Source organism: Tinamus guttatus, unplaced genomic scaffold, assembly GCF_059628265.1.
Source record: "Tinamus guttatus ecotype Peru unplaced genomic scaffold, ASM5962826v1 Tinamus_guttatus_pri_ptg000246l, whole genome shotgun sequence".
Classification (NCBI taxonomy): domain Eukaryota; kingdom Metazoa; phylum Chordata; class Aves; order Tinamiformes; family Tinamidae; genus Tinamus; species Tinamus guttatus.
The window spans coordinates 2,784,960-3,073,317 of NW_028288780.1; the positions used below are offsets into that span (position 1 = coordinate 2,784,960).

General features: G+C 40.2%; 3 protein-coding genes across 4 annotated transcripts; 2 read left to right on the forward strand and 1 right to left on the reverse strand.

Moving 5' to 3' along the window:
* Positions 1 to 1,295: 1,295 nt before the first annotated feature.
* On the reverse strand, positions 1,296 to 61,333 carry WAPL (WAPL cohesin release factor). Of its 2 annotated transcripts, XM_010212297.2 has the most exons (18): positions 60,810 to 61,333; positions 43,010 to 44,059; positions 37,122 to 37,240; positions 25,410 to 25,505; positions 22,089 to 22,241; positions 21,709 to 21,845; positions 19,593 to 19,704; positions 15,942 to 16,169; positions 11,828 to 11,939; positions 10,798 to 10,895; positions 9,229 to 9,305; positions 8,609 to 8,784; positions 8,207 to 8,322; positions 7,629 to 7,790; positions 6,178 to 6,385; positions 5,058 to 5,146; positions 4,081 to 4,176; positions 1,296 to 3,712 (listed from the first exon to the last, which is right to left on the reverse strand). In XM_010212297.2, exons 1-18 carry the CDS (start codon positions 61,309 to 61,311, stop codon positions 3,647 to 3,649), a joined length of 3,597 nt encoding a protein of 1,198 aa, XP_010210599.2. In that variant the 5' UTR covers positions 61,312 to 61,333; the 3' UTR covers positions 1,296 to 3,646. The 2 variants fall into 2 exon arrangements, with proteins under 2 accessions (XP_010210599.2, XP_088382481.1); XM_088526355.1 differs by lacking the exon at positions 22,089 to 22,241.
* A 44,010-nt stretch (positions 61,334 to 105,343) lies between these two features.
* OPN4 (opsin 4) lies at positions 105,344 to 117,603 on the forward strand. The gene is made up of 10 exons (XM_010212296.2): positions 105,344 to 105,483; positions 107,150 to 107,283; positions 108,296 to 108,499; positions 110,335 to 110,506; positions 111,319 to 111,483; positions 112,416 to 112,523; positions 113,587 to 113,767; positions 115,294 to 115,446; positions 115,879 to 115,947; positions 117,309 to 117,603. Exons 1-10 carry the CDS (start codon positions 105,344 to 105,346, stop codon positions 117,495 to 117,497), a joined length of 1,515 nt encoding a protein of 504 aa, XP_010210598.2. The 3' UTR covers positions 117,498 to 117,603.
* Positions 117,604 to 131,312: 13,709 nt separating this feature from the next.
* LDB3 (LIM domain binding 3) lies at positions 131,313 to 233,962 on the forward strand. The gene is made up of 18 exons (XM_088526358.1): positions 131,313 to 131,360; positions 137,209 to 137,334; positions 162,028 to 162,179; positions 173,239 to 173,314; positions 184,165 to 184,187; positions 187,439 to 187,642; positions 193,092 to 193,261; positions 194,219 to 194,255; positions 209,086 to 209,121; positions 215,198 to 215,365; positions 216,861 to 216,968; positions 220,257 to 220,304; positions 222,056 to 222,183; positions 225,735 to 226,035; positions 227,326 to 227,506; positions 230,154 to 230,274; positions 231,086 to 231,201; positions 233,157 to 233,962. Exons 2-18 carry the CDS (start codon positions 137,242 to 137,244, stop codon positions 233,244 to 233,246), a joined length of 2,052 nt encoding a protein of 683 aa, XP_088382484.1. The 5' UTR covers positions 131,313 to 131,360; positions 137,209 to 137,241; the 3' UTR covers positions 233,247 to 233,962.
* The last annotated feature ends 54,396 nt before the right edge of the window (positions 233,963 to 288,358 follow it).

Sequence of the window (288,358 nt, forward strand, 5' to 3'; positions counted from 1 at the left end):
TCCATTCAGCAAGGTGCTTGACTCTGGAAACATGGCTAAGAGCATGTACTCCTGTTAGGTATTTTAGAAGGAAAAATTGTAAATGCATTAGCACACTACGGCTGGCATGAGAATGGTCACAACTGTCTTGCCCCTGCCAAGGCAGCCCTGGGCAGGAGCCGTCTCCCCAGCAGGACTTGCTGCCGTGCGGCTGCCGCGGGTACCGGGGCTTTCCTTTCCTTCCGAGAGTCAGTCTACCGCGAGCACCTGAACAGCTCCATCGGACACCTTGGGAATTACATCCAACACCACTTCCTGCTTTTGCAGCGAGCTTTTCATACATCAGCACCATGTGGATCAGACCAGACTACTTTTGTCGTCATAAAAATCACGCATTTCAGAGTGCTCTGAACTTTGAAAGTGAAATAATCCATACCAAAGGCTGAGATTCTCAATTCTTTTGTAGAAGCCTCAACCTTCTTCTATTAATCCAAGTACACTAACGTACTCTCAAAGGAGCCACATAAAATGCCTCCATTACACACCTACTGACAAAAGAACCACGAAGAAGTATTACTTTCACTGGATCTTTTACAAATTTCTAGGAAAACATTTGATTACATACAGCAGCATCTCCCTCCTACAGGGCCACATACTAATAACATACTGCTCCAGATTTGAAATGTAACATCCCCTTTCAGCGCAGAAAAAAGGTTTCATTATGCTGATGCTTCTTAATCAAGTAACAGGGACGTGACACATCACTTTCCACCTGCTCTACACCTTGTGACTGCCTGCATTTTGTACCTGTATCCAGTTGCATCACTTAAGAGTTGGAAAAATTCCACCATTAAAAGATGAAGACATTGAGATTAACAGAGAAACACAGAAATACTGATTTTAATTTTCACATTTTTCACTCAAAGACGTCATTACCATTCTCCAAAAGGTCGCCACAGCAAGAACTGTCCCACTTCCCCTATACTTTAGCATGCGATTTTATATGCTTCTGAGTTCTGACATGCTCCTTCATGAACTGAAGGATCAATAGCATCTTGTGTGGCAAACTCCAAAATGCATCAGAAGATTCAGCATGGTCTTTCCAGACCATTTTAAACCCCACCTGGTTGGGTTAACCATTGCCTGGGGTCCACGAACTGATCGCTAGTGTCAGTGCAAAACAGAGCAAGGCCATCAGGCTGCTCCTTACCTTTTTTTCCTTCTTCTTTTCCCTCCCTTTTGACAATTTGCCTGACACTGCCTTCTCTCTGCAGCCACTCACGTGAGTGTTTTATTACATGTTAAAAGACAAGGTATGTATTGAAAGTAGCAATTTTATTTGAGTTAAAATTATTTACAAAAACCCAAAGACATACTTCATGAAACTGGTACAAACTATTTTTCCTGCCGTTGGCTTTTGCTCCAAAGATCACAGCTGAGAAATACTGTATAAAATAAAAATAGGATTGGATTCAGAAAAGTACTCTACTGTTCTAATTTCCAATTGAGAGTATTTACACAAATATTTACAATGGAAAAAAAAGTTACTTTAAAACTTTAATTTGCAAGTTGGCCTCAAGTACCCTTTAATGCAGAGTTATTTGAGAGTTTAACACACAAAAACGCACTGCAGTTCACAGGGTGATTTCTCCCCCCACCCTCAAAAAAAATCTGCTTTTGTCAGTGCTTGACAATTAGTTACATTTAAAAAAAACTGTTAAACACTGAGGTAAAACAATTTCCAATTAACCAGTGTAACAAAGAAAGGTAGTTGTCCCTGCTTTTCCCCTACCATTGCATCACTGTTTATTTTCTCTTGCCATCTCTCCACAGAAAACTACATAATCATTTGGAAATCCCACTATAAATGAAAACCTCTAAAATCAAAAGACTAGGTGGACAAAATATGCAATAATTTCTTTCTAATACAGACCTTTTACATACAGCTCTTCTCTCTCAAATCTTTTTTTTAAACAAAGGGGAACACAACCTGAAAAACTTTTCGAAGTTACACTGGTACACTAAGTTTTAGAAGGTGATGAGAGAAAATGCAAAAAAGTTATGACCAACATAGGATTTTTGCCGCTAATCAGTTACTTCCTTACAGAATTCCCAACAATCTGCATTATCAAAAATAGGAAGACATAGAAGGCAGCCACTGTATGTAAAAAATTTACAGCTGGCACTGATACAAAAGCACGAGTTTGTAACTTTATACATGGAGATAACAAGATCTAAGAGCAAGTTAAGATTTCCTGTTATTTCCCCCTCATTATACATAGAACTAATATTTTTATGGCTTCAAGTTTTACAAATTCAATGGAATAACATGATGCAACTACCTATACAGGTATTTAAAAATATTGATGAAGCAGAGCTCAGAACAGTCTGCAAATATTCAAGACCAGCTTAATAAAAATAATTACCAATTCTGTTGGTCTGAATAATGAGTGCAAGAAAAAAGTGTTAAAAAAATCAGATATTTTCTGGGATTCTTTGTTCCACTTAAGTCTTCAAACACAATGTTTTGCTGTGAACTAGACCTCGGACTGAACAAAATCTTAGCTATATCAGCAATTTAAGGCTTTGTGTTGTATGCATTTATACTCTGTCATACTACAGATGAAATAGAAAGATTATGTCAGCTGGAAACATTAATCCCCATTGGTGTTTTAGCTTCTTTAAAATTCTTCCTCCTAAAACATCCAAATTCTTTGTATTGAGCATTATAAAATACATCTTGAGTGCTTCCTTGAGACAAATTAAAACAACATTTCAACATTTTTGCTTATTAGAAGTGTAAACTACCCTGGGATTGAATAATTTTTTTTTCTTTTTTTTTTTTTTCCTTTTTTAAACAGGGCACAACTTTTTACAGTAACTCTTTCTTTCACATACCCTCAAATGGCTTTATATGTTTATGGGTCTGCATGCCTCTTGAAACTACAAAGTGTTATGGTCTATCAGTTTACAGTATATGGGCCGTGACAGTTTTAGAACTGAGAAATAGTTCAACAACCTAAGTTCAGTCAAAACAGTATAAAAAATAAACTATCCAATCCTCGCCTCTTTGGATTCCAACAAATCTTAAATATAGACAGTAGTTAAAATCACAAAAGTATTTAAAAATTTATATTTTATGATTTTGGAATAATCTAGTAATAAAAAAGCAAGAGCAAATTAAACTCAAATAGGAGCGGTGCTGCTGTCCAGAACTTCTTTATTAGAACATTTGTTTGATACCTCAGTAGCTAAGCTGCCTTTGCACCTGGCTGGCATGAAACAGTGGCTCAACAGTAAACAGCAGTTGCACTAACAGCAGCAAGTTTTTCCCCTTGAAACTTGTCATGAACAAAGCAAGAAAAAAGATAGGGTAAACCCTGCCAAAAATATTTAAATACTGCACTGCATCATAAACAGCATGGTTTCTTTATTTATTTTCCTCAGAACCTCTTCCCCCTCATTTTTGATAGTTGCAGATTGATGTAGTAACTGTCTTTGAGAATATGCTGAATGCATGGTTAAGAGACCAGGTAGCCTTAAAAATCCGAACACGAATGACACAGATGAAAGCTCTTGGGACGTCCTTCCGGGACTCCTTTCATGACTTCGTCCTTTGTCTAAGGGTAGCTCCAGCATTAGAGTGCCTGCAGCGGAAGTTAAGTATCTAGCAGTGTTCCAAGTATTCAATCACCCTAGAGATAGATTTCTGGCCTGTTGTTCCAACAGCGCACTGGAAAATGCAACAGAAAACAGAAGTAACAAAAAAGCATTTGTAATACCTCTTCAAAATGCTTAAGAGCTATGCTCTTTTCAGATTGTTTGGTATTCGGAATTACATTTTCGTAAAAACAATCAGGTTCAGGCACTAGGTCTGAAATATTTTCCTGAACCATCACGTGCAAATAAAATTAAAGCAGCTTCTGTCCATTTACTACCACAGTAACAGAACTTGGTAATTAAAAGCAGATAATCATCAGCTCTTCTAGGAAAATAGTGGAGAATGTGTTTTCTTTAAATAGACTAAACACCAGAAAACAACTGCAAAAATATCTACACTCTACAATATTTAAAATATGTATTAAAATATATATTACTTACAGTAAGATTCATAAAACTGAGAAATTTTTTGAGCATTTCAGTCATTATGGAGAAGTCCCCTTCAGGTAAGTATTCCCTCACAGTAGTCACATTGATCTGAAAAATAAAACAAGATTGTTTTAATCTGGAAAATACTTTTCCAACACCAAGAACCATCTTGCTCTGTGTGTACGGTACAGGAAGACCTAACACATTCCAAGCACTGAGACTGCCTGTTGCTGCCACCTCTAGGAACCAAGTTTCTTACAAGGTAACCAGGACCCACCCCCCAGGAATCCTCCTGACTTTGAGGGCGCCTCCCTTTGTAACTGTTTAGGATTGAGAACTATCCAACGGAACATTGTTCCAAAGGCTACAATGACACAGATGCAGTCCCTTCAAAGCTACGGACCAGCATGCTGAAGACTTCTGCCTCCACGCTGAGTGCAAACATGGCTGAAGGCAGGTCTGAACCTCGTCATCTGAACATGTTTGAAAGAAGAGTATGTGAAATTTTCAACTGCAGAAGCTCCACATTTTTAAATTTAAACTTCACCTTCCTATTATGATCTCCAATCTGATTCAGTGAGCCTCAATTAATGTGCATATTCGCAATTTCACATCATTCCAATGGAAAAAAATAAAACAGGTTACAATGAAAAGCATAACCTGAACTTGCTCACTGAAACTACAGAAAAATACATCAAGCTTTTATAACCAAACAGGCAAGCCTATTTCCTTTGGGCTTTCCAGGAGTAAGTTCACTGGTGAGCTAAGACTAACTACAGAAAAAGAGAAGGTGCAAGAGGTCAGTTCCACAGTTCTTTTGGTTTCCGTATTCACGTTCAGAAGGTTTGTTTTGAAACCTTTCCAGAGAACTATATATACAGAGCAGCATGTAGCAAATTACATGGAAATGGATTTATTAGGATTCTAAGCAGTAAATTATTATTTCACTAAAGGTTTTTCTACAGTTAAGAGTAGACTTATTTCCTTACTGGACTTTCTTGGCAGAGACAGCCCAGGAGCAACGCTGTGTATGAGGCCACAATGCAGTCTTCCATGTGCTTCCCAGCATGCTGAAGAGCTGTAAAAAAAAAAAAAAAAAAAAAAAAAAAAAAAAAAAAAAAAAAAAAAAAAAAGCAAACAAGCTCCACCTGAGTGTACTGACTCCTCAAAGCAGTTTCAAACACCCTGGCATCTTCTACCGTTTTAAATACAATCGGAATCCTGTCATCTGAAACAAGGATTTGCTCAGAGACTTCAGAAATAGAGTCAGCAACTCTGCACTTAACTCAGCAACATTCATCCTGTAACACAAAATTCTGTCTGTTTTCTTTCACTATAACTTCATTGTGTACTATTATTGTACCTACAAGCTACAAAGAGGAAGGAAATACACAAAAGAGGTGAACAAACAAAAGCTAGGTTGGAGAAAGATAGCACATCTACTATTAAAAGAGTAAAATCTAAGAGAATAATTTAATGAGGGACCTGCATTTCTGACCAGTTCTCCTCTTCAGAGACAAACAACACATTTTTCTCAGAATTACTCAATTTCCCAAAATAAACTACCACAGATGGAGCACACTAAGGTATTAAACAGGTGCCTTATATACAACCAACAGAGTGAGAAATACCAAGAGACAAAAAAAGACAGGGACTGAAGACAGAAGCAGAGTATGTGTAAATATGTCAGAGAGGAGAGAAGAACTAAATGGAGCATGAAACAAGAGCGAGTCACAGGACACTGAAAAATAAAATTGCAGGAAGGTAACCTTCAAGGAAGGATTCATAGGAACATGCAGAGGGCCTAACAGCCATCTATTTCAGAATATTTCCTTCACAGAATGACCCCCCAAAAAACAATTTTTAGAAGGAACTGTGACACAGTATTATTTAAATAATAAAAATAATAAAAAAGAAGGAACTTTTTTTTACTTCTTACACTTCAGCTCTTTACTGCTTCTTTTTATGATCTGTAACAGTTCCACCTGGGAGACTGCTGAGAAAATTTCAGCCTAAGAGATGGCATATAGATGGGAAGTAGAGAATAAGGTGGGAATTTATGCAGAGTTCCTTGATTTTTTCCACAGCTCACCAATCCAGACAACATACCTTTATTAAGATCAAGTTCTTCATCATCATCTTCCTTCTTATCTTTCTCTTCAGTACTATCTGACTTCTCTGTGGAGACCCACTGTATCTCCCCACTTGTCTCTTGCCATTCCCCACTTTTGTCATGCTGTGCAGCAGGAGCTTCTTTAATCAGTTCATCCGTCTGGCTCTCTGCCAGCTGTGCTGCTCGCTCACGCTCAAGGAAAAGCTAATTGAGAAAATTTGTATCATGAACCAAATCCAAATCACACTGAATTATATTTGAAAGTTTAGTTCCCCGTCACAATTGGCCCCTTAATGGAGTTCGAGTCCTCAATACTTTTCTTCACAGTAACATTTTCCACTTTAAGGAACAAATAACAGTTGACCAGAGCACTGATGCTGGCTGTGCTCCATAGACAAGGCCTCCCTCCCTCCCCTGTGTTCAAACACCTGGCACACTCCTCTCAAGCCCCAGAAATGCAAAATGATTTTTCTCATGTACCCAGCTGAAAGTATGAAAAATAGCCATTTTTTTTGGTGAAATTGGTTTTTACTCATCTCCTTTTTCTCTTCATGCTAGTTATTATCCCTCCATTTGCTTTCAGTATTTCCCTGTGATATGTAAAAAGCAAAAACTAAGAAGCGTAATTCAATATTACTCATCAAGGATGTGACCTCAGCAGCCATCTCCTATTGTGCACTCATATCTTGTGAATTAATTCCAGAACGATACAGACACCAGAGTTTAAATACAACTTTGCAGAGCTGTGTACCATTACTGATACTCGGTTTGCTGATTTTTTCTGTGATTGGACATTTATTCTAAATAATTAAATGGAGGTACTGCTGAATGTGTTCATAATTCCCCATTAAAATAGAAAAGCAGGCAACATTAAATCATTCCAATTACTTTCTTTTAGCTTGATTTGGAGCTCATTAGCCAAATTGTAGGTGTATTTATTTACTAGCAAGTTAACCAATATAGTATTTAAGAATTCTGTTTCACATCTGTATTCACAACATCCATACTTTATTCCTCTTATAAAGCACACTGTCTCCGTTTTTAAAAACAGATCTCAAACTCCCATATACACAGTACTTAAAAATTATGGAAGCCAAGTAGGTAAGACAAGCGTAGTTTGCAGTTTTTACAGCTGTTTTGAGCAAAACTAGAAATAAACCATATAGGAACAAGAAAGTTTATAGAGGATGAAAGCAGCCTTTGGATGCCTGTTACAATGATAGCACTGTTTGTACCAGGAGAGCTGCCTCTGTAAAAGCCCAAGTCAGGAGGCAGCCCCTTTCCCCTAAGGGTGCTGTATCACAGTTTCAAAATCCTCAATCAAAAAAAAAAAATCTTGACCAGAAGTCCTCACTGCTGAGTTCTCCCTTTCTCCTTCCAAGTCTGGTAATGAAAAACGGTAACTACTACGGGAAAAGGAAAAGTGCGTTTCTGATTCAGTTCTTACCTGCACTAGAGCCTGAACAGCATCAATCTGTCCAGTTATCTTTAGGCTCTCGTCTCCTTCCCCCGTACAGAATGAGTCGAAAGAACATGATGTTTCCATATTGACAAGACAGTGCCTGTTTCGAGCACTATATTCTACTAGATTGATCAGGAGACCCAATCCCTGCAAGCATTGAGTGAGAGCAGATTACACACATTAAAAAGAACCATTTAGTGAAAACATCTGTATAGATAAGTATCTGCTATAGATCTCACCTTTTGTACATAACACTCACTAACACACCTTTATCCAAGTCTGATAAACAGAGCGCCCAGGATTTAAGGAAATACATTTTCAAGATTTTTCTGATTCTCAACACAAAAGGCATTGTCAGTGATTTTAAAGAGGAGCTCTTATTTACAGGCTAAGCATAGGGCTTTTATATTTAAATGCTCTTTCAAATATCTACCTCTGCAGCACAGAGATCCACCTTACCTGTGCTGAGAAAGCAGATGCATTTGACAAGGCCCATCCCAAACAATAACATCCACTCTGTTCCTAAAATCTGCTCTGCTAATGTAACCAAGATGGTATCTTACCAGCACCCGAATATCAAATCTCTGTTCTTGAGGTAGGAACTTGGGAACCTGAAGCACACAATTCATAGCGGTGCCAATCAGACCTTCTTGTTCGCCTGTTTTTGTACTACCCCATTCTACAAACATAGTTCAAGAGAAGCAGTTTTAGAAGCATTCATTTTTATAATTGTCAACACACTGATGAAACATTTTGGCCTTCAAAGACAATCTGGATCCTCTAGCCAAAGCATATTAACACTTAATACTTGCAGTTACCCATTCCCAAAAACAAATACTCATTAGTGCAATGCAAGCATCTATCATACAACTGCTTTATCGCACTGAACGGGCAAAAACAGGTAGGAAAAGGATTTATCTTATTTGCTACTGCAGCACAGTACAGATTAGTATGTTTGGTCTTACCATTATCGTTTGTTAAGTTGAGCAAGACCCCAATGATGGCCCTCATGCAGTCCTCCACTGCTTTGCCCACGTGGTTGGTTACATTCTGGTGAGGCAGGGGTTTATTGTCGGGCAAACAGATGCTGTCCTCAGCACGGTTATAGCGCTGAATTAACTCCTCACAATGCTGCAGGGCTCTGAACACAGAAAATGCACAACAGAATTACCTGGACAACATACAGAGTATGCTACTCTTACTCATATCTCACCATAAGAACTGTCTAAAGAACTTCATACAGCTTTTTACACAGAATGGTCCTTAAAAATAATTTTTAGAACTGAAAATTCATAAATGTAAGTAGCTTCCCAACAGCCCTCTTCTGTGTTCATCTTACCTCAAGTACTGAAGGAGCTGAATCTGCATTCTACAATTTTCAGTGCCAACAGCAGCACTACATGTTATTAGCGCTCAGGCAATTACTGATAATTCACCTAAAATAACTTTCTTATTTCTTCATGAAAAGCAACAGTCATAATTACACTTCTCCCCTAAAAACTGCTGATATAATAGCATTTTCTGGTTTATTTTTGGCATATCAGAGACAGTGTTATGCAAAAAAAGTCCTTCTGTTATAACTTACTTAGCTGAGGAGACTATGAGTTGCGAGTCTTTGTATGCTATCAGATAGCTTTGATTTTCTGGATTATGCACAGTTACCTAGAAAGAGGAAGAAAAAGTAGTATTAAAAAGAGAACTTTCTTCACCTGGAAGAGAGTATTTTTGCCATAACTCTCTGTATTCACTTCCACACTTCTTGGTTATTATCTAGTGCAAGCTCTCTCTTATCACTGTACTAACATTTCCTTGAAGTTTGCCCTTTGTAACGAACCTCACAGTATTGTGACACTGAAGATAAACTCCTATCCCTTGATATAGTAAAAACAGAAATTCTGCAGCAGAATTCTCTTACAGCAGAACCCTGAATCTACAGCCTGGTACTACAGAGTCCTAGATCAGCATATAAGCATACGCACATAAATATATACAAAATATCATTATATTATATAGTTTTCTTCCATTTTACTTTAAGACTCAGTATCACCTGCATTTCTAAGAGCACATTATACATTCATCCATAAAAAACCCCAAGTTTTTCCTTTGGAGGAAATTCAGAATAAGTTTACAGAAATAAAACAATATTTTCCTAAATTTTTGCATAATTTGGTTTGTTGATTTTTTATTTTCATTCCCAAGTTTCTACAGCTCTTACTACATTATTATCTATTCTCAAGTATGAATTAGTATTTTCTGTCCCTAAATAACACCCAGTTCAAACTGCTGTATAGCAGCTGCATTCTCTACAAGGAACAGTCATCTTCACATACAGACGCAGAAAGGGCCTCTGAAAGTTCTTCCTCTAGCTTTGGAGGAGTAAAGCCTTAGGTACCCTCATTTCACTAAGAACTCAAGCTGGAGCTGCAGCTATTGCCTTCTGGCTCAGGCTTTGCTACCATCATCACTCGTGAAGACTCACTGACCTAAGCGCTGCTCCCCGATGTGCAGGGTACTGCAGCTAGAGCAGGGCAACGCTTCCTGATTGTTCAGTGTCACAACACAAAAAAGAGTAATATTGATAAAAATATGAAACTCGGGCATTATAGACAAACGTGCTCACAACTGCTTTCAGCTAAGCTCCATGAAATGGTCTTATATTTTAATCCTGTTCCAAGTTCTCCTCAGAAAACATGTTCCATCTCAGTATACGCACTCCAAGACCACTGAACAGGTCTGACTTTTGGGAGAATTTGCTCCCTTGGTGCCTAGCAGAGCTGGGGTGTGAAAACATTAATTAATAGGTTCACAAGTTTATTGCTTCTAAACAAACACACTCTTACGTGTTATTACTGAACATACACTGGAAATTCAAACTCATCCTTATAAAGCAACATCCAAAAATAACTTTTAGTGGGAACTTATGAAAAAATATCATTCACCTACTCTTAACAGTAATTAACTTGCAATACTGTACATATATGCAGAACAGAAGAAGAAATTCTCAACCAAAACTCCCTAGGACACTGATAAACATCAGAAATCTAGCACCTACTACATTGTTACACAACTATATTGTATATTTAAAAAGATAACATTGAAGAAGCCTGACTGAAAAACACTTTTTCAGAAATGCAGTTTATCTGCTCATACTCACGCTTTCTAAGACCCGTAAACATCTTTCTGCACCCCACAATGAAGCCACCAATTTCTCTTCGTTTTCATCACTGCTTAGGTGATCCACACATTCTTTAACTATACAGTAAAGAGAAGTTGATTTCTGTCAATAACAAGTCTTCAAAAAGTAAATATACAAACTAGCTAACAAATTTACTTCACACTTCACACAACTGCAATACCACAAAACATTCATGAAAACATCACAAGCAGCATTCTGATAATTAGAAAAATTGGTTTTACAATACTGTGAACGAATTACCTGTCCATCGATCTTATTTTGCCATGACATTCTACAGCCCATGACCACATCACTTAATTGTGTGTGCACACGTCAGCATATTTCACAGAGAGACTCTTTTAGAAAGGGACAGACAAGGATGGTGTGTGCCCTCCCCACACCTTGTAAGCAGGAGGCCATATGGAAGTCAAACAGCTTCAGCTGTTCAAATCTTCCTCTGCCCACTCAACTTACTCAAGTCAGACATTCATCTCAGAAAGGGACCTTTTCGTCTCTGATCCAAAAATAAAACACTGAACAAGGCACACCCAGTGATTATAATATCAATAATAATATTATCACATAATATCAGCTGAAAAGCTGACTTGATCTGGGTTATCCAGTAAAGAAGCATGCCCTGGCCTAAAAACAACTCTAGAAGACTGCAGAGCAGATTTATGGGCACCACTCCTGGGGAGCGTGTTGCATATACATGATATGTTATATGTAACATGATAGTCTGTAGACTGTCTAAATGTAAGCTGCTTTTAATTTCACATTTCATACAAAGCATGCAACTTGACTATACACATGCATTTTAAGTGTAAAGATTTTTTTAAATTCCACATGCTTAAAATTAAACTTCCAAATATTTCCCAGCATAGAGATATAAATAGTTCGAAAATACATATTTTTTCCTTTTTTAAGAATAGAGAAAATGGACATTAAAAGCAAGTGACTTTGACTCACATGTCAGATGCAGGCTGCCAAAGTGCCATTTCTTACATACCTTTATCTACAATATGATCAAGACCACCCAGAAGCCGCAGTTCTTCTTTAAACCAGTCCCCAGCTCGCTTGGAGGTGAGCGACAGCAACGTCTCCATCGCCAGATGCCCTGTCTGAAAGAAGGAGATTCTGCAACTAGCGGAGCCATCGCAGGCGGCTGCAGCCCGTGTGCGAGATCGCACAGAGCCAACCCCCACCACCGCCAGCGCGTGCGGAGCACAAGGACCACCAGAGGGAGCCCGTACGGACAGAAAAACGGGCATTGGTTCAGAAAGTGACATGAGAAAGATACTTGGCATTTTCGACTTTTTCCATGAGTTTATTCATGTTTCAGAAAAGCTAAACTGCCTCCTCTCATCTGTTTCTCTGTTATCAACGGAGACAAGCAGAGGAAGGAAGTGGCAAAACTCAGGCAGTGAAAGAAATGAGAAAGGCCGCAGTGACCAAACACTGCTCCTCTGCCTGCCAGACACACCGGCTTTGCAGCTTGCACAGAACACACTTGATGCTAGTGTATGTTTGGGTGGTTGTGTTTTTCTTTTAAACTGGTAAAAGACAACAGTTAAATTGAAGGAAAATACTTATTGAATTTACTTAAAGAACAGCATACCAAAACTTGGCAACACTGACTTAATAAGTTTTCTCTATGCAAATTCAACTTGAATTTGCAAGCTCACATAATCCATGGCCATGTTTTTAACGAAAATCAGGACCACTTCTGAAATGTCAAGACAATATGGCATTGCAAAAAAGTTCCCTCACCCCCCCCTCAACTAAATTATTTACAGTAATTTACCCCTTCACAGAACTGACTAATAAGACCTCTGTAGCACCTGGAAACACATGTTAAACCTGGGCTACCGGCAGCCTTGTAATTTCACAGGTGCTACACAAATAGAACAATGAAATGGAGGACAAGAAAAAGAGAAAGTACCTAAGACTGCACTAAAGCCACCTCAGTACAGCCACTTCTTGCATTATCTTCCTTCCCTGGCACCTCTGATTTGCACAGCTTCAAGGATGGCTGTGCTGATTCTGAGCTGTGCAGTGTTTCCAGAAGAGCAGTTCAGGCCTCAGAACCTCCTGGGAAACAGCAGTCACCAGGCTTGAATCAACTGCCCATGGTGTGCAAAAACCAAGTCATAAACTGTGACCCCCAACAGCTTCAGCTCTCTCCTATTGTTATAAAAATGAAACAAGTTTCCAAGGAGAGAAGGAGATCTGAAGGTTAGCACAGATGAAGTGTTGGCTCCTCTTCTCGGCCACACCTCTGCCACAGGCTGCCCCAACAAGCAAGAGCTTTTTCCCACCGCCGTCCTCCCGGGTCACCACAGGGCTGTGGCAGGGGCAGGAACAAGGCAGCACAAACCCTCCGAAGGGTCGTTTCTGCCTGCGGCAGAGGCGGCGAGAACAGAAGCAGCCATCACGCCTGCGCAGCGCCAGCCACCGCTCAGCCCTGTCCGGGGGAGCCCGGTACGCTCTGCTCCAGCGCGCTCCACTCACCACCACGCACTACACGCAAAAATCAGGGGAAAAGAAAAGCATTAACGCGGGAACAGCAAAGGATCTTTTCAGTGATGGAGAACGGAAGCCAAACAACCAACGAAGGGCTCTGCAGGAGGAGGAGGACACCTTCACATGGCAGCTTCCCAGCTCTCTGCAGCCTCCCGTCCTTCCATTCATTCCTTCAGAATGAGCTTGGAAATGCTGTCAAACGGTTTTCTGAAACCAGGCACAACCTAATCCAGGTTGACAGATGCTTAAAAGAAACTCTCCTTTAGAGATCTTTCGGGCTACAAAAGACTTTCCTGACTTCCTGAGTATCTTGTTGCTGTCCCTTGAAAGCTCAAAGCTTCCTTTAATATTTAACACGTACTGCTTATTTTTCCTAAATAGGGCAAGGACTTCCAAAAAACCCATAATATTATAGGGTGTTTACACCATCAGCCATGTACAAAAACATTTTTAATAATGCATTTTTTAAAAATGAACTAAAGATCATATCTGACTTTTGAAGAAAGTAATCCACTCTCTTCACAAATTTATAGTGACTAAGGTAAGAACTAACACCATGCCAGAAGCTCAAAATAGAACTCCCTGGCATTTTTTGCATTATGTAGGAGCAAAAAACAGTATAATTTCTTTGCCAACTGACAATAAGATTTGAAGATGCAACAGGTGGGAGATACCTATGCTGCCTGACAGACATGTACCATTTGCTAAATTATTTAGGTTTAAGCATCCTAAATCAGCAAGAAAACTCCAACAAATACAATGAAAATAGAATAATTTTAATTTCTGGGTGTAAAATTTCAATATTTATAGCAGTCTGGAAAACAGAACCTTTCAAGTACCTTTGCAAGTATTGCAAAATGAACCTGAACTAATTTCCAGCTCGAATCACATAAATAACATGATCAGTATTGCTCCTATTTTAAACTGGCCATCACCATTTGATCAGCGTAGAGTCAGAAACTAAGGCGCAACTGTTAAGCACAAGCTGGAATCATTAAAATATCTGTTACGTTCACTGTTCCTCAGGGGAAACATCCAAGTCTGAGAAACACAAGAAACATTTTTGTTCCTGTTTTTCTACCCCAGAAGATCGGCCTTTCCCGCCTGCACACGGTGCCGCAGGGTCCCTGCTTGGTAGAGCTTGCGACAGACCTGCCTAACAGCACCGTTACCTCCGGCTCCCTAAGCCCATTACTGGAAGAGAAGCTAATCCTCTCAGCGAGCTTGCATACATCCTTTGCAGGCTCTATCGTCTCTGCTTCTAGGTATTGAGAGAAAAACAGTCGCCATCTGCGAGGTACTACAGTACTGAACACATTCACAATAAATTTTTGATTTAAGAATTAGAGGTGCCTCAGAACAAAAATCTAAACCTGACAACCTGTAGATAGTACTGCCCCATTACTTCGGGACAGCTTCCCCCCAGAGAGCACCATTTAAGAGCTCCTCTCTCTTTCAGAAATCCTGCCTAAGAAAGCACGAGAAGAAAGCTAAGCCTTGTACAACCCCAAGGACAGCAGAGCCCACGGGCACAAAACCAGCTCCAGCCTGGGCATGAGACAGGGCTCGGTGGGACAGGATGGTGGGCAGGCAACGAAGGAGCTGCTCCCGCCGTTCCGTGCTTCCCAGAGGGAGCTGCCTGGCATTTCAGCATGCAAAGGCCATCCTGGCACGGACAGGCTGGGTGCTACGTGAGCCTTCCTCGGTCCTGGAGCAGCACTGCAGCACAGGCCCTGGCTACATGAAACCCCAGCTACTCACCTAGGGAACACACTCCATCCCCTGCTCACACCCTGAGACTCTATCAGATGCGTTAACAGAGCAAGTGGAGGGCAGGGACATCTACTCCCTATTCATTCGCCTGCAGATTTCAACAACTAGAAAATTAGACACCTAGCTGTTTTAGGAAACAGGCCTAAAACTGAAATGCCAACACAATTTCCTTGTATCGTCATAAACTGATTACCAACAATTAACATTTATGACATCAAGGTCATCTTTCTTCCCCCAAAATTTACCTCCCTGTACTGCTATGCCTGGCTTTCCATACTAACTCAACAACCAATTCCTTAGCTAGACTTCTAAAAATAGTCCCCAGGAGGGAGAGGAGCACGATGGGGAAGAAAAAACACTTTGAACTACCACGTGTATAGTAAATTATTAGATTTTTTCCTCTGTGTGAATTTTAGTCTATTTTAGTCTACATATGTTCAAAAACAGGATGGGTCAATTAAATGGGAATAGGAGTATTTCCTGTTAAACTAACAGTGTGGTGCAGCTACCATCATAAAGATGGTACCTTAGAGAACCATTTTTTAAGTACTATCTTTACCTAACTACTTACCTGGAGCAGTAAAACAGTGAACCAGGCAGCTGAAGAACATTATAACTTTATCCTACCCATAGCCTTTTAGAAAATAACTTTTCAACTTTAAAAGCAAAGATACTTGCCGTGCAACCATATCTACATAGAAAGCAGTCAGTGTGATGACTTCTGAGCTGCTAAGATAGAAATTTAAAGTTGATCTTACAGATTCTGATTTATTAAGCGCTCTACCACGCAACAAGACACACGTTTCCAGACACAGCATGATACCCACCGTGATGTTCTCGAGATCGAGATGCTTGTTGTGAACGGTTTCACAGAGTCTCCGAATTTTTTCTTTTATTTTATTCATGTCTTTTTCATTCAGCAGCTTGGCAGAAGAAGCATCTTGCTCCAATTCCAAAAGCCGAATCATCAGATCTAGACTAGCTCTGTCTAAATCCATGTTCAAACGATCTCTACTCAGGATGTACATCAGAGCTGCTGTACAAAGGGACAAGTTCTTGGGTGGACAGAGAAAAGGGAAAAAAATTAACTATTTGCAAACATGTTTGGCAAAAATTTCACAGCTTTTGACGAACAAGATGAATATTTATGGAAGAAAAAACCTGCAAAGCCTGATCTACACTGGCACTTCCATGATTAGTTATTACCATACATAAATAGATTCCATCTAGCAAGTTAGTTAGGCTGTTTTCCCAGACAATACAAATAAGACATGAATCATGTACCACATCTACAAAGCCCTGGTAGAAAAGCAAGGTCTTCTACTTTTACAAGTGACTCAGCATTGCAGACAGACTAAGTGGCAACTCCAGCAGTTAAGGAATTAAGGAAGAGAGATGGCAGGAGAACAAAGTGAAACTGGCTGGGCTAGGAGGCTAGAACCATGAAAACTGTTTGGGAGGAATAAGCTGGTGACAGAAAGCACCAGGAGAGGCGCAGAGATCGCAGGGGTAGTGTTTGCATGTGAAGGGAAAGAATCAGTGCTGCTGAGCCGGTCTGTCAGGCAATAACCTGACATTCCCAGCATAAACACAGTTAATTGCTGGAGGAGTTCTGCTTTTTGGAAGGAACTAGAGAAAAAACAAACCACCTCCCTCCCAAATTAGTCCTTAATGAGCAAATACTGAACTTGGAACATCTTATGGAGCACAGGTGTGGTGCAGGGAGCAGGTACTGGCTAAGGCCCTTCCCATTAGCAGGCATGGAAGACATAAGGAAAAACAGCCCCCCTGCTCCTCCCTGGAAATGACTGGGGGCTCCCACAGAAGAGTCCCCAGGCTGCCTGCGTTTATTCCTGCGTGTGTGAGTTCTTGTACACGCACGCAGTAAATTCCACCTGTAGAAGAGCTAATTCCAGGAGGTGAGGACTCCCAGCTCAACAGGAAAGAGTGGATTTTCTGTCTCATCACAGATTACCAATGTGTCTTTGGCTCAGTCAACCACCAAGGCAATCAGTAGCTGCCTCTGGTTATTTTACAAGCAGGTGATAAACACACCTGGCCACACTAGGCACTATCAGCATTCCCAAAGCAGGAACAGGCAGCTGACACACCAAAAGTATGTTAAACTCCTTCCTCTATGAGTCAAGGAAATCCTTGTGGGCAGAGGTAAATAAAGACTGGTTCTGACTAATGACTAAGAGATCTATTTGCAATGCTGAAGGAAGTAAGAGTTGTCTAGTCTACATCTGCTTTCATGAATCCAACCTCAAGCTACAGGTGATCCAAGAACTGGACCTTAGCCATGAGTATCACCTTCCCAGCTCTGTCAGTGTGTTGTAGAGGGGAGGGAAGAGAGAGAAAAAAGTAAAACATAATTTTCTCTAGACAGAAATCAAGGCGCCCTTAACTATGGAGCTGCAATTCATCCTTCCTCAGAGCTCAGAAAAGCATCCCCACTAAACACACACTGCAGCAAGTGCAGGGCAATTACACCCACTCTGCTCCCTGCCTTCCCTTGCTACTTCTATTTATACCCCAACTTGTGGGAACAGATGGTTATTTTGTAGGGTTCGGCATTGCATTTAAATTATCCCATTTTTTTAATTATTCACAAGCTGAAGACACTACAAAACAACATTTCTGTGCTTAATTACTGACAATTATAATGAAAAAACATATTTTTTTCCAAATAAATAATCTAATGCTCCAAAGCACTGACACTACAGCTGAGGAGACCAAGTCACAAACTGAAATTGCATTTTAAAGACAAATCTGGTAGAAAATTAGGTGGAATAAGTATTTTTCATATAAGAAAGATTAAAATATATTTGGGGGATGTAATTCAGAACGATAAATGGTAATTTTATTTTCTTTGCTGGTAAGAAGAATAGCTTTCTAACTGCAGTTTTATAACCTTATGAAAATAGGAAAGCACCCTACTTTTTCATCCCTTTCCACTGTATCCATCCACCGAACAGTGTATGTTCACATTTGTTTCCATTAGCATTGTCATTGTGCCCATTCACTCATTTCCAAACTATCTTACAGAAAAAAATAACAAACACTTGTATAATATTTCTTTTTTTCCTCAGTGAAGCCAAAGTTTTGTTATTTATCTCAAATGGATTCAAAGCCATGCAAGTTGAACCCACTGAAATTACTTTTGAGTTACCTTCCACTGAGATTTATTGATTTTAAACAAGTTAATATTCCACTAAAACAATTTGTAAAGGAGAGGGTACTATATAAAGACAGAAAGATTATATAAAAGACAGAGGTCACTGTTGTCAAAGCATATAATCTTGTGGAACTGGAATATATAGTTTGGTATTTATTAATAGTAATTTTATAGATCAATGATTATATAATATTGTACAATCCACATCAAGAATGTACTGTAAATATATTAGAACATGAACTTTCAAGTTTTTTTCCCTGATAAAAGGGAGCACTTCATCAAATACAATGAAAATAGTGAGTATAATCAATGCTTTTTGTTACTGCAGACTAATAATAGCATGTAATTTCCTTTGAGCTGTATGGTAGTGCTTTTGAAAATGAAGGAATAATGGTAAATGTTAAAAGACAGCCTAAAATATCCTGAGCAGGCTTGTATATTTTTTCCAAGGAGCTGAAGCTGTTTTCTGCAGCTCTCTTGCAACTCAGTGGTGGTAACTGCTCTAAATAGCACAACTGCATGTTGTTTATTTCCAGTATCATTCAGCCCCATTTTGACAGCTCACAAGATAAAGACAACATTGAACCTGGCTCCCATGTACTGGAGCTGGCCACTGCTAACTTACCAAGGAGACAGAAAATAACCTATTGATCTAAAATTAGTTACTTAAAGCTCTCTAGCTCTTTACTACCCACAGTAAGATTTCTGTGGGTTCAAGATTTTCTTCCGCAGTACCTGCAGCTCTGTTAGAGCCACTACACAAAATAAAGAAGCCTAATGGGATATATATGGTTGCTACTCACCCCAAGTAGCATTTTCTGTGTTCAGGTTCTGCAGCAACCCTTTCTTAAGGGACACCCCACAGAGGCAGGGTTTTCAGGCACCAGAATAAAAAATAGCGACTTTCACATGTGAAAGAAGTGTTTAATATTAACTAAGCTTGGTACATGAACTGAGCTTGTAAAGCTGAGGTGAAAAGAAAAACCTACACTGTTTCAGTTTTTAACTCTCAGGACGCAGGGTCATTTAAGAACAGAAAAATTTACCTATATTTTTCATTACATATACACTAGACATTTAAAACTGCATTACAGCACTGCTCAAGGAGACGAGCGCAACACATGCAAAATAAACCCACACTGCTAGGGAAAAGGAAATCATTTACATGCAAGCAAGAGAAAAGCACTTAAAGCAATCTTTATTAGAGAATTCTTACTGAAGCAAAATGGAATGATAAAGCAATTAAAGACTAAGGAGGTGGAAGAGCCAAACAGTACAAGTTTACACCATGTATCAATACCTGGTGGTGCTGGGAGTCATCCAGTGTTTTGAAGACCATGGCTACCATCCCATGCGCTCTCAGATGCATTCGGAAGCTGGGCATGGCGCACTTGGTCGCCAAGCTGATTACACTAGAGAGAGATAATGCTGAATTAGAACAATTAAAACTACGATGTCTACAAAAATGGCACATAAACAAGCCAAAAATGACTGACCACATTCCTCAGGCCCCTACAAGCTTTGCCTACATGTTGCTTTTAAATTTGATATAAACCAACTTCCTAAGTGGTAAACTGAGCAATTTATTCAAAACTATCTGCATCTGCTTACTTATTTTGGCATTGGCTAGAAACAAGGCCTGGAAGGACATACTGAGCTTATATTTTCAAATAAAACCAGGAATAATATGGAATAGCTAAATCCAAAGTCAAAGATTCATGGGTTAAGTATGAAGCAGGTTTAGAGACATGAGAGAATTTATTATGGAACAAGCCAGGATTATGAGCATGAGCTCCTATCACTACCTAACGGTCATTTGACTGAGCAGATCTGCTCATGCCCAACAAAACTTTCACAAAAAAAGAATATTTCACTATTTATTAGTGCATTTATGGTTGAGGAAAACATTACAAATTTCAGGAAAAATCTGAAATTTACTACACTAGCCCCATCAAACTTAAGATTTTGATTATAAAAATTAAAGTTCTTTTCCTAGATTTATTAGCAAATTGCCTGTCATTGCTAGTTGAGCTCCAACATTTAGTCATTTAAAAATATTGCTTTTAAATGTGCAGTAATGCAAAAGTGATAATCCATGAAGTCTTCTATGACAGAGGGATCTTACTATAAAAGGTTGTATGAGATGGTGTCTTAAGAGCAAGGGGTCTGTCTCCAATCACAACAGCACCAGTTCAAGCTTACCTACCAGTTTCTGATTCTTTTACATCTACTGCTATCCTTACACATTGCTTTCCTTTGGAAAAAAAAAAACTTTTTATTTGTTAACTGAAAGAAAAAAAAATTATGGTGTTTAAGTTACATTCCACATCTTCTATTTAGAAAGTAAAAAAGTCAGTTTAAGATCCTAAGACACTTGCCGTACAAGGAAGTGAGGTGAGCAAGGAAAACAAACCTCAACTGTCACCACCGTATTAATCTCTATAATCTCACACATACAAACAGGGTTACAGATTTCTTGAATTTATACTAAAGCAACAATATCCATTGCTATTTCTTGAAGACCATGGATAATAATTTATCTTTAAATTGGCGCTCTCAAGAACATATAACTTTCTCATCCACAGTAATCTCTCAAATAAAGTGCCCTCTTCACCTATCTATATGGATTGAAATTCTTCTCTAGTATTTGTAGTTTGCTAAGCAGGCTGAAAATTTACAAGAAGAGAAATTATTACGTGGCTACAGAACATCCTCCTCAGTACTCAAGTCCAGAGAAAGGAAAACAATATTCATAAATATTTATATTTATTTTTAATATTACATGACATATATTTATATATGCGATATATAGTATTTTTTTCAAAGCAGAAATACGATTTTTTAATATTAGTTTAGCAATAATGTGTAGCTTGCAGTAAGTAACATGGCAATGTTACAAGGCATGTTAGAAATGCCTCCAATTAATGTTGGGATCACATTACTGCACTCAATGTTACCTATATTATTTCTCAACAGAAATTAGAGAGCTGTTAGAATTGAGCAAGATCTCAATATTATATTAATTTTAAATCATAATCAGCATGCTTTTTCATCTAGTCCAGATACTATTTTAGAATTGAATTCTGCAGGAAAAAAAAAAAAAAGACTTTTCCTCACATAAGATCACATTATGCAACACTACCAGAAAATATTCTTAAAATTTGTCATAAGAAAAACAAGCTCAGAAAACATACCCTTACTGTAAAATTTCCCATTTTGTCTTCCTAATCAGACCACTTACTATTATTCACAGCTTATCATGCTGACAATTCTTTCCAAATTCTGCTCTTCATAGCAGAAATGCCAGATAACTACTAACCATTATGTTAACGTTAGGTCACTTGTTCCATCAATATGCATTTAATTCACTAGCTCCTTGATATCCAAGTTCAGTGTTTTATATTGAGATATCTTACCTAAGGCAACGTGTGTTTAGGGGCTGATTGCTCTTCAATCCACTTAGCAAATACTCAATATCATCTGTGAACTCTTGATTTTCACCAAATTCCACTACATCGTTGAAGTGCTTTACATGCTGAACAACAGTGTATAACTGGAAGAGACAAATATTTTGACCTAGGTAAGTTGCTCTCGGGATCAATTACAGCATTAACAAGTACATTTAAAAATCTATTCAGTTTTGAGTATAAAGAAACATTAAGAAGTCAATGAAGGCCATTCAACTACTTAATAAAAAATTATTTTATTAGGAAAGCTAAACTTCATTTGACACTTCCTTCAGTACTTAGAATTACCGACAATTCTTTATCTTAAAAATTTGTTTAAGAATACTTACTTCTTTGTCTTCTTTCCTACATTTCAATGCAGTTACTATCTCTTGATAGGGCTGAGTAGGTATTGTCACAGTTTTTATCACTTTGGGAGGTGGTGCAGGAGCCTTAAAAACTCCATCATCTTTATGAATTGCCTCCTTTGAAGATAGCCTTACCTATTAATAAGAAAGTGCTACAATGGGCAGATGTTTTGAGCATGTCAACATATACTAAACACATCAGGAAACAGAACAGGTGTGCATTTGTCAAATTCACATTTTGGGACTAGTTGGTTTTGCTCTTACACTACCAATATGTACCTAAGCTGTGTGATAATGTACCTATTCTTAAAAAAAAAAGGTCAGAAACCATATGCATTTGTAATATTAAGCAATTCCGAATAGTCAGAAAAGCTCCAATGAAATTTTGAAAAAGGGGAGAAAAAATATATTTTACACTGATTCTTTAAGTTTTAGAGTAATGAGAACTACCAACTTCAGGGTTTGAAAACAATTATTTGTTTTTACTTACAAACATCTTAAAATATTTTTCCCCTTAACTGGAGCATCCACGCCTGCAGGAGCAGGTGGCTATGCTGAGCCATCGTAAGCACTCTGGTCCTGGTATGAGCAACCAGACAACCCTGTCCCAGCAGGGCTTGAGCTGCAAAACTCCGTGTCTGCTGCTCTCACGGGTGGCTACAGGCTGCTGCACTGCTCTGTTCGGGTGCAGCTATGAGACACCCACCTCTCCGACTGCGTCCTTGGAAAGGCAGCCTACCAACACAATTCCTTTAGCACTATAAAAACTGCCACTGTGAAAGTTTCAAACAAATAGAAGAGAGTCTTGTAAACTCACGGTATTCTCCACATATTGGCTTTACATATATTTGCATTATGAACGCTTGTGAAACAATCTACGGGCATTTTAATAGGCTCTTTTTAACCATAATAAATCTATTCTGAAATATAAACAGACAGCAAAGAACTTGTTGTTAGGTCTAGAGTAACTATTAAGAAATTTCCTGCCACCTTAGGCAAGTTTTATGCATTTCTCAGGAAAGGCTGAGAGAGCTGGGCCTGTTCAGCCTGGAGAAGAGAAGGCTGAGAGGGCATCTGAGCAGTGTCTATAAGTACCTCAAGGGAGGCAGTGAGGGGATGGTGCTGGCCTCTTCTCACTGGTGGCCACTGACAGAACTAGAGGAAACAGTCAGAAACTGAAGCATCAAAAGTTCCACAGGAACTTAAGGAAAAATTTCTTAACAGTGAGGGTGCCAAAGCACTGGAACAGGCTGCCCAGAGAGGCTGTGGAGTCTCCTTCTCCACATCTTCCAAACCCGCTTGGACGCAGTCCTGTGCCACGTGCTCTAGGTGACCCTGCGTGTGCAGGGGGGTTGGACTAGATGACCTCTAGAGGTCCCTTCCAACCTCAACGATTCTATGATTCTATGTTCTCCTCAATATACTGCTCTGTATTAACTCAAGGCTAGTTTAAGCTGAAGTGTTAGCCTATCCTTGGGCTGCTTTTTTGGGCCAAAATTCAGTCACAAAGACAAACAAGATAGCACAGGGCTTATTGGAACAAAATAACCAAAGGCCACCATCTAAACATGCAAAGGCCAACAGCAATGGTCATGTACTCACACTCAGTCTAAATAACACCATGCACTTGTTGCCTTATACAGAAAATGAGCATTTTCAGAAGCGTCCTCTGAACCACTAGAATTAGCACCGATGTACAGAGAACACAACCCCTACCCCTTGCACGCAGTGTGAGCAGTTTGCACCCTACCACTTCCCACCATAAACCTCAGACAAGCAGGTCCAGCTCTGCATGCGACACCTACAGAAATTAGGGAAGCAGGGTCACCCATGCAAGGACTGCAGCTGAACACACGGATCAAGGCTTATTTCTTTTGTTACTCTCAAACTTTGGTCATATACATATAAACTGAGGCTAAAAACTATGCCTGAAAGAAATTCAGGGCTACATCATACCATCAGGAGCAGCTACAAACTCCCCTGACTGGTTTGTTCAGTCAAACCTCTGCCATTTTCCTGAGCATTTTGATAGTTCCAGATACAGAGTGGAAGCTTGATGAAAGCAAATGTCTTGCCCAAACAGTAAAGATCCAGACATTTTCTTAACCTGAAAAGGATGTATTTAAATATTGAACTGTGCCTAACAAAGGTGTGGAGGTCTTTGAAGGGTCTGAACCCACCACGAGCTAAAAAAAACGGAAGGGTGTTATCACACAGTTAGTGCCACATAAATTGACAAAATTTGCCTTCAAGTTTGGTACCAGTGAGAAATAAAAGCTTCAGTTCAAATGCATACAAGTTAAACTAAACAAAGGTTTTAGGGTCTTTATGATTTGATCCAATTTTTAAGGGATAAAGGCTAAAGCATCTGATCTCTCCTCAAATGTTAGCACAAATTGATATTTTAGAATGAGTCATTCATGCTTCCCAGGCAGTGCAGTTAACACTGAAGGAAGCTGACAATGCTGCAAGAATGCAAACAAGCATGAAGCCAGGAGAAGCTAGTTTTGGGACCACGAGATGGGTAGAATTAAAAAAAAAATAAAAATACAAGTAAGCATTAAGTCAGCTGAATTCAGATTTTCTGTTCTCATGCAAGTCAAGTAAGACACTGAAAAAGCAAAATTTACTGCAAAAATACTGCCAACGTACAGTGCACGATCACTGTCAGCTTTTACAAGTGGATAGCCCTGGATTCTGGTTTTAGTACAACTTAAGTAAATAGAATCACCTCAAACCTCTGAACAAGCACTGACTTTGGAACAAACAAAATCAGTTCCCTTTCAGAACACCTCTTGGTAAATTTTGTGTTTTGTTCATGCTTGTGTCTGATACTATCACATTAGCCATTCAAGCTGTATACAGAAAATTGTCTCCTCCCCCTTTTCTCAAGGTCCAAGAAGGCAATCCACAAGGCTTTGCTCCATTACATAAAGGAGAAGCAAACCAGATCTTCACTTTAGAAGTTTTTCCTTTCTGCCTGATATCTCTTAGATTCCCAGGCGTATCAGTGTGATAATTCTAGGGATGATCATAGAGATGAATTGGAGCCTACTGTCAGAAAGCTCAACTTCACTATACAAGGGAAGAATCTGCACTGCTGTGTTTTTAGGTAAGAGCCCACTCTAGACTATTTCCACTGATACAGTTTCCTCACTGTCAACCACACAGTGGCATGTATGATGAAGTGGACTATAATGTGAATTACTGTGACCTTCCCAAATAACTTCTGCTGGTTTCAAAAGCATCAGTGAATCATAAAGGAGAAATCTTTATTAAAGTTAATAAAGACACGTTACTTACCGGGACACTAGGTGTTTTCAAAACCGGTGGTGCTGGCAGAGCCTCTGATTCTGGCTGGTTCCAGTGTCTAGCATTATATACAGCTTTTGTTGGAGACTAAAAGATAAAAAAATACACAGTACACTAAGTAAAAACTAAATGAGCTTCACTTTTCCTCTTGTCTCTGCAACAACACAAGTTTTCACTCATATCCTCAGTATAGTACGTATCAGAAAACCTGACAGACTTTGAAGCATCTAATGGATGTAAAGACATACAAATTTATACAAACAGCTCAAGTCCTGATGCGTATGTATTTCAAGAATTTTTCAATATTTTCTCATTAAAATGTATACATTCAAAGAAAAAAGTAAAATCTTTCTATAAAAAATAGACAGCTCGGAAGAAAAAAGTTGTTAGCAAATACTGTGTCAGTAGAAAATACGAATAAAGGTTTGATTCAAAATACAAGATCAACTTAGTTTTCGATGCTTGGAGGGATATAAAATGCTCAAGGGAAACATCTTAATCTGTACTAATAAATTAAGCAGCATCTTTTTCTGCTCAAAGCTGTGTCACAATAAATTGAAGATGAAAAAAATGCTTGACTTTTTTTAAATGAATGCAATAATGTTCTTAGAGAAAGGTAAAACAGATTTCCAGTATCTGAGTTTACCAATGTCACATCAAAATAATTCACAGATTAATATTTCATTTTTCACAATTTTAAAAATATGCCACATACTGTAGAAATTGTATAATATTATCATGCAACTCCTTATGCACAGTTGTATAGACTTTTTTCGTAGGGAAAAATATAAAGATATAGGCTTTAAAATTAATTTTCTGTCAAAATATAATGCATCAAATCCATGAAACCAATACTGGCTTGAAAACAGCACACAAACAGATATACAGCAAATCTTGCAATACTTGAAATCTTGAAATCTCTGGATTTCATACCAGTCTACAAAGCACAACAAAAACCCAGAGCAGTCTGCAAGTCTGGGGCTCCTCATCCACTCGAGTACTGTTAGAGCTGGCTATCTTGCTACACTCTTCCAGCCTTTACAAGAAGAGAAACTCCAGCAGAACTTCGAAGAACATTACTCGCACACCAAACTCTGAGCTATGAGTTTTCAGAGACCAAAACATCTGTCGAGTTTCAAATCATTTTGTTTTCCAAGTAAAAGAAAAAGTCTCTCCTTTTTCCTCCAACGTGCTTTTCCGCTGTCATAAGAAATCTACTTTAGTGGATCTTCCTTTATTTATCAATTGTAAAAAAGAAGTGCTCAGGCACTCAGCAGCAGTAACCACACAAAATAGCCACGGCTTTAACAAGTGGAGCTATTTTGCCAAGAAATTATTCCAGACAGTAAGTGTGGAGGGGGTGGCCAGAGCATGTGGCCATAGCAGCAACACAGCAAGGGTGCCCTTACCTAGGAAGGCTAATGCAAATTTTCCTCTCCCTGTCACTTCCACCAGTGAATGGTTTCAATGCTTCTTGGTTATTTTTAACTTTAAGTAACATAAACACTAATTTATACAATTTCCTACAGTCTCACCAGGCAAAACCATTTTTTAAGTTCAGGTGCTGCAGTTCTGACTGGAAATGCCTATCCAAAACTAGACAGTGTTACAGAGATTCTTCTTTGAAAAAGGTTTGGTGCTGACAAAATGCTAAAGAGAGAGAATAATTCTCATCTTCTGCAAATTTCTAAGTAGCATCTTCGTATGCTGAATGTGAATTAGGTTTTGTGATCAACATATGAAAGAACTTAGTAACAAAGATGCATTTTATCACCAGTTTCATAAATACATGAGGTGGGGAAAAAATGAGTATTTGCTGGTTGCTTCCCCAGAATTACTCAGCTGCTCCAGTGCATACTGCAGGTTGGGAAGAGAGCACAAGTACTCTGGTACACAGGACACTAAAAGGCAAAGTCTGCTGTATTAAACCACAAACACAGAAATCAGGCATGTTTTTAGTATCCATTTCGGTTCAGGGTGAGGCTGGTGGAAAGATGATGCACAGTAACCGTCAATGTCGCCAGGAGCCTCAGCTGCTACCGGTGGGACCAGACAGCAGCACGGGACAGCTGCCCCACGTGCTGCTAACAGGGGATAGTGGCATACTAAGGGGATACTAAGGGCCTCAAATAGCAGTTATGGTCTCGGGGGGTACCCCAGCCCAGCTTGAAGGATTCTACAGCTCACTCCTTACTGCAGCTCCAACACTGTAACAGAAAGCAAGCCCCCTTTTACATGAGAAATCCAGTGATGTTACCAAAAATGCCTGCTTTGAAAAATCAGGAAGCTTTCATGTAAAAGACCTCTTGTAACAGAACTTGAACTGCAAATGAACACAGTTGTAATCATTCAAAAATCCAAATGCATATGAATAGGACTTCTATCCACTAACCCCGTAGTACCTTGCACTTTTAGATAAAATTAACTTAACCTCCCAGCAGTTTTGCATTAGATAACCCACACACCAGCCCAGCGTCGCCAGCAGCTGATCCATGACCCCATCTCACTCTCAGTGCCCAAACTAGTGCAAAAAAAAACCCTTTAATACCAGAAGACTCTCATAAATCTTCTCTGAAAAAAGGAATACTGACTTTTAAGTAGCAGCCATGTAAGCAAGTGACTTATTTTCTCATCAAGGTAAGGCCACCTTGCAACTATTCACACAACAGACTTTTCAAGATTTCTGCCTCTCAAGAGGAGATCAGAGCAGATGCAAGTGGAAGCACAACCGTCCCCTGAATCCTCTGCTCTTCAGACAAATAAATTCTGGAATATTCATTAGCTGTAAGAGCTTTTACTAAGTAACAGAGCAGACTATTTCCTTTTTCCATATGTGAGGCTGCACAGAACTGACAGCTGCTGACATAAACAGATGTCTGAAAGGGTGCAAATAACTCAGTGTAGGTGCAAAGGGTGTTACATGTGCAGCACCATGCGTAGTCTTGGGAGTGAGCTGGGATGCAAAAAAAAAAAAAAAAAAATGCCAGGGATTTTTTTTTCTTTTTGTATTTTTAAATAAAATGCACGGGATTGGCAATTTTATAAGATCATCTGCAAGTGGCAGAAACTGTGTGTCATTCTTAACCTCTCATCCCTAAAAGCTTCAGAGCAGACTCCAAGCACTGGCCCCCTACGCACACTGACGCAGCCCTGCTTGCCATTCACAGATGCAAGAACAGCAGAAACCTAAGAACCAGGGACATGACTCATCCTGAAAAACTGGCAAAACAAGAAAGACAGCAGCTATTTGCAGGCAGGAATACTTTTCAAGATAAAGGACAACAAAAAACACTTTTAACAGGCATCTTGATAAATGTATTATTTTGGCAGTGGGGAAGACTCGTAGCCAGATGTTTGTCAAAACTACAAATAAGTTCCCAAAGACTCAAAATAAATCAGAATACTTGATTATTTACCATTAAGGAGTCACAGGCATTAAGAGCACTACTGTCTCCTGAGCGTTTGACTTGGAAGAGGAAAGAAAATATGACAAATACGTTAAGCAACAGAGAACTATTCGTAAAGTATTGTTTCTTTTGAAAGTGGAAGGAATGAAAACCCACTCAGGACAAAGATATTTTGTTTCAGAACAGGGAGATGGAATATCAATTCAGCAGAAGGCTGTCTGATAAAAAAAAAAGTTGATTTGGACTCCAGATAAGATAGCAGTATAAATAAAATCAAGCTAGAACCAAATCATTTATTTAGTGTTCATAATGTGAGCTGCATCTCCCCCATTTGGATCACAGGAGAAGATTAGGCCTAGTAAGTGTCTTCTGAGTGACCAAGGGAAGATTTGCTTTACAGCAAGCAGCCAGCCAGAAGTCAGGGCTGGCAGAGCACCGGTTCAGAGGGCCTCCTGCATGGCCAGCCTCTTCCTCCCACTGCCTGGGGTGGATGCAGCCCCGCGCCAGGCACGTGAGCCCTTCCAATCACCAAGCACCGCGTTTGAGGCGTTTCTAGGGGCACCCACACCACGGACTAGCACCTGGCAATACCATATTGCTCTACACAGCTAAGCAACAAAGAGGCTGCAGTTTCACAATACTTATGTAAAAGAAGCTAGTCAAATGGGACAGGCCTCCTTTAGTACCTTCTCAACAAATCTCCCTATTAAGGATAGATATAGAATACCTAGTGTTATGTGCTACCAGTATTTGGAAGGGTGACCCAAAGATCCCACAGCAAACATTACTACTGAGCACAGCAAGCAGCAGGCGGTTCAAGCAAGTCCTGCCACGGCAGGCGTCTCTGGAGACTCGCATGTCAGGTGGGTGGCAGAGCCACCGAGCAGTTAACCGCAGAGATGGGCCAAACGGTTCATCCTGTGCACAAACATCCTTGAACTAAACCGTCAAAAGCAGTGACTACTCGGACAGTTCATACAGTCTGAAGCTGTGAGGGTGAAAAAATTGAGATGAAATAGGGGAAAAAAAAAGTATCCCAAAGAGCAAGTCCAAAAGCCAGGCAACAGCCCACTGCAGGCTGCCCAAAGGAGGTTCTCTCCATTTTCCCCTTCTCCCCCATCAACTCCCCCCTCCTGCCAACATGCAGCACACGAGCATCCTGCAGGGACAAGGGTAAACAAGCACAGGTTGGTATTCAACCAGGTTTCAGGAGTAGCAGCAGCAATCGCAATGGATGGTGGAGGGGAGAAGGGTGGGCGGGTGGGAAAGAACAACTCGCTGAGCTTTTTCTTGCATCAGACTTCTGAAGAATTGCAAAATGTTTTCTGAGAGCTCAAGAGGCCCACAGGGTACAAAACACGATGGGTCAGGCAGCAAAGGGAAACATGAAACTTTAACCTGAAGAAGCATGGCATTGTGATAAAGATGAGATTCATTCTGTAAAAGAAATGGCCAAGGGAGGTCTGTATGTGGCACCAACAGGTGAACTCTGAAGCAGGAGACATGCGGTGCAGTTACCATCTCTGCCTAAGATCTACAGCAAGTCCAGATAAAGGCAGCAGGGTACTAGATACACTAGGCACCATATTGTAACCCCAAAGCTAGAATCAAGAGAAACGCTGCATGTGCCTTCAAGTAACTAGACCAGCGTGCTCCTCTGCAAGCACATGCTTGGCAAGAGGTGTTAAGAGTGAGTGTGTGCGTACGTTTGCACACATATGTGTGCAATAAGCACTTTGGATAAGGGAAGCATTTTCCAAATAAATCTCCTAAACTGGAAGATGCTCATGCAGCTATTAAAGGGCATTCCCTAAAGAGGAGCAGAACAGAGCTGATCCAAAGTAAAAACTCCCAGGGTGTGTGTACTGTGGAAGTGGCACCTCAGCAACAACTGCTTTTGCTCTCAGTTTGCTCAGGTTGCCTGCACTTCTATCTAGTGTAAATACAGCCATGGGCTATGAGCTGGCTGAACCAGCCAAGCTCAAACAGCATGGGAGCTTGGAAAGCAATCTTACATGCTTACCTGCATGTAAGTTAAGTCCCCACTGACAAATGAAACTGCAATATTTTGCATTCAGTTTTGCTGTTATTTTAGAGCTGTCAGCATGACTGAAGCCTCATGCAATTGAGCATTTACCCCATGTTCCCTATTTACTAAGGCACTGAATTTGATGGGGAGGGTAAAGAGAGGGGAATGGAAGGATATAATATTCAATCGCCAAGGAATAAGTTCTTGTTTTAGGGCCAGCCTCTGCCTCCTCCTGTCCCACTCCACACGCTACCTCTCCCCCAGGACAAGCAGCACCACAATCCATGACTCTTCCTGACAGCGCTCGGGACAAGGGAGCCGCCTCTCCTGACACTGCAGCAGCAGCTCTGAGCAGCAGCAGCAGCACAGGGAGCACCAGGGAAGGAAGCGGCTTGGGCAGTGCCAAGGTCCTCGCTCTGCAAAACACCTGCTTCACCCCAGGAGCACGGGCAGGAAGGCAAGGACTTTGAGCAGCTCCTGGCACTGGCTTTCCCTCCGAGGCAGCTTCAAGGTTTTATGCTCCGACTCAATAAGCTAAAACTACAGAGGCTGCTTTACTCCTCAAACAAGGTGACGAATCTAAAAACCAGATAGTCCTGGTTACAACCCTGTATAACTTAAGAAAAACTAAGTGGGTTTGGGCTACTTGCATCAATAGTACAAGGGAAAAATAATCCCCAGATAGTAACCAATAGGACTTCTGTACTGTATAAGCTTGCCTACAGAAGAATCTGATTATTTCACTTAACCTTTGCACAATCCTATAAATATCAAACTTGAGCTTAATGAAAACTATTATTATTCTATTAATCAAATGTATTTTTTTCTAAATTAGAGTGTGAACTGCAGTTAAATGTGTGAAATATCAGCTGTTTTACACCATAAAAAAATCTAAAAGCTTTGTTTTAGCCATTCCTCCTTTTTGTTGGGCACATTTCCTAATGTTTCAGCAAATTTAAACATTTAGCACACGGAACCACTCCCAGGCAACCATGGTTAAGGCAAGCAGGCAGTGCTCTGTACTGGCAGTTCTGACTGCGACGCTCTGCTCCTGCAGAAGCTCTGGCAGTGACTGACATGGCACCATTTCAGAACTGGGCTTCTCCGATGCTCCCAAAAGCAGCTCAAGCCATTGACAGGAATTAGCCAGAAACAACCGAGGCTGCACCTTTTAAAGAGATTAATCCTCAGTTAAGTTAAATCTCAAACCCAAAACATTTTTAACAATTTAATATGGGGAAATGCAAATTAATTTGAAAGCAAGCAAAAATAAGTGTTACCTGCAGGATGCCTGATAAAAATCTGCTGTAACATACAAACTAAGTGAGAAAACTACAGATCACAGCAGAATTCAGCTTCTTTCCTTCTCCCACACACCTCATTGCCCTTTTAGCCATATTAGCTAAGTCAAATCCACAGCCATGGGTTCTTACCTCCTCAGTTTTGAAGGACTTGCAAAGACAGGGCACAAATAATTCACTGGGAGTCAAGTACACCTAAATACAGCACTTGTCTCCAGCTGATACCCCTACATTCAGTCCTCTAGCCAGCATGGAGCACACATGGAAAAAACTTCTCTGACAGACCTCATTAGTTATATCCTTAAACCTGCATCCCGACAAATCCTATTAACAGCAGAAGAACCACGTGTAAGCTTTATTTTCAAGGACTGACAACACCGCACAGCGCCTAAAATTTATAACAGGAATTTGGTGACTCAAGATGACCAGATCAAACCGAAGTCATGCAAAAGACGATGAAAATCTTTCTGCAGGTTCAGCACTCTTCGTACACCAGTGATTTCATGTATCCTTCACACGTACCTGCCAACAAACATCCCCTTTGAAAACCTGCATGCATTTCTGTTCCTTGCTGGACATGCAGCATAGCAATTATTTGCACAACTTGAACAAAACATGAAGAACTGTGATTACAGAGTTATGATTGAACCAAATTTCCTCTTGGGCTCGGAGTGGACAGCAATCTTTTGGCTACATTACGTCTGCATTCAGCAGTGATGCCACTCACACATTCAACTCTACTGTTGTGCCTGACTATTAGTGTCACTTGATCAAAGAGCTACGTGTAATCCTGCCAACGCCAGCTGTGTTCAGCGAGCATTTCTCAGTTGCAACGTTGACTTAACCAGGTTAAGACGACTTAATCCCTCCTCTTCTGTTCCCTCAACTGAGAGGGGAATCATTTTTCCAGGCTCCTAGTGAGCCAGATCTGTCTCGTACGAGACATTTCCTTTTTTAAACACACATCAGTTCCTTATTCAGTTCAAGGCAGCCTGTCAAACTGCGGAACACGGGGAAGGGGAAGCAAGAGGGGCAAAAGGAGAGCAAAGGCAGCTTAAACACATACCTGGCTCTGTGTATTTTTAATTTTTCAGTAAAAACCATGTCTTACGAAACATGCCTTTCCTTTTTAAGCCTAGGGCAACAAGATCCCAACTTTTTCCAGCTACTGCACTTTATACTATTGAAGTAACTGTAAAACAGCATGACAATTAGAAACAGTGAAATAAAGTGAAGTGCCCAAGAAAATCCTTCATTCCACGCTCAAGTCAGTGGCTCAAGGGAAACACAAGGATATGCAAGTCAGCAGTAATGCAATTTTTCCATTCCTCTTCCTATATAACCCAACACCTACACAGAGAGGAACAAAGCGCACTGCTGTAATGGTCCTCCGCTTCCTGAGATAAGAAAAAATATACAGAAGGTCACAGAACAGACACAGATTTGCTAGAGGTAAGACACCCGAGTTTAGATAGTCAAGATAATCACATCACAAAAAGACAGTAAATGTACCTAAGCTAGCTTTTTTTTTTTTAATACACATTTAGCTAACCCTTTTTGTAATAGGAATTAAGGGAAGCATACATTTTAACTCAAGTCTGAAGTCATTAAGTAATGGATTAATATTAAGAACAGTTTTAATTTGAGAACTAGTCTCTGAATCAGCAGCAGTCAGTGATGTGTACTCCGCCTCACTTCACTAACCAAAAAATTTACTTTTCATCCTTTCCAGAAAATTTGAAGATATTCGAGACAATAAGTTGCATTCATGTTAATGCAAGCACAAAAAAAATACGAAATTAACTTGGTGCAAAGAGCAGGATCTAAGAAATTAATTCCAAAAAAATCATTTTTAAAGCTCATTGATTCTAAGGCAGAGACTAAACAAAATCCTGACAGTACCAACCCAAAACCTTGATCTTCTATGCCCTTTGTGCCCCCATCTGAGAAAATGCAGAAGATGCCTTTGAGTATGTTTACTGGAAAGATTCAGTACTCTGCCCGCTCTGCCCCAGGGCATGCAAGGGCAGTAAGTCACTCTTCCCTCTCCCTGAGCAGCCCTAACACAAGGATTAGGGTCCCGGCCCACTTTGCTTCAAGTCAAGACCCTCCCAGCCCTGCAGGTGAGCAGAGCTAAGCACTACCCCATTTATAGCAGGGCCGCATGATTCCCGGGTGGTGGCTGCTGGCCCGCCCTACGCTGCCCTGCTCTGCCCAGGCAGCACTAGGAGCTGCTCACAGACTCCTCTTACCAACAGGGCAAGCTTGGGAACGGAGCCCCAAAACGCTCCACAGCTCAGACACCGCAGCAGCAAAAACAAGTTCTTCCATCTTGCTTACTTTGCCTAACAGCTGAGAACGTGTCAGTTGTGTCAAAGTGCCAGAAGGTGTAGAGGGGCGATTAAGCCATAAGAATCCAGTATAAAAGGTATAGCACTGCCATATAGGGTTCCCATACTTATATGCTCAGGAGCAATGCGCTGAGCCAGTTTAATTAAAATTTTAAGCTGCAACAGCTGCAAACAAACTTTTGCAGATATTACTCATGCATGCTTCACACCCATAATTTAGGAGTTATGCCAATATTTATGTATTTTAAGTACATAATTACATTGCTATAGAACATAGTATTTCCCTGTAACTCAGACTCAGGATAAAGAGATTTAAAATCATCTTTAAAAGCAGCATTAATTCAGGTTGAGACTTTAAATCCCTAATGTATATGCTACTGCAACTTCTGTGCTCAGTATTATCCTTATGAACGAGTCAAAGATTTCAGTGAGACAGACTCCTTACACGAACAGTAGTTTTTAGACTCACTGTTAACAGCCCAAGTTAGCCACAGATGTCCACAATCTTTTACTACTCAAGCATCAGAAGTTTCAAGGACTTGCCTCTACTGTCAGACCATAACAGTCGGTTTGAAAAAGCATCAGTGAAAGCTGTGAGGGAGCGCAGCTGCTGACCACAAACCTTGCGGGGGGCAGAAGCAGCTCGCTGGATGTGCTGCAGCATCACTGTGTCACACGCTGCATCCCGAGAACTACAGAGCTGCTTCTTTTTCAGCTCAGTGAGACACGAAGAGCCAGATTCCTAACACCACCACCCAGCAGTAAAAGAGGATATGCTGGGTGCCGCGAGAAATTATAAAACAAGGTAAGGCAAATGTGCAAGAATGTCCCCCTCTGCTCAGCTTCGGTGAGGCCACACCTAGAAGCAGTTTCACAGCTCCCATTTTAAATCAGGTGGTTAATAAGAATTTCATTAGAAGAAATGAGATTTAAGAGTTTATAGCCATAGTTTAGAAATATAATTACAGTGTCTCTAACTATAACCAAAACAAGTTTTATAAGGTTTGTAGTAGCTCCATGTAATATAGCCATACCATTACAGAACATGCAAGTTTAAATCTGAAATACAGCTACAGTCGTTTTTACTCATGTATCAATTCCATTGCTATAACATCAGTAACGTCATTTAATCCTTCCAGTTTATTCCCAACTGCGAATTTTCTAGACTTGTGTCAGTATTTTAACATATATTTATAATATGATACAGCTGTAAGGTTTTTTGCCTAGTTTTGGGATAAAAATTCAAGATTAAAATAATTTTCATATAAATCCTTAAGTACTTCAAGTTGAAGCACATCAATATTAAAAAGTTTTAAAAAATCCATGATCACAAGAACACCTATAGCTCTTTTATGCTGCTGAAAAATACAGCAAGACAGCCTCAGTCAAATTCACATTCCCCACAGTTCTGTCTCCCAGCCAGCCTGTGACCTGTTCCAGACAGGGAGCAGTAGAAAGCTGCAATTTTAAAATATATATATATTATTTAATCATCTGATAAATTATAAACTTCAAAAACTATTAAAGAGGAAAGAAAAAACACCTTAAAATATCACTTCAAATAAAACTGTACAAAATTAGCTGCCTTAATGAAAATGTAACCATTAGGATGGCTTAGGGAAAAAATGACATAGGAAAAGACTGTTTTCAAAAATACTTACAACTTGAAAACTATTAACACATTCCTCTATCAAAACACTTCTACTTTAGCATGCTATGTCTTCCAAAGCTTTAGAAACTCAAAGGTAAAATAGAAATGCAACTGTACTTCCCTCATCAGTTTTTCCTTTCTTATTACAGTGGTTCTGGATTGCCACAATGGTTAAGAGAGCAGAATCTTTTCACCAGATAATGGGAACTTATTTCGCAGAGAGCATATTAAAAAAAGACAGGGGCTTCAGAAGCAGGTATCCTGGACAATCAAGTAAAATAATCTTCTGAATAGAAACTACATTGATCCTGCTATTGCAAACCTTCCCCCTTAGTAGCTAAATACAACTTTCTTTGTACATGAATTTTTAAAAACCTCAAAATAGCGAATAATGTATAATAGACACAAAAAAGACAAAAAGTTCCATTAGTAATATGAAATGCCAAATTTGCACTTAATACAACACAGTAAGAGGGTGTGGGGTGGGGTCTATGGGTCTAGGCTTTATTTTCTTTCCTAATTTAATCATCTAACTCTTCCACATGCCAGTCAAATGCACCAGTCCTTAACAGAGAATATGAATATTCTTCCAATTGCCAAAGGAAAGCTTCCAACTTCAGTCTTGTACCACAATACATATTTCTTGGAGAATGAAAAAGAAGCACAATACACAGCCTTTAATGATGCTTTAACAGCAGTCTAGAAGGAAAAGAATTACCTTTGAGCAATCCCTCCTCTCTGACTCACAGCTGAAAAGTGAAATTCTCAGTAATCACTACAAAGTTTTACACTTGAAGGCCTTACTTTTCCAAAGGTAAAGTGTAATCTGAACAGTAAAATTCAACAGATTCTCAAATGCAGAAATATACTGGGACAAGAGCCCTGCTTGAAAAATCTACCACAGTAGAGTTAACTCAAGTAAGAGCTTTGTCTTGGCCTTTCTAAGCCAAGGGTTATTACTCACCCGCTTTGGTCCACTAAAAATCTTCCTGGTGTTTTCCTTAGATTTGTCACCTTGTTTGTTTGTGGATTTTTTATTGCCTTCAGCCACACTAGATGCATCCTCTGAAAACTCAAGAAGTTCTGTAAAACATAAAATATAAGCACAAAACACAACCATAAGGGAAGTTGTTGAATTGCTGCAGTATTTCTTGCATCTGAAGCTTCCACATCTAGAACTTCTAAAGTTAGATAATAAAGAAATATAATCTTCAAACATAAAATCCTTTTTAAATCCAAAAGTCCTGGAAAGTTCGCTGACTGGATTGTCATAACATGTAGACAATACTAGAACAATATAGACTAACGATTTTGACAACTTTGCTTGCCTATCATATCAATTAGCTCTTATTTCCCCACTCCACATTGTCCAGAATGCCCAGCTTCATGCGCTTGTTTCTGACTTATAGCCACAACTCTTGAGCAAGCAAATTGAACAGTAGATGGGATTCTTCAAAAGTGCAAGAACAAAAACATTAGAAGAAACTTTTCTACTGCAAGTAGAGGACTAAAGAAATTCTCATTTCTCACGAAGGCAGCATGTTTCTATCTGCTGTTGCTCCTGCAAGCAGTGCAAAAACAACTGTCAATCACCGCTCCAGACAAGAGCCAGCAAGAAATGACTGCGGAACAGCCTGTTAATACAGCCAGTGACTCTCTCACCAATGTTTTTACTACTCATTTTTAGAGGGAAACCTTGCTATTCACTGCTCTAATTAAAACTTATCCTATTTTTTCCCCTTAATCTTGTGTTACATTTGAAGCATCATCTCTTGGAGAATAACTTAACATTTTTTTTTATCCAGCAAAGACCAGAAGTTACCATAAATTTCTAAAAAGAAATAGAGGCAGGCAGAGAGAAGCACTATTTCATCTTTAAAACCCTTTAAAAAAACTCATCTACTCCAAAGACACTGCTGCTATTCTAAACTGCACTGCAAAAACACCAAGTACTGTTTTCTAAGAGCTCATCCACTGAACAGGTCTGGCCAAATTCCTAGGTGAGAAGGCTGAAAAATCAGACTTTCAAGCAGCATTTTCAAGCACACAACACTCACCTTGATTGAGAATGACTGCATAGACTAAGTTGGGGAATATAAGTGTTCTAAAAATAGGGCCTGGATGTCTTAAGTGACAATCCATCTCGGCAGCCCTATCACAACCTCTGGAAACACTTTTAACAAATGCAGTTCCCAAAGTGAAACCCACCACAACCCCCCCAAGTATTGTGGGTTAAAAGTTAAATTACAACTCAGCCACAGCAATCATAAACATGCAAATTGCTCTAGAAATGCAGGACATTATTTCACACACTAGATTATCACAATAATTTATGCCTTGCACCAAGACTTGGAGCTGCTATAGTGCTTAATAGCAATTAGTAATGCTCTATTATCACCTGAACCATAATTTTACAACCATCTAAGCTCCTGCTTTTGAATCCCCCATGGGATACTGAACTATCCCACACATACTATATAACTTTCAACTCAAAGCAACTTGTATGATAAAAAGTTTCAACTCCTCATCATCTTTTGATGATTTCAGCATATCAAATACCTTTGTAATTAGTTTCATAGATTTGAAATGCTTTTATTTGGGCAATGTTCTCCAGGGCCTTCTAGGGATCCTAAATGCATTATGCAGATATAAGCTACCAGCTTCGCAAACCTAAACTAAGTGGAAAAAACATCTTTTGTTAATATTAATTGAGCCATGAGTAGTTTGGTAAGCAGTGACACTAATGAAGACTACTCCACTGTCTCTCTTGTATTGATTCTGCAATGCCTAAAAAGGCAATAATCATACTGGCCTCTTTCCAGTATGGAAACATATAATGCCTTTTCTCCTCTATCCAACCATCTTCAAGGTATTTAATAATTTTGAGCCTATTAGTCAGAATTGGTTAAAATCAGAAATAAGTTCAAAGATGAACTAGAAGCAGCACTACAGTAAGAGCAGAAGTGTAATTTCTTATGGAAAACAACCTAGTTGTTGTATTTTAGACTTGACAGTAATTCTGCAAAAGATTTTTCAAGCCCACCTGGGACTCTGCTTTGAGGACTTCAACAGTTCTTGGCTGGCTAAAAGAGCCTATTTCAGTGATTGAGTTTTGTGGAGATTCAAGGAAAGAAATAAAGGAGAGGGAATTAATCTGTTCATCAGAAGCAAACCTAGAGCTAGATATGTCCATACACAAAATCTGTTTATTATCCATTGAGAGTGCAGGAACCTCGGTTTGCTCACTGCAAGAAAAATGAGTGCATCACATGTTTAGCTACATATCACAAGTGACTTACAAAGCAAAATGTTAGGATGTAACACTAACATGACAACAGGAACACAAGAACACAGTCGTTCTTGATTAATGCTTAAAAGATACAGTAAAGACAGATATAAGTCAGATAAAAAAAGGAATCCATGTTAAAGGGGATAGATCCTTGAGGGAAATGTTTTAGGGCAATTGTGCCATTCTATTTCTGAGAAGCTATATTAAGACCGGCAAATGTTTAATTTTAGTCAGAGGATTTTTTAAAAAAATTTTGTGCTCGCCACTTTCTATAATAATTTTACTGTCATTAGCCAAGAAAAAAACCTAACATAGCAAACATCAGCATATACCTAAGCTGTCCCTGTTGAATAGCTGAGAAACTAAATGTTCTGAAACTAGAAGGTTAAAAAACCTTATTGACCACCCAAACCACTAAACAGCATGACAGGGTCTTTAGAAAAAAAGAGAGGCAAATTGACAGCAGTTACTTCCAGAAGCAGAATACGTCTCAAAAATGCAGACTTTTCATCCTAACTAGAGCTCTTTTGGGTTAAAATTTAGGCTTCCTTTTGATTAGCTGCAATTGGCCTTGGACACAGCTCCCCATCAATTAACATAGTCACCTAGTAAAGTCAATCTCCTTTAGCATCAAAAGCCAGCAAGACAAAGAATACAGCTCAGTGAAAGACAGATAAAATAAATAATACCCCATCATCCCCAGACTTACCTTTTCCTATTCTACCACTTCTCCCAGAGAATTCCTGCTCAAATTCATGCCTGCTCTTATCTGGAGTTAACAAGGTACTTGGCACTTCAGCAAAGCACAGGGACATTTCAAAGGGCCTGGGGTTCTTATGCTGCAGATGGGACAGTTTTCTCCCATACTGATAAAACAACATGGGCAATGGTCTCAGCAGAGAGCTCACCAGCTTTGAATTGTGGCAAGCCTATACCACGCCTCCAAATGATCTATCTCCTAGCCACACCTCAATAGATTACTCTATCAGGTAGTTTTTAAGAGGGACGTAAAGTTCACTGAGTTATGTTCCCTGAGCAAGCCTGCTTTCTCATGACTATCTAAACAAGAACACAGGTGCTAGCCCACATCTCATGGAGTTATTTTAAACTCAAAGACTTTGAAATCACCCAATCGTCTTATTTGCTGAGCTACTGGCATTAGTTAGACACTGACATTAACTCATACCTCAGGAAAAAGAAAAAAAACAAACCTGAAGGGAGATACCAAGGGAATAAATCCACATGGCCAATGGAACAACAAATTTACTTAGTAGTTTCCAGGGCTAGAAACCAGAGAAGTAATCCAGTACTTAACTTGTCAATTTGGAATGTGTACATTGGCTTTTTATTTGTAAGTCTATCTGTTAGTACTAAAATGTACTCCACAAGATTAAGTTGCAGTAGAATTACCACCTTTCAGCACTTTTTCGTTTTGGAAGAAGCAATATTTCATAAGATGCTCTCATATTTTCTCTGAAATTTAGACCCAACATCTGCATCCTCCCTGGACGCAGAAGTTGCTTTTCCTCTGTATGCAAAAAAGATGCTTCACAACAGTGCCATACATTTTTACTCTAGCTTCAGGTATAGATCCAGAAGCCTGTGTTAAATTCTCAGAAACTCAATAATTCTTCGTTATATTTAACAACTTTAACAGGGACATTCTGAGCTGTCGTTATACTCAAGACTGTAAAATGTCTGAGAAAGAGATAACACCAATATGCCAGAGGCTTACATATTTTAAAGCCACAGGCTCCCTGTCTTTATAATCTGTATTACATGATTTAGAGAGGGCACGGAGAGTCAGGCAATAAGTCACTACTGGATTTTCAGAAAAAGAATGCAAGTCAAATCTCACCTAGATACAACAGCACAAAACAGGCACCAAGCAAGCAAAGGAGACCAGCTTCTCCTTTTGTTCTGTTAACTCGCAGGGAGCACTGAGAGCCAGCTCTTACCCAAGAGCTACACAACTATAAGGAAGACACTAACAAAAACACAGATTTGCGTCTACCTGTGCCATAGAAATCTCTTGGGAAAGCATTTCACAGTTTACAAACGGCACAGATAAAAACTGTGGATATTTTCAGACTCCAGAGAACAGCAGCTGAAAGGATTATTTGATGGATTAGCATCTCAGCTGCATTAATTGCGTGTAAGGGATTTTTCCCCTTGGAATCAAGGTCTGAACAGACTCAGACCAGTTGGAAAGGAGCACAGGCAGGCACTGCAGAAGCAGCCCTCTAAGACAAACCTATTTTCAAGCATCTTGCCAGAACTAAAAAAAACTGAGAACTATTGCAAGTTTGTTGTTTAGAAATGGAATTTTTCCATATAAACTTGCTATCAATTGCATGCTTTTTAAACTCACAAAACCCATCAGTAAATATATACACCTTTGACTAAAACATCTAATAGACAATTGATTCTTTTTAGGGAAAGCTGCAACTAGAATAGCAGACATGAACGTTCATTCTGGGGAATTCTATGTCTTGATTACTGTAGCAGAAGCTATCTGCAGGAAAAGCAGCCTTCCAACATTTGCAAGGCATCAGTTTAGCAGTGCCCAGTTGGATCTTCCCTGCTCATCACTGCAATGAAACACTTGCCAAATTCTTAACGTTACAATAGTTTCAGTGAACCGATAAAAACTACTCTGCAGCTTCATGATTCAGAGTGGAAGGTCAAAAGACTCTCTAGAAGCAATTTGAAACGTTCATTCCTACATACATGGCTCTTTAGTATTGAACTTCTTCAAAAAGAAAAAGCTGAAAGAAGATCTTCAAAGTATCTCCTTTCCTCTTTGCTAAGAACACACCTTGACCTCAAATTCATTACATGGAACCCACAGACCATGAATAGACAGCTTAATGTTTCAGAAGCACTCAGAGATCACAACGCTCTCATCAAATACTGTCTAAACAATTATACGTTTAACCTACATAGAAGATGGAAATATCAGCTTTACTGCTGAAAATTGCAAGCAAAAGTGATTCACTGTGCAGAAAGCCAGTCATTGCTTAAAGTATGAGCTGCTTGCGGTGTTTCTAGGACCCCACAGGCCTCTCCCTCCTTTTGCCCAGCATCATCAGCTAAGATGGAACTGCAAAAAGCTCCAGTCTTGTTTAAAAACTTTTTTAAAACAGCACAGAATGAAAACACCTATGTATTTCAAGTCTGTAACATTTAAACAGACATTTCTCTAATACAAGTTGTACAATTTCAACCAAAAATGTCAATACTCAGCTCAGTAATTTTGGACTGTTGGGCAACTTCTGTGAAAAGATCTTGGCCTCCCAGGGAGAGCTGCTGCACACCCAATATGAGAAAAGGGAAGAATCTTGTTTTCAAAAATAAACCCTGTGGCTTGAGATCATGGGTGATAAAGTATTTTTTCAAGACAACTACAAAACACTACACAGCACCACAGGATAAAGTAGTTAACTTTTAGCTTTCCAAGCCAGCGATATTGACCACTGAAACTGCTAGGCACACTCTTAGGTAAAAGCAAAAAATATATGCAAATAAATATAAAGCATGTATCCTAGAAGAGTTCTGTTTACCTGTATTAGTAGTGAGCTGGCTCTCCTGGGAACAGTTTTCATTGCCTTCAGAGGTTGACTGTAGTGAGGAAGATGGTGTAGTTCTACTGCGCTTTTTATTAGCTTTCCTTTCTGCTATCTGCCACTCTTCATCTTCATCCTCACTTTCACTCAAGTCATCAAACCCAAAGTACTTAATTTTGTAATTGGAACTTCCAGAACTTCTAGAGGCACCTTCATCTCCTGCTCCCTCATCTTGATCATCAAACCCAAAAAACTCTAATTTGACATCCTTTTTGGATTTGGTATTGCTTGGCCGAAATCTGGTTGTAGTTTTTGTAGTAGCAATGTCTGCTTTCCTTCTTAAACGTCCAGCTTCTCCCAAATCTGTAGGGGCTGCTGTGGTAAATTCGTCAATTCGTTCCATGGTATCCTGTATGGTGACATTACAAACTGACAAGCACGACGGATGTAGAACTGTGTAGTCTCTAGTCCGTCCGACCGTCCCTCTAAAACTGGTCCCACTACTTAAAGAAACTTTTCTTGCTGGGTTCAGACCATCGTTATTTGACTCATTATTTGCTTTGGATAAAGACTGACTAGTGCCATCCATTAGCTTGTCAAAATTTGTTGTCCCTTGTGGTTTTGCTTTGTTGGATCTGCAATATGTCCTACAGTTGCTTGGCCTAGGAATAGTTTGCACAAGTTCTTCACAAATGGCTTCCTTTGGATTTTCAGCATCTTCTTTGTCATACTCCTCGTCCTTGCTCTTCATCTCCGAGAGATGTTCACTGTCAATGTCTAACACATACTCTCCAGTTCTGGCATCTTCAGTTTCATCCTCCCATTCATACAAGTGAGTTCTTAATGGCCCCTTAGTCTGAGATGTTTCTGACGGAGAGTCTGCTGCTTTCCCGATACGGGAGTCCCATGAATCGGGCAAGTCCTTGGCTTCAATGTTGTATCCAGCAACGTCTGTAGTTTCAGTATTGGTTTTGTTACTCTCTTCAGCATTCTCACAGATGAAGTGACTGTTCTTCTCATTATCTTCGTTAAAGTTCTGCATTTTATCTACAAGAAAAGACAAACTTATTACTGAAAATGCAAAGGGGGTGAGGGAGAGAGAAAATAATCAAAAATCCTGACCATCCACCCTTGCAGGCAACAATGCAATATACAAGCAACATAATGCAGGAAATACTGCTCAAATACAGCACACTAAAGGTGACCTTAGTCTCCTCATCTACATTTAGGCACTTTCTCAGTCTTCTAGTTGAAAATTTTTCCTCTAATAAAATCTTCTTACCATCAATAGCAAAAATATGTCATGTTTATGTCGCTTTGAAAACACATTCATCATTACAAGATAACTAAACAGTAAGCCCTCAACATAGCAACTTATGTATCTACACAACCTGCCTAAAAAGGGGAGAAGTCTGCAACAACCCATTCAAAAAAACTAAAGCAGCATTCAGTTTCAACCACAGGTGACATGATGATCAGGCAGGAGGGAAGAGTGATTTGACATAATTTTCTAGTTAGAAAAAAAAAAACAATTTCCTTCCTGTATGCAGGATATGAAAGTCATTTTTTCTTAGTTAAATATGCACTACAAAAAAGAATTCATCTTCTCTATCCATTTACTATTGTTTTGAGGAAGCAACAACAACAAAACCCAAAATCATACACACAAACTCAAGGAACAGCACACGTCCTTGTCCCTGCTCCTGAAAGAACAAGCTAGTGCTGTTCTAGCAAAAACGCACCCTTGTTTAAAATATTAAGCTATTAAAACTGTAAGAGTTGCAAATTAAAGATTAGTAATATAAGTTCTCTAGTGTCCAATTTAGCATTATCCCCAAGAAAGGGCTGAAAGTTATTAATCATTCTATTCCTCTAAGGTTACTTATGGAGCCCCACTTTGAAAGTATTAGTTCTGGGTATTCTCCTAACTGCAGTCATCAAAAAGCTTCCTCACTTCCATCCTTCAAACTAAGCCCAGCCTATGAGGGAGGGCACTGCGAAGACAACCACCTCCTGCAGCACCACAGGCAGCAGCTAGGCCTGGAATTCTCTATTACCAAGAGCCCCGTTGTTCACATCTTCGGGTCAAACATGCGTAAGCTTAAGGCCAGAAAGGAATCTTCCCAAGTGAGATCACTTCTCTGCTGAGCTGTGCACAAGCCACTTCCTTGGATCATAGAAATTTCCTAGAAAAGCCCATAGAAATTTTCCAAGCAGCCTTCAGTTGGTCTTGCCTCCCAGAGCAGTTTACAAAAGGCTTCTTTGTCTCCAGGCTGGTTCAATACAGATTCTAGAAGGGCTCACTATGCCCAAGCAGTCAATGTGCTCTGAGCACTGCTAGACTAGGCCTCTCTTGAGAAGCTTTCTACAACTGCAGAGAACTATACCTGATAATCCTCGTCTGCTCTGGTGCTGTTTTTAATTTAGAAATTAATAGGACACCATGAGCATAAACAGGATCTCTGCCTTCCCTGAAGGGAGAAAATTCCTCCATTACACTTGTTTGAATGTCACCAAGAGGTCCCAGCCCAAATCTTGGTTTCATCTGCAGCCTCACTATTTCCCTGCAGTTATCCTTCCCACTGCCCTGTTATTTCATTTGTGGCAAGTTTCTATCAAGCAAAGCTTTCAGCAAACTCTTTTGATTGCAAGTTTGGGCTGCCAGTGAAATAATGAGGTCCCAGCTATGCGATAGGAACTCGCAACAACCACCACCAGGGCAGAAAGGAAATATTCAAGAAATCCCCATCATCAATAACCCATGTCTCCCCAAAGACTCCTCTACCTTGGACCAAAGGCACATTGAATTTTGTAGCCCATGTTCACTCATGGAATGAGTGAACCAAACCCCGGGGTTTAGTTCTAACATCAGAATGCCCTGAGGTCAATGCAGCTTTTTGCAGGACCCTGCTAAGAGCAGCATTTCCATTCTGCAGCCAGCAGCACTCGTATCGAATGCAAAGTAACCCTGCAGCAAGGGCGAGCAGATGGTGCTGCCCAAAGGTACCCCTGCAATGCTCTTCTGAACAGCACAACATGCACACTGGGCTGCAGGCTACATGGATAGCATTTACTCAGCTCATTTCTACGCCCCAGGCTCACCTGCCTGGAGGTAATTAGGGATTCTGATAACAGAGTACATACAGCAGAGGAACTAGAAAGAGCAGAGGACAGAGGGCAGCGGAGGAAGCCAACAAGCAGGCTCAAGCAGAACTTGCCCCCAATCAAACAGGCACTTGGCTGAGATTGCCTATGTGCAAACGCTTCTGAGCACTTCTTAACTCTGCAATAACATGAGTCTTTCAAAAATCTAAACTAACCATTTGCTAGCTATGCTCCTAGTAAAATCAACACACTTAAAATAAACTGTACATCCTAATGGATTGTATGGAACAAGATTTCATGTTAAAAACTATTAAAAGAGAAAGACTGACTCAGAACACGAATTTCCTGAAAATTATCTTAATGTTTAATGCCTACTACAGGCCTTTAGATGTGTTGTGGAATTTTAAATACCCACCTAGAAATAAAAAAGCTCTCCACAGAATAAATAAAATTAATTTTCCTGAAGAATATTAGTCCTTGCCATCTGTAGTATGGCATCTTGATTAATCCTTGTTGCAGCATCAATATGTAATAAGAGAAACTTGGTTATTCCCCATTTTAATTTGGTAACATTAGTGAGAAACCAAGAGGACTCCCCCCAAAAAATTATTTTTTAAATTATCATAAAGTGTGAGATTGTACAATATGTTTTCACCCAAATGTTTAATGCTATTATTCAACTGAGAATTATCAGAGTACTTAGGCACGAAAAGGAACAAATTAAATTCTCAAAATTTACCTTTTGGAACTTCTGCCCTAAAACCTGCCTTATTTTGTAGCCTCGCCTCTACTGTTCCATTACTGAGTCCATGGTTATTTGAATCAAAGTCTATGCAGCATTTCCAATACATACATTGAAAAAATGGACGACTGTCTAAACAATACTTTCCCTTTACTGAACTGCTAGGAAGACGTTTCTGGAATTGGAACAAGTTTCCAATCTCACAGAATTTTGGTGTTTGAAGAAGTTGCATTTTAGAACAGGATGAAATCAAGTATCTTTCTTCAGAAGAAAGAGGCTGCATGTGTATAAGCACATACTACCACAGACAGGTAATTCAGGAACTTGCTTTAATATGAAGAAAAGCTGAACTTTAATGTCGCATTGTCTTCATTTGAATCATCTCTGCACTCAACTGCACTCAAAAGCAGAACAGAAGAAAAATATACCAGCTCTGGAAAACAGACTGAAGATGCCAAATACAACTATTCATGTATGATATATAGCTTATATTACATAGACTGTAAAAAAGATAAAATATTTTATATTATCTATTTTATATATATCTATAAATGATGCATTTTCTCTCATACACACAAGCATCCTTGACAAAAAAAGTTAACAAAAAAATTTAAAGGAACGTGCCTCAGTGTAATCTACTGCTCAAAGTTTTACACTGTGCTACTACCACACAACAAAAGGCATTATTACACTATAATATGTATATCCACGCACAACGTTTTCAAATTCAAGCAAAAGATTTGAGATCTTTTAATACTTAAAAGCCGTACTATTCAAGGAGCGAGTATATGCTTGTGTGCTTCCCTTCAGATCATTTCATCTAAACTAAAATCCCTGCAAAATACTGTTTGTAAACTTAAATGCATTGCAGTCGTCAGTTCTACAGCACTGTGTAGCCACTGAAACCATTTTATGTTTCAGTTCTTTGCCAAGAAGTTAGTTTAAAAGACTTTTTTTTAATTTTGGAATTAAATATTTTATTTAAATAGTTAAGTAATAAGTCCAAACAACCAGTAACTACAATTCATTTTTACTCAAAATGCTGTTTATGTTGTAGCTACACACACTGAAAAAACATCTATAAATTGTACTAGAATTTTTTAGAATGCACTAAAATTGGTCCAATATTTGTAAGACTAAAAGGAAGCAATGAAGGCTCATCCAGGCTTCTGCAACCTATTATGGGGACAAAACACTCACTTATTGCAGCAGTCTCATTTGGTCAAACTGAAGCATCAGTTGAAATCTGTGTTATGACAAGGATGTGCTGCTTCACATCTATTTTCTCCACTGCAGTTTTTCTGTACTTGCTGCAGCAAGGTCAGTCACGTTCCCCTTTGCAGTATGGCTCCAGCTTCACAGTTGTCACCTGGCTGGACTGCCCACTGCTCCAAGCAGTGCCCAGCACAACATTGCTGAGCTGAGCTAGCCATTAATGCCTCCGTGCCAGCGCCCACAGCCTCTTTCTAAGAGAACTACAAAAAAAAGGCACAGGCAATTCAAAGCCATAATACATCTGTATTACTGTATACTCCTATCACACAGCATACATAGAGCCCTTCCAGACTTGAATTTCTCATGTTTCTCTTCACTTATAAAATAATAAAACCAGTTTCTCTGCTCAGCTGACCCTCCTAATATATAATAAATCCATTCCATACCATCTAATTCTGGGATAGGAACAAAGACTATATTTAGAACACTTCCAAAAAATAATCTTAACTGCATCCACTTCACAACTGCTCTTTCTGTATGACACAGGAAGACTTGTGTTGCTTGACTTGGTATAGTATAGACATTTGTTTTTTTCATGTGCATTTGCTTAGAATTTTGATTTCTGTCTCTGAAAAAAGAATAAACAAGTGTCAGCAAAACATGACATCTTAGTTCTCACTGAAACAGTAATTTAACATAGCATGTGAAATTCCTTTTAAACTGCAATAACTGGCAGCTAAAAATCTCACACTTTCATTTTGGACCTATTAGACACTGGAACTGTAACAAACAAACATCTGGTACTTTAAGAGTCTTTAGTAATAACCTGAGGAATAATGAAAAGTTGTTCATCTCTAACAGGCAAGCAAAACTGCTGGAAAATTTGGCTTTAAAACTGGATTGTTGTAATGTACTCCACAGTAACGTCTGAAGAATACTTTCTTAAATAACATTTTGCCATGCAATTGTTCTCACTTCAGGAAAGATCTAAAATTCTTTTTAAATGCTGATATAGAGAGCACAGAGAAAATGCATGATCAACTATTTATGAACCATTAGATTTGCACAGTTTACAGGGGTCATCTAATTTCTCCCCATTTCAACTCCAATGAGGCTCTTCTGGGTCTTTGATACCAGGTCAAATCTCCCATGCAATTTCGAATCAGCCATACCATTTAACTATATAGTGCTCCACAGCCTTTTCCCCCCACTTTTATTAACCCAATATACCTACTAATGATAAGAATGTTCTGTAGTAATCATGATTTGTTTGCTCTGTGTAAATCTCTAGAACTTAATTACCAGATTATGAGAGAATCAATCTAAATGACCGTCAGGCAAATTAAACATGACAGGTAGGAGAAAAACATCCAAATATAAACACACCTCTTGGTTTATTTTATGTTCTGATTTACGTCAACAAGTCAGAGACATCTTGAAAATTGCTGATGAGTTTGAACAGTGAAATTTCATCCTCCTTCCCACCAAATACATTACAAGGTATTTTGCTCAAAGACCCATGTGATCAACCGAAGTTCACAAAAGCTAAAGTAATTACTATGATGATTCTCCTGATCAGCTTTCAAAGATGACCATTAGAGGCAAAAAATAAGTTAATGTGCTGCAAGATACTCAAGTTACATGAACCCATGGTTTACGTTCTTCTAGATTCATGAAGTTCAGCAGAATGTAACCAAAATCTCAAAATTCTGCTTCTTTTCCACTAATAAAGACTTTGAACATCAAAGAAATGCATGTGGACTTTGTGCTATGTAGATACACTGGATACAAAGTGATTTTTTTTTTTAAACTATTTAATATAGGGAGGCACTTTCCAGAAAGATACAGCAACTGCCATGTCATGTATTTAACAAAGCACAGAAATGCTCCAGGGCTACCATGATATAATAACAGGAGAGCTGCTTATAGCTGTTTCATTTTTAGTATCATACACAAAGGGAGAAGACAGTTCTAGACATTTTCTCATTTTCGAAGACAAAAAAATGAAATTTATTTTCTTTAGAAGAATAACACCCACCTCCTTCAGCTGGACATTCCTGATAGTTTTGACTTTAAGGTGGCTCAGATCTCAACTTTATTCTTTCATTAACTACAGCTGTGACAGCCTGGCTGGAGTGGCTAGCTAGGGCCCCTGGAACAAGGAAGAGCTCACCAAAGAACTAACACAAAGTCTTCCTCCTGGCCATTTAGGAAGGGAAAACAGAATATTGCAAGTTATCTGGAAGTATGCGGGGAGGAGCCAGGAGGAGGCATGTGTGCACAAGGAAAATCACCAAATTTTTGCGACATGGTCCCAGAAGTCTGCAGCATTTCCAGACTAACGCCACTGCTCTTTTGGCATAGACACTTTCACAGATGCTTATGAGAATGTTTCAACAATTCAAAATATTTTTCCTCCTCATCAGTATCGTTTCTGATAGCATTTAAATAGGTACAGTAATGACACTATACTGGTATGACCTACTGACTGCCCAGCAATAGATTTTTAACATTTGGCTACACATTGCAAGCAACAACTACCCCTCCTCCTCACAGTTCATTATAATGGCCTTTACAGCTGCACTAGCTCAGCTTGATCCACACCAACCCGAGGCAGAGCATACAAGCAGTCACTAACTGCTTTGAGAAGCTGCAAAAACAGTTATTCCCAGTTCTTGGAGCAGGGTGGAAGTCTAACAGGTCCTACCTACTTCAAGACAAAATACTGAATTTAGAGATAACATTTTTACCATCAGTTAAAGAAGCCTCAAGAATTAGCAGCTTCCTAATCTGTTCCTTAAGGTAGGACATGTACCAGGATGGAATACTAAAAGTCAAAATGTGAAAATTATCTGTGGAAAACCTAGTATTTATGGCAGAAATGCCATAGCCCAAATCATCATCAACAGAAGAGTGCCCCATCCCAGGCCCAATTTCACAGTTACTTTACCTTACAGGGCTAAGTTTCTTGAGTCTGAAAGCATCAAACTCCTCTCTATAAAAACTGAATAATCATTTCTGGTGCATCAACACTGTTTCAAGATGAACATTCTATTCTTTTGTTAATAATTCAAAGGTGGAAATTTAATACCTTATTTGCTATGTAACAGTTACTTTGAGCACAGACTCGTGTCTCAGTCTGTGGGAATGTTTTCCCTTAATGCAAATTCCTGCTCATAGCAGTCCCGAACAACCCGGGCTCGTTGCCCCACAATTCAAACCGCTCCCCCACCTCCTCAACTCCAACCTGTTTGACTGGGCAGGAGCCAGTGCATGCAGCACATTAGCAACATGTGCTGGCTAGCCAGCCCGCTGCTGCTTTTTAAAATGGATTAGGAACCAAGGCAGAGCTGCATTTTCCTCTCAGGGCATGCAGAAACTACAAGGAACAGATGAATCAATTCAAATCTGTTTTTCCTCCACCTTTTTTCACAAAACTTGAAATAAGTTTTGACTGAAACAGCCTAACAAACACAAAAGTTACTAGAAGAGTGGAGAGCAGAGGACAAACTATGTAACACTTATCATGCTAAGAAGTCAGACATATGTAAAATATACATCTCTTTCTTCTATTTACACATGGAAGAGTTTTCATTAATAAATGGTAATCCAACTAACGTAAGCTCAGGTTTGTTTCTCTTCTAGCAATTCTTGACAAATGCTAACCAAACTAGGCTTCAAGTTACACAAAAGACCTATTGCCCTCTCTCTGGATCATGGTGAACAAGAGCCTGGGCACCTTACTTTCTTTGCAACTTACTTCAGAAGCCTCCCTTTTAGCACTAAAAGCAACATAATTAAATCATTATACACAAGAAACACACCTACTAGATGTGGTTTCTTTTAGCACTAACCACAAACAGAGCTTACTGAGAACACCTATGTAGGTAAAGTTACTCATAGGCAAGGAAGTCTGGAGAAGAACAAGTAGGCAGCACAGTGGCAACTTCACATTCCTTTTTTCCTCTTCATTCCTCATTCTTCTTCAAATACAGATTCAATCTTACCTAGCTATATACTATACTATCTATACACTACCACATGTAAAATGTGGAAAACTGTTGCTTGTTAGCAGGCATAAACATTAGATAAGCAGCTCAAGAGCTGCATAGTATTAGTCAAGATCAGTTTCATGGTTGACAATCAATAAAATAGCTGACATTATAGAACCACCAAATCCATAGCAATGGTTATAGATTTTTAAGCAATTCTGGTTCTTTGTTCTTTGAAAGAAAATGAGTTCTTTTCAAATGCAGCTGGATAGACAGTTTTCTTCTTGACACATGTTAAACTATCTTCTTTTGCAAAAAAAAATAAAATCCATAGAAAATGATATATTGGTGAGATCCACTTCACTGCCATAACAGAATCATTTTCCGGAAGAAAAGTTTGCTTTTCTTGTTTCCTTTCTGGTATCCAGAATATCAAAATTCTGAGGTAACCTATACGGAAAGCCTAAAGTCATTGTTTAGCAACATCATGTGTGAAATGAGTCCTCTATTCTACTTTTTCATTGCAGTTGGCATAGCTATTCTTGTGAATTTAACTTGTGAGACAGAGAGCACCTTTGCTTTCTCTAAACACCCAGATTACCTGGTAACAATACAGTCTTTCATTTTGGTAATGCAGTTTTCGACATCTCTAATAAGCCATTATTTTAACTCCATGAACCTAACAGATTAATCTCTATGGAGCTGCATGCAACCTGTGCTGGTATCTGTGAATCCATTAGTCACCGCATGGCCAACAGTTTTTCTCTCATTTATCATAGTATAACTACACATCAGCACTATGTCACACTTCTGGCTAAAAATATGTTTTAGAAAAATAATTACATAATAGAAATTCAGAAGCAAAATACAGACACTTGATTACATGCTGTCCTGGATGTTCCCTTTAATGTGGGTAAATCTAAAATCTTACACATGAATTAAAAGCCTTATGTATAGGTGCTGATACAATGACTTCCCCCCTTCATGTAGAAAACATTCACAGATCTAATCACTTACCTTTATCCCAACTTTCACAGCTGGGGGAAGCTTTTGCCAGTAAAGAACTAGCTGCTTTCCTCTCTTAGCTACTTTAGCTAACAACCATTAGCTATTTTGCCTCAACATTGGTCTCCCATTGTATCTTACGTCACTGCAGATCTCCACAGCACCTTCACACCGACCCACACATACCTGCCTGCTAAACTCCAACGTTCTGTATTTAGCACAACCGCCTTCCTGGGAAATCTTTTGATTTTTGTTTTATTTATTTAGGGTGTATGTGTGTGGAATCCAGTCCCCAAATTTAATAATTTATTCCATTACTAAAGCCAATTCATCACACATTTAAAATTCAGCTCAAAACTATCTTACATTGCTTGTTATGACCCATATCCAGCCTCTATTAAAAATATCAAAATAAAGCCCTGTATCTTGCTCTAAACAACTCCCTGCTCTTTGATCTTTTTCCTTCTCAGATATGTAATTTTTGTCTAACTTGCACCTATGGCTTTATTAGCCTATCTTCCAAAGAAGAAAACAAACTATCATTCCTCTGATAGTTTTCTATCTGATCTTGATTTAGAAATTCTTTTAAACTATCTCAAAAATTTGTTTTTCTTCTAGCAAGCACAAATCTCCAAGCCCACCATGTGATTTTTTTAAAAAAACTGACTGCATCCCATCTATATCTACCCACATTCATAGAATCATAGAATCATAGAATGCTTAGGGTTGGAAGGGACCTCTAGAGATCATCTAGTCCAACCCCCCTGCATACGCAGGGACACCTAAAGCACGTGGCACAGGACTGCATCCAAGCGGGTCTTGAAGATCTCCAGAGAAGGAGACTCCACAACCTCTCTGGGCAGCCTGTTCCAGTGCTCTGTCACCCTCACTGTTAAGAAATTTTTCCTTAAGTTCCTATGGAATTTTTGATGTTTCAGTTTCCGGCCATTTCCTCTAGTCCTATCAGTGGCCACCACTGAAAAGATACCATGACCGTCCTCTGCACTCCCTCCCTTGAGGTATTTATATACACTGATTAGATCCCCTCTCAGCCTTCTCTTCTCCAGGCTGAACAGGCCCAGCTCCCTCAGCCTCTCCTCATAGGGCAGATGTTCCAGGCCCCTGATCATCCTTGTGGCCCTGCGCTGGACTCTCTCCAGCAGCTCCACATCCCTCTTGTACTGTGGAGCCCAGAACTGGACACAATACTCCAGATGCGGCCTCACCAGGGCTGAGTAGAGGGGCAGGATCACCTCCCTCGACCTGCTGGAGACGCTCTTCTTAATGCAGCCCAGGATCCCATTGGCCTTTTTGGCCACGAGGGCACACTGCTGCCTCATGGTCAACTTGTCGTCCACCATGACACCCAGGTCTTTCTCCGCAGAGCTGCTCTCCACAAGCTCAGTCCCCAGCCTGTACTGGTGTCTGGGGTTATTCCTCCCCAGGTGCAGGACCTTGCACTTGGCCTTGTTGAACTGCATGAGGTTTTTCACCGCCCAGTTGTCCAGTCTGTCCAGGTCCCTCTGGATGGCAGCACAGCCCTCTGGGGTATCGGCTACTCCTCCCAGTTTGGTATCATCAGCAAACTTGCTGAGGGAGCACTCTGTGCCTTCATCCAGGTCATTGATGAATAAATTGAACAGGACTGGACCAAGGACTGACCCCTGGGGGACCCCACTAGCCACAGGCCTCCAACTAGACTCTGCACCGCTGATCACCACTCTCTGGGCCCTGCCATCCAGCCAGTTCCTAATCCATCTCACTGTCCACTCATCTATCCCACACTTCCGGAGCTTGCCCAGGAGGATGTTGTGAGGGACGGTGTCAAAAGCCTTGGTGAAGTCGAGATAGACGACATCCACCGCTCTCCCCTCGTCTATCCAGCCGGTCATTTCATCATAGAAGGCTATCAGGTTAGTCAGGCAAGATTTTCCCTTGGTGAATCCATGCTGACTACTCTTGAGCACCTTCTTGTCCTCCATGTGCCTGGAGACAACGGCCAGTATGAGCCGTTCCATCACTTTTCCGGGGACGGAGGTGAGGCTGACTGGCCTGTAGTTGCCTGGGTCCTCCTTCTTGCCTTTTTTGAAGACTGGCGTGACATTGGCCTTCTTCCAGTCTTCCGGCACCTCCCCCGTTCTCCAGGATCTTTCAAAGATGATGGAGAGCGGCTTAGCTATGGCATCTGCCAGCTCCCGCAGCACTCTGGGGTGCATCCCATCAGGGCCCATGGATTTGTGGGTATCGAGGTTCCTTAGGTGCTCTCTGACCCAATCTTCCTCTACCCAGGGCAAGTCTTCCTCTCCACCCGCTTCTTCTCTTGCCTCTAGGGCCTGGGGCTCTAAAGGGCTGCCCTTGGTAAACACCGAAGCAAAGAAGGCATTGAGCAACTCTGCTTTTTCTGTGTTATTTGTAACCAAGGTGCCCATCCCGTCCTCCAGCGGACCCACGTTCTCCCTGATCTTCCTTTTGCTGTTAATGTATTTGAAGAATTTTTTTTTGTTATTTTTAACGTCCCTTGCCAGCTTGCCTTCCAGACGTGCCTTAGCTTTCCTTGTCGCATCTCTGCACTCCCTGACTACGTTCCTGTATTTCTCCCAGGGGGCCTGTCCTTTTTTCCACATTCTGTATACCGCTGCCTTCTGCTTGAGCATTGCCACAATCATAACAATTCATAACAATCTGATTTGTAATACAGCTCTACAGACCTCACTATTTTATAGAAAACTATTTTTGGCCTTACAGCAATTAAACTTTGAAAAATTCTACCCAATACTGTAAGATTATTTCTTGGTCGGAAATAAAAACTAAAATGGTTCTGAGGAGGTGAGAACTCATGCAACAACAAATCTACCTGTGAGAAGAGTTGGTATAAAGTTGGCATAAAGCAAGATGCTTTGACTTCAAGTTGGTGTGAATTCAGGCACTGCTCCTAAATATGTTGAAACCTTGTACTGATTTTTTTTTTTTAAACACAAAGATTCAGAAATGAAAATATCAACTAATAGCTTGAACTTTAGAAACAATTTATTTTCCATGCATTTCATTACATCTCAGGAGGTTGAATCGGAATTTGTTCCCTGTTTTCTACTTCTCTGCATACCCTGGCCAGTTTAGAGGATAACCAGGGTGTTTTTTCTTTTCTAAAAGCATCAAAAATTGTTGTGATTACAAAGTTATTTCAATTTTTTAAACACAAGAAGCAAAGGAGGAGTCAAAAGTCTGACCTTCCAAAAATTTGTTCATTCTACAAGCCCACAGTGATGGACAGAAAGATTTTTAAAGTCAATTCTGAAAAAGGATTGAGAATTTTGCTTACGTTTGGAAAGGATAAGTTATAGATCACAAAAAAAATGAAGAGTTTCACAAGCTTTATATGTGGATATAAAAACACTTCATTAATAAAACTTCACAATACTCAGAATAATTCAGAAAGTTTTATGATAGATTTAATGATATTTGTGGGAGTTTTTTTTTGCAACATACATGGTTGTGTTTCCCTCGCATGAGAAAATTGATCAGAAATCAGGTTCCACCGAACACTGTTTTCTTCTATATTGTTCTTTTAACAAACCAGCCTAAATAATTATATTTAAACTCTATCTTAAACCTTTCAGAATTTTGAATGGTCCCCAAGAAGTAGTAGCAATTTTAAAAGAATATTCAAAGCACTATCCAGTTAATGCCAAAGCAGAACTAAGAAGCACCGCAACAGTCTGAATTTGGGCTAACCACACAGCAAGAAAATTCTGTGTACGGCAAGACAGAACATCTCAAAAGGGGGAGACTTAACAGAAACAAGAGAAGGTACCTTGTGTATAACTCCAACTCCCAATATAGCCAACAGTACTGCCACTTAAATAAACCTCTTTTTTACTGAAATCCTACAGGCATAAAAGGCAGACCTGCTATCAGTTTCTTAATGCTTTGAGACAGCTAGAGCACAGCTGCAGTTCTTCTTAATCATGACTGCTGCCAGCTGTCTCCTGGACAGCCAAATCCACAGACCTCATTCAGTTTCTCCCAGTATTTGCCCCATTTTTAGGCATAAAATGAACAAAACTAAAGTTCTTCGAGAGGTAAATGAGTTGTACTAAACTCTGTGAAAGAAGACAGATAAGATTACTCAAGTCTAATTAATTACTCTGTCCGTGTCACTCACTGCTAAACACAAACTAGAAGCTCTAAAACAAAATTGAAACCAAGATCCAGGCGAGTCTTTTTGCCAAATTAGATCATGAGGGGTAGCAAACTTGCATCTGAGAAGCTAAAACTTAACTTTAAAGACAGGGCTTCCCCACCCACGTAATCAGGGCACAAAGACATTGCAGACATTCACTGGAGCACTATCAGCTGAGCTAGTGAGGAACAGCCCTGATGACATCAATTATCTTCTGTTCAGAGGAACCATTTTCTGCAAGTTGTTCAATTTGCTCAGTACTCTTTCTGAGCAACCAGATTCTGGATATTGGCTCAGGAGACAGTTAAGCACAATGATATACCTCATTTCTGCATTGCATAAGCCAATTTATTAAGCATCTGCCATTTTGACCTGCTACTGCTGAATGCACAAGCCCCAAGTGAAAATTGAGCATGTTAAGAACTACCTAGAAGCACAGTATTTCTTAACCACTTATCTTTACTGAATCTCTCAAAACAGTTCATAACTGAGCAGCAGACAAGAGGCAAATGTTTTCCTGCAGTCAAGAGTGAAAGCACTTGCAGCATAAAGCTTCATTTGAATACTTGTACATAATAACAACTGACTGCATATGCAGAGCAACTTTCACAAATAACTCCAAGTGTTAGGCAAAAGCATTTGTGAAACTTGCATTTTATGTGCAATTATCTGTCCTCTGATTCTTAAAATTACTCTAAAGACACTGCCTAAACTCCTCCAACAGCTATAACAGGCAACCACAACACAAGTGGATACCATTCCCACACTTCTCTTTACTCCGAAGTAATATTCTGGGCTGTCCTATATTCTACTTCACAGCAAACAAAATATTATTTTCAAGAGACAAAGCTCTCAATTCTTCTCAATTAAAACTATTGTTTACCTTAATATCAAGTATTAAGTCATATTATTTTGTATGCCATAAATAGAATGAGGGGTGCACTCAAGAGACATCACTTAAGACAGCCCCATGGCCCATCTCCGATGAACTGCATAGAAACATTGGAGTAAAACCTCCAGTGATGACAGTTACACAACTTAGCATGAGGGAAAATCCTCAATTGTATTACAAGGTGACACAACTTAATCAGAAGTACCAAACCTTCGTTCAAACAAACTGAAGATACATCGCCTTGATTTTAACACCTAAAGCAGTTAGCACTGAAGCAAGATAATACCTTTGGAGCAAAATTAGCAGACTAGATTGATGCTCCCACTTTGCTCATATTTTTCACCTTATCTTAAGAATTAAGGCACAGTGATGACACATGTTATCAGGAAGTCTTGAAACCTAAATTATGTAAGAACTATTCAGCAGCAGCATAAGGACTAGCAAATTAAAATGAGTTAACAGGCACCTGCATGAACATCACTACCAATACAGCCTCATTTCCTGTATCTAAAGATAAAGCCTTGCATTTGGGTTCATTCACATGTACAGCACACTCTACCCTTGGAGATCACAAATTGAGCAACAGACTTTTTATTACTCAGACTCTTCTTCCCCAGTTTCTCAAAATCAATATGATTTCCTCGCTCCACTTCTGAAAGGCGGTCTTATAACCCTAAATTTTACTTAATGATCAGTATAACAAGGAAGTCTTTGAACTACTTAAATTTATAATGAGTAGCTGTATTAATATCTCTTATCTGCTCAGTGTTCTGATGCTTTCAGAGAACATTTTTATTATTTTCGATAAGTCTACCTGCAAGCATAATAGCTGCATAACCTAAGTTTCATTAACACTAGAAGTCCAAAATAAGCACTATCACTAAAATTATCTTTTTCTCATCCTTATTTAATGCCCTTCCTAGGAATGTTACACAGATTCAGTCTCAATTTGATTTCTGAAGAACAAAATTATGAAGTGGGTTCTTATCCTTCATTTGACCAGCTGCAAGCTGCTCCTTACAATAAATTCTCAAAGAAGGGCATCATCAGGTCAGCATCCATCCTGTCCATCATTCTATTTCTCACTGATTTCCAATCAGCAGGAAGTACTCAGGGAAAGCATGCAAGTATAATATTCCTCCAGTTAACTGTCATTTAAGTAACTTCCCTATCTAAAACCAGAGACACCATATATATTTATGCCATACATATGTCTCTGAAAAGAATTCTAAAATTTAAATAGGCATCAAATGAAGTATTTCCTCTTCTAAATATTATATATCATTTCCCACAACAGCAGAGCCCAGGAAGCAGCAACGAAAATGCTGCAGACAGTTCCTTTTTGCCTTTTGTGCATTATTGCATTTTATCTTCAAGGGCTCAAATACTTTCTCTTCCAAAACAAAAAACAGTGCTCTCCTACATGGAAACCATTTCATTCTAACATTCCCTCTGATGCACTCTCTCATCAAGAGCCAATAAAACTCATTACTGTTTCATGTCCTCATAAATATTGAAGCAGCAACCTCTTCAACAACTTATGAAAGTAGAATTCATAGTTAACAAAATTTAAAGTTTGATTTCTAGACTGAACACAGACAACATTTAGAATTACACTGAGATCCCATGAAAAAATAAAAATAACTTCAACAAGGGGTAAAACTGAGAGGAACATAGAGTCTACCACTTCTTCCTGTTAGATTACAATTTCATCAACTTTTTTTTTCCTTGTATTACAACACTAACCTCACACTGTTTAGTATCTTGTCTACTGTATAATAAGCTAACAAGTCCACTCAAATTTCTGATCCCAGGGATAAGTTACCTATACCTCAGACCTCAAAGTTACGTAAGTTCTTCTCATTAAAGCTCATTATGATAATCTAGAGCAAGTCAGTAGGTGTCATCTTCTTCATTATCTGCCCAATTTTAAGAGTTGCAGTTTAATCAGCCCATTACATGAAAACTTCTAATGAACTATAATGGCAGCTGATCTTGCCCAAGAATGACTTGAACAAAATTACAGTCAAGTTCAACACCATGGGGATGTGCATTTTCACTCAAAATCAAAAGATATCATATAAAAAGACACTCAGGGGCCTGAAAATACTGCCTCCTAGAAGACTGACATATCTGAAGCTTTTTGCATAGACCTTGATCAACAAATATGTATATATACACACACGCTTCCGCAAAACACAAGTTCAAAGCACCCACTTTTTTCATATAAAACACTAGGCAGGTAGTAAGTTTATCCTCATTGACCTGCACAAAATAGAGAAAATCTCTTAAGAATATAACATTTTATTATTAACCAAATCTTCACTCTTTTTGATACCACATATTTAAGATGTGAAAGCACTGAAATTAGAACAAGCTTAAGAAAAGGAAAAAAATTATTCCATTCTATTCCAAGTCAGCTAACACGCTATGCTGAAATGAAAGCATATTTGAATTTACAGACACATGAAGAATCGAGTAGCAAGGAACTCAGACCAATGCATAACATACGTTTTTTTTCTTTGTAGTTGTAGTTTAAAACAGGATAAAAGATGAGCTGCCCCAAGGTTTGATTAGAATGTTTATCCAATCCCAGAAGGCAGTAAACCTAAACGTAGGTAAGTAAAATTAGAAGGCAACAAGACTAGACATTAGGGTAAACGTACCTGCAGTTATGACTTTAGCAGTGCTGCCTTTGCATTCTCCATCTTCCACATGTTTGCTTGTGCTCTTTTCTTTTAAGTCAGGAACAGCATTATCAAAAGATATGCACTTGCTGGACACAACGTTTTCTCCACTGTCTGGCTGATTAATTCTGCTACTAGCTTCAAGTAGAGGAGCGAAGTCCTCAGACTGAGCAGCTTCACTGGGTTCCAGCTGAGAGGAGCTTTTAGCCTGTGACACATTCTTTGAAGACACCGGAAGAGATTCTTCATCACTGTCAAATCCAAATGGATCCTCTGTTTCCTCATCTTCAACTTTGGGTTTTTTAGGAACTTCGGAAATGTCTGCTTTGACGTGGGGTCTCTTCTGTCCTAATTTGGCCATGAAGGTGGTTTCTCCCCATTTCGTACTAAGGGTGGTCCGTTTGTTGGAAAACACCTCATCAAACTTTGAGCTGCCGTTTCCCCCTTTCCTGCTGTAGGTCTTTCCAAATCGGGATGTCATTTTGGCTCCTGTTTCATATTCTCTGTTGGAGAAAGAAACAGTTTTATTAACTCTTCAGTGCAAATGATTACATCCCCACCCTTTATTGGACCTATGAGCATCAGATGTTTACATTTCATGTTAGCAATAGATAGATTATCAGGCTAATTGAATTTATTTACAGGTGAACACCACAGGAACTTAAGGAAAAAATTCTTGACAGAGATGGCGATAGAGCAATGGAGCAGGTTGTCAAGAGAGGTGTTGGAATCTCCTTCTCTGGAGATACTCAAGACCTGCTTGGACACAATCCTGTGCCACATGCCCTAGGTGACCCTGCATGTGTAGGGGGGTTGGACTAAATGATCTTCAAAGGTCCCTTCCAATTTTAATGACTCTATGATTTTATGATCTGTTCATATTTTCCACTTTAAGTTTCTATATATGAACTAAACCTGCAATTCAGTTACTTGTGTATTTGTAAAATAAACATATTGCACACTGAATCCATAAGAAACTGCTACAAATGTGTTATTTTTGCTTTGTGCTTTCAGTTTTATAACTGCAAGCCTAGATGGCAATGCTCTCATGAAACGTCAGCAGAAAACAAAACAGTACTTTCACCACACCTGAACATGTAGCACTCTGCTAGAATGCAGCAGCACAGTAAGATTTTTTAAAAAGCTCCATATTTAAAAAACTAAGGAACTGTCAAAATATTCCAATTTGATAAAGATGTTTTAAAAATAAATTCATCATAAATAACAAGGACAACTTCACCTCATGCTCTTAAAAGCTAAGGCTTACTCAGCGAGCATATTACTTGGCAATACGCCGTGGTTTATGCATCTGCACAGTCACAGCTCAGACCAGGACATAACGAACCCCCATGAGTGGGTTCAATTTGGTGAAGAGACAGGAACAGACACTTCCAAATCAGTTTCAAAGAACATGGAGCACTGACACCTACTGCAGACAAGCACAAACCATCACTGCTTACTGGCTGCTATAACTGGAGCCCAGTTCAGAGCTTGCTTTGTCAGAAGAATAAAGTTTAAACATAAACAGATTAAGTAGGAACACATTTAAGCAGTTCCCGTGGTGCATTCCACTGCTGCTTTTGTTTGATTCAAGAAGGGAGACAAACCAGTTTGGTTTTTTTGCCAAGAGAAGCACTTTCGACTACTGGACAAATGGCAATATAGAACATACAGTTAGCACATCTACTTTGTAGAACAGAATATAATTTACTTTTTTATTAAGTTTTTCAACCCCAACAGGAATAGGAAATTGGGTTATTCATTTTAAATTTAGTACAACTCTAATGAAACATATCTCTTGTCTGAAAGTAGTGTCTATGATAAAAAAAAAGTCTGTTAGGAGAAAGAAAGAAAAAAAAAAGGCATTTCTTTAAGCTACAAAATCAAAGAAACACATTATTTGAAGTGCCAAATATCTTCATATGTAGGGTACATAAATAGTTCATACGTACATTAAAAAGGTGGACAACCTTCATTAAAAAAATCCTCATCATACCACACATTTATTGGAGAAAACTAAAAAACTTATTTTTATTCCCCTGAATGGCTGTTAAACTTTCTTCCGTGTTTTACCGTTGATCCTGAGACACACTCTTTCCCAGCCTGCAGCACTGGACCGTCCAAAAAATCCAGATTCTTTCCCGCAATGTCCTTCTATCGTGTCAGCCTGGCAAGATTGTCTGGCTAATCGCAGCCTCCCTCTATCAGATCAGGGCAAGCCTCACTTACAACACATTCATAGAACCGTCTGTGGGCACATGTAAATTAAAATTTGAGTTTTAGAAGTTGAGTAGGTAGATGGTGTTGTGGTGCAAAAAATCCAGGAAGAACCGCACTGGGAAAAGGCAGCCTCTCCAGCAGTCTAGCAGATGGGCGGTAAAGGCACATGCTGCTTACGTACACACCAGGACTCTGCTATGAAGCACCATTCTGTGAGGTGCTTTTCACTGCTGCTTAGAATTAAGCTCAACAGCAACTGCCACTAGGAGAGCTCTTCTCCTCCACCCTCTCTAGCCCCTATTCCCATAGCATCACTCATCTACTGTGGCACTTCAGCCTGGTGGTCAAACAACTGCTTTTGCTCCCTTGTATAAGCTCTAACTTCCTACCATCCAGGACTGGAAACAAAAATCTCCCCATGTATTTTAGACCAACAAGAAAATAAATCACACTAGTTTTAGTTTACTGCTTTAAAATGTTTCTATAAGAAAATAATGTTTCATATTAGGCCATTTTTTACACCTATAAAAACCAGAATAAGCTATTTCATAACATATGATTTTTTATGTAACTCCTATCAGGAAAAAAAAATCATTTTACTCCACACAAGCACATTTTCCTCTCCTAAACCCAAACTTAAACATTGCCAACGGTTTGCATTTGCAGCTCCTACCAAAATAACAACAGGCTTAAGTTATGACTCGTGCTGTTCTGTAGTTGAAAACACTTCCTTCTTGGTAAGTAGGACTCTCCAGGCCAGACTGCCCTACTCACAAGGTTAAAAATTAAAATCGCTTCCAAAATCAGTGAGAGCGGCAGAAAAGGAATTATTCCCCGCGGCCCCGGTTCGGGGTCCCTGTTTCTCGCTCCCTGCACATAGGGAGCTCGCGCATATGCCGCCCCGGGGCCCGCGAGGGGCGAGCAGGGCCGGGCCCCGCGAGGCGCCTCGCCCGCCCCGCGCCGTCCCGCTTATATAACCAGCGGAAAGAAAATAGGTTACGGCACGGGAGGCGGCGGGGGCAGCTGCCCAAAGCCCACGGTGACAGGACCTCGTGTTTTTTTTCTTTATTTTTTATTTTTTTTCCTCCTCTCCGTTTTTGCCTCCCCTGCCGCCGGGGCCGGTGCCGCGCGGGCGGGCCGGGCTGATGTCACTTCCCCTCCCCCGCGGGCCCGACAGAGGTGGCCGAGCCACAACCCGCCACGGGGCCCGCACCCCCTGGCCCGGCCCGGCCCTGCCCTCCGCGGCCGCTGCGGCGGCCCCGCGGCGCCGGGAAGGGGTCGCCGCCGCCCCGGAAGCGGAGGGCGCCGGGCCGAGCCCGCTCCGCCCGCGCAGGCCGCACGGCACCTACCTCGACGGTGGTGGCGGTAGCGCGGGCGCGGCGCTGTGGGCGCTGCGATGCGGCTCTGGCCGCCGCGGCTGCTGCTGCTGCTGCCGATCCGCCGCCTGCGGCCGGCGTTCGACCCTGGGCTCGGCGGCTTCGGCGGCTCCGGCTGCTCCCGGGCGGCAACGGCGGGCTCGCGCTCAGGCCTAGGGCTCCCGGCGCCGCCTCCTCCGGCGCCGCCTCCTTCGCGCCGGGATTAGCGCCGCGCTCGGCACCGGGCCGGGGCCGGGGCCCGCGACCATCTCTCCGCCATTTGCGCCGCTCCTTCCGTCACTGCGCGGCCCGCACCGGCCGCCGCCCGCAGCCAATCGCTCCCCGCCTTACTGAAGGGCCGGCCGCGCATGCGCCCACCCCGCCGCTTCCAGCACCGCGCCCGCCCCGCGCGCGGCCTCACGGGAGCTGTAGTCCCGTCCCTCCCCCGCCTAGGCCTCTGCCGCGAAAACAGGGATTTTCCCTTCTTTCCCTTCCTCCCCCGGCCCCAACGTCAGTACTTCCAAAAGGCACGCGGGAGCGCGCTTCCCCAGCCAGCCGGGCACCACAGCAGCCACCTGCCTCCCCAGCACCCACACAGGCACTGCCAGCTTCCATGAACATTCCTGTATTAGAGCTACATGGGGAGTTCATTTAAGCCCTAGGAATAAGCACAGAGCTGCGCCCATCTCAGCTCTGTCCCACTGCAGGGTTTCCAAGCTCCAGCTGCAACTCAGGGGTGCAAGAGAGGAAGGGAGAGCACAGCAGCACTTCACAGGCCTGCAGGAGGAAGTGCAGGCCCTGCGCATGCCACGCAGCCAAGCAGCTCTGCTCCAAGCGCACCAAACTTCGGGAATACAGCCAAAGCAAGGGGCCTGACCCAGCAAATTCCCAGGAAACAGCTTCTGAAGGTGCTGGGAAAGAGGAGTTTGGGAGCATAAGCTGTTGCTATTCAGGACACCTAAGCAGCAGCAGCATGGGAGGTTTTGCAGCAGGATGATCGTGCTGGCAAGCAGCAGTTTGCCCCAAAGCCCCAACACACTCCATGTCCCCGGCAGTATTTCCGGCTCTGTGGCATCCCCACGTATAGCAACATAAAGCACCATAGGTGCACCATGCATTAATTTCACACACAACTAACAGAGGGGAAGTTTAACCTAACATACATGCCCACAATCCTACTTTAGGTATCAGCAAGAGGCTGTAAGGCTAATTAAACTTTTACTTATTTGAAAGCTAACAAAATCTCATGTTTAAGAACAGGAGAAATGGGCCAATTATTTTTACAACAACCTTACTCTAGACACTTCTGGAATTTTTACACCCAGTGACTTACTAAGCTGGCAATAAAATAGAAATAGTGAAGCTTCATGTGTTTATCTGGCTTACCTCAAATATGCAAGCACCAAGACAGAGCAAATATATGGCAAACGCAAGCTACTCTTCTACTTAAGTTCTATTTTCCTGAAGAAGAGAATTCAGCAAGCATCTTGCTCCTTTTGTAGAATTCTGTGGATAGTTACCATCTCCCCCTACAAAAGGCAAACACACAAAAACAGTCTGTTTTGGCATTTGCCTCCATAAGGAATGTCATGACAGATAGGGAGCCATCTTAAGTCTTCATGCTTCCATCTTCCACAGCTTAACACATGCAGTACTCCCCCCTCACCCCCAGCTAGCATCATTACTAGCAATAATAAAGTCAGAAATCACTGAAAATAAAAAAAAATAAAATAAAAACTCCACAGCTCAAATGCCTCAAGACCGCTGATAAAAGTGTAACACAGAAGGATACAGATAAAAGTGTAACACAGAAGGAACAAGCAAGGACAGAACAGTTGTTCGGACATACCACATCCTGACACCTGCCAAACTCTCCCACTTCTGCTTTTCACCTTCTGAGACCCCTGCGGTGGTACCATGCAGGCTTGACAAAACAAAGCCCAAACAAGGATGCACCCTGAGAGGATTCATCCTTCAGCAGACATTGTTTCAACTAAGATTTTCCTCCAAAAGAAAATGGAAGGCACACAGTAGGAAAATGGAAGATCTCCCGCTTAGCAGATATTTAGTGGGAAGATGAAGACAACCATGTCCCTCTAGAAGATGTCACGATGATTTCTCAGCATTTGGCCAAAACTAGCACCTATATCTGTTTACAGTTAGGCTGCCAAACAGATTTTGGTAAGAACCAGAGCAGTAAATATCCTTTCTATCAAGTATCTGAACAGACAACATAGTGCATCCTCCCTGCACTCCTTTCCACACAGAAGGAGCAGCTCAATACTCCCTCACTCCTGTTCCCTACTAAACACTGCCCCAAGGACAAACAATTCACATTCAGACTTCTCCACTCAGGAGCATGAAAGCCACTGAGCCCTCAATCTACTTCTCTGCCTTCTCCCTTCTTCTGTCTCAACCCAGACACTCTGCCTCCCACATTCCCTCCAGTTCCCAGAGATCTTTCCTTTCAGGAAAGAAAGGATGGGGAAGATGATGCCCTGCTGCTCTTGCAGCAGTGACAGCTGCTATGGAGCTTTCATGTCCCAATTAGAGCCACTTAAAATGTTAAACATTTCACCGTGTTTTGCTTTTTCTTTGCAAAATGTCAGGCCTGTTCCTGGCCTTCAGTAGGTGTCACCCAGCATGCCTGGGCAACAGCACAGGGGTTTGCCATTTCCTTCACTGAGGGTGGAATTTTCCCCTTGCTATTTGCATAGCAAAGATGAAAGGAGAGAAAATAGATGCATTAAGTACCTAATTACCATGTTTTAGTCAGCCTCTGTGAAACAGCTCTGAAGACAGCTATTTATACATTAGTATCACTACTAATAGGAAGCAGTGTGGAAGTTCAACAGCAGCCTGGGAGGGGTGGAAAACACTTGCACTGCACTGACAACACCAGCAGCTGATCAGAATGGACTGTAAAGCACAGCTCACAGGGGAAAGGGAGGGATGTGCAGCTCAGTTTGTAAGCAAGTGTGACTTCTGTCAAGAAAGCAGCTTTTCTTGGGAAGGCGCTTCACCTGAGTAGCAATACACTGCTTGTTTCCTGATGCTGAACCCTGAGAAGACAGACCATGAAGGAATTCAAAAAGGGAAGCTTGATATAGTGGTGGATTTTTTTTTTTTTTTATTAAGTACTTGTATCATACCATAGCCTTCCCATCTTGGGAGATGGCCAAGATCCAACATTAAATTTAACAACCGAAAGATTGAACAAGTGGAACAAAAGAGTGGCTACAGGAGTGCAGCAAGGGGCTGTCTGCTGTGATAAAAGAGTTCCCTGGATAAGGGCACTAATGAGACACAGGCAGACAGCAAAGGAGGGCTGTGCTGTTCCACCTCTCCACAGCCCGCACACCCATCTGTTGCAATCATGCAAGAGGCTGCATCATCTCTGCAATGTAAAAAACCTCTGGAAATACTAGTTCTACTCAACAAGCCAACAGCACTCACCCACAGCTAAATTCTCCCTGTTTGTTCTTGGCCATTTTTTTCCCTAGGTGATCAGCCTGCAAATCTACTGGAAAAACATGTGGTAAGATACTAGTGGGAAAAGCACAGAGTAGCTGTGACCTTGTTATAATTTGTCAAGATCAGAACTTTATCATGCTGTGGAGTTTCTTCGCCACCTATGCAGAATAAACTGTCAGTGCCTTGTCCCACAAAGATTTTACAAAGGTGTTTCAGGGGAAAGTTAAAAAAAAAGCTCCTTTGCAGTGAGGATACAGTGATCTTTTGATCTTTCAAGGCAAAAGAAAGTTAGGCTCTTTGGTAAAGTGTACATAGTTTTGCTCTGGAATAAAAGGGGGCTGAGTCTCTTGAACACCTGAGATGTGCTGCAGATCAGAGGACTGAACTCTCCCTGAGCTCACTTGGAGAGCTTGTTGATGTGTGTTACTGTTGATTGCTGAACCTCTATCTGCCTTCGCAATGGCAGCCCTTAATGCAGGCTACCAAAATTCACTGACAAAATGTCTGCTGGGGAGCAAAAAAAAACATAACTACTGATGTTTTAAATCTTCTTGCTGATAAAGACTTTTTTGGGTGGGACTCTCACTGTCCTGTTCTAGTCCTCCTCCAGCAGAAGGGAACCAGTCGTCTGTTAGTTATTTTCCTAATTTTCTTCCCTTAACAGTTGAAAAAGTGCATATATACGACCCAAGCTAATGCATTCTATTCCTTTGCCCTCTTTATGTTTATCAAGTTTGTGTGGCTCTTCATATACAGATCCTATAATCACTCAGTCGCCGTTGAGTTGTTTACAGGATGTTTTATATTTTCCAAGCACTCATTTCTACATTTTAGAAAGAATAGATCTTAGCCAGTAACCGCACACTTCTACAGCAGTTACAGAACATCAAACCATAGAAAAGTCAGGCCGAACAGCTACCCCACTGCACAGAGAGCAGTATCTGTGTCCTTTGAGGGTTATATGTGATACCAAGAACAGCAACAAGCTGCAACTAAAAAAGCAAATCCATGCACAGCTGAAATCTTGCAGCACTATGGAGGACTGGTTTCCCTGATGTTTCTCTGGGCCATATGGCAGAATTAAGGTACTAACAAAACAGGCTGATAAAATGAAAATTAAAAAATTGCATCAGGATTTTCTCACAAAGAGGTAGGAGGTAGCAAAATACCAGCTAAAAGCTTCATTAATTCCCTGCTAGAGCATGGCCCTTAACAAGCCCTTTACTCCAACCACAATGCAGTGCCATCAAGGCAGCTGCACAGGCTTCCACCGCTTGTATAAGCTCCATGCACTCAGCAGGGCACACTGGGCACAGCAGCACTGTGCTCTGTGCAATGGCCAAAGATCACCCTGTGCGCGCAGCCGAGACACACGCTCACCGCGGCTGGGTGCTATTGCAGAACCCTATTTGTAGAAGATAGCAAATGCTAAAAAACAACCTGCATATTGATTAGGTCTTTAGACATATCAAGCTATGACTCATTACTAGATCGAGACATTCAAGAACTACAGAACAGTATATTTACCATCCAGAAGTAGGTTATTATCCTAACATATTGGCCAGCAATAACCTCCTCAGCTCTATGTTTTCTAGTTGATTGTTAATCTTAATATTCTGAGTGCTACAGAACATACAAAACAAGTTCTACACACAGTCATTTCTTTGTAAACATTTGAAAGAAACTGGGAGAATGTACTGATACAGTCGCTTAGCCTTAAAGTCAGTCATCTTTAAATCAAAATGCCTCTCTGGAGGTCTTCATAAAGAATAAGCCATTTACAATGCCTCTTGAAGTGAGAAAAATCTAACTTTTTTATTCCTGTCTTTTGATGTACAGTATCTAATAGTTGGAACATTTAATAGCCATAGGGGTCATCTGATGCCTTTTTTGTGCCTTCCAGACAGCAAATACCTGACAACTTATTACAAACAAAATATCTTTGCTGATCTGGCAATCATAGGGCAGCGAAGGACCACATTTAATCCAAATAAGAGGAAAAAAAAAATCACTTCATGCTCTCCAGCTCAGCCCTAAGCAATCTCATTCAGCACTGTACTCCATTTCTAAAAATACAGTCTAGCACATGAGATCCAGATCTTCAGAGCATCAGCTCTGTAATAGTATTCCTGCATAAAACTAATGACATGGGCAATTATCTAGATTACTTCTGAGGTCTCCTACTATTTGTATTTATTGGAATTTACTTCAAGACTGGAGAAAAACTAACACTGACACCAGAATAAGAGCGTGGTGCTGATTTCCAGCTGTAGGTAGGCACAGACCTCTACAGTGGATCTTCTGTGTAACTTTCAGTGCAGGTGCTGAGGAATTCGAAAATTTGGGTCTTCTTGCCTGGATTTGCCCTGTCCTCCCCCACCAGGGGGACAGGCCTTGCTAACTAGCTTCATCTTTGCATCAGCTCATCGCTTTGGTCAACAGCAGCTTGGACCAGAGTCTGGCATCCTGCAGGGGGAAAAGGACAGATCAACGGGCTTTCCCAATCCACTGGATTATCCATCAGCAATTACCAGTAACTGAGATGGGGGGAAAAAAAAAACACACTTGAGAAAACATTGGTTTCAGTTCTTTGTTGTTTTTACTGGAGACATATCAATATGAGTAAATACCAAGTGCCACTCTCAAATAAAGCTTTGATTAAGTGGAAAACAAGATTTTCGAGTTAGAACAGGTCTCTGCTGGACTCCAGTGACACCTACTGGTAAGTACCGAGGTTACCAAGCAGTTCCTGGAAACACAGCCACATTAACGCACCCACCCACCCCAACTAACAGCATTTCCAGCAGCTCAAGCCAACACACACATGCAGGTTGGTACTGTGGTTGATGATTGACTTGAACCTTCAAAATGGGATTCTGATCGCTAACTACTGCACTCCATACTGCCATCCCTCTGAGGATATCATTAAGTCAGACTGTGCTACTAGTAGCCAGAAATGGGAAGAGCCCCCAGATTTTTGGCTTACTCAAGTAGCCTGGGCCATTTCTCCATTTCTTTAACCAATTAACATAGTAAACATTCTTTAACATAGAAAAAAAGTGCATTTAATACATTTTCTCTTGCTCTCAATTGCATCTGTTTGGGCATAATTCCAAAAGTCTACCTCTCATCTGCAATAGCTCCCTGGGCTGCAATGACTTTGGCCTCTGACAGGTGCCTGCTCTGAGTATTGCTGAACTGTTTTGTTGCACAAGGCCTAGCCTTACAGTTCACAGAAACATTTCTCAACACGGAATTTCTGCCAGCTCTTACGAAAGACTGAATGCCAATGTTTCCACTAAAAGACAGTTGGGATTAGTTTTTCCCAGCTTCTGTTTTGTGCCTTTCTCTTCTGTTAAGTAATACAAGGCTCAACTTTCTCATGCTGTTACTGTGAAATTCCATGATGAGGTCTAGAAAGCTCCCAAAGATCTTATTTAAGAAGTGAGAGAGAACACATTTGCCAACCTTTCCCATCTCCAGGGACAGAATTCAAATAAGTTTTTTTTTCCCAATAGCCTTTGAGCAAAGAATAAAATGACTATCTCTTCATAATAAAACAGAAACATCTAGCGTTTCCAGTTTTATGCTTTTCTGATCAGATAATGCAAACTAGCCTATTTTCTTCTCAAGGTCTTTAAACATTTTGTTTAGAACACGGAAATACTGCACAAACATGCCTTCATGGACACAGGAGCTGGAACATACACTATGAACTGAGCAAGCAAGAGTCATGCCAACACCATGCAGCACATTACAGCCAGCATGTTCTGATAGTAGAAGGAGAGACTACAAGAGCCATTGCAGATTGTGGGCATGAGTGCTTAAGGAAACTCATAGTTGAGGGCTTTGTTCTGAAGCTGAGAAGAACATAACATGTGCCAGATTTTCAAAGCAGCCTTGCCAGCCAACTAGCAATAAATTCTCCTTTGATAGAGGTCTATTCTACCTACACTCTATGAGGACACTTTGCCTTTACTGCCTCTGGCAGGCTTAGAACCACCTGTTTTGCCTTCCCAAGCCTACCAAGACTTTCAAACATTGCTGAACAAGGCCAAATGCCCCAGATTTTTCAGTTTGCTTCCCTCGATGCAGATCCTTCCCCCAAAGGAACTGAAACTTCCTAGGCTAAAGTGGTAACATCTCCCAGTCTCCAGAGCAAACTTTCCCACAAAAGCAAAACTGCTGCTTGGAGGGAGGGGCATGTGGAAAACACAGCACTCACCATATGGCAGCACAAATCCATACAGCTTCTGAAGACACCAACACAGGTACCTCAGACCAAAAGTCCCTTTTGTACCACTGTTTAAAAATTGCTCCTGACCAAGAGAACACAGATGAGGCAGATTTGCACAGGCAAGAATATCTTTCTAGGTTATACAGAGAGCAGAGCCAGATGTAGGCAGACAGTTCTGCAGTAAAACATTTGCCCATTAGATTCTGATGCCAGTAGCAATAATAATAAAAGCTTCTAGATCATGAAAAGAATAATTTCTAAAGAAAATGGACATTTTCACACATCAACATTTACAAACCTGTCGAGTGAGAGCTTAATTTTGGCTTTATAAACCTGTGGAACTGGCATACATAGTTACCATGAAAATATACTGAAAAACAGTAGTATGTTGCAGCTTGAAGATCTAGTAAAGAAAACATGCTTTGCTCTTCAACTCGCATGCACAGACTTCTGCACAGCAGAGCCATGAGGAGGGCTGCAGAAATCAAACACATTCTGCAGCTCTTCAGATGTCACTCCCTGATTTCCTGCATTCAGGCCTGAGGTAAACTCTTCTCAAGTGCAGAGTGTCAGTCACACTGCTACAAAGTTGTCATGGTGACAAACCAACAGGAGGGACATACAAAGAACAAGCCTATAAAAAAAACAGATCTTATAAATTTGTAACTTGACTAAACATTCACAAAATGGAATATAATTACCATACCAGGAAATAATCTTCTAAATCAGATGCTAATTAATCCCCATGTGGAGGCAAAATATTTAAGCTGAGGATAATCCATTCATTCCTTTGTCAAGGATAAAGGAGAAGCTTTTCCGGGTGACTGAGGGAAGCCCCAGTCACCTGTTTGAGGTTTCCATTTCAAACAAATAATTTATTATTCTTCACTATTTGAAAAAAGCCAAACCAAAAACCATCTTCTGTGCAAACAGATGCAGTGCTGTCTTCCTGGAGCAGCAGGCACAGAGAGAGATTTGTCATCGCAGCTGCAGAATACAGTCAACAGCCCACCCCATTCCAGGGCTGCTACTCAGTACTGGCTGAGCAGTGACAAAGGAAAAAGATCAGTTTCATAGGGGTTTTGCTGCTCCAGCAAGACATGAGCAGCATCATATAAAGACACTGGAATCGTGTGTGGATTGCAGTGATGCAGATGCACCTAAGTATACTGGGAAGAAAAAAGGCCCATGTTGAAGACCCAGTCAGTGCAACTATTAGGAATACTCTTAGTCACTTTGGGGCACTCTCACTCCAACAGCCTTCACCCTGGCTGAGCTGGAACCACTCAGAGCTTCAGGTGCAACTACTGCAGTGCACAGAAGCCCTACATCCCGGGGAGCACAGATCTGAGACATCACCCCGTCCCCCAGCACTTGCCTATGGCCCACACAGAGGTCTCAGTATCTCCTTCTGCCTCTGATTAACACCACAGATCAAACAGCTGGGCTACAAACCAATGCACTGGCATTTTGCAATAGGGTCTGCCTGCGGACTCAGCTGGAATAGAAAGAGCAGCTGTGACTGCACATACAGAAACATTCCACCATGAGCACAAGCAGGCAGAAGAACAGGTTGCCCAAAGAAACTGCATAGTTTGCAGTTTTGGAGGTTTTCAAGGCCACTCTGAGCACTCAGCTCAGAGCTGACCCTTCTTTGAGCAGGAGGTTGGACAAGAGACCTCCTGAGGTCTGTCCTTGACTGTTCTGCAATGCCATAAGCAGCTCTGCGTGGAGGCAAGTGCCAAGTGATCCCCATTTCTCTTGAAAACAGCATATACACTAGGAACTACACAGTAATATGTTATCTTTAGCTCTCCATACTAATAGATGCCTAAATTAGAGCCCACAGGATACCTCGCTTTCTGTAAAACCAACATTGTGTAGGTTAGGATGACTGTAGCATGTGAATAGAAAATACAGGTCCTAGCACTCAGCTGAATATTCAGATCAATAGTAAAGTGTGCTGTGAGACACCTCATCTTTACAGCACCTCCAGACTGGGAAGAAGATTGTTAGCAGGTTAGAGGTGCCTGCACTGCTTTTGTTCTGCCACTAGCTAACAATAGCAGACCCTGGTCTGTATTTTTAATGGTCTTGAAAACTAAGCTTGGTAAAAAGCAGTTCATTTAATAGATAGCAGGAGGAACATATTCAGGATTACCCACGCTGATACACGAACACTGTGATCTAGATAAAAGCAGAGCCATGGCAGAGCTGAGAAAGCAAGCTTTTGCAGTGGCATCTGTCATAATCCAGTGATCAGAGCTTTGCAGCACTCTTGCTTTAAAGGATGCTCAGCAACCACAAGAACATCCATGCTGAATGAAGCTCAGCTCTTGTTGATTTGCACTGCTTGCCTGTCTTTCACACTAAACTCCAGGAATCTGATCAGTGTTGTTTTCTAGGGCACAGGATAGTTTGCAGTGTTGAACATACCTCCCAATATCCTTGATCCAGAGAGAATTACCTTTAGAGGGATAATGAAATCAAATGATTAAGGAAACTATTTTCTTGATCACAAATACAGTTTTCTCCATTTATAACTAAAGACATTTTTCCACAGTACCCACTCTGCCCCTGTACCACAGGCAGGGACCTGTGGTCTGAGCAGGCCTATTCAGGCTAGCTCTGCACCAGCAGAACATAGCAGGAACCAGGTTTGCCCTGTGGCCTTGTGCCTGGTGGCCAGTGTGGGTAGATGACAGTGAACCCATGACTGCAGGCTCATGCCCACCTGCAGGAAATGGACTTGAGAAGGCCAAAGTTAAGCACCAAAATTCTGCTCCCTCTCTGCTCAGACACATTACAGTCAACATTCACTGTTCTGCTCGCTAAGGTATGAGTCAGGGGACCCCAGCACACTTCTTCCTAGGAAACAGGAACTGAATAATCAGATCTTTTCACTGACAAGGCAAAGAGCCAAGAGCCAGCCTGCAAGGGAACAGATCTACTCAACAAGACATTAAGGAGAACAGCTCTACACTTCTCATCACAACTACCTGCTTGTTTGCACACTTGGTTCTTTAGTTAGGGTGGCAGCTAACAACCTTACAGGAGCACATCAGAAGTTACACTTCAAACCTGCTTAGAGGATGCTCAGCTCATTCAGTCCCATTTTGAAATGTTGTTTTTATATCCAGCCTAAGATTATTCTGAAGATTATTCATTATCGTCTATTAACACATTACCATAACAATGCTTGCACCACATGAGACCAAAGGTCCAGCTAATCCAGTGTCATGCCTTCTGTCTAGGAAATAGCTCAAAAGCAGGGCAAGCACACAATAATCAAACACCAGGCTCTGCACCTCCCTGCAGCATTTGGCTAGCTGTGCTCAAGGACAGCTCTGAGTCTGTGCTGCAACACTGGGTCAGACTTTGTGAGTTCTGAGAAGCTCATCCAGCTACCACTGCTTTGCTCAGGAGCTGCATTTGAGTTCAGGGCCTCACATTCGGCCCTTGCCAGAGCGCTTTAGGTGGGCATGGCCTGGGCTCTGCTGATCATGACTCAGCTTCCTCATTTACCAGGTCCCTCTATGACCTGCCTCCTCACTATGGACTTGTAGTGACTGGGGCTATCCAGGTTACCCTGCGCTCTTCTTGCAGAGTGAGGCCACCACCTCACTGCCCCCTCAGATGGAAGCTGCCCTTCCCCTGCAGAGCAGCCCCTGCTTGCTGGGCTCTTTTGGACAAAACAGGAACTAGATTCTGCCAGGGACTATCTCAGCAAGCTGAGCTTAGGCAAGCTGCTAAGTCCTTGCTGAATGCAAAACCCCCTCCACATTCCACAGAAAGCTTCCAGGGCAAGTTCACACACATTCTAGGTGCAGGATGACTTAGGACAACTGGCTCAAACACAAGAGCAAACAGTGTCAAGAGGTAAAAGCTTCCCTGCTTTTTTTTATTTATTTATTTAAAAAAAAAAACATGCACAATTTAGAAACCCTGCCACATGCCTCCAGCACCTTATACTACAAGACAGATTTTCAGTAATCAGCAGGAAACAAGAGTTAGCAGTGAAGACAATGATATTCACACAGAGCAATTCACCATCAGGCAACTGTCTCTGCATGAATTAGTGTTTTCCTTAATTATGTGTCATAGGAAATCCCAAGATTCACAGCTGGCACTGTCAGTTAGTATTAACTACAGACTTAGAAAATGCTGTAAAAAGAATAGGAATTGCATCAAGCCCATGCAGCAGTAACAGCCTTTACAAATAACACAAATGCAGCTGGACTAGGGACTGCTGGATTCACACCACTGCTCCACCTCTGCTGTGGGGTTTGTGGACACTCCCCATGCAACAATTCAACATATAATACAGTATTCTGTTAACTGACAGCTCTTGTGCAGAACAGGAGCACTACCAAGGATGGTAAAGCAAGTAGAAGTAGCAAGTCTAGAGAAATATGTGACAACCAGGCACCAATGCTCACCACTTAATACCTAACACTTTCTCCAAGGAGATACAATCACAAAAAGGATGTAGTCCTACAGAGAACTACATAAAGCAGACTGTCAACTCACCCACTTCATGGAAAAACAGCTTCATGCTGTTCCTGCCTACTTTTCTACACTTCAGATGTTGCTACCCAATAGCCAGTCACTTGGCACAAGAAACATAGCACTGAGCCTCAGCCCGTAGGCACCCCGAGCTCTGTGCCCAGGATGGGAGAGCCCTTCAAGGCACCAGTGACCTCCCTGGGGAGGGAGTGTTGCCACACGAGGCACCGAGACTCCTCAGCCCGCATGAAAACATGCACCTGCAGTTATCTGCGCAGGGTCAGGAGCAGAAAGCACAGACAGTACCAGACACAGCAACTCCCGGCAGGGTGTGCAGGCTCCCCAACCAGCCAAGCACAGCATCTTCACAAAGCAGCAGCTACCAAGGAGAGGTCATCCCCCCAGCATCTCTGCACACAACAGCTACAGCCTCAAGCTCAGGGGGACTCCAGCCAACAGAGCAGGTGCCCTTCTCCAGTCCCTCAGGAGAAGGCAGGATGCAGCCTCTCATCATCATCACTTCAGTCCACCTAACATGCTCCCCAGGCATTTCACACCCACATTCATCACCTTTCCACAGTCCTTCCCTTTACCTACTTCTTCCAGCTTGCCTCTTAATATGTTTAAGAGGAAAAAAAATCCCTCTAGAGGGGATAGCACAAAACCAGTTTCCTCATCACTGTATTTAGTTCTCATCCAACTAGATCTACTGGCTTGGCAGAGAAATGAAAACAGTCTAAGCTTCTCTGAAACACTGAAATCAGTTCTTTTTCTTGAAGGGGAAAAAGCACAAGCAAATCAACAAACTAGATTAAGGTTTCTGCTCCTTCCTTACAGACAAATCCTCCACAAGAAAAGACTATCCCAGTGCACAGTATTTCTTGGCTTAAATTAAGACAGTAATTCACATCACACATCTTCCTACTAAGGCCCCTCAGAAAGGCCTGACATTTAAGTGTTACTTGATAACTTTTATACAATACATTTGTGTTAAACAATAATTTATTTCTGCTTTTTACAGACAGGAAGATCCCACAAATATTTTTCTTTCAGGAAAGAATCAGGCTTCAAAAGAAAGCAAAGTCAGTTCTCTTCTAAGTAATTGTATCTATGGTAATTATCTTATAAAGAACGATGTGGTGTATTTTGTCATGGCAAATCCAAGTGTCTCAATTATATTGCTTATTCCCAACCTTCTTAATTCTATAGTTCCTGACTTGGAAAGTGATGAAGTAGCTCCGGACCTGATAAAGTGTAACAGCTTCAAACATTAGTGGAAATTGCTTCAATGGCTCCATTTCTCAGGCCAGTGTGCACAAGATTTCTTCTTTAAACAGGCCTTGATATGCCAGAAGATTGTAAATCCATTTTATGTGCCTGTGCTTATATAACATGCTATGTACATTTCATATTTACTTGATAGCTTGCAACACATCAGTAATTAACAGGGAGCATCTAAGATATGAATATATCTAGAGGTATTTCTACACTGGGTAAAAAAATCCAACTTAATTCCCAAATTATGATCCCTTAATGGATATTTTCCTGTTCGCTCCTTTTTATTTCTCCTTCCTATCCTCTTCCTTGGATGAAGACTCAACACAGTAAAGCACAGACTGATGCTTTGTCCCAGAAAAACAAGAACCTCACACACCAGTACACAAAAGCCTCCTCCCCACCAGCGCAGGGTGGCCACCCATGGCACCGCTTTGGCCATTATACCCACACTGCCTCAGCACAAGGACATGGAGCCCGCATTGCCTCCAGTCTTGCCCAGCATTTCCACACACCCCTTCCTAGCTCTGCGCTGCCCACACACAGTCTGTGCAGCCCCTCCAGCTCCAGAGCCCCACACAGACATATGGCCCTGAAAGCTGAGGCACAGCAGGGCAAGCAAGCAGAAGAGTTTCCCCCATAGAGATGACAGAGCAAAGCTTTCCAAGCCAGGTGGGACCAGCCACTTGCGAACTGCAGTACTGCCTCCCTAACAGCAGCACCAAGGGCTGTTGCTACCCAGAGGTGCAGAAAGGCTCCAAGGAAAACAGCAGTACAAACACAACACCCAGAGCAAGGACTCTCTGGGGTAGCATCAGCCTAACACACAAAGGAGGACTGGTGATTTATGTTGAACAATTTCTTATGTCCAGGGCTCTTAAATTACCTGCGATGTAAGGAGTACACAGCGCACTTGGAAAGGAACAGCTCCTTGCGGGGGGGGGGGGGAGGGGGGGGGGAGGGGACAAAAGTGAATTCACATCCCAACCCCTCTGTAAGGGCAAGAGAGAGGCTGCAAGGGGCAATAAGGCTGTGGGAACAGCAGCAATTCCCCTCAGTGTTAACACTACTCAGGACAAATCATTTCCACGCCTACAGGTACACTTTCATGATCAAGATCCATTTGCATACTCTTACAGTCCCCCCCTGCCATCTGCTTATTACAGCCTCCACTAGAAAGCACCTGGGCTTGCCTGTGCTATATATATATTTATATATCTCTCAGAGGTCTCATGCCATGGTTAGATACAAATACTAGCTCAGAGGAAAAAAAAGAGAAAAATAAGCAAAAAAATAAGCAAATAAGTATCAAAATGTAGTAAGGTATTCACTACCTTGACATGTAACTAGATTGATATTGAGAAATATTTATGACCTGACAGCAAACTAGTCAACATATCAGCACTGAGCTGCTTATTTCTTTGTCAGTTTTATTCTTCTAGGGTTTTTTTTGCACACAACTAAGGCAATGGAAAAACACACAACTAAGTTTTTACATTAGTTTCACATCACTCCAACCTTGGTTTCAGAAAGGTTTTACACTACAGAAGTGAGAAAAACATTTTCCTATGTAATGGCAGGAACGCCCATACACTGATGTGAAAGAAAGCTTGATACAAGTCCTGTGCTGAAAACAGATTCCTTCTATCTTCTAAGTTTCCCTAAAAGAGGGCAAAAAGGGGATAAAATTTAATGTTCCTTGCCCATTAGCATGTCTAGTAGTCAGGTCAGGTTGAAAAAACACTGAATATGTTCTATAACCGCATCTACAATTATTATCATTAGGATCTCTGTCAATGTTGTTAATAAGACTTCCACATGCTGAAAACAACATCTGGTCTGTTTTACATAATTATATCACTGAGGTAATTCCTGTGCCATTCTCATCTGAGCAGGCTGCATGTCCTGCCCCAAGGAGCCCAGGACTTCGGGGTCACAAGGCAGCACTACCTGGCAACTGCGGGCCAGTAGCTGCTCCATGCATTTCTTCCTCCCAGAAAACTCACATCCAGAAACCTGTGTTTTGTTACTGAAATTGCATCCTCTCTAACAACACCCATGAGACAGAGCTGGTTCATTTCTGCCTTTCTCTTTCTAAAAATATTGCCTGTTCTGTGCAAGCAAGGACACGCACAGGTCTTCTGGATTCAGGCTAAGTCCTCCTGGGTCATCTTACACAGCCACTTGCTCTATCCATACCTCATTTTTGAAACACAAAACAAAAACATTACTTCTGCCTTCCTACTACCTTTTACCTCTTCTGTATCATTTGGGGTGGGAAAAAAATCACTTCTCCAGTGCTCCCAGAACACAAAACTAGCGGGTTTTGCTTTCAGTTACACCCTCTCACTAAGAGTCTTTCTGGCTGTGGAAAATGCTGCACTGAAAAGGCGGCTGCTGCTGCTTTCCTTTCCCTGGTAGCTTGCCTTACAAGAACAACAACTAGCTTGGCAGGGCTCCCCCATGAAGCACAACAGGATCTTATTGCTACAACAGAAGCAGTCACTACTGAGTTAGGAATTGGGGCCCATGATGCTTCATAATAAGCTTTGGCCTTTTCACATGCATTCTGCCTGTCTTGTCAAGAAACACAATTACATAGCAAACCAGCACCATATAGATTGCCCTGCTGCTATTTTACTACTTGGGCCTGACAGCAGGGGCTGCGATACCAAACACTCGAATTTGTTATGTCTACCAAATGAAGTGGAAGTCTTCACAAAAACAATTACACTGTATTTGTTTTCAGAAGTAGTAAAGAAAGCCACCCAAACTACCCTCTATCTCTTGTACAACAGGAAGAAAAATTGTTTCTAGCTTGATAGACCTACCTAAATAAAACAGGACTGAGCTGTAGCTATGCCATCCTTCATGCTCAGTCTCCATCAGATTTCTGCATTCATTTTCACTGTGCTCTTCATTTCCTGAACTGTCTCACTGAAAAGTTGCATATTTGCTCCTGGCAGCCCCAGGGAGGAGCACCTGGGGATGGGGAAGGAAGAACCCTACCTTTAAAAAGCAGTATTAGGAATTATACCTTCCAGAAGCTGTATTATGAGTAACCATTGCACAAAATAAATTGCAGTCAGCACCTGAGGGGCAATAAAAAACAACAATTACAGGAATTTCTGTGAGCTGTGCTGCATCAGCAATAGAAGCATTAAGAAAAACATTTACAGTGAACACCACTAAAACAATTGAAAATGCTTCAAACTCAGTTGCAAGCGATACCATTTCAATGATTAAGTGTTCTTGTGTCAGCAAGAGCAACTTTACCCAAAGAGACAGTGCTGGAAATGGTATCAGAATTGCCACAAGCCCCATCCTACAGTACCTGAACAAAGAAAGCAGAGCAGACCCAGAAACAGTAGCCAAGTTAAGCCAAGCATTAAGATTATGATGCAGGTTGCCGGTGTTGAAACACAGGAATGTAAACTAGGAGGTCAATCCACAAGGCATATACCATGAATTACTGGAATAGTCCACAGGGATGAAAGGCAGACATTAAAAACCTAAGCCAGGGAAAAACCTTACAGCTCATTAACCAAACAAGAGGGTCCCAGATGAGCTGAAAAGCAGCCCTCCAACAACGTCTCTCTCTCTCAAAAAAAAAAAAAAAAAAAAAAAAAAAAAAAAAAAAAAACCTAGTCTGAGGGCTGGGCTTAAGTAGAGCTCCTGGCCTATGGGTGCAGGGCAGTGATAGTGGCTCCAGGTGAGGCTGATAAGGGTCATTAAGGCCTATTAGTCACTCAGGGCCCTGATACATTTAACTCATTTACCTTAATCAAAAATGTGTCACAGCCTTTCAGAGGATCCACAGGTTCACAAGCGCTGTACCTGTGCAAACCAAAGATATTTTGGAAGAATTGTACCGTATCAAATAGACATCTCAGGGCTGCATAGATCCCACTGCTTTACAATTGAGTTTTCAAACAATTATTGGCCCAGGTGGCAATGACCATGACTTGTGCTCGCCCAACATGGGATCACGTTCCTCTCAGTACTGTGACAGCTCAGAACGTTTGCTCTGCCCATGCTCCCTTGCAGTCATCCAATTCCCTGCCTGGGAAATGGCAGGCACCCCAGAGGACGTTCCTTGGATCAGTGTAGCCAGTGCTCTTTTCCTCCAACTGCTATTTTAAGAAATATCCCAAAGTGCCTTGTCCAACATACTAGCCATACGCTCTCCCCAGGTCAGGGATCTTCAGAACGTCTCAGACACGGGGATATCCAAGAGCATGTGACTTTTGAGAATCCTGACTATTGCCCCTATTTACTATTTATTTATTTATTTATTTATTATAGTTTTATTTTTAGTGCCTATTCTATATACTATGCAGAAAAAAAAAAAACAGCTGTAGTAAAAGAAGCCACAGAACATTAGTGTGGTGTTGTGCTCAGGGTGGTTAGCACTGCAGAAAAGCACTGCTCAGCAGATGTAATTAGGGTAGAAGAAGGTCTGTACTCATGTTTCTGTTCTGCTTCCAGGATCCAAACTAGCATCACTGCGTGGGGCTCTTTGGGCAGTAATGGCAGACTGTTTTCTCCCAGATTCAGAGTACTCCTGCTCTGTTGATAAACTGAATGGAAAGATGAACAGCTTCATGCCTATTTGACCTGACAGCTTGTTAAAGTCTGGCTTATAAGGAGCAAAAGAGAAGTTGAAAACCACTTAAATATCACTCACTTCCAGAGCTCAAAGAGAAACTGTGGTGACCTTAAGCGCAACAGGGAGAATAGTTAGGAACATAACTAAAGTATGTGTGACTAGACTATAATTTTGAAAGAGCAAAAAACTCTGTGGTAAAAAAAGGTAAAAGGCTACTATAGGTATGATCATGTGAGCCACTCTCAGTGGAAGCAGGAGTGCTTTCCAAGTGTCAGTGCGCCGAGTGACTGGCAGTCCTTAATGGCCCTGACCAGCCTCAGCTGCCCTTGGACTCAGGAGCTCTATTTAAGTTCAAGTCCAGGCACAGGCTTTTTTTTTTTTTTTTTTTCCCTCTTTGTTAGGAGTTTATTGTGCTCTTCTAGCTTTGTCTTGTTTGTTTAGGCTTATTATTGTAGGTTGGTTGCTTAAGGTGATCTTTGATTCATCTTATAAGTGTTGGGCTATATCTGATATTGTTTCTTCTTACCACAACAGACTGTGATTTGAATTCCTAGCTTGGCTTTATCATGGTGGGCTGGAGTGAGGAGCTGGAGCCTTGGCTGCACCTGCTGCTCCCTCTGAGTCCGTCTCAGGTACTGTAGGCTAGAGCCCTGCCAGCTCTGTTGCTATGCCAGCCTTCCTGTCCATGGGGGCACCAAGAGTCTTCTCTGTTTCCTGGCATGGAGTCTCTGTACCAGCTTAGTTTTGTCTGCTGAAACTATCAGCTTGAGTTTTCCTTCCTCTCTTATGCTTTTATATGAAATGTATTAGTCCTAAAATACTTAGCTATTACAGTTATGTTAATAAAACTTCTCTGGATGATCTAAAAAGTCATTACATAGAAAAGTAAAGACTTGTATGATTGAGGGTGCTTGTCTCTATTTCTGGGTTTTCTTGAAGATTCACTGAGATGGCTCTAGCCAACTTTTTTACACTGGTAACTGCATATTAATTTAGACAATACAGTTGATTCTTTTAATCATGTGGTAGAAAAATGAGTCCATCTGTCCTTACACACAGTGAAACTTTAATCTGTGTAAGAAATTACTGTTGGAAACTGCACTTGATTCTTGTATGAACCTCAAATTGCTCTCAAAGCTTACTGTATGTATGAAAGGCTATACAGTAATACTGTAAGCAATTTTTCTTTCTTAAGTGATGAATTAAAAACCAACTTCATCCACCCTTCTTATTTGTAATATCCCCAGTATCTGGAATGGTCATTGGAGACTCTGAAAGACAGAAAAAGCCTTAGCTGAGCTAACCACTACCCTATAAAAGCAGCACTTCCAAGCCCCAAGAGTTTGGATAAAGGCAGAAATTATTCTTTTTAATTCTGTCTTAAATGATGGATATTGAACAAGAACCACCAAAGCAATGTTTGTGTTACCCTGTGTTGGTTCATTAAATTTAAAATTGCAACAAATAAAATGGAGAAATATTGCTACTACCTGATTTAAAGTGAGATCCCCTGTAACAAAGCCCTGTTCAGAGCAGGTGGTTTATGTTCAGGCTCAAGTTTTGATAATATGTATGGGGAGCTTTCTCTTGTTCTAAGGCTGGTCTTGTGAGTGCCAGGATCCTTGACAAACATTTGGCCCTTTGCTAATTGAAGTTTATGGTCAAAATGGGACAATGCTGTAATATGTTGAGATAGAGAGAAACAACCATCTGGGACTCTTGATGGTTACTGAGGACTGGAGAAATGATAATCTGCAAGATGGCCCTAAATGAAGGTATGTCAGTAACTTGCTTGTGACTCCCAGGTGAGAAAGTTTAGAGGCTGAGTGCTTATGATATGGTTCTCCTGGTTAGTAACTCCCATTTCAGACTTCTCTTGCCATGGTTCTCCATATCAGAATTGTCAGTTTATTCAGCTTTTTTCTAATAACTAAGAAATGGTTCTGGTATTTTCTTTCTCTTACTATAACCAAACTGATAGTTGGGCTAGGAAAAGCATGCGATCATTTGCTACTGTGTGAGAATAGCTAAAACATTCCTGAGTTATCTAGAGGTAGATGCTTTGGAGAAGTAACAAAACTAGTATGTGTCCCGTTATTGATAATGAAGAAATAGGAAGCTGCAGAGGATAAGGTACAGAATAAGAGAATGATGAATGGATGGGAAGACCGGAAAAGACTTCCTGGGGTCTTTTGATTAAAAGATTTTTTTGCTGTGCTGCATTAAAGAATTTTTCAGTTGCAGCTATCATTTTGCTGACAAAAACAGGAAAGTACTTCCTACAAGGTAACAAGTGGCTATCCTGTTGCAAAATGTGATAGAAATAAGACACTGCAGTTTTGCTCTGATAAAATAGATTATAACAATATTGCGCCTTGTTCTTGCTTTGGTTTAAAAAATAACTATGCAAATGAAACAGTATTCAAAGAAATCAGATTTTGCCCTTTTTTCACACGCATACACACACACACAGTCCCTTCTTTATATCACTGACACTAAAGCAGCTAATTGCTTATGAAACAGATAGGGCTCAGCCATAGGCAACTGTTACAGTTTCCTGCCTTATCTCAGGGAGCAGTTAATCTTGCTGTGATTGCTTTTGCTTGAACAATGGAGTCCAATGAATAACACAAACCCATTTAATTGCTTGGTGCTCAACAGACTGTAAAATAGACTGTGCAGTATGTTCACTGCCATCACAACTTGAACATTATGCCTTTTCTTAAGAGCTAGATGAAAGAAAATACCTGCATTCTCCTTAAACAGAGCTATGCTGGTTTAAAAATGATTTGCAAATAACCTGTTGGAAATCTGTTTAATTAAAGCTGTCTTTATGAAATGGCTTCTCTTTTGCTGTAGCCTTTTAGGACTGGACCTCTTAAGTTACTAGTCACCTTCAGAGCAGGCACATGCCATTGCAAATGATTGTAATTAAACTAATACATTATAATGCAGCAACATGCAGTTATATGCCTTTGTAGGGAAAATTTGGTTTTATTCTGTCATTCCTAACAAATGTCATGCCCTGCAGTGTAGGCTTCCTTTGTGAGCTGATAAAATGTCCCCAGGTTTGTGCTAAACACTATAGTGGAAGCTTCTCAATGGGCTTGGTACAAAGTTGGTGTGCTAGCTAGCCTGCTGGGCATGCAAAAGGAGTCCCAAACCCACAATCACAGTAGGTCTGTGACAGATGCAAAACTCTGAACTATTCCAATCAGGAACTGTTAGACTCCCAGAGATTACTCTTCTGCAGATGAAGTCCACTTCCCTTAAATTAAAAAAAAATGTTTTTGTGCTTTGGTAATTTCTTATATAGACAAGTATTTTTTTATTCTTCTATAGCCAAGTGAAAGGGTGATTGCCAAGCAGAGTGAGAAACAACAGGAATAAATGAAAAAGGGATAATAATGGGTGGGAGTGGGAAGAATTGAAGGGGGAAAGGAATGCAAACCCAAGTGGGAGAAGCATGGTCTGAAGAAGGGGAAGTAAACTCCCATAATGCATTATTTATCATGGTACAATAAGGAAAGCACTAGTCAAATGGTTTTGAACTCTCAGCCTTTCATTGTATGCTGTTTAGAAAAATAATTCAGCATATGATTTGAGGGAATCTCCCAGTGTTAATGCCCATAACTGTATTATCCATGGACTGTTTTCTTTCCTTGGGATTTAAGCCCCGAGGGTGATGTCTTTTGAGCTGGTATTATGTAAGCTGTTTTGGTTCATATATGAACTCTTGGAAGAACACAGTTCTTCCCCCCTGCCCCACATCTACCATTATGGGGTTTAATGCACGTGCAGGGGTGGTTGGAGCCCTTATGACCAAATGTACCTCATAGTTTCTGAACTCACCAAGGAATGCTTTAGTCCACTTGAGTAGACTAGAGCTGGACCTCCAGGTCGAGTACTGTAAATTTATTCCTTAAGCATGGATAAATCACCAGCATCTGTGTAAGTCTTAAGTTTCTTAAAATCTCCATCAGTTGCAGAAGAAACCACACAGGCATATAAATCATTGCCTAGGCCTTTGAAATAAAAGATAAAAAAAGAAGCTCAGGTAGTTGTGACAGAAAAATACTAAAATTGTAAAAGTACCTGGTTTCACATGTCTGGGAGAGTTTTGTTTCTCTTCTCCACCAGATCTTGCCACCTGATCAGTCATTGCTTTTCTGCAAAGGAGGCTTGGGACTGAGCATTCCCTGTGCAGCAGAGAAGAATGATTCTCAGGAGGCAGCAGACTGTTTAACAAGGCTCTTCTGGTAACACCTGTGAAGGAATAAGAGCAATTTAAATCTAAACTACAACTCAGTAGTATCTTGCTTTTGATAATGCAGTCAATGCGAAGGTGTACCTTGAACTTAAACAGTAACCTACTGCTGCATATTATACTATGAATTAATGCTCTTTTCCTTGGACACTCAGTATTTTTGTTTCATGAAATAATATTGATAGTTCATTGCCAAACAGTAAGAGAAGCGGTAGATCAAGGTATCTTTTATGATTTCTGTCAATGTTAACCTTTATGTCTTGAGCATCTCTGTATAGCAATGCTTAGCTATGAAACCCTGGAAGATTCATTGTAGTCTTTGTGCTTCTTTTCTCATGGCTCCCTCCTGGCAGTTGGGATTTAGTGACCCACTGCCAGAGGTGTCTGAAGCTCTCTGAGAACAGAACCTGGAGCTACATCAGTAGCTACACAGAGGATTGTCCTGTGAGGTGGATGGATGTAGCCCCTGCATGGAGTCCTGTCTCTTTTCCCCTTGTTAACTATCATCTCCCCTGCTTCTGGACCTTGGTTGAGATCCTAAAAGAGAGAAGCATCTCAGCACCCAACTCCTGCATAAATGTCAGCCTTTGAGAGACAGTTGGCTATTACTCTTCTATCTCTAGGTGCACGCACGCTTTTCAGGCTGCACTGTTAGAGCTGCAGGCTCCAGGGCAATGTGTTACAAAGCATATGCTTAAAAAAAAAAAATTTTAGTTATCAGACATCTTAGAATCTTAGAATGTCACAAGGATTCTTTCTTCTAATATTGTCTACTTTCTTTCATATCCTAAACTAAGAAAGCAGTGATAATCTGACAACCCTTTTCTTTCAACAGATACACTGAATTCATATGAACATGATTGTGCAAGTAATATTAATCTAGCAAACTTGGTCCTAAGTAAAGACACAAATATACCTGAGCCACAGCATTTTTAGCCACCAACTTATCAGTAAACCTAAGAGAAAGATCCTTTTATTGTTCTCCTCCCACCACCTGCAAAGATAATGCAACTTGAAATACTATTTCTGTTTTGTTCTCCCGTTCACATTGATTTTTTTCTCCTTTGTCAAGCTGAAGAAATCTACAATGTGCCTGAATATGAGAATGTAGTTTCCTTCAAACTTAGTTTGTTCTCTTGCATGAAAGGAGGGAGCATTGCCATAAATAACAAGCAGCACCTCAGACAAATCCTAATGTCACAGGCTGGAGTGCAGTGCTTTCTTGAAGAGCTATGACCAGCTGCACCTTTCCATGCTGTTCAGTGCACCCCAGAGCCTCTGGCCTTTGTGAAGTTCAAGTATGAAACTGTCCTCTGCACCTCCTGCCATACACTGATTTTTTTTTCCTATGAATAGAAGGTATAAAGATACAATTTAAAAACAGGCATTCCCGTTACACTCAGCAGTCTGTTGTACCAGGCCATTTTGTCCCTCCCGAACATCTACGCTGCTTATCACCCATGTTCTCCCTGCGGTGTGGGACCGGATCGGCAGGGCCAGAGGTGCTTTCCAGCTGACCTGAGACAGGTATTGAAGGATGAATCACTTGATGGAGGTGTTTTAAGAGGGTGTGCAGCTAGTTCAGAAGATGGCTAAGGATATTTAAGATGAATATCGCCTTTTTTGAGGTCTGCACTATCTCTTAATAAAAATAAATTACCTTATTTCCTGTCAACTGTGTAGCTTGCTTCCTTGTCTTTATAGTTTTTCTTCTTTGCACAGATAGAGAACTGTTACAGGAGCACTAGGACATGGATTCTTTTGGCCTGAGAACTTTCTAGAATTTCCCACAGGGATGATGCAGAGCATCAGACATTAGCATTTGTGGTGGTCCTAGCTGCAAGCTTCCTCTTCCACCAAGTAAGATGGATAAAAAGAAAATATGAAAAAGCCTGATAACAGCAAAGTAAATACTTATAATGTAAGCAAATATTTATTATTAGTAGCTTGTAAACAATCTTAAAACCAAATAATATTACTTGGCAGCCAAAACTTTCTTATGCTGGTTTGTTATGTCAAAAGGATATCAATTATTTATGTACAGAAGACTCAGATTTCTAAAGGCTGATAATGAGAGAAAAGTAAAATAGGATAGAGGTGGGGGGAAAGCAAAAGAACATTTAAATCTGACCACCACTACTACTTCATACCTGGAGAAAGGGTATTCTGTCCTGTTCTGGGTAATATATATTACTTCTCCCACTGCTTCTGCTTAATACAAGCGCAGCTGCAAAGCTTGTATTGCTCCTGTATATCCTGTTAAATTCATACTCGGAACATTACCATTTTCCCAAGAAAATATACTTTACCTGGAGCCCATTTCAGTTCCAACACGGTACATTTATTTGAAATTCAGTAAAGGGAAAATGAATAATTCCCATAGCAGCTGACAAGTAGTGTTCTTTATTCCCTTTTGTTGAGAAAGTACAGATGAAATGTCAGCTTTCCTGTACCTGCTTTTTGCACTAACAACTTGTTAGTATGTTTAGGAAAAGCTGCAAACTGTTCAAGCCTCTGGCAATACATGATAAACAGCTGTTGTAAACAAAAATATCATTGGGAGACTTCTAGATAACTCAACCTAGCCCAAGAGAAGATTTTTGCCTTAAGCCTCCTCTATAGAAAAGGTTCCAAGCAGCTGGGGAGACAGAGAAAGAGATACAGACTGTTCCTCTGTGCAACAGAGGAAACACTAGGAGGGAGGTTCATTTCCTTCCATCCCAGGCAACCAAGACAGGCATCGATGTCTATTGATTCCAGCACCCCTTACGAAGGGGCTCACAGCAGACAGCAAGTTAATGGATGATCAATATGGAGCTGCTCTAGCTACTCAGGTTCAGCCTTCCTCAAAATATTGTTAATTTGTAAACCAGTGCTATTTTATTACTAATTTTTGCCTGTTGTGTGCCAGTGACCTAAGATTATAATAACCTCAGAACAGTTTATGTATTTCTCCTGTGACTAATGACATGCCTCTACACTGCCAAATGCAGGCATAAGGATGGGGTCTGTTTCTTTGGCCAAAGCAGAAAGCTATGGGTAAGCTGAACCTGAGGGATGATCTTTGTTCCACTCCATTGCCACAAGATAAAAGAAATTATTTTGTAAACAGTCATTACGGAGCAATTGTTTTGAAGAAAACTTAATAATATTACTATAGTAAAAGTTTTCATCTCTGCCAATGTTACTGTTCATCTTCCCGCTAATGATATTTTGAATTGAAAAGCAGTCTTATTATAGCGATAATTTTTCTAGACTAAACATAGTCATAGCATCATATAATAAAATTTTGTTTCAATTCCACAATACATAGACATAAAAGCCCAAATACTAACACACAAATAATTTGATGAAGCCTAATTTAAATACAATTTGAGATTGTATTATTTAGTAGAGAAATTGAATTAATCTGTTTTATTTCTTTTTGCATAATCTCGCCAGTCATTTTTCACTTTATGCTGTGATTCACAGATTCATGGAAAAGTTGTGGTTGGAAGGGACCTTTGGACATCCTTCCCCGTCCTCCCCAACTCTGAATTTCTTGTTACTTTAATTAAGGCAGATTTCTGTCTCCTGGGTGTTGCACAGGATTCGCTAGTTGTGCAGCAAGGAGTGAGAAAACTCACAAAAGGCCCATCAATACTTGATTTAGATCTCCAAAAGATAGTGAGAGGCTCTGCTGCACAGGTACTGGAAGAGGATTCTTTGGAAATCTCCCTGTATTTTACGCTCTTCTTTCGGTCACTGTCAAAGAGGGGATGTTGGGAGATGGACCTTTGGACTCACGCAGCATTGGTCATTTTGGCATTCGTACGTTCTCAGAGATGTTTCTTAAATATTGTCATCTTTCTCTAATGCAATGCAACCAGTGATTTAAAAAAATCCCTCATCACATCTCCTGCTCAAGATTTCCAAAACATGGAAAGATTCTAAACCTGAATTTTAGAATCTACACAAATGGCCAGATGGTAAATACATATCAAGGATGACAGTGCAGCAGTAAGCACTCTGCACCCTAAAAAAAAGTGTTTATTTACTGATATACAGAATTAGGAGGCATAAGCAGGCACTTAAGCTGTCATGGCCCTGAGTGCACTTACAGGCCTTAATTGCCCTGATCAGCCCCACCTGGGACCTTTGCCCACATCCTGCCCATGGAGCAAGGGCCTACACTTAAATCTGGGCCCCGAGGCTCTTTGGGAGATTCGTTATAGCTGTGCCTGGGGGTTTTGGTTATTTGGCTCTAGCTGCTATCACTGCTACTGTGGCCTTGACTCTTTGGTTTTACACTTATGGTTTGTCCTCAGACCTCCTTTATTGCTGTGAGCTTCCCTGGAGACCTGGACTCTCACAGATCCTGGCTACTCTCCCTGGGCTTGCTCAGGCATTAATTTTAAACTCTTTTAAACTTTTCCTTTCTCAGTTTTTGTTATTTCACTTTAGTGCAATATTTATCTCAGAGGAGTCTGTCTTGGCCTCTTGCGCCTCTTGGAAACTGTCTGGTGGAGAATCTTCCTTGAGCAGTTTGTACCTGCTCTGCAGTGGCCTTCTGCTAGGGAGTTAAGACACTTGAGCTGCAGGAGCTGGGTTAGATGCCTTGTACTGTCCGAGAGGATTCACAGTTGAGCACAAAACAGCTTAATCCTGTAGTACAGCTAGGTCTGGAGCTTGTTGCACTCTTAGCCCGTTTTGTGGGATACATGTCTTGGTGCAATGCAAAATTGGAGTCTTAATAGGTATAATGTTCCTTACAGGTGAAATAGGTTTATTAGGTGTCTAACTTCAAAATGCTGCTGTGACTTTTTTTTTTTTTTAACAGATCCATGTATGAATAATATTGACTTTTTGTTTTAAGACTAGAGCACAGATTTTTAGAAATTAGAAGCCTTTTACATAGTTGTCGCTGTCTGATGGTAGCTAGTTTGGATTGCTGCTAAAAGGTATTTATTCAAAATGCAAAGTAAATATTCCTGCTCTCCTTTTAAAAGAAAATCAATAAAGCAACTCCACCATAAGTCTGCAAATCTAATGCTTCGTTACTAAGTAACGCAAAATGGGGGGGGGGGGGAACAGTTCTAGTAATCAAAAGGGAAAAATGTCTTTAAATCTGTTCTTGGAGGTTTTCCGCAGTTTTTAGTTCCATTACTGAAACTTCCTTAGAAAACAGTTCAGCCTAGAGAACAGTTTCTCATCTTACAAGGAATACAAACAGTGGCATCAAGAAACAAGCAAGTTTTGTCTGAAACTGATGCCCCTTCTCAGGGTATCTGCTATTTTATCAGGGGTGGGGGAGTTCAGGCATTTCCTCTATTCCGAAGTTTCAGTTTGCACAAGAAGAAAGCAGTTTATAGCGGTGTTCAGAAGAGCTCAATTCCTTTGGACAATCAAATCCAAAAGCTCAGTTCCTACTTGCAGATACACTCTGTAATGTCAGGCAACTTGAGTTGGATAGAAATAATAGAGTACCTACTTTTTCAGACTACAACCATGAATTTCAGAAATTTTCTGTTAAAATACTTAAGCAGAGGTGGTGTGTGATGGTTTTCTGCTGTGCTGTAAACCTATCACTCACCTTGGCTTTCATAATTTGCAGTGCCCTCCTCAAGTCCCAAGAGCAAATGCCAGCTCTGTGGAACAGGAACAGTCATAAATCTGCATGAAGCAAAGTGAAAAACAGCACTCTGGCCTCCTGGGGATCTGTGCCAGTGCTCCTTGTTTTGTTTCTGAAATTATTTATTCAGAAGGTTTTGCTATTTAAACTTGGAAGAAGAACTTCAGACAAAAACCTGCATTCATCTTAACCTTGGCTTCATGTTGCAACCACACTGAACTACTTTTGGACTTAACAAATGTACTCTGCTTTACTTTTTTGGTGATAAGGAAATTTATGACACTACCCAAGAACAGCAGCCCAGTATATTACTGTTTGCATTACCCTCCTGCCTAGAAACCCTAGCCAAGCCAAAGCATCATATCGGTACAAAATCAAGTCTCCACTCCAAAGAGTTCATAATGAAAGTACATGGAGGCAAGAAATGAAGATGTATTATCAGGGAAGGAGGAGGGAACAAAGCAGTACAAGTCAGCTCTGCCCAAACAGCCAGCTCTGTGCCTACTGCTTGTCCCTTGTCCTGAGCCTCTGGCTGCTGCTGCCACCAGCACGACAAAGCGATGAAGACAACTACATGTACATGAGAAAACCCGTTCAGTGAATGATGCAGACGACAATTTGAAGGGATGTGAGACCCAGTTACCCAGTAGTGCCTGAAAAGGTGATAGGTAAGCTGGAGACATGTAACCCAACCAAGAGCCTTGAGAGTGAAGACAGGCAATGTGTATTTCTTCTAACAGAAGATAAGGGACATGCAGAGATGTCCCAGCTGAAGCAAAGAGCTAGGAGAGGACTGGGTTGAGGAAGAAAGCTCAATGCAGGCTGCTACTGGCTGCACTGTTAACAGTAGTTTGGGGAGCTGTGCTGGCTTGCATCCTTTCTGCATCCTCCTGGTAACCTGCCCTTCAAGAGGGAAAAAATGTGTCAGAGCAACTGAAACAAGTTAATAAGGATCCAGATGAGGCATTGAGAGGAGGTGCTAATAGAGGCCATAATCCAGGGAGTTGCACAGCAGAATTTCTGTGCTTTTAGAGGCCTCATTTGAACACTGGAGAAACCGGAGCCAAGGTGATGACAGACTGGATAATACTCCTATAAGGACTTATTTTAAAAAATAAGCATTATACTGCTTGATATAGAGACACTCTGATTACAGGGCTGCAGTGGATTTTATTCTCACTTAAGCATTGCTCCTGTTGGTTTTGGAATTTGAGTGCAAAGCTTCAAGCTGCTGCAGGGAGAAACTCTTCTCAAACCCTCTGCTCTGAGCAGTCCTGGAAGAACCCTGTCCTGTTCCGGCAGTGGCTGCTGCCAGCCACGCTGGGCTGGGTGCTCTTCCCTGAAACCTCCTCTTACAAACTCTGCTCTGCTCTTATCCTTTGGTATTTTTAACTTGCATGCTCTTCAGGCTATTTCTGGAAACACGTTGTGCTGTGTGTTTCTGCATAAGCAAATCTTTTGTAACACCTGCTCCCAGCCAAGACAAGACAGAGCTTGGAGACAGCAGCCTGTGAGCCAGCCCACTGCAAGCTGAGCCACTTGCGTATGTGCCTGATTGCTTGTGGGCAGGAGAATAGCAAGGGAAGCCGCCTTTAGGGTTTGTATCAAATCCTTTCATGATGGATGAAAAGACTGCTCTTATTGCAATGATACAGCAACCTCTCCATTGTTTTTAAATGTTCTTTTCCTATCTATGGTTGGCACTTATCTGCATCAGCACTATTAGCTTTTACTGTATGTGCGGGCAGGGCTGGCAAGGTGAGAACTTGTATTTGGCAGCTCAATTTTTTTTTTGAGTTTGGTAAACTGGGTTCCTTGGGGAATGATAGGCTTTGCACAGAAGCTAAGAGGAGATGGGATGAGATGAGTGAATCTTATAGGCCAGCTCATAGCTTAACAAGCTCTTTTAGAGGCACTGCAAAAGAAACTTGGGTGGACTGGAGAGTTCCGTATGAGGCTACCTTGAAAGTCTTCAGACTCTGAAGAAGAACAAGATGGGTTGAAGTGGGGATAACTTGTCAAGTTATCTGGCACTAAAGCTGTAAACCACTAGCATAAGCTGGAAATTAAGTTTCCTGGGGAAACTAAGGCAGAGTAGCTAACTGGATTGAGTCTTTCTGTACTGGCACCCTAATGTTAAATTCATACTGCTGAGAAGAACTGACAGTCTCTTAGGAAAAGAGATGTGTTTTTTCTTTCCTTTTTTTTTTTTTTTGGTGCACCTTAGAAATCCTTGTCTTTGGATTGGCACTTGTAAAGTATCTCCCTGGGTCTCAATCTTGCCACTCTTCTCTTTCTGTGGGCCTGAACAGCAATGAAGAGTTTGCACTTGCTGTCTGTGCCCTGCTTTGTGCTCTTCTCATTCATCACAGATCTTGTTGAAATTGTTGATTTGATTTACTGTTCTGTATTTTGTCTGGGTTTTTGGGCGGTCTCAAGAGCAGACTCCCATTAAGTGCCCATAAAGGGCTGTAGAGAACTTTGTAGACAATTTAACAATTGTCTTTAAAAGGATATTCTTGCCTCTGTGTCCCTGGTCAAGCTACTCCAGGCATGACCAACTAATTTTTATCTCTATGACTAATACAGTACAAAAGATGTGCTATACAAGTCTCTTCCAATTTTATTATTTGGGACAGCAGAATTCGAGTACATTGTCTGGAAACATCTAGGATGTGAAAGAATTCCCACCTCACACATTCTAGCTGGTAAGAGGCAAAAAGAACACAGAGCATGGAAAATGTTTTTTTGGTATAAAATGAATCTTCAGTTTTCACCTGTGTATCTATATACTGGTACAATAGTAGGTCTCTGAAAACTTTTGAGAGATCTGTTTCCAGTGTTATAGCCTCTGATGAGTGATACACCAAACCAGATATCTGGGGCTAACAACCCCTCTGCATGATGGGCTTCTATGGATGCAGGTTTGATAGTGCAGTATGTTAGCCAGCTCCTGAGGATAAAGAGAAGGGCCTCTTAAAATCAAGAACAAACCCTACTCTTTGTTAAAGGGCAGCCTTTTCTGTAATTAGAAACAGAGACTTTTGAAGAAATGAAGATGTCTGCCAGTCTCATAAAGCAAAAGGAATTTGTTATTCCTCTAACAGTATGGTCTCAGTTTCCATTAGTACAATTAAATTGAGGCTAGCATTGTCCTCAAAATCCTTTACAAGGGAATGACTATCACCTTTCCCATCATAGCATGGAAAAGATCAAATAATAAGTAAACCACATAAACATCCAACTTGCGTTCTGTGCTTTCCTGGTTTGTGGTAACTCAGATCACCAAACTGGATCTGCCCTTAAAGAAGAGTAGAGAGTTGCTCATCTTTGCTACTACCAAGTAGTCTACTTCTCTCTCTTCGCCCTTGCCAGAGGTGAGGAGAGTTTAAGGGAGCCCAAGACTTATCCACAAAAGATCATGGGAAAAGTCATGTCTAGCCTGACCATCACCCTGATCTTGTTACTCTCCCGGCCCTTTTGCAACAGCCACTTGTTGCTTATCTGGGAAGCAGATTACTTGTTCTTTCAGCGTCCTCTGTGCCTCTGGAGATGAGCTAAAACCTAATCCCACACAGCTTCCAGAGCAGGAAAGGCAACAGTTCACTTGCATTCATAGCTGAAAACTCCTGTGCTGCTCTGGACATTAATTCAACATCAGTTTTACCCATGGATTATTTTTCCTTTGTCCTATTAGGTGATTTTCTCAGCTTCCTGGAGGGATCCCAGAGTTCCAGATTTTTGTGCTATTTCCTGTAGCTTATAAAAAGCTAGGAATAGAAGCTAAATATCTGTAGGAAGAGGTGAACTTTCGAGTTACAGCTGTAAAACTGGGAAGGATGTCCTCTCCATATCCCATAGTTTTCATTTTTTGTAGACATTATAAGACCAAACAAAAGGCTCTCTTATTATAAATTTCTAGAAATTTTGAGAGTTTTCTTGGAAAATTATACTACTTCAGGAGATAAATGATATCAGTGTAGGTAGACACTGTCAAATAGAGTAAATCCATGAAGATTAAGCAAAAGAGATGTTTATAACAACTTCGGAAGTTACTCCTTGCCACGGGCAAACCTTAGTCCTGGGGTCTTATTTTGAGAAATTACTTCACTTGCAGTTGCAAGTGCTTAGCATTCACACAGATAGGCCCTGGGGCAAGGAGGGGCACCAAATCAGTAGCCCACTTGTGAGCAGCAGCTGCCTCTCTTTGGAGGAGACTTTTTTTTTCCTTTATACTATATATTCTTTTATAATATCATCTCAGGAATTGCTAAACTAATCAAATTTATCTGCCTGGAAAGGCATGTACAGCAAAGCCTAATCTAATGAAGCAAGAAGCCAAATAGTTTCTATAATGTGTGATCTACTTTGGAAAGGATTATACTTGCCACATGATTTGCTTATTCTGCCAAACATGTTATTGGATCTCCCAGAAATGCCAAAGAAGTGAATGTTTCCAGGCTACCTGGAAATGAAAATGTTTCAGCACACTGACTTCTCATACTGATGAGAGGAAATAAGAAGGGGAAAAAAAAGCAATCTGTGACCCAGAGAAAACAAAAACTTAATGCATAAGCTGTGTATAAACAGATTAAGCCACTGCTCAGAATACATGCAGCCAACTCACAACACATTTAAAGGTGGTGGGGGGGACCAAGGTACTTAAGGAAGGAAAATTTCTGATCTAATATTTATGCCTGTCATCAAAGATGTCTTGAAATCTATGTATCATCAGCTTGATAATAGCACGATGTAATCTCTACGGATATAAAGTTCACATGAATAGGAGATCTCCCACTCTTTCTCTTTATTTCAGCCATTAAAACAATTCCTACTCTACTCCTTCAACAAGTTTTATCTGAAGAGACTGAAGGCCTCTGCCATGTTAATGCTGTGGCTTTCTATGAAGGTAGAATACATCTTTAATGTAGTAAAATGCAGTGTTATCTTCCCAAAGGGTCTTATTCCTCGAGATGTCCAACATGCTCAAGTGCTGCCTTAGTGTTCAGTGAGTGGAGTGTTTCATGCTCACTGCAGCACCCAAAGCAGCTGCAAGTGTCCCCGGGGACAGATTTGGAGTTTGCAACCCTGTCTTCAGAACTTTGTGCCACCAACTCACATCCATTATTGCCCTGATACTTAGGTGGGTGATGATGTCGCACATGGAGGCAAGGGGAAGAGAATGATGACAGAACCACAGTGTGACTGAGTTCGAATCCAATCTCCTGCTTAGCAATGCTTAGCAATAAGGAAAATACTACAGGCTGCTTATAACTGTTTCTCACAAGTCACAGTTTGAGAGCCTGAAGAGTTTTAGAAGTCTCTCCTGTAGCTTGTGTTCAGTGGCTTGGTGATATGTGGCTTGCACTACCTTCCTCAAGTGGGTCAAATGAGGAAAGGGAATTTGTGAGGAAAGGGAATATGTAGCGCTACAGGCAAGTGCCTTTAATACAGAGGCACGGATCACAGACCCATGGCATGTCTCCTGTTTGTGTAAAGAAAGGCCTTTTCCCCCTTAATTTAAGGTCAGCTACTGCAAGCACTAGTTCATGGAAAGGTATGTGAGAAGGAAAAGCTGAGCAGAGCCAAGGGAACACAGTTTCTGTTAGAATCTTCTCACGAGGGTTTCGGGAAACACTTCCCACTGTCTATTTTTATCGCCAGCTGTAATGAAGCTAATAGCTCACACGGGGTCATTTGGCTGGAAGGCCTAAATGCTGTGGTGTTCAGACTGTGGTGTCTGCTAGAACAGTTTTTCCACCCTACGTGCCTAATTCTCTACAGCAGTTCAATTAAACTTCACTTTACCACAGTAATGGACCTTCATCAGGGAATACAGCAATTCATCCTCCTTTCCAGAGAGCAATGTACAGGAGGAGTTAGGTGAATAAGAATCTGCTCCTGTCTCTTGCTAAACGCTATTGAAAAAGAAAACGGACAACTCTTGAAATAAGCCGTTATTTGCTGTTCTCTGCTTAAGGTATTTGTGTTTTGTTTTGCTTTTTCCTTTTACTGAAGGACAGAAAAAGAGGGATGACAGTGGGTTTTAGTCCATTTTTTCCCCTTTATTTTAATGAAGTGTGCAACTGCCACGCATGACCTAAATTCTGCAAGACAGAAGTGCATACGAGCACACTGTTGATTCTATTTCGGTTCAGGCAATTTCAGCAGAACTGTACAGAAACATCTTCTTTAAATACTGAGCACAAACTAACAACTACCATTAAAATGAACATCAAGAATTAATATTTGAGATGGCCAGTGACATGATTATTTACCTTCTTGCCTTTCATACAGGGATAATGTGGTGATAGCATTAAAATTCAGGCTTGCATCTGTCAAAGGCAAAAAAAAAAACACAATAATTTTAAGTGAGCATCAGTCTTGTAATGTCATTAAACTGCAGCCTGAATCTGGATTGAACAAGGGTCCAACTGGGCATGTGCAGACCCTGCAGGCTCTTATATTTAAATGGAAGCTGCTGCTGTTGCCCTTTGCTAAGCTGGAGATGGAGAGACACAATGTGAGGCTCCAGTGAGAACAGCACTGGATCGCACAGGGTTCCGGGCAAGGCGATCTAGCCATCTGCTTAACACACACACACACACAAAAGGGAAACTGAGCTGCTTTAAGTTCAGAGCTCCTCTGCTGTTGTTACTGCTCAGCCCTCACAAGAATAGCCAGCCCATTCAAAGAGAGATTTCTTGTGCTTCTGAGGAGCACCCCTGCACCAAAACCGTGGAGTCCCGCGGTACGTGGAATGACTTGGAAGCCAAAGCCAACAAATGTGTGGACCTGCCTCTCAGAGCCCCAACAGTAAGTGTTTTCTGTGACTGAAACCTCTAGCAAATAAATGCTGCCAAAGCTGGCGTTTACAGAACTTGAATGTTTAAAGTGCATGCATACATTTAATGCTACAATGCAATAATGAACTACATAAAATACATAAATGCTTTCTTTTTATTCTTTACCTGCTGCAGAAAAGAATTGTAGAAACAGTGTTTGTCAGCAATGTTACATGGGCAGAAGAGAGACAGGAATGTTAAATATCAAAGTGCACTGAGTATTTTGGAAACTATCAGAACAGCGTGTGCTTGTATGTTAAACAGCTTCTTAGCAGTTCAAACATAATGCACTCTGTGATTATTTAGGATGGGAAGTCCCTGTCATTTCTCTAACTGTCTATAAAAGCAGTGATGTGTTCATGTAAATGTTAAAGAGTCGTTATTTGCAGTCATGGAAGAGAGCTTTTTCAGAAGCTTTTTTTTTTTTTCTCCTCTCCAGGTAAGTTCTATTAAAGGTATTTTTTTTTCTTTTCTTTTTTTTTAAACATTAAATTAGAAAGAAAATTTTCTTAAAAGTGTCAAGGTGAGAATTTGTTGTCCCAAAGTGCCAGGACAGAATTTGCTTGGGCACTCTAAATTCTCTCTCCCCTCCCAAAAAACTCAGCCAAAGGAATTCAGGGCTCCTCCTCCTGCTAGTGTATCCCTGTATACTGTTAGAATTACAAAGTTTTGTTCACCTGCTGTTTATAGGAAACCGCAAAATCTAAAATTCAACTTAAAATGCTGGGCTGGAAACACCACATTTTGACATGGCCCACGTAACAGAGACACCACTCGTAAAAACTCTGTAGAAGTTTCAAACGCTCCAGAAGTCTCTATGTGTATTGGATATTTGTGTTAATTCTAATGTAGCAGTAAATGTTTTATTACATAGTAAAAGGGAGATTAAAATGTCCTTTTCTAATGAAATGTGGATGTGCAGTATACTACAGTCAAATCAACAGACAAGTGCTGTGAGCCAAGGTGCTTACAAATGAAATGAGGTGGATCACTTAATGAAAGAGGATAGCAGAACACAGCAGGGAGGAGAGGGGCTGGAGAGTATGTGACTAAATGGAAAAAGGTCTTGAGGACAGTGTGTTTTACACTGGAAAACTCAAAATGATTTTTTCCTTGTTCTGCTGAAGGAGGTTATTAGCGGCCTGTTTCCACTCCTTATTTAAGTAATTCTCTTTTCAAACACTTGCATTTTAATTTGACGCAGATTTGTTTAAGAGTATTTCAGCACTGAAAGCAATATGTGCTGTGTGTGGTTGAGACTTAATCTGGAAGCCAGGATACAAAATCTGTTCTCCAAATTGCTCAACAGGACAAAATCATTCATGGAGAGCCCTGCTGCCTGCTGGAAACTGGGGCTTAGCAGTTGGCGTTATCCTGCCGAAACCATAATTGAGGTGGGATTACACTCCCCTCTGTGCTGCCTGTCAGTACGGAGAAAGTGTCTACAGAGGCAAGCTCAGAAAGCAGAGCAAGGAACTATGGAGAAAAAGGTGTTATCTGTTGATGGAGGCCTCTTATAGGTGTTCAGGATAAAAGTTGGCACCCAGAAGTTCTAAGAGATTCCAGTATTTCTGCTCTGATATCTTTTTTCTAGACTATATGACTTGTAATTTCAAAACCCTAACCCTAACGTTGGTACTATCCACCCCACTCCAGAAATCGGCAACTTCCCCTGTGTTTCTAGGGCAATCCAGAACGAAAACGAGCCACATGGCTGAAGTCACAGTGGGGCTGCCAAAGCTTGTGATGCTTTTGGCTTGAACCAGTCCTTCTGCAAAAACAGTGACTGCTCTTTGAAACCCAGGTGAATCCCTACGATATAATACAGCAGTCTCTATCAGTCTCTATTTCCCTTTTCTTGTCTTTTTAACCTCAATTAAGATACATATCCATCTAGTATCCAGTTACAAGTAACTGAAAAGTATTCTTGTCCTAGTCTTTTTTTGTTACTCTTCACTGTCACATAGCCAACCAGAAGCAGTTCTGAAACATTTTAAAATCCTGAAACAATCTCATGAAGATTTATAATTTCCTTATAAGGCAAGGTTTAATTTATACCTTAAGCTCTTGCCAATGGGATAATGTGAGGGGTGGGCTATACAGTACATAGTACATAGATATTTACAAGCTCCCATCATCATCACTCTCAGAGTTCACCATGTGAAATCTGCAGAAGATAACTAAATGGTAAGATTTTTTTTCTCTCGATCTGAAAAGGAGCAGACTGTCTTTTCTCAGTAATAGTTGTACTGTATGTTTTAGATGTTAATGTAAACATTATTATCATGTAATGAGGTGGAGAACTAGAACTCCCAAAGAGGATTTCCTTTCTACTAGAACTTATTTAAAAGTGAGCTCGTTTCGTTTTATTTTTTTTTACAAGTGATTTGGAAATAAATTTAAAAAAATCTCTTTAGGAAAAAGGTATGTAAGAAACACATTCTCAGGATAGAATAGATGCATGTCAAGGATTCCTGGGTTATATATATGGCCTAGACTTATTCTAACCTGGACAAATATTTCTGTAATAAGTGATTTTTATCCAAACCTGCAAGACCAATTTACTTGCTAACTTCAGGGCTCTGTCCAGGGTTCTCTGGGGCTGAAAGACACTTAGCCCTTCTCTGCTGGCACCTTGCCTTGGCACAGCTGTACAGACATGAGCACACGAAGGAAGCAGAGCAGCAGCTACATGCACTCACCTCACTAGCAAGAATTTCTCTCCTACCTGCGAAAAAGCAGCGTAAGTTTGTAAGTCTCAGGGAAGTTGACCAGATAACTAAAAACATGCTTAGTTCTGTTAAGCTCTTTTTCTATAAGCAATAAATACTTATTCCTTGCAGAAGAAATCTTTGTTCTTTGACACTATGGTGCTATCCTCCAGTCTGGCATCCATTCCAGTTTAACCCACGTTGTATTTCACTTAGTAGAAGCAAGCCTATCTTGCTTGGTCCAAACCTCCTCAAAACTATGAGTATTTGAAGAAGGCAGACTATGAACTAAATTCTTCTTATTTCCTTCCTCTTCTGGTGTTTCCCCAGGACACACTTAAACCTACTGGAAGGACTAATGTGCTAATGTGGAACAGCCTCCCTAACTTGTCAATGACTCGGGCAAAAAAAAAAGAAAAAAAAAAAAAGACCCCACAAAAAACAAAGTAGGATTTAGAAAAGGATTACATGTGTATTTGGATAATAAAAATATCCTCCATTAAGATTATCATTTCAAAGGGATAATAAATCTATTTTAGGGTTCCAACGAACTCCTAAGACTCTGTTGAAAAGGAAATTTCTGGGCAGCTGCTCATTACGCTGGTTTTGCAGCTCTGAAGAAAAGCCCGTCCCAGTGAAGGGCAGACAGGGGTTCCCCCAGCTCGTCTGCATCGTGTGGCACCTCCTGAGCTCTGTAACAAAACGCAGCTACCCAGCAGATTTGGTCACACTATGGAGTAAATAACTAAAAAATCAGAAGGATTTGTCTATCGGGGATTAAAACTGCAAATTATTTTATGGTCCTCTACTGGATGCTGTGGTGAAAATCTCAGGCTTACAGAAGTCCACACTAAAAGGGGTATCTATTCTTCTTTGTTAGACCTTTTCTCTCCCCATCTGTTTTCATTATTTATGCCCTATAACTGCTCCAATATTATCGCTTGTTTTCAACACTTGACTTTTCTGTTGACCCTGAACTTCTTCCTGAAGAAGTACCTTTACTCTTCTACTGTCCCTTCAGTAACCTTTACTGCCATTGTGCTTTCTCTATTTGTATTTATCTTTCTAATTCTTTTGTTCTCAGTCTTACACAAATATAAATCCAACTAAATCAATTTTTAATGTGTTCTTGTTAGCCAGAACAAGCTCCTTTAGTTCCTTCATTACTTTGATCCAGTTCTCTTTAAAGGGATAGCTAAAAGATACTCCAAAAACATTAGAAATCTCCATTCTGGTAATAATCATGATTAACTCTCTGTAAAGCAGCAGTTAAAAAAAATGCTCCAGCCACAAGGACATAAAACATGCAAACAAAAAATCAACTGATGTAATTTCTTTAAACCATTTTATCTCAGGCTGTCGCTACCCTTCTATGGGATTTTAGGTTGTAGTACTGGCAGCCAGTTAAGGAGAACAGTTTCTACTTAGTCAAAATGCCACTGCTGTTTAGGACATCTGGCCAACTTAAACTTGCTGAAGGAACCTGAACAACAAATTTCATGACTCAGCCATTCAGTTGGCGTATCAGCCTTCATGCAATAACAACACTTTGCTCCAATTATAACAACTACCACAGTTCCATTTTCCCTAAGGTTGGACTCTCTGTCTGGCATTTCATCCCTGCTAATGCAGAAGCCAAGGAGGCATTGCTGTTGAGGATGGCTGCAGGCCCATCCCCACGACAGAAGTAGCAGACTATTCTAGAATCCCAAACTTTCCTGGGGTCCACTCATTCTGGCACATTGGTTTTAAATACTGTCTCTTAACTTTACTTCAATCTCACGGATTTACTCAGAATCAGTGTCTGCCTCTGTTGTCCGAAAATATCCATGACCTTTGTTAACTGGGCTGTTATCAACGGCACTTCTGAGTTTCACCTTAGCAGCTAGTGACAGATGGTGAGATGAAGCTATCAATACAACTGTAGCCTAATGGGAAAACTTCAAATCTTTCTTCATTTCCTACCAGCAACCTTCCTTCTCACAGGAATGGGTGCAGATGATAGCTATAGCACAATCTGCCGATACTGGTGATGGGAAAGCATAGAGCCGTCTTCACAGCGTGAAGGCATAGACCTTGACACGGGCATTCTCCTTGTCCTGGATCCTAGGCCACGAGTCAGGCTCACAGTATTCCCAGTGAGCAGGCTGCAAAGGATCCACGGTACCTGCTGGGCTTTGCTCAGCCCTGGCGCAATTGTGGCAGCTCAGTGCATGGAGTGCCACATCAGCAGCCTGTGGGTTTGTCCAATGAGCAATAGTCGTGGCTGTTCCTGAGCGACTGCCGCCCCGAGGAGACGGTCAAGCTAGGAAAAGAGGTGAGATTTGGCTGGTCAGGTGAGCAAGGATGGGGCTTGGTGTTTCTCACGACATTAGCTGCTTGGAGCTCGTGCCAGGATATGTGTCAGACGGCAACAGTTACGCACAGGTGAGTGTCTAATTCTCCTTGCCTTACTTTATATTAACAGGCAGCAGAATGGTGACAGTTCACACTGCTGTTCCTGTGCCCCCTTTCATTCCTGTCAGGCCATCCTGGGTGTAACCTTTTTGTTTGCTTTACAACTAAGTTAGCAGCACTTGACTTAAAAAGTCTTTGTTGCTTCTTGCTAAAAGAAAAGTTATAAAACTATTATTATTTAAACTGTTATTATCATCAGAACAGTCTGCTGAATTTTGCTACAGCTCATTAGTAAGACACAAATATTTTCAACACGAACTTCACAGAGAGAAAAATGTCTGCTCAGAACTTGCATGTAAACCTGACACTAACTGTTTCATAAAAGTTTCTGTGTTTTAGTTTTTCTAATCTTTAATTCAGTTTTTAACACATGCTTAATGTTGCCAGCCTTGTGGTAGCTAAGTCTTGAGGGTAGCTAACAATTCAGTTATTCAGTGCAAGAAACAAAACAGCCATACTACTAACAAATTAAATACATGTCTATCCATAGAAAATCATTTCTATTTCATGTGAGCAGTGTACTAGTGACGTGAGAAGACTACAGAAATCACAAGTATAGAAATTTTCATGAAATGAAAATTGCAGAAAATTTACTTGCTGTCAAAGACTGAATTACTTGAGGTCAGATGCAACAGAAAGGATCCCTCTGTCTCTTGCTCTTCCATATTCTGTTTCTCTTCACTGAAAATAGATTGCTTTTCTTCACTGAATGGCTAAGCAACGGTAAACATCTAAAATACCCTGGCCTTTGCACTGCTGATGGCATATTTATTCTCAGAAGATGATGAACAATAAATGTAATTTGAAAGCAATTTGCTTATTCTGACCTTTTTTGTTTGCTGTTTTTTGCCGTTCTTGTCCCTTCCTCTTCCAGAGAAGAAGTATGTGCCAGCTTTCTTGGCCACGTCTGACGCATCGCTGTGAATTCTTCCTCACTCTGTAGAAGATGACCGCACAGGACGTGCCCCAGGCCTTTCCGACAGTGGATGTCCCAGACCATGCCCATTACACAATTGGAGGCGTCATTCTTGCCGTGGGAATCACTGGGACTCTGGGCAATTTCTTGGTCATCTACACTTTCTGCAGGTAGCTCTTCCTTTGGACACTGTTTCAGTACTCATGTGTTTTGCTCCTGCCTCTTCTACATGAATCTTCTACATTATTTTCCATCTCACATTTCCTTCATCCTATCACTTCTTTGCTCTGTCCCTCTCTGTCCTTGTAACTTCCATCACATTTACTAGCTCTTTGCTTAGCTGTTAACTAAAGCCACATCCAAACTATTCTGTCCAAAAGAAATCTGCTGTCTGACCACAAGGTGATATTTGTACCGTTCCTATTCACTCATTTAGTTTTTGTTCTGTTGCACAGGGGCAGAAATCACTGACAGGATGTCTAGGCCAGAGAGGACCTGCTTTTTGATTGGTCTTCAGTCTCTATAGTAATAAATCCAAATAATCACAGTTCTACGATATTTTTTACAGTTTCAGCTTAAATTACTGCAAAGTGGACCAAACTAATCTCGGTCCAGAGACTGTATTTTATCTGGTGAATTAAACAGTAGATTTTGAAGGGTGAGATAGTGGCAAGTTTTTCCAGGCGATCTCCCATTTTCTGCTAGGGTTGTATCAGAAAACAGCATGCACCCCCTGAGCACGTAGCAACGGTGGGGTGGGAGCGAGTCAGCTCTCAGGGCAGAAGGGGTGAGGGCACACGGGCCACCCGCGCATGAGAGGGACAAAGTCCATGAGTTAATTCAGTTCTCCAGCTGTTCCCAAGCTGGGAATCCAGTCTCAACAGCAGCAGTTTAGTGGAGGGCAGAGGAGAAATGGTCTGGTTTGGTTTGAGGATGTTATGAGGACAAGAAGAGATACCCATTGCAAAGCCAATGGTGCACCAAAAGTGCCTTTAATATTGGCAAAACTCTCAGAGACAGTCAGCTCCTAAAACAGAATTATGTTCAGTCGCTCTGTAGACTAACTAACAAATATATCCACCCCCTTAGGCATCTATTACTTCTACCTCCTTGCGCCTAAATTGACACTAAAGGATGACAGATCTAGTGACTGATTATGCTTCAGTGCAAAGAACCCACCATTTATTTGAAGATTTTCCAATTGCATGTCAGGATGAAAATTTGAGAAAGGCACTAAAAAACTACACTGAGCCCCAGAGTGAGGAGCTCTTAGGTGAGCTTCTATGTTATGTATGCCCTTTTAAGCACATGTGTACTGCACCACTGTGAATAATACAGGCAGGCAGGATACACTATTGCTCTTTTCAGAGTCCAGCAAAATGAGTGCTGTGGGGAAGAATTAATATAAAACAAAATGCTTGATGTGTTACACAGTGAGTTTGTTTAATCCCGCTATTTGGAAGTTACTGCTGATCTTGTCAGCAGTGGAAAAGTCCCCTTCCCTCCCCCTCAGCTCAGCATGACCCAGATCCAGCAAATCCATCGAGTACATCAACTTTAATTTCCTGTTAGTCATGGACATGCAGTGCACTGGGTCAGGATATTTTAGGAACAATGTGGTCTATCCCCCTCACTGAGCTGGTTATCAAAACAACCCTCTAAAACACACAGGAATATAAGTGTATAAAACTGAGCCTTGCTTGTGCTACCTCTGCAGGGAAATGGTTATGCTGGTTATGCAGCCTGCCTTGATATCTGCGGGGCTGCCAGGGCTTGCGGAAAACAGTAACAACATAATTAAGTTCAGCAACATTCATTCTCATCCTTCCTTCCTAGGAGTAGGAGCCTTCAAACACCAGCCAACATATTTATCGTGAATCTGGCTATCAGTGACTTTCTGATGTCCATAACACAGTCTCCAATTTTTTTTACCAATTGCCTCCACAAACGCTGGATTTTTGGTGAGAAAGGTCTGTATACACCATTTCTAAGAAACTGCTGAATATATTCTTATGCTAACAGTAGTTAATCCATATTCCCTAGTCCTCAGGTACTTCATTTTTGCAGCCTTGATAGCTTTCTTTGAACTATTTTTGTGTGGGAACAACAAATACATTCCCACCAAGGAGAGGAAAATTATATTTATGAGATAAAAAGGAGACACTGGCAATGTGGCTAGCCCCTTATTGCCGGCATTCTTTTCCAGAAATCTCACAATTTAGTTGCTGGCAGAATTTTATAGCAAAGGATTTTAATAGCTGTCCTAGGTAACTTGCTCGGGGAATTTCACCAGAAAGCCTTGCAAAAGTGAGTTTTCAAAACAAAATATTAACTGAACATTTTCTCTGCATTCAGCAAATCTTCTTGTCAGGGACAAGATTTATAGAATGATTTATAGAATATATCTGGCCACTGCTATAAAACAACAGTGACTAGAATATCTGACCAAAAGCTTCATCAGCAACTAGAAGTAAACCCTGTTCCCTGCCCCAAACCACATACAATGTAAATTGTAAATGAATGAATGTATTGTAGTCTGAATATTTACTCCAGTTATGGTGACATTTAGATACAAATAACTTCACGGTATCAAAATAGACATAGTTAAGCAAAATAGATTTTTCTAGGGGAACTGTTGTAGAACTGTAGTTAAACCATGCGACCACAGGCAATGGGACTGATTAAATGTTCCTGCCAAAAACATTAGAAGGCAGTGAGTGAAAATATCTAAAGCATTACAGTCTCCAGAAATATGAGCAAGTAAAATCTTTAAAGTTTATCTCTACTGATTGTGTAGTTAGCAAGATAAGCAGTAGCTTTGAAATAGAGTTACAACTGCTGGAAAACTATATCTCCAACACTTCAAGAATTCCACAAAACACTAGTCAATAGGGAGCCCAGACTTGAATTCTCTCAGAAATGGTTTCTTAATTAGCATGGGTTTATTAATTTCACTGCTACATCTGTCATCTTCATTGAAAGGCTGTGAACTGTATGCCTTCTGCGGAGCTCTTTTTGGCATTACATCAATGATCACTTTGACGGTGATTGCCCTGGACAGATATTTTGTCATCACAAAACCCCTGGCCTCTATCGGAGTGATGTCTAAGAAGAAGGCACTACTAATCCTGGTAGGAGTCTGGCTGTACTCCTTGGCTTGGAGCCTCCCACCCTTCTTTGGATGGAGTAAGTGAAACAGCATAAAAGTTTATTTGCCTCCTTGTACAGGGAAATGACAAATTAAAGACTGGTCTGTTACAGATGTAGGAGACGGGTGAATTACCGGCTTGCATGTTAGGCTTGAAGAAATGAATTCGGGGAAGATGGCTAGATATGTATCAAAACCAAGGATCTGGAATCACAGGAAAAGAAAAACAGTGTGTATATCCTGGCAAATTACATGATGCTGGTACTTTTCCCTGAACTCATTATTTATTATCATAAGAACAGCAGATAAAAATCAAGGCCAAAGTTTATAACAAATGGGCTTATATATTATCCCATACCTACTTTTATTGATTCAAATTGAACAATATAAAGGTGAAGTTAATAAATTTGTATTTTTTCTGATGACTTTCTCCTCCCTAAAGGTGCTGTGTAAGAGAGTGATGGCAATCTGAATCTCTTTATTCATATAAAAGAGGAATACAGTCTGAGTGTTTTGTGCAAGTACATCTTCAGTGTGTCTTGACTGTATTCTAGAAGGGCAAATTGCACTAGGAGTTGGTCACATCATCCAGACAGCTACTGGTGTCTTCACTAAGGCTTCCTTTAAGGATGGCATTTAGTAATAACTAGGTAACTAATTTGCTTTTGTAAACATAAATTTTATGCATGGAAACTGGAGCACATATAGAGCATCTTGATCCTCACTGCTTAAAACACAGAGTTTCTGTTATTCTTTCTCCATTTCAATCTGCCTCAGTACCATTAATTTGTTTTCTTTGTCACCAGTTTTCAGAAACTAAGTCAGTTAGATCTGCCCATCGTGTTCTCTAATTTCAAAATAGAATGAGTGTGAGCTCAACCGAGGTGGGACAATTTTGCACTTTCCCAAAGGATGTTGCAACAAACTCAGCTGCTGAGTGGAATTTCAGTAGATTTTTCTGTTACTGTTTTGTTATTGTAGTTCTGGCTCCCCTAAAACACGCTTAGCAGGCAATTTGTGGTACCTGGAGAAGCAGCTTTCGGTTTAATTAGGAGATTTAAGAAGAGAATTGTGGCATATAGTTTTGGATGCTCAGATCTTAACATGAAAATGCAGAATAATTACTTGAAGGGTATTAAGTTTATCTTATAATTAGACTCTAATAGTATCTGCAGTACTCACATAATTAAATATATATGGGAACATCTGGTACAGTATTTTAAGAGTTACAGGAAATATCAGAACATACAGAAAATAACAGAAAATATCATTGTAAAGAGTGAAAATTAAAATACACAAAGGTAAAACACATTGCTGTTGACAATTTCCTTACTTAAGTTTCACACAGTTTCTCTAATGAAATTATATTTCAGGTAGAATCTTATGTATGTGTGATATTTCTTTTACAAGTACTTTATTTCACGACAAAATTAATTTGATCTACACAATAAAACTCTCTTCTTTGCACAATAAATTTCCCTTATCTGCAGAACTTAAAAATAGGTAGCTACTGCAATCAGTTTCATTTCACTCCTGGGGAAGACAGCAATTTGAGAGGAAATGGAAATACGTGAAAACAACACGGGTCTCATCGAAGACACAGTGGAGCTCTGGAGGTGCCTTTTGTCTACGTTGAGCTTTGTATCATTTTTCAGAACTGAAACAGGATGATTCAGTTAAATGTAACAGGGTAAGAGAATAAGAGAAAATAAAAAGAGGTGGTTTAAAAGAAGAGTTGGATATCCTTTTAAACTCTCTCCTCAAAGAGAATAGAACTAAGGCCTTCATTATTCTGAATATCTTTAAGTTCTGCCCTCAGAATCATTAACAAGCAGCACTCATGGTCTAACCCTTCTCCTGTCTGTCTGCCTAGGTGCGTATGTTCCCGAGGGCCTGCTGACCTCCTGTTCCTGGGATTACATAACCTTCACCCCATCAGTCCGTGCCTATACAATGCTGCTTTTCTGCTTTGTCTTTTTCATTCCTTTGATTGCTATCATATACAGCTATATATTTATCTTTGAGGCTATCAAGAAGGCCAACAAGTAAGTAGCCAACAGCCTGGGTTTTCATTCCTTAGTTCAAGCAACTGCTTATTTAAAAAAAAAAAAAAAAAAACAGAAATTCTCTCAGTAATCAATATATCAAGCAGTATGATCCTTTAAAGGATTATTCAGAGTTCTGAATTTAAGCCACAGCCACTCAGTGTATTCACTAGTGATTCAAAATGGTACAAGTAGTAGCCGGGGAATCTAGAGGATGAGGAAGGATTATGTAAACTAACCCAACTCTCAAAAAAATAGCAAAGAAACACAGCGTATCAACAACTATTCCACAGGAAAATGGATGGGATTGAACTGCCAATTCCATGTTTGGCAAAGAGCTTATGAAGGCAAAAAATTTAATCGCAGGCTCTGAAACAAAAACTACTAGTGTAAAAACCAAGGCCAGTGACTGCCACAGCATCTGTGATCTATGTCACGGACTTCATCATATCTCGTCACATATCAAGAAATTACACAGTGAGAGTAATGAACCCAAAATCTGACCCAGAAAAGCAAAGGCTTCTGCAACGATATTTACTTTTTTATCATGTGGTGAGCTTGAATACCTGATTTATCTGGAAAACTTTTGGTACAGGACTATTTTGTCCACTGAGGCAAGTGGGAATGTTGCCATTAATGAGTGCAACAAAGGCACATTTTAATTGCAAGGAATTGGTCACATACAGCTAACATAAATTTAAAAAATATGACTTTTAGCATAAACTAATGCAAGTATAATTGTTTCCCTGTTTTATGAAGTTATTTAATCAACTCTATCTGTCTTTTGACTGTAATATGTTTATTTCTCCTAGGTCTGTTCAGACATTTGGATGCAAACATGGAAATAGGGAGTTCCAAAAACAGTATCAGAGGATGAAAACTGAGTGGAGGATGGCCAAAATTGCCCTGGTTGTCATCTTGCTTTACGTCATTTCCTGGTCACCATACTCTGTTGTTGCTCTGGTAGCTTTTGCTGGGTAATTATAAATGTATCAAGAAAGAAATATTCAGTGAAAGCACAAAGTCTGACAGGGATGGTATCATGGATAAAAGGCAACTGTGACCTGTCAACCTGAAGTGCATTCAAACCATACACATATTCAGGAGAGACATTTAACAAATGAGGCACCCACTGACTATGATCTTTTCCTTAGCTAGACTTGTCAAACAAACAAAAAAAGAAAAAGAAATATCAGGAAGATTATACTGGCAGCATAAGAAACTGTGTTGATAAGTTCTGAAGGCAAATTCTCTATGCAAGGGTATTTGAACAGCCTGAACTTTATTTAGTATTGCAATAAGCAATGTATCCATCTCTATATATGTGTGTCGCAGTAACACAGGAGCCTAGCATCTGAAACCCAAGGACACTTAATTTTAGTTCTGGTTCAGGCCAGAGAAAAAAATAAAGTCTGAATAAGGAAACGGATTTATTCATATTACAGTTTTCTCTTTCCTGATAATGCTGCATTCTGCATATGCTTTAAATTCTATTTTGAGGAAATGGATGGAACCTGAATCAAGTTACCCTGATTCAGCAGGTTCATCTGCTGAGTTTGGAAGAGATACTCTGCTAAATGTGTGTTCCTTTACTGCAGGCTAACTGGCCCATCTTTTTTTACAGCTAGGGTAAACAACAAGGGCGTTATCAGCATCTTGAGTCCTAGTAGAGAAGCACATCAGAGCCTGAGAGAAGCACGAAGAAGATCATTTTTCTCAGAAATGCAATTAGGCTGGGTCTGATTTTTGCGGGTCAAGTAATGTAAAATTTGCCCACTTGCTGTTTTGGTTCAGAATCTCCTCTTTTACTTTCTTTGGAACAGCAATAAAACTTTGGTATTTAACTGTGCACAGACTACCCAGAATTCACTACCAGAAGTTTAAATATAATGTATTTGCATTAATCTAGGTATTCCCACATCCTCACACCCTACATGAACTCCATACCAGCTGTGATTGCCAAAGCTTCTGCCATCCACAACCCCATCATTTATGCCATCGGTCACCCCAAATACAGGTAAGTTTACTCTTATTAGCTCTTAGCTAAGTTTAATACAGTGGAGATCAACAGACACTATCTGAACTCTGCTTCACTGGGAAGACAGTCTCTCCCTCCCCAAGAAAACTTCTCAGTGTCATATAAATGTCAGTAAAGTTTGTACTTGGAACAAACTATTGTGCAGATGGGAGCTAGAAAATGCTCATCTGTCCTTACTGATCACTTGATAAAAGATAGACACCTTCTCCATCTCAAAGCAAAGCACCATGTTCTTTTTTTAATTTCTCCATGGGAGATGACATTTGTTAGTGTTCCAAATAGCAGTTTGTTAAACGAATGAGGCCTGTGCGAGATGCAGTTCAGGAAAAGAATCCAATTCTTCCCTACTCTGTGTTTTCACCACTTTTCTTCAAGTTTCCATATTTCATTTAGTATTTCTTCTGAGTTGTTACAACAAGGGCAGATGCAGGATGTGGGATCTCAAAGCAAAGCCACACAGAGTGTTGCCTCATCCGTTACAAAGACGCACTGGGGAACTGGGCAGAAAACAGGCAAATGTAAGTGGAGAAGGCTGGAAGGGAGAGAAAAAGAGTTTCCTTGCACTGCATATGATGAAATGAATACTGTAACATTACTGTATATTTTGTACAACTGTAAAGATACCAAACAGACTGATGTGCAAGAGCAAGCTAGGACAGCTGCTTAGGGGAAGATTAAAATAATTCATTATGTGGTACTTCCGCGAGATTTCATTTGAGGGGACAGAATTTTATATTTGCACTTACTAAGCTGAAAGCAGATAAAAATCATTTTAATAGCCTCCTTATATTAGAAGAGTTATATTTTGATGTCCTTATCTCTGCAAAGCAATAAATTTAAATTCCACAGAACACTCTGAATAGGTGATCTTTCAAGGTAATTGCACGTGAGATGCTCTCTATCTGGAAAACTCTTTATTGCACCAGTAACTTTTCAGTGTGTTCAGCATTCTTCCCCCTTTCTCAGTTAACACGTTGCTTATGGTGACTCGATTTTTACGCTAATGAAGAAAACCTGACTGGTTCTACTTCTCCTGCATTAGAACAGCCATTGCAACACACGTTCCCTGCCTTGGATCCCTGCTGAGAGTTTCTCCTGAAGGCAGCCAGTCCTTCAGCAGGTATCCATCCTCCAGACGATCCACCATCACCAGCCAGACTTCAGAGACGAGCCGGCCTCAGAAAGGAAAAAGGCGACTATCTTCCATTTCAGACAGCGAATCTGTAAGGAAGACACTTTCCATACATGCATTTTTAACTACAGAGTAACTGATTTTCACATGGAGTCCTTCAAAGTGGTAGCTGATTTTGATAAAATGCATTATGATTATACTGCTCATTACAAGAGCTCCAGAGGGAACAAGCGATATATAAGAAGGCTGAGGTATAAAAGCAGAATGTATGTCCTTCTCTTCTTGGTGTTTTATGGTTTTGAAGGAAGAATGGAAAGAAAGAACAGCAGAAATTTAGGAAACTGAGGAAGCCAGAGTATCCTTCAAAACCTGACTGTATTTCTAGGGTGTTGCTTGTCTGACCACAGGTTTAAGTCTGGACTAGAGAAGAAGAAGAAACTGTGAACAAAATAGTTCTTTAGTTAGAAGCAGATTGTAAGGAAACAGCTAATGCCTTCTGGAGGTGATGTGGGCTGTACATGAAAAAAAATATTAATCATCATATTCAGATAAATCAAGAAATCCACTACAAAATCATTTGGGGAGAAAACAACAGCTCGTTGCTGCCACTCTAACTGAAGCCAAGCATTCTGCATAGCAGCTGGAAAGAGGTCAGGTGTTTGGAGTCTCAGGCTCGCTCTCACTTGCTAGAAGCACATTAGTGCCCTCTATGCAATTGTTTTGAATACCATTTCCAAATAGATGAAAAGGTCATTATTTCTCTGTGATTTTTTTCATAGACAAGCTAATTATTGTATCTGATGCAGTCAAGCTCTGAATTCTGTTGTTTTCAACAATAATGTTTCTGTTTCTTTATATTTTATATGTTTTGGCCTTTGAGTACAATCAAAATGAAATTCTTCTGGATAATAGCCACCATTCAGCCCGAATGCTTTAAAATCGGCCAACTAAACCAGAAACATTTTAATACTGCAAAACCTGATTCATTACAAAGAACTGTCTGGAAATTGTTTACTGTGGCACAAAATAACTTTGTGTCCTTAGAAGTACAAAAAATTGCATTAAGATAATTTATCAGCTGACACATTAAAATTCTTTAAAAATAGATTTCTTCAGTAATGCTGTCACTTCTTTCTATCAGTGCAGGGGAGAGGAACACTTATCTTTGCCCAGGAAAACAACTCTTAATACTCAAGGAAAAATAGTGAAATTGACAGCAAATTTTCTTACAATTGAACAAAAACAAAAAAGCAAGCCATTAGCAGACTTTATCCTGGAATATTTTGTAAGGCACAAGTAAGCCTGGATCTTGCTCAGAGTGACGACAGCAGGCATGTTCCTTAACTATTTGAGTTTACCATAGAATTCTCTGATGATCTTAGCAAGTACTAACAGATCTGCTGAAACACAGGGCTCAAATTTAAAACACTCAGACAAGCAAAGTTATCTGCTTCAGTACTCTCCGATAATTTCTTTTGTTTCTGCACTGTATTTAGATTAACTAAGCTTTAAGTTTTCTACAGGCACATTCACAATGGAAAAAGGCAGTACACATGCTGCTGTGTATTCTGTGTTAAGAGTGGTCACCAAACTATGTTTTTGTTGTATTCATTTTAGGGTTGTACTGATACAGAAACTGGTATCACCACTATGATCTCCAGACCTGCTAGCAGATGGGTTACCTATGAAAAGGGAAATGATACAAAGGAAACTAGTGACATACGAGCTCATCCTAAACCTAAAATCCACAAATATGGGATTTTTGAGAAGGTAATAAGATTGTGTAGTATCTAAATTCTCAGACTGCTGGTTGGTTAACAGATCTGTGCATTTTAACATGAATGTTTCTGCCTAGAAGATGGGGGAAAAACTATGAATTAATACTTTGAGGCTGCCCTCAGTTGGTTTATTGTCCAGTTGTCTTTATTGGTTTTCGACAGGCAGAAGAGTTCTTGTACTGAACCTGGCATCTGGGTGGTATGTCTTCTATTTAAGTTTGTATTCAGTGACACAAATTACTTGATCCATCTTTTTGTTGTGTCCCATTTTTTCCTAAATGGACAAATATAGTGGTAGAAAATAAAGGTGCCTTCAGTATATGGCTATATTTCAGGCCTCTGCTGGCCCCTTTTATCTTCCCTACCCTTCGTATTTCAAATTTGCAGGATGTTGTGACATATCTGTATGTCATTTTTTTTTCAGACATTTGTAGATTCTGTTGACATATCCATGGCGGACCTGAATGTCACAGAGTACACTGCTACATCTGCTGTAAGAATTGTTATTTTACTATTTGTCATGGGTCTTAAGAGTAAATAAAATCTAATTATATTTTCTCCCAGTACTGGACCTTAAATTAACTCATTTGTTGTGCAAAAATGATACTCCCAATGGAATATAAAAAAATGCGACAAGTAGTAGAATGCATTGCTGAAACTATCAGACTTTGGAAAACATACGTGCTACACAGTTCTCCGGCTTAAAAGTCCAACTTGAATATTTTCATGGATTCAGCAGGTTCCCCGATGAGATCTGTGACTTCATTAGTTGAGCATGGAAGTCTTAACTGTGTGCCATACTCTAAATAAATAATATACAGAGGAAGATAAGCCATTCAGGAATACTTTCCAAAGGCCTGTGGTTGTTTCAGAGGAAGGGCCATCATCCTATGGAAAGTATTACTCTGTAAACTGATACTGTTCGCTGTTTCTCATTCTCTGTTTGGGTAGTGCAACCAACTAAAACATGCAACTTGCAGGACACACAGGTAAGTTTTTGAAACATGCCCAAGCACTTATTCAGTAGGGTGTTGTCCCAGTGCCTCTTTCTTGATTTTTTTCTGACATCTTCCCAAAGTGAGTTAACTCGCTCCAAAGTTTTGAAAGATGAGGGAATAAGAGGAAAGAGTTGTTGAATGAAAGCAAAATGGGAGCTAGAAAGTTTAATCTTACAGTATTAATGACAATGTAATACAAACATGTTAAACTACTACTGCACTGTTAGTAGAGCTAGTAAAAGCTAGTAATGCTATTATAAGCTATTGCTAGCATCATCCTAATACTCTATTTTTTTTTCAGTCCTGTGCAAGTCACAGCTAGCATTGCTACTATCAAAATAAGCTAATTAACCTTCCCTTTGGTTCATGTTTTTACTCTTTTCTCCACTTTGCTCTTCTTTCAAAATTTCCATGCTACAATGAACCTAAAAAGGTGTCATCTCACCTCTATTTCATTATGTCAGAACTTTTTCACTGAATTCATTAGGCTCTTTCAGCACATTCTCAGCACTTTTGTTCATGGTGGATGTGCTGTCATTAACCTGGTGTTTTACCATAGTAGAACAGATTCTGAAGTAGCAAAAGCAAAATCCTATGCTTTAATATATTAACCTCTTTAACAATAAATTTTCTCAAAAGGGAAAGTTTTCACTTATGAAACATCCCGAAAGTGTTCAGATCTACCTCTTCTTCCATCCGTTGGAGGAAAAGCCTGGCTTTGAATGAGCAGCTAGGATTGTCAGTAGTTAGGATGGGCAAAATGTTCATCTAAACATATGTTACTTTTTCATAGATGGTGCAACCTGATCTCCTTGTTCTGTGTTTTCTATTTCTCTTAAATCCTTTCTTGCTTCAGACAAGCGAAAGCCTGAATGGTACTGGACTAAAAGGAGATTCTCATCAGACACCATCTGCAGCCCAGATACCCAGCATTATAATAACATACAGCAATGTCCAAGGAGTAGAGGCACCTTCTGAACGCAGCTCTGGTTTCCTGTACCCTAAGATCAAGAGTCACAGGCAGAAAAGCCACTCCAATAGCTAAGTGGATGGTGAAAACCAGAGTATCAGTTTATGCTCTGGAATAACCACGGATCAGCTGAATCCAGAAAACCTTTCAATGTTCTCATATCCTCCAAAAGAGACACAACATGGGGCATGCAAAGATGAAACCAAGAGGAGTCAACTGTTCAGCATGAGAGCTTTTTCCAGTGGTTCATTTCTTGATCTGAGTCACATCACAATTTTATTATTTCTTCTTTATGCAGCTCAAAATAATTTCTTTCAGTTGGATTTTCCTCTGCTCAGGTATATGCCACCAATGTATAGATGTTACCTACAAGCATCTTAGGATTAACCTAAGAAGAAGGAGAAATGTGAGATTCAAGACTGACCATTTTCAATAAAATGTATCTTAATTTCATAGTTACTACAGATATAAAGCTGAAAGACTTGTGGAGAAAAAAAATATCTTCCTGCAAATGTTTTCCTCATTATTGTAAAGTTCCTCTAGCAAACGAAAACTTCATCACCTAGTCAGCGTTCCCTTCTCTCATTAACATCTTTTCCCTCATTTCCTTATACAGTATGGTTGAAAGGCAGTGCACTTGAGCAGAAGTTTGGTGCACTTACTTGAAGCGAACTTTTGAGATAAGTTTCTAAACAGGGCTATTAAATCCAAAAATCGAACAGATGATGACTTCCACAACAACCGAATTTGGAATCATGAGTAAAGCACTTCAGGCAGGTAATAAAATGCCCAAAAACCCAAATTATTCAAAATCCAGGATGTTTCCATGTACATAAAATCACAGGCATTAGAGAAAATAAAGAGCTAATACAACTCTGGCCTTTACCTATCGCAACCAGATATTGTCTTCAGACAGAAGATAATATTAAACTGATTATGTATTCAGTTAGCAATAAGGAGGGGAAAAACATATCATCTTCCAACAGGAACTGCGTTCAAAGATACTCATCAAGTCTGAGGAATTTTGTTATGACTTATGGTCTAGTTTTTTAAATTATTTGAAAACATGAAGCTGCAGTTTTCCCTCATCCTTTGTTATGAAGGTCATCCACAACAGTGTAAAATGCAATCAAATGCTAGCAAATAGATGCTTTATTACTGCCCATTTCACAGGGATAGAATAGGCTGAACCTTTTGTTCACGGAAACAGGCCAAAGCTCAGACATGCTGAGTTAGTAAGATGCCTTAGGGTGTGATATGTGTCACTAGATCTAACCCCTTTTCTCCTCTCAATTTCATTTCCAATTAGTACTCTTGAAGACAGTACTCTGTGTTCTTCTGCATTCCCTTCCACTTTTAGAAGACATAAAAAGAATACTTCCATGGCTAGAAAAGCCTAATGAATCCACAGCATGTTGTTCTCTATATCCTTCAACTCCAACATGTACTAGAGATTACCTGGTAGCTATTAAAAGAACAACAGCTGTTAGTGCTTGTCTACTTACAAAAGGTTTGAAAATCATATATTAATTAGAGAGAATTGGTTCTGGAGCATTTCAAAACTCTTGTGTATCCTCCTTATGTACTTAAGGCAGCTTTACTTTCCCTTCACCGCTACTGAGGCTATGAAAATCATTCAGGGGAAAGTTGACAAAACTTACTGCACCTGAGTATCTTTCCAATTCATTCACATAGTAATCCCAGTGGCATTTGGAATAAATCATTATTCATTCATACTTCATTTCATCTTTGCAGCTTTATTTGTGTCTTGCATCCTCTGCTTGGCAACCATTCTTTCCATTTTGCTGCCTCTTTAAAGCCCTTTATAAGGATGATTGATTGGATGAAAATAATTTAGGACTGAGAGGGCTCATGTTTGAGTTAAAGTCAGCTGCACAGCTTGTTCTGCACTGTGAAGAGCCCGCAGTTTACCATATGCTTGTGTACGTGCCAGTAACACAAAGGTGTGAAAGGACTAGGGCAAAATTGAGGCCCTTCCCTTTGGCCTTTCATGCTGCAGCAGCTCTTCACAGAGCAGCCTGTGGGCAAAGGGAAAAGCAGGCAGTGTTGTGACTTAATGGATGAGCTTTTCACCTCCAAGGACTCAAGTCCAAACTCAGACATAGTTCAAATGTGAAGATGTGTTGGTCTGACTATCCAAGCAATTTTTTTGAATACTGCCAATCTTTTCACCAAGCATCTTAGTCCCTATGTTTTTGATGGTTAAAATCTCATTTCCCACTTTGGGCAATAGTTTCCCATCCACCACTGAATTAGCAAGTGTCATCACAGCAGAGAGTAAATTTCACACACACTCATGTATGCAGATACAAACTTTGCCATAAAAAAAAATGCAGATCTATTAATACAATTTTACTTACAAATATTACAATAGGCAGAGAGTAAAGCTTTCTCTGAATTCTATTAGCAGAGTGGTTTACTTTACATGATATGTAAAACCAGCAGAGAAAGAGTCTGATATTCAGAAAGAACAAAAGCCCCTCCAATGCTTCATGGGTATCTCCACAGCTCTTAGGCATTAACTGGTGTAAGCTGCAGGTGCCCATCTTCCCTTCAATGTGTGCCAAAAAACTTGGTGCCATTTTTTACCAAGGTCATTCCAAAAAGTACTGCACTGTGGCCCTCATCCTTTTCTGATCCTTCAGGGAAAGATGTCAGCGTCTAAGTAACTCTGAGCAGCTATCCTTCTCTGCTTCTGAAAGCACTATTTCTAGGGGACACAACAGAGTGAGGGCCCTTGCCTGCAGAGCTGTGCTAGCTTATCAGTTAGGGGTATTCCATGGACTGGCAACAGGTATCTTACTTGGAACACTTGTGCTTTCAGCTGTGCAGTTGCTAATGTCAAAGGCATCTAAAGAATCCCATGTTATAAATTTGGTTATATAAAAGCAATCTTAAAACCAAGAAATAAGTTATTAGTACTGCCATTCTTAGCAAGTCTAGGCATGGGCAAAAATCCCTTATACTAAACACTTTATCTGGAATGTTTTGCACTAAACATTTTATACAGAGCAAAAGAAGGTTGCTCTTTCTTCCACATTAACTCCAGCAAAGTTGTCAAGATGTATGAAGTTGCCCTATTTACATCCCCAATAAGGTTCATAGGTTAAAAATATGATAAATGTAAGCTTAATAAAGCTAGAAAAGCAAATCTGCCATATCAGCCTAATATAAAGGACAAACACTAGAAAAGTCTCCTCTTTCGCAGTACAGTTAGAACAGGTTCCACCAGATGCCCAGCACAGGAGCTCTATGTACCTGGCCCGCAGAGCAAACCAAATGCTGCCAGATGCTGCCAGCCCAGAAACTCGCTAGTGCATTTTCCAAACACCAATATCACTTTGCTGTGTACAGAGACATGAGGAGCCAGTCTCACAGTGGTTTGTTGGCACACTATCTACAAATACATTTTTGGCAATGAAATCAGCTCTCGTAATTAAGAAGATTCTTTTGAAAATGGGCATCAATAGTAGTATCATGGGTTGGGAAGAACGGAGATGGATTCGGGTTGGGAAGAATGGAGATGGATTCGGGCCTATTTACAGCAAGCTTTCCTCTCCTCGCCCTTCTCCTTTTGTTAATTGTTAAACTTGCACAAACAACTGTATTTGAGACTCAGTACCAAAAACATCCATAACTGCTTTCAGGGAAGTTGTAGCCAAACTGCACCCAAGGAGACTTTATGTGAGAGTACCTTTTAAAGCCTCACCATTGGGCAACTCGGCATGATCCATCAGATTTTAGACTGAGAAGCACAAAAATTCACAGCTCAGTTCTGCAGCCTAAGATAAGCAGAATTAATAGAAATATTCCTATTGATTTTTAGCAGGCTTGGGTCAAGCCTCAACTACACTATACAGAAGGAAAAGAGTGAGCTGTAGCTCAGGTTAAACTGTCTCAGCAAGTAGCAAACTAACACAGACATAATCTAAAAGTAAAGCTCATCATATGGCTCGTAGCTCATTAGTGTTTGTTGTTTTTGTTTATGGCACAATATTTGATTTTCTTTTATCACAGATTATCAGGGGATACAGTTATCTCTTGCATCAATAACGGGAAACGATGATATGGACACAACTGCAATATCAAAGACGGTCAGATTGTGAGGCTACTCCAGAGTGCAGAAGATGGGAAAATTAAAAGTATTAATGAATACTCCACTGTTTTATTAGCAGAGTAAGATTCTCTGTGCCTGAATTCCAAACCTTTATCGTAAAGTAGGAATGTTCTGGTATTTGTGGGTTTGTTTCAGAAAATTCTTTTAATACAAATTATATTACATTTATTTGTGCTCTTTTCTCCCCCAAAGAAGCTGCCAACTACTAATATTGTCATGTAACTTCAGTATGAATAAGCTTCAACAAATACAATTATTGCACCTAAAAATACAAACGTATTGTATATTTACTTAAAAGTTTTGCAGGACGGGGCATGGACAAGGGAGGGGACTTCTGCTAAACGTCCTTTACTCACCAAGTGAAAAACAAAGCCATTATTCAGTTCTTCCACCATTAGGTCTTCATTGTGAATTCCACATGCATACAAGAAGATGGTTCAGAAAGAGACACAAAGATCTGAGACCACATCAGTGCACTGTATAAGATCTGCCATGTAGTTTCTCCAGGGACATCTCCTGAATAGGTTGTGAGACATTAACAGACGTTTTTCCAATTGTTACATGGTTTCCATTGCTTGGCAGGCAAAACAAAGTAGGAAGGAGAAAGGAGTCATTGACCAGCAATATCATCCACGACACAAGGTTAGCGCTAACAGGATCCACCACAACCAAATGAACATAATTTTAACAACTTTCCCCAGATGTTACCTAGAATGAGACTCTTGAAAAAATGTAAGTTTAGTTCCGCTGTGAACATAAGACAGACCATTGTTGCTGCCCTGTCCAGATCTAGGTTATTCTTCACAGGACAAGAGCTAGTATCACTCACATCATTTTAAACTCAAATATCTCCATTAATTTCAAGGGATGTAAAGCAGGGCAACTTGTGAAAGTTTGAATTCCAAGATACCAACTATTAAGAACACAGAAAGCTCAGGGAAGGAAGGAATGAAGGAAGATACTATATTCTTAAAAAAAATAAGGCAGCATTTTCAGTGCCTGAAGCATATGGTTACCATCACAGGGCTCTCAATTCCCTCATGTATTTGCCTAGTTCTGACCTTTGACTCCGAGGAAATTGTTTTCTCCATCAAACTTGTGGGATAGTATTAATACACACTATACTGATCGTAGCTGTAAACACAGAACAGCCCAAAGAACACTCTGTGCCTCACTGTTTGGGTAATACCTCTCCTCCTATTAGGCATGCTATGCAAGTCCACTCGATAAAGAGGAAAAGACATAAGCAAGGAAAGTAGGTTTAAAAACAAACCCTCTTCGAAAAAAAAAAAAAAAAGCTTCAGATCTGAATAACAGAAGCATATAGCAAATCCCTTAGAGTGTGCTGATACGTCTCATTTTAAGAGTTGGTTTACCAAACACACTGGTTAAAATGCACCTTCTGCTGCTGCTCAATGAAGCAAGAAGGGAGCAGCATTCTTGTACCTACTCTGAAGTACAGAGCTGATGCTGTACCTTCAGGTAGCTCAGGGGTTGTTCATTTTCATTTTGTATATTCCTCCTGAAAAATCTTTACTCATCTGAAGAGGATTAAAAAGCCAACAACAACAAAAACCCTACTAGTCTTTTCAGTCTTGGATCATTATGTTCAGTCAGATGAGAAACAAGTTTCATGCAGTTTTGACTATAAAAATCTTTCTCTTGGAGCAGTGCAGGGTCCATCTATTTCGATGGAAGAAATTAAAAATCAGGCAATCTCCATGAAACATCCTGCAAAGCTTCATTTCAAGAAATCACAACAATTTTAATGCTCGCTTTACCCAGATATGTCATTTCAGAGGATTGCCAAAAGCAAAGGAAGAAAAAGAAATCCATTTAGGATACTCATTAGCACTGTATCTTAATAAAGTGACTGTAAATAAGCTAGGGAATTTTGAAGTGTGATGAAATGCAATAGCCTTATATAGAAAAGTCTCTCCCCTCTATTCTATTATCAGCAAATAAACTTAGAGATATCATCTTTTATCAGATTTCTTTCTGCCCCTTTCACTGCCTCAATCCTCCTTGATTTTTTTCACATGTAAAAGATCATACTGATTTCACAGGCATTGCTGTGGCTAAGGAGGCCACAGTATGACTTAGAGAGATGCATACGGCTGCTTTCCTTCATTGTGCTGCCTCGTGACATGGAAACAATCTCCTTTCAGCTGAGCCTGCTCCATTTTTATTGGGTCAGAGCATAAAGGCAATTGCTTATTATACCAGGTCATGAACGTGGCAATACTCTGAACTGCCTGAATTCAGCTTTCAAAAATAAAATTACTGCAAGAGTTTTTAAAACAACACAGCTGATTGACTAACATCACTAGAAGCCATTTCTGGGGAATTTAAAGTTTCTGGTTTAGATAAGACCAATCCATTTTTGCCAACAGAAAGCCTGGGCCAAATGCATGGGCATAGCCATGCAGGTAAGAATGACACGAGCCCATTAAGGACTCACCGTGTAGCAGCAGGACCCTGACTTAATCTCCCATTTGTCCTCCTCTAGCCATTGGAAGTCAGTTGTAAAGCTTGGCTGAGTCTAAGCACAGCTTTTGTTATTGAGAACTGCAATAAAGCTACATTTTAAATATATGCAAATTTCTTGTGACCAAACAGAAGCAGTTCAGGAAATTTTTCTGACATGGTATGCCTTTCTTTCTAAGTCCTTCATTCTGCTCACTGTACAAGAATATCATGCAAGTGCAAACTACACAATCTGTCAATTCCCATTTGCTCCTACAAGATTTACACAATTTGCATCTCACCATCAAGGTATTACTGATCTTTCTTCCTCTCAGCTGAGAAACAATCTTTTTGCATACCTTTTGAATCAAAAAAAAAAAAAAAAACACTTGGGAAAATCAAGGTAAGTTTAATTCTCTCAGTAGCTTAGGTACCAGAAACATTTAGGCTTGAGAAAATGATACATTTATGTATATAATTTGGAGAGAGATATAAACTACATCAATTATCTCACTTTATCCATAGTTTTTTTTTAAACTCAATAATTTAATGCGTTGACAGGGCTAAGCTGCAAAGTTTGGATCCATATACTGAAAATCAAAGAGCATGTTAACTTCTCAATCAGGATTGACCAACGGGTCTGTATCTGATTCACTGCTGTACAGTGAATCCCAAACAAGTCCTTCAACTTCTAAACCTCACCTCCCTTAAGAAAACTGTTACAGCAGAGGTCATTTCAGATCACTGTGGGCTCTTCTAACCTGCAAAATCAACGAAAAGTGGAAGATTTAAACGAAAAGACAGCAGATGTCTGTGCTGTCCATAAACAGATCATCTAACTAACACTATAGAGCCAGAGGTTAATGCCTTGGAAAATCATAAAACTCTGGAAATAGACTACAACAACAACTGGAACATTAACACAGGGTCTTTGGGCAAGTTTCATAATAAACTAACCTCTGAACTGCCTTTCACAGAAAAAAAAATGAGTGGCATGTCACCATCATTTCAAACCTTTCTGACTTAATTCACTTTGATCTGCCTTATTATTTAAAAATCAGTGTGCAGCACGTTCATTAGGGATCACATGAGACTGTGGCAGCCAGTATGCTCTCTCACCCTGCCCTTTTAATCTAGCTATAAGCCTCCAGTGACTCTGCCAGAAGTATTTATTACAACACATCAGCTATCTGTAAATTGCGTGAGAAGCTCTGTATTGAACCATTAGATAAGCTAAAGGATTTATTACTTTCAATGGCTGAAGTTTGAATTTGGTTCCTCCCTTATTGCTAGCCTAACAGAAAACAGTTAAAAAGAAACAGAAAATTGTCTGAATGGGAACTGAGAAGACTCCGGCTGAAAGATTACTAACTGGCCAAGTCTTCAAATAAAGCAGTGCTGCCACTGCATTTTGATGGAGTAGTTTGGCTACAGTCTCCAAACTAATGCTGAGTGGCAAGAGTTTGTTTTTGCACATATTCTCTTGTGTCGATTTATCTAGCTGTCAGGACAGATTGCTAGCATAAATGTACTAGATGAAAACTGTAGTGATTAGCTTTTGGCAGAGTTTTGTTTCTCTTTTAACAAATATACTACCCAAAATAACATTTTACCCCAGATTATTTGTTGAACTGGTAGGGTAAAGCAAATTTACCTTACACTTGAGCCAGAGCAAATTCTCTGAAAGGTAGGGGACTGGGACACTACCCTATGAAAAATCCACAAAGCAGCAGCCATTGTCTAGTGAGTGTCAAGATCATTTTAAAATTCTTATCTCTGTCTGAAGCTATCAAGTGCTCAAAAGATTATTTCCAGGGCACTGTGACAAAAGCAGCTTAGACAGTTTCCATTTTCTATTGACGAAGAATTCCCAGAAAAGTCGGTGTTACTCCACTCACCATTATTGCACATTTACTGCAGCTTCAGTGTAGTGAATGTTTCAGTGACAGCATAAAATATTTGTTAGCTCTGGTTAGTTAGAGTAGGTGAGCTGGGCAATCTTTCTTCATTGGTAACCTAGATGTTATATGTTTGTTTGTAAATACCCGTTTTAAAAGTTTATCTTTTAATGCTCACGTATTTTTTTTTAGTGCTCAGGAAAAGAGGTCTTTATTTGCAAGAGCCATCTGGGTCACTCAGCTAAGGTTACACTAGTCTTCAGAGGTCTCAATTAAGATTGACTGAATCAATCAATAGGCTCAGCCAAACAAACTGTCAGATCAAGGCACCAGGTAATCAAACTGAACAAGACTGATATTCAACTGACACCATGTTTTGGAAAATATCAAAAAATAGACAGTTCTGAGACTGACAGGCATTGAATACCTCTGTGACCTTGACAAATCAATTTACCTCCCTGCCCAAGTTTATCTGTACATAGGCATATCACTTACATTTGGGCTGCCCAAAGGTTAGATTAGTGATGTTTTACATCAAGTTCTTTAAAGCTAGGGTATATTACCTGTATTTATACTAAAATTACTGATTTTTAACAGGTCCCAAGTCGCGACCCTTTTCCAAACTCACAGGGTTAGCAGCACGTGCTTTAAGGAAGAAGCAATGACAAAATTAATCAGCCTTGAACTGTGATATGAGAGATCTGGACAATTCGAGTGGAATAGGTGGGAAGAGATTCCCAATACCTGTCACTTTACAAAGGTAACACGTATTTACAGCTGAACAGTGAATTAGAACGAAGAGGCCCAGTTTTACTGTGACAAACCTGAATGAGAACATACTAAGTTTAAACTTGAGAAATGTGCTGCTCTCCTTCTGTCTAAAATTGGAGCACAAGATTTTTCAACATTTCGTAGACAATACAGACATTTGAGGCTGGACTGGCCTCAAGTTTGAAAGCAGCAGTGGTTAGAAGTCAAACTGTGGTGCTGGGGTTCATCCTGCTGACAGCCCATCTTGAATTACTCATTGCCGTAATTCTGATTTAACCCTGTATTAGGAATGTTATGCTAATAAAGCAGCTCAGGGAAACAACAGGACGAGTTCTAAGAGGTTACCATAGGGGCAGACATTATTTATTTTTCTGTAAAACTCTAGAGTTTTAATTACGAATGTGTTATTCAACTCTCTAACAGTTTGAACTTTGTTTTGTTTGTTTATATGTGGGCAGCATTACAAACTTGTCTTAACTGTTAAGATAAAACTGCAAATAGAATTGACGAATCTGTATTACAAGGATAAGATTAGTAAGGTAGAACCACTCTAACAAAATGATTCTCATCTAAACTATTTGCTTTGTTTCTCTAAGATTTGCTGTTTTGTAAAATAATTTTGAAAATCTAAAATGTTAAATTTCTTTGGCAGCTTTCTTTGCCAATGCCAATCAATAATTAAGCCATAATCCCACGTGAATCTGTTAACTGGATATATCTATAATACTCATTTTAGAGAAATTCCTTTCAATTTTTTATCAGAAGGGAAGTGAAAACCTACATTTCGTTTGGTAAACTAGCCATTCATCACTAATGAAAGGAAAAACAGACCACTGAATCCCATGCTCCCATACACAGCCTGTGCAAAAGATAGAGAGTGTCAGAAGCACTGAACAATAAACACAATCACATTAAAAATGAAATCCTTATTTTTGTTCTAAAAATTGATTGAAACACTTACTGTGAAGTCTGAGGGATTAATAGGTATGGAAACAAAAAGAATTAATCTACTGAAGCTGATACAGTTTGGGTAAATGACAGTACAATTTAACCTCAGATCTGCAGTCTTCTAGAAGCGAGGATGTCTGAGCAATCGCATTAAAGTCACCATAAAGAAATAAGGCCTACTCAGTGCAAATCAAACAAAAGGTAACATTGTAGTATTGCTGCAGTCACAGTAGAGGCTTTTAGAAAGCCCCACGTCACCAATTTATTTGTGTACTTGGAACCTTAACCCTGTCAGCTAGCCAGGGCTTGAGATCAGATGTGGAAAGTATTATCTGGGAGCAAACTGGTCCACACTTAGTAGTGCAGTTTAGTTTATATGCTAATTTTGATATCACCACCACTGGTGGGAAAATAAGGCCAGTCTTGTTGGGCAGCTGACATTCTTTTACATTTCCAGCACTGATGGCGGCACCATTAATTTACATTTACTGCAACTTAACTGTGTGGACAGCTCATCAAAATGTCTGGTAACAGTAATTGCTTACGAAGCAGAGATTTCAGAAATGTGAAAGAAACTGTTGTCTTTAAAAAAAAAAAAGAAGAAAATTGACCCTACCATGACTGATCTAAGGTTGAAGAGCTAATCCATCAGTTGTAGAAATCAGATGTCGATGGTGGGACAAAGAGAAGACTTGTGGAAAACCCTGAATTAACACTTGGCAAAATTATCCAAATTTTCCAAGAAAAGTAAATGCCAAGGCTGGACTGAAACTATTGGGTCAAAGACAAGTCACACACAGTCACCAAAAAAAATGGACAGCTGAATCTACCAGTCAGCTACCCTGCAGCAAGTAAGCAAGTAGGATTGTCAGCACAGGATGGCTCAGCCAACTACTCTCAGTCTTCAGCTTTCTGTAGTAGATGGATCCTGAAGTTGTTTCACAGAGCTACTCCAAGGCCATTACTTAGCTCAGCAATAAGTTTTTCAGATCTTATTTAAAGTCTTAATGTTTGACTAGTGCATGCTAGATAATTAATGCTACATTATGTTTTTTCTCCTTCCATATCAAGTACCCCATTATTTTATTTCACAGTTTTAAATAAACAAAATAGTTGCAATTGTTTCTCTTCTATAATCTATGTTACAACTTACCTGTTCCATTTGCCCGATGCCTTCTGTCATGCAGTCTTTTTGTACTGCCTTGCAGTAATTATTAGAATCTTTAATGCTCCATGAAAAATAATGTATTCAGCCGTTTCAAAAGAAGCAATATGTTCCCTTTTTAGGGGATGTAACCTGACTTGTCAGCAGAATCTTATCACTACAACCACTGTTAAGTCCTTGTGAATATGATCTTTGGCCAAATATAAATGCATAAATAGCTTAGATCATGGTTTCCTGGCCTGGTCCATGCACCTTGCATATACAGACAATAAGACACCACTTACTGTGCGTCACACAGTCAGTATTTAGCCATGTTACACACAGGGGATAAAGGGACTTTAGATGCCATAAGATGCGAAATACCAAATCTCAACTGCAGTTCTTTTAAGTAGACTACAGCCACACTGGGGACATATTTAAAATGATTGTTTTGTATTTCAATGATGTCATTGTTGAATTTATTCCTGCCTATTAAGTGTACAGCACTTCAGGGTCCTTTCATTTAAAAGGCATTGTAACTGTTGACATTTGAGCAGCAGTGCTGTCTCCGTGTGTCTTGCATGCCTGTGAACACTGACCATTAACGCACACACTGTAGCACTTCCTGAAGGTTTCCCGGTGCCTTGTGGGAAGTAATCCCCCACAACAGGGGCGGTTCTGCTGGGCTGCGGAGCGCATCTGGAGCGCGCCTGTCCCTGGTGCTGAAGGAGCCGACACAGGGTGCATGCTGCCTACCTGCCTGCCCACCTGCTGCAGGGGCAGGGACCACGGGCAGCTCTGTACCACGCCCTGACCCCCACGCCAGGACAAGCCACCCAAACAGCTCTCATCTCTGCACTTCTCTCTGCGAGGTGCAAGCGCAGAAATGATTTCTGGCAGAGCAAAGTTCAAGGCAACTCCAGCCTTGGGCTTGGCTCTTCACTCATGCATGTAACCCACACAGCTCAGACCAGACACTACGTAGGCTCATGTGGTGCAGGCCCTTCAAGAATGAGAACAGTTATTTCCTCTCAACAACCTCATAAAACAGTAGTCAGACTCCATATGAGGGATTAGCTGCTGTTCTGGAGCTTTTTTTTGTTTGTTTGTTAGTCAAGAACAAGTGATTTAACAAGTGCTTTCCTTAGCACTGCTGAATAAAGCAATACCTGCAGCAGCAGGATTCGTGATACAGATCAGCAGACATACAAAGTTATTCAAAGGAAAAATATAAAACAAGATAAAAATGATCCCTAAGTTTCAGGTTGCAAATAATCTGTTCCATGTGGGTTTTTTCATTTGTGCTTTTTTTTTTTTTTTGACTGTTGTCTTGCAAACCACCTTTTACACCTTACTCTGTCAAAGGGTTTAAGAGGCAGAGATAGTGAGAGGTAGGTATATCACTTGGTCATGTTTCCCCCTTCTCCTCTTAAGCAAATTCAAACTTCTTAAGTCTCTTATTTTTCCCATGCTGGCAACGTAAGATGTTTTAAAGATCTTTACACATATGTAGTGCATAAATGTGTGCTCCCACATATAGACACATATAAAATTGTAACACTTTACACCTGGAAAAGGTGCAGCTCTAAAGAGCAATGAATAAGACCTGTGGAATAAAGAAAAAAAAAGACACACATATCACTACCTCCTTCCAGAAGGGGAAGCAAAGGAAGTTGCTCACGGCCAGCAGGAGGAGGCTGCAGGGTCATGCTGACACCCACGCTGAAGCATCTTCGCTGACTGAGCCCAAATGGCAGCTGCTCGTGGCCCAAACCGCGACCTCACAGGTCACCTCACAGCTGTAAACGAAGCAGCCCCTCAGCGCTTCCCGCCTCCCGCGCGCCTTCCAGAACCTTCCGGGAAACCCCGCCCCGCCCCGCGCGCCGCGGCACCTGCCGCTGCTCGGACCCCGGGAAAGTAAAAGCGCCTCGAAATCACAGGCAGATTTTTGAAAGCGATGGGGCCTCAGCCTGCCACGCCCGCTACAGGTAACGGCTAACGATCGCTGGGGAGCGTTGGCCTGCCGCGCCTGCCGTGGCTAACGGTTTTAACGGCTAACGGTTTTAACGGCTAACGGTCGTGGGGGGCCCCCCGCGCTCCTCCACCTGGCGGGGGCGCTGCCGCTTTAACGGCTCCACCTTAGCGGGGGCGCCTCCTCCGCTCGGGGAGAGGGCGGCGGCGGCGGTGTCGCGGGAGGCGGAGCCCTCGCCGAGGCAGCGCCGCGCTGGCCGGCCCAGGGCGCCGCCGCCGCCGCCGCACGGTGACGCCGGGGTCCCGGCGGGAGGAGGGAGCCGAGCAGCCGCAGTGCGCGGCTTTACTGCGCCCGCAGCTCTTAGCGGGCCGCCTGCCGCCGCGTGGGGAAAGACGGCTTCGCGTCCGCGGGTGAAGGCGTCGGAAGGAGCGTGGCTGCGGGCAAAGCGTAGCTTTCCCCGCCTCAAAGCACTTTGTGCAAACGACAGCTGTAGAAGGGGAGCCCCATGCTGCCTATAAAAGCTTTTCCGGGAGATTAAAGGCGCTCCCTAGTGGAACACGTTACCTAGTAAAACCTTTCCAGGGAAGGTAGAGACTAGTAGGTGAGTGATGTGGCTGAAATCTGACTTTGGGGCATCTGCTCGATTTAAGCTTACGTTGTCCCAGGAGCGTGCTGCTACCTTGTTGGGGTGTAACGGTCTGTGAGGAGTTTGTGCAATTGGGGAATAAGGGTGGGGGCCTTGCTGTATATCTGGGCACGGGGCTCCTTTTGCTCTGCTGACCCTTGCCAGGCAACGTGGTACCCAAATCCTGGTCCAAGTGGAGCTCCTGAACAGCATCTGGCTCTTTATCTGCATTTCCTGTAGGCTTTTCATTGCTGTTTGTTTGTTTTCCCCCTCTTAGTCACAACACAGTTGATTGGGATCATAGGCAATAAGACGCCAAGTAAAGCAGCCACAAGGTTGCTGGTTCTGTCCTATAGGTGGGAAAGCATCAAGATGAAAATGGCAAAGCCCTTTGCAGCCTTCTGTTTCTGGTTCAAATAGGGCCATCTGTGTTAGAAGCTGAGCCTTTTGTTTTAATCCAGTCTCTGCTGTTAACTCATTTGGTGATCTGAAGCTGATAATCTAAGTGCTATGGCTAACCTGTGTGTTTAAAAAAAGGGGGGGAGGAGGGGGGAAAGATGGCAATGTTTACCTAAATAACAGGTGTTTGGGTTTTTCTATCTTTAAATAAATGCATAAAAATAAATAGAATCTCTTGGTAAGGTAAGCGCCCTGGAAATATTAAGTGTTACATGCTGTAGTTGAGATCTTCTGAAAACAATAACTGAGGCAGTAGTAAGGTGAGAACTCAGTAACACACACCTAAGTCTTTTTGTTAATACAGGGTGGAAGAAGCCTTTGTAAATGGGCTGGTGTGACTTCCTTTTCCTTCTCTCAGTAGTCAGTCTTTCCACAGGTGTGTCTTGAGGTGTAGCATAGTTTTCAAAGTCTTTGGGTCTTTTAAGTATGTGAGCTAGCTACACTATACCTGCCTCCCACAGTAATAAGAGGAGGCATTAAAAACATGGCAGTTAGCAGGAAAAAAAAAATCCAATGTGGATATTCTTCAATGGTGAAGGATCTAGAGGTCAGAGTAAAGGAAAAAAAAATGGTGTGAGTCTGTAAGGTGATATTGGCTGTAGCAAAAAGTCAAGCAGAAAGCTGAGCTGTGTTTCTGAAGACATCGTATCACACCGGGAGGGAAGGAGATCCCATTACATCATTATATCGCTCTAACGTATATCTCCAGGAATCCTATATTCTCTTGGGACCCTCAAACTGCATTACTAGAAAGATATCAACAATGGAGATCTTGGTAATGCCAAAGGTGAAAGAAAACCTAATTCCTTCAGAAAGATAAAAGTACAGGACTTAAGGTAACTTGACAAAGAGGCATCTAAGAAGAATTCAGGAAGATGAAGTTCTGAAAGAAAGGGTGTCAATTAAATGGGTGAAACAACATGTGTGAGGAAGTACAAGTAAGAGTAACTCAACTTAGTCCAGAACTCAGCAGGGAAGGAAAGGAGATGACATTGAGCTCTGTTGCCCTGTAAAATAGTCTTGTTGTGGAAACGGTATTCAAATTCTGCTGGGAAAAATCTTTGCTCTCAGTTATTTCTACATTCAATTTGACATTGCCAAAGATATGAGTTCTGAGCTAAAAGGCTTTTCCCTCTCTAGTGGCTTTGATTGAAGTTCTTTAGTACCGATTAGCCCATATATAGTAAATACCTGCTGATTTGTCCTGTGGTTGACTTCTAAGATCAGATGTATCTATTGTACCCCTGGTATTCCATGTGGAGCACAATTAGCCTTGAGCTAACCCAAAATTTGGAATAATCTAGGACTGCATATTCAAACCATCTGGTTCAAAACTTGCATTTATTGCCTTCATTTTAGTGTGTATGTGGATATTCCCAATCTATCCCGCTTGCCTTCCTGCTTTTCTGAAAGAGTGCAGATAAGAGTGCAATTTAGGAATTCATGTGACAAAACAAACTTTTCTGTTCTAAAGCTGAATGTTATCTTCCCGTACTGCTGCTCTTCAAGAAGTAGCAGAGAAGCAGTAGTGAGGAAGACTGAGACAGAGAAGCCTAGTGTTTTTTTTCAGATTTTTAAGGGATTTATATTAAGTTTATTGAAGAGCTAGCACTGCAGCTGGAGTAGCACTGGGGAGTAACATGGTCAGGCAAATGGAACAACTGCAATTTCCAGGGCTTGTGTTGTCCGTCTCAATTTAGCATTGACTCAGTGGGTTTTATTTCATTCATTTAATGACATGCACTTCCAAGCATGCAGTTGTAGCTTTCCTGAAGCTGTTTCATTATAACACAACAAGATGGTCTCCTAGTGCGTGTGAATTGTTTCCTGCAGCGTAGTGAGTGTGACGTAGCTGTGGAAGCACAGCTCAGCCGCAGCTACCGAGCTGCTCACTGCAGGGAGGAGCTGTCCTCGACTCATGAGGCCTGCCAGTGCATGGAGCCCCTTGTGCCTGGGACCTGACCAGCTTTGTCACAACTGTTCCCATCAGTCAGCTAGAGGCATGTCTGGAGGGGGGGACATTCGGAGTTCTGGACAATCCTTCATTTTGATATCTGAAGAGAAAATGTCACCCTCCTGCTGGCATTTTTTTTTTTTTTCCCCCTTTAAATATCACTTATTATGCCCCTAACCACTTCTGGCTCAGCATAGCTTCTGTCTGAAGGGAGGGAACTACAATAATGTCACCAATCTTGAATAAACTGCAGAACATAGGGAAGAAGCTACCCTAAAAGAAATTAAATCCTGTTGTTTGAATGAACAAACAAAAAATTTTTGGAACAGTGTTTTATTATGCCAAGAAGCATCAAACGACTAAAGCCTAAATTAAATGTTGCTCATTTCTGAAAACAGAAGGATTACATGTAAACATGCAGTTTATTTCTTCCTTGGGTTTTCCACGAAGCTTTGGTGGGCTTGTCCTGGTAGTTATGATGGCACTCTACCTGCTGTACCAATCCACTTCTCTCTGATTGCTCGGGGGATCTGGCACAAGCTTTTTAAAAAGCACCTGTGTGTCTCGCCTTTGAAAACATGGCAGGTGTTCTGGGTGGATCTTTGATCTACTCGAGAGACTCCCTGTTGTAGGAGTCTGCAGAAGGCAAATGGGGCCTATGCTCCAAGTACCCCTGGCAAACAGAGCTGTCGTTGCACTGTGAGCTTTTGTGCTGGTCAGAATTCTCCATTACTAGTCACAACATTTACTTGGAAGAGGATAGATGGGTGATTAATCATGATCGGGGAGATGTGAAAGTGTGAAGACAAAGAAGAAGGGATACGCGTGAGGAAGCAAACTTGAAAGGTCTAGAAAATGAGAATTAGGATAGTGATAATGTGCACACATGTAAGAGCTGTGAGTCTTTGGAAATCTTGTGTTGAAAGGGTGTATTGGCCAGGATACTGTCCTTCTTTATGCTCCTTTGAAAAAAAAAAAAAAAAAAGTTTCAAGCTGCGCCAGACTTTCATGTGGATACAGACAGAAATTAAAGGAGTAGGAACACGTAAGCTCAGTTTGGCATATCGTGCAGATGATAACACTCATAATGAGACTATCACTGTAGTTTCACAGCACACCTTTCAGTCTGAACGAGCTCATGCACCCTTTCAGATATCATGGGCACATATAAAAATGTTATGTTGCATAGGTGGAAGTAAGACAGAAGCACATAATCTCTTTAAAAAACTTTTTTGTATCTTAATGCTTCACTCTGTTCAGCTTGCTGTCTTATTACAGTTTTAGATATAGAAAGTTAACTCGCATGGACCTCATAATTCATAAAAACGTATCCTATCTTCTGGTTCTTTTTATCCACATTGTCTTTACTAGTAAATAAATAACTAGCCCTGTTTTTCTTGCTGCCTTTTTTTTTTTTTTTTTTTTCTCTCTCCCCTGTGCTCCTGAATCTTTGAAACAGTATCAAGGCAGAGTAATGGCAAACAGCGATGAATTCCAGGAAGAGAAAAGGAATCATGCAGTGGGAATTTACATCTGATCTTTTGTGTATGTGCAGGTGACCTTTAGAAAGACATCCAATATTAGATTTAGAAAGAGACCTACAGGATAAACTGGGCAGGCCTGAGGAGGGTTTATGGTCTCCTATAGAGATAGTTTACAAATGCTGTTAAATTTAGGTGCATCATGGAGGTATTTGCGAAACAGTAGCAATCTTTTCTGTTTCAAGCTCTGTTTTGCCACTTGCTTTGTTTTTGGCTTGGGCCAGTTCTACAGTTTGAGTACAACTTTAATTTGAATTCATGTGAGCTGCTGCAGTTTCATTTGTGCCTGTGCTTAAAAAGCATGTAGTTAAGTGTTTTAGTTTAATGTCTATGCAGAAAATGATTTCTGTGTATAAATGGCTCTTTGGTTGCTGTAAGTACTAAACAAAAGTTTTTATTGTTTCATGATTTTGCAAATTTATTAATGGTCTCCTTAGGTAGAAGCTGGGACCCTATTAGTTTTTGTTTTCTGCCATCAGTTGATTCTGCTATCATTCTGCCAACTGATTTTGCCATCAGTTTCCTCATGACATTTAAGACACGTTCCCAGGTACCTTAAAAGATGTAAGGTGTGTGGGCAGACAAGGCTTTATGTCCATATTCAAACTGAGCCACTGGACTCTGTGGTTTTTTTGAGTGTTGTCTTGCTAATCGGAGGGGAGCCTATGCCTGTGTTTTTTTTTTTTTTTTTTTTTTTTAAAAACAACAACAACAAAAAAAAAACTTAACATAAGAGGAATTATTTTGTGTCATATGAGTGTAAAAGCAGGGGGACTAGAAAAAAGAATAGTGTGGTTTTGGAGGTCCTGTGCATATTAATGACTCTAAAGGAGAAAGTATAATTAAATATTAATAGCTTTTTCGTAAGAGCAGAAGCTGTTTGTGTATATTCATAGCTCTGCCAACCCCATCCCCTCCCCCCCTTGTTCTCTGTATTTTAGTTATTCCCAGTTTAAGGCAAAACTGCTATTCAGCACTACCAAACTTGGACTGGGAAGCTTTATGGAACATCAAATATAAATGGAATAGAACCTATCAAATACCTCAGGAGTAGATCAGGGAAACTATTAGCTATTTAGCATCTCAGTCTTCTGCTCGACTGTCCTGCCTTCAAGAGACTTGTGTTAAAATAATATCTGTGTATATGGTGTATGTGATGTAACGAAGCTTTTGCCACAGAAATCATGTGCTACTGATAAATAACTTATATTTAACCTCTAATACCTCTACTGCATTCCCAGAGAATAAATTTCAACTTTCTCTTGAGAAAGTAAAGTCTATGTAACAAAGAGCCAGAACTGTCTGTGATGGTAGTTGCATGTAGTGCAGATTTTCTTCAGTTTAACAGACCATTGCAAAGACACCCAAACGCTGCTGCTGTTCTTGTTGTAATGTATGGAAAGTTTTACATAGAAAGCACTTGTTTGCAGTAAATTATGTATCACTATGTAATAGGTATATATTTGGAAACATAAGTTGCTTTGTAGCTGTTAACAGATTAGTGATAAGATTTGCATGTATAGGATTATTTTTTACCCAAAAGTATATTTTGCTCATAAGGTAATTGAGCATGAAGAGGGGCTTGGGAAGCCTAGAAAGGTCTGTCCCCCTCCCTGGGGGCTATATTAGACCTCTGAGTCATGAAGTCTTCGCATAGTAGGTGTCTGGTTACAAACCTTTTATGGGCCCTACTCAGCTGGGATATCAGCATCTGCATTATAGATCCCATCTATTCTTAGGTGGTATCCCAGCACGACTGAACAGGCAAGGCAGGAAGAGAATATACTTTCCTTGCCGAAAACCTTTTTTCCTCTTCTCATTCTGTTTCTTTTCACACTTTCTTTGTCTACCCCATCCTTCTGTTCTGCAGTGCCTTGTCATCGGCTGGTGAAGAAGGTACAAAATGGCTTACAACGTGACTCTGAATGGACCTGGACCATGGGGTTTCCGACTGCAGGGCGGCAAGGACTTCAACATGCCCTTGACCATCTCCAGGGTAAGTGGGCAGAAAGCTTTATCAAGTTGGTATAGATTGGGAAATTATTTATTAACTGTAAGTATACTCTGATCTAACCAAGCAAAACGGAGGATTTCTGCAGCTAGATAAAAGGATCTGCAGCTAGATAAAAGAAATATGATATAGGCTGTGCCCTGAAATGGTATTTTATAAATCCTATCATGGGTGATGCCACAGGAAAACATTTTTGGTTGGATTATGTTTTTAAGAATGATGATGCTGTCTCTCTTCAATGAGCTTGCAGCTCTGCTTGGATTGTGTTGTACCTTTTTTGCTGTCATGGGCCTCTCTGGTCCTGTCTGTATGGACCTTTGGGGGAAGGGAATAGAAGAACCACAGACAGCAATACAAAATTATATTTCCAGAAGATAAGTATATAATCGCTTTTAAATGCGTGAAGCCTGTATAGGGCAAAGCCACATATTTCCTCCCTTTTCTGGGTCAGGGAGGTGCGAAAACCAGGTAAAAATAAGACATGTCAAGCAGAAGACTCAGTAGCATTGAAACTACTGTGTTAAATAATGCAAAAGGCTTCCATTTGTAGCTGATGAACAGTGTCTGATTTAATAATTAATTACCCAGTGCATCTGTTTATTTTAGTTTTTTTTTCATTTTTCATCTTTTTTTCCTCTTGTAAGAGCAGTATCTTAAGGCATTTCAGTCAAGTGATGTTTTTACTTTAGCTATATTGTTCTTTAAAAGCTTTTAGCTCTGAATGATCCTCAAGTGCAAAAGTTTCCCATCCTTCATTTGCTGTTACAAAACTAGATAGCTCTGTATCACTTCTGATTTGGAAATTCTGCTTTTCGGTATCTCTCAGCAGCTCCCATTTGCTTTTTTGGCAATCTCAGCTTTAATTCAGAGTGTTCAGACCTTTTAGAGAAGTAGTGGTTGCTCCACAAATCACCTGCATAAGGCTTATCAGTTTGCAGAGCAGTGGCGAGGAGAGGTTACTTACATAACAGTCTCTAAAAGGAATACCAGAATGATTGAATCAGATAAACAGATTGGAAACAAAAACCTACTGCACTGCAAAAGTCAAATAAACTGCTGCTTTGAAACATTTTCTTAATTAAAAATACAATCTGTTAAATTATGGTTACGAAATTGATATTTCTGCTACAACCATGAATCAAAAAACACAAGCAAGCTTCTGAAATTTTACCTGTCCTATTTCATATTGAAACTGTAAAGCTCTGCCTTACATGCATTTCTTTATTCCTGCATGTAATAGTCCTTTCTCCCCAGAGATATATTTGTGTTAATATTTCTGTGATGATGAGAGGACCTTTTCATAATCCCTTTTGCAGAAGAGGTGTTTGTGCCATTGGAGTGGCAAAGAAGGGTGTTCTGTCAGTCTTATAAATAATGACTGCTTACAGAAATCACTTTGATAAGCTTATGCTAATTTCAGCACGGTATATGCTTCTGGTATTTCATTCTTTACCCCACTGAAGGTAAGGATGGAGAGGTGCCAACATATTTTTGCAGGCATACTCATGACATTTTAGCACCCTGCTCTGAAGTGTTGAATTTTTTACAAGTAATTCAGTCATGCCTAGAGGCCACCTGTCAAAGACTGTGACTGACACTTGCACTGTATATGACACAATCAAAATGAAAAGTCCGTTGTTTCCCAAAGAACCCATGGTCTTAGGTCGTGATCTCATAAGGGAGACTGACTCCTGCTCAAAGGTTGTGTGATTCTCATGGGGCTGCTGAGGGCATGTGATGAGCTGGAGTAAATCTCTGTGGTGGCTGGATTCCAGAGGCACAGAGGAATTACCCTTTTGCGCAGCGGGCTGTGTTCCTGGCAATAGACATGTCAGAAAGTACTGTTAAATGCTTTGAAAGATTCCCCAATGAGGCCCCATTTTTAGCTGTGAACGTTGCTTTAGGGATGGGTTTGGAAGCCTGCTTTAGGAAAAAAGCAGACATGCAGAGACGAGCATACTGTCTTTTGGGGAAAGGAGCAGGGAAAGCTGGACTAAGAATGTCTGCTGAGATGGGACCAGACTTGCAGTATGTAAAACAGTGGTGCAACTTTTTCAAATGAAAGGGCCACATGGTTGCTTTTAATACCTGATGTGGCATGACATCTTTGCTTCCTCATGTCTAGTTTTCCTCTACAAAGCAGATAGAGTATAATGTGTGTGCCCACAGGTAACCCTATCAGCTTGCAAACAATGTGGTTGTCTGTGGAGTGCCACTGCAGGCAGAAGGATTCACCCTCTTTTATGGAGACTCTTTCTTCTGTTATGCTGCAAGTCATACAGGGACAGCAGCCTCTGGGCTCATGAGAAAGATGACAGTATCTGCTGTACCAGGATTGTTTATCCCGTCCATACTCTTACCTCTGTATATTCTCAAGGGCCTTTCTGAAAGGAGAAGCTGCTGTTGGTCCTGCTATCAAGCCAATCCTCATCTAGATTTAAATGGGTACTCTGGGCTTAAGGAATAGAGCTGTGGCCTGAAGCTCAGGGAGTCGGGATACGAGAAACCTGTTTCCTGTTCCTCCAGTGATATGGATTGACAATACTAGAACAGCTTTTTCAGAACATTCTGAGTTGCTTGCAGCAGAGCAAGAACACAGCTCAGCTCAATGTCATCACTCAGCTGGAAAAGCAATGCTAGAGTGAGCCTCTGTTAATGCTTCTGTTCAGGAAAATGTTCTTCCCCTTAAAACAGTGAGCAATGAGTAGAATTACTCTTTTAGAGCTACGTGTTAAACCTTTTAGGTTTAAGGGTCGCTTTAAAAATGCTTTCTGAGATGATGTCTTTTCTTCCCATCTGGGAGGCTCAGGATGTCATACCACTATGAAGACACAGGGATATCAGTCAATCAGCTGGGTGACAAGCCAGGGCATAGCTTTGTGTTCCCCTGAAATGGAACATAGTGCTTAATGCTATGTTATCGGTCTAAAAATAAGTGCCTGTCTGCTGACAGTAGTAGGGTGCGAAAGTACGTAAGAGATAACGTCACTCTGCAGCTTCATGCTCCTTTAACAATGGAACAGATTGTTCAAAAATCATCTGGGAAGACTTTGTATTTTAAACCTATTCTTTTACTCCCCACCCTACAGACCTTCCCACTCTTCCAGATGAATTCACTGTGGGATGTGCCTTGTACATAGCAGTAGTGCCTGACTCGGCAAAGCTGGGCATCTGTCATTCCTGCTGAGAGTTGCAGGTTATTGGCACTGCTAAGAGCTGCCACCAGTGGCCTGATTGTACTTGCAAATCTCCTCCTTCCAAAGTGATGTAGGCAGTAAAGCAGTTTTTCTACTACTGCCTGAAAACAAGTCAAATTAATTAATTTTATAGACTTAATCCTCTCTAAGAAGGATATTAGGCATGGTTAATCATTTAAGTGCTATATTGTTGTGTTACTTAAGATGGAGTAATTGTATGTGGATGGATATAGTGACTGTTGCTTTGTAGACTTTTGAATGAGGATTGCTGAGCAGCAAGCTCTTTTACTGAGACAGGCTGACTTGCAAGTGGGCAATGATATGAAAGGTATGCAGTAATCATTATTTTCTAAGAGAATTAAAATACTGTCTGAAGTGGTGTAGTTGCTTATTACTGGTGTATTCATTCTGCTTATCCACTCAGTTCGCTTCCCTAATCAAGGGGATTTTTGTTGTTGTTAATGTTGCCTGGGTGCCAAGTCAAAGCCTGAAGCTAAAGGAGACTGTATTTAAACAAGCAACAGCAGCAGAATGATAATATGAAAAGCTATTTTGGCTTTACTCTGAGTAAGAAGTTGAAAGTTGACCATGATGGCAATACAGTGAGGGGAAATTCTGAGCACTAATTGGGGGGCAGGGGAGGGAAGACATTTTGAGCTGATCTGTGTTCTTGCTCTGATCCAAGCAACCCAGAGCCTTCTGAAAAAGCTGCTCTAGTATTGTCAATCCATGTCACCGGAGGAACAGGAAACAGGCTTTTTTTGTAATTCTTGGGTTCTCTCTGATTACTTCTGTTTTCTTAATTACTTCCTGTCCCTCCTCCACCGCCAAACATACAGATGTCAACCTCTCTTCGTGACTGTTACCTTCAGGGGATCTATGTTCATCTTGTACTCCTGGTTGCTTTATTACCTATGGGCTTTAAGTGCTTGGCAAGAGGGAAGTGGTGGTTGCAAGGGGAGTCCCTTTTGTCTTTAGTCCTTTATTCTTGAAGTCAGCAAAAGAGATTATCTGTGTCAAACAACAGGCACCCTGTCACTGTGGTTTGAACAGGTATCTAGTGCTGTACATAAATTGTCATCAGGATAAGGAAGTATACCTGTCTTGACTGAAATAAAGGCATTTAGCAAGTTCACTTGAAACTGATTTCACATCCTCCACTAAAAATTTCTCCTGCATCTATTTAAGTAGTTGTGATAAAATTTCAACTTTGAGAAAAAATATTTGTTATATCTCAATGTCAAGTTCTTCGCAGTCATGAAAGCCATAAATGAATGTCAATATTAATGTCAGGTGGTATTTAAAAAAAAATAGGAAAGTCTTAGTTCTTGTAAAATCCCTCTCTTAAACTATGGGTGAATAGAGATGCTTTATTTTTCCACCAAAATGCAAGTGTCTAAGTCAACTTCAGACAGGGGTTGTGAGTCATGGGATTTTAGTGTAATGATCCTGCTATGTTTAAAGAACTTTGATGAATTCTTATTCATGGGCAATTTTAAATTCTCCCACTCTCCCACAATGGAGCTCAAAATAGTTTCCTGCGAGAAGGAAATGAAATTTTGCCAGGACAGCTTCTAAGAACGCTCTAAAACATCGCTGTCTGTGGGGGGGGGAGAAAAAAACTACTATTCTGTTAGTGTCAGCAGTCCCTTACGATAATCTGCTTGACTTTGTGATAATCTTTAAACTCAATTTCCAGAAACTATAATTTTGAAGTAAGAAGAGGCTCTTTATTTTCTATTTTGTTTAGTTACCAGTATCCTGATGTAATGTGACTTGCATGTGAAGGACAGTATATGACAACCAAATAACTTTAAGGAAGGATGATGTTTATAGCTCTGCTGCAGCCTTTAGTTCGTTTCTTCTTTAAATCAAGTATGGGCTTTTAATTGAAAGGCAGCCTCTCATAGCTGTATGATGAAAACAACAACTAAAAACTAAACTCAGTGCTGGAAGTTGTGGATATATAGAGTAGCATGTACTCTGCTGTAGTACCTATGCACGCACCATAGGTAGCTCTGTTACAGGTTGTGTTTCTCAATTCTTTGTTTTGAATTTCAGGATAAACATGTAGCACTGTTGGTATGTAGGCCAGATTAATATGACTAATGGCCTGTAATAGTGTGGTAGTGGCTTAAGCGATGCGTAGCTGGTGTTATATAATAAACCCTGCTGCCTTGCTTGCTCTGACACAAAATACGTAGCGAATGCGATTGTAGCCCATGCTTTCTGTTTCATCTGCTAAATGCAGCTTGCTGGGGTTTGATTGTATCTGGGTCATCGAATCCATTGTGGCAGTGTCTGTGAAAGAGCTCAGTGTATATAGTAACTAGACATAGGATCTATGCAGTTGCCAACTCATTTTTAAATATAGTCAATATTTCTTGGTGCTAGGCTTCTACTGCTTCCAAAAACCAGTGTGCAGGGACTTTACAGCTTGCTTTGCTGCCACAAGAAGGGGGACATAACCTTGCCTGTGTACAGGAGGCCTAGTGTTGATTGACTATGGTGAGAAACTTGGGCCCAGCGATGGTGAAAAGCTGAGGAGGATTTCACAAGTGGAGATACCTGTAATTACTGTGTATTTATGTAGCTCTCAAGTTTATTTAATTAACTTCTAATGACCTTGATGCTTCTTGAGAACCATTAAATGTACCAAGAAGTAACCATGAAGTTATGAATTTTCAGATGCTAAAGGTGCATTTTATAGTAAAAATGCACACCTTATTTCCATTTAGTACTTCATATTATATTGTCTGGTGTCTGAACTTTTAAGTGGCTGCCTTCCATGATAAGGTATCCCATTATAAATTCTGTTCTGAGTACGTTATTGCAGAAAGGTCTTCGGCCAATAAAAGAATGAAATCAGTTCTGCAAATGCGTTAGCTTTAGCTATCCTGGCAGCAGCAATTTTCATCTTGCTGGGTGTGTTGTAATGTGAGGAAGGAGGAAGACTTTTGCTTAATATGTTAAAAGTTGATAGTTGCTCGTCTTTAAAAACAGTATTTTGCAGTTCTTTTAGGGTATGTTTTGAAATTGCTAATGCTATCTGAAAAAGGATGACAAAAGAACACGTGAAAGGGCTGTTTTTCCTTCTGCTATTATAATTAAAATCTGAAAGGTTCCTTGAGAATGACATCAAGAGGCTTTTTAAACCACTGTTTACCCTATTAAATCCTAGTTTTATCAAGTATATTTAATAAATGATACTTAAGGAATTGATTTATTGCCTGTGCAAAGTGAGGACAAGGATAGCAGTAGTTACACTGTTCTGTTGTATTGTATTAAGTCATAATTCATATAATATGGTGTATCTAAAAGCAAACAAATGTTACCCATCAAAATAGGCCTTACAGGGAATGAAAGAAAAAGTATTTGACTTGACTAATATTGTAATTTAAGGGTCCGGGTGATACGAAAGCTGCAGCATATCGGCTGCCTGTCTGACGCTGGCCCTGCAGCTTAATCCGACTTACTGTTAGAAATCATTTTGGAACAGTCCTAAAAAAAAATTCCATTTTCAGGTCCATGAAAATTAATTTGTTTACGTAAGTTGCAAAACTATTTCTCTGTCCTTCTAGGAGGCCTCCTGGGGCAGGGTGGGGAAGGTTTTCAGAGACAGAAGAAAAACCATGTGTTTTTTATTCACCAACTTTGTGTGAAAGCACTATGTCTTTCTACTGAGTACCTTGAAAATAATTAGTTACCAGCCTGGCAATGGCTTCACATGACATCTTGAACAAGCTTCTTACAAGGTGACTCCTTTTTTTTTTAAGTTTTTTTTTTTTTTTTTTCTTGACTGTGGCCAGCAGTCATTTTTCTAGCAAGTCAATGCGATCTTGCCCTTCTTCTAGGAAGGCATAATAGGTCAAATGTCCTAGAGGTGTGCAACTCCCTGGGCAAGGGTAGAGCTACCTTTTGCACCTTCCACCTATATAGGCTGCTGTTGGGATCATCTATGCCACAGGTGTTCAAGCCTGGACCTTGTGAATAGATAGGCTTTAACCTTTGTCCAAAATCCTTCCAAATACGCTTGATTTGTAGCGATAGCAGCTGAGGATTAGGAAGAAGTGTCTTTCATATGCTGGCACCCTTTCTCAGAGTCCAGATACCAGCTGCTGGGCTATTTTGGCTCCCTCACTTGTTGCTCTTGGTTAGCCATAGTTGTTAACCCCACCATAAACCCATATTCTCATTAAAGCTATCTGGCTCAAAGGTGCACGCCTACTTTGAACAAGCCATGGTCTTCAATGTCAAGACAGCACTAATCAGAATTAGTTTTAATGTAGCCTGAAAAATAACTGTAAGACATCATAGTATTGCTACCTGTTTAGGGTAGCATGCATGCACTTCAGAGGCCTCTGTGGGACTATCATGCTATATTTAAAGCATCCTGTAACTTAGGAAGCTATTTCAAATTGGAATGAATGCTGCATTTACTTCAGACTTTTGGAATGCCAGCTTTGGATGTGACATCCAAAAATCCAAAAATACTATGCGTAACTCCAGATTCTAGCATGTACTGCCAAATCCAGAATGTTCTGGTATTACGGTGAATTTGGGCTGCCTTTGCTTGATCCTCACGGTCATTTGGAGCTGTCCTCTATTTGAGAATGTCAGCATTCTCTCCTTACCTAGTCATAGCTGGTTCAAAAAAGGCCAGGGGCAGGTGTTATTACTGCAAAGAGGTGTTTAAGAAAGAAGCGGACAGCTGACGCAAGATGTTCTCTTCCATCAGAGGCGGTTAAGATTAATCACTCTAAGAAATAAATTCATAGTCTTACTGTTAACTTTGTGTTGAGAGTTGGAAACCTTTTGTCAAATTGCTTTCCTGCCTGGAAAATCCTTCTCTAGTTTGCTCAAATGGCTTAACAAATTGTTTGGGACTAAATCCTACCTGGAGGAGCCAAGCTCCCTAGACCCTCTTTTGCAGGAGGGCATCTTCCCTACTTGAAAGCTTAATGTCTTGGTAATGGTTGTTGGCTGCGAGTGCAAGCAGATTGATACCTCTGTGGACTGTTCATGGGGAGGACAAGCAGAGGCTACACGAGGAAAGTGAGAACCACGGATCATTACATAAAATGTTATGTTTGCTTGTGTTAAGAAGGGAGAGACTATGCAGGATGTAACAGTACAGGAGGGAGCTGGCAAAGCAGGGTATGTTACGGAAGTTCACAAATGCTGTGTTGAACTTAGTCTCCCTTTTCCCTGTATTAAATACTCATCACTACCCTGTGCTGGGGAACCCAAGCTGCAGCTAATATCAATATCATTTCTGAACTGAGCACATTTCTCAGCTGAGAGAAAGTGTGATATCTCAGCTGAGAATTTCTGGAAGATGCATCCTTGCACTTAAAACCACACCTCCTGTGGACCGCAAGTCTTGCTTTTGTCCTGCTCATGGGCCGTTCTTTCTTGTTTTGCATCCACATATCTGCTTAAATCATTTGGCAGAGCTTTGTTTGCTCACCCTGCCAAATGTAATTTCAGACTGCAGTCCCCTTTCCATTGAAAATATGCTAAGTATTGAAAGTACTTTTATAGTTCATTTATATAGTTAAGTTTTTCTAGCTTTGGAAATGATAGCAGTAAATGAAGTGTGTGGGAGAAGCAGAAAAAAAAACTATAAGTGACAGTGAAATCATGAGTGAGTTAAGTTTTAATTCCAATTCAATTTTGTCTAGAGCTAATTGTAATCTCTTTCCTAAAAGAGAGAGAAAAAAAAAGAGAGAAATCTGAGGACTGGTAATTTACATGGGCAGGGTTACTCTCTGAAAGAATATGGAGCAAGGAGCCTTTGGTCTTTCCCAGTGTATGTGTGAGAGAAGTTATCCCAGCTTGTGGGAACATTTTAGAGGGGTAAAAAAAAATCATCACTCTGACAATACAGAAGGCATATTTCCAGTTTGATTGACAAGATGAGGAGGTGGTGTATTATTTCTTTGCATATGAAGGGGCTGGCAGTGAATGAAACCAAAACTAGAACTGAGCTGCTTTATTTATCCTTTGAACAGGTGCAGCATAAGCAGCTGCAATATGATCTTTTATACACTCCACCCCCAATTCCCTGGAGTTCATGTGTCCTAAAGACAACCTGGAAAGGAGGCAGGACACTCTTGTACAGTATTACATTTTCTGGGACGATATTATATTTTATAAGTGCAGTGTGAAGTGCTGATCCTTCCCATGGGGAAGGAATTCAAAAGTTAGACCTGAGCTTCATGTCATCTGGTAGTATGGATAGATGTCTGTTTCTCTTGCCACTCTGTTTAACTCAATTGCTGAAATTGATCTTTAACTTTTCTGCTCTCTTGTATTTCTTTATAAGTCAGGAAAATGGCATAAAGCAATAGCTTTGAAAAATGAAACATCTATGCGACTTGCCCCTTATTAACTGGACCTCTATTATCTTTAATTTGAAGAAAGTGTTGCCAAGGGAGCTGGTAATAAAAATATTTATCTTGTTTGCATTAAGCCTTGGTCCTTTTCTGCTCGTCCTGGCAAAAATTTAATTGTGTCCCCATGCACCCCCAAGATTGGGAGACTACTGGAGAGTTTTTGCCAGGCAGTTTGTATTAAGTCTCTCTGTTCCAAGTTAGTTCAAAGTTAGGAGCCAGGTATAGGTTTGGGAGCAAATGATCCTCATTGGCATTTGGTTCTGGAATCGCTGGAGTGAGTGTTTGACCCTAGATGCTGATAGTCCACAGTTTTAATCTTCCCTTAAAGTATCTGCTCTTGGCTATTATCACCAACAACACATTGGCTATGTGGACTAGAGCTCCTCTTTAGTATGGGAATGTCCTGGTGTAAATTGAGAATGTAAACAGTATTACTTTTAAAGCGTAATCTTACTCAACAGCAGACCACCAACTTTAACTACATTAAAATACAGATGTCTAACCAGAAAATTACTGAAACCTCTCTGGAAGAAGGGGTATGTATATGCCATCATCTGAGACTCAGTCACCCACCTTGCTGCAATTACATATTTCTGTGATGCCATGGTCGACTAAATACATTTTCTTGCTGGCTAAATGTTAACTCTGGAGGCTGAAGGTGTTACTTTGAAGCTACAAAGCTGAGGCATTTGGTTTTTAATATCAATTTTAATGTTTTAATATAGTAAGTGAAGCTGTAATGTTAAGCATCTATATGTTCATTTTTGTTTAAAAAATAAAAGGAAATAGGAAATCAAGTGAAAACATACTACTTTAAATAAGACTTAAAATCTAGACTGCTCTGGTGTTTGTTTTGAGTTTTGGTTCAGTTTCATTTTTCTTGCACTTGAAATCATGGAGACTTAATTTATTTGATTTTATTATTTTTTTTTAATCCCATCTCTATTGCTTTGTTTCTTTTTTTTATCCTATTGTCTGCCTTACATTGCTAGGCCATACTGTTCTTCGCTATGGGTGTTGTATTGGATGAATTTCCAAACTTGTCCTGTGGGGCCAGACTCGGCTGGAATTCTGGGTGCTACAGTGACACCAAAGATAGATAGGCATTAGTTTGATACTACACTCAAGTCTTCTCTTTCTTTTCTTTAGTGCCTTGCATCACTTTGTATTCTTAAATAGTTTGCACTGCTGTGAGTCTCAATTTAAGGACAACATAATAATCACAAAGCCTCATGTTTAAGAAGAGCTTTCTATAATTTGTGCTGAAAATTGATGATATGAGTCTTAACCTATGTTTAGCCTTGAAACATAGCTTTTGCTTCCTGTAGCCTTTGATGCTTTCTCGAAATTGATTATCTTTTTGCTGTGTATTCCTACTTCTGACACCTCCCTCTTCTGTCTTTATATGACTAATTTTAATTGCAGAGAATAAATCAGTTTATCCTAAAGTTAGGTCTTTGTCTTTTGATTAAAATACATTATATCTACTTTATGATTAGGAAACACTGTGTTTAAGAATGCGTGGTAAAATTAGCTGTTCTTCTTTTGTTAGTGAAAACCCAGCTAAGGAGTGGCTAAAACACTGGACAAACAACACAAGCAGTGCAAGTCTAAATTCTAAGATAATGAGATTGCTAGGGAACTATGTATATATTAATGGAGGTGCAGGCTGTAGGTGGAAATGACTCTGTTAACTTTTAAAGCGTTTCACAATACTCTTCGAGACCTGTGTTAGTATATTGAGCCTTAGGTTTTGAAAAAGATAATATCAAGAGAATAGGAGCATCAAGCATGAAAGAGGAAAGAATATTATAAGACTACATATTTGCAGAGGACCAGAAGGAAGTTTGAAATCTTGCCTGAAAGTTCTCCTTCTATAGTAGTCCTCCCTAATCTACTGAGCACAAGATTAATCATTTTTCTGAGAAGAAAGTCACGCTTGCACTGAATTACTTGCTCACAATATTTATGTAGGGATTTAGAAAAAAATGTTTTTTTCATTGCTCTATATGTTATTTCAAATATTTTTTGTATTTGTAGCAAGAAAAAATGTTACTGTAATAGGCTAAAATAATACCTCATTTGGAACATGCTTGAAACGGTAAGAACAAAAATTCTCAATAATAAGAATGATATGAAGAGTCAAAGCTATTCAAGTCATCCAAACTTAGGTAGAATATAATTAGAATCTTTCTGATTTCATATAGTTTGGATTTAGCCCTGAATCTCTGTGGCATGCCCAGTTCGAAGTGTTGTAGCCACTCTCTAGAACTCGATCTAATCTGTTTCTCTTTTTTATTCAATGCTTTAATTAAAGTCCAGAAGTACTGAGCATGCAAGAAACTATTGTTGGCAAGCCTTTGATGAGCACTTCTGGAATTTCATTGCAGGAGCTGCGACTTCTGTTTTATCTGAAATCTCACTGGCTCCTGATGACAGACAAACTCTGTTTTTAGCATTGCACTGAAGGTCAGGCAAATGACTGGCTCCCAGAGAGTAACTGAAGATACTGGAACAAATTTATTTCTGGTATAATTCCACTAGTTCTGTGGAATTGCAGAGGAAATATGTTGATGCAGAGCACCTCACAATTTAAAGATGATATGGCAGTTCTTGTCCATATGTGTTTTTAAAATAAATAAATAAAAGTTAGAAAAAATACCTTTTAATGTGAAGTAAAATTCTTTCTGCAAGATAAATACTATACTCTCTAAGGTGAAAGTAACACTTTTGCCTCATACAAAACCAGCATAGCTCTGTTAAGGAGACTGTCTTCCACTGAATGTGCTTTGCCTTTTTTGCCCTAGTATTTGAGGATATAGCTTGAATTCTTTTTTTTCTAATCGAGAAGATGGGTTGATGTTGTTGATACTCTTTTTCCAGTTGTATATATAAGAGAGTTAATCTAGGAAATGTATATATTGCTTAGGATGACTTTCTGGGGGAGTTTGGTATAATCCCCTTATCTTTTGCAAATTTTTAATTTTAGCTGCACACCAAGTCTGTAAACTGTCTGTCAAGCAGACTGGTTATATATCTTATTCATATGCTGGATATTTAGTTGCAGGTGGTTCAAGAAAGCTCTTATAGTAACTTGTGAAATTGAGGATTCTAGATAGAGTTGTACCGTTGGTCACTCATTGGGAAAGGAAACGTGAATACCTCTGTAGAATGGCATTGCAAAGGCTAAAACCGCTAGAAAATGTGAAGGACTCGAAAAGAAACCTTGTTCCACAGATTACGGCCAGACTAATCATTTCCAAAGCACTGTGAAGGTGGAGGATCCTGGGTGTGTGCATAGATGCAGGAAAGAGATGCCTGTCAGCAGGGAAGTGTAGCCAACAAGGGGTAGTTGTCACCTACACGATTAGGTGAATTACGGCAGTTCAGATTGATAACATGTAAAGCCTTAAATGCCTTTGTTTGGCAAAAGATGTCATCTTTGTGTTACTTCGTACCTGAAGGACTGGAACTTTGTGTTGAATACCAATATCCTGTAATGCTGGGAGTTAGCGCAAAAGATGAAGCCCTTAGAAAAAGGTCATTATCGAGAATGAAACACATGTAAAGTATGTTAATGGATAGAGGTGCGTTTACAGTTCCGTGGTAGAAATATGTCCCATAAAGCTCAAATGACATGTTTTAATATCTTGGTCTTATTTTTGCCAAGATGCTATCTTTCAATGAGGTTTCCTTTAGAGATGGCAAGATGTTTCTTTAATGGTGGTTACCCTGATGATCATAAAGCACAACAACTGTTACTGTGATGGGCAGGATTTCTTCAGACTTGTTTAGCTCTGGCGCAGGCCCCTGAAGGGCTCAGCACTACCAAACCATCCAGGACATATGCTTTTTTTAAATCCATGAAAAATCCTGTGCTCATTCTATACCCTGTGTTCTAATGTCAAAGCAAATACATGTTATACCTCCAGCACCTGCTGGAAAACATACTTCAGCTACTTTATGATAATACTAAGCATACCACCCTACTTAAAGTCCTGTCAGCATAGCTATGATAAAGCCCCTTTCGGAAAATGTATAGCTTCACTCCAAAATAATCATTTATCATAACTCAAAGGCAGAGTTAATTGACAGTTAGTATTTGTAGTAATTTGGATTCTTGACCTTTATGAAATAGAGCCGTTTATGCAAGTGCAGGCCTCATGGAGGATATCTATACTTTTAACATTTATGTATGCTTATGTATGGTAAAACAGTCTCTGTTGCAAATAAACTCCACTTTGAAAAATAGCTAAGATGGTCAGTATATTTATAAGTCATGTTGTACTGTAATGCTCAGGCTTTGGAAACACAGAATGGAGTTTTAAATACTGAAAATACTTTAGTGGCTTAGATTGTAAGCTTATAACAAATTATTAATAAAATGGAGTATTATAAACATTACTGTCTGTTATGGAAGTACCTGTGCTATAGATTGACAAATACATTGTCTGTAACTCAGGCAGAAACACATAGATCCTCAACCTTTTTTGGTACTGTGTGTGTTAAGAGTGGAGTTGAAATCCAGTCTCTCCTGGATACGTTATATATTTGTGCATTTATGGATCTGTAGGTTGCTTGTCTGGACAAGGATTTACTTAAAGCAACTGCAGATAAGTGGAGGTAGATCTTGGTGATCCTTTGGACCATTCTGACTTTGTTAGCTCCTGAGTCTGCCTATAACATGGACTTGTAATCTGCATTCTGGCAGCGTGGGAGTCTTTAAACATTAGTTCCAAGATGAGTTCAAACATTAGATGCCAAGTTTGTGTAGTCTGAGTTTTCAATCTCTATACTGGAGAACTGGATAGCCTGGTATGCAGCCAGGGAGAAGACGTGGTGCACATGGATGCAAGCAAGATGGAAGTCAGGTGTGAGCCCAGAGAGCTCCTCTCCTTCACAAGTTTGCTGTGGCTTCAGTAGAGAGGATTTCTGGGGTAACAAAGCTCTGGCAAAAGTAAGGTGAACTTGCAACTTCTTACTTTTGATCATAAGAACAGGGAAGTTGCTGTTCAGGACAGAGAAAAACAGGGACGTGAGCACCAGGGCTTCCCACAGTCATTAGTTTTACCTCTGTATTCCCAGCAAACACAACCTAAAACTATAGAAGGGATATAAAAGCTTTTAAAATCCCTTTGTAAATTCAAGGTATATTTTCCAAATGCTGTATGCAAATTAATGATTGATGTTTTGCCTGAGACAAAAGTACAAGCTCTGATTTACCATTGCTAAGCAGTTGTGCAGTCATTGGTAGTGCTGCAAAGGAGTTAACAGAGAAACTGAAAAGCTTGCACTAGTACTGAAGAGAAGGGTTTTGTGCTAAGAAGCGGGGAATTATGGCCAGAGTGTTTTTACTGTGCTTAGGGGTGTTGTTTTTTTTTTTTTCCCCCCCGATGTGTCAACAGGCAGAAAAAATAAAACCCCAAAGGACAGAACAGATTTTTTTGGTCTTTCAAATAGACTGGATTCATGGGACAAATAGGCAGAAGGAATTAATTTCCTGCACAAAAAGTTTTTCTGCTTTGACTGACTCCTGCAGAAGTCACACTTTCGCAGCAGATCCCACAGCAGATTGACACTTTTTACTTGGGGAAGGAACTTGTATTCCTGCTGTTTCAGAATCTGTTAGTCTTAGCCCAATGCTATTCGTTGTAATTTCTGGAAGGATTCAACCACTTGTGATATTCACACTTTCAGTTCTCCATTCTGGTTTCTTTGTAGGACTGATTATCAGTGTAGCTGCTAATACAGGCACAAGACCTTCTAATTACATGCTGCTATAGCATAAACAGTGCTCTGTTGCATTATCAGTCTTTACATAAGATGGGCATGAGTCTATCATATCTAAGTTGCGGTCAGCAACAGCTCAGCTTGGCAGCTTGCTGCTTTTCTCTCTCAGCTATCGCATTGCACATTCTTAGAAGGTCGTGCATGACAAAAAGGGATAAGGGGCCTCCCAGGGGACATGACCAATACCTTATTGTCTGCAGAGCTTTTAGGTTTGCACTCTTGCTGCAAATCAGCCTAAAGCAAGGGCTCTCTTCACAGAGAACGCAATGGATGCTGGAATTATTGCCTAGCGTACAGGCTGGGGAACACAGAGCTGGCAAATCTTGCTTTTGTGTCAATTCTTTCTGTCCGTAGTGTTCCCAGAGAGCGGCATTGTTGGAAGAGGAATGTTAATGTTTTGAAGGGGAGGAAAGATACTGTCCTGCTCTTCTGGGACATATCCAAAATCTTGTAAATTTTTTTTTCTTATATCAATTTTTTCTTCCTTTTATTTGTATTTTTATTAAGAAATCCTTTTACCATCTGGGTGATTTCTTTGTACCAGCCCAGAATACTGTTTGATGTGAAACATGTTGATTATTTGAATTACCTCAAAGGCCAGGGAAGGTCTGGATCCTGTTGCACTAGGCACTGTCCTTGTATGGATGACCTGTGGTTTATCTTTCCGTTGTTAAAAAACATAGATAGCTAAAAGCTGACATTTACGTCTCTGTATGTGTGATGGTTGCAGTTTTATTATCAGTTGCTGTTTATGCCTAATATTCCCTCTGTAACTTGAGAAGTCTCCATGATGATAATACATATTCTGCTGGCAAAATGATATTGCCAGTAGTGACTCAGTTGTGAGTAATGGATGTCTGTTTGGAGTTCTGACTTTGGATATGGGTTTTGACTTTGTCAAAGAATATAATGATTATGAAATGTTAATTACTGCCTTCTAGATAGAGAATAAGAAGCTTATGATGATGTGTGAAATAGAAGAGACTTTTACTTAAAAATATGCTAGATTGGATATGACCAAAAGGGCCAATTGGTATGAACTGGAGTTGTGAAGGTACCTTTTTCTCAGGATTTTGATCCCTTCTGAGGATTCTGAGGAGGTTTACAGGAAGTAGAAGCAGAAGGCAGAGGGTAAATTTCTTTCAATCATGGAAGCTGTACAAAAAGGCAGAGGGAAAGGCCATGCAGAAGAAAATGCCTATCACCAGTTTAGAGAACCAGATGGACATAATCTGTGGTGCTATTTAAAGAATGTCCAGTAAAACTGTGGGAGTATCTTAAGACTTCATTAGGCAGTTACATGTGAAATCCATGTGTTGCTCCCATATCTCATACATATAATTTTACAGTCTCTCAGGGAGTTGTATGATTCTATAAATAGAAGTCCGATCCTGGGATAAAGAGAGATTATTAATGCAGCTCCATTTGGAACTTCTGTCTGCCCCAGGAATCTTCTCAGCTGCCCAGTAGCTATCCAGGCATTCTTAATTTTCATTTATTTCTGTTTCTTGTTATCAGAAGTAGAAATTTGCCGTTCACCTTGCATATTCACTTTGAAAAAATGTATTTTTTCCATTAACATTGCACTTGGCAAATTCTTGATATGCAGCACATCAAAGCTCCTTTGCTGACGGTTACTAAATATTTTTCTCTGCAAATGTGATTCATCATACTGAGTAATTTAACTGAGCAAGGCACTATGAGAGAAGGAAGGATATTTTAAAAAAGGGGGGGGGAGGGGAGGGGACGAGGACTGACATTGGGTGAGAAATAAAGACTATGAAGGGTGACAGCTAGAGGCTCACAAAGTTATATCCTGATTTAAGAGGTTTCAGAGGATGTTGGCCAAGATCAAATCTGATGATGTGTTAAAACTACAGAATGACTATACATTTTGCTTGCCTGTGGGTGACCAGCTCTGAAGAATATTACTGTATATATAACTGTTTGGAACAGAGAGGTGTCATAATTCTGTCAGTCATAATTCTGTCTGAATCTGAGATTTGCATCTGAATATTAAGAAACATGTTAATTTTGTGTAGAGAAATTTTTGCTTTATGCTATACAAAATATTACTTCATTTTAGCTATTTAGGTGACTTGACAAAATAAGGTGATGAAGCCTGTTTCGCAGAAGTTCAGCTAAGCTCTTGTTGAGATCAAGGTGGGAGATGAGGATTTTCCTGCATGTTTTTTCAATTATTCATTTTGGAGAAATACCATTTTACTAGCAGCAGGATTTCCTGTTAAAGTAACTGTCATATTTTATCATGCACACAATTCATTGTCTAGTTATTCATTTAGTGCCAGATGAAAGAAAAAATACAAGCTAGACACACAGAAACAGATTGTCTTAGGCTTTCTGAAACTCTTTCTCAGTGGAACAATAGCTTTCCTGACACCTCCTCTAAACTAGTTGCTTTTGACAGGCCTCACTGCAGAAGTTAGTTGCTAACGCAGCCAAGGAAACACAGCTGAGACAGGTTTTTGAACTTGTATACATTTCTTCTGTTCATGTAAGTAGCAGTCTCATGAACGTTTATTCCAGCACGAAATACACCAATATATTATCCTAATTAGTGTGATGCAGTGTATCCTAAGTTGGATTTACTGGATTTAGGAACTTGGTGTCATCATGTGTGTAGCAGATCATAACCTCTGCTTCCAGTGGTTTTTAGAAAGATGCCTGCAGATATTGAGGAAGTAATGAAAGATAAAGGTATAGTTTTGAAATGGAGGTAAAGCCCCCTGCAAAACAATTTTCTTTATGCTGAAACTATGCCTAACGTGTGAAGTTTAATGAACCATAAGTGAGCCAGGCTCTGAATGAATGTATCAAACTAGGGAACAAATCCATGTTAATCTAGATAAAGCCTCTCCACCTAAATATACCAAGACAGCAAAGGATTATTCTCACGTGTGTGTTACAAACCAAAACTTTGGTACCTATGAATTCTTATTAAATGAATGTCTGAGCCATTTTTGGAAACCTGCCATGAGCTCCTAAGCTACTGATAACATTGCCAGAGTGGTAGACATCTTAGTTTTTTGCTGTAAGTTCTTTTCCAACTTTTCTTCCTTTCTAAAAGGACTAGGGGAATGTGTGGAAGAGTGAGAGTTGGAACAGTATTTACAAAGGGCATGCTTCAATGTCCCACCTAGAAATGCTCTTATAACTTGAGAGTTTTAAGAGCTCTGAAAGAATAATCCTGCCTTAACTTGGTGATGCTCACCCTGCCTGCCTGGAGTTCACCAAGTTTACATGTTACAGACATAAAACAGGAAAGAAGAGTACCCAAACAGTAATCCATTGGCAGAAACATTGCTCATAGGCAAAAACTTCACCTAACCAGCAATATCCCAAGTACATCCCAGGCAGTCTGCATTTTGCAGGAGTCTCCCCTTCGGACAGAAAGTGCTCCTTTGTAGTTGATGGTTCCCCACTTTGCTCTCTGTAGTTAAACTATTGGTGGTTTCTCTTTCCTGGGCACTGTGGGTGCTGGAGGGGACACATGTTGCCTATTGTGAGCAGAGAGACCCAAGGACATGGCACAACAGCTCTGTCATGCGCAGCTGCTGATCCCCGTGGGGGCAGCTCAGAGGGTGACAGGCTCTCCAAGGTGACATGTCAGCTAGATAGGAAATACTGGCCAGGCTCAATGCCATAACGTTTCTCAAGTTACTGGCCATAGCCTTTCTGCCTTGCAATCTCCCTCCACCCACACAAACTTGCTGGGAAATTCTTGGTGAAAAAGCTTATTGAAAAAACTGTTATCAGTGATGACACATCAGGTGGTCAGTGAGGAAGTGCTTCTGTGGGTGCCAAAAAGACTGGTGGATACATGTTGAAGGGGTAGGCCTTACAGGTGTGCCAGCAGGTGAAGATATGATCCTTGCTACCACTGAGATTTAATTATTTTATGCATGTCAGAGCTTTTTTTGCCTTTTTTGGTAGCTGTATTTTTTTCTAACTAGGTTCCAGGAATGTGCTGCCAAGTAGGATATTCAAGTAAATATGCTTTGAAATCTTTTAGTCTCTAGGGACTCAGAGTTTGAACAAATGATTTTCTTCCTCTGCAACTATGGATTTAGCTGAATTAAGTAGTATGAGATCACACACTCTCGCCTTTGGGATCGAATTCCTGCAAAATAGCTTTCCTCGAAGCGCTTGAGAATTTTTTGAGTCAAATTGCAGCCACAGACCTGTATGTAAACAACACAAGCCATGAAAATGGAGGTGAGCAGCACTGCTTTGACCTTCAAGCACGGATCACTTGAAAAGAAGAGGCAGTAACAATAGGCAAGTTAATATTAACTAGTTTAGCTTCTTCATTTCCTCAAGCGTTTTGTAAATGTTGTGCTTCCATATCAACTTATGTTTTATTGAAGTTGTGGGAAATAATGCTAAAATTTAAGTTCTGTGCCCCCCTTTGCAGGTCCATTTCCTTAACGTAGCAGTTTTTTTACTTGTGCCTTTTGGGATGTGTTGAATCATAAATGCTATTGATCTTACTTTAATGAAGAATTTCTGTGTACTAGATTTTCAGATAACAGTATCTTTGTCTTCTGTATAATGTTTTGTAAGACCTTTTTTTTTATTTCCTTTTTTTTTTTTTTTTTTTTTTTTTTTTTTTTTTTACTTCATGTCCTCCTTAGGAAATGTTACAAGTAGGAAACAGGAAAGGAGTTTGAAGAAGTACTCTGGGGAAACAAAAGTGTTAAAGCAAGTTGATTTGTTGTAGTACACCTGGCTGACTGGACTTCTTCCTAACCATAAATGAAACCATTTTGTGAAACTTGCATTGTGAAGGAGCAATTGTGTCAGGGTTACCTTGTGTTTAATCATGTTGCGACCCATGATAGTGGTTTCCTAAGAGCAAAGAAGAGAAAGTGGGCAAACTGTTAGAGTCGCTGAGCTACCCTTGTTGCACTAGTGATTAAACAAAATCACTATATCTTTTTCAATAAGTAATACTTTTTTTTTCGTTTTCATTAATTTTTATTTTGAATCTGAAATAGCCTTTGACTGCAAGCAGTACCAGTATTCCAGAACCTCTCATTTTCTATTTCATTTTGTGTCTGTAAACAGTAGGCTGTTCTGGAGCCACATTTTTTTTATTATACTCTGTAATCTTTAGATGTTTAGAGGCTTTTTGTTTGTTTTTGTTAGATGTGCCTATACTACCATAGCTTCCTGCAGGCAAAGCGTGAAGGTGAAATACTACTGATTTCTGGTTTAGAGAGGACTGTTTTCTTCTGTGTCAGACCAGCTAGTGTTATGTTGATCAGTGGAAGAATTGATCTCCCCATAGCCAGAAACAAAAAGAACTTGTTAAACCAATGCCCATTTTAAAGGAATACCTAACTGTAAACTTGCATCAGTGTAACAAACACACTAATTTATGGACATGCAGGAGCAGAAGAGTCACACAGCAGCTCAATCTGCCTGGAGCGTCAGGACATACTCAAAGTCAAAGCTATTTTGAGTTACTTAATATCAGAAGTGGCTGTAGGCCACGAAGTGCCAAGCTAAAACACTCAGTATTGTCTCAAAAGCCCTTTTAGTTCAGGCCTTATTGTTGCTGAATCAAAACCCCTTCAAACTTAAAAAGCTCTGTAGTTGTCGTTACATGCAATGGAATACATTAAAAAAAAAAGAGAGAGAAAAATAAGTTATTTTTTCAGAGTGACCAACAGCAAAAGACATAAAACCCTCATTTTATTGCTTGTGCAGCTTGGGAGACAAGACAAATGGTTTGGACCAGGAGGTCAAAAAAATGCTCAGGACAGACAATTCAAGATACTATAAAGCTGTGAAAATCTGAAAGGCCAGATCGATTACTCAGGTTTCACTGTCTACTTGAAATGCAAAGAAACATTCTGCCTTATAGAATTGCCTTAAAATGAATTCAAAATTAAAAAAAAAAAATTAGGGAAGAGGAAGGAGAGCCTTGAGAACCTTTGAAGAAAGTTGGCAGTTCTGGTCTTGCAAGTGCAGTTGACTTTGTGGTGAGTTGTCCTGTGGAAGGTGACAGTTGATAGGTTGTCAGTGCACTTGGGATCAGTATCTCAGTTGGAGTCTCAAACTTGACTTGCATTAAGGATATCAAACTCTCTCATACCACATAAGAACTTGCTCCTTACACACTGTCGTCATAACACACCAACCAAAGTCTGTTGTATTATTCAGCCCGCCGCTTCCATTGCGTTCTTGCAGGATGAAGCATAGGCTGTCTTGGCACAGCACACGATGCTAGCTCAGGGCAGCGTCAAAAGATCCAGCGGCTCCCACCATCCACGTTTTGTCCGTCATCTGGATAACTGGCCTGCACAGAGAAGTTGTGCTTCTGACAGGCTAAGCAGCAACCCCCGCACCATGTTCAGTTTTTGTCTGGCAAGAAGAGCTGGCTTTCCTTCTTCCTTGAAGAGTCCATACACTGTGTTCAAGTAGCAGTGCTGTTAGAGAGGTTAGGCAAAAAGAACATCTCCAGTATTAATAAAGAGGAAAGTAATCACTACAGAGCAGCATGGTGTACCAAAGGTAAGCCAGATAGCTGAAGTGCTGATAGGAGTTCTGCTGTTGCAGGACTAGTTTCAGCACAGGATGTCCTGAATTGTAAGTACTTGGCTGACCATCTCATAAAATCACTCAGCTGCTGTCACATCATAGTTCCTGGTACCCAGGCGAGGTAGATTAAAGCTATTTTGGGTATGCTCACATGTAGTATAATCTCCCTTCCTTGCCACAGATGAAACACAGCCTGAGAGGGCACTTGAGAGTATCTCTCAGCCTGCCAGCTCAGCTCTGCTTAGTGTAAGTGGAAGCTCTTCGAGGTGTCGGGGCATATTTTACAGGTCCCCCAAGTGCTCATTTATGGGAGCTTTTGTTATCCAATTAAAAACCAGCAGCAGTTTTTTTTTGTTGTTGTTGTCTTTTGTTTTTTTGCTTCTATTTATATATTTTTTTTTCAAACTGCAGTAAATGGAAACTGCAGAAAGGGAGTTTTCTCTAGGTTTGATGGAAGGATTTTCCCACAGCTACAATCCTGTCTCTGCTCTGCTCTTTGGGCCAAAGCCACAGCCAAGCTCTGCAAGCAGGATCCTTGCTCTGGGCTGCAGCTTATCTGCACTGTTCCTTGGCTTCTGTTCTATGCCTTCTAGAGATGGGTAGGGTAAAATGTTGAATTTCTGCCTGATGGGTTATCCCAGGAAATCCTTTTCTTCTGCACTTATTTTCCTTGTCCACAATTATCTTCATTTTTTTTAAAAAAGCATATTTTTCATTTTGGAGCTGTTAAGTGCTTGTTGCAGGGACAGGGATGGGAAGTGACTGGCTTAGGAAACAATGACATAAATGTTGTCAGTGATCCTTTTCACACTGTAACATGCAAAGCCTTTTAAATATTTTTTGGAAGCATCTGCATCGAAACCCAGTTGCAAAAATATAACCCAGGGAAATATAAATGCCGCTTCTTCCATGAAGTAGGTGCTTTTTGTTTCCTAGTGACCCTTTATTTCTATTATTATGCTTTATTTCTAGTACTAGAGCAAACTCTTGGAGAATCAAGCACTCCCTTAATTGAGAATAGGGAAGGGCAAGTAACTTGCTGATCCCAAGCTGGGAGCAGATGTAGCCCAAGTCCTGGAAAACGAAGAATCAGTGTCTTGTGCTGCAAGCTGCTTGTTGATGTTCTTGCAGTAGTGCAGGCTTCCCTGTGTAATTTTGTCTCTCTTGTAGATTAGGAATTCTTGGGGGCAGAGAGGGTGTCTGTCCGTCTGCTTATACTAGCGTTCTCATTGGCATTTGAATGCTCGAGCACTCGGGGTGCCTGAGCCCTTTCTGCCCTGCTTTGGAGAGGCGCTAGGGGCTCCCATGGGAACACATGTTCCTGTCTCCAGGTGGTGCAGCAGCTGCACTCTGTACGTTGCCTCCCAGAGCTCCTGCTAAGTGGTATTTACTCCCTTCCCAGTGCAGACTTGTTTTTCAGGGCACAGCTGTCACTACTGTACTATACATTAACTCAGTTTTCCTCATAACGCACTGTTGTAAGAATTCTCTCTAGTGCGTTGAAAGCAGCATGTGATACTTCCAGCTTGCCCACTTGCTTTAGATGGGGGATATTGGAATATTCTACCAGTTATCCAACTGGTGGTAAATTTGGAAGGGCTGGGAGTTCGTGTGTCTGGGAAGCAGCAGGTATCCCCCCTCCGCCCCAAATCTCTGCTTTTCTAAGAGGTATGAAAAATGGTTGACTTATCAAGCTTAACTCTGTGCCTCCTGTTAAATTTGATTTTTGCTATCAGTGCTACCTTAATTTATCAAGATTATTTATAAGAACCATTGTCAGGAAGGCTCAAGTGTTGGTATCTAACTGAACAGCAGGCAATTTAGCTTAATAGAGAAAAAGGACACATTTAAGAAGAGAAGAAACCTGCTTGATGAATTTGAGTCTTATTGACTGATTTGTCTGAGTTTGGCATTTGTTCTCATTTTGCTTTTTTTCTGACCTCTTATTTTGTTGCAAGCTCTTTGCTGGCATATGTGGGAGACTGAGGAGGGAAGGGTTTTTTGGTAACTATGCAAGTACATGTGGGTACTCAATCATATGTGTTTTTTACAGGCTTACAAACTTTTTGTGTACTTCTTGTACAGCACAAGTCATTGAAATACATAGGAGCTTATGTTTGTAAAAGTTGGAAACACTGTTTCTAATATGAAGTAGCATTTACCTTGTTTCTACTACCCTCTTCCTGTGAAAGTTAATAGAACTGCAGAGCAAAACTGGATCACTGAAATTGCTATGAATTATTTTTTCTTCCCCATTCCATAACAGTAGCAGAGTGCAATAGAAGATGGCACTGCATTATTAGTCTGTTCTAATTCATGTAAGAGCATTAATAAATATATCTGACTTTTCTTCTCTCTAAAGTGTATAACCGTTACTGCTTTTATTTCTAATGAAGAGATATAGAAAACTGTAATTTCAGTCAGATCCTTCCAAATTAATGGGCATTAAGTACAGTCTTTCACTTATTCAGTATGCTGTTCTAGTGACTAGACCCCCTCAAAAGGGAATTGATGACAAGCAGACATTGTCCTGGGTCTTTGTGAAACTGACTTAGCTTCAAGTTTGTTTAATTTCTATAAATTTTGTTGTTCCGTCCCTCTAGTAACAGCAATAGCAGTGGGTGAAGAAAATATTTCTTCCATTGTAATTCTGAACAAGTTCTCTAGAATCACTTTGTACGCCAAAGGATTTACCCTGCTGAGCTGTGTGTTCTTTTTCCATGCAGATCACCCCTGGCAGCAAAGCATCCCAGTCGCAGATGAACCAAGGGGACCTAGTGGTAGCCATTGATGGAGTCAACACTGACAGCATGACCCACCTAGAGGCCCAGAACAAGATCAAGTCAGCCAGCTACAATCTGAGCCTCACTCTTCAGAAGTATGTTGGTTTGCTGGGTCTGGATGACTGTTCCAAAAATGTTATAACAGGTGTTTTGAGTGCATGGGGAGAACATGTCAATTCACAAAGTAAGCATTTGCAGCATGTTGCGAGTTTGTGAATGGTGTGGCACTAGCAGGGCTGTGTGTGTGTGTAAGTGGCATTTCTTGAGCTTGTAGAATGATGAGAACGTGTAGCCTGAGTGCAGGAAAGGAAATCAGCAGAAGGTGAAAAGGGAAGCCTTTCCCAGAGGTGGAAGAGAAGCTAAGAAAGCAGAATCTCTTCATGTAATAGTTCTCTTACCTTTCTTGAACAGTGCTTCCTTTTTAGGAATCTTGTTCTCAAGTCAGATAACCTTGCACAGAGACTTTCTGTAACAGCTGCATTAATATTTAAACTTCTATGATATTATGAAGTGAACTAACGGATATTTTTAGGAAATAATTTTTACACAACCTTGACAAAGACAGGTATGGAAAGCAATAATTAGGTTGTATTATGAACATATGGTTTGAGGATCTAACAGTTCTTATTTTAGAGTAGACAAATTAAACTGTAGACAAATTAGTAGAAGTAATAGACTAACATTTAAGGGACAAAGGTCTTATGCTGAGGTCTCCAAGGTAGAGTAGTGTATCGTAAAGGAAAATGTGTGGCTGAATTTCCCATGTTGCTTTCAAAATGAAAGTATGTCTTTAAGTGGAAGTTTTAGTGTTCAAAATAAATGCACAGATTAGAAAGAGGCTAACAAAAAGTAGGACAAAATTGTTAGCTTTTCTGTGAGAACACTGGCTATATTGAAATATTTCCTGGAAAGGGACTTATTTCAAATTCTCAGATCTTTTATAAGCTTTTTACATGGAATTTTTCAATGCATGAAACAATTGCTAGCAACTCGTGCATTTGTGCCTCTAATGTGTTAAACACGATTTAACACGCTGGCCTAAAGCCTAAAGAGTCTCAAGCAAGAGCCTGATCCTAAACTTCCTGAATGGAGCATTCCACAGGTCAATATATATTTGCATAGACTAGTAACTTTAGCATCTTGACAAGAAGAAAAGCAGGATAAAGTGATATGAAATATTATTGAGCCTTAATAAGTCAAATAGTGTGTCTGTTAACAGGTAGTGTGTCTATTAAGAGGTTGAGACATTTCATGGATACTCCTGCTGTAATCTTTTCATACAGATTGGTAGTATCTCCTTCTCTGTTTTCTGTTGCTTTTTGATGAGTACTATTAGTCTTCATTCAGCTTTGCTACGATCACATACAAAAAGCAAACATCAGAGACTGAAAAGTAACTTTTATTTTATAATTGTAGACTTGTTTCTAAGATGTTCTTAAAGGGGCTATTCATAAACTTGTGTTCTGAGGATTTAAGCAGGCTTTCATGCTGTGCAATTCAGTATGCAAGCTATACCCTTTCCTCATTGGAGCTCAGCCTACTGACCTTTGCATAAAAACCTACTTAAGATCCAATATTCCAGTGACTTGGGCAAAGGGCATTTCCACAATATTCATCAAGTTAGATTAATTTCACCTCAGAAAACCATAAGGAATTTACCACAAAGGGTTGTGGCAGTGCAGTCACCTGCTGAGAATTTACACAGATTTTTACTTTGAAGGGGGGGAAAAAACAATTAGAAAGATTGCATAGGTGAGTGAAAAATGAGAGCAATTACTAATGAAAAGTACCAACTTGTCAACCAAACAAGAACAAAGCAGGAAAAAAGCAAGATGCCCTGGACATTAGATAGCAGGAAAATGCTTGTGCTATGAGATGACTTTGATTAGTCTTGGATTGCAGAGGTGAAACTGGAGTGGAATGTTCTTGTACTACAAAAAAGAAAAACTCATTTCCATCAAGAGTTTAAAGAAATATAGAGATGGGGGCACTCAAAGTTATGTAATACACATAAAAATTTGGAAACATGGGGAATCCTTTCAGATGGAACGTGTGTATATGTCCATTAGGAATTGAGATCAAGATATGGTGGCAAAAACTTAAGCCTGAAATTTTGATGACTCTGGACTTCAATGTGAGGTAGCCTCATGGCTCAGGAGAGTCTCAAGTTCATGGAATTGCCTGCCGGGTGATCTGTGACTTGGTTTTGCTGTTGCAGCACTGGCAGTCAGAGCACTAGCTTGCTTGCCTGTTCAGGCTCTCATGGCCAAGGGAGCAGCAGTGGAATGTGAAATTCAGACATACATGGTCTGAAATAGAAAGCTTTGTGTTTTTCTGATAGTTCTTGGCTCTTGGGAGTGATGGCATTTCCTTTAATTGATATTGGCCTTGAAGGTTTCATGAGCACTGTTTATAACCTGACACTTCAGATGAAGCTTGCTGCTGCTCACTTTTATTATCACACTAAATTCCCTGTGGGGTTTCTTTTTCAGGATGGGGACTTTTTTGTGGCTGTCAAAATCTGTACGTGGAGTCAGCACTTGTACAGGGCAACAAATTGCAGGCATGAAATGTCTGCAGACAGAAGAGAAGCATTAAGAATGCACCTACCTAAATCAGTGAGAGGCTCTGCTTCTCTGACTGTACAAAATTGGGTTTCCCTCAAGTGCCATCAATCTGTGCTTTTCAGTGCACATTTAACACAGCTCTTCAATGAACACTTAGGGTGCCAGTGCTGGACTGAATTGAGTTCTCCATGTTTCACTCTTGTACATAACCTGTTATGGAGTAAGGAATTTATTTATGTTCTGTGATTTCTGACTACTTCCTTTCCTAAACTCTGTTAAATTTGCCTCTTAACACATCATCCTTACTATGACTCTACATAAAACTCTTCAAATCTCCCTTTTGGGGATCTCACCAAATGTACTAGAAGCATCAGGCAGCAAGAACTTGGCTTGTCTGACCTTTCTGAATGAAACACTGTGTTTTCTGGCTGCTCATTTTCAGTTGGTGGCTGCCTAATTCTCAGCCTGTGGCGTGCTTCCCTGGGCTGCTGTGGGAAAGGTAGCAGATGCAGGCAGACCAGGGGGCAGGGAGTTGAGGTGCTTGGGACATTGCTAGGGAAAAAAAGGCCTGCACTCCAGTGGTGCGGAAAGGTATGGGACCCTCCAGACCAGCTCCACTTACATTCTTTGGTCTCTTAAATTGAATTATCTAGCTAGTCAAGTTTCTTTGCTGTGGAAGAGAGAACAATGAGGTGAAAAGGGGAAAAAATAAGTCTTTTGCAGTGTACGCTAGTACCCAGCAGAACTCTACATGGTGTGTTGCTATTGAGGCAAACAGTAATGTTGATGTTCTAAACCATTATGGACCTGGACAGATGCAGCTATTCCCTTAGGTACCTCCATTACACTAGACATCCCAGTTCCATAGGACCGTGGTATAGAAGACTGCGATCATACTGCGTAATGTCCTGGGTTGTAGTAGAAAGACACTGCTTTGATTTTAATCATTGTGGAGTTCGGTTGTTGGAGTTTAGTTTTCAGTTACTTTCAGTATTGGTTTCTAATAAGTTGAGCTACATAGCTGCCCCCAGTCATTTTAGCTGAGGGCCAGAGTTCATCTTTAGCTGCCTGTCGGTCCCATAGAGACTTGTTATCAGCTTATTGTCCTACAGTACTTAGTTCACAGGGGAAAAATGAAATGCATGGAAAAATCTATTTTTGATACAGAACGGTTTCTTTTTTTAATTCACAGTAAATGTAATGCAGGAGAGTGCAGTATTATTTGTCAGCACATTACGTTGGAGCATCCTCAACATTCATTTGATCTTAACATGAGGAATCCGATCAGCCTCCTTGGAAAAGATTCACCAAATGTACCAGTTTAGTTTTGGAAAGTGCTGTAACAGGAGAGCACCTCATTCTGCTGCCCTAAACATTCCTGTGTCACTCTGTAAGTCGCCCGCCTTGGCGTCACCCTACGCTGCTGGAGAAGAGCAGGGGAGGTACAAGCTTTCTGCGCTGCTGCGTACGGGCACAGCGCCCCAGTGGTGCTGCCATTCACTTCCAGTCAGTCTTTTGCTGGAAAATCAAGAGCTAAATAATCCATTCCTCTACTGAAAGGGAAAGATCCAGAGGCAAAGCTACAAGAAATTTATTGTAAATATTAAATAGTTTTTATTTCCAAAGGATGCCTGATCCAGCGGTATTTATTTCAGGCCTACTATAAATAAAGCATGTGGTGATAGCAAACTGCAAGCAAGAAAAATTCTGTGGTTATTGTAAACTGGCTTCCCTTGTCTGAAACCGTGAATAGCAAAGAGTTCTGTGCATGTTTTAGGTCTGCTCATAGGCACTCTTTGAATCAGAACCAGGTTTAGACGAGGTTTATGCTTGGAGGAGAATTGGAAGAGGGTATGTATCCTAATTTAACAGAGAACTGAAACTCTATAAACAGTTTTTATGGAAGTACAGTCTAAAAATAGTGGTACTCTGAATATCATGTAGAAACATTGCCTTAAAAGCATTGTAGACAATAATTGTTTTTTTTAAAAAAAGGGAAACATCATTTTTGGGAGAGCAAAAAAAACTTGCTTTGAGCAATTGTATTAGATTGATCAGGCTAATAGTGTTTCCATTTTGCCACGTTGTTTGTACAGTTCTCTTTCTGCAAGCCTCAGTATCAATAATCTGAAATTTGGATGAGCATGGTGTGATGTGATAGAAAAAAGCACCTGCCATGCTTTTTTTTTTGTCTTTAATAGTTCATGCAAAGAAAATGAAAGGCCACAAAGTCTTTCAAGAGTATAGGATCAGCTTCAGGGACAAGTGGTTGGGTTTTTTTGCTCTTTTTGTTTGTTTGTTTTTTAAAGCTCCACACTTAATCCCAGCAGATGTTTCATCAGATGATTGTGTGCCAAGAAGTTCAGACACACCTGGCCTGTCATTTTTTTTGATAGATGTTTTAAAGGTGATATGATAATTTGCAATATGAATTTAATTATGGAGAAATATAAACAGTAATAGTAAGCACAAACCATATTTAATTGCTATGCAAGTGTTAATCTTTGTAACTGTCTTCTGGTGCGCAAAGTGAGAGCCATGGACAGTTGGAATGTCCTGGATCTTGCACAAAATGCCCGGAAGTCTCAAGGTCTCAGAGGGAGGTAATTTCAGCAGTCAAGGTAGGACTTAAGAGTTTTCTCACATCTACTGCTGCCATTCTTCTCTCCAGCCAAGCAAAAGAGGAGAGAAAATTTGTCATTGCTCACATATTAGAAGCAAAATATGAACTCATATGAATGTGTGTGTGTGTTGTGGTTTGTTTTTGTTTTTGTTGTTTTGTTTTTGTTTTTAAGAAATACTAGCAGTAGTGATAATTCACTTGTGCCAATGGTCAGCATTGTGATTGCATCTCCCGGAATCCATCTGTCGGGTAAGAATAGGAGATTTGTGTTCGACAGGGTCAGCAGACTTCTGCTTTATATTGTTTAGTGATTTGACTCTGGAAGTTTTGAACTATCTGCCTCCAGTATCCAAAGCTTCCTCCCCAAATCTGGTAGTGCTGTGTGTTCACAATGTAAAAAAAGCATATCATATCTTGTTAGTGGATTATAAGTTTACCATATGTTATCATGGGCTGAGAGACTCTCTCATTCCTTGTGCGATGAAGGAATCCTATTCCATACCCAGTTGTCTCTGTACTCAGGTGCACTGAGAGGGCAGGAGGATTTATTAGATGGGAGGCTGGCATCTGAACAGGACTCTGAGCTACCATCTTTGAGTAACAACGTTTAATGCTGTTAAAATCAATGAGCAACTTTTTCCATGGAAAATGAAATAAAATATCAATATTAGTCACTGCAATAAGTATATTCTTTCCATGAGCAGTTTAATTTGGTGGACTTCTGTCTACGCTAGGTTAATAATGTGCCCTTGTTAGTTTTAGAAAAGAGCTTGGAAACTGTGGATAAATGCCAAGGCCTGAAAGGGCAATGAAGTCTTCATTACAAGAAGATTCTGCTAGGGGATTAGAACAGTTCTCAGTGTACATGACTTCCCCCCCTCCTCTCTATCCATTTTTCAGAGGGATGTTAAAATGCAGACTTTTATTTGAGGAGTATTCTCTGGATGAGCTGAGGATGATCTCCATGGGAATACATTCGAATCCATTGCATATGATACTGCACTGACCATGGAAGGGTCGTGCCAGGTATCACTGCCCATTTGGAGTCAATGGGCTGATGCAGCTTACTCAAACATGACAGTTTAAATCTTTCATACAAATACTTACGGGCTGCGTTCTGAACAAGGAAGTTAACCTGTCGCTGAAAATGTTACCATAGGCAGGAGGGTCACCATGTATTAGGGTGAGACCTTTTCTTATTGATTAATGTTTATTAGCTTAAGCACAGATATGTCAAACTCCCAATTACACACTTGAAGCTAATTGGAATGGATAATACAGTCTTTTTAAAAAGTGAAAAGAGGAATCATTCCGTCTAGTAAAATGATATTTTACTTTATTGATTTTGCTATTTGTTATTTGTGAAGTTAGTAGTTTCTTTTGGAGCCATTTTATTGTGTTTCATGCCCATCACTCACTGTCAAAATTCTTGAGCCTATTTTTCTTTTCCTAAATGATCTAAGTTGTTAGTGTTCCTGTTGTCTGGTCTTGCCTGTGTCTGTCACCAACAGCAGTTGGCCACCTCTTTGCATCTGTGCTCCCCTTGGTGGATGTCAGTTGCAGATGACAATGTAGAACACTGACCACTGGCTGGCCCTGTTGTCTCATCTTCAGTACTGCAATGCCAACTTCAGATGGCACTAGAATAACTCGAAGCAAAATACTCTGACAGTCATGGCTAGCTCTCTTTCCTCAGCAGTTTTAGGACATGGAGCTATGTTTATAGTAAAAGTCTGTCTAAAATTCAGTTTCTGTCAAACTTAAATCTTTCTCCCAGAAGTTTTACCATCTCCAGATGCTTGTTGGCTTCCATCTCTTCTGCATTTCCTCCTTTTTGTGTCTCTCTTCTGCCTGTAATTTGTGTCCTATCTCCAGCAACTGAAGTACAGCATAGCAGACATGCCCAGATTAGTTGTACAGTCATAGGATTTACAGCGTGTTTGTAGATTTACAGGATACAGTTTACACCGTATTTGTAGAATCAGCTTATGTTTCCCTCAAAGCTTCAGGAAAAAAAAGAGTAAATAATTACAGAAAGCAGCTGTTCATTATATTGCTGTGTTATTGGAGCAGTCTTTGAGTTCACTCTCCATGGGAGGTATTTTGGTCTTTCCTGTGAAGGAGGAAATGCCCAATTACTCTCTGCAGGCCCTCCTTTGTAGTGACAGAGCAAAGTGAATCTCAGTTCTATAGGCAGTGGCCTTAATGCTGGAATGTACTATCCCTGTGGCATAATTGACTGTTTAGCTACTGCAAAAAGTATTGGAATAATTATTTGGCATGAAATAGTATGTATTCCTCTTGGGGGAGGCGGGGGCTCTAGGCACTTAGCAGCATTGGCTGGGGCAGGATGGGGAAGATGTTGAACCATTGTCCCTTCTGCCTGGTGAACAAGATGAAAATACATAGGTATCAGTCAGGTAGTAGTAGTGCAGCTCTGAATTGCTTTCTGAGCACCCTGCTCATCATAATGGTAGCTATCTCTTTGTAACTAGATCTCTTTCAAATGTTTTATTTTGTTGCACTCTTTGTATTCTTGTCATGAGTCCAACAAACTATCTCTTCTCATTATTTGCATGTTTGTTTTAATCAGGATTACTTTTTAATGTCTCCCTATAATTATAAATAATAAATATAATCATAAGATCATGAATGATAAATAACTATGCTGAATAGTATTTTTGGAGGTTATATGGGATCAGTCTCTGACCCCTTTTGGGTTATTTTGACTGTATTCTACCATGTCTCAAACCTGTCTTGCCCTTTCTTACAGTTAAACAGCCCAATTCTGCCTTTAGCCAATTTAGTATTGAGGTGTAGTGGGTCCTTATTTTGAATCAGTAGCTGTTTATATGGTTGGATGGGCTTGTGAAACCTCCAGCTGCTCCAGCAGCCCACGGAGAAGGGCCACACAGGGCTGTAGGCGGGGGAGCAGAGCCACCCCTGTGCCAGAGGGAGCTGCTGCAATGCATGAGTCGAGGCTGCTGCCTCCCAGGGCACAGCCGAGCCTGCCAAGAGGCGAGGGAGGCTTGGGCGGCTGCAGGCCCAGCTCCGGAGGGACGAGGCTGGAGGGCAGGAGCCACGAGGGCAGCCCCGTAACGGGGATTCTGCAGGAGTTGCCTGCCAGGCATGAGGGAGGCTGGAAAGGAGGTTGCACCAGGCCCACCACAGCGGGGGAGAAGGGGAGTGAGGGAACAAGAGAGAGACATTTCATTGCTGCTCTAACAGTTTTAGATATGTACCTTTTTAACAAATATATATATATATACACACACACACACACACACACACACACACACACACACACACACACATCTTCCTCTTGCTCCTTTTCTCCTTTTTCTCCTTCCTTCCATGAGATTTCCCAAATTTCCTTCCCTCTTTCCTTTCACTTTGTCTGATAACGTGCATGTCTGCCCTGACTCAAATTGCTTTTAAGGAGAAAGAGGAATTAAACTATCAAACAAATTCACTTTAGATTTCGGAGTAGCAGCTTCCCTTAAGGCTGGTGCTATTTATGCATGAGAAGTTTGGGTTCGTATATTGCTGTGGGTATGAACATTAGGCCTGGAAAGGATAATTGCCAGTCTTGTAATTCAGCCAAATGCAGCGCAGTGCAGATAAATAATTTAAAAATCAGACATCCAGCCAAATGCTAATATTTGCATTCATCACTGAAATATAGAAGGCAACACTGCTGATGAAAATACTTCTCATTTTTACTGTGGCACAGATGAGTTCCAGATATGGGAAACTAGGTCTCATGTTAGCCCACAAATGATCTCAGTTATATTTGAAGTACTATGAAATGTTCAGACTTCTGTCTATGTGATTCTTAGTCAAGTCAGGGAGGCAGCTGCTTTCTGATATCCTAGGCAAGGCTTGGAGAACTTAGGGATATCACAAGACTTGAGCTTTTCTTTACAAACCTTAAAAACAGGAAGCTGCTGCTGTGTTTGGCTACTTAATGCGTCTTCAGCCAAAGAGTGAATTATCTGACACATTACTGGTCTTAGCACTTTTTAAATAGCAACTCAAATAGTCAAGACTAATATTAAACTTGTCCCTTTTACCCTTTTTTTTCCACTTTCTGCCCTTTTTTTTTCTCCTGTCTCTCATGATACATTTGCCTGTTGGATGAATTAGATTTATCATTTTCCTTTTTAAGGTATAATAATTGGAGGGAGAGTACAGGAATCTCTCCTTTTCTGAGGGAAAATTTAGTAATGTGTCTGAGCAAATTTTGTCAAGGCAGTTAATGCTTAATTTTTGGATATATATATTCTTCAGATAATCTGTGTTATTCACATCATCTTTGTTTTCATCTCTGAAAAGGAATCATTTCCAGATCTTCTAAGTTCCTACAAGTATTGTTCCTTTTTCTTGTATAGGTATTATTGGTTGCCCCCATAGGCTCAGTACACCATTCAACATGAAGCTAGGCATTACTGTAGGAACTGGCCCAGTGGATGAGCCCTGCAGTTGCCTTGCTCAGTTTCCTGTCCCTGGTCGATACCACTGTTAGGTATCAGAGGAAAGCGCAATGTACCTGTCAGTAAAGAAATAATGAGCCTAACGCAGAGAGCTTATGCCTTCCGCTATCAGCCTGTTATTAAGTTGTGCCATGAAAAACGAGAATCTGTATTACTACTTGTTTTTTTTCCAACCTAAAGCAGCTTTGGAGTTTTCATTATCTGTATAAATGTCTAATCCTTTCTGAAATCCTACTAATCTCATAGTCTCCATGATGTTTTGCAACAGTGAGTTTCACCTCAGGTTAATCAAGTACTCCAAGAAAAATTGTTTGCTTCTGTCAAGTTTGTGTGTTGTCTTTTCAGTTTCACTTCATGACCAGAAATGCAGTTTTATTTCTCTTTTTCTACCATCCATTATTTTCTAAGCCTCCGTAATATGTGTTTCCTCTCTAAAGCAAACAATTTCAAATGTCTTGGTCACTTTTGCTTGAGTAATAGGGTTGTATGCTTTTCAGTATTTTTATTTCATGCTTGTATTTTTGTCCAAATTTTGAAACCTGAATTTTGAAGATGAGTATTCCAGATGTAATGCTATTTTGTAAATTTGCAGCAGTATTACTTGTCCAATTTTGTTCTTTTGATTCTTAGTTCATTTTTCATTTCATTTTCTCTGGTAAATCCCATGTGCACCAAGGAGTTTTCAGAGGGGTGTTCAATGCAGGTTCTCACAACACCTCCACAAATAACCCTTTACTTACCTGAGTGTCCCAGAATATTTCACTAAGTGATTTAGTTAACGTTTGTCCAAGTGCTTCTGTGAAAGGGAGAACCAAGTGTTTTGAAAACATTTTGGTAGAGTTTTCATTTTTGGTTTGGTGTTTGAAGCGTTTTGTGCATACGCTTGTCACAAACAGGAGAAATAATGGCACTTGGAGTATGGTGAGCTCGGTGAACTCTGCTCCTGTTGGAAATTTAAATTGTCTAAAATGAAGCCCAGGTTTCTTCCTGCAGAGGAGCCTAAGTTGTGGCATTTGCTACAGCAGCTTAAAATGTGGAATTATAGTCTGTTGAAGTTGATCTTGAGATGTCTCAATGGAGGTTTAGTCTCTGCATGTTAAGACACTTTGATGTACTGTTTTCCAGAGTACAGCATGAACCTGATTTATTTATTTATTTTTAAACAACTGTGGCTGACTGGCATTTATGAAAATGCAGTCTGTCAAAAAGCGTTAGAGAATAGACGCCCTCCCAGATCAGAGGCTGCTTCCGTAACTGGTGCTTTACACCATTCAGAGAAACCAAATCAAACTATTTTTTCTGTCCAAGATCTTTGCACATGAAGAGGTGGCAAAATAGCATGCTGATAACTAGCAAAAATCTAGGCTATGCTTAGCTTTCACTGCTGCAGAATTATTTGTGAATTTTAAAATTAGATGTGAAAAACAGGAGTCCTAATTAGCAATGTTTCTTTATTGTGTTTGGTTCCCAGATCTAAACGTCCAGTGCCAGTTCCAACCTCAGCACCCAGAATTGACTCTCCCCGACCTGTAATTCCTCACCAAAAGGTATGTGACGTATTTCTCCTCAGCCAGAGTTATTATCAGTTTTATGTACTGTAGTGAACATAGATACCTACTACAGAAGTTTTTGCCACCCCAAATAGGTAAACATTGAATGAATGCACAGATACCCGAAGTGCCTATAGTACCAATCAACTATGTTTTGCCAATTTCTAATCAGAACCACCGAAGTGTCAAGCTGTTCTGTGACAGGATCTGGTCTGGTCTAGCCTGAGTGACTGAACAAGGTTGTTGTCTTGATTTTGTTCTTCTCTAGGCTGCAGACAGCTAACAAAGTTTCCCGAAGCATGCATTTGCTTTTGTAGATTCTGGGGAAAAAAAAAGTTTTGTCTATCGAAATCTTGACTACGACTGGAAAGACACTCGCTTGTGAAGATAACAGGACATGAGAGCATTGGGAAAGCTTGCCTTCGTGTCCCATCAGTCAGCAGACATTGGCCTGAGGACCTGGGACCAAGGGTGCCTGAAAGACGGCACACATCCCTAAGATAAAGCAGTTGGGAGAATATTTGTGTTGCTGATATATTCAATTAGATAAATTGGGAAAAGGCAAAATCCTCACTGCTGCAATTCTACCCATTTTGTAAGTGCTGTTTTTCTCTCTAAAATGTAAAATACTTAAGAAGCACTCAAGATCAAAATATACAGGGAAACTAGGTGTTTTTTTTTGAGGGGAGGGAGTCAATTCTGATTTCTATAGATCAGTTTTAGGAAATATTTATGAGCACTGACTTCCAAATTGAGATCTCAGGTTAGTATCATTCCTGTAATAGCTGTAGATACCTTGCAGCTAACAGAGGTGAATGCATTTAGGGAGAATGGTTTGTTTCAGATTTATTTGGTTGCCTTTGAGTTGAACCTGCCCGACTGTTTATTAGTTGAGACAGAAATTGTGGGATCTTGTAAATTTTTGGGGAAAGGAAGAAGGAACTAAGATTTTATGTTGCTCAGAGTTCTTTCTGCTTATAGGTTTATAAATGTTATCTGGGAAGGAACTTATTAGAAGAATGATCAAATGGTACTGTGAACTTCCTAGAAGAGAAAAGGCTGGTTGGTTCTTTTGCTTAACCTGGTGCTCCAGCGAAGGAGCAAGGGCAAGAGTGCTTGCTTTGTCCTAAGAACTGCACAGATGGCTGTTTCGCCTTGCAGGCTGCAAGTAGACTTGTCTTTGCAGACTCATTCTCTGCCCTGTGAGGAGAGACTGAGGGAGCTGGGCCTGTTCAGCCTGAAGAGAAGGCTGAGAGGGGACCTGATCAGTCCCAGTATAAATACCTCAAGGGAGGCAGTGAGGAGGATGGTGCTGGCCTTTTCAGTGGTTGCCACCGACAGAACTAGAGGTAATGGCCACAAACTGAAACACCAAAAATTCCACAGGAAGCTTTTTAACAGTGAGGGTGACAGAGCCCTGGAACAGGCTGCCCAGAGAGGTTGTGGAGTCTCCTTCTCTGGAGATCTTCCAAACCCGCTTGGACGCAGTCCTGTGCCACGTGCTCTAGGTGACCCTGCGTGTGCCGGCGGTTGGACTAGATGATCCCTAGAGGTCCCTTCCAACCTCAACCATTCTATGATTCTATGATTCCAACAGTCACAAAACATTTACAAGACCAGCTGTCTTTGGGGATCCTCGATAATACATATGTAGGTATGACATGTTTCCCCACTTCCACCACAGTCACTAATGTGTAATAGCTTTTACACATTTGGTTTTGGCCATGTATTCTTTCCCTGGCAAGTGTCAATTTTGGAAGGGATAGTAACCATAGCCTTTACACCTGTTTACCAGACTGGACATCTTTTCTGCTTTTAATATCTTTCCTGTAAAAAAGTTAATTCCACAAAATGTAGGGTTTTTTGTTTGTTTGTTTTTAAGCCTAAAAATGCCTTTGACATGCAAGCTCTGAAGTAAAAGGTCACCTTTCCTGTATTACCCTTCAGAGAGACGTGAGGATTAAATTTCTCAGGAGCATGGTGTCTTCCACTCGTGCATTGTGTGCACTGGTGTTTGCAAAAGGTTGTAAGAGCTGTTGGAGGTAGCCTGTTCTGAAGAGGCTACAGGCAATACTTGCTGTTGGGAAAGAAGCTTCCTGGAATCTTTGCGTGGGAGAAGGGTGGCAGCTCATAGCTATGGCAGGGAACAGGTTTCTAAAAACAGTCAAAAAGCTTTCTTAAGTTCTTAACCCCGAGGGAACAGGTAACAGTAGAGTGCTGGTGTGGGCGATCTTTGCAAGGTCAGGGGAAATAATGGTTGTGTTTTGGAGCAAAGATGCTGCTGACCAGGTGAATAAACTCAAGTAATTTAGTGGGAGTAGCTGTTAGAAAGTTATCAAGGTATTGCTGAGTGTAGCAACTGGAGAGCATTTCAAGAGAAAATGAAGACATTCAACTGCTGGAGGAAAAGCCTAAAAATTGGAATAAAAAGCCTTTACAATACAAAGAGCAGTATGGAAGGTTGCCATAAGGTACGTTGTATTAAATGTACTTTAAAATCAAGATTTCTTTGCTTTTCCCTTTATTATGTCTAGTAACATTGTAAATATGAAGAGTTCCATTACACATAGGCAGAAACTGTCACCCCCGCATCACTGCTTGATAGTGTTCAACTCATGGAGCACATGAAAAAAAAAATGGATCGCATTTTAAACAGCAAACAGCTACATTAGATGTCAGTCACTACAATGTTGTCCACAAATATGGGCAGAGATTTTTCTTACTTCTCCCTGGATGAGAGTTAAAGGCATGCCTGTGTCAGCTAAAGCATGTGCAGGTTTGGGGTCGTGTACAAATGAATCTATGGCTTATATATTACTGCTGATCGGATTGCAGCTTGCACTAATTTTCAAGCATGGATTTCTTTTTTGACTGCCGTGGTCATGATCTCACTCATGTTTTTAGAAAGTAAACTTAGTTCCTTCAAAGAATGTGAAGAATATACAAAAAGCTCATTATTTTCAGTGTGACAGAAATTGTTCTATTTCCTGTAAATAATGGAAAGTTTGCCTTCTCTCCTTCCCTCTGGTCAATTTTATGGGTGACACAGTTCCTTCAGCCTGAAGTTATGAGATCAACTGTGCTGGGGTCTGCACTGGAAATAATAGATTTACTCTTCTCTAACATTAATCTGCAAGTTGAAACAACAGTTTTGATTCTGAGTGAGATTCAGCCAGACCTTTCGCACAGGGGTGGCATAGCTGAAAGAGAAGGGTATAAATGAGGCTGAAAGCATTCAGACTGGAAGAAGAGTAAGCCTGACTCCAAGGACTGAGACTAAGCCATCAGCAGCCACTAGACTGAGCTCTGCAACTTCTGAGGGGAGGCAATTGGGCATGTGCAGGTGAGGAGTCAGCTTAGTGCAGTTCCAGATGTTCTAGCTGAAGCCTTAAGGTGAAGCGCACAGCTTTAGCTTCTGCCCCTTCGCACAAAGGTATTAAAGATAAGCTTGTTAATAGCATGACTACTTGTTGTCTTGTTTTTGAAACACTGTAGAGAGCATGTATTTCAAAATCTCAGAGAAAATCTTATAATGCCTGTTACTTGTTTCCTGCAAAATTAGGGAATTTGTGTGGCTAGGCAAAAATAGCCAGAAAGATCTTAAGCATGGGATAGGAGAGCAGGCTTAGGCAAAAGCTCTTTGGATGTTTTTGAACCGAGTTATTTCATGCCATGGTGCCATTTCTTTCTTTTTTTATTTTTTTTTATTTTTATTTCTTCTCTAAAACTAACATTTAGCTTCTCCTTGGCATGTTGGGAAGTTAAATTCATCAGTATAGCTAAAGCATTTTGAAATTTTTCTCCTAGAAGTGCTGTAAAAAAATGGAGTAGCCTGTAAGGACAATAACAATAGATAATAGAACGTGGGTTACTGTAGGAAGAAGACTTGAAAAACTAGTTATGTTTCTTCCTATGGAAATTCATCAAATTCGTCTCTCACCTCTCCTGGATGTAAGAGGTGTGCTTACCTTTCATAGAATGTAAATATTCTTAAGGAAAACATAATAATATTGCAGAATTGAAATGAGATGATTCCTAACTTCCTTTTATTCCCAAATGTTTGAGATTCTCTTCTACGGTTATTAGTTATTCCCTGACATTACACTGTGAAATTAAAACCCTATTTTCCCCTTGTAGTTAGCAGCAATAAGGATTGCAGCAAGATGATAGCTTCTCTTCTCTAGGCAGGAGGATGCCCATTGCTCAGTGTCAGAGCCTCCTCTTCTGGTCAGCTGAAGGGTAGCCTCACACTTGCCTAGTTTAGATTCTTACTTTTCCAGCTACCAAGATGATGAGGAATGGGAGGAGACAGGAATGGGAAACAAGGGAATGTTTGTTACTGTTGGCTGCGTTTCATGTGATACAGTGCTAAGAGTTGGGCTGTCGCTGCTCATTCTTAGAAATCTGACCTTCAGATTTCAGAAAGGCCTTTCCTGTGTTCATCTGTCTTTTTATCATTAGACTACAAAGAAGCAGAACATTAATTTATTCTCAAATATCCTCCCAGAGATAAACTGAATGGTGGATACTTTATAAGTCACAACAGAGAAGAGCTAAATAAGCTGATCATTGGACGACAATTGTTTTGAAGGAATGATACAGCTGTTTTCTTATCTGCTTAGTGATTCTCCCCTTTTTCCCCAAGTGCAGGGAAAATAGCTACCTGAGAAATGCTGTGAATACTAAGCCAAAATTGGGAATGCAAAGCTGGCACTTTTGGGTTGCTAGAAGTTCTGGTAGTACTTCTGTATGTTTATTCTGACTAGAAATGGTTTGAGGAGTGAAACCAAAATTCTATTCATGTCATTAAGTTCGGCATTCGTCAGCCTGCATTTCTTATGTCCATCTTCCCCATAATTTTCCCTTAGCCTCCTGTTAGCATTCAGGAACATTGAAACTATGAGAAGGCATTTTGATTACAGAAATATCCAGTACTTCTCTCACTAGCAGTTCAAACTGATACCATCATCAGGTCTGCATGCATGTCTCTTTACAATGAAGTTTAGTAAGGAAACACAATTTTAGGTAAATCCTCCAGAATTTTCAAGGTAACATGTGAGTCTAGCTCAGCATGTCCTTTACTGCCTCTGCACTAGTTGCCTTTATTGTTCTCTTATTGCCTCTGCACTAGTTTTTGCAGTATTTTTGTCCCCCTTTGCCACCTTGTAGAACTCAATTGCACAACTGTTGACTTAATTTATGAGCAAGACCTTATGCATTTGTCTCTTTCAAAACATGTTTTCAGGGAGAAGTCCAGTTTGGTTTTAGCTATGAACATGAGGAACAAGAGGGACATAACTCTAGCATTACACACCTGTGCTGTGTGCATATCTCTGCTCAGGCAGACATGCTGGCTAGTGGAAGTTGTGAGGAGATGAGTGGATCACAGCAATTGTACCTGTTGGCAGTCCCTGGCCTGGAGTTCTCTTTGCTAACCTGCATGGCCTACTTAGCATGAACCGGAGCCTGTGAAAGCAATGCGATGGGAGGGCTTCAATAGCTTAAAGTAGACTTAAGAAAACAGTATGGTATGGTTTCAGAAACATTATGTTTTTATAATAACGGCGTTGAATTTTATGTTTGCATACTGTGAACTCAAATGATTCCGATGTCGAAACACTTACAAGTTTCTTAATTATCCCAAGAATTAATGGACAATGTCATATTTACATATAATATTATTGCCATGATGTTGACCAGTACCAAACATTCTTTTAATGTTACGCTTTAATTTGTCAACCTCAACTAAAAACCATTAAAATTGCCTGTGTAATGCTTCCTTTGTTTTCAAGCTATGAACTAAATGTTTCCTGAAAGACTGAATGTGTTGGCTCCTAATTTGTTTATTGCAAGTTTATCAATGTGTTTATAAAGCTGTAGTTGCAAATACATTGTTTTTGCATGTGTTCTATGATTGCTCTTTTCTTTTCTTTTTTTTTTTTTTCCTTGACCTGCATGTTTGCTACTACAGGAACCATCCTGGGAAAGGGAAATCAATGGCAGCAGAACAACCTTCGATCCTCTAACTAACACGGCGCCTGGGCCTATGAGTAGTATTTTAGCAACCAATGGAACATTTTCAGGCTACCTCAGCAAGCAAGATGTCAGCATTTCAAATAGCTCTTCCTACTTAAAGACTACCGCAGTTAGATCTTCCATGTCCTCCCAGTCCGTGACTCCTGACATTTCACCTGCAAAGAGTAATGTAGGCTCTAACCTAAGTCCTGTATTCACTGATGGTAATAGCCCCAAACACCAACTGAGCCCTGCAAGGCAGTATAACAACCCTATTGGCCTTTACTCAGCAGAGACTCTCAGGGAAATGGCTGAGATGCATAAATTAAGTCTCAAACGAAGGGCTTCGGAAGGTGGACTTCCTAGAGGGTAGGTAACATGGTAAAATATTTACTATTCCAAAAAGTAATGAATTTTCTGAAAAATAAATGTAGAAGTACCTACCCTGTTGTGCATTTATCTTGTAAACATGATTAAGGTCTGGAAGAATCATTAAATTTTCCAATATCTTTGTGAGATTTACACAGTACCATTACATAATAACTCTTGGTCTTTGGTATCTGAATTGCAGTATGAATTGTCAATAGTAGCCAGAACATGAGGAGAAACACAATTACTGAAGTAACTGATAACCTCAGGGCTTTGGCACTTACCAGTTTAGATTACTGTGTGTAGACTTATAGAACCACATATCACTATAGGCCATTAGAGAAGCTGTTATAAGACAGATCTGATTTTTGGTGCTTATCTAAAGAGAAGTTGGCTTTGATCAGCGAATCCGAGATGCTAATCTCATGTAGTATGTTGCTGTTGCTCCCTCCTGAATGTATTGGCTTTCCTATGTAAGACAAGTCAAAAGTTAAAGCTGTTGAATCCTCTAGTTTGAACACTGTGTCATGTCTAAGTGCTGTTATTAACTTTTTATAGCTTTTTTTAGTAACTTGTATCTAAGAAGGAATAATCTCTAGTTACTGCCCAGGTGTTTTGATACTATGCAATAAAGCCTGTCATATTTCAGATTGACTCTTTTATCCGTGGGTGTGTGAAGTGAGCAGATTGGACTATGAAATAGCAGAGCTAACATGAGAGAACACTACAAGAAAAAAAATATATATCTTCATTTAATTTACAAGTAAATCTCTTTTTTTAAACTTGTTTATCTAAAATAAATCTCCTTATTCATTATGGGGAAAAGAAAAGTCATTGCAATACTAAGGACCTGACTACATGAAAAGAAGCAGAAAAGTCAAACAATCCACTTGAGTTGGATATGTTTTCTAGTACTTAATATCCTGTTGCAGAAGCTCTCTTTCTGCAAGAATAAAGTCAATAGTTTTTAAGTCATAGCAAAATAAGACTTTTTTATTCTGAAAAAAGGCATATATGCATATTTTAGATGATTCATGCAGAGTTTAGATAATATGTATTTAGATAACTTTTCAACACTCTGCATTAACAATCCTAACTAACTAATCCCAATACTTCTCGCACGGGATAATTAAGAAAGGCAAGTAGTATTTAAAGGAAAATAATTTGAATTGGTAAGTAGAGTTATCAAAATAAGCTTCAGAATGCTTCTTACTTCATTTATTGTTTTCTTGAGGAAAGCTAATTCTTGAATCATTTCAACAGGTGAAATTTCTTGGGAGTTTATCTCACTGACTTTCTCCCACTATCCTCACGTATTTCCCTATCATCTGCCCAAGCTGGGGTCATGGTGTGTATATTTAGGGTGGTTTAGTTTCCTAACTATTTATTGCTATCAAAATTATACACAACACAGCTGCATCCATCACTAACTGAAGTCAGTGTCAACTATTCTGTTGATTCTAGAGGTTGATTCTGTTGCATTAGGGCCGTATAACTGACTGTGGTTGTTGGAGGGCAATATAATTAAAGTTTTCCATTAGCGCAGACCTGTGGTTTAGGGGCACTAAGCTGAACTAAGAAGCAAGGTTTTATCTTGGAACTGTCACCATTAGGTGTGAGATGTTGTTTCATTGTGGGTTTTTTTTGGTGTTTTGTTTTTGTGTGTGTGTGTTTTTTGTTGTTGTTGTTGTTTGGTTTGATTTTCAGAGAATTCTTCTGGTGTTTAGACCATTCTGAATCTCTGCTTACTTGCAGTCAAAATTCAGATTTGAATAATCCTTTTATTCTTCCTCTTGAGTATTATTCATGACTGAGTGTCGTCTGTCTTATCTCTGACTATCTTGAGACTTTATATCAGCCATGACGCTTTCTTTCTCACTGTGTGTCTATGAAAGAGTGCTTAGGAAAGGCACTCTAAGTTCTGCAAAGTCAGCTCTGGACTTTGCTGCTTTGGACATTGTTATCATACAGTACATCCTGAAATGCTGTATAAGGACTGTGAAAGCATGCAGCTCCAAAGCTGTCAATCTGTCATGCATTCATCCACTTACCAATATGATTAAAACCATGAGAGAATTCAGGTAATTGGGTAGATCTTAAGGTATGTTTCTATTTCAACGTTGCTTTCTTTTTCACTGAGTCATTTAAACTTAGTCATGTGAATTCTGACAGAGGTTTAACTAAACTCTTTGGAAAATCCTACCAGGAGGCTGAAATTAATTGAAAGCATTTCCTTGACATTTGAAGAATAACGAAGAATAACATCTGCTCCTCTATTATACTTTTACATTATCAAGGCTTTATCCTCAAATATAGAGGTCTACTAAAACTTCATGTGCAGAAAGCTCTGAAAGAGGGAATATCAATAAATACGAAGACAAAGCCATAGCTTCTTACATATGGTTCTTTTTTATTGTGGTGTTATTCTGAAGTTATTCTTCACATGGTCGGTCACCCTGCTCCACATGTGTTTGTGCCTGGTGGTTTGGGTTACAAGTTTCTTGTGTGACCTCTTTGAGAGAACAAGTTGAGTGTTCAGTACATGTCCACATTTAGATCAAGCTAAAAAAAAAAAGTGACTTTAAATGGGAGAGGATTTGCTCATCACATGCTTTCCAAAGAACACTGCACTAATCTGTTCACTTTTTTGAAAATCTTTAGTGAGACACATAGCTTTTAACTTGTTTTTAGTGCATACATGTAATGTTTTTATCTCTCAACATATGTTTTCATGCTAATGAGTGGTTCTTCTCTTTAAGACCTATCTTAAGGACTCTACTTCTACCTTTAATGTGTTGCTTTATGTGCAAGGCGGAGACTCAGATTAGAAGATTACAGCAGCCACCAGAGTACACTTTAGAACATGATAGTATTACACTGCGTTTGATTAAAGCGAGTGCCCAGCTGTCTTATAAATACCTAAAATGGATATAGGATCACTGTTGTGCTTACTGGCTACAACTTGTTCCTAATATATCTCTACTGTTTCCTGAAAAAACTGATAAATGTATCCTTATTCAGGATTGTATAGCTTGCTGAGTATTCTCCAATCTGAGATCTGAAGAACAGTAACTGTAGAAAGTGATCTGTGATGGCTTTTCCTCAGAAAAGCAAAAGTGCAGAGCCTTGACTGGCTTTGGCTCATTAGAATATTTTTGATAATGAAAAACAGAGGTGGCAGAGTCAGTTGTAGGGCTTTGTAAAAGAAGCAGAAATAGCCAAGGTTCCCTGAGGAAAAGCAGAGAGAAATGCCCTTTGCATGTCGCTCAAGTAGTACCATTGCTCTCCCCTGTCATGTATCAGTTCCAGATCCACTCCAAATCCGGAAGTGTTGGTAGCAAGTTGGTAGGCTCAGTGCCTAGAACTATCAGGGGTATTCTGTGCAGCTAAGTAAGGAGTGATATTTAACAACTGATCTTGCAGTCTTTTTCATTTTCCCTTTAGTCATACTGTGATGAATTACTCTTCATCAAAGAATAACAAAAAATGGATGTTCTAAGGTTTGATGAAACTAAGTAAAAATAATCATATTTCATTAATACTGTTCTTGCAACCTGTGGAGTTACTGGCAAATAATAGGGCATTACAGGCTGGGCACGTTCTGTCTGTTGCATCTAGTTTGGCTGGCCTAAGGCCTACTTTTAGAGTTTTTGTGTTGCGTTTCTCTTGGATTATTGTGCAAGCCAGTTACCTCTTGTTAATGGAGCACAACAGGATGTAGAATGAATGTATATTTTTTCAGCTCGGTGCATAACAAATATTCTGATGTGAATACAGAATGTATGGACTGGATTGTCTGTTTTCATTTCACACTGAGAATACTAGGAAAGACTAGGCCTGAATCAATTAGTTCCCACCACTCTTGGCATAATATACATGCAGTTAAATTCAGGCAAATAGTTTGCTTAATCAAAAAGTTTTTACCTTATTTTGAGATTTAAAACATCCATGAATATTTTGTCTGGCTATTCTCCAGCACATAAAAGGCCAGAAGATCAGTCTTGCAAGACTAATGCTCTGAGGGCAGCCTGTGGAGAATAGACTCTTCCCTAGATATTTGGTATCTGAGGGAAAAATGTCATCTCTACCACTCATTTACTACTTTTAGGTGAGAAATATACTCTACAAGTGTCTCCTATTTTTTGCTACTGTCCACTTTGGAAACAGTGCTTCTGAGATAAACGTACTTCCAGGGATGTACAGTAATAAAATCGCATTCAAGGGTCAGCCAAAATGCCGTTGTACCCTACTAAATCCTAGTGGATAAACCATAATCCCTACATTTTTTCCTTTCTTAATCATGTTGGGGTTTTCAGGTGTACATTTATTTTCTGCTTCTATTTGTAGAGAAACTGGAAAAAAGCCTCCATAAACTTCTGTAAATACTTCTTGTCTCTTGCACTCTAAAAACTATTGACAATTTCTCCTTGTTTTTGATGTTTGTTCTCTTTCTCTTCTTTTAGGTCATAACCAACACCACTTCCAAGTTAGTATAACTTCTGTGTAGTGCCAAGTATTTGTGTTACGCTGTATGTGTGAAGTTTTGTTTTCTGGGATCGCATGAGCCCTGGTGTTCCTGCTGTGTTGGCTTGCTAGTGCAAGTATTTGAAAAAATCTCACTGGTATGGCAAGTGTCTTACATGGCACTGGCATCCATTGGTGGCTCTAAGAATACCATGTGCTCAGCATTTCATGGTAATGTTCTAATACTGAAAACATAGTTAGAATTTGGGATTGCTTGATTCTTGGCATTACTTTCAAGCTTTTTAGTTTCTACAGCCAGGGTATAATTCCACTGAACCCTTCAAATGATTTTCATGCTATCAGGATTGGAGGAGTCTTAGTAATAGCCCTTTTTTATTTGTTTTGTTATATTAGTGCTGTATTTTTAGCATGAACTTTTATGTTATTTTTTTAAGTCCTACTCCTTAAATTCACACTTAACAGTATTTGCTGGTATCAGATATTGGTCTTGAAAAGATTTGAAAAGTTATTGACCTTAGTTAAAAGTTTCTTCAGATAAAAACAAACTATGGACTTGTAATGATGATTGATCTATTTTATTTAGGGAAAATTATTAAATTCTCAGATTTCTTTAATTTTCTAAGATAACGGCAAAGGATTCTTTCTGAATTCCTCTTTGTGTCACTGGAAAGAATGCTGTCCAGAAATTGCTGAAGAGTTTGGGCTAAACTCAGCAATAAAATACATGTCAAACTTAAACTGGTGAGAGTAGTATAGAAATAGTAGAATGCATAAACATAGAAGTCTATTTAATGAAAGTAATTCACACTGGCATTTTCTGTTGCTTATAACAAGGCATCTAACTGCTTTGTATTCTAAGAAACTCTTGCCACATTATAGTTATAATTATTATGTTGTTATTGTTGTGGAACAGGGAAGTCATATTATAGTTTTTTAAATCTTTCTTTTGTATTTGTTTTTTTCTGATCACTGATAGTGTTTTTTTTTCTCTAGTTTGGCATAAAATTAGCATTCATTGGCACAATTTCTCCAGCTGTTTCTAGGATTGTACCTTTGCTGCTTTGTCCTAGAACACAGCAGCCCTTGCAGTCATTAGTATCTCTCTCCATTCTCTGAGCTAAAATAAGAACAAAAATCTGTACCCTTTTCTATTCTTTTTATAGAAATCCAGTTGATTTCAGTAAATGTTTTGTTTTGGTATGGGTAATTTGGCTAAATCTGATGATGATGATCTCTGCAAGAGATCATTCAAACATTTCAGTTATACGAGTCAAACTCTAAATCGTTACTACCACTACTACTGCTACTACTTTTAGGGAAGCTTAAGCTGTTCTAAGATCTTCTTTTAGATCTAGAGAGATCTAGTTTTTATTCCTTAACTAACTGTTGAAACCAGCTCCTATGTTCTATATTCTTTACCTCAGTCTGTTTACTTGGCAATCTTCAAGTCTTGGATTTAGAATCTTTTCAACATTTATGATAGTGGTGAGGAAGGAGAACACTAAGTTCCAAATGTCCAGGATCTGTGTGTTCCAAATGACCGGGTTGTGTAGTGCATTACAAAAGAGAAGCCATCGTTAGAGTAAGGCATGTGCATGCTGAGAAGTCAACAGTGAGTATAAAATCCTTAAGCAGATGAGGTCAGTTTAATAATCATGTCATATTTAGAAAATAGTTGATGGAAAAAATAATTGTAAATGTCTTTGTAAAAAGCTGATCTCACTTTTGCATGAATGCATAATGCAGCTTTTCCATGTCCCTCCCTTATGACAATGATGCATGGGTTAAAAGCTGTGATTATACTGCAGCATGTGCATATCTGTGTCTTTGTTCTTGAGCACGTTGCTGTTAATGTTCTTTCAACTATTTTGAATGATGCGTAACTCTCTTACCGTCCATCTTCAGTCAGGCATCCCACAAACAAAATGCGGAAAATAGAATGGATTCTGCTGGCTGGCTGCACAGGTGGCGCACCACCTTGGGTAGTCAGTGGAAGATTAAGCTAGATGGCTACCAACTTTACTTGATTTTTCTTTTTCCTGCATGCAAGGTTGAGGGTTCTGATTTATTTCTCAGACACCTACTGCAGCTAAACCATGATAACCTTTTCATAATTCTTTTTTGGTGGTGAGGAATATTCCCCCCCTTCTAGCTGTTGCTTCAATTCAAAATGACACTTATTTCCTAAAGAAATAAACATTGCCCTGCTCTGATTAGTGTACAGGACCTGTACTATATCCCCCTGCTGTGGGCAGGGAAAGAACAATCTGGTCTCCCAGTAGTTAGAGAAGAGAGTACCTGTTTCATGGAATAACAGTCTGAGGTTTAGGTAATCCAATAAAAGTCTCCTAAAAATACTGAATGCTGACTCTAAAGTGATAACATTATACAGCAAGGCAATGCCAGGAAGCCAGGTGCTTGTAAGTTAAAATCTGACATTGAAGTGACTTTCTATTGCTATGGAAACTTAACTTATCTTGCCTGAGGTTCAGTTGTTCAAATGAAATCCTTACTTATAAGTGGAGCTACTAGAAAATATGGCTACAACTCTTCCAACTGCAGTTGTCCCATAGATTGCAATGTAGGTTGTTTTGATCTAAGACTGATTTTTCAGGGAATATATCATACTATAGCAACTCTTCTTGCGGTGCACACAGATTTTTGTGAAGATTAATTAGCCTCTATAAGGAGAGCTTTGAAGATTAAAAGGCATGAGTACTAAACTGCACTGTGATTAATTATCCATGCAGAAAACATTGTAAGTTTCTAAGTAATAGAGAATCTGACATTTATTCACCTCATTGCACTTTCTTGTGCTTTATAAGATCCATTTGAAATAGTGAGGATGTAGTGAAAAAATTGGGAATTCTCTGCAGCATATATGTGCATCCAGGTGCATGCATATATACGTGTGTGAATAGATATGTATACAATCATATATATACATGTAAAGGTAGACTTCTTGGTGTAAAAATTACAGAAATACATGGTGATTTCTCATGATTTTTTACAAAATGACAACTGTTTCGCCTCTTTCTGTTTGTGTATCTGAGCAAACACAAAAAAATCGTCTATTACCACAGCCAGCATTTAACTCTTTTTATATTGCCTCGTTCTCTGCACTTTTGTGGTGAGATGCCATGAACGCACATGCACATTCCTCTATTAGTGCCTGTTTTCTCACTTAATCGTCACCCTTTTGTCCTTTCCTCCCCTCTTTTCCCCGTCAAACCTCACTTGTGCATAACTCAGTACGGAGTTTGTGGAACGTTTCAACCCCAATGTCCTGAAGGACTCTGCCCTGTCTACGCACAAACCCATTGAGGTGAAGGGCTTGGGCGGCAAGGCTACCATAATTCACGCGCAGTATAACACCCCGATCAGCATGTACTCCCAGGATGCGATCATGGATGCAATTGCAGGCCAGGCACAAGCCCAAGGTGGAGAGTTTGCTGGGTAAGATGATTTCCTTGTGTGGAATGGTCCTTCTCCGCATGGTGTATCATGTAGTGCCTACCCGCGTGACACAACAGGTGGTCTTTGACTTTTTTCTCTGGAATATCTAACGTGGAAAAATACACATCAGTACTATATCTTATTTGAAAGCGTTAGTATCCTTTTGAAGTTTCAAAGAAGAATAACTAGAAAATTTAACATTTCTTTTTCAGTGTTATTCCTGGAGTGGGTAAACACCACTGAAATATGAAATCTCATGCATTATATACAAAATACAAAGCATGTCACTTACCTTATGACTGTGCTTTCTTATAGCCACTCTTTTATATGTGGAGCTCAAAAAGAATGGAAAGGGGAGGAAAATGTTTTTTGATATATAAAGCATGCGAGGTATTTAGTACTGGTTGTAGTTCTGTTCCTCAGAATGGAGTGTTGCGCTATACTATCCCTCTTGGATATTAATTTTTAATTAATACTAACACTATTCTCAAACCCCTTGTTTAAATTTACCAGAGTCCAGAATATTCGACAAAAGAGACTATATTTAAGCTAAAAATACAAGTGTAATATTATAGTACTGTTGCTTTAAGAAATTTTTTATATATAGATGCCTGAAAACTAGTTGCAAAATACCCTGAAGGGAATAATGTTGTTTGGTGGAGTGAGAAATAATATTTTTAGATAGCATTTTTTTCCAACTCTCAGCGTTTGAATAGCAGATCTTCCTTCTCAAATTTCTAACTTTACTAAATTAGGAATAAACCCCATTAAAGACGGTGAACTTACAGGCATGTGAAGCCAAGTTAATATGTGGTGAATCAGGATCTTTTCTTTGCACACAAATTCTTGTGGCATTCTGAGAGAAGAGGAGGTAGAAGAAAGAAAAATGCATATGCAAACAGTTCATGGCACTAAAGCAGATTTTCTTATAGCCTCCCATTGTTGTTAGTGGAGTGTTCCAAATATAGGCATCTGCTAGGTTATAGGATTGGGACCCTATTAAGAAATAAATTTATATTTCTGTAAATATAACTTAACTAACATTCATATTTTTTGATTTAAATGAAATATCATGAAGAATGAATGAATCCCTGTCTTTCTTCTGTTAAGTATCTTTCTACCTGAATTAGAACTTCCTTCATTTGAGAAAAAAAAAAATACAGCAGAACTTTCTAATATAGTTTCTCATAAAGGTGCTGACTACCAGCTTTCTCAATATGTTGATATTCTGTGTATTTTCCTGTGTTCCCTTTTCTGATCATTTTATTCTCTTTTTCTTTCTTTTTTCTACTAATTTCTGATACTAATATTGTTTCGTTGCATTCATCACAATTCGCCCTAATGATGGGAAAGTATTAAGTACATCTATCAGAGAGCTAAATGAAATAGATGGATAGTTTAAAAAAAAAAAAAATCAGGTTTTTATGAACTGTTGAGTCTTTGCACCAAGGCAGCCAAAGCTGCATTAAATGCCACTTGTTTATTTCGTTTTGAGCTTGGACTTCACATATCTCATGACTGCTTTGAAATAGGATAGTTATTGCCATAATATTAGACAATATTTGTGAAATGTTATTCTTTGCATACAGTTCCTAACCCTGCTTAGTGGTAAACAGTTTTCCCAGTAGATTGTATTGTTTAATAATACAGCACTTTACATTCTAGATATAAAGGCAAAGTTCGTACTGTTCTCCCTGATAAAACATTGGCTTACCTGTCAGAGTATATGTAATGCAGAAATAATTTTATGAGAAGTCTGTCATATAAAAGCAAATCAAATTGTGTATTGATTTCATTTAGTCTCAGTTCTCTGTCTGTAATTTGGCCTCAACATTTAGTTACTCATTTTAAGGCTTTTCCCTTTGCATAGGACAATAAATCCTGAAGCCACAAGGTGGTACATAAAGGAGTAAACATCCTGTGATTACAGATGGAAAGAGTTTCAGTTCCTTTTTAGCAATAACTTGAAACACTCTACTTCTCAGTGAAAGAGAACAGACAAGCTTGGAATGAGGAGTCATTTTCTAGTTTGATGCTTCAGGCTCATGCCATCCACATGGTACTAGTGAGATCACATTCTGCTCAGGTTGCTTAGAAAATAACCCACACGTACTGAATCATTAAAGAAAGCATAAAGGAAAGAATTTAAATTATTTATACTGCAGTTATTTAGACCTCTTGCTGGAATATAAGCAAAGGTACAATGCCCTAGCTTTCTCATTCTGTGTTGCTTTGCTTTAATTATTGTGATATACCAAGAACCAAGAGTTGTTGTCGATAGAACTGTGTGGTCTGACATTTCATCCATACTTCTGTTAAACCTCTTTTAAATTCCTTTATTTCGTTTCAGACAAATTCACAAATCATTTTATCAGATATAAAACCAACAATTTTATTAGGATTAAGGTTGGACAGTTCTAATAGTAAAATCAATAATGTGACTAAAAGTCTTGTTTTTAATTTAAAGTAAGTCATTTTGGTTGGATAATTTGCCAATCTATGTGAATCTGTTTGTTTTTCCCTTAGTGCTTTTTATAAGTCCTAGTTGAACTTAGTTTAATTCCCAATGTTACTATGTTTCATTGTATTTCTACATCAAGGATGAAACACTGTAGCCCTCACTTTGATTTTATTCATCAATTAACTACTTGATTATATTAAAACAGAGTAATGACTTCCAGAAATGATTCATGCAGTAAACTATAATTTATGGTGAACTGCCAGCAAAAATCGCATTGCTGCTTACCAAAAGATGTCTGGTTGTCTTGAAAGCTTGCTTTAATGTTAGTTAGTTATGATACAGATGTGATCTATGTTATGATATGCAAAGGTGGTTCAGTTTTAATTTAGTTTTACCGCATGTCCTTAGGATAGGACGTGAAAACCCCTCAAAAATTCCAGTGCAGATTTTTTTTTTTCAGTTGCATCTATTTGAAGAAGTAGGTTTAAGGTGTGTGATATTTCTGCACATACACAGCTAGATTGGGGAAAAAAATAGGAAAAGGTATAACAGCCACTTATTAACATTGTTACGTGCATCCTAAGGCTGACGGAAAGAATGAGCCATCACATCTGGGTTTATGAAATGGTCATAATCAGTCATGCTCTGTAGTTTACACTTGAATGCTGAGTAGGTCATATTTCTTAGTTACTCATCTAGACTGTAATCTACTCATCTATAATGTAATAATAATTAAAAAAAAAAAAGTATAGCCTGTTGCATTAAAGACAGAGTTGTAAATATTCCAATGTAGTGCATTAATATAGTTCAGCTTGCAGAAGGGTGCTTCCTTTGCTAGGAAAGGTTAATTCACGGAACCAAGTAGCCTAAGTAGAATATTTGCATAAACTAATTTGATCTGTGCATGACAAACACACCACTGTTGCCACGGTAATACCTGGCTGAAACCAGCAGTACTACTTACCCAGGTGGTTGTTGTCCAGTCTGCAACAGTCTGTAGTTTTGAAATGTGCCATCACATGTAGCAATGCTATAAGTTTCATCAGGTTTAAAATGCAAGTCTGGAGATAAAAAGATGATCAACTGTTGGGCAGTAATGGGCAGTCACCCAAAACATCGTATTTTAGGGGAATTTTCCTAGCCCTCTCACAATGACAGAGCCTCTCAGCAGCAGCCAAGAAGTGTGAAGTGGCAGCCGAATAATTCTAAGAGGGCTGTTTACTTTCTTTCAGTTAACATTACAGACCCTCCCTCTTCCTTATGAAGACTATCCCTACTGTCTCTACATTAAGTCAATAGAAGGCAGAAGTGTGTTATGCTTTCCTGCCTCAGGAAGCCCTTCTGCCTTGTACAAGGGGGTCAGAAGAAGAAAACAACTGATTTCTTATCCCTCTTCCATCTGATAAAGAAAGATATTGATCTACTCTACATAATTGGTGCACTAATAGCGGAAACCACCGATGGTGCATGTTTCATCAGCAACCTTTCCCTAAATAAATAAATCCCCATGATATGATAAATACAGTGCTATAGGAAAACACAAGCTAAAAAAGGAGCTGATGAAGAAAAATGCCTCCCCCTACAGGGCATCTTCCAAGTTGAGAGACTTTATTATATTTTTGTTTTGTGTCAGAACGTACATTGCTGAGATCTACTTTTTGTTTGTTTTGTTTTACAATTTACTTTTTTTTCTTCTCCTAAGCCAGGCTCCATCTTGTAGGCTGTTGTATCAAAACATAGAAAAAGAACTTCAGCTAAATCCCCAAGAAAATGAGAAGTTTGCATATGCTGGGGCTTATCAAGAGTAGAAATACTCTTATAAAAATATTCTAAAGAGATACTATGCAAGAGTTGAGTGTGATATGTGCTTACAGTTTCGCATCTTATATAAGCACACATCAAGTTCCTTACCACCTTGCACTCTTACATGAAAAATACCTCGTGATCTGTGCAGTTGCAGATCCATTGACACAGCTTATGTTGTGTGGTACAGAAGCCAACATCTGTCAGACAGAGTGTTTGAGCTAGAATAGTTAATAGTGTGTTTCATTTTTCCGCACAATGTATGTTGCTGTTTTACGTAAGGTATCAGACGCTTTTTGGCTTTTCCATGAGTCCTCTCAGGTTTTCAAATCACAACCCTAGGTTTGCTGTAGATTTTCATGTACAGTCATGTCTTCCAAAATATAGAGTTTGACCCTGAACTGTAGAAGTGAGTTTTATGACAAGTGACTGCACAGATTCCCTGAATTTTATAGCACTGAGTTTGTTAGACCATATGGCCCCTTTTTTTTTTTTTAATTACAGAGCCATTTCTCAGTTTTCATTAGGTTTAACATGGTACTTGCAAGGCTCTACACAAAGTAGCATGTTAAAGCAGTCACAATAAATCACTTGCTTTCAGAACAGATCTTGCATTTAGAAGAATCATGGAGCAGAGTTGTTATACGACTGCACACATCATGCCCTGAGTGTGTCTGCAGCTCTTTTAAAATTTAATTATGACTGCTGTGCAAAAGCTATTTTCTCTGACACACACACACACACACACACACTTAAGTTACTAAGTCTACTTCAAGCTTGTGTCATAAGTCAGCGAAGTTACTTGAGCTCATGTTATGTACAGTTGTATACTTTGGCTTCAGATGTATAACATCAAAGCTTTCTCCTGAATGTCATGGTGCAAGGTGATCAAGACATCGTAAGAGTCTAAGGCACACTGTGCTGTTTAAGATTTTAGATGCAAGATATCATGCAGGAGTGTGAGTACAGATTTAGATTTCATCTTTAAAAAGTTTCACCTGTTTAACAGATTATGTGTACAGGACTATGGCAGTTTGATCTATTTGTGTTTTGTGAAAACTGCTATTTTTTCAAAGCAGTATTTTGGGTTGGTGTTTTTTGGATGAGAAACTGTAATATTAGAGAGGTTGGGGTGAAAGACACCACCGTGTGCTGTTTCACAACGTTGCACTTTGTGAATTGCAGTACTCTTCCAGTTAAAGATCCTCATGTAGACAGTGCCTCTCCAGTGTATCAGGCTGTGCTTAAGACTCAGAACAAGCCTGAGGATGAAACTGAAGACTGGAGTCGCCGTTCTGCCAATCTGCAGTCTAGGTCCTTCCGCATCCTCGCCCAGATGACAGGAACAGAGTACAGTAAGTCAAATAGCAAAACATCTCCCCCATCCATGGTTTTGGATTCATGTCTTAATTTTTTTTATCTTAGTATTAGCAACTGATACCCAAGATTGATTCACGTCCTGCTTGTAGTCATTTTCTATGATGCCGAAGATCAGAAAACCTTGAATGTAACTGGAGGTCAAGTGTTTGATTTCATCTTGCATTTTACTTACAAAATCCATTGATCTACCATGGGCATCACCATAAAAGAATAGCAGACTGTACATTAAAAGAGTATCTGAGAGCAAATAGTTTCTCCTCCTTGCAAATCTAATGTACGCAATGTAATTTTTCACTTTCTAGTCAGGTGAGATGTGCAGAGCTGTCAGTTTGTTAGAAAGGGGATAAACGACTTAATGTCCCTTGTAACAACACTTCTATAGAACTGACTTTCTGAGGTCAAAAATACCCATCTTATCACTTGTTTTGTACATGGGTTTCCTAGCAACTGTATTCAGACAGAGATGATCTGTGAATATCCCGGGAGCATCAACTGCTTTTTTGCTTGTGGAAGTGCTTTTCTGGCCATTTAGTACTTAACTCAGATCTTGTTTCTGATCCAGAAAGAAAGAAATTCAGGAGAATGGAAATACTTATTCAGTATTTCCTCCTCATTTTTTCAGCATTTGAATCTGCCACTGCCTTGGATGCTTTCCTACAAAACAGAGGGCCCTCCCTGTAGGTTCATTGCCTACAGATGTGCAAGTCTGCTAATAAATTAATGTGAAAGGAATAGCTGCTTTTTATCTAGTCCCCTCGTGAGCTCTAGGGAACTGCTTTTGTTCATACTGTTTTTAGAAAAATCCATTGCTACAAAGTCAGCAAGCATATATCTTTCAATAGGCTTTGCAGTGATATTTTTCTAAGAACTTGTATTTTAAACACGAATTTAATCTTGCCATTTTTTATCAAATTTTTTTTTTTAATCTGTAGTGCAAGATCCAGATGAAGAAGCCTTGAGGAGATCGAGGTAGGCAACTAATTGTGGGAATTACTTTTTTTTTTTTTTCCCCCTTCCTGGTAATCAAATAATGCTTTAAAACAGCATTGATAAGTAGATGCAAAACTACCTTTTTGTCTTAAAATATTCTAACATATTTACATAAAAAATACTAAATCAAAATGCTATCATGAGAGGCATTTGAATCAAAAGGGTAACAGTGGCATGTATTTAAGAAAAATAGTGAAAAAATCCTGAGGTGTGTGTTCAAATCTTAAAGCTCTCTGCATATGCAATTTTCATTTACTTTATTGGGAGTGTGAATGTAATGAATTTCTAAAACCAAGCCTGTGTAACTACTTATTCTATAACTGGATTAAAATATTTAATATTGTGATGGTGTTGAAATTTATGAGCAATTTATTTGGATGATCCTGTGATTGGCATTTGATTCATCAGAAATGAAACAGTAAAGCAGTTTTTTCAATTTATGTCCATAATCATCATCTGCTTTTGTTTTCTGTAATGTAGAATTTGAGAACACAGGACTGCTTTTGCTAGCTGAGAAATATGTTTGTCAGTTTTCAGATGTTCTACCAATAACAGTGATACAAAGGTATATGTTAGAAGACATTAAGGGCTTAAAATCATCTAGTGTTGTCCTTCACTGCCTGGGGATAGATTTATTAGAGGATCCTGTGTCCAGCTTAAGAACTGTGGTTTAATTGGAGCATCCTGCATGTGGGCTTGATTTGCATACCTCTAATCTTGGGTTAGCTACTCAAAGAAGCTGCCAGGGATGTATATGATACTCAACCCCTTGCTTTTTTTTTTTTTTTTTTTTTTTTTTTTTTTTATCTCCTGCAATGTGACTTGATAATGTGTTTTTGCTTTTGATCATAGTGCAGGTTACAAATACTGAGTCAGTAAGACAGGTATCTGCTCTCTTCTCTTTGAAGATACTATGAGTGTACATTCAGTTTGCTAGGTTTGTTATAAAGCTTCCAGTGTCATTCACAGAAGTTCATCAGTAGGTGTCTGAACATCAGACTTGACATTACATCTGTCATGATTTTTTTGCTTTTCTCAAATGTGTGAGTCTAATTCCTGTTAAATATATTATGCATCATATGTTTTGATGTAGTAATACATGTGTGCAAGAGCACATTATGATGGTATTTAAAACATTCTGTTGAACGTAAGAGTCCCCCTTATACCTATCTGAGAGCAATACGTAGTTTTGAAGAAATAATTTTTAGCTCTAGTGGATTTGCAAAATAACAGATACTGAACACTTAACGTGGGATCGCATATATTAAAAATGATTAATCAACAAAGGCACCACAAATGGCATACTTGATTCAGAGTAGGTGACTACATCCATGGTACACGGCACGTTGTCCACAGTTTTAAGCTATCACTGTGTTACCCTTTTTGACCGGGACAGTTATAGGAGTCTGAGTACACTTAAGCACTGCTGAACACTATGTGAAGAATGTTAAGGGCATTCATGGATCATAGAGGCCCAAAAAAAAAAGAGTATATATAAAGTATTTGCACAATGTTACAGTGTTATTGGCAAGAGCTCTGATGCAAGGAGTGAAATGAGGCCTCTTGTTCAGCTAATTAGTGCTTGTGCCCCATCTTGGCGGCCTGGTGTCCAGACCCATCCATCATACATATGTCACCTGCAAAGTTGACAGCACCAGTCGTTATGAGTGTCATGACTGCCTCTGTCATTACTACCTCGGGCCCTACAGGACTTCTGTCTCTCAGACCTTTTGGAGACAGACTTGTGATATTTTAGCTGTGTAAAAGTTTGGATTCTATGTGTCTGATTTTGCTCCTTCTACCCTTAACTCTTCTTGCCTATCACAATAATGGAGAAGAAACTTCTCTTTATTGACTTTTCCAGGCAGTCTGTACAACCACCCCTTCTTTGGGCACCTCCTGCCCATAGTTTGGGATCACTTGCATAGTTCGCTGGGCCCCCAAATGCAAGAGATGCCCGTGGGACTGTGGCTCTCTAAAGAGGCACTGTTGCATTAAATCTCTGCTGTTCTGGGAGTCTAGAAAAAAATTATGTCCAAAAACCTATAATGCCAGAGACTTCACTGGATGGAATGTTTTGGTCTCGGAGCATGCTGTGAGCACACTGTCTTGTGCTTTGTATTGTCTCCTGGTGTGAGCTTGCTAGTGTAGTCAGGGAGGATTGCATGAAATGGAGATCAAGTTTCTTTCAAATGCTTGAAAAAGAGAAAAATATTAATAGCTTTTTGGGAGAGGTGTTCCTTATGTAGAAATACTTCTGGATTACTGCTTCATGACATGCTCAGCAGGACGTCTAATGCTCAGGAATGTTCAGGTGTCAATGTTATTTGCAGGTCATATTGATGAGTTCATTGCATGACTGTCTTCTGCTTACATTACTGATATTTTGAAGTCATATGTAAGATCATAATTTGCTGTGGGAACTTCACTGTTCTAGTGATTGTTACAGGATATTTTCAAGGAAAGTATCTCATTCAAATATGTTTCTTTATACCTTTTCCTTGAATGCAGGGATTATATCTTCAAAGCAATGAGAGAATTTTTAAACTTGATGCAAGACCTATTATAGCTAGTATGTTCCAAATTATTTCTAAAAATAAAGTGCCATTCTCAAGTTTTAAGATTTCAGCTGGGAATAATATATACTTTCTCATCATGTAAAAACATAAAAGTTAAAACTATAAGACTCCTTCAGGAGTATTACTTACATGACATTGTGTTGTTAGAAGATATAGATTTATCAATGGATTTGTTGACACTCTTACTCGTTTGTCCATTATTCAACTTGAGTAAAACTAGCCTGGGCTGCCCTTTTCTGTTTGCCCAGTTTCACTCTCAGGTTCTGCTCTATTAAGACAATTAAGGTGCATTTGGGTTTAAATGGTGAGGGAAAAATACCTTGTTTGCAATGAATGAAATATATTTGCAAATAAGAATATTATATTTTTCATTCCTTTTAATACACTTGTCTTTTCTCTCTCTGTCTGTGCTCTCATCCCATGCCCTCATCTTAGCCTTTTTATTTGCAAAACGTGAGTTTAAACTCTAAATGATCTACAAGAGTCGATTGTGAGAAGGGTTGGACACTGCTTGGCAACTGAAGTGCTTCTGTTTGTCAGTAAAAAGGTAGTTGGGGGATATTCACAGGATGTGTTCCCAAGGGGTCAGTGTTGGGACTGGTGCTCTTTAATATCTTTATCAACGATCTGGATGAGGGGTTTGAGTGCAACCTCAGCAAGTTTGCAGATGACACCCAGATGATCTGGGAGGAAGAGTAGATCTGCTTGAGGGGTAGGAAGGCTCTGCAGAGGGATCTGGGCAGGCTGGATCGATGGGCTGAGACCAACTGTATGAGGTTCAACAAGGCCAAGTGCCACATCCTGCACGTAACCCCATGTAACGCTAATGGCTTGGAGCAGAGCAGCTGCAGGGCTGTGCGGCAGAAAAGGATTTGGGGGTGTTGGTTGACAGCTGAACATGAGCCAGCAGTGTGCCCAGGTGGCCAAGAAGGCCAACAGCCTCCTGCCTTGCATCAGGAACGGTGTAGCCAGCAGGACCAGGGAAGTGCTCATTCCCGCTGGTGAGGCTGCACCTGGAATACTGGCCTCAGTTTTGGTCCACTCACTATAAGAAAGACATGGAGGTGCTGGAATGTGTCCAGAGAAGGGCAGCAAAGCTGGTGAAGGGGCTGGAGCACAGATCTTATGAGGAGCAGCTGGGCAAGCAGAGGTTATTTAGTCTGGAGAAGAGGAGGCTCAGAGGAGACCTTATCCCTCTCTACAACTCCTGAACGGAGAGTGTAGTGAGGTGTGGGATTGATCTCTGCTGCAGAATAACTACTGATAGAACAAGAGGAAATGGCCTCAAGTTGCACCGGGGAGGTTCAGGTTAGATATTAGAAAAAAATTGTACATGGAAAGAGTAATTGAGCATTGGAAGAGACTGCCCAGGAAAAGTGGTGGAGTCACCACCCCTGGCAGTGTTCAAGAAACGTGTAGATGAGGTGCTGAGGGACATACTTTAACAGGCATGGTGTTGAAGGGTTTACGGTTGGACTCAATCTTGAAGGGCTTTTCCTACCATTACGGTTCTGTGATTCTATGAGTCACTCCATAGGACTGTGCTTTTGAAAATCCCATGATATTCTGCTTTCAAGTGCAAGTGACCAGTCATATTTATGTAGATATCAACACCTAATGAATTTGGGAGTTCCTGTAGCCTAGCTGATACGTGTTTTCGTGTGTGTGTGTGTACATATCTATAGAAATACTACTCAAATTCATGGCGGCTGGTATTTACAGGACAGGGTATAGGCTTACTTAGGAATTGAGAATGGAAAACGTGCTAATTTAGCACTTGAACTGAGCTAACTTTCACTAACCGCTCAGTAGGTGGGAGGATAGTTGAGAGAATGTGCTGGCAAGAAAGCAATGGCGTTACACTAGATTTCTAGCAAAAGCAGCCTTGTCAAACCGAGCATAATTCAAAGACTGTGAAGTTATTACTGCTCAGAAATGAAAAGCTGAAAAACCCTTCATGCTCACTCTAAAAAAGATCACCCCGCCAGCTTTGCACTGGTTTGAAAGCTGAATAAAAATCCAAATAAATTGCCATAGCCCTAGTTATAAGGCAGGGGAGTGGTAGCCATATTCCCTAACCCCTTTCTCTCTCCCTCCTTTCTTTCTCCTCTTTGTCTCTCTCCCTGTCTCTCTGTCTCCCTCCCTTCCTCTCTCTGTCTCTTCACGCCACAGGGAAAGGTTTGAAACGGAACGTAACAGCCCACGCTTTGCCAAATTGCGCAACTGGCATCACGGCCTGTCGGCGCAAATCCTTAATGTTAAAAGCTAAAAGCCCACGTGTAGCAGACATAGACGTGTGAGACAGAGCTACATGAGAGAATTAACTGCTGTTCTGACTTAGCCTAAGAGTGTCACGTGTCACACACAGGGAAGACTTATGCTAGGGGGGTGTCTCTGTTAGCCTGATAGCCCTTCACTGTCACCCAAAGTAATAATCCAATCCTATTCGTGTTCTTCTTATACAGTAGATAAACGTTTGTCCTTTACTATATCAAATGTAATTTCAATATAGAGGTAGAAGGAAAGCATCAGTCTTATGCTTTCTTGACTTTAAATAAATGAGAGGAAAGTTATTGATAGCTTTTCTTTAAGGTGGAGAGAATTTAGACTTTTGCATTTCACTGCTGTAAAGATAATTAAGGATGAGAGAAGGAAAGGTGAAAAGAAAAACCGACTTGGCCTAGCCTAGAGTTTGTTAAGTATTCAGCATATTTGCTTTGCATAGATGAATGATGCTTCAGATAAGATCTTAGCAATGTTAAGTTTGTTTTTCTTCAATATGTTTTTCTGGTAAGAGTCATTTGCTAAAACCATTGCTCTTAAGTTTTCCATTTGAAATCTGAATTTGTCACTAGATGAAAGATAGAGGTGGAACGTGCTTGCGCAGGAACTGTGAAAGAAATGACATTTTGCCAGAAGTGATTTAGAAGTGAGAAGGATATATAGGACAATTTTTGCACTGAAGTTTTTAAAAGCATCTTGTAAGTTTTACGCAACATATTGCCCATTCTATATTGCTCTTGCTTTGACTCACATTTTTGTTCTGTATATATTAGCATGCTTTATCTGAAATAAAAGAATTTAAAAGTAAAATAATTATGTGCCTGTTTTGCACAGTACTTTATTCTGTTTTAAAACAGTAACAGCTTTAAATGGTTTTTGAAAGAAGGTAAATCCCCCTTGGAAAACAGTGAAAGTCAAAAAACTTTTGCATATTGCCGTTTTATTCGTCTTTAATCTGAATTTGGGTCAAACTAATGAAACACTTAAAAGCCCAAGAAAAGAAATGAGCAAATACATTACTGGTTAAGAAAGAACTTGGCATAATTAATAGGTATTAGATGAAAAACTAAGTATTATTCATATGGAAATGCCTAATGATACTGTAAGCAGTACCATGATAATGTATCATGATAACAGTATCATGATACAATGATACTGTAAGCATTCCCCAGCACTAAGGTATTGATTTGTGCCCATGGCAAAAGCACTCGACGCTGCTGCTGTTAACGAAGTGATTCTTTACTTTAAAAGCATAGGCAAGTCTATCTCAAATTCCCCAAAATATTTCTGTTTTCTGTTTAAAGTACATCCAAGAACTGTCTCACTTCTTTAATTTATGCTCTGATTATTAAATGAAACAATAAATACAATCAAATTAAACTGTTTCCATAGAAACAATTGGTGTTAGTTGGTGTTAACTCTTATAACAGTGTGCACTGTGAGTCATTAGCACACACTGAAGCAAGAGTTTTCAGTGACAAAACACGTCTCTCCCTCTGCAACTGAAGGTTAACATTATTGCAGCCTGACCAAGAGCCCTCCACACATAACTCACTTCTGTAAGCTTCCAGTTAGGGATCTTGATGTGGTGGATCAAAGAGGTTAGCATGTTGGATTAAAATTGATTTTTTTGCTGCTTCCAAGCATCCAGAATTTATATCTTTAGTCCATGCAAGAAAAAAAAATAAACTTTTATTGGATTTTTGGGGTTTTTTTGTGCTATAGAAGTGCAGAAAAAAACTAGCTTTCCTGGAGGCTTTTGGTTGGATCACCCAAATACAGAAATGTGATTAATTTAACAACAAAAATAAATCTCCTATATGTATTTAAAAAATGAGTTTTGGATATAATTTAAGAACACGTGAGCAGCAGCACCCTTTTAAATGCATTTCATTCTACTGATAAGTTTTCTAGAAATTGAGTAAACCTGACATTTAATGCAAAATGTTCATTTTTGATTTCCTTATGGAAATACAGAATCCAAACATACCATCTTATTAATACCTGTGGAAAATCAGTGTAACAACACAAAAACAGTGCAGCTTTTTACTACTTACATTCTGCCCAATGTTGTTATGATGAGACTTTGGTTCGTTAGGAGTGAGTTTTATATATGTATGGGGAATTTCGGTACAATTTAAAATATCAGCGTGCAGTTAACTTGTGTTTTCTTAAAACAGCAATTGTACCTAAGGATCTTCCAGTTCTAGTTTTCAACTAAATTCAGAACTTTTGTTTTCTCTTAACAATGAATTGTATATCCTTACTGTTTTACCAACGATATGTTGATACTATTTGTTTCAAATAGTCCTAGTGCATGCACTCTAATGAAAAAGAAAATGTTTAAGTTTTATTTGAATGTTGCCTTCATGTTAGTCTTTATAGATTTTTTTTAATAATCAGAAAAAGCATAGTTTGATCAGATCTGAAATGAATGTAAATGTAATGAAGGACCTTTTCCCTTATCTCTCCTCATTGAATTTAAAAGTAAAAATTTAGAGCAGATAAACCGTGCAACCAGGTAGAGAAATAGTTGTCAGTCTTTTCCACCACCACTGCCCCTGACCCACAGGAGAGCAGATAGAAAATACAATCTAAATTTTCTCTAAACTTATAGAAGTTTAGTCTTTGTTGTGGTTACAGAGAGAATTAATAGGAAAAAATAATTCTTCAGTATTTGCAATTTTTAGAACTTGTGAAATGACAGACTTCTTTCCAAAGGTTTATCTCTAATGTGAGATTTAGTACAGCATTTTTCTAGTGCTTAATCCAATGCCTTTCAAAAAATCTCTTAGTGATGGGATTTAACTAAACCAGTCGTGTTTTTTCTGATCTTATTCTCTTATATATATATATATATATATTTAAAATAGTAATGCCTTAACTCTCATCCTCAAAAATCTGCTCTTATGTTGTCATGGTGATCTTCAAGCCCAGAAAATGAATACTGCAGATATTTCCTTGTGTTACTGTTAACAGGCCTGTTTTTCCCTCCTGAGCAGGAGACAAGGCCTTTCTGTAAGGTGGAGAAATTGGGCTGGAGGTGCAGGGCTGCTGCCTCTGCTGCTAGGCAGTGTCAGAGGCTGAGACCTGAGGAGAATTTGCAAAGAACTTTAAGAAGCCATTAACTTTGTATCGACGCAAGAAAGAGTCTGGCCTGGCTACAACTTATTTTTAATATGTCCAGGCTTATCTCATTATATGTTGTTGCTGCTTTACCAATGCCATCTTCCAGTGCAGTGTTTCTTGACCATTTGCAGAAATCTGCATTTTGCCTCAGAGAACTCCCCTCAGTTAATGATATTGAGGCTTAAAATAGGACCCTGAATCCATGTTCGATGAGTCAGCCAGTCCTTTAGAGCAGCACCCATGATAGGCAGGTACATCTGTTCCATCTTGAGTATATTATGAATCGTGACTTTTGCTGAGCAAAGGACAATGATAGGTGACGATACAGAATAGTTTCCAGTCCAAAAATAGAAATGAAGTATGTGGATAGTGATATTAACCCAACCCCCTCCCCAATCTTGCCAGTAAAACCTAGCATTATAAGCATTTAATGAAGATACAGCAAAGCTGGTGCCACTAGGAAATCAAAACCAAAAGACCTTCCAGGTAAATGTGCTTGTCTGGTTATGACACAGGGAAATGCTCATTTTCTGCTGTGATATGAGACTGTTGGATCTACACTAACTTCTTTCTTAAAGTGCTGCCTTGCCCTCTACTTGGATGGTTTTCTCCACACCTCTCACAGTGCTTAGTTTGCAGCAGGAGTACTGACTGCACGCGGTGCATGCGGATGGGATGTGGCAGGAGTGTGGCTGGGAAAGCAGGCTTGAACTTCTCTTCCTTTCGTGCATGAAAAGATGAGAAGAGACAGAAGGTTCTGCGATGCCTTCCCTTACCTCACGCCTGCCTGCATGGGTAGGAGCCAAAGGTTTTGCTGTGTAATAAAGGCACAGGTCACTTTCTCTTCATTTGAGGTTCTCTCTCACCGTGCACACTGTGTGGTAGTGTGTGCTCAGTAGCAAGAGGGAGGTATTTTAGGGAGTGCTTTGTCATTTTTGAAAAGTCAAACTCTCATGTAACAGAGCAGCTGTCTGGAGCCTGTTTTAGAGACAGAGGAGATGGCAGTTGTACACTTAGGTGCACTCAGGGACTGAGTCAACTTTGTAGCTTCTTTAGTGGTCTCTACCATGAGATCCAGTGCCATTGTTATACCTTCAGAAAATATATGGATACTCGCACAATTTTTAGTTCACAAATGTCAAAAGGTCAAATTTTGGTACCAAGGCTGTGGATTGTTGGCTTTCTTTAGTCACATAGCATTAAGCAATAGCCTGCTGCAATAGATACGAACACGAATTGCTAGAAATTTCTTTCCAGCATGATAACATTCTCTGTCCTTCTCTTGCTTATCAAATCTTTTTGACACCTCTAAGGCCAACTAAGGCATCTCTAATCCCCTTCCTTCATTCACCAATGACGAGCTACTGACCTGCCCAAGTGCCAAAAGTTTACTATCTGTATGCTAGGTAGATCAGCAAAATTCAACTGAAAATTATATGCAGTTTTTCACAACAGTCCACAGAATATAGCAGGCTTCTATTGTTAGTTTTTTCATTTAAGAAACACAAATACAATAAGGGCTTCTAAGCACATCATTACTTTTTTTCTGATAGCCACTTACCTGGGACTAGTTAATGAACTTGGTTCTTTCTGTGGAATTCTGAGTGAAACCAGAGGGTAAATTGAGCAAATGTTATGTGTCTCTTCCTCGTGATATTCATTTAACTTCTGTGGGAAAAACGAATTTAGAGATTAGGGACTTTCCCAGCCAGTTATCTGTAGAACCAGTTGGTCAGAGATGACAGACATTAGAGATGGAATATCCACTTGAATGTGGATTTGGAAGAGTAAGGCATCCAAATCAAACCTTGAAGCATTGTGAAGCTTTTCTTAAAATGACTTGTAGAGGAAGTAATGCATAAGCTAACAGAGCTTGTCAAAATGCAAGACTCACCTTTTTGTTTGTGTATTAAGCTGCATTTTAACCTCTCTTCTTTACCATCTCAGTCTTCTGCATGTTCCTACCCATCACATGTTCATTTTTGCACTAGCTGCTTTTCTAAGCTCCCTTTCATTCCTCTATCCCTACAGAGCAACCTTTCAGGTGTGCATCTGCATCCTTCCACCACTGCACACTGCTAACCCAGATAGCAGCGCAGCACTGCTGCCTTTCTCTTCCTGCTGTTTTCTTACGTTGCCTTCAGTGCAATAGAGAAAAAGTAGTTCTTGCGCCTAGCAGGTTTTGCGCTGGGCATGTCTAACACTTGCTGTGCAGATCATCAGACCTGCTTGCAGAGCTTTGGTTAGCGATAACTGGCTGATGACATAGCACTGGCACTGCTTCCGTTTACTCTGCTTCTAAATTGCATTAATGTCAGCAGATTTACGCTAAATACTAATAATTTCCTAATAGCTCATTTCCATGTAAGCAATTTTTGTATTTGATCCAGAAGGTTGTATTTACAAGTGAGAGAGAGGGACTCCTTAAGAGAATCTGTGAAATAAAATAGTCCATACCACTTAGTTTGTTCAGCAACTGAGTAGAAAAGATGCACTGATGTATTTTAGACACAGCTTCAAACTTAGAGTAATAAGGATCACTGTATAGAGAAAGTATAAATTTTGTTATCATAAAAGTCACAAATTAAAGTGATTCTAAAGTTTCAAGCTGACATTGAGATCTGTGAGCCTGTTTTTCACCAGGGTAAGTAGGGTTAAGTGAAGTCATGATAAGAAAGAGCCTGTGAATGAAAAGGGAAATCATTTCCCAGAGTACCTACCAAGCATACATTTGTTGAGCATTGTTGTTGGTGTGTTTTTTTTGTTTTTTTTTTTGTTGTTGTTGTTGTTTTTTTTTGTCTGTAAAGGTTACAAGAGTAAACTGAAAATCGTGATCCTCTGTTCAGGTTCCTAATGGCAGATACCTGTGCTTTACCAGTGATGCCCTAAAAAAGCTTAGGGGTAGCTGTTCAGATAGATGCAGCATTTAGGCCAAGATAGGGGATAATCTTCTGCCATGGCCAATGAGCTGAAATTCCTCTGTTCCGAATTTTACAGTCTCTGTTCTTGATAAAGTGGTGTGACTTAGAAACCTGCCTGACAGTGAATCCTTTCAGGTGCAAAGTGCAGCAGGTACAGTTGTGTGCCAAATGTCTCTATATAAGTTCTAGAAAAGGATTACCCTATTGTATGCAAAAACATATCCTACAGTACTTCTAGGTTTATTATTTGACTGTTTAATAAAGCAGTATATCAGTAGGTGCCACTAAAATGCATACATAGGAGGGATTCGTTTTGATTTAGGGAGCTGCTTTGTCTTTAATTCCATACCAGCTGTTGAGAATGAGTTGCTGGGGTTGTTTTTGTTTGTTTTGTTTTTTCACTGAATATGTGACGATGCTTTTCCTATTCTGTGGCACAGTCTGCACAAACCAGGGTACCTTCTGGCAGAAAAGTATTTCCCTGTTTTGGAAAGCAAACTTCCTAGCAGGATATTGGTTTGGCGTGGGCTGCTCACATTCTTAACTGCAGTGGCTGAAAAAGAGAGACTAGCTTTTCTATCCCTTTTTTTCTGATTCTAAACTAAAGTCATAACTAAACCAGCATGTTAATCATCTAGTCTTTTATCCTCTGCAGTAACTGCCTAAGATTCTTTTTTTGTGTTTGTCTTGTGATGTCTTTGTTAAAGATATTGGATTGCTACAGTTACAAATATGCAGCTTGAAAAAATCAAATGAGAAACCCTTCTCAGTCGTTTGGCATTCATGTGTCCAAGGGAGGATTCTCAGCTGCAAACATTGGAAAATAGAATTTGTCACACTGGATCAGAACAGTCTAGTCCAGCTCAGTGTTCACTTCCTAGCAGCATTCAGTATCTCACGCCTTCAAGACAAAAACGTCTGGAAGGCAATTACGAAGTAGCCTTGCTGCAAATTTATTTTTGACTGCCATGTTAAAAATTCTTTTTAAATTATTTTGTAGAAAGGTATGTTTATGTGGACATAAAAACGTATTAGAATGAAAATTATTGCAGGTTTGGTAAGGCTAAGTCCTGCATATCCACAACATACTAGTAGAAAAGCAGAACTTTTTGTAGGTGTGGATTTCTATAGATACAGATTTTAATAAGCTCTGTGTCCTAATAATTATTTTCTTATGTGAAAAGGGCCAGCTGATACTGGTTAGGATGGATGGAAACTATTGGATGATCAATTCAGGCAAACAGTGATAAACTGAATAGTAGCATTTACAAAATTCCATAATCTTAGGCTTTAAGGAGGGTGAATCATTTAAGGATTAAAGATGGTGAACTGATATTTAAAATAATCAATAGGGATTCAAGAGAGCTGATTTCAGTTCTTAGCCCTGCCATGGATCTTCTTTTTGACCATGAGCAATTCCATCCTGAGTAATTCCTCCTTTGTAAAATGCTGTGCTCCTGTGTAAAATGCTGAGAATAAAACAATATTTGTTTGACTTTTTAGTTACTGCTTTGGTACTGAAAGACAGAAAAGAGTTAAAGGGGCACACAATCTCTGCATATTTAATGTTCCTTATGTCATCAGACCTTCATTATCCAGGAAATATTCTATCTCAACAATATTTTAATGGTTCAGAAGAGTCTAGATCTGTTATTCGCTAAGGGTTAGATGGAAAGTGTCCAAGCTCAGCATCTCAGATCTGCTGCAACATGAATGTGTTTGTTCAAGAATCTTTTACATTAGATTTCCAAATGTTGAACAAAATGGAAAGTATTTTGCTTTTGTTGCATACAACTCAGACTGAACAAATTCACTTAGTAAAAGCAAGTTTCTAGCTCTTTTAGGATACAGTAGAACACACAAGCTTGGTTTGCAGGTGCATTTTCATTTAGTTATGTTAACTCTTCACTAGTATTACACTTGCTGGTGCATGGGAGGGAAATACTCTGTTCTAAGTCATTTCACTTGCCCTGTCTTTATGACCACTTGATGTAGTGGGCTTCTCTGAGAGGGAAATGTTGCACAATACATTCCAAAATATCCACTGGATAATTGGCATTGACAGTGTATTGCACCCAAGTCTCCTCTGAGATGCATGACCAATATCTAATAAAACCTGTGGGAGATTCAACTGTTCTCTTAGAACAGTCAATGACAAAGACCCTTCTGTCAATAAGCCCTTTCGGCCAGCGGCTTAGGGGGCTGCAGGAAAACCTGCCAGCTAGCTCCGAGCTACTCTGCACCGTGCTCGCTGCTTGGAGCAGCCTGTGTAACCACAAAGGTACAAACTGCTCCAAGGAGTCTGAGCCAAATTCTCTCGGGAGGTAAAGCTGTTGACTTTACTGCGTTTGCCTCAGGGATGTATTTGACTTCAAAATCAAATTCATTACACAGCAAAAAATGTTTGGTTGTAAATGCTAGAAATCTGATAGCCTGTTTCTAAAAATGCAAATATCAACAGTAGCAGCTGCATCTTCATTGTTTTTTCACTGTTAGTCAGACAGGAATTATTTCCTTTGACTGGGAAGAGAAATAATTCCTGAAACCAAAACTCTTCAGCAGCGAAGAAGGGTTGTGTGGCTTTGAGGCTCTCTCTCTCCTTTTTGAGGTTTCCTTTGCTTTACTCTAGAAGTACTTTTACTGTTCTAGTTGCCTCTCTCTTTAACCTTCACAACTCCCCTGCTATCATCATTCTATATTATCTAATGCTTATACACTCAGGGAAAAAATCTTATGTGAAATCCTGACCTGAAAAGCAAGTGTCATTTGTCTCCATTCTTCAGTATAAGGTCACAGCCGCTTAGTAGGAACACCAGAGCCTGCTGCTGCTGGAAGCCTTGCTTCAATTGCCTGCCTTGTGGTCTTGTTGGTATTTTCCTAGCACATGAACGCTGGAAATAAGCCACGCTTTCTTCTCTTCAGGCTATGGTTGTGTTTTTTTAACATACTTGCATGATTATGGCTCTTGGTGTATGAACTCGTTTCTTTCACAAGCCCTGATTCCTAATTCCTCCCCCTCCACCTTAGTCTAGCTTTTGTACACGTGACATGGCAGTGAAATTACCACTTGTTTATCTGTGAAGATACTGTTTGGTTTCTCATTGCTTTAGAGTGGTGAACCAATACGTCTTTTCAGAGCTGCTTCCGAGTTTGTAAATCTGACTTCAGTTCATGTGTTTTGGAGGTTACATTTTAGTTAGGAGATAATTTAAAAGATGAGAGGTTAGAAAAGACGACATGCCCAAATCTTCACTGATGTAAACTGTACTGGTTTTTATAACTGTATGGGAGCTAAATGAAGGAAGTAGGGGGTGCATATGAATGTCTATCGAGACAAAGAGAAATAATACATGCAAAATAATAACTTGGAAAGTATTAGGATTAGTGCTTCAAACAGTCTAAGACATTGATTGGAGTTCAACATATTAATATAATTAAATTTTTGTTTTGGCAGATTCTTTTTAGAAAGCAGGCTTACCCAAGTTTGATTCTTTTTACCACTTGGAATGGACATAAGAATATGTTCCAGTAGAGCTTTTTTGAATTTTTAGTTTAAATAGGAAATTACTACAGTCAAAATGAAACCTGCAATTATATATTACACGTGCAAAGTGTGACTTTAATATCGAAACAGAGTTGTTTGCAAACGAAAAAAGGCATATGGTGAATTTGCATATTTGCTGAGTTTCACTTGGTGAGCTGAACGTGTTTCTCATGGCTGTAATACTCTCAGGCAACCACTCTATGATGCTTTCAGCAACCAAACATTTCTCCTCAACCCATCTTTCTTTGCTCCTTTTCTTTTCTTCTTCTTTTTTTTTTTTTTTTTTTTTTTTTTTTTAACCACCACTGGATATTGCACTTGCTTTATTCATACTGTATCCCCTCCTTTCACAGAGGCAAGGAAAATGTTGCAGCAACATCAGAAAACAGGTAATGTTTGCTCTGCGTGTTCTCTTTCCTTCCTGTTTGAAGAATACCTCCCTGTTCCTCATAATATTCTTACCCCCAAAACATGTCAAACGTATACACTGTTTGAGCAGGTCATTAATAACAGATTTCAGCTGAGCAGGTTTGCTCGATATTTCAAATTCTGTGGGATGAGAACAGACTGGAACAAATTCCTCAGAATTTATAACCTGAAAAATACAATGCTTTTATCAAGTGTTCTTGAAATGAAATATTACGGTAGTTTGAGTGAGCATTAAGAACAATTTCTGTGTTAAACTTTGTCTAACTTGTTCAAGATGTTTTGAAAATCTGAATTAGTAGTTCTTTTTGGTAATTTAAGTAGTCTTCTAAATCTAATTTGTGATTACCTTATTAGAACAGTGATGGCTTATGAGACTTATAGGATAATATATTTATAAATAATTGATTTCATTCAATACCTAGTCACTTTTTTTCAGAGTAGTTGTAGCTTAGTGCATGCATTAGAACACACAAATACTAAAATCAAGCTAGTTCTTGAATGCAGCACATCAGTCATTTAAAGGAGCATAAAAATTCTTCCTCACCAGTTTCCTCAGTCTTATTGATTCCTCCCTGAAAATATTCCACTTTGTTTTGGGTTTGTTTTGTTTTTTTAAGACTGCTCAACTATGAACAAAGGTTGCACAGAAGAAAATTCACCTACAAGCATTGTCATCACTAGTGATGCATAGCTGGGAACAGTATGGGGAAAAAATGAGTATTGAATGAGTCACGTGAAAAGAATGAAATGCAACTTTTTCTACACAGTTGATATTCAGGAATTAAAGTGGGGGGAAAAAAAAAGTAGCAAATGTTAATATTTCACTAATTATTTTATTTGCATAACGCTGTCCAGTGGATTATGGAGTGGCTCCATAATGTTTTTATTATTATTATTTTTTACCAGGAACACAGTCTGATGTATGACTGGTGTGCCACACTATGTTACCTTAATCTTGCATGCTTTGTCATATTGTAGCTTTTTCCATCTCCATTATCATCACAGCTCTGCTATGTGTCTTATTTTAACATTTTCAACAATAGGGTTTTCAGATTTAGCACAAGGTATGCCACAAGGTACATACATTCTTGCTTTCTTAAAAACTTTCTTGATCTTAATAAATCCTTGAAATTTGTCATGACCTCAAATATATAATACCATATATATATATACACACACCATAATCTCCTATAATAGAAAAAAATGAGGCGTTGTATAGAGGACACTTGATATTTACAGATGTAAATCATCTTCCGGAAAAACAAATTAGAAAAATGAAGCCTCTACTATTAAACCTAGAGTTTTCTGTTATGAGGTTCAGCACCTGTTCTTTTTCTGAAGGCTTTCCCGGCTGCATGTGAACAGTAAGTGCTGTGTTAAAAGGCCACATATTAGTGTTATAAAAAGCTGTTTTGCCTGATACTGTAAGTAGCAGGCACATGGATCTCTTTATATGTATATCATATATATATATATATATATTTATGTGTGTGTGTGTGTATATATATATATATATATCTCAAACCTTTTTCCATTGAAACTGCCAGCTGTTTCTATGGATTTTTTTTTTCTCTCAAAAACCTACTATCACCTAAGCAATGAGTGGTTTTGGAAAAAAAAAAAAAAAAAAAAAAACACTCATGTATGAATCCCTTGTAATCTTTGCTACTCAGGCCTACCGCTACTCATGCGCCACAGTATGTGACCTCGAGTATTTGGCATCCTCCTCAGTCGCACCCGGTGGATGCCAACACTGACAATGCTAAACCAGTGGCTTCCAAGGGCTCTGTGAGGCTTGGAGCAGGTACAAGTCAAAGGGAGGCCAGTTTCATCAGCACTGGCCAGAAAGTCCCTCTTACTTCATCGGGTAATCCCAGGTACTATGTGAAATGTATCTGCATAACTGACCTGGTTTGTAGCTTTGGAGTGGTTTGGTAATAACCTCTTCTAACTCTTTGACCCAGAAAATCCTATTTCCCAGTAGATGGAAGTATGAGTTGTACAAATTCCAGCAATCTGTCGTTTATATGAGGTTTATGTTTTAAGTGGCTCTCAATTAATTCACCTACAGTCTGCTGGCAGCAGCTATTCAGGATCTTTTGCAGCTGATCAAATCAAGTATATGCCTGGTCAGTACTTCTACAAGCACAAACATTCCCATGTCTAAAGGTAAAATTATTCCATGTCAGGTCCGTTTCCAAACACCTTCTCCAGCATTCTTTTAATGCTACAGCATACATCTGGGTTCTTGTCCCCTGTAGCCTTGTTTCTTTACAAGAGATGCAGTGGAAGATTTGAAACAAGATTCTTGTATTGCATAAGAGACTAAGTACATCATCAGTAATCCACTCGATCGTGGTTTGGACAGAAAATCTCAGAAACTTAGGACTCCACTGAGATAAAGTGTGATCTGCACTTACTTCTTAAAATGTTATTGTGTTTCTTGCTGTGTTTTCTCATCATGGTTGTTAACCACTATCATCCCCTTAACCTCTACTGATCTGTGTTCCTTTTTGTGAGTGAAAATCAAGTGAGAACAATGGAATTCATGTGTGTGTTTCCATCCACATAACTTGTGTTATGCGTTTATGTCTGTTTGTTACCACAGATATAGAGGTGGTTGAGAATATACATTTCCTTTGATTTTCCTTAAAATGCACAATACTGTAATGAGGAAAAATGTACAGAATACCTGAACAAAAATACCTGTAATGTGCCTGTAATGAAGCTGTTAAAATTGGTAATCCGTTTTATAAAGCAATATTTGCCTTTACCAGATCTTAATTCTTCTGCATCTAAAGAATTAAAAAAACATTAGATAGAAATTCCTCGAAAGAGGAAATCTTGACATTTTCAAAACCAGCGCTGTGGCTTACTGACTTCAGAGGAGCTGCTTGTTTGTCTTATGTGAATCCTGTGGCTCAAACAAAACATGTCCAGCAGAAGAAAGTGGAAGCAGTGTTGCATCAATTAAAATAATCTAAAAATATGTAAATATTAACTTAAATATAAGTTAAATGTTATTAAAACTAGTATTCCAACGATATAAATTGAATTTTATGAAAATATTTAATTTTATTTAATTTTAAAGGGTCAACTAAGAAGTAATCACAGTCTAAAACTACTGTAAAACTGATAAACAAATTAGTCACCAAGTGCAGATATTTTATGTAACCTTTATATAACCAATTTATGTCAAAAGCAGTTCACCCTCATTTTTAAGATTTATAAGTACTTCATTTAAGCCCTTCTTTCTTCTATTAAATAATTAATACATTCTTCCTTACAGGAAGCTGTTCAAACCTCTAACATGTTAATCACAAAATGAATCATTTAAAAAAAAATTTTTTTTTCTTTTAATAGGTATTCCAGTATGTTTCCATTTGGTTTATTTGTGTGTTTGTTGAGTTCCAATCTGTTTCTATACAGCTCAATGCTCCCACCACATTCTTATCTTCCCATCATATAACAATCACTGAGTATGTGTTTCATGTAACATTTCAGAGATTTTTACAGCAGATAAGTTACCTCACTATTTGCTGATATTTAAGCTCTTGATTCTGGTGAAATCTGTAACAAATTCCTTTTTACTTCCATTGCAATAGGATTTCATGTATTTTGTCTCTGTATTTATTTTTAGGACTTAGAGTAAGTTCCATTTTATTTTTGGTATAGTTTCATCCTTGCATATTTGCCAAATCACATATATATAAGTACTAAGTTCTGAGTCATCACCTTTTAATGTGAAAGCTCCATTGCTCACTGTTAGCGAAGAAATAAATCTTTTTTGTGTTCATATATATTAAAGTTCAGTAGAACATCACAGATATGGATTATGGGTTAATGTATAATATACGTCTGCTCTGCTACATAGTCTATATAATTGATAGTTTTAACTAAAGCAGAAGAATTTACAATATCATGCATTTACCATCAAGAAAAGTAAATTTGTCTGAATTTCAAATGCATATATGATTAAAAAAAAATGTGCAAAACTATTGCAAAATGTTAGATGTACTGCTTTGAAAACCAGAATTGTAAAGGGTAATATTTTCAGGTGCTCGTTTGCTGTATTTATAATGGCAGGTGAAACTCGGAAAGGAGAAAATGATTTGCTGCCTTCCCCATGGGTTGGCTTAAACTTTGTGCAAGTCAATGGGCATAACCACCACACTGCCAATTCCGGCTAACCAAATGGTAAGGAGTTCAGCTGGAATAAAACGGCAACGTTTAGACTACTAAAGCATACAAGGAGGTAGTGTTAGAGAAGGGCAGGGGAAATGGGACAATTTCTTGAAGAGCAGGAAGTGCTGTGAGTTCTGATGTATCAAATAGCAATTGTAGCTCCTAGGGGGTATAACTTGCTCAGTCATTGTTTCTGGTGATAGAAGCAAAAGAAAATACAGTGTCTGAAAGACAAAGAAAAACACTGGCAAAGTCACTCAGAGAACAGCTGAAAGGTCTGACTGAAAAATTGACTTGGAACTGTAAACTACCTCATGTTATTTGATACTTGCTATGCTCAGGGAAAGAATACTCGTGACATTCTGTATACGTTGCGCAGGAGAATCGCCCGATGTGAGTAATCTTGATGCGAGTAATTTATAAGAACCTAAAGATGTGCCAAATACTTAAGAGTGGGATCAAAAGAGGTAAAAGAAAAAAAATCCATTGTCATCTTTAAACATGTTTTTATATCACTAATTTGAGGATAATTGTTCTTATATACAATTACACACTACTAAAATTCAATATTGTATTAGAATAACCAAAGAAAATAGATCTATTGCACACAGATATGATATCAAGAACAACAGCCACTAGGCCTGGGTATATTAGCTGTTCATATTATCACTGAAAAGTTTCTTCCCAAAAATAGTGTAACTGTAATTTGAAGACTGAATTTATAAGTAGTTATTTCTAGTGACTTATTTGTTCTGTAGATAATGACTGATAAAGTCCACAGTGCAATTTGTCCAAAGATAAAATTAAGCTTGCCTTTTTCTGTTTCTGTCATTTTTTTCCTTAGTGTAGTTTTTTTTTAATGATGTAACTGTTTCTATTTTGTTTATTTACAGCTGTCTATGGCTGCTTCAATACCTAGTTAATTAGTTGTCCACTGTTCTAGGGTAGGTGTTTAATTCATCAACTTTGTCCCATTTGCCTATCCATAAGAGGTAGGAAGTACTTTCCGGATCTTTGTGAGGCTTTAATTTGGTAATGAGAACTGGATGCTCAGATAGCAGATGACAAATTAGATACATTGAAACACAGAAACACTGGCATTTCTCTGATCCTACAGCATCCATTTCACTAGAGGAACATAGGGATAACAACTCTGGTCTTCATCACCCAAGTGGTTTTAAAGGTTGTCTTTTGGTTGTGGCGTGAGCATGAAGACCTGTAATTGCCAGAATAGTTGGCTGATAGAATTTTCGTGGAGTTTAGGGCAGAGGTGAAGCTTTAAAAAGTTAGCTTTAAAAAAAAAAAAAACTTTTCAATTTTTTAAAATATTTTTCTGATGCAAGCATTAAACAAAACTGAATAAGTACAAAACAAAGACTCTGATGACAGTGTTTCCAGATTATCAGAATTTGCACTAATTCTGCTGATAAAAGACTATAACAATATCCTTTAACCTTATCATCTAAATAAAACAAATCCTAATCTGAACATTGGCTCCAGGAGGGAACATTGGATGGAGTTGATCCGGATTGAAGGGGTTGCGATAGGCTGTATACAGCTATCGAAGCGCCGCGTGCCACATGCCTCTGGCTTCAGTGGGGCAGGAATTCAGTGCTGTGTAACTCCTGAGGTGAATTTCAATTGAGCAGGACCCAAACCGCATTGCCATCCTAACTACACATCCAGAAATGCCTAACGAATGTTGTCTACTCTGTATTTCTGTGCTTTTCTTTCAGTAACACAGCCTGCTACTATGCTTGCGGCCTCAGATTCAAACATAGTAGATTTTTTGCTTTACGTTTAAATACGTACCTTTTAAAAATGCTTCTTGTTTAATTTAACTCTAACTAGTACCCCTGTCGAGCATGCTCCAGTGTCCACCAGCTCTGCCTCTGCTCCTGTGCCAGCTGCTTCAGCGCATCCGCCTGCTGCCGCTGCTCCAAATCCCGGCAGCGCCACGCCGCCAGCAAGCGCTCCCGCCTCCGCAGGGCAAGAGTCCTTCTCCTCCTCCTTCCAAAGGTAATGCTTCCATGTGCTCTCCTTGCGCAGGTGTGCCCCTGGATGGCTCTGGAAATGCTGTATATGCATTCTTAAGAATGTAGTATACAAGAGCTGTAGCCTATTTGTATGCTTTTATATATTTTGGTGTTGATTCTTATGCTGAAGCGCGTTGTTTATGTTTGCAAAATATAACTGCCCAGAAAAATAAGGAAAAAAATGCTTTGTGTCTGGGGTACAGTTTACATTTTGAAAAAGCGGGTCTGGGGCTAAAAATGCGTTTTTTTTTTTTTTTTTTGCCACTAGTGTTTAAAAAAAAAAAAAAAAAAAGTCGTCTTAGTAATTACGAGTGAATGAAAGTTCTTCTCATGGTTTTTAAAGCATGATATGAAATAGAAAATTACAGTATGTCATTTATTCATATGATTGAATTTACCATAATGTGGCACCTTTCAATAGAAAAGGATAAACAGTGAGCAAAATATTTAAAAAAAAAAAAAAAAAAAAAAAATCAGACTGAGTGAGCCTGTGAAGACCCGGATGTTGTCTTTTACATTCTACCAGTTGCAGGAATAAGAGTGAATTCTTTTTATGCATATTTATATTTCCTTGTTATGGATTTTGCTACGTGATTTTTTTAATGGTATATATTTTAGGATGCTTTAAGATTTGAAGGAGAAAACACATCTTCAGTAACATAAATGGTTTTGCGTAATTGAGACCTAACTGAGAAGTAGTCTGTGCTATCATACAGTTACGTAATTTGCTCTGTTTCTTTTACAGTTTTTTCCAACTTACTTAAAATGTTTATGTATACCAGCTATTTGATTTCTCACTTAAGTCATTTTTTTCCTAACCATGGCCTACTGGACTCAAATGTTTTTTTTTCTAGTTCAAGAAAGTCAAACATTCAACCAGTAAAGGAGGTTCAAATAAGGTATTAAACTACAATTCTAAACTGTGTTGAAAGGCATTTTCACGTGAAACAACAATGCAGGTTAATAATTTTATTCTTCAGGTTAAACTATAATGTGAAAAAAATGTATTATTTATTATAGGCCTCAGAAATTACTCTATTAAACTAATCATATCAGTGACTTTCCTTGGCTCGTCACAGAAGCATTAATATATGAGAATCTTTAGTCTGGTACTGCTTGCCTGTTAAAATGTTTAGCTTGAGTTCAGACACAAACATCTTCAGCCCTTGCTGGAAAAGCATGAATCAATGACAAAAGTTCTGTCCTGAAATATTGTTTTTCTTTATTACCAACAGATTCTAGTTTAAAAATTTGCGTAATGTGTGCATTTTGTCTTGTGTTCTGTAGGGATGTGCATGGTTATGCTATTCTGTAAGTCTGCAGAGGTGTGCCACAGAAAACACAGGTGTTGCTGGTAACTATGCAGCAGTCCTCTTGCATCTGAATTTAGACAAAGCTTATTTTTCATGTCACTGTTTTGTAATCCCTGTAAAATTGTTTGGTACATGCTTTCTTGCTTTTAACTGTGTCTTCTGCAGAGTGCCTGCCTCCCCCAGCTCTCTGTCACAACCTAAGGCTTTTCTTGGGTCCAAGAACATGTCATTAGCAGCTTCCACTATCTCATCTGCTATCTCATCTCAGTCTAGGTATATCTGTAAAGCTCTCTTCATTTTCTTCTTATTTAATTTGTTTTACTTGATATTATTCTCTCCATTTTAAAGTTTGCAGCTTCTGAAGTGGTTAGATTGACAATATGGAAATGTGTGACATGTTTAATGGAACAGCCTTGTTGTTGGTTTTCACGTGAAAACCAAGCTGGGAAAAACAAGAGGTTTTAGACCTAGAATATAGGACAAAAAGTTTGTTTGTCCAGTAAGTTTGTGGGTTTTTTGTTTTTGTTTTTTTTTAACCATCTTAAAATGAATATATTTGGCTAGCGAGAATAGGAGACAATGACTTTTTTTTTCTTGGGGGGCACACAAGATCATAACTTGCCCACCTGATGCAGTTTGAAGGTGGTATGAACCTTCTTCTGTTCTTTTAAATCATGACTAGTGACAGACCGCTTACAGGGAAAGGCAGAGCTAGCACTAGAAGTAAAGGGTACGGTCTCAGTGTGAAGCTTTCTCATTGCTTTCATTCATGAGCGCCTGTCAGGACTGACAGAGGAAAAAGTTTCACTATTTAAGTAGAGTCTTCAAAAACAGTGAGAGGCTGAGAGTCAGTGCTAACATTTGAAATGATTGTGATTATCTTTGTCTCGTTATCTTAATATAAAGGGTAGCTACTTCACCCATAGGTGCTGCTTGAAATGAATAGATCACATTAAGTTTGAAGGCTGTCATCCAAAAAGTTCAGTGATCTTTCTCGAGAGTATGATAGAAAAGAGCAGGAACAAGGTATACACACATATATACTTCAAAGTATTTTAGATGTTTATCGCACTGAAATGAATGAAATGAACAGCTGTAGAACAGAAGAGAATTTGGAGTCTCACAACAAACCAGACTTTTCGATTTGAATTCCCATATAGAGATGCTAAAGCATAAGAAGTAAAACTAATTGCTGAAGTAATTTTGTTTCTTTGAGTAGAAGTACACTGATCATAAATCTAGTTTCAGTTAAGCCCTGAAGATGGTGCATGTCACTGAGAATAGAGGGTAAGAATAGAATAGCAGATCTTTTAAGGATCATTTTACTGTCAGCGACATCCCATTTTATGTATGAATTTACAAGATTTGAGTGCTTAGTTATTCTGTGAAGACAGACATGTAATCAGTATTACATATAATTTACATATAAACAGTTAGTAAACTGGTATAAAATAGTTATGATTTATCAGCACTAATTGCATGGCTATTTTAGCCCTAGGTTAATATTTTTTGAGCCTTTATCCTTTTCACTTTTATTTTGCATCCCTTTCATTTGGAGAGAGGAAGCAGGATGAGGGCTTGAAGCTATGAATTCATTCACAGTGGTTATGTGTCCATGAGGACTCGGGAATGTGAAATGTAATGGCGCAAAAACAGCGTTAGAATGATTGATGAAGATGGAGACTGCTTTGAACTTTTTAAATTTCTTACCCATTTAAATGACATACAGTCAAATACAGTCAAATCAGAAACTCGGTAAACCTGTGTAAAATTGATTCACTGAAAAATGGGTATAAAAAGCAAAATGTTTTATTTTTTGTTAGATAGCTGTGTAGGAACTGAGATTGGTTCTTTTTTGGTGCACAGTTTGTCTCTTTGTTTTAAACTATCAAATGTTTCAGCTAGCGTATTCAAAAATGGGAGTCTAGAACTGGCTCCTGAGTTCATTTTTGTTTCAAATTTTGTTAAGTATCTGATAATTTTCATTTAGAAGCAGGGTTTCACATGCCAAAGTACAGATTTGAAAATCTAGTTTTGTCGTTGGTATGTACCACTGGGGAATTGTAGGAGTTTCTACGATTTTTGTTCAAATTAATGTGGCTGACCCTAATAATAACAGTATCCCCATCCTGTAAAACATTCAGGTAGAGCTGGCCTGAGATTTTGCTACTATTCGTCCACTGCTTTGTCTTTTTGTTTGTTTTATTTTCTTTTTCCTCGGAGGTACCTTAGAAAGGTCCACCAAGAAATGTCAGATAGTTTCTTGATCAATATCCTTAACTAATTAAGTCTATTTTTAAATTTAGTTAAAGCAGTTATATAGTAATCTTGCTTTTGTGAGCAAGACTGTACACATAATACCTACCATTAGTAAAATCTTTGTAGTGTTCCTAAAGAAAAATGTTTGAAGCGTGTTATAAATCCCTAACCGACTGTTTCTCTTTACATCTGTTTCTCTTATTTTTGAATCTACAGAGTTAAACTTAATTTTTCATTTACAATCTTAGAATGGAGAAAGCAAAGCAGGAGTCTTAAGCCATGAAGCTTTTAATGCAGTTGGTTATTTCACATGGAGGGCAAAAACAGGACAACCAGTGAGGAATATAAATGCAGGAGGAGCTACTAGTTAGGATTAGGGCTGTTAAGGGAAGGAGTAGCATCTGTAATTCCAAAGTTTTAATCCAAGCACTGTGCTTCTGTGGTAAGAGGAAGACAAGCTCTTCTCCCAAGTTACAGAAATCCCTGGCGTGTGACAGGCTCCTCCTGGCGAGCGTAGGCTGCCCTGTCGTGGGTGCAGTTGTTGCTGTGCAGCCTCAGGGGCCGCTTGGCAGAAGCTGCCTGCCCTGAGATTCCTCTCGCTTCTCAGGTGGTGCATTGTGCAGGCCCTTGCATCCTTTCTGTCCTTCCCCGAAGGAATCCTGGACATTTCCTAAAGGAATCCTGAAATGATGCTGTTTTCTCAAGGAAAAAAAAAAAAAAAAATCTGCTCACCCCCCCTCCCCAAGAGTATTTGGGATGTTCACGGTGGGGTAGTATTGTTCAATGCAGTAATTTAAAGCAGTTGCTTTGAATACGTTCTCCACCTTTCTATGGAATTGCCCTTACTGCCCTAAAATTAACATGGAAACTTAGTCGGTGTTTGAGCTTTGGTTCATTGAAAGTTGTCTTTTAAGATTTGAAGTGGCTTAAGCTTATGACAGTGCCAAAAACATACTTATTTTTCTATGCTAATACAAAACAATGGTGAATGTCAAAGCATACCCTCCAGGGCTTGAATTAGAATTATACAGCTGAAGAGCTAGCAAAAACTGGATGGGAGTGAGATGGGGAGCAATACAGTCAGCTTCTTTATTTCTCCTTTATTGAGTTTTCAGTATGATCCTATTTTAAAGAAGATAACAGAATACACTATAATACTTATTAAATTATTTTAAATCCTTAAAAAATATTACAAGTTGTTTAGCACTTAAGTGTACTTTCTATCTATAAGGAAATTAATTGCAGGACAGGTACCCAATTTCCTTCATACACTCCTCAGATACAACTTTTGTCTCATTCTAGTTTCAACCGGCATTCTTCCACCTCCATCAGCTACCAGTCAAAAAAGAGGTATAAAAATGTTATTTTGTGCAGTTACTGTGCATTAAAAGCACTTAACAAGCCAGTTTATTGCTGCTAGCAGACATATATTTAATATTAACATAAAAATGATCTGATTAAAGATTTACTCTTTCTGGCAACTAATAGTTTTCAGAGCCAATCTTTAATTTGCTGCCTCTCACCTATCATTGGCTGCTACAGATAAATTGAGTCAGGGTGCTTTCATTGCTTTTTGAGATGCCATTGCTTCCATTAAAGCATCTTCAATCCTTGGGACGTACTTTGTTGTTTTTGTTAATTGCTATTTCCTTTTCTTTCAAAGAAACTGTATCCAATAAATCTTTCGAAAGCTGCCTTAACTTCACTAAACGCGTTAATCATGTAGTGTTACACTTTATTTCTCATTGAGAAGCCTTTTTCTATTCTTCATTCTGTTTAATATGTGTTATTACTTTGACTTGTAAAAGAGTTCAGTAGTTAACTTCGTTAATTTTGTGATGATTTGGGTACTTTGAAAAGGTCGTTAGTGTTTTTGTTTTGTTTTCACTGTGTGTACAAGAAAATCTGGTGGCATGGTTTTGTCATTCTGTTAACTTTGGCAAACTCTTCAATTTTGTATAACCATTTTCCTTCCTGACAGTCTAAATATCATTAATCTGGCTCAGAACTTCCTTTTGCATTTTGTCTATCAACTCGTAGAAATGAATCTTCCAACTAATGAGCCTGTACGTCTGGGAGGAGCCATTATTAAGTGTGTGCCATTTTCAAATTAGGGCTTTATGTCAAACGCTTTAAAAACGTTTAACCAAGCAGTAAGTATTGATGACTACTCCAATGAAAGGGTAAGACTGAAAGGGAAAAATATGAGAAGAAGGATGTTCAGTAATGAAAAGTTTTTGTTGCAGAAATCCCATTAAATTTCACTATCTGTTGCCTCACTTCCTTGTACTTCTTTATTCCTGTTTCCTTACTTTGTTTGCAATAGTCTTTTAACAGTTTAACAGAATCATCCTAAATAACATGCAAACAGAAAAAGCATCCACTTCTATCTTCTGCTATAATCAAATTGAGTAGCAGCATCTGAGCCATCAAATGGAGGAAGAAAACCCTGAGCAAAGATTCTTAATCTACGAACGCAAAAAAAGAAATCACAATGTTGTATGTCACGAACTTTTCGATTAGCTGAATCCAAACTTGAGAAAAAATAATGTACATTTTCTCAATCTGAATGTGGAAAAGAGTTTCAGAAGTGCTTTTCCAAGGCCTTTCAATGCTTTTGAAAACAGTGTGATGCTTATAAACATTAGAAGTAATTAAATTTCATATAGTGTGTTTAGAGACAGTGTCGTCTTTAAGTCATCCCTCCCTTTAAGAAAACCCTCATAAGTTTCATTTGAAACAGAGTGGACCTGGTTGTGTGCAAAAAGAAAGAAAACCCAAACATATTATGTGTATTCCTGAAGTCCAATCCCTTGCTAAACTGAGATTTTTATTAGTCAATCATATTCCTTCAGTAAGTTATCTGCTGCGACAGCAAGAAGAATTTTGATTACCTAAAGTCATTATTCAGATAGTTTTCTTTTCAGAGAATTGTCAGTCTTCCTTAATAGTGCTGAAGATGGATGAGTATCACAGTATTCTCTCTGTACCTCTCAAGGACGGCGCCTCTGGGGTACTGTGGAAGCTGCCCGATCTCTTGGTTTCGTAATCAATAGCTCTTGCTGTTTAGGAAATTGCTTATAGCTTCATTTTGTTTTTAGAAATACAAGCCAATCCTATGCACCAACACCAGTTTCTGCAAGTTATGGCGAAAGTCCTGCTGCTTCTGCCACTTCAAAACCAAGGGTTGTCACTACTGCCAGCATAAAGCCCTCTGTCTACCAGCCAGGTAAGGTGCCTTCAGTTTCTGAAAGGATTCAGGATAGTTTCCAGCGATTTGGTTTTGTCTGTTTAAAGAAAATGCAGGTTTCGTTGTAGGATACGTATATTAGAAAAGGTTTATTACATGCAAGGAGCCAAATGGTCCTGGTTTGCTAGAGTTTTGCTTCGGATTATCTCAAGGTTAAGGATTTAATTTGAAGTGAATATGTGGAATGAATGGATGAAGAAAAGCAAGGGAAAAGACTGCAAGAAAAATGTGTTGTCTGCATTTTCAAAAGAAATGCATTTGCAAAATAACCTGGTGCGTTCAGTTAGCAATCCAAGGGCACATCCATGTTGATAGAGTGGTTTAAGAATGAACACTTGGAGACAGAAATGAAATAAGCTGAATATCTGGCTTGTATGAGAGGAATGAATAAATATACACTTTATGGCAAAGAGGAAATACTTTGACTAATTCTACTGGAAGTTTTCAGCTGCTAGACATCTTTCTTCATACCTGTGGGGAAAACTCTGAGGTGATATCTTTTCTCTTGTATGCCCCTTGTGTTTCACAGCCTGTTCCTCAAAGACGCATAGATTTCCTTCTGGGAACACTAGGTGGCAGGAAGTCCTTGTATCTTCCTGTGCCGTCTGCCGTCCCAGATGAGAATAGAGCTTGCCTGGATTTGGAACAACCTAAACACCAGTTTCAAGCTACAAAGTAACTAGATAGCCCAAAGCAAGAAAGGCCAAATAGGAGTACTCATATATGTAGAAGAGTGATGGCCTGATGACATAGAAATCAGGGAAAACTTCCCACAGATCCCAACTTCTCAATGATCCTAAAAGAGCAGATTATGTGCTGCTGCTGCCTTATAACATAAACTCTTCTGGAAAAGAATCGTGTCCTTTTATAAATATGTGCAAAGACTGTTGCATTATCTAGTTCTCCTCCACTATAAACTGGACCAGTACACAGCGAAATCCTGGGTTTCGAGAATGAGGCCACTAAGTGGAGAACAAGACCAATCAGCTCTAATTATGAATTGTGTTTGCTTCTGGAAAATTGTTATTAACAGTTGTGTGCTGCTAACAGACAGAAAGAAATGGGAAATTGTTTCCACGGTGCAATATAAGATGCAAGTCTAAAGCATTTGAGACTGCACAGATCTTTGCTATTTGGAAAGCTGCCTTTTTCCTGGAGGGAAAATATCTATTAAGCGTAGAGTAAGATCTGAAGGGGAGAATTCCAAACCCTTTGGAAGCCAAGTGGCAGCCCGTTCCCATGGCTGTTAAGTGAGACCTCTTCTACCATGCCCACAAGATAACAATAAAACCCATTCTTTCCCTTGTACTATAGGAGAAGCAGAGCCTGAGGGAAACAGGGTGGTAGAGGTTGAATTACTGAATCATTTCAAGTATTTATTTTTGAACAGCCGTGGGTCAGTTGATACAGGGCTGATATTGTGAGATTCTATCCTCTGATATACTGAATCTAGTCCTTGTTAAGAGCAGACAGCACCTTTTATCTGCTGTATGTATGGTGGAAAATGCTGAAATAGATAAACATGTAAGGTGAATTTGTATGGCAGTAGCTAGGGAGTTTTTCATATGAGTTTAGGATACAACTATAAAATAATAAATACCTCCTAATAAGCATAGCTAAAAAATCTCAGTAAAACATTTTGGTGCATTGCAATGATGTTATTTGAAAACCTGTTTACTTTGGGAGAATGCTATAATAAGTCCAGCTTTTAAAGTTAAATGGTACTACCTGAATGGTACTACTACAGTTATTGAACTGCAGAGAAGTAGGAGGAGTTGCGGACACTCAATATTTGTCATTTTGCAGTAATTCCTCTGGCATCTTCTTTCATCAACTCAAAAAAAAAAAAAAAAAAAAAAAAGAAAGAAAAAGCCTATCTTATTGCTTTCTTTTTACAGTGACAAAGAGAAAGGGAAAAAGAAATAGAAAAAGCAGAAAGAAACAAAGAAAAGAAAGAAAGAGACAGTCATCCCCAGAATTGATTCTAGAAAGGAGTATACATTACTCTAAACCCAAATTAATCATGTGCTGTCTAAACTGTTAGAATAAACAAAGTGATCAAAATAACATATTGATACTATTTATGAGAATAAGGAAGAAAAGGTTAAAAACTGAGAGGTTGTAAGCTTGTAAGCTGAATTTACTGAAGACAGTCATAGGAAGACATAGTAAAAATTGTACCTAGATTGTCCAATAGGACTGCACTCTCTCTTCACTTTTGGAAGTCTGGGTTTGAATATCTAACCATTCTGTTGGGCCTCCTGAGTACCCTGCCATGCTTTGCATGAGCAAGACCTGGCTTTTAGGAGAGGGAAAATCCCTTCACAAAGCTCACTGAGCTGGAAGTCACCTTTTTTAATCACAGAGCCTCATAGGTGGGAGCTTTTTGAACTCACCAATTAGAGATGAAATATTACCTTCTAATTTTGATTGGCTTAATACCTTAATACATAAATAGCAACAGCCCCAGGGTTTAAAGAGATTGGATGTAAACTGTCTGTTCTGAAGTCTTTAAACACTGTTTGCCGTTCCCAGGTGAAAAAAAGAAGCCTCAAGCTAAGGTGGGATACAGAATTATGAAGCAGAAAATCTGATGATGCTGTAGTATAAGGGAATTTTATCAAGAAGTTGCTTTAGATTTAATATTGATCTCAGTAAAAAGCAGAAAGCCAGAGGTCTTGAGGGTGATTGCACTCAAGTGCTATACAAGCAGTTTAAGCAATTGCAATTCAGTCATCAGTGTGTGCTATGCAGGATATAGGCTAAGAGAAGACTGTTAAATAGTGCATAATTTTCAATTTTGTACATGGGAACTGAGGCAGAGACACTGCACTTCGCTCCAAGTTACAAAGGCGCCTGCGGCGGGGCCAAGAACTGAGCTGCCATGAGACGATACCCCAAGGCTGGACTTCCCCGAGGTGCTGCGGCCTTTCTGCTGCTGCCCGGGAGCTGGAGCGGCGCCCTGAGCGTTGCTGCCAGCGCCCTCCGTCTGTCGCTGCCTTCCCTGCATCCACTGATGTTACTGCAGGAACCTACAAGTAAAACTTGATATGAATTGCAAAGGAGAGTGACATCTGCGGAAAATGCTGCATTTTGCCCAATACAATCAGGTCAAAATTTAAGGGTAACTTCTTAGTAAATTTATAGGAAATTTTGTCTAAAACTTTATTACATGACCTGGCATTTCCGTTTTTCCATGTCTTAGACACATCAGGTAACAATCTGAAATTATGACATCCATTCCTATTGCAGGAACAGTGAGGTGTTCTTAAAAATGGTCTCTATAAATTCTGTAAAAGCCAGAAGGTTTTAATGATTTCTGTGATGTGAGTAATGTCAGAGATTTTGCTGATACTACATTCAGTCCATTCAGAATTAATGAATGATAATGGAACAGACAATAATTAAGTGTCATCTCAAGCTTTTTTGTTGTTGTGTGTAAGTACCCTTTGATAAGTGTTACTGTTTTGCCATCAGCAGAAAAGAATTATTAAAATAATTCTTGGTTTCTTTTGGGATACTTAAAACAGCACCAGCACCAGTTCATTCCTACACCCCTGCAAACACTGAGCCTGCAAGCCGCCCTCCGTGGGTAACAGATGACTCCTTTTCCCAAAAATTTGCGCCTGGAAAAACGACCACCACTGTCACCAAGAACATCCTTCCACGGGGTGCTCCAGTACCATCTCCTGCCTCAACTTCAGCTTATCCATCCCCAGTTTCAGCTTCTTCCCAGGCTCCTGCAGTAGCCCGGGGAACAATTCAGAGGGCTGAGCGGTTTCCAGCCAGCAGCCGAACCCCTCTGTGTGGGCACTGTAACAGCATAATTCGGTAAGAGGATTTGAAGAGGGATGAAGCCAAAAAAAAAAAAAAAAGGGAAAAAAGGTATCACAGAGCGACTGGTTATTATGCATTAATATACAGTCACAGAGCCTAAGACTCAGTTAAATTACCCAGCAGGGATGTCTGTTGTCTGCTTCATTAATTTAACATTTCCAGAGCTCATTTCATCATTGTGTGGTTCATATTTTATCACTATGAAGTTATACACGCTAATCGTTTCATGGATGCTGTGGCTAATCCCTGTTTGTTTTTTAAACAAGTTTCTGGTCCATAAGGTACCTCTTGACAAAGGTGCATAGAATTTCAGGGAGGGACTGGGAGGGGTCAGCTGTGGAAAAAGAGGGGATGGTAGAAAGAAAAGGGATGAGACATCATTTTGGAACAGCAGCCAAATGTAATTGCTGCGTTTGTGTCTGGAGCAAGATAATGCCTATGCTCTATTATCAGTGATTCATAGCACGCTTCTCCCTTCCCCGCTCCAGTTCCTCCTGCTGGACTGCTGCCCATGGTTACCCTGTGCACTGCTAACCAGCTCGAATCCGTGCTGAGCGACAGTTGTGCTCGCTCCAAGGAGCTAGTTAAGTGATGTGGATCTGCTGATTATCCCCCTGTTCTAAAACAGAAAGACTCCAGTAATAACAGAATAAAATTCTAATAACTACGTGTAATTACAGTCAAAAGTAAATCAACAAAAATAGCCGAATGTGCCTTGCCTTATGACAGCAAGTTGCCATCTAATAGTTGGCATTTTTAGAACAGGCAGCATGCAGTTCTCTCAGATGCAAAGAAAGCAGGGGACTTGAGGAACTGTTGTGAAATGAGGGTGTGTAGGTTTGGAAATTTGCCTGCTTTTTCATGCTTTTGAATAGTAGCTTTATTTTGTATATTACAATTCTTGAGTCTTTTCCTGCAGTCTGGTGTTTATAAGTTTCTGTATTCTGTGTGTCCTTTTTAAGAACTGTGTTAAAATATTTTGCAGCTGGTCACAAAAAACATTTATCATTGGGCAGATATGCAAACAAGTGAGGATTTTTTCAGATCCTTTAAAAATCAAATGCATTTGTCTAAACAATAATCAAGTATTTTAACCAATTTGCAAAATGTTTTAGTAATAATCTTGAAAAAGACTATCCATTTCTGTTCAGGTTTCCGGATCTTATTTTAATATGCATCTTCATTGTTCACCTGTAGTGCTTGCTACATGCCTAGCAAAATGGGTTTGTAATTGGCGTCGTTCAGTGTTATTTGTCTTACAAATAAGATAATTATTATTTGCAGGGGTCCTTTCCTGGTAGCCATGGGTCGCTCTTGGCACCCAGAAGAATTCAACTGTGCTTACTGCAAGACATCCTTGGCTGACGTGTGCTTTGTGGAGGAGCAGAATAGCGTGTACTGTGAGCGCTGCTACGAGCAGTTCTTTGCACCCACCTGTGCCAGATGCCACACTAAGATCATGGGGGTAAGTCAAGGGGACCAGTGAAATTAGACAAGGTTTCAGCTACAAGCAATGAATATAGATATTCAGTTATTTCCCTTTTTTAAACAATAATTTCCCAGCCTGTTGTTTATTCCAGAAGGAGAAATATGTGTTCTTTTATAATAATTTTTAACTCTTTGAGATCTTGGCTACTTTTGTGTTTTATTTAACTCATAGGCAGAGTGCATAATTCAGTTACTATCTCTCACAGTTTAAAATAAAAACCATTTTCTGGATAGTTCTTTGATATATTTAACATATGAGTTGGTAGATTTCTCTCAGCTATCTTCCCATGTCTTCATAATAAGAGATTTGAATTGGGATTTTTTTTTAATAGACAACTTAACCTAAATCTCTGTAAAGCATCACTGAAGTTGGGAAGAGGCACATTTCTCTCATTGCACCTCACTCTTGACTGGAAATACAGTTGCCCAAAGGAATTCTATTGACTTATTATAGTTTAGAAAGTAAAATAAAGAATAAAATATAATTTTGAATTCCAGAAGGGCAAAATTAGATGCCACTTTTGTCTTAATATATTTATCCTCAGATACAAGTAAATGATGCTCTACATAGATGCTGATGCAGCTGGAATACTGTAATTTAATTTTAGCAGTATATTTATACATGCAGTTATAGTGAATATATGACATGATTCCTTTAAATGGGAAAGCAAGGAGTGCCACACTGGTTTTCACTACTTAGCCTTTACCTTTTGAGATCTCTAAATGTTGGCATCAGCAAAGTAGATGCTCTCCTTTGCAATTGCCAATTAGGGATGGCAGCATTAGACATTTATGGCAGAGCTCTGGCTCCAACCAAGTCCCATTTACTACTGCAGCCGTAGGAGTAATTTTAAAGCAGAGTACTGACTTAACTTATCTAATTAATGATGGCAGAAATCAGTTCTCTGTTATGGATTTTCATCAGGAAAATAGCAAAGATGCCAGCTGCCTCTCCTTATATTAATAAGATTTCTCAGCCTGTGGTGTTCTCAAATGGACACAAGCCTATTTCTCAATGGTAATTGATTTGCAAAGAGTAAGTTAATGAATCTCGGTGGTGATTCTATAATGAGATATATGGCAAGCATAAATGAGCCCTTGGCTATACAGTAGGCTGAAAGCATGGAAAGGATTTCAGTGATTTTTGTCAGTGGAGATTTAAAAAAAAAAAAAAAAAAAAAAGAGTCTTCATACTAAATCTGAAGCAACATAATCCAGGATCCACATCCTCAGCTGGTGTAAATCAGTGTTGTTTTATTGAAATTAATAAGGCTAAACTAATTTACACCAGTTGAACATCTGGCCCTTGGAAATCTCGACTGCTCCATAGACATGCAGTGTCCCATCTCCTTGAGCACCAGTTGGGATAACAAACTAGCAGGTAACGCTGCATCAGAGCTCAGTGTAGCAGCTCATGGACTTGCAGAACTTCAGTGTGACAAGATAATGAAGCAGCAATAGACAGCTCCATAGTGGAGAAAAAGAAAAGAAGCCATAAACTCCAGGTACTCTGTTCAAAATATTTTATATAGGGAGAATTAAAAAGAAGATTTTCAGAAGACAGCTGCTGGAATCTGCATTAGTTCACATGAACAAACGAACTTGGACAACTGAATCTGAGGTTTCATGAATACCATAAGCTGATATTTATGCTAAGAGAAGTTGTTACACTCTCTAACTACTTGCAGTCTTTTCTGTCACGTGTGCTGTCCGTTTCTTGGTCTGGGATTAACTTATGTGTGGCCACACACTCAGATGACTAAAGAATCAACATGGGTTAAACTATGCTGGCAAAAATAGGCCACTTCCTTGGTTTAGTCACATAAACACTTGTTTGGAAACAAGGGGATCCATATAGGGGGAGAAGGAAGCAATGGGGAATGCTGGGAGTCTAAGGACAGCCCACTTTTGTGTCAGTAATTTGTAGTAGTGTCACAGTAAGTTACAGTTTGTAAAATATATATATATATTTTTTTTTCTCTGGGAAACATCGGTAGGGCAGATTTTAAGATTAATGCTACAGCCTAAGAACAGACCCACCAACTCATTCTGATTAATCATAGGAGCTAAAATCTAAAAAAAAAAAAAAAAAAGTATTTAAATTTTTTTCATACTCATTTTTGAATGTTTCTTGTGAGAAGCTTAAAGAAAGGAGCACCTAATTAAGTTGGCTTGAAAACATTGGACTTTAAAATCATTTATCTCCTGCAAGCATTTCTTGGTCTTAGAGGGAAAATTACCCTTGGGAATTTATTTAGATTTAGTGCTTCGCTGCACTTCTTGCAGTGAAGAGTTCATACCAATAGTGTCAAAACAAAGGAGGGAAGAAGCTGGCAGTTGTGCGGAGTCGCTCCTGCGCCAGCGCCTGGGCATGTCGGTACAAAGAGCAGGCTGAGCTGTGGGGTTTTGCTTTGGCACATCCGATGCTCCCGAAGGTTGGCAGCGCTGCCGTCTCCCCTTCCTTCCTTCCAGAGGAGCCCAGTTTCTGGCCTGTCAGTTTCTTCTGGTGAGAGGAATGTGTTGATAGAAGACGAGAAGTGGGGAGCATGTGTGCGCTGTGGTCGTGCTGTGGTGGGTAGGAGGGCACACGCTGTCATGCTGCAGCACCTGTGTTTGCTTTGCAGGAGGTGATGCATGCCCTGCGACAGACCTGGCACACCACTTGCTTTGTCTGTGCTGCCTGCAAGAAGCCGTTTGGGAATAGCCTCTTTCACATGGAAGACGGGGAGCCCTACTGTGAGAAAGGTACAGCAAACGGGGCCCCTCTGCTCAGTGCTCCTGGGCTTCCTGCCGGATGGAGGCAACGTGAGAGCCAAGAGAGTGCTCAGAAGAACAAAAGGGGAAAAAAAAAGACACCAGCAAAACAAAAATCTAGTTTGGCTTCCCACTCTATTTTTCTTCACTTCGTAATAGATAGGCAGGGCAAGTCTCCCTGTGGCCCAGACTGCCTTGCCTCATTTCTCTCCTTTACCTGTTTATCTTTCATCTGTCTGCCTCCCGTTTTTCCCATCTCTCTCACATCCCTGGTGGGCCCTACCTGCATCCTACTTCCTAGGATCCACATGTTCCTGGGGCAAGAAGTACTGCTAGCACTTCTGTACAGCATCAACAGGTTGCTGTCCGTATCCTCCCTCTCCCGTTAAACTGTTTGCCTGGGTTTATGCTTCTAAACCACCCTTAAGGTAACAGTCACTGGCCATTAGACTCTTTTCAGTGACCACAGTTGTCCTTTGTAGCTTACACATGCATTAAAGCTAATTTAAAGCTACTGTGAGAAACAAAGCTTTCAATTTCCTGAATTTTCTGTGTTTGTTTTTTATGCTTGCAGTAACAACTGTACTGCTGTAACAGTGTGGGGTTTAAAATTGAATTTGTATTGGAGTAAGAAAAAAAGGCAGCTCTCCTGTTTCTTCATAGGGGAGTTTCATTGAATGCAGTAAAAATTCTGAGAAACAATAATCCAAGAAAATCATCCTCTAGAAACTTTCTATTTTTCTTGGATGTAATGTGATTCTTATGAGCTTGTGCTAAGGCTTGTTTGTTTGTTTTATTTTAGATTACATTGCTTTGTTCAGCACAAAATGCCATGGCTGTGATTTTCCTGTTGAAGCTGGAGATAAATTCATTGAAGCTCTTGGACACACTTGGCATGATACCTGCTTCATTTGTGCTGTAGGTTCTATCCTAAAAACATCTGATATCTTTATGATTCTTATTATTAATTATAAAGCAACATTGATAGATGTGGAAGGCATACACCTACGAACGGAAAGGGATTTCATTTTTACTTGTGGATGGAGGCAGGTGGGGATGGTTGCTCTTCTTCCTAAACTTTTACTTGAAGTGTTAAAATTAGAGCATTGTAAGCAAGTGCTTTTTAATATAGCACATGATTTTAGAGAGAGCCTGTACATACAGGAATAAATAGCACTATTTCTTATTATTCTTTCCAGTGCTACTAAAGAAGATGCATCAAAATTTAAAATAAATTAATGCCATACTAAGCAGTATAGCTATAATCTTGCTCACAAAGCTGACAAGTTCACATTTCCATGCGGAAATCTTGTTGAAACTTGTAAAAGGAATCTGTTTAGATAGAATGAATAGTAATTAGCGTAGATCTGGTCGAACTCATCTGTCTGTGGCACGTGTACAGTTACATAGCTGTATACTTATACTTACATTCAAATAGGATTATACAAAATAGTAAGATTCATACAATAATAGTACTTTCCATATGATCCTATTACCGCTGTACAATCCCCACCCAATCATTATTCTGAAAATAATTAACAGTATTTAAAATCTCTAATTAGGTACAAATAGTATATTGGCCACATCAGAAATGACGGTGACCATTTCAAATGTTTGTTGAGCCCCAACTCAGTAATTTAGGTTGAAAAGTGAAAGTATAGAAATACTTAAAATATCTATAGCTAAGCCAAGCGGCTGCTGCTCTTTCAAGGACCCTGGGGAGTGAGTGACCCAGTGATGGCTTTATCTGAAAATGGAAGCATCTTTGAAGCTGTAGCACCAAAAGCAGTACTGAGGCAGCCAATTCCATGCACAAACTAACAGCTTATTCACTTGTAAAATTTCAACACTTTCTCTGAATGCTTCCTATTCTTTTTCACATGTTCATTTACTATTTTAATTAGCAACCCATGTTTCTACAGAGGTGAGATCTCTTTGTTTTGTTAATGCAGTTTGAACATCTGTGATACAGCAGCTTCCTTTAATTCTTTCAGTGGGATAAAAATCAAATGAAAATAAACACGATTGCTCCTTTCTAATAGGCTTATTCTCATATCCATTCACATGGTTTTCCTTTCACTGCAGTTGCACATTGCTGATGTTATCACTCTCTGGTCTTAAGCCTGCTGTAAGCACAGGGTCAAAGTTTATTCTTGTGTCTAGATTCTGATACGTTGACTTCCGTAAGTGGTTCTAGTAAACTCTGACCTTGCGAGCAGGGGGATGCTACTCAGTGTGGATGTGGGTACAATTCCTGGGCAGGTTAAGCCAATCTAAATCTGGCCTGCCCTGCCCTTAGCCATACATTCCCACCTGCTTTGCTGTGTCAACACCGGTGCTTTCGTAGCCAAAAAACTCTGCAGGTTGAAGAATAACCTGGTAAGAAAAAGTAATTCATTTTCAGTGATATCAGCTTGTGGAATGACTCATGCACAAACACCAGTATCAGGGCAAAGGAGTGAGGGGGACCATGGTAGGGTATTACTGCTGGGACCATGCTACCTCCCTGGGGTTGCTGTAAAATCACATATTTGGAGAATCCGAATGTAGACCAGCAGAATGTCACTCTCCCTTGGCAGTCTACACAGGCGCTGCTGGGACACGATGAAGCTGCCTTCTGGCTTGTGTTGCAGCAAAATACAGAACAGAGAGCTGCTGCAAACCAGGGCCAACCTCAGCACAGAGCTGGGAAAGGTACCAGGGAGCGTGCACTTTGATCCAGGAAGTCAGGCACTCCTGACTCTGCTGTGTAGACTTAGCCAAAAAAAAAAAAAAAAAAGTGCAGGCTGGAAAGAAACACAGTTGACATTGATAATCACATTTTTTTTTAATTGTCTTTTCTGTTTTTCTGATTGCATTTGTTATTTTTCTAGGTATGCCATGTGAATTTGGAAGGCCAACCATTTTACTCCAAGAAGGATAAACCCCTGTGCAAGAAGCATGCCCATGCCATCAACATTTAAAGGAAGAGGTGGAAGCCAGTTATGCTGGGGAAATATTTATGACTGACTAGGCGATTATGAAATGGATGGCTATGGCTGGCTAGTATGTTTATGGGTAAAAGCTAGGAAGCTGACACTTCTGAAGTTTAATTTTAACCTCTTTCATGTATGCAGAACATACTTTGGGATGGTTCATACAAAAAGCTGTTGAATGAACAATCAAAACAAATGAACTATCTATTCGAAAATAGGTTTAATGCAACAGCTGGGGGAAAATATTGGTATTAACTGAAAACTACAATATTAAAAAGTAACATGCAAATACAGTTTTGACTGCTACCCAAAGCAGCTTTACTGCTTAGACCATACACTAGTGTTTAGGAATAACTGGAAAAGTCCTTTTGTAATAAGTCATTTTCTTTTGTAACAAGAATAAATTAAGTGCCACATGTACAGTAATCTGTAGAACCAAAGGTAGTAGCTTTCAAAGGGAAATAAATATGTTGGGTTTCCCTCATAGAAAAGTGAGGGCTATTTCATTATGTCTTGGTACTACCTTATAGCATCAAACAGAATCTTTCAAGAGGTTTGCCTTGAATCCAGCTTGAATGCAGCTCTGAAGCTAAGCTGAGAATGAGTTATTTAGTTTAAGAATAACATGGAAACAGAATTTACTCCATCCATATCCCCATAAGACTGAAGAAAGGATTTTGGCTTTACCTTGTTAATGCACTTGGCTTATGTACAAACAGTAGATCACTTTTAAAACATAATGAGAAAGGGCCACTGGCTTTCTCCAGCTTGCTCTAAATTGAGTAGCATGGGGCTCACTGGAAAGGAACTGTCTTTTCTTTCAAACCCAGTCTGCTTTTGTGCTTAGGAAGCAAAACTGTGAGCTGCTGACATGTCTAGTTCTCATTTATTTCAGTAAGAGTCTCACCTTCACCTCCATGGAGCACAGCTTGGAAGTAGGAGGTAGCTTGCAGAAGTTCCCTGCTGAGTCCCTATGTAGTTAGGAAAAGAACATCTTTATTTTTTCTGTAGTAATTGAATGTTGACACAAATTCACAAGGCAGCACAACAGCACAGGTATGTGGTCTTTTTTAACTTTTATTAAAGTAAATGCAATACAATCTGAATTGTGTTGCGTTTGCCACTGTAAGACAGTAGATAGGCTTTGATACAAAGGATAACTATAGAGTCATCTCTTCTAATATTTTAAACACCTTTGAAGTTATTCACACAGTTATGCAACTTTTTGTTTTTTCAAAAGACAGCAGTATTTGTATTACTGATAATTTTTAATTTTAAATATTGGTGACTTCTGTAACGGGGGTTCTATTGAACAGGAAATAGCATTATAGTGGAAGATTTGATAACTATTCAAGTTTTATTAATTTAAGAGAGAATTATGATTCTGTATTGATATCTTGCAGTGCTTACAGTTTAATGTTAGAATTTCTTGGGCTTCAGCTACCTGAGGATGCTTTCTATGGTACCATTCTGGTGCTTATCAGCACCCTATAGTACCTTGTAGTTTTGCATAACAATGAAGGACTTAGTATTGGCTTTTCCCTCCTGTAATGTGTCATGTCCCTTCTAAGAAAGTCAACATGACTTTTAGGGGTGAAAAGTGTGCAGGAGGAGGCGGTAAGAGGAAGTAAAGGAAATCCAGGGTTCTATTGTGCAAGTGAAAACTTACCTGCAGGCAGTTTGTATCTTAGGGGGGAAAAAAAATAACGGAAAGCTGCCTGTGGCAGTTTTGACACGACTGATCTGACCTGTATTTATTCTGTAGGTACCTTACTACTGATGCTAGCAAAAATCTGACCCCAGTGCTACAGGGTCTGATTTTTTTATGTATGAATTATTCTAAAACAGTACATTATGTAGCTTTTTTTTTCTTTACCGTAGTAAACAAATTTTCTGTTTTCACTTGGTGCTGGACTGATGTAAATATGGTTCTATTGATTACATAATCCAAAGATCTGGCCCATAGCGTCCTCCAGAGGAACAAATTATAATCATGGAAGTTAAATATTTTTTTTCATTCATTTTTGACTGCATTAAGTAGTTTCTTGTAAGAATGAGGTGATTCTGTATTTCCTTTTTTGAATGTCATTCAACAAAAGATGGTGTTCATTATTCTCAATCACTTAGAGATAGACTCAGAAACAACATGTTGCATACTAAGCCTGCACTGAAGATGCTCTTCCTGGAAATTTCTATGTAACCTTCTGACTGGGGCTAGTCTCTTACCATATGCAACATCACAGATTCTCAGAACAGGGGTGAGGCTCCTTTGGGAGGATACAAAAGGCCGGGGGATGTGATTCTTCAGGAGGTCATCATCAGGTCTCCTGCTTCTAAATCTATATGTGCACCTGGCCCTCTCCCTCTCCACCCTCCCCTCTGCCAAGTCCCTGAACGTTGCTCTCTGGCCGTGTGGGGAGTGTGACCTTTGAGGAGATGCTCAGAGAGGAAGGCAGCAGGGCTGGGGCTTCCCCTCCTCCCTCTTCACCCGCTTCCCCCTCCCTTACCTGGGTTAGGTGAGATCAGGCGGTTAGTTGAGGCGGCAGCGGGACTGGCGGGGCTGCTCTCCCCCTCCTGCAGGAGGCCAGCACGGGTGTCTGAGGTGGCTCGGGTCAGGCGTGAGGAGTCGGGTGCAGGGGGGTGTCGTGTCGGCAAGGGACGCCGGGTCTCGATGCAGGCGGCAAGGTGGCTGTGTCCCCAGAGACAGGACTCTTGGGCCTCTGGTCACATAGAAAAAGATGAGGCTTTGAGAAGGCAGAGGAAGCCCTTGCTGAAGGGGTGCATGGCCAGGAAGGGCCAGTTCCACTGACTCTGGAAGACGCTGGGTACAGGGGGGGAAGGAGGCATAGCCAGGATAACCCACTGTGTTCAGGGCAGAGACATGGAGCAGGAAATGAGGCTGCAAGCAGCTCGCAGCAGACCAGAGATGTGGCACGAGCGCGTGTGTGTGGGACGAGCCGAGATGACCCCCTCCAAGGCCCAGCCCAGCACGTCTGGAGGCAGCCGAGGGCCCTAGGAGCGGGAAGGGGCGCAGTGCAGCTCCGCGGGCCGACCCCACGGAACAGCATGGAGGGAACTTCCTGTTGGAACTTGTGCTGCTTCATAATGTGGTCCAAAAATGGGGTACCCACTTACCCGCCCTTGCTTTCTATATTAAGATATAATTTTTACACATATCTGAACCAGAAATTAGCAAATAATAACGTAGAACTTTAACTCCCATATAGGTAGGATGCCGTGTAACTGCTGATACTCTTCTGCCAGCTGTCCTATTTGTGATATGGGGGCAAAGATATACGTACATATAATTAAAAATAGGGCCTTTATTTCAGCTATCACTAAACATGAATGCTGTTCAAAAATAGTGTTTGCAAGATGAATAATTTGTGCTTGTTTGTTTTATGTCTTGTAACAGATACTTGGATTAAGCCATGAATTCATTCAAGTATTTTTTCAGCATAATTCACACGGGGCTTTACATAATAAAGGCACAAAGACACTGTACCTCTGAATGATCAAATAAAAGGACCTGTCTAATTAAAAAACGATCAATATCTTTTCAGTCAAAGGCTTCAGAAAAAATTTTCATGTTGTTTTCTGCTTTTTTTTGCCTTTTTTCCCCAGAATAAGATGAATTAAACATCTCCAAAGATGACTCTGGCTTTATTTTCCAAAAAAGCAACTTTGCCAACTATTTTTAGAAGATAGTTTTTGATAGTGTATTCACACATTACACATTTCTAAAGTAAACTCAAAGCAATGAAAAATATTTTACTTTGGTCCTTCAGTGGTCAGTAATTTGGGTGAAATGTTTTGTTAAAATTATTTGTATTTATACTTAATAAAGTGAATGTCCACAGCACTAAACACTCTTATTAGTGTCTAATGCTGGGCATGCTAATGTTTATTTGCAATACTTGTCTCCTGGTAGCAAATAATAAACAATAATTTGTTTAGTATTTATAAACATCAGAATTTAAAAATGAGTGATTTGTTGCCTGCAGTGATCATCATAGTTAAGTAGGTTTTTATAATAATTGAAATGTTGACTTGATACCACAAGTGCCCTTGCTTTTAGGTAGATACATATATATATTTAATTTTTTTAAAGTTCCTAGTTATTTCAGAAACAGAGTGCAGTGTGGTTTATGAGGTGTGAGTAACTGTACCTTGCATGGGTTATCTATGCCAACATGAATAAAACAGTCTGTTTATAAAAGGAATGTGCAAATACATTTATAACTTTATGATTTGGGCTTATTTATTAATACGCCATGAAAACAGCTAACAGCTTTCAGCCATGTAATACTGATAAGAAAGCATACACAAGCTTGTGTTCTCTACTTCAGACTTTAAAATAAAATAAAAAGCATTGGTTTCAACTCTTCTTCATTGTGTAGCAATCTTGAATGTTTTATTAACCACTATAATGCTTTTTTGAACAACAACAACAAAAATACTAGTACACTTAAAAGATGTAGTGTGCTAATAGTACCAGCTGTAATTTAGGAAGACCTGTGAGTTCACAGATGTTATTGTGTCAACAAACAGTGTTTAAAGTACCCTGGTAAGGAAAGGGTGAATTCTGTGCTGGGTTACGTGGATGCACCTGAGCCCAAAGTTCAGTTACGTGGGTGTTCTGCTCTTTCTTAGCTTTAAAAAATACCCACAAAGTTCTAAACGTTTGCACTGAGCTCCAGTGCCAAGAAATACTTGCAAAGGAAAGGAAATCTTCATATAACAGTATAGCTTATTACAGCAGCCATTTCGTACATTCTTAATCCACACCCCTCAGAAATACCCCCTCAGTTATTTTTAAAGATACAACTAATGATACTAAATCTAATTAAGAAGTTATCTATCTGGTGAACAGACTCACTGTTAGGTGGCATTACGAAGAACAGCATCAGGAAGTGCAATTTTGTGCACTTTGCTTTTATTTTATAACCCTAATTTTTGTTTACAGTGTGCATAAGGAAACACACAATCCGAAAGAACGAGCAGAACAAACCCATTTTGTTGTCGACTCTAAACTGCAGTTTTAGATAGCCTGCTCTGACCGGTACCCCCTGCAGTAGGCAGCACTTCCAAGCTGTGCCCCACGGGCTCTGCCGTTGGCCGAGCTCTTGGCCGGGGCTCGGGGCACCCTCGCACGGACAGCCCTGCGACAGTTCAACGGGGGCAAGAAATGCCCAGCAAAGGGTGCTGGGGACAGGCAGGGTGCAGAACAGCTTGGCAAGGGCTGCGGTAAAAGACTCGGAGGGGAGGAGAGATTGTCATTTGCTCTATAGAAAATCAGTGATTTCAAAACTATAGGTTTTGGCATCATGTTCCCCTCCCCTTTCCCTTCCTCGCCTCCCAAATCATGAATCTTAAATTCAGGCAGTTTCTGTTGATTAAGAAAGGAATGTGTGAATAAGATTGCTGAAACCATTACTGAATACACAATGAGATGCTTTGTTCTCCTGGCCAAATCAGAGAGCTACGGAGGAGATTCAGATTATATTCAGGCATAAATTCTCTGTTGTAAGCTTTGTGCCTTTAGTGTTTAAAAATACAGTCCCTCCTCCTATTGGGAAGATCACAGCAAGAGAAAACAGTGACACATCAGCTGTGTTGGACAGGCCTATCAGTAGGTTGTGAATGAATCCAGTGTGTTTTTTCTTCCTCAAAGTAGAAGACAAAGTGAGGATATAATTTCCAAGTCACACAGGGACATTAGCTACTCCCGCTGTAGCAGGAGCTCCCTGCCCTGGGCTCCTAAAGGTGCTAGAAATGAGAAGAAATGAAAACCCTCCGGCAAACGGCTGCAGATCCTGCCTTGCCCGGCGGCAGCTCCGCAGGGAGGGAGGTGCTGCCTCCACCACGGCGGGTTCCCGGGACAGGGACCCAAGGAGGGTCCGAGAGCCCGCGGGTTGAGCTCCCCCCGTTCCCTTGGAGTTCCGATCCGCCACTGCTCTGCTGAAATGTTCCTTCATTTAGGTGGTGGCTGCAACCCATGAAAACTTCAGAGTCTTCACAGCTGGGTCACGAGACTGTTCTGGGTAGTAAGGACTAGCAGAATGAAATTCCTTCAGGTGCACTTAAACTTTTGAACGAAACAGGTTTTTCCTTTGAAAATTTCCAGATTTTAGGTGCTAGGGAATAATCAAATGTGCCTTGAAGTGTCATTGATAGTTCTTCTAACACAAAAATATTTTATAATAATTGGCGGTATGGAAATACTTTTGCTTCTACCTCATTTTAGTATGTGCAGTGTTGCTGAAAAAGTTGGGTTTTTGTCTGAAACTGAACTGGTGATTTATTTTTCTTTTAATTTGGTGAAATAGTTAAAAATGCAGTTTAGAATTGAACAAAGGTGACAGCTGCTCCAAAGATGCGTTTGGGCTGAACACTCCTCGCTACAAGAAGGCCAGAAAACTTGCTCTTCTTTTAGAATGTTTCTTCTAACTGTATTAAAGGGAGTACTCTGGATTTTTAGGAAGTTCATAAATGGCTAAATCCGTAGTCTCAAAGGATCTTATTTCAGAAGGAATGAGAGAAAGAGTTACAGGATTTTAATTATTTTGAGATTTAATTATACAGAGGTTAGAAAATAATGTTGGGATCAAAGTTTGCCAAGGTTTAAAGAAAAAGATACACAAGCATACAAATATGTATGTATAGAAAATATATGTAGATTGAAACAGGAAATTATACTCAGAAGTGAGGCTTATACCTGCAGTATTTGAGCCTAAATTGCTGAATTCATATGGTGCATTTACAGTGCACAGCATAATACTGTATTAAACTGAGTACACTCCCAGACTGAGTTCATTATTCGTTAGGCATTTGTGCCCTATGAGATGATGACCTCTATAGACTTTTGATTCCATAGGAGCAATGGGTGCAGCAAGAAGGGCACACTTTCAAAAATAGGTCTCTATATAAAAAAGTGACTTCAGAAAGAAAGTATGTTTTTGTGCTTTATAAACGCAGACCAAATATATTATTTCACAACCAAAGCACTTTATTCTTCAAGGCAATATTTTATTTAGGCTGTAAACTTCCTCAAAGAATAGGAGGCTCAGTCTGGAAGATTTTATTCAGGAGAAATTCCTACTGTTTTCAAACGAAATTGTAATGGATGAGCCTTGCAAGATCAAGCTCATAGAAAAAGCAGTGTCATCATCCAGGAAGCTGATCTGGAGGGTGGAAGTCAGAATTTCTTCTCTGGTTTTAATCTTGGTTCAACTTTCATTGCTTGGCTTTAAATAGCTTAATTTTGTTATTCCTGTTTTCCATCAGTAAAATGGGAATACTACAATTTACTTTCCAAGCTAATAAAAAGGTTAATAACTGAATAATTGAAAGTAGTTTCTTTTAAAGTCTATTTAATAGCTGAAATAATAAAATATTTCATTTGAAAGAGAAGCACTAGCATACGTCAAAGGTCTAAATGTTGCAGTAAAAAGCATACAAAGAAAGGATTTTCGGAACAAGAGTTTGTTCTGAATAAAAGCATGAGTTATTCCTAAAATGATCTGAAATTTAGTAACAAATGAAAACTCCCATTTAAGTGAAGCGATGAAATAATAGCTATTAAATAAACTGATACAAAATCATGTTATTTGCCTCCCAGCACACTGGGCATTTGTTGTTCTGCAGCCCCTGATGCAGCCGGCAGGCCTGCATAAACTTGGATTTTTCCGTTATCTCTTTTCCTTCCTGGACTTTTTTCCTCTGCACTGATTTTGAGGCCAGTATAAATTTTCCTGTGGTTTCTGCACGTGGGGAAGGCTGATGGCAGCTGCCGTCCTTACGCCTGTCACCGTGGGTGCTACGGAGCGAGGCGACGTGTGTGCAGCGCAGCGCAGCAGCCTGGAGAGGTCTGCCCGGGGGTTACAGTGCGTCTCACACGGACTGGAAGTCCCTGCTTACTGCACGAGCACTAACAACACCTACGCGACATTGCACACGCTTCTGGCAAAAAAAAATCTTGCCAGAAACATGGTCGTCCTGGCCAGAGAAGTTCCAGTTCTAGCTATGACATCAAATTTAGCATACCTGAACCTTAACTGCTTTGTGATAGGGCAATAGCAGAGCACAGCCAGCCTCAGAGCCTGTAATTCCAGTGCCAGCTGCTGCAGCAAAAGGCGAATAGGGCTATATTTTATGTGGGTGATGGTTTTCTGCCTTTTGTGTTATGTAGACCAGTTTCTGGAAGAGAAACTTCTCTGAATCGGCTTTGTTCTGCTACTTGGTCATGACACCAACTAGACTCAATTCAAACTTGCAGAGATTTTAGTTGATCTGGCAGACTGAATTTGTGCAAATGTGAAAGGGCTCTGCATTTACCCCGCATCACTTAGCTTTGTGTTACACACCCTATAATGGATTGGAAACATTCTGATCATGCTAGATACCCCTGAGCACAAGACCATGGACTTTTAAGTGACTGAATTTGTAGCAGCAAACAGTAAGCATCCACCTTTTACAGACTTACATGTCTGGGGGCTGTGAAAGACTCCATCGACTTTCTGAGTAGTCCTGAAAGCTGCTCCCTGGTCAGAAGCTCTCTAAAAAGGGCACTGTAATTAAAAACACTAGTGTCTGAGGACAGCGAGTATCAGTAGGGTCCAGATTTACACTATTCTCTACAACTTCCAAACAGCTTTTGCTCCCACCAAAAAGTTAAAGAATGTGTAAGAGATCCTGAGAGGTTACTGCTGCATTCTAACTCTGCAGGAGAATCCTCTTTCCCCTCCAGCTAAGAACTTTACTAGCACAAAAAAAAAGTATAAATTTCATCTCTGTACCAGCCTCAGAGAATCTGGCCACAAATGCTTACACTTGTTTTACTCCCTGAAGAAAACTTGCAGCCTTCTCTCATTCTATAATGTAAAAACAAATAAATAAATAATAGAACAATCTTTAAATCAAAGGATAAGTAAACACCTATTTTAGACCTTTTACTGTTAAACTCCAACTACTTAAAAGTGAACAACTTCTGTCAAACAGGAGACATTTGGGAATAATAAAATGAAATATACGTTTGGGAGTGTGAAAATGCAAAGAGAAAGTAGCTCTGAGCATTACAGCTAAGCAGCCAGCTCAGCCTTCCTTTATTCGTCACGGGGTAATTCACTGTAAATGAATTAATGGTGAAAGGTTCAGTAATAGGCCTTGGTACGGAAATAGGAGCAGTGTATCAGGATATCCTTTTTCCGCACCAGAGTACCAATACTTTCAATTTTATATACAACGGAAGTAATTAATTGTAACAGAAAGAAGCACAGCTGCGTTTCCTGACGGTCACACGTGCAGGCTCTGCTGTCGTTGAACATTTTGAGTAGGTGCCCTGAAAACTGTTCATTTGCATGGCACGTTTCATATCTGGGGGATTTAATTTCCATTGGTAGCTTTTTCTAAGGACATTTTAACATGCTATTATCAAAGATTCAATCCTATATCTCTAATCTGGCATTTTTTTGCTGGTGTCAGTGGGAGTTTATACTGAATTACACACAGCTTTCACATCCCGAGAGTTGCAGACATGAGGTGTCTCTCTTTAAAAGCAAAGGAACTTACAGGCTATTTATCAAAATTTGTTTTTAGTTGCCTATGGTTTTTAACTTGCTTGACTTCCGGTATATATGTGAGTATCCTCAAGACAAAGGAAGAAAGCTGTTATTTTTATGCCTTAACTTTTACCGGCTTTCAGATATACTAGCTGTGACTGAAATACAAGCATGAGCTCTTTTTTTCTTAAAAAAAAAAAAAAAGATTTTTTTTTGTGTGCTAACACTGAAGAAAAAAAAGAGGAGAGACAGTATTTTGCTGCCCTTTACTGTATTTGTTCTTATTTAATAGCGATGCTTTGGTGCCTAAGGATGTATTTGCAATGAGAAAACAATTAAGATCTTGATTAAATGCTACTTGGTTCATTTCCATAGGACTCAAATCTTCTGTTTCTAACAATGGGGGAAGAACATTACATTTTCAGACTTGTAAATCTTGCCCCCACTGTAAATCTGTGCACTGCTCACCACCAGAGCTGCTAGTAACACATCTACCCGAAGGCCTGTCTTTGGAGGACACTCTATCAAGACAGACCTGTCTAAGCTGAAAATAGTTCTGCTTGTTTAACTGCAAGACTAGGCCCACCTCCTATTTGCAGCATTGGTTCAGCTTTTTCAGTGTTGCCGAAAAGGCCAGTCATCTAGAAGTGAATTTTCTGGTATAAAGGCTTGAAAGGGTTGAAGACTTCAGCATCAATAAATGAAATATTAATTTTCATGTGTGCTCTAGCTCCAGGAATTGCTCAAACTGTAAAAGACACTAACAAATACTTGTTATAGTGAGGGGTGAAGGCACAGGTGCATTTATTTTAGTAGAGTGTGAATATTCTCAGAGAAAGCTAATAATTAAAACTTCCTTGTCAATCTTCTGCAGTGCAGAATGAGTTAATTTAGGAGCATTACATTTCAGATTAGTACTAGAGTCTAAATACTGAATCTTTTCAGAGCAAATAAATACCTTATGGTTTTCATTTATATGCATCTAGGAAAAACATTACTAATTCTGTGAACTCCAAACGAATTGATGTGAGAGAAGCAGACAGGTGACGTCCGTGCCCGGAGTATTTTCCTTTTTCCGTGCAAGGCTTTGCCTGACGTTACCAGCCAGCGTGGGCTCGGTAGGGACGCAGCTCCCGTCCTGCAGCAGCTGCCCAGGGTGATGGCCGGGCAGCCGTCACATCCTCCCTCCTCAGCGCCCGCTCCGCAGGGCCGCGGAGCTGCCTGCAGAAACCGCGGGGTACCCCAGGACGCACCCGGCACTGCGGCCGTGGGGGCAGATTCCTGCTGCCTCCGCGCTGCTCCGCACAGGTGGCTGCGCAGCCCCTGCTGCTCCCCGTCCTGCTCTGCGCTGGGCCGAGCCCTGGCCAGGGCTCGCCGCACCGATGAGCACCTCTGCCGTCCCGCCGTAGGGCTGCTATAGTAGAAACTTGTGCAAAAACACCTTTCCTCACAGAGTTGAGACTGGCTTATTGAATTAATTATGCTCGCATTTAAAAGGCTTAATAAAATTCATGACATTTCCAAGTAACAGGCATCTGAATGGATTTATAATCAAAAGAATGTGCTTTCAAGTAAAAATCTGAAAAAAGACAAAGCCAAATTCACGTCATTTTAACTGAAAAAAAATATCCCTGCCTGATGGGTAATATTCTTTTAATATGTAACATAGAATATTTATTTTGGTAACAGTAACAGAAAAGCACTCATCTAATTGCAAACAGTTTTCAAAAATATATTTGGTTTATACACTCTACTTTGGATTTCACACATATGAATTCCAGAGACTGAAAGGAAGAAGGATATACTAAGACAAAGTCTTGTCACATGGACGACCTTCTCCCCATACATACCTCTTTGTTCTTAAAGAGCTTTTGATATTTAAGCCTTGCAGCTCCCAAGTGATTCCAAGACCTAATAAGAAATTCCTGGAGAGGAAATGACAAAGAAAGCAGCTGGAAGACTATTGAATTCATGACTTATTTATTTTTAATACAGTTCTCTTCATCACGACAGTCAGCCTTGAATTGCTCCTTCTATAGTTCATGCTGGGCTTCCCTATCCCACCCTGGACAAGTGTTGAGTGAACATACTTCTATTTTCAGCCTTTACTTCAGTGTTTTTGAGTGTTTCTCTATTAACAAAATAAGTACCTCACGTTACAAAAAACGAAAGTATCCAACTTGCAGATCTATATGCAGATCTATAAATTCTTGACCAGGTGAGTTGTTTGTTACTGATAACTCGCTCACTGGAATCCCATGACTTTCTAACCTCCAGGGCCTGAAGTGTTCCTCTTCTGCTTTAGATAGCTATCTCTACCTATCCTATAAGGCAAATAAAGCAAAAATAAATAAATCAGGCTTGATTCTTCATGTTTTACTTGACGAAAATCTTAGGTTAAATTTCCACAGTTCATGAGGGGGGCGATACAGCCAGGTTCTCCATACAGACAGGCACTTCCCTCATCAGGTGCAACTGCTCACACGTTAGGGCTGCCCAGCAGCACCCCTCTCACACCCACACCACTGTATGATCGTAAAAGAAGGAATTTTATCCTGCTCACTCCGTTTTAAAACTTTTATATTACATCATAAAAAAAAATAGTCTATACCTGCTGGAATTTGAAACCATATCTTAAGGACTACGCTGATTGGACTGCATCCATTCTTGCCATCTGCTGGTGTTATCAGGCATCCATCACAAACACCTTGTAAGGTTGTTATGATTCTTCACTCTGGATCAGGAGTCAGCTCTACCTCCTACAGCCCTAGTATGATAACTTAGTCTATTTTTTCCAAATTTGTTCTGTGATTAAGGCTAGTATTCACAGAGTCTGATGCCCTTTCCTTACGCAGAGAACAGGCATACTGGTAGTGACAATGCAAATTTCATTTGCATTAGCAGTATTTCTGACCTGGTCATTACTTCAGGCATCTTCAGTGCGTGAGTGCTTTAAAAAGTACTAGTTGAGAAGGCAGTTTCTGTGTTTTACTGATATTAATAATCTGGATGAAAACAGTTGATCTATTTCATACAAAGAATCAGACAAATTTCAAGGTTAGTGGCTTTTGCTAAATTCAGGCATACTGGACTTAAATCAATACCGAGCATCTGAAAAGCACAGGATTGCATTACCACATAGATTCTTATTTAAAGAGATGCTAGCTCGAGCAGTTTTAGTTCTGGTTGAGGCTCACATGCATGCTGCATTCTTCTTCCATATTGAGTGTCTATTCTGTTGCTATAATCTGATAGCAGGCGGAGTGGAGGAACAGCAGACTCATATTTTCCTTTGAAATTATAAACATAAGCATACAAGTTCTGTATTGCTTGGCACGGAAGCTGTGATTTTGTCTTTCTTGCAGGCTGTCTTTGTTTTGCACACTGACAGATTCTTCTGGATGAGGGTCATCGGAAATTTTTTTCTAAAAGCCTAATAAGACCAGACCTGTATTTTCAAATGCCTATCACGTTAGTATCTGGCCACCTACACTTACTAGGTGTGCCCTTAATTGCCTAACATTTTAAAGGATCTTGCAAGGTTGATAGGTTTGAAATTCTACTTCCTCTTTTGTTTTGCTATATGACATAGCATGCGAGCTAAGCACTTGCCTAACACCCCACGGGTCTGATGCACAGAAGAGCCAGTGCCCTCCTCTCGCGTCCTGACGCGGTAACTCCAGAGCAGAGCGCACAACATCTACAAATCCTATCTGATACAGCTCACAAAAACAGCGCCAGGCTGTGGGGAGGCCAACGCACGAGGCAAGCCAGCGCTTCCCACACGCTGTGTGCGTGTGGCTATTTCTCACCGATAAGTGAGATTGCTTCTCAATTGGTTTCTCTCCAGAAACGGTTTATCTAGGCAGACATCTGGACAACAGCAATCGCCCATGAGTCCTAAAGACCTGAAGGGTGTTTGGTCTCCTGCAACGGGACACGAGCAGGGCTGTAGGAGCCCTATGATCTGGGTTCGCCTTGCAGTTGGCTTTGTGTGTCAAGTTCTTGATGCAGAGGGACCCATGGACATGGTGTTCAAGGCAGGACAGGTAGTTTGGGAGTCAGGGATTGAGAACCGCAGCCCAGGTGGGACCCTGCAGTCTCCTCGCCATACCACAGGCCATCCTCAAGGCTGCTTCTGCGCCGCTCTTGGGAGACGGCACTTGAAGACACGCAGACAGGCAAATTACTACTCTGCTGATTCGCCCTGGTGACGAACAGCTCCGAAAGCCTATGCAAATCATGAACTTTAAGCAAATTTATCAGCGAGCAGCGCAAAGCAGCGCAGATGCTGTAACGTATCCCAACCCAACTACTGGGGCTGTTTATTTAGAGACACAAGAAGGGCACAAACAACCAACAGCTGGGCCCGTTGCTGCGGCTCTGCACCCCGCTCCCGGCACCGGCACAGCAGCCTTCCCACGCGAGCTGCCCTCCCACGCGGGTTCGTAACGACGAGCCACAAAAGCGGCCACCCGCTGCGGGCCGAGCGGCGCCCCCCGCGCGGCCGCCATGTTGCCGTGCGCGCGCCGCGCTGCGCCGGGGCTCGGCGGGCGGCAGGAGCAGCCGGCCGGGCCGGTTCCGCGGCCGCCTCGCCCGCCCGCCCGCTCTCTTTGTGTCTCCCCGCCCGCGGCACGTGTTGATGGAGGCGGCGGGGGCGGCAGCCGCTCCCCGGGGAGCGGGGCGGGGGCTGCGGGGCCGCCCGCGCCAACGGCCGCCGCGCGCGACAGCGGGGCCGCCCGTGCGTGGGGGAGCGGGGCGCGCGCTCCGGCCGGGCGGGTGGGGCTCCCCCTCCAACGGCCGCCCCGCGCCGGCCCCGCCCCGCAGGGCCCCGCCGCGCCGCGCGGGACGGAGCCTGCGCCGCGCCCGGCCGCGCGCCCGCCCCGTGCGCCCCGCCCCGCCCGCCCGCGCGCAGCCGCCGCGGCCCCCGGAGCGGCCTGCGGAGCCCAGCGGCGCCCCGCGGCGCGCAGCCCGTCCCGCCCGCCCGCCCGCCGCGCAGGAGGATGAGGAGCCCCCGACGCGGGTGAGTGCGGCCGCGCCGCAGCCCCGGCCTCGACCGCGCGACGCGAGCGGGCACCGGCGGGGCCGCCCGGCTCCGCGGCGCGCAGGCCGCGGCCCCGCGCCCCGGCCGCCCTGCCCCGCCGCGGCGCTGGGGGCGCTGCGCGGGCCGCGGAGCCTCCGCGGCGCCCCGGGACGGGCCTGCCCGGTGCCGCGTGCCCTGGGCCCGGGCCGCGCGTGTGCGGGAGCGGGGGGAGCCGCCGCCTCCGCGCCCAGAGCTCTCCGGGTGCGGGGGAAACTGCCGCCGATTAAACATGGCTCGAGAGCAGCCCCCGCCGGTAGATACCGCTGCGGGTCGGGGCACAAACAAAGTCCCGTGTTGTGGCGTTCGGGAATGGCGGTGGTTTGTTTGCCCTTGGTGCCCTTCCCTCCCTCCTGCAGCCTAGGTTATTCTGCAGGCTCCGTGTTGTTGCGTGAGAGTGTGCGTGCGCTTCATAAATACATGTTTATGGGTAGATGCAGGCGCGTGCACAGCAGAGCGCGTTGAGCTTTAGCCTGGGATTTTGTTGAGGATCTTCTCCTGTAGCCCTAAGGTTTAGCAGCCAGAGATGTGCCCTTTTGGCTGCCCCGCTCCTTCAGCAGTGAGCGGATGTGCCCGGATTTGAATCCTTGGAAAAATCGTTTTTTGGGTTGTGTGGGACCTCCGCAGCTTACGTGGTCTAAGCCCTCGTCAGAGCAGGAAGACGGTCGCTTGTAAATTGCAAGTCCAGAATATCCTGAAACTTGGGTTTCGCTTGTTAAAAGAGGAGTTTAATGAAGTGCTGTGCAGGTAGAGCTGCCAGGGTCTCCGAGTCTGTGCAGAGGACCCAGCTCCTGGGGTGCTGCATGTCGCTTTTCAAAATCCTCGCAGCGAGAACTGCGTGCTTTGTTGGATGTGGTAGAGAGTGTAAAAACACACGTGCTGCTTGCTGGCTGCCAGCATCCAGGATGGGACAGGCTAAAGTGGAGGCAGCTTAACTAAAATTAGATTGAGTCTTTTTGGAAATTCATGTAGTTTAACTGCTCCTTTGTTTAAGTATTTTTCTTATGTGGACTTTGAAAGCAGTGTCCAAGGATTTTGATGTGCCATAAACTAGGTCTGATAATTTCTTTTAAAATGGACATGTGTTTGCCGTAGATGAGCATTGCTGTAGCATGAAATGTCATGGAGTGTTGTGCCAAGAAAAGCAAAAAGGGGTTGGAAGAAGCAGTAGATAGTGTTGTCTGCTTCCTGGGGTGCTGAAAAGGTAGCAGTTGATGGATGACTTGCTCTTTTATGTGTTTATTTTTAATTTAAAGCTAAGCATGAGGTTTACTGGTTCTCCAACTAGTAAGATATAGATTATGTAGTTATATAAAGTATTTTAAAATGTAGGCATGGGCTTAGTAAATATTCTCTATTTTTGTAATGACAAATTTGTGTTGCTTAGATTTGTATTGTAAGAGTGATGTGAAAATAGTGGTATTAAACCGCTCTGAATTGAGGGACTCTCTCAAATTGTGTATTGTTCAATGTAATGAAGAACTCCTAGAGTTTTCCAAGGCATGGTGGGACGCATTCATTATAGGGGGTAAGAGGAATTGAATAGGCGCTGCTGCCAAGAACAGGTACTGGTGCGAACACGACTTTCCATGAATCCAGGTTGTCCAAGGGGAACAAACCTGCCTCCTCCAAAGCCCTGGAGAGCAAAACAAATCCAAGAGGGTGGGGGGAGCCTCCCTCTCACTCGGTTTTGTGGCTGGTCTCTTTTATGGCGAGGACGAGGTGCAACAGGGAGCCCCTTGGTGCGGAGCTGCAGGGCTGAGCGCAGCAGCTTCTGGGCAGGTTGCGGGAAGGTGCAGGCGGAGGAGGGAGACAAGGACCCCTCTTTCTGGGAACGTGGAGCTCACCACAAGTGCGTGTGCTGCATCGGTGCCCTTGAGAAGGCTCAGCTGCACCTCTGCCCTTGCTGTCCGGGGCAGCTGGGAGAGCTGCGCGTGTTCCTTGGCTCCTCGGTCAACAGGAGACGTGTGCCGGGGTCTCTCCTCCCTGTCCTCGCTGGCAAGTAACGGCAGCAGGAGTTGGGTGGTTTGAAGGTATGTCACCTCAAAGGTGGAGTATCTGGGCGCTTGTGGAGTGCTTGGAGCTTGTTTCCCTGTTAATATTCCCGAAATGCAGAACACTGTGCCTGCGGGAGGGAGGCAGGGAGAGGCAGAGCGCCCGCGTGCCGGCCGGCAGCGCGCGTTTCCCTGGGCTCGTGCGAGCCCAGCGCGGGCCTTGTTTTCGTTAGCGTCCCGCGCGGCGTCGGCGTCCTCCGCGGTGCCTGCTCCAAACCCGGTGTGGTTACCCCTCGTCGCGGTGATGTCATCGCGTCACCGGCCCTTCTGCGCGGTGGTCGGGACGCTAAAGGGAAAGCCAAGAACCGCCTCTTGCATCTCTCTCTTGCAAGCGCTTAAAGGTTGCAGTGAAGTCCGTGGAGTGACTGATACTCTCAGACATAATTAAAATAGTTTCACATATTCTGAAAACTGTTATAGCTGAAAACAAATGTAAAATATTACCTGCCATATTCTGTTACAAATGAGTTGTTCACGACTGAAATTTTACGTCATGTATTTCTTCTCTGCCAACATTGTAGTAGGTGTGGTTAATAAATATCACTCAAATAAGTGTATGAGGTAGGAAAATAAATTCTAATTCATAGTTGTGATCATGCTTCTGCAATGTATGAACTTCATCAAAGGAAGAACAGCAGCAAAGATTTATTTATGGTCATGGGTGTTATCAACCTAGAATTTTTCCAGTGACATCTGTTGCTAAACTGGAATTGATTGTACTTTCCAGGAGCACATCAGTTAAGCCAGCTTCTAAATTCATTGGCATTCGTATGCAGCACAGGGAAAGAAAGTATTCTGGTTAGCACGAAGGATGGGTGCTTCGTTTAAATGCTATAAAAGGCTCTAATGTGACAGAAGCTGCGAGTGGATGCATTTTAAGAAGCATACCTGCAGTATGTGGCTGAATAATCTGATACTTTTTTATCCTCCCAATAGGATTTCCCAAAATGCAGAGGAAATCAGAGTATTTTTCAGTGTACTTTTAAGATGTTGCTAGCTGGCAGTGCATTTAAAAGAGAAGAAAGTATTACTAATATGGCTCAAGATTGTTGTAGTATAATTTGCATGATATGTTGTAACAGATCAGCAATGCCTTTTATTAAAAAAAAAATGATGCCACTTTAATTTTCTCTGTTTACTCAAAAAATCCCTTTACATGATGGCTTTGGTAGACTCCACTGATGTAAAATACAGAAGCAGTTCTAGCAATTGCTTGTTCCTGAATTCCCTCAGTTCACCATCCGTGTTAAAATTATATAACGTTTTAGCTGGAAAAAAAAGTCTTTGGTAGCTTCTGTCTTATCCCTGCTGCATCTGTCCTGTCTGGAAAGTCGTGCAGTGGAAAACAAACCTGTTTTATGGGAGCTGTTACCTTTTCGCTGTTGTAACTGTTGACAGTCTGTCTTGTTGTAACAGGTCTTTCTCCTTTTCCAAACAAGTGCTGGTAGTCCTTTGGACATCCTGTGTCAGAGTGGTACCCAAGCTGCGCTGGAGATCAGCGGGTGGGCTCTCACTGGCCTCTCCAGCCACCAGGCCCTGGGGATTTCACTCTTGCAGAGAATGAACTTTTACTCACGACAGGTTTGTTGGACAAATTAGCACATTATACCCCCAAAGTCAGCATTCGGAGATATAAAGTCGAGGTGAAGAGAACAAGAACAGATGTAATGGGGCACTTAAGTTCCAACAGCATTTTCTGACATAACGTTTTCTGAAGTAACTTCTTCTTCCTCTTTGTTCTCTGGGGCCTCGGCAGTGCTCGTGCTGCGGGTGCTGGCTCGCGCTGCGGAGCAGCGGTGCAGGTGATTGGAAGCGGAAGCACGAACAGATGTCTCAAGTTGGGAGGGATCATTTACCAGGAAAATAGATACTGGAAATAATAAATACTGCGTCATCTTGCTGCCTTCTCCTCTCGTCCTTGCCTACAAAGAGCTTCAGCAGGGGTATGAGGACAAGAGCAGGTTACAGCGGTGAGGCAGAGGGAACCTCCATGATTGGGAAATACAAGCAAAGACAAACAGCCGTGTGAGAGGAGCCTGGTAGCACATGTTGTACTCACAGCGCACGCTCCTCTGCCATGGGAGAGGTTTGCAGTTTTGCGTAACTCCTTGGTCAGGTTTCAGCAGTCCTCCCGTACCGTGTGCTCTGCTTTCCTGGGCACAGGGCTCGCGGCCGCCGGCGCCCCGGGGAGCGGGGAGTTAACGGGGAGGCCGGGCCGGCGCTGCGCAGGACGGCGCTGCCGCCTAATTGGGAGCAGCCATTGGGCTCGGCCGCGGCGCCCAGGCCTTGGCAGCCTTCAGGGAAGGCTCCTGCCGGCGTTCTGGCAATAACCAAAGATCCAGGACTAGTACTAAGCGTTAAGGGACCATGTCCCCAAGAGGAGTATTTGGCAAGTTTTGTTAGGAGGTTTAATTGTATGGCTTTCAAGTGCTTTTTAAGATTTGTTTCAAATATCCCCAACCTTGGAAATGAAACAACAAAAATATATTTCACAGGCAGAATAAAAAAGGCTCATACTGCTTTTGTTTATTTGTTTTATGTGTTGACCTATTTTTTATTTTATATTTGCTTATTCAATGCAATTTAATATTTTATTAAAAATACCCTATAAAATATGTTATGGTAGTATTCCGACCTGTGCTATGCATTAGGGTTGAAGGTTGAAGCCTCCCTCAGCCAGGAAAGTTGAAATTGTGAGTTTAAAACAAAAATAAAAAATGATAGGTTTTGGTGCTGTATCTGTGTCGCAGTGGTGGAGCTGAACCAGGGATCCTGCAACTCATAAATCTTCTGTAGAAGTCACAGGACTTGAAGGCAATGTTGCTGATGCCCCGATCTGCTATTTTGGTTAGATGAATGCAGGGTTTTTTTTGAGCAATGCTACTTCCATTTCAACTTTATCAGTACAACTTTGCATAAATTGATTATTAATTGATTTCTGAATTTGACAGCCACAAATACTGGTGCATGCTAATGTGTTTTGAAATGCTTGCTTGGTACATGGTGAGCTTAAAGTCCAAGCTCTCAAATAGTGAATTTAACACAGTTCTCTTCAGAAAGCATCAAAACCCAGACCGTTCTTCCGTTCAGGAGTTAGGACAGGGGACGAGGCTGAGGTGTGGGGATGGCCCCGTAGAGCTGATACTCTTTACTTTCCTGCTCCGAAAACTTCATGGAAGGAATGCAGCTAAGAGACTTGCCAATCTGGGTTACACCAGGAACCATGAAATAAAACCTAACCCAGACAGGCCAATTTTTATTCAAACCCGAGTCTCTGCTGAACTGTCTGCTTTTGTTCCGCCCCTGGCCCTGCTTCACTCCCCCATCTCTCTCCAAATTCACAAGTTTTCAAATGTAGAGATGTTTCTAATTTAGAAAATTATTTTGACATAATGAACTAAAACAGAAAGGAGGGAACTAAACTGAGGGAGGTCAAAAAACAGATGGAAATAGAAAATCTGAAAACATCTAGTTTTGAAATAAAAACTGTCCTTGAAATAATGGAATCTAAATGCTGAAATTATACATCTGCTCGGCAGCTGTGCATTCCTTAGCCAGAGGTTCTGCAGCAGAAATGGCACTAGTAAACTTTCTCAGAGTTTCAAATAGTGTTGTATAATATTTACATCTCTTTGTAATACTTGAAGTTATGGTCTAAGAAATTGAGGGGAGGCAGAGGAGGCGGGGAGGTGGAAGGAGGAGGCAGTGAGCTCATGTGAGAATTTCCTTCTTTGTCCTTAGGCATCTCTAGCACTCGTTCCCTGCAGCCAAGTTCCTCAGTTCTCTCTTTTAATGGCTCTTTATCAGTGTCTTTTAATTTCAGCTGACTTAATTTAATAGGTGAGACTGGCTACCAGAAAAATAACCAAGTTTAAAAAATGTGAAACGACGGTGCATTAATGAAGGAGAAAGCTAGGAATGAACAACCCAGTCTGGAGTATTTTCTTCCCAGCAGTGGCTGGCAGTAACTGCCCGTGAGGAAAGTGTGGGACAGTCCGCAGGGAGCAGCCACGGGGCTGCACCACCCTCTGGAAGGTTCCTCCTAATTTCTAATAAGCAGAAGCCCGTGAAAAATGTAATGCCCATTAAATAGGTTCCTGCACAGCCACAACATACATTTATGCAGTGTCTCAGTATTTTAAAGAGTTCTAGTTTCAGTTTGAATAAGAACAAGATACATTTTTTTTTAATTTCCTTAGCATTCTTTTTTTTCTTCGTACTGTTTTGCTGACCTTGGTGTTTGCCTGAGTTAGTAGTTGATATTGAGATCTATATTTATCAGAGCAAGTCTTGGAACAGATGTATTAGTTCACGTATGCTGGTGTAATCAGTGATTCAGTTACTGTGTGAGAGCCTGTGATGGTTTTTGCTCTGTAAAAAGATAACCGCAAAGGTATTTTTTGCTTCAAAGAATTCTAGTCAAAATTTGAAAGCATAGATAACATAAAGTAACCTAAATGCCTTGTTTTTCAGGAATGTTGAATATAGATTTCAAAGCATATCTGTTTTTGGAAGAAGTACATGTTCACGGGAAGATATTTTTATCGTGGATGCTTGGAACATCTGAACATAAAATAATGACCTCTCTTCCAGGGGACGGTCAATGGGCAAGGAAACTCTGCGTGAATTGAAAACACCAGTAGCACCTGAGGATCCGAAAGAGCCAGGATAGGGCTCGGGGCAGGGGGAGCCGGAGGGATCGGGTGAGAGGATGTTCGGGGCGGGTGGTAGCAATGCAAGGGATTGCTGGGGTTGGAGCCTCAGAAGTCCCCCTCAGTAGAGAGGGGCCCTGGGGCTGCTCCCGGTAGCCAGCACCCCCTGACAGGCAGGGTGCACCCACAGCTTGGAACCCCTCTGTACAGAGTGCACCTCGTTCCCTCTCACCCAGCTTTGTCTTCCTGCTGCTAACAAGTACTGATCTCAATAGTGTCACTTTGGATTTTCCCCGCAGCATCTGTTCTTTGGTCAGAGTGTGAAATGAGGTTTCCAGCTACTAAAGTTTAGCCAGTGGATATTTTCCTCAGCACAGACTGAGTTTAATTTTTTTTTTTGATATTTCTGGTTGATTCCCTGGCATTCACCGTGCACTGCAGAAGAGTCTGGGAGCAAACGGGAGGAATTAGAGGTTCAAGGGGTTGTTGTGATCCGTTGCCCAAGTCCAGGTAGAGGCCAGTTGGTAGCAGTGCATCCCAGCCATTGGTCCTGGGACCGGTACCACACATCCTCAGCCAAACCTTGCTGCCGATAGGAGGCTGGGAGGAGTGACTGGAACACCACGTGGCTGCCCGGGGAGGAAGGGTGTTGCTAGCAAGCCAAGGCGGGTGATCGTTCCCCTCCGCTCAGCGCTGGTGAGGCCACGTCTGGAGTGCTGGGTCAAGTGCCCGACTCCCCGTACGAGAGAGACTGGGAGCTACTGGAGCACGTCCTGTGAAGGGCCGCTGAGGTGGTGAAGGGACTGGAGCATTTGTTGTGTGAGGAGAGCCCGAGAGAGCTGGAACTGTTCAGTCTGGAGAAGACAAGGTGCAGGGAGAGTGTGGGCAAACTCCCGATGGGAGGATGTAGAGGAAACTGAGCCAGGCTCTCTTCATTGAGAAGAAATGCAGAAACTGAAATGCAGGAAATTGCATTTAAACACTAAAAAAAAATTAAAAAAATAAAAAAAAACAAATGTGGAACAAGTTGCCCAGCAGGGCTGAGGAGTCTCCGTTTTTGGAAATATCTAAAACACAACCTGACATGGTCCTTGGCAGCCTGCTCTGTGTAATCCTGCTTTGAGCAGAGGGGTTGGGCTTCAAGGTCTCCAGAGGTCTCTTCAAACCTAATCCATTCCATGAGTCTGGTATGAGTTCATATGTGTTGATTTACTGAAGCTTTTTTCTTGTCTAGATAAATCCAGGTATTTCCTTACATTCTTTCTTCCTTATATCCTTGGCTTTTTTTCTTTTTCAATAGGTTTTAAGGTAGCTGTTCTACTCTGGGACATCTTGGGTACCTTTCCTAATCCTTCTTTGCTCTGGGACTCCAACTTTAGATGCCCCTTTCTGCTTATGCCAATTAAAACTTCTTTTTTTTTTCCTCATTGCTTTTCATCCTCTTCCCTTTGGTTGTGCATTTCCATTTTCCCTTTGTATCGGCACTAGTAATTGTGCCCGTGTAGAAGATTGTACTTGCTTGTGGACCTGGCTAAGTTTTGTTTTCAGCAGCTTCAGCTCGCCATGAGGTCAGGTGAGGAAGGGCAGCAATTCCCCTCTTATGATACGCAACTCTTGAAGCCACATTCTGCAGAGCAATTAAGGAGTTTTTAAAGATGTGGCTGTGCAGTTGTGTACATTCATTGTGTATAAGCATATTATATAATTCTGGTCACCTAATTTCAACAAATTCACAGTCAACTTTTTTTAACCCAAAGTAATTTGCAGTGACCTTTTTTAATATGTGCTCAATCTGTGGGATGTGATACTTAGACTTCCTAACTGGGGAAAGAGAAATAACTTGGAGGGAAATTTGATGATATCTATCACAGTTTCTTTTAAATTAATAAGTAAATAGGAAAGCATTTTTTTAGTGTAAGGGATGCCAGGTGTTCGATATAAAGCAAGCATAGGAAAATGTGGGTTTCCTTTCCCAGTGAACTTGCCAAGTTAATTTCAGAGCGTGGCCCAGGCCAAAAGCATCATACAAGTTTGGGGTAATACAGACCTGTCCTTTAATGGCAATAGGATGGTGACCTGTATCCAGTTTTAGGTTAGGAGGTGCCTGAACCCCTGGCTTCTGGAGAGAATAAGGCTATGCTGGAAAAGGCTGTGTTCTCCCTTTCTTTCCTAAGCATCTGATGCAAGCCAGTGTCAGGAACAGGGTAGTGAGCTAGACATCTGGTGCAATTCAGCATGCTAATTCTCATGTCTCTTATCACGCGAACAAACGCACCCAGGCAAGCCCGCTCCTCTATACTCAGTAATGCTTTTAATAACTCTTAATAACTACTTTTTTTTTCTTTTTTTTTTTTTTAATACTGCCCTGGCTTTGAGCTGTCCTTGTTGACACACGGACCAATTGGTTTGGTTTAATGATGGTGCCATCAAGCATCGAGTGCTATTAGTGTCTGCGTTTTTCCTGACCCTTTTCTGTTCATGTGCTTTATTTTGTGGGAATACTGATAATCTCGAGTGGACAGCAGTAGTGCAGCCACACAGACTATCGCTGATGTCTGTAATGAAAAATCTCCTAAATGAATAACTAACTAGAAGGTTAAGAGAGTAGTTTGTTAATTTGCAGATAAGCAAGCCTAGCAGCTAGCTGCACCTGAAGGGCCAGTTCCACTCCCTTTCACACCACCCATGTGCATGCCTACGTCTTCCTTTACACTAGCATTGGCAGTCTTCTGATGCTGGGAAAAGTTAATTTGACAAAAAAGATCTCTTTTTATTTTGCCCTTTTTTTTTTTTGACCCCTTTGGCTTCACTTTTTGCCAGTCTAGCCACCCTTGTGGCGGGCAGACCAAGTGCCCATATTGGTGCAGAACAAGAGTGCCCCTTCCCGGCTGCAGTGTGGTGATGATGCCGTGTTCCAGCTCGTGCACAGGGCTGCAGTTTGAGTGCTGGGACTTCTTAATCCCAGGAGTTTGAATAGTAGTGTTGCTATGCAAGTTTTTAGCATATAGTGAGTATTTCCCCAAATCAAAAAGGGAGTTAGCAAAGACTCTCCGTTGTCCCATCTTCACATTTCTCTTGTGATCTAGCATGTAGCATGTTGAATTTTTGGCAAATTCTTAATACCTAAAACTTCAAAGTGAAGCTCCGTATAACAGCACGTGTATAAAAACAGATGTTTGGTGAGATGAGGGCGGGGTGGATGTCACACTGTTTTGATTTCAAAGGTCTGGAGCTGTGTTAATGTCCCAGAGGTGAGGGCTGTTACGATCATAAGTGTTCGGTAAACTTGTGCCTGATAAGCGGCTGGTCAATAAGCACCTCCTGCTCAGTCTGAGAGCCTGTTTGGAAACAGAGGATGTGGGAGGGAGGCAGGGAGAGGGCTGTGGTTACAGGAATGGGTGTGCGAGCAGGGATACGGGTGTACCGCAAAGGATGGGCAGAGCGAAATCGTCAGTCGGGATATGGGGAGAGACGGGGATAAGCACGCCGGGAGAAGAGGCACGCCGAAATAGGAGCTAAATCTGTAGGAAACCAGACCTTGCTAGTTCTGCTGCTTGTGTTGTATATTTTTTGATGTGAGGGAACTTTTGTCTTTTCCTTGAGAGAAGAGAAAATCAATCAATTGAGGTTTAAGAACCAGAAATACTATAGGAACTTTTTCCCTTTACTGCCAAGGCGATTCAAGTATGTGTTCATTCTGCGTTCCTCATGTGACCAAGGATTCGGTAGAAAAGAGACAGAATGGCACAGTAAAACCTTTCATAACAAGGATGGATACAACAACATATATCCTATTTCTAAATCTAGGCAGTTTTACCAAGTAAATCTAAAGGAGCTTGAAGTGACATAGAATCTAGCAAGGGAAATATGGATCCTCCGTTCTGTATGTTAGATTAAGCTGCCTGGTACTTGGGAATGTGCTAAACATATTTGAGGATGAGATGGAATATTTCCAAACATATTTGCCAAGAACTGCTGCAGTTGAGGCAGAAGGTCTTTTTGACAATGGACATAATGGAATTAGGTAGAAGCTTAACAGTGCAGATGGTATGAGGGAATAATCTAAAAATACAGTGTGCTAATGTGTGACAAGGTCATAGGAGCAATGATGCGGCCACGTGTTTATGTGCCAGTATATGCGCACTCTGTGCTCCCCCACGTACGGTACCCCTCAGTACCAGAAAGGAGGACAGTGACCTGCATGCTGCAAATTCACTTGTTTTGAAAATCCTCATTTGCTGAATGCTTTGCACCAAATTTTCATCATTGCCCAGAATTTGGGCTTTTGGAGGGTGCACTAGGAAATATTTGTCCTCGTACAAGCAAATTTGCCAAATTGTTGAAGCTTTAGCTTTAATACTCCTTTTACTCTATTTTTAGAATATATTTTTAAATGACACTTTTATTTAAAGCAGTAATTTTAATGCGTCTTTGAGAAGTTTGTTTCTTTGCTTTTGATAACAGTGAAGTATGGGCACAGTTTAATTTGGTTCCTGAGTTAAGCTGTAGTTCAGTGGGACTTTTTACAGAGTTATCTCTAGAGGTCCCTTCCAACCTTAAGCATTCTGTGAGTTATGTTTGAGATTGATGTCTAGAGTTATTATAACTGTCCACATGTTCCTCAAGGTTGTAGTTTCTTTACGTATCTCCATATGAAATAAAATGTTCAAGAAGATACTTGAGAATGACACCTGTTGGACTTTGTATCACAAACATATCCAAGATTCCCACAATTAAAAGATGTTATGGAATGTTTTCTGTTTTTAATCCCCTTTTAACTGTGCTTTTGTACGGTATTTTATTTTCTCTGCAGCTCCTCATTGCTTCTTTGATTTCTGGTCTGTAGCTTTTAAAGGAAGATTTGGTTGTGAAAGTGTAAAAATTGGGACAAGACAGTGTATTTTTTGGCACTCTTTTTCATTTGTTAAAATTAATTGCCAAAGATGATGTGACCCCATTTAAAAAGAGGAGTTGAAATTTGTGGGAAATATCCGGATCAAGTAACTTAGAAAATAATTTTAGACTTAACAGGTTGAGGGGAAAAGGGAGAATTTCACTACTCCCTGTTGTTCTTCCTTTGCAATGCAAGTTTCTGGGTGTTCAGGATGTCTGGCATTTGCTTTCCCTTTTTTCCCAGGGACTCACTGTGATTTTTGCTGGCGTGAAGCTTGCATTGATCTGAAGTACCAAAGGCATTCTTGACTATCTCCATAAAGCATCACATTCATGTTTTCAGATTTCTCTTTTGGAAAGTATTGTGTTAGCAGAAACTCTTCTGTGAAACACCTATATGTAATTTTATTTTTAGCACCGTTTGGCCTCTGTTAAAGCCTTCAGGATTATCTCGTGTTTCCAGAGTGCTTGTGGTACGCCAGGAGCTGAACAACCGGGTCCAAACAACAACCTCTAAGTGGGAAGAAAGTTTAGGCTGCAGAGAAGATGCTGATGGTGGGACTGCTGTCTGGGCCTTCCAAAGGAAACAGCACCAGCAACTGTGCAAGCTGCTTAGGAGTTGTCAAGTAATTCTCTTTGGTCATTGGAGTTTTAGCTCTAATGCGTAAACATACTTGCTCTTCCACTCCTAACCACTAACTTAAATAATTTAATCCAACCAAGTGAGCACTATTAAATACACTTTTAAACAAAACAAGAAAGATTATTTACTTCAGTATATTTGCATTTTTTTTCCTGTTACCTTGAGGTTAATACAGGAATACTGAGTAAAACTGAAAATACTGCCAGAAATTATGATTTTTCTTTGAATTTGGCTGTTCCTGACTTAGTGGAAATGCATAATTTCCATAGATGAGTAACAGATAAGGGCCATAATAAAAGTTCCTTTGGGAAAGGTTTAAAAGATGTAGAGTTGCATAACCTGAAAGAAGGAATGTACAGTATACAATTCACGTAGGTTCATTGAATGATTGTGTGCTGTCTTCGTAAAACAGGAGCAGGCATGTGTAAGATGGTTGTGTTCTGTACGTATCAAAGACATCCTAATCAGATTTTTATTTTGATATGTAGCACTAGCCCTGTTCTGTTCCCCATACGTGTGTACGCACACACAAGAGTTATTTTGCCTTGAGAATGAAGTGGTTACCTCTTGGTGTTTCTGTTCTATGGCATGAAATATCCAAAGTTAAGAGACATTCATTATCTTTTCTTTCCTTCTTCTGGAAATGTATCAGGACCTATTTAAGGATTATGTTAATCACCCTACCTTACCTACTGTAGGTTCTTTCCTAGACTTGAAGCCTTATGTCAGCCCCTGTTGGAGTGGTATTTAACTTCCTCAGGAGTTCTGAACTTTGAACAGAATTACGGCTTCAGTTCAGCGTCTCTTGACATTTAAAAGGTGTTTTTGTGCTTCAAACGGGCAAAACTGTGTGGTTTATGGGGTCTGCTACCTAAAGGTCCTATATCTCCAGATTTCCATTGCTGACTTCTTAAATAGACTTAAAAATCTAGGCCTGAAGATGTGAGGATAGTTACGAATTTCTGGCAACCTTTGTTGCTAGTGGAGATGTATTTTTTTCAGTGAGCAGGATGGTTCTTCTGGTATGGTGGAGACCAGCAAAAGTGCTTTTCTTGGTAGAGCTGCAGAAGAACTGCTGCCCTCAGCAGTGCCTTGCAGCGTCGCGCTTAGTTACACCAGCAAAAGCACAAATGGGCGCCCGTGGAAACCACCCAGGAGAAAATCAGTGCGAGTCCCTCATGGCTGTGCTGACTCCCTGAAGGCTTAAAACTCATGTTATCTTGATCATCTTTCCCTGGTCAGCTTGTTCCTGACTGACGTGTGCTTTCCTATGTAAAGAAAACTACTGGTGGAAAAGTGTTTTGAAGTTGTTCTCTCCCTCTTTGTACATTGTGCTAATCATTCTGTTTATAGAACGATTGAGAACTTATTTTCTTCCAGTGTTTGTCCCTGATGCGATACAATAGTGCTGACTTATTAATGTCAGTGTGTTCAGAATGGCAAACATCTTAGCTATTTTGTTTACAGTAAAACAAATAAATATTTATTTTGAATACCAACAGTCTTACTCATGCCACAAAAATGTTATCTTTTAGTGGAAATAGATATATAGTTGTGTATCTGTAAGATTGGCTTATATTTTGGCATAAAGGGTAACTTTAGTGTATGCTTTTATTATTATTTTTGTGCATATATGCAATTAACATTAAAACTTAGACTTTGTAAAATGATGGTATTATAAATAAATTACATGCATATAGCTTGAAAAAATGAGTTAAAACGGTCCCCCTCATTTGGATTTGCAAAGTGGCATTGTGCTGGATAAAATTCAGTTGTATTTGACTTATGGATGTTTTCGTTCTGGTATCCACAGTTTTTGTAGATGAAAAAGAACAAATCTTTATTTGTATGCCGTTGTTATCCCATGTTTCAGAGTAAGATCTCTTTGTTTCTGCGATTAGCAAAAGTAAAGCCTAGTTGGAGTCAAGGTGGAGCTGTGCTAAGAATTGGGCCTTCCCGGCTTGGCTGGGTGTAGCTGTTCCCAGAGGCAGCCTGGCTCCGGGCTCCGAGAAGCAATCCGGGGTAGCGGATCTAAGTGACAGACCCACGTGTCCCGTCAGCTCCCTTCCTCCGTGTTCCTTCAGGGAAGAAAGATTTCAGAAGAACAGCTTTCCTGCCTATTTCAGGAGAGCATATGGGGAGATCTGTTCTCCGCGGAGCAGTGCCGAGATGCCATTTTAAGAGGTTAAATTACTTTCTAAATGCTGCAGCGAAGGAGGAGGGAGGGAAGAGATCAAGTTACTGGCTGCGCATTCCAGCGCCAACCGCTGCTCTTGGAGGCTGGAGACATGTTGGCGAAGGGGAGCCCGCCATTGCCAGGCACCCGGCCCTGCCCCCTCCTCGCTCCCGGCACCCGCCGCCTTTGCTTTGGAAGGGGCCTGGAAAAGGGAAGGCGGCCCTGCTCCTCCTCCTCCTCCTCCTCCTCCTCCTCCTCCTTGAGGGAAGGCGACGCTCCTCCTCAAGCTCTCTGGGTTTTTTTGTTTTTTTTCCCCACAGTTGCCTCATTTTGCAGCAGTTTTTACCGTTGCAGTCACTAGATGCAAGAATGACGTGACTGCTTCTATTATTCCTTATGAGGATTTCGCTTCCTTGATCGTTTTACTCCAAGTAAACATGAGAATTTATTAGGAAAACGAATGGTATTTAAAGTATTTTTAGATGCCTGTAATCCTTGCGTCTCTGTTTAATTCTGTGTAGTTCTAACAGTATTTATATGGATTTTCTGGAAACAGATTACTGTGCTCAAAATATTTGAGATCTGGAAAGGTACTTAAATGTCCTATGTTTATTTCTCCTCCTTTTTCAAGCTGCTGCCTACATCTATGGTATTATGAGAGTTCTATGTGAATGTTTCTCTTTGTGATAGTTTCATGTGCTTACTTGTTTTCCTGTCTCTTTTCATGGGCATAAAGCAGCAATTTGGAATAACATGTTTGAAGTATCTTACAGGTCTCGCTTCATGGTGTCTTGCAGCAGTGCTCCCTCGAGGAGCAACACCCGTGTGCTTTGTGCACGCTTTTTCTCTTCTTTCCCTAAAGCTTCCACTCTCAGAGAAATGAGCAGTGAAACATCATTACAGTTGTTGCAGTGTGGCTGTGCGGAGTTTCAAGTTGACTTGGGAATGGAGTGCTATGGGGAAATGCTGTAGCCCAAGGGGCCTAAGGATACAGCAGTATCTGCTCATATCTACTCCTTTACAGTCATATATGTGTCCGGTATCCTTCTCTGAGGCTATACCAATATTTTCAAGGAAAGGTAATTAAGAAGGTCATACTAGGTTGAAATTCTGTCCATGATTTTGGCCTATTTCTTTAGTTGAGGTTGTAACTCATTCTGCCAGTCAGGTGTTCTTAACTTCTCACTTTTTTCCTCTGCCTTGTGCACGAGGCAACAAGAATGAGATCACTAACGGCACTGGGCTTGTTTGGAGAGCTAAATCCAGGTATGTTCTTGTGGTGTCTCATCAAGGGCGCTAGATTGACCACGTTCATTGGAGCCGAAATGACAGGCACTGTACATCAAGTGCTGGGGAATGTGCAAGATATAAAATAACTGCAAAAACGTCTTCTGTAGTGGTTGGTCAGAGTTGTATTATATGTTTAAAGGAAAAAAAAATAAGGCTCTTAGGTCATGGGATTTTTCTTCAGGGCATGTAACTTCTTTGAGGTAAAACAATCTTGGTTGTAGTTAGCAATGTACTTTTCCTCTTGTTAATGGAATTTTCTGTTCCCCTTCCCCCTCCCAAAAACAAAAGCAATCACGCACTGAGCTGGGGACTCCTACGTCAAAATGCTGGGACAAAGCGCTTGGAGTATCTTGTTCTGATGAAAATTCTTTCCGAGTTGCTACTGCTTTATCCCTAAACTCTTTTCAAACCAAGGGATCAAACTGATTCTTTCTGCTTCCTTGCAGTGAGTCTTTTCCGTCTTCTTTCTCTCCTAGGAAAAATGGTCTGTGGCACAGGTTAGAGAATCTTTTTTCTGCCTTAGCCTAAGCATCAGAAATGTCTTCTTGACTAATTACTGTCCACTGCAAAAGCTAAAAATCTGCATGTAAACTTTACAGAAAGATGAATTGGCACGAAGGTTAATGAAATCGGACCTTAGGAGTAAAAATGAAATGGATTCTCTCTCGTTTCCTTAGGAAGGCTATATATAGTAAAAGTTAGATGACTAGATCACCTCATCTACTCTTTGGCCAAATTCTTAGCGTTTGCGCAACTCACTGTGGTCGGTGCCGTATTTCAAAATGTGCGTATTGCTGGCTAAAAATGTATTTATTCCAAAAAGCAGTATGTGGCAGCTGCTGCTGAGGGTTTTTCAAGGAAACTGATATCAAAATCCCTCTTCTCTGTTTTTGTTTTTTCTGGTCCAGTATGTACATCCATGATGCTTCTCATTGCAGTTCAGATACAGTTTTATCATTTTCAAGCGGAAATCACAGTGTGTGTAATGCCTACAATTGAGGGAAAAGGACTGTAAGGCACTTGTGCTGGCTCAGAAATTTATAGCAATCTAGCAGTGATGGTGAAGTTGCTGTGCTGAGATTCAGGGCAAACTAATGGATGCCGAGCTCTGTAAAGCAGCAGCACCAACACCCAGCTCCTGCCCTAGTTGCATTAGGCTGTAGTTGCAGCTGTCAGGATGTATGTTGGCAAGGGGCATACCTGAATTATGCTGGTTCTGCCCACCCTTGCTTACCTTGCAAAATGTTTGCATTAATCTTCATAAAAACACTTTTCTTTATGTGCTATAGCAACAAAACTATGTTGGCAGTAAAATGGCCCGGTATTTGAGTTAGCATCCTTGCAAATGAGTGTTGTTTTATGCTTCTAGTACTGCTTTCTCTGCAAAACCCTCTCAGATGTTTGTTCAGCTATCCAATAAGGCAGTGCAATATTGCCCTGAAAGATATGCCTACTCTGTTTACTTTTACATCACATCAGCTATTTGAGCAACCTCATGCTGTGGTTGCGTGATTACTTGCTCTGGCTAAAAGGGGAGGCAGAGAAAAAGGAATAGCGGGACCAAGACTAAAGCTTTTGGGTTTGTCTCACCATTTTAGTGAATTAGAAAGCAGCAGCCAGCCAGCTGAAGGCTCAGCATGTCCCGTCCTGGGTCTGCTGGTACCTGGAGCACATGGACATAGTGGTATGAGCCCCGGCAGAGCGATTGCCAAGCACAGCGCCTACGTGGAGAAACTGAGGGAGTCGAGTTTATTCTGCTTGCCAAAGGCTGAGGGTTCATCTGTTTGTCTTAGCTACCCGGGGGGTATTTTACAGAAGGAGGGCTAGAGTCTTCCCAGAAGTGCATATTTAAAGGACAAATAGTGATTGCAAATTGCAGCAAAGTAATTTCTTACTGCATTAAAAAAAAAAAAAATCTCAATTAGAATGGTAAGCCAGTGGGGTATGTTGCTGAGAGAGGTTGTGAAATCGTCATCCATGGAGATGTTCAAGATGCAAGCAGAACAAGGCCTGAGCAGCTTGATCTGACTTCAGATTTGTGTTGGACATGGAGTTGGATGAAGCAGCTTCCAGAGCTCACTTTCAACCGGTTACTCGGCGAGTCTGGGTGCCAGTAAAGTGCACCCATGGTGTGGCTGGCTTGTGTGCAGTGACTCCCTTTTCTTCCTCCGTGGCTCTTACCGTTCAGTTCACCTGCCCTCTTGCCCAGACTAGCACGTTGTTTGGTGGGTCTTTTTTTAACTGTTCTCGTTGTACTCCACTGAGTTGGAGAGCAAGTGGAGGAGCGGAGCAAGAGCCACTTTAGCCAGGGTTGCTCATCCAGCTGCAGCGCCAGCAGCGGTCCTGCTTCCTTTGTGCTCTGCATCAGGGAATCAAAATGAAAACGGGGACGTCGCAATGTGCAGCTTGCAGGTGGGCAGCTATTCTCCTTGGCTTTCACAGTTGAGGAAAGAATTAAGCTGGCAGATGTGGAGTTGAGTAATCGTCTGTTCTTTAAAGGCAGATTTTTGAGCATTCTATTAGAACTATTCTAAAGTAAGAGACTTTAAAATTCACTTCTGAAATTTGTTACTCGTAGCTAACGTTCATTTTGTTTATTTTGGGAAGCCTGAGTTCTGGCTTTCTAAAGGTCCGTGTTAGGACATGAAGAACTATGTAGACTATTTTTTCTGTTTATCCTTTATTTGTGTTACTCTTATGTTCCCTGATTTAAGTCTGCCTGTATACAGAGACCCCAAGGCAGGAGAGCTGCCAAGTGCTTTAGTGCTGCAGGCCATTTCAAAAATCTCAGTCTGAATATTTTGTTAGTAGGAGCTGTTGGGCGAATGCCTAGCATTTCTTTTTTAATCTGACCGCCTATTTAAGTTTCTGCGTTGATTTGAGGTCCTATTTTATTTTAACAAATATTTTATTTATGCTTTTGCTACAACACTTATGGTTTTAAAAATTGTCAGTGCTTGTGACCTGGAAGAAAGAGCATATTGCAATGAATGTAAAATGCTGTTTGTTTCTAAGAGCATATTTGAAACAATGGAAAGACTTTAAAAAATGTTCAAGTTCTGAAGTGTTTCTTGTGTCAGTGTTAGATTTGGCAGTGGCTCACAAGCATGAGAAACGACTTGGCAGGAAAGCAGTAACCCTTGATACACTTGCAAGGATCAGGATTTTTCTGCAAATGTTAAAATCCTCCAGTAAGAGTTAAAGGAGAGGGGGAAGAGTTTATTTCTAAGTGAATAAAGGTAGGTTTCTGCGTTTTGCGAGGTGGGATTTGAAATGGGTGCATGTGGAACTGTTTCACTCTAAGCAGTCGTTTCTAGATGTGATTGAAATAACTGCAAGGTAACAGCAAGTGTTGCAGCATAAGCTTGTGCACGCTGGGTTTGCTGACTCAAAAGACAATAGCACTTCTGTTAGAACGGGTGATACACAAAAGGTGCTGCACTTTTGGTTTCCCCCCCGCCAAGTTGGGATCCGTGTGTAAGGCCATGCATTCAAGTTAAGCTTGAAACAGAATATTACTTTGTGCATTGAATAGTTTGACAGGTGACTGTTACATCTTACATATAGCCTCTGGTTTTGTTTTTTTCCTCCAAACATAATTAGAAAGGGAAACATAACCATTTAACCTGTTTTTTAGCTTTTTAAAAAATCTATAGGTATTTCATGTTTCTATTGCTGTTTTTTAACTAAAACTTACTGCAGAATCAGCAAGGAATAAAATGGATCTGTGTACTGGAAAGCTTTCTCAAATATGGCTGTAGTCTTATCAAAAGTCAAAAAAAGGCAAATAGTTTTGTTGTTGTATTTTTTTTTTTGTTTGTCCCTTACTCAAACCTGATTAAACAGTTCCTTTGGGGTAAGAGATTTGAAATTTATGCTCTTGTATTTTGGACTTGCTTCCCTTTGATTTGTCTTTTTTCATGTAACATTTAAATTTGAATATCATTCCTCTCAGGTAGGAATCAGATAGGTAGTATTCTTATGCAGGGCTAGAAAATGAAGGGAAAAAAACAAAACAACAACAAGAAAACACGTTGTCTCGCTTCTGTGTATTCTTTGTATTTGAAAAAAAAATGTTTTATGAAAACTTGCTTTTTTATTTTTTCTTTGCGGCATGTAAACTGAGTAGCATCAGAGGAAGCTTTTAAATGGCGAATAAAACAAAGATAGTGAGATAGGTAAGAAGAAGGGTAATAAGGATAAAAACAGTGTCTCTTAACATTGTAGTAGCAAGAGTCAGGATTTCAATGCATTCTCTGGGAGCTTTTGGTTTTGCTGCTGTTTTCTGTGTATCTGCTGCTCGGTGGTAGCTGTGTGTTCTGGGGGTGCTGTACAGCTGGCCCTTGACAAAACTACTTATCCTGCAAACATAGCTTCAGAACATCATAAGATAGTAAATAGACTCTTCTGTGTGTCCCTGGAGTTGGACTGTGTTGTGTCCTGTCTTGCTTTTGAGGAGAAGCGCTTTTAACGCTTCAAAGATAGAGCTTAAATGTCATAATTGTAAAAGTCTAAAATAATATTTGTGGCAGTGTTGAAAGGCCTGGAGAAAAATAGCATGGTATTCCTGCTCAGAAATGGAAAAGTTGTTTGTCATGACTTCATGTACAGTAGGCAGGTTGCTATTTTGGATGTTGTTCTAAATTTAGCATTCGTGCATGTGAAGTAGGGTGTCGGGGCTGGGGAGCTTTGGCACGAGTCCGTCCCTCGTTACAAGGTTAGCTTGAATCCTGGAGCCGTTTAGCTTCTCTGGAGAAGAGCAGTTGCTGAAACAGAGCTGGGCTCCCTGCACATCTTTTCCTTACCTTGTCTGTTCTCGCAAACAGTCCTTCCCCTCTTTGTTCCAGTCAAAGTACAAATATATTTAATTTTTCGATTATTCAGAACATCTTTTGCATGCACTAATGTTAAACTTCGTTTTTATGAATTTTGAAGCTGAGGAAGGTTGAAATCTCATGCATCCTTTTCTAATGTTATACTTTTGAAAGTCTTCTCATCTGTTGGCTTCTCATCTTGGCAGAAGAGTATCATCTAATCCTGATAGTGCTTTTCATGCATTTAACCTGTTTTGTATTTTTAGGAGTATCATCGTGGTGTGTTTTTGTTTTCCTTTTTTTTTCTTTTTAAATATCAGTCTGAATTTTAGGGTAGATCAGGTTATGAATACTGGGGTAAGAGCTATACATCCCAAGCGCGGCTGTTTTTCAGCATCTAAGATGTTCCTCTTGAAATAACTTAAAGATATTTTTGTTACTTTTAACAAGGAGGGAGAAGCTACAGGCAAGTCTCTGCTCGTTTTAAAAACAAACCCAACCAACCAGAGAAACCCAACCTCCTGCAGGCTAATCTGTTGCGTTGCACATGGGAGGCCGGAGACCGTCACGGTGCAAACCGCAGCGCGCCGGGTCCTGTCGCCGAAGAGGGGAGCCTTACCCCGAACAACCAGGTGGGCAAGGACAGCCCTGCCAGCTCTTCCTTCAGCAAAACTATTCTGCAGTGCTTGGATCTTCAGGTTTTTCAAGCAGTATCTCAAAAGATGTGTGTTTAGGGGGAGGGGGATAGTTTTTCTTTCCCTTCATCTGGAGTGGACTTGGAAAACACAAAATAACCCACTGTGTGCCTTGGCAAGCCTTGGCAAGAGTTAGCAGCCCTTGTTGAGGAGCCTGTTAAGAGCTTCTCTGTTTCAGATCATGTGTGTCTGTCCCATCCCATTGCTGTTCCCTCCTTTTAAGAAAGATGAAGACCCATGTAGTCCAGACTAGCTTGATTCCTCCAGTGGTTTGACAGTCCAGAATCACTTGATCAGGTCACTCGGGTACCATATACAGTTCTGGTTTATTAGACACTGACATTCTCCACATTTTGAAAGCGTGAGAGCTTTTGAGTCTCAGCTGGCTTCTGGACATACATGCACAAGTGGAATATATTGCAGCACCTTGATATCCCTCTTTCCTAGGTTTCCTGAAACTTGGACCTTTCTTATGTTTGTTCTTGACCAAGATTCCTCTGCTCCCCTCCCCAGCCAAATAAGGATGAGTTAGGATGTGGAGCCGCTTTATTACTCTAATGGCAGGCATCTGCTCTAGTGACTGCCAGAATATGATCGCATGCTGCTTTGATCAAGATATAGTTGCATTGCTTAGATCCTTCAAGTTCTGTTTTTTTTTTTTTTTTTTTTTAATAGCTGTAAGCTTGGGATTCTGTTTAAATATACTTGAATATTTGCTCTATTTGATTTTGAGAATCACATACTAACGTGAGAAAGAATCTTCAAGAGCCCTGCTTCTATTCAGCAGAATTTATTTTAAACTCGATCATTTATTTCTGCTTGCTTTAGTAACTTCATCTTATCCCTTTAGAGCCCGGCACAACCAAGTCAGGGATTCTGATCTTCTCGGGCCATCTTAAAGCTGCTGCCTGAGTTGCAGTCATGACTGGATAAATCATGGGAAGCAAACACACTGGTATGGCTGGGTATGCTCTGCCTTTTGGGGAATCTTTTGTTTTTAATGGAATGCCAAGGAAGTACCTTGTTTCTGGGGCAAAAGGGCTGGCAAAGCTGTGCCCTTCTGTGGGGCTGTCTGAGATACCTTCTTAGGAAGAGACCGTGACTGAGCATGTGCATCTGTGTCACCGGGGGTCATTTTCAAAGCTATTTGTGAGAAGAAGGAAGGTTATTTAATCCTTCCTACTACTATATAGTTTACTAAAAAGGGTCTATGGAAATCTACTCCTTTTTTTTTTTTTTTTTTAGGCATTGGAATATCAAATTATTTCCTCTTGGCCTTGTTAGGACGTACTTTGTCTCAGAAATTTTGAAGGTTCGAATCCACCAATGCCTGTTGCTTTCCCTAGTTACCTGTTCCAACAGCTCTATTTGAGGCTTGAACAAGCACAAGATGGTCGTGATAGTGTAAATCTCATCCTTTCATAATCCTGTTTAATTACATCGTATTTTTATTGGAGTTTGACGTGTTTTACATTTTTCTGAAAATAAAACAGACAAAATTTAATTTACTAGTGTGTTACAAAGCGCTGCAGAGAAGTGTCTTTTCTGTTAGTTCTTTTCAGCGTTGCTCTTGTGCAGCCTTTCAGCTTTCTTCACCCAGGCAAGGAACTTGCTCTCCCACATTTGAATTCTTTTGTATTTTCCACAAGTACCTTTGGAAACTATGCACAAAGCTAAAATCTCTTCAGCGTTTACCATGCCTCACATTCCTACCAAGTGTAATACTGAAGTTCTAGCAAATTGTCAGTGGAATGAAGTTTATTTCTGCGAAGCGTAAGGTAATTGGCAATGCTTTCTTCTTGAACAGGAATGACCCTGTATTCAAAAGGCCCAGCTGGTGATTCAGTTGCACTGTAAATATCTATGAAAGGTATGAAAGTATTCCAAGAAGTGCTCCTATTGAAGATTGTCATTTGCATGCTTGAAATGGCATATATAGAAGTTTGTTTCTTAGGTAAAGCTATGTGACTTTTTTTCAGAGCTTGAGGGGTAGTTATCTGGGATTAGGCTTTTTTTCTCAATACATTTTGAGTCGTGCCATGCACAGTCTGTGTTCTGTGTTATAGAAGATGAAAACATAAAGTTATTTGAGGTAGCATCATCTGACAGCTTGATGTGGAAGTCCTCATGTTGTCTCCCTCCAAATTTCCTATTATTAATAACTATTTTGTAACCAGGCTCATTAATAGCTATGGTGGAGGCTGATTTGTAGAATATCCTGGAAAAAAATTAAGCTGCAAATTTGTCTAGCAGCCACAGAAAAGGGAGAAGGAAAGTGGTCTGTATGAATTCAGGAAGTAGATGTCATTTATTTGAAATGTTAATCAGATGAGGAATTTCTTAGAGCTTTAACTCAGCCTACGAAGAAATTAGTGATGTTAAATACTCCTGATTATTTTATTCATCCTGGTACTTGCATGGCAGCTGTTTAATAGGGTCCAAATTCTCAGTGTAGAACAGGCAGAGATTACCTCTCTGTTAGAATTCCTTTTGCATTTTTTCTTGCTTAAAATAGGAGTTTAACACTTGGGTAAAAAGTGGAATACCTCAGTTAAGGGAACGTGCAAAGATGCTCTCTGTTCCTTTAATTTGAATATACTGGCACATAGTAATCACTTAAAGTATATCCGTTATAATCCAGTTATTTTACTTTTTGAGAAAAGGTGCTTGTGCTCATTTCTATTAAGTGAAATATCATTTGCAAATGCAGTAGAGAATCTTTTGCAAGCACAGCCTGTCCCCTCCAAATGTATCTGGAGCACCAGTTTGTCCAGAACTTGTAGGATTTGGGACAGGTCTCCCACTTTGAAGTGCTTTAACTTGTAGATTATTGTAGCAGAAGTGAGCTTGAAGGAAGGCACCTGTGGCTGTTGCACCTCGCGTCATCCCGTGCCGGCGGTGGCAGCGTGGCTACAGGCGCATGCAGAATCCTTCCTGTTGGCTGCTCTCCTGTTTACCAGGCAAGAGCAAGTGGCCTTTTTCATTGCAGGCTCTCTGGAAGTAGTTCAGTTTTCTCTAATATGCCTGATAAAGGCATCAGGAGGCCAGCACATTGAAATAACAGTGGTCGAGAGATGAAAGGAAGTTTTTCGCCTTTATTTTCAACTGTGTAAATTCTCAGAAAGTGGGAGAGGTGAGAGGAACTAGCTAACTTGTACAGCATGGCAGGAATTGTGTTCAGTTTGCCTACCCCGTGTTTGACTGAGTTTATGGCTTGGCTGTCTCTATGCCTCGTGGCTTTGGAGGCTAGTTTGTCTTTCATGAATCTGTCATTAGAAACCCTAGGTCAAGTAAAAAAAGGTCCATTATTTGGTGACTAAGTAACTGCTGGTGGTGTCACGTTCTGGGGCTCTGAACGTGTGACGAGTGCACGTCTCAGTTGAGATGTGTGAGCCTCTCTGCACGGCTTAGTCTGTACCCCGAGTTGCTCACGTAGACGGTTCCCGTGTGACGCAGCATTTCCTTGTTCTCAAGCCTGCTTTGCTCAACCTGACCAGAAGTTAGGGCTGTTATGACTTCCAAATGAGTTCTGCATGGTGATGTAGTTGAAAGGGATGGGACTTTGTTACCTTTCCTACAGACAGTATTATTTATCTATTTATTTTTGTGCCATTATGTTATGAAAAATTGTATCTTGCAGTTGCATTTGGTCTGCCAAGTTTTCATCATAGCAGTTACTGGCACAAAGTCATAACATACCCTTAAAAACTCAGGTTGAACATGTTGCATTAGTTGCATTAGAAGAGTATCTGATCATCACCTTTATTTTTTTTATCCATGGAAATACATATGTTTGAGATACAACAGTTGAATAAAATGCATTCTGAGGTAGTCTAAAATAATTTGAAATATTTTTGTATGACTTTTCTGGGTTTGGTTATAAAACTTTATGTAATCTAGTGATTTTTTTAAAGAGAATGGGGGCTGGATGTAGGTTGTTTTATCTATAGCTAAAAAGCTTTTGTTTGCCAGGAGCTCTTATGTTTGGCTCTTTCACATAAATGATGCTGTATTCTGAAGGACATGGGTAGGCTTACTGCTGAGGTCCAGGTTGTTCTCTGGAGGGAAGCTTCTTGGCCATAAACCATCATCTGTTGTGACTCGTGGCTTCTTTAAAGAGCTGGTTACTTTTTCCTGCGCTCAAACCTGTTGAGGTGATGGCTCCCAATTTCTGTTTTGTTGAAGGCAGATGATTCTGGAAGGGCTTTTCACTCCCAACCATTTGTTCCCATCATCTTCCTTCTGCCAGAGATTTCCAGCCCCATGAACTGTACTAATGCAACTCTCTGTGACAGTTTAATTAAAAAACAGCAAAGTCAAGCACTAATCCTCCATCATCTCCCTACTGTCCCACTCCCCAACGAAAAGATAGTGTGGAGCAATATCTAACTAGTCTTTACTGTTTGTCACTATTTGATCCTACTGTGTAAGAGGTGTGGCAGCATTACTTTTTTCTTATTTTTAATTGAAGAAATCCTGAAAATATTTCTCATCATTTGCATTGCTCTGTAAAAAGGCAAACTGAAGGAATGCCTGACCTTTTGTAGCGATATTAGGCAGAGGGGCAAGAGGATCACCTATCAAAACGTGGTCCAATGTGTCCTGCAGCACGGGCAGAAACTAAATTTCCTGGGCTTTTTTGTCAGAGGAACTGAAGTTTGGGCAGCGTTCCTGGGATCAGTATGATGATAAGAAGCTGCATCCCTAGGTCTCAGAGCCAGATGATCAAATTCTATTGTTGCTTCTATCCACAGAAGGCAAATTATTTGCCAAGTGATAGGACCCAGCAAGGTTTGAAGCATGTTGAGAAAGTTGGCTATGAATTTTTCCTGGTACCCAAACAGCATGGGGCCATTTTGTGTTCATTTTCTGAAACTTGGGAAGATTCATGAAATAACACAGAGTTAGTCGTGACTTTCAGGGACAAAAGCAGAAGATTCTCTATTAACCTTAGGGATAATCTGTCTGTTGCAGAACTGTTCAAGTTTGGGGACTTCTCTGTATGATCCGGAGCAGTGGATGAAGAGCTTCTTGTTGGGAGCTCAGAGCGGCTTCCAGAGCGCAGCAGTTGAGCATTGCAGAGCCCCTTCAGATGGCTCTAGATGATGTAGCCAAAATAAAACGTTTAAGCTATCCTCGAAGAGATCAGAAGGCTTAAGCTCCTTTTACTATAGGAAATGGCGTCTGCCAAGACAAAGTGAGAGCCTAGTGGAATTTTTTGCCCCTCCTGCCAAGGCAGGCTTTCAGTGTGGGTCTAAGTCACTGCTACAAGAGGTTTATATGTGGATCCTGGTACAGGGAATTTCTTGTGTGACGAGACATGGTGGAGGCTGCAGTGCATAGTGATCTCTCAGACTCGCAGGATGGCTGAGGTTGGAGGGGCCCTTCAGAGATCAGCGAGTCCAGCCTTCTTCCTCAAGCAGGTCACCAAGAGCACGTTGCCCAGGGCCCCGCGCTTTTGAATGTCTCCAAGGAGGAGGCCTCAAACCTTTCTGGGCAGCCTATTCTAGTGCTCTGGCAGCTCATACAAGAAGTTAAGAAGTTTTTTTCTCAGGTTTAGATGGAACATCCTGTGTTTAGGTCTGTGCTTGTTGCCTCTCATCCCATCACTGGTCACAACCGAGAAGTCTCTGGCCTTGTCTTTTTAGATCCTCCTTTCAGATATTTAAATGCAACGATAGGATCCTTCCTCAGTCTTCTCCGCTCTTTCTTTTCTCTGCATCTTGCTTGGTGTCCAGAGGCTGAAAAGCAATATGCCTGTGTTCTGTTCTGTGTGGTGGTCCCATAGTTTTTGAAAGGGCTGTTTGCTGAACAAGGCTTTCTTGCTCTTTTGCTTCGCTGTTCTACAGACAAAACCATCAAGCCCCAAACGCACTACAAACAAGATGGTGTTTGCTCTCCCAGCCACAGCTCTGGCCTGCTGTGGGGGCTTTTTTGCGTGTTCATCCTGTTGAAAAGGTTTCTGTTAAGAAATTCCTTGAAGTAGGAATCGGACATTCGTTATGGCTGCTTTCCTTTTAAAATTCCACGCGAACTTGGCCGCTCCAGCAGCCGGAGCAGCGCAGCTGGTGTTCGGAAAGGCCTCCTAGCTCGTCGCTGCTCTGGCGAACCGCCTCAGAGGCAGGCGGGAGGCTGCTCACTGCCTGCTGGGTTACTGCCTCCCAGCCCGGGCCCCTGGGGTGTTTGCCATGTGGACAGCTTTCCAACAAGAAGCCGTTCATTTAAGCCTATAGTTGTACCCCAAAATGGGCAGTTTGCTTCAGAAACTGCTGCTGTCTCCTGCAAAGAGAATCGTCTGCTAGCCGGGAACCTCGGACGCGGCGCACAGGGCCGAGCTGCTTGCGCCAGCTGCTTTCCTCCTCTCCATTGCTCCCACCCCGAATCCCAGGTGCTGAGGATTCCTGCTTCCATTTTTTCTCTTTTACTTGTTTTTCTGATATTACCTGAACCCTTGTCTGTCATGTGACCTGCTTTTACAGGAACTTCAGAACAAGGTTCTGCTTCGTACACCTCAGTTAAGGTGTAATTAGCTGAACGGTTTAGCCTGTCACTGAAACCCTACTGATGGGAGGAGGGAAGAGGTAGCTGGACGCTGGAGTGAGTGGAGCATTTAGCCTATAAAATGCAACAAGTCTTTGCATGATCATGTACTTAATTGCAGTTAGTCTAACTGTTAGGTTACTTCCATTAAAATTACTTTGCAAATTTATGTTCCTTAAATACATAATATATTGCAATTTAAATGCACACTTGAGTTACAGATGTGTTTGTGTACTTGATAATATTTCTCTTTAAAATGCCATCTCGAATAAAGACACCAAATATTTTGAAACACCAATCTATTACTAATTGAGCATATTGGATACTGTATAAAATATGTCAATTGATTTTTTTTTTATAAAATTAGATAATATCTCTTGCTGATGAAGAAGTAGTCTGTAACACAGTGAGGTCACTGAGGTCACTCACATAAATAAATAATTATTCTTAAGTTCACCCTCACCCCTGGTGAAGGTATTGGAGTTTGCCCTTTCAAAAAAGGAGGGATGAATTTGGTACTGACGCAGCAGTCTGGTAGGTGATGAAGGAGGCTGCGTCCTCGTTCCTAAGTGACGTGGTGCAATAGGAGCAGATCTGCTGGGCGCGGAGAACCTGAGCTCCACGCTGTACAGGTGGCGAGGGTTTGATTTCCAACTAGTTCCAGTTGGATGCTGTGCCTGAATTCCTGCTAGTGGTTGGAGCACGTGCTGAGCACTCCAGAAGGTCGATCTCTGATCTAGTTTTGTTTGAAGGAAGTCTGCTCCATGTGCTTGCCGGACACTTTGCCATGTAAAGCAAAGCGAGGAGAAACGGGCATGTGGGATATTGACTTCAAAACTGTGCTCCTGTTTTGAATTAAAATGCTAATGTAGACATACCCAGGGTTGTGCAGATCAACAGAGTCATATCAGTGATCCTACCAAAACACTACTTTAGTGATCCTGGATACCTGATAAATAGGAGCAGGAAATGTAATTAATATAAGAGTTAACAGCTATTAAGAATTTATTTCACTTCGTAGTTTGGGAAAAGCATCAGAATAGCAACATAAACACCACTTCTGCTGTTCAGAAATACCGTTGCCCTTGTCAAGCTGCCTATTCAAATTATACAAAGTAGCCTTCGTATAAATTAGATACAGGGAATGTGGTGGTACAAGAGAAAGGGAAAGTACATGCAGCTTTTTTTCTGCTTATAGTAGCTTGTTTTGGAGCCTGGCAAAGATGAACTTAGTTCTTTGATTATATATAAAGAGATGTATTTAGTTTGTAGATTTGTTACCAGCTTAATTTAGAAAAGGAAAAAAACAACCCTACAGACACCTTTGCATGACAAGAATGTTTTTTCATTTTTACCATGGAAGAAGCAAGTCAAGTGTCAGCCTGTCTGCTCAGTGGAGACAGTTGTCTTTAAGAACTAGTGTTATGTGATATTCAGGCTGGTTTCAGGTTGCCTGTTTTAAACAGATTTATTATTTATTACCAAGACTATTAAACCACAGTGTGTTAGGAACACTGCTTATAAATGGACATGGAGACAGAAGTATTCTGACCTTCCCGCAATGGGAAAGGTCCTCCTGGAGTTTGGGGAGGGAAAGCAAAGAAAAGCAGACGCTGAAATTCTTCCTTTGCTGGAAATCACTTAGGCATCCGTTTCATCCACCCCTCTTCCCATACTGTCAGCGCTGGCATTCAAAAAGAAGGCGTTAAACCTCCAGTTTGTAAGACTGGCTTATACGCTTTTTCTAACAATGCATCTAGTAACTGATATTTGAGTCTGTTTTACTTTCAAGGCTCTACTAGCATGCATAAAAGTAGGACTTCTTAATGATGAACATCTTCTGTGGTTTTTCCAAAAGCCTCAGATAGTGGAAACGTTCAAAAGTTGTAGCACTGGGACCAAACGGAGAAAGTTGATCTAATTGGAGTATAAATACTAAAGCTGGTAAGCTCAAATTAGTTTTTTCAAAACATATTTGAAAACAGTGAGAAAGACACAAATCAGGTGGGTTCAGTATGTCGGTAAGACCCCATTAACTGGTTTCCTCTAATACTTGGGTTTATGCCATTTAAAAAAGAGAAAAATTCAGCCCACCCTGCTTGGGGTGCATTTTCAGCTTCTTGGCTTACTTCCCCTTCGCAGGAGCGCTCGTGCCTGTGTGCAGCTATAGCAAACTCCGTGATTATTTCTCAGGATTTTGTAGCTCCTTGTGTAGCGGAACTCATGGGGTGATTCCAGTGGAATCTCCTGTAGTTTCTCTGATGTGTAATGAAGATTAGCTTGTACACTGTGTTCTTTTCCTGTAGGTGTTGCAAACAATGTGGCCTCTTCTCTGGTGCCTGTGTTTAAAATGTTAGTTAAAATTTTAATATTTGTAGGCTTGTAAATCTGGCTGGTACTGGCTAGATGAAGCCGGGAGTTACTGGAGGAGGTCAGGAAGACCAGTAACTACCAAAGCCTTATTTTTTTGGGAAAGCCATCCACATTGATTTTTAACAGCCTTCTCTCCCAACCATCTCCCCTTCATCTGCATCTTTTGGTGTATGTATAGATAATGTTGTGATAGGTTTTAAATAAAATCAATTTTACATGCCTCTAAGTGTCAGTATTTACAAGAACACCACAACCATAGAACTATTAGAAATGCAAGAGTCTGGTGAATTTTACCTAGAAGCAGTCTGTAGTAGCCGTTGGGTTCCATAATGCGCTATATTCACCGTAAATTGTCATTCCAGTTTTTTTCTATTAACTCTTAACTCAAATTCCCTTTCTGTTTTTACAGATTAATAGAAATATGCATTTCCATAATACCACGTTTGAACTAATGAAGTGGAAGTACAGATGAAAACAGTCTGGAGGAAGCTTGAAGTACAGTACAGTTACGTTTAGTTTCCCAATTCTGAGGTAAGGTTAATGCTTACAAATCTTTATTTTGACTGTTCCAGAGGATAAAAAAAAAAGAGAGAGAGAGACATGTGATAAGTACCTATGTTTTCTTCTTAAAAACAACCAACTTTGTTGGTGACAGTAATCAATGTCTTGCCAAAAATCCGCTGTTGAAGATTGAATGTTCAGGGACCATGTGCACAGTAGCAGAAGACTCTGTTACAACAACTATTTGTAGCCCTAAATAGCTTCGCTGACCTGTCTGCTGTGAGCAGCAGAACCGCCTCAGCCATCGTGAGGAATTAACAACGTGCTAAACTAATAGGGGTTCTATAGGACTCAACACCTGCCTGTAAGTGGCTGTCTCCACATTTCTGAGTTCAGCCCAGACATGTGTCAGGTTCACAGAGCAGGACCTTCTCACTCTAGGCCCTTCAGTGCAGAAAAGATGTTGCTGTGCACGTGGTGTGGATACAGTAGCTTCAATATCCATCTTGACTATGACAACAGCAGGTACTTTTTTGCAGATACTTACTAATTTGCTGATGGGACTTGACAAAAACTTTGTAGTGTCACATGGTGGGGTATGAGCATAAAAACTGCAAATATTGCAAGATGCAGTATACTTATATATTTAAATGCCTCTTGTTCACTGTATTCTTTGTAGCAACAGTATTAGCAATAGTTGAGGGGAGGGTGTTTTGTGTTTTCCTGGTATGTCAATTATTGGTCTGGCAAAAAAAAAAACAGGAACAATACCTCATCACAAGATTTCACTGTCTTCACAGTTTGTTCTGTTTTTACTAAGGTTTATGAAATTGTATGTCAATAAATATTGTAAAGCAACAGGTAATTTGGGTCATCTTTCTTTTTTTCTAGATATGTTCTACTACTTCTGGTATCTTTATATTTTAGTTGCAGTAGCAAGGAGAATAAGTTGAGTGTCTCAATATTTAAAAAAGAGAAAGACAAAAAAGGACAAAAATAAGTTACCAAGACTATAAAGAGAAGAAGAATATAAATACTAGATACAGACTGAATAATGTCTTGCATTGGTATAACATCCCAGATATATTTCTGAGATATCAGCGATATTGCATTTATAGCCTGACCTGCTTTCACTTAAAATTTCTGAAGCCATTTATCATTTTGCAATGCACAAAATGCTGCAGAAGTGAGTGCTTTAGTTTTAAACATAGATAGCACAGAAAACTTGTGTGGTGTTAGCATCTGAACAGCCGTGATAACTTCCTGGTTAGTGGTGAATGTGGTTCACGTTGGTTAAAACGTCGTAGGTGGTGTACCACTAGAAACTGAATAAATCTCTGCTTCTCTCTGCCATGTTAAGGTTTACTGATGGCTATCATACATTTCTGACAATTCTGTTTTCTCAGCATGAGAAATAATTCTGACTTATTTTAGTATTTAATGTAGTATCTCTAATACAGCCCTTCTTTGTACTTATATTAGTTTTTCTTTTATTTTCTCAAACAGTGTAAATTTCTCCTAGGCTAATTCAGTAGGGTAAACATCTTTTAATAGGGAATGTGTGAATTCTTACCAGTCTTTAGCATTTGTGTGGTGTGTGGTTCTATCTGCTTAATTACCTTCAGCAACTTATCTCATGTATCGTGTCGTCTCACTGTTTAGTGTGGATTATGACTTTGTTTTCTTCAGGGTGTAGAATAGTAAGGTTGGATGGTTTTTTAACATCCTTTTTTTTTTCCTATTAAGATGTAAAATACTCCCCTAGTTCATCTTACCTACAGCAAGGCAACAGCTGTGCAGCAGCAGGTTGGAGATGTCTGATGTGGAGCTGTTGAAGGAGTGACTTCAGTTGACCGTTTCAGAATGACTTCCTGGTTTTCATCTTCCAGCTTTCTCTCCATCTCTTCCCAAGCAGTCAGTGACAGAACCATCTCTTCTCGTCTGGGGTTTGCTCATTCAGTGGGCAGGCGTGTGTGTGTGTGACAAAATTTTCAAGCAGTAACGTGGTGCACCTGCAGTGTTCTTGTTACAAACCTTCGGGACATGCAAGAGCTTCCCCGTTGAGTCGGGGCAGGCACTGTGTAGCTGCTGGGGTGGCTGTCACTGGGTCCCCTGTCAGCAGACTATCTCCTAGCACTTCTTCATTCCCGAACAAGCAGGCTCAGCTGCTTCGGGCGCAAACCACAAATGGGAAATGCAGGTCAGCGTGTTCAAAGCATTTTCCAAGAGTGGAGAAACCAGAAGTCCTTGTCCTCTTTTGAGTCTCTTGATCAAAACAGGAAGTGCTAGTGACTTCATTCCTAGGCTTGCAATGTGGAAGCTTCTTGCGGAGCTTGCTCTTGCTCTCACACACCTCGTGGGTCCTTGGGAAATGAAGGAAATGTGGGTGCCCAATCCACAGTCACTTCTGACTGTGCCTTACTTAATCATGTTTGTCCTGGTTTAGAGCAGGTTATTGCAATAGCTTTACCATCTTGATCTGGGACTGTTCATAACAAGAGCCTTCCTTGTTCCTGGACCAAGACGACCGAGATCAGGAAAAATGAATTTAACTCTTCAGGATCCATTTCATGTCAAGGTTTTTATTTTGGATCTGCCAGATTCCAAGCTCCTGTTGAATGTGTAACGGGCATCTCAAAGAAATCAAGCCAACTCCACTGCTGTGGAAGACCGTCTGTAGCTATTGGTGACATGAATGCAGAAATAATGAACTAAATGGGATATAAGGGAAGAGGGCACTTGAGTCATTCTCCTGGCTTTTATACTCTTGCCTAGAGCATCTTCTGCTGACTGCTCCTAACGCAAGCATAGGGCCACAACGGTCTGATGTACCTCTCTGCCAGGGGTGTATTTAGACTACAGCATTTCATCCACTTTTTGATTTCACTTCGGTTCCTATCTCAAATCTTTGAAAAAACTCAAAGAAAACAAGGCAATGGGAGTAATATTCTGGAAGTGGCAGAGGATTCACAGTTGCAGCTTTGTGCAGTGTTACACAGAGATACCTCAAACTTGTTTTGGACCCCTCACTCTTTCTGCCTAAAATAATTCCTTACTCTCTTGAACTTGCAACAAAAATTTCCTATCATAGTCTGTGTTTTTCCTGTAACTCTCCCATCTTGCCTTCACAGGTTTGATTTGAATCATCAGTCTCAATTCTGACCTGTAGTAGGCCAGAATTACTAACTTCAGCTCTAACTTCAGCTTCTATCAAGCTTCATGTTTTCTCTTGAGACTACGTTGTAAACTGCATCCAAACTAATTTGTTCACAGAAACTGACACAGTTTTAGAAGCTAAAAAGCTCAAATAGCAAAGCAAATAAACCTGTTCTTTCTCTTAGAAGAACTGATAGGTGGTATTTTGTTCTACTAACAAAGATAGATTCTATGTATTTGTGCATTTTCTGTGTTTGAAAGGTTATCACATTAATTTAGCTGTAATTTAGCTTTTCCACTTATAAATTTTGAGTGGCAAAGAGATTGATCCGGTGAAAACTTTTTTTTTTTTTAATAAACCTTCCAAGTCTGACAGAAATTAAACAGAAGTTTTATGTTGCAGCTAAATAAAGGTCATATACTGAAGCTAATGAGAGTTTTTCTCTGTGCTTCACCTATTATGTCCTGCCAATATTTGGGCTCCCTAAAAAGAAGGGCAATCAAAAAGGAAAAGGGAATAGAAAGGATTACAAGATTGAGAGGCTGATTTAGACACAGCTTACGTGTGCATCTAGATTTGTCAACAACAAAAAAATACTTCTGTCACGGATGCTCTGTTTTTTTTTTTATTTTTGCTTTTTTTAAGGTGGTGCTTTGACAATCACCCTTATTTAGTTACTATTCCAGTGATACTAGTATTCTAGCTTGCCTAGATTTCTTCTTTGATACCTTATGTAGTGCTTCAAACCCCCCTCATTTGTAGATTCAACTTAATTGTCCTGAGGAATCCTGAGGAAGCCTATATATGGAATTCTTACCCACACTGAGAGCAGTTTCTCTGTTCTGCAGCCAACAGCTTTTGAAAGCTAAACATGTCATGTGTGGGACCATGCTACTTTTTCTCTTGTTTTCATAGCTGTTGGTAAAAGTGAAAAATTCTGAGTTTTACAAAACGGTCCGTATGTGGGATTCAAAATCTGTCATGTCCAGTTGTATAAATAGTACTCTATTCCAGAAAATCGGCCCCATGTACACTTTCTAAATGACCTTGGTGGTCTCTGAGCAGACTATTAGTCTTACTTGATTTTTTTTTCATGTGGAGAGTAAGTTAAGTTATTAATAGAATATTGTTACATACTGACATTATTATCAGCTTATCAGCATTATTATCAGCTTTAATGATAATTATTATTATCATTATTAGAGCCCCTTTTGCTTATGGGTAAAGTCAGTAAGTTGGGGTGGGGCTTAGCTATATTAGCGTTCAGTCTTACAAGAGAGATCTCAAGCTGTGGTTTATTGTGGTAGAAAGCGTTATCACTTGAATACTTAAAAGTTTGAGTTCAACAATGTACTTTTATCTTTCTCCTACAAAGATAATACACTGGGCCACTGAAGTGTAGAGAAGGTTTATCCTTCAGCCTTTGAAGAAAGAGAGTAACTGGTGTTGTAGATAAGTAGTGAACAGTAAAGGCTAAAGAATCATGTAAAAAACAAGATTCTGATAGTACTTGTTTATGTATTTTCCTTGGAAATAAATACTCCTTTACTGTGCACATATTACATTGTTCTGAATGCTTTGGGGAAGAGGGTCTCAAATATATACTGCGGTTAAGACTTAGAATTCTGTTCTGGATTTTTATCTTTTTATCTTTTGCTACAGTTGATGAGCAATACAAATAATCACGACAACTGAAACAGAAAATGTAGTATGTGCTCCTCATGTGTATGTGGGTGTGTGTGTGTTCCTTGATTTCTTAGCTGTCTAGTCTCTTTTTTGCCATCTTAAGAGGAAAAAAAATAAACAAGATTTGAATTAAAAAGAAATAAATAAGTAAAAAAAGGAAAGATGCCATTTAATCCTTAAAAAAAGAAAAATGAATAAATAATATTAGCTATCATGTTCTTATGAGCCATTCCATGATCTACTGAGCTACAGTTGCTGAAAGACTTTTTTTCTAAATATTTAAGAATAATCTGTTTGCAATAAAGATTAAAAAAAAATTGCTTTATACAATCATGCTTCTTACATCTATGTATTTAGTGCATTTTTGTGTGAAAGGTTTTAACAGCATTGCTTTCATACAGACTTTCTAATTTGATATCTTCATTTGTGAAATAACTGCCTTTGTTTGTCGTGCTTTAGACATATGAGCCTTATCACTCTGTGATACTGGGAATAACACAATAATAACACTTTGCAAACTCTTTATAAGATAGTCAAGGCTGTAATTGCAAGGCATTTGCTCTCAGGTGGGATTTTGTATTTTTGTCCTACTTGGTTTTCCTTTCTTTATTTCTCCCTTTCTGCTTTAACTCATTGTACCTGTGTAAGTGGGGGTTCTCCTTGCAAAATCGGGCAGTTCCTGGTGTGATGACTTGTGAGGTTCCCTGCACACCAACTGCTCACCGGGCTCTTTGGCTGCAGGTCGGTGCCCCTGCAGCAGTGCCAAGCAGGCACCAGCTGCTCAGAGCCCAGCATATTAATTTAAACTTGCCATGGATTCGGGTTTAGGCTAATGCTGTAGATGTGCACCTCATGGTACTTGCTCATTTCTCTTGTTCTTGCTATGGAAGCAGTAACCTGCATTGCAAGGATGAGTTTTGCACCTAGAACTTGCAACTTTGTTTAAAATAATAATAAATATATATATACCAAATTAGTTTTAGGGTGCATGTGGAGACTTAAAGGAGATTATAGAAATGCAACCGTTATCTGACTCTTCATCAGCTACCAAAAGAATCACAAAAGATACTGAAAGGGAACACTTCATCCATTTAGGATTAAAAAGGCATTATAATTAACAGGAAGAACAAACTTAAGAGTTAAATGATACTCACAAGGTACATTTTTTTTCCCTGTAGTTAAGACTTGAAAGAATGATTTTTCTTCTCTCCTACCCCACCATGTATGTTTTAGAGGGGCATACTTTTATTCACTTCTATGTATCCTGCTTCCTATTAAAAGACTTTGGATTTACATTGGTTTAATCTGGAAGCAGCGTAAGCTGCTGCTTTCAGAACCCGCATATTATTTACACGGTGACTTTAGAGAAGAGCTATGCTGAAAATGCTTCTCACATCCGCAGAGCACGGTGCTGCCGCGGGCGCTGCGGGCCGGAGCGCGAGGGAGCAGCGCATGAGGCCGTCCCGGCCGAGCCACGCTGGCTCGTGTTGCTTTGTGCCCATGCTGAACCTTGCCGTTCAGGCCTCTTCTGCTCACGGGTATCAAGAGGGATGCTAAGAAAAGCTACTTTTTTTAAATTTTTATTATTACCAAATATATGGCTTATCTGCAAAGTAAATTTTGCGAGTGTGCCTTATCTTTTCCCCGAAGTGGTTTATGAATTTGGACAACAGATGCCTCCTGGATAGCAGAACAAAACATACATCCATATTAAGAGTTTGAAGCAGTTCAAGAGCAGGCTGTTTGCTCCTCAGGAAATACCTTTCTGTAGCTCTTTCTCAATACTAGATCATGTTCCTCTTGCTGTACAAGGGACATTGTTGCATCTGCAGACACCAGAGGGAAAGGATTTGCAGTTCAATAAGTAGGTGGCAGAGATTCCCAGGTTTAAGGTGTTGCTGCCAGAGGTTTGGGGGATTTTTGTTTGGTTTGGGGGGTTGGGGGCAGGAGGAAGCAGATAGTGTTAGTAAACTAATGTTTTCTGCCTGCTTTCTGTGATTCTCAAATAATTTGAATTTCCCTCTGGGGGAGACGCAAACATCTCCTTTCTGGTACCTGTTCCTAGTTATTCTCTATTTGCTGTGCTTGTGGAGTATGTTCCTTAATAGTAAGTAAAATCTGCCCAGGAACGTGAAGGGTGAGGAATCTGTGAATCAGCTTGACTCTCCTGACCTTGGTAATTACTATCTATGCAATCGGGTATTTCTGAGCCTTGTCAGCATGGCTTACTTAGCTTTTTATTTATTTTTAAGAGCCTTGAGTAGGAAACGGGGAAAAACCTGGAAGAAAGAAAAAGCAGCCCCCGTGTTTATTCCTGTGGGGAGGAATTCCGGGGGGCTCCGGCGGAGGCCGGGCACACAATGGCCGCGGAGCCAGAAAGTCTGCGCGAGGGAGCGGCGGCCGCACGCCGGCGTCCCGGCCGGGGCGGCTGGCAGCGAGCCACGGCCAGAGCGGCCCCGCTCTGTTTTTGCGTGCTTAATGTCGAAAGCGTTGAGTTGCCTCAGCTGCGCTGCTCTTTCCTTCTTGGTATGAAATTTGAAATTAAAATGCGCTCTTTTTTTTTACAGCAATCGCCCTTCCTGAAAGCCGTGTTGTGTGAGAGGTTTTAGCGGCGCTCCCTCCTGTGGGCACCCTCTTCCCATGAGGCAGCCTGACGTGCGGCCTGGCCTCTCCGTGTTCCTTGTTGTGCTCCTTGCAAACTCGCGGCGGGAGAAGCCAGGGGCAGTTACACGGCAGAGAAGCCTGATTTTGTGTCACGTGTCTTGTTACTGCCTCAGACGGAGTCGTGAGGAAAAGACGGCCTGTCCTGCTTAGGTGCCGTGACATGAAAAATATGCACGGTAACCACCAACCAAAAACCAGTTTCTGGAGAACTCCTCGTGAATCTCACAATCTGCATAATCATCTGTACTGGGGAGGCAAAACGTAGCTGGGAATTTCTTGTTCTTGACTTGTGTTTTGGCAAATGTTACAGGTGTAACAGAATTAATCAAATATCAAGGAATCTATAGCTGCGATGCTTTTGGTGAGGTGCATTTTTTTCCCCATTCCTTCTCCTGTCCAAGGACATGGAAACAAATACTGTGTAAATCATGAAATGCATTGTTGTAAGACTGCTAAAATGTGCATTAGTCATATTTATAGTGCTGAAAGAAATCAAGAAATCTTGTTGTATTTTAGAAACCGTTTTCTATAAAGGCATGAGTTCTTTTAAAGATGCTGGCCCTGAATTCAGCGTCTGGGTATGTTTTTATTAAAAAAAAAAAAAGAATGAAAGAAAAAGAGTAGATGCATATCTGGGATCAAGGCCCAACTTTTCCTCCTCTTCACCATAGGTATTTTGTTTGTATAAAATGATTGTAATTCAGAACCAAAACACACGATAGATGTAGTGATAGATACAGTATGGCATATTTTCAATAGTGACACATGAAATGTGTAACTTGAATGGCTTTTTCTTCTTTCTGCTTATGGGTGAGATGTAAATGTATGAAAGATACTCTGCTGCAAGTAGAGTTTTTGGTTTTTGCTAACCTAATAAGGCTTAAATTACACATTTTGGATTGGTTTTAGATTTGAAGATGGAATTTATTATATTTAGAGAGTGTTTTCTCCCCCTCCTCCCCCCCAATATCTCATGTTTCGTTCATATTCACTTGTGTGGCAGTAAAAAATGAGGAGAAGTGGTAAATGCTGAATTAAAACATCCAAGGATCTTAGAAACATCTAAAAATCTAGCTTCTGGCTTGAATAGCAGAGGGTAATGTCAGTTACGGTAGGAAGGAGCATGGGCCTCCACTTGCCTGTTGCCTTAGGTGGGGAGAAGTTCTGCCCTTTATGGCTGAAGTGATAAAATTGAAAGCGAGTGATGGGATGAATTCAGGTTGTATGGCAAAATCCTGTTGGAGTGCACTCAAATAAGAGCATGCTTCATGTTTGTAACACACTAGGTTATGTCTGAATATCTAATGGCACTGGGAAAATAGTTTTGCTGAATTTCATTATTGTTAATTTAATGGCAGAAACTTGGTAGCAGGCAGTTAATTGGAATTCCAGAGCAGCAGCGAGATGGGCATTCGGGAGATGGGCGAGAGAGGCGTCCCCAATTACCTAATTGTGCTGGGCATGGTGAAAAGCTGCTATGCTCTAATTTCTCCAGGGTTAACAACTTTGTTTATGAAACAGATATAATTTAGTAGTTTGTTTTCTAAATTCACACACTGGATGCTGACAGGCAGCAGGAAATCTTCCTTTCATGAGATTTCTTCTAGAGTATCCAAGGTGAATTTTGGTGCCTTTTATAGCTGCTCAGAACTAAGTCCTGTGTCGAGACTGTTAACTCTCTTGCTGCAGAAAGCAGTTGTTAGAGGCTCATGGTTTTTGAATGAACAAAACCACCATTGCAGTACTTCATAAGAATTAAGTTACTTACCGTGTTAACAGTAATTACATGTGCTTATAAATATAATCCAAATGACACTCATTTTGCATTTCAGTACGTGCATGCACACACACTCCACGTCACCCAGTATTTCAAATTTCATAGCATTGTAGTGACAGAGGAAGAACTAATTTGCACAATCTTTTGGCTTTTGCACTTATGCAATCAATTAATAATTTGCAATAATTCTGATTCATTTTAATGGAATTGTTTTTGTGAACTTACACACATTAGTGCTTAAACAAATAGAGCCAGGCTTTCTGCATGTATAATTTGAAGTTGCTTGTGCTGATGGCCATGTAGCCAGCTGGCTAGCGGTTATATTCACAGGCTATATACTTTCTTCATGGACTTAAGTGGGGGTTGCATGAAGAAAGATTGTAAATGGATTGCTCTCTCACATTTTTAACTTGGGATGTTTGACAGCAGTTGGGCATAGCTAAGCCCAGCTGTTTCAGTATGATGCTTTCTTACAGTCTCTGTAGGCTTGTCTTAAAATAAATAGTAATGTCTTTACAAAGTACATTAGAGAAATGTAGAGTTAT

Coding starts and splice junctions, on each gene's coding strand:
- WAPL (XM_010212297.2), bottom strand. CDS start 61,311: ATGACATCCCGATTTGGAAAGACCTACAGCAGGAAAGGGGGAAACGGC. Junction 19,705..21,708: donor CTAAACACACGTTGCCTTAG/GTAAGATATCTC, acceptor ATCTCTCTCTAG/TGTAATCAGCTTGGCGACCA. Junction 6,386..7,628: donor CTGTTCAGGCTCTAGTGCAG/GTAAGAACTGAA, acceptor TTTCTCAATTAG/CTTTTCCTTGAGCGTGAGCG.
- OPN4 (XM_010212296.2), top strand. CDS start 105,344: ATGACCGCACAGGACGTGCCCCAGGCCTTTCCGACAGTGGATGTCCCA. Junction 107,284..108,295: donor CTGGATTTTTGGTGAGAAAG/GTCTGTATACAC, acceptor CTTCATTGAAAG/GCTGTGAACTGTATGCCTTC. Junction 113,768..115,293: donor CCATTTCAGACAGCGAATCT/GTAAGGAAGACA, acceptor TATTCATTTTAG/GGTTGTACTGATACAGAAAC.
- LDB3 (XM_088526358.1), top strand. CDS start 137,242: ATGGCTTACAACGTGACTCTGAATGGACCTGGACCATGGGGTTTCCGA. Junction 193,262..194,218: donor GATGACAGGAACAGAGTACA/GTAAGTCAAATA, acceptor TTTAATCTGTAG/TGCAAGATCCAGATGAAGAA. Junction 222,184..225,734: donor GCCCTCTGTCTACCAGCCAG/GTAAGGTGCCTT, acceptor TACTTAAAACAG/CACCAGCACCAGTTCATTCC.